The sequence below is a fragment of the Ranitomeya variabilis genome, chromosome 7 (genome assembly GCF_051348905.1).
Source record: "Ranitomeya variabilis isolate aRanVar5 chromosome 7, aRanVar5.hap1, whole genome shotgun sequence".
NCBI lineage: Eukaryota > Metazoa > Chordata > Amphibia > Anura > Dendrobatidae > Ranitomeya > Ranitomeya variabilis.
In genome coordinates this window covers 201,529,481-201,817,838 of record NC_135238.1, presented here as the reverse complement: position 1 = coordinate 201,817,838, position 288,358 = coordinate 201,529,481, and the positions used below count along the sequence as shown (strand labels likewise).

General features: G+C 43.4%; 5 protein-coding genes and 1 long non-coding RNA gene across 10 annotated transcripts; 2 read left to right on the top strand and 4 right to left on the bottom strand.

Moving 5' to 3' along the window:
- Window positions 1-13,980: 13,980 nt before the first annotated feature.
- SP9 (Sp9 transcription factor) lies at window positions 13,981-17,017 on the top strand. Its single transcript, XM_077272658.1, has 2 exons — window positions 13,981-14,113; window positions 15,338-17,017. The coding sequence occupies exons 1-2, from the start codon at window positions 14,093-14,095 to the stop codon at window positions 16,619-16,621; spliced, it is 1,305 nt and encodes a 434-aa protein (XP_077128773.1). The 5' UTR covers window positions 13,981-14,092; the 3' UTR covers window positions 16,622-17,017.
- Window positions 17,018-26,959: 9,942 nt separating this feature from the next.
- LOC143785961 (uncharacterized) lies at window positions 26,960-28,797 on the bottom strand. Its single transcript, XR_013218176.1, has 3 exons — window positions 28,691-28,797; window positions 27,622-27,708; window positions 26,960-27,008 (listed from the first exon to the last, which is right to left on the bottom strand). It is a non-coding gene; the product is annotated as an uncharacterized LOC143785961 (long non-coding RNA).
- Window positions 28,798-53,601: 24,804 nt separating this feature from the next.
- Window positions 53,602-103,485, bottom strand: CIRSR (corepressor of RBPJ and splicing regulator). The gene is made up of 10 exons (XM_077272670.1): window positions 103,265-103,485; window positions 101,462-101,556; window positions 81,583-81,656; window positions 79,716-79,726; window positions 77,131-77,186; window positions 76,978-77,026; window positions 76,585-76,702; window positions 62,907-63,013; window positions 59,449-59,537; window positions 53,602-54,482 (listed from the first exon to the last, which is right to left on the bottom strand). Exons 1-10 carry the CDS (start codon window positions 103,334-103,336, stop codon window positions 53,858-53,860), a joined length of 1,296 nt encoding a protein of 431 aa, XP_077128785.1. The 5' UTR covers window positions 103,337-103,485; the 3' UTR covers window positions 53,602-53,857.
- Window positions 103,486-103,581: 96 nt separating this feature from the next.
- Window positions 103,582-128,829, top strand: SCRN3 (secernin 3). Its single transcript, XM_077272668.1, has 8 exons — window positions 103,582-103,836; window positions 122,610-122,779; window positions 123,252-123,433; window positions 123,513-123,712; window positions 124,334-124,546; window positions 124,795-124,957; window positions 127,412-127,592; window positions 128,514-128,829. The coding sequence occupies exons 2-8, from the start codon at window positions 122,624-122,626 to the stop codon at window positions 128,652-128,654; spliced, it is 1,236 nt and encodes a 411-aa protein (XP_077128783.1). The 5' UTR covers window positions 103,582-103,836; window positions 122,610-122,623; the 3' UTR covers window positions 128,655-128,829.
- A 5,102-nt stretch (window positions 128,830-133,931) lies between these two features.
- On the bottom strand, window positions 133,932-184,291 carry GPR155 (G protein-coupled receptor 155). 3 transcript variants are annotated; one of them, XM_077272665.1, is made up of 16 exons: window positions 184,102-184,291; window positions 170,956-171,478; window positions 169,599-169,998; window positions 161,556-161,721; window positions 159,112-159,267; window positions 158,911-158,994; window positions 157,907-158,027; window positions 151,226-151,310; window positions 150,591-150,681; window positions 148,003-148,207; window positions 146,190-146,285; window positions 145,493-145,629; window positions 145,275-145,370; window positions 144,095-144,159; window positions 141,467-141,607; window positions 133,932-137,260 (listed from the first exon to the last, which is right to left on the bottom strand). In XM_077272665.1, exons 2-16 carry the CDS (start codon window positions 171,401-171,403, stop codon window positions 137,038-137,040), a joined length of 2,514 nt encoding a protein of 837 aa, XP_077128780.1. In that variant the 5' UTR covers window positions 171,404-171,478; window positions 184,102-184,291; the 3' UTR covers window positions 133,932-137,037. The 3 variants fall into 3 exon arrangements, with proteins under 3 accessions (XP_077128780.1, XP_077128782.1, XP_077128781.1); XM_077272667.1 differs by having other exon boundaries at window positions 136,036-137,313; XM_077272666.1 differs by lacking the exon at window positions 133,932-137,260 and adding an exon at window positions 139,035-139,405.
- Window positions 184,292-208,052: 23,761 nt separating this feature from the next.
- Window positions 208,053-277,947, bottom strand: WIPF1 (WAS/WASL interacting protein family member 1). 3 transcript variants are annotated; one of them, XM_077272655.1, is made up of 8 exons: window positions 277,542-277,947; window positions 232,486-232,563; window positions 220,741-220,870; window positions 218,684-218,845; window positions 217,329-218,123; window positions 215,196-215,411; window positions 213,949-214,062; window positions 208,053-211,495 (listed from the first exon to the last, which is right to left on the bottom strand). In XM_077272655.1, the coding sequence occupies exons 2-8, from the start codon at window positions 232,528-232,530 to the stop codon at window positions 211,440-211,442; spliced, it is 1,518 nt and encodes a 505-aa protein (XP_077128770.1). In that variant the 5' UTR covers window positions 232,531-232,563; window positions 277,542-277,947; the 3' UTR covers window positions 208,053-211,439. The 3 variants fall into 3 exon arrangements, with proteins under 3 accessions (XP_077128770.1, XP_077128772.1, XP_077128771.1); XM_077272657.1 differs by lacking the exon at window positions 277,542-277,947 and adding an exon at window positions 277,349-277,459; XM_077272656.1 differs by lacking the exon at window positions 277,542-277,947 and adding an exon at window positions 251,949-251,993.
- Window positions 277,948-288,358: the final 10,411 nt, after the last annotated feature.

Genomic DNA, 288,358 nt, shown 5'->3' with positions numbered 1-288,358 from the left:
AGAGTACAGAGTATCCAAAATTATGTTGTCCAGACTCCGGCTTTAGAGCCTAAAATTCCTACTCCTGATTTGTTTTTTGGGGACAGATCCAAGTTTCTGAACTTTAAAAATAACTGCAAATTGTTTTTTGCTTTGAAACCCCATTCCTCTGGTGATCCCATTCAGCAGGTTAAAATCGTCATCTCTCTGCTGCGTGGTGACCCTCAGGGCTGGGCATTCTCCCTTGAAACAGGGGACCCAGCATTGCTTAATGTAGACGCATTTTTTCAAGCGCTCGGATTATTGTATGACGAACCTAATTCTGTGGATCATGCAGAAAAAACCTTGTTGGCCCTATGTCAGGGTCACGAAGCGGCAGAATTATACTGCCAGAAATTTAGAAAATGGTCTGTGCTCACTAAATAGAATGAGGATGCTCTGGCCGCCATTTTCAGAAAGGGTCTTTCTGAAGCCCTTAAAGATGTTATGGTGGGGTTCCCCACGCCTGCTGGTTTGAGCGAATCTATGTCTCTAGCCATTCAGATTGATCGGCGCCTGCGCGAGCGCAAAGTTGTGCACCATATGGCAGTGTCCTCTGAGCGGAGTCCTGAGCCTATGCAATGTGATAGGATTTTGACTAGAGCAGAACGGCAGGGATTCAGACGCCAGAATAGGTTGTGTTTTTACTGTGGTGATTCTGCTCATGTTATTTCTGATTACCCTAAGCATACTAAGAGGGTCGCTAGGTCTGTTACCATCAGTGCCATACAGCCTAAATTTCTCTTATCTGTGACCCTGATTTGCTCATTATCGTCCTTTTCTGTCATGGCATTTGTAGATTCAGGCGCTGCCCTGAACTTAATGGACTTGGAATTCGCCAGGCGCTGTGGTTTTTCCTTGCAGCCTTTGCAGAGCCCTATTCCTTTGAGGGGGATTGATGCTACACCGTTGGCCAAGAATAAACCTCAGTATTGGACTCAGCTGACCATGTGCATGGCTCCAGCACATCAGGAAGATTGCCGTTTTCTGGTGTTGCATAACTTGCATGATGTTGTTGTACTGGGTTTTCCATGGTTACAGGAACATAATCCGGTGCTGGATTGGAAATCTATGTCTGTGACTAGTTGGGGTTGTCAAGGGGTACATTGTGACGTTCCTTTGATGTCAATTTCCTCTTCCCCCTCTTCTGAAGTCCCTTAGTTTTTGTCGGATTTCCAGGATGTATTTGATGAGCCCAAGTCCAGTTCCCTTCCTCCACATAGGGACTGTGATTGTGCTATTAACTTGATTCCTGGCTGTAAGTTCCCTAAGGGCCGACTTTTCAATCTGTCTGTGCCAGAGCATGCCGCCATGCGGAGTTATGTCAAGGAGTCTTTGGAGAAGGGGCATATTCGGCCGTCTTCGTCACCATTGGGAGCGGGACTCTTTTTTGTTGCCAAGAAGGATGGCTCCTTGAGACCCTGTATTGATTATCGCCTTCTTAATAAAATCACGGTCAAATTCCAATACCCTTTACCTTTGCTTTCTGATTTCTTTGCTCGGATTAAGGGGGCTGGTTGGTTTACTAAGATTGACCTTCGAGGGGCATATAATCTTGTTCGCATTAAGCAGGGTGACGAATGGAAAACTGCATTTAATACGCCCGAAGGCCATTTTGAATACCTTGTGATGCCTTTCGGGCTTTCTAATGCTCCTTCTGTATTTCAGTCCTTCATGCATGATATTTTCTGCAATTATCTTGATAAATTCATGATTGTGTATTTGGATGAGATTTTGATTTTTTCCGATGATTGGGAGTCTCATGTGAAGCAGGTCAGGATGGTATTCCAGATCCTTCGTGATAATGCTTTATTTGTGAAGGGGTCTAAGTGCCTATTTGGAGTTCAGAAGGTCTCTTTTTTGGGTTTTATTTTTTCTCCCTCATCTATAGAAATGGATCCTGTTAAGGTCCAAGCCATTCATGACTGGATTCAACCCACATCGGTGAAGAGCCTTCAGAAATTTTTGGGCTTTGCTAATTTTTATCGCCGTTTCATTGCCAACTTATCCAGTGTGGTTAAGCCCCTGACCGATTTGACGAAGAAAGGCGCTGATGTGACGAATTGGTCCTCTGCGGCTGTTGAGGCCTTTCAGGAGCTTAAACGCCGATTTACTTCTGCCCCTGTATTGCGTCAGCCGGATGTTTCTCTTCCTTTTCAGGTTGAGGTTGACGCTTCTGAGATTGGGGCAGGGGCCGTTTTGTCTCAGAGGAATTCTGATGGTTCTTTGATGAAACCGTGTGCTTTTTTTCCAGAAAGTTTTCGCCTGCGGAGCGCAATTATGACGTTGGTAATCGGGAGTTGTTGGCTATGAAGTGGGCATTTGAGGAGTGGCGACATTGGCTTGAGGGAGCCAAGCACCGCGTTGTGGTCTTGACCGATCATAAGAATCTGATTTACCTCGAGTCGGCCAAGCGGCTGAACCCTAGACAGGCTCGATGGTCCCTGTTTTTCTCCCGTTTTGATTTTGTGGTCTCGTATCTTCCGGGATCTAAGAATGTTAAGGCTGATGCCCTCTGTAGGAGTTTTTTGCCTGATTCTCCTGGAGTCCTTGAGCCGGTTGGCATTCTTAAAGAAGGGGTAATTCTTTCTGCCATCTCCCCTGATTTGCGGCGGGTGCTTCAGGAATTTCAGGCTGATAAACCTGACCGCTGTCCTGTGGGGAAGCTGTTTGTTCCTGATAGATGGACTAGTAAGGTAATTTCTAAGGTTCATTGTTCAGTGTTGGCTGGTCATCCTGGGATTTTTGGTACCAGAGATTTGGTTGCTAGGTCCTTTTGGTGGCCTTCCTTGTCGCGGGATGTGCGTTCTTTTGTGCAGTCTTGTGGGACTTGTGCCCGGGTCAAGCCTTGCTGTTCCCGCGCTAGTGGGTTGCTTTTGCCTTTGCCGGTCCCTGAGAGGCCCTGGACGCATATTTCCATGGATTTTATTTCGGATCTTCCTGTTTCCCAGAAGATGTCTGTTATCTGGGTGGTTTGTGACCGGTTCTCTAAAATGGTCCATTTGGTACCTTTGCCTAAATTGCCTTCCTCCTCTGATTTGGTTCCATTGTTCTTTCAGCATGTGGTTCGTTTGCATGGCATTCCGGAGAATATTGTGTCTGACAGAGGTTCCCAGTTTGTTTCTAGGTTTTGGCGGGCCTTTTGTGCTAGGATGGGCATTGATTTGTCTTTTGTCTCAGACAAATGGCCAAACTGAGTGAACTAATCAGACCTTGGAAACCTATTTGAGATGCTTTGTGTCTGCTGATCAGGATGATTGGGTGGCTTTCTTGCCGTTGGCCGAGTTTGCCCTTAATAATCGGGCTAGTTTGGCTACTTTGGTTTCGCCTTTCTTTTGTAATTTTGGTTTTCATCCTCATTTTTCTTCGGGGCAGGTTGAGCCTTCTGATCGTCCTGGTGTGGATTCTGTGGTGGACAGGTTACAGCAGATTTGGACTCATGTGGTAGACAATTTGACGTTGTCTCAGGAAAAGGCTCAACGTTTTGCTAATCGCCATCGGTGTGTTGGTCCCCGGCTTCGGGTGGGGGATTTAGTCTGGTTATCTTCTCGTCATGTTCCTATGAAGGTTTCTTCCCCTAAGTTCAAACCTCGGTTTATTGGTCCTTATAAGATTTCTGAGATTATCAATCCAGTGTCTTTTCGTTTGGCCCTTCCAGCCTCTTTTGCCATCCATAATGTTTTCCATAGATCTTTGTTGCGGAGATATGTGGTGCCCGTTGTTCCCTCTGTTGATCCTCCTGCCCCGGTGTTGGTTGATGGGGAGTTGGAATATGTGGTGGAGAAAATTTTGGATTCTCGTTTTTCGAGGCGGAGGCTTCAGTATCTGGTCAAGTGGAAGGGTTATGGCCAGGAGGATAATTCTTGGGTTGTTGCTTCCGATGTCCATGCCGCCAATTTGGTTCGTGCCTTTCACTTGGCTCGTCCTGATCGGCCTGGGGGCTCTGGTGAGGGTTCGGTGACCCCTCCTCAAGGGGGGGGTACTGTTGTGAATTCCGCTCTTGGGCTCCCTCCGGTGGTTGTAAGTGGCACTTTTGTGAGTTCTGCTCTTGGGCTCCCTCTGGTGGATTTAAGTGGAACTGCTGCTCCTTGGATTTAGCAGTCAGCAGCTGCTTCCACTGATCGTTTATTCTGGCTCGGCTATTTATCCTGGCTCTATCCTTCAGCCAGTGCCAGTTGCCAATGGTTCCTGGTTGGATTCACATCTCTGCTTGGATTTCCCTGATATTCTGACCGATTCAGCAAAGATAAGTCCTTGCTTTGTTCTTTTGCAGTCCACTTGTTGTGGACTTAATCTTTCTGCACTTTCCATGTTTTTTCTAGTCCAGCTTGTCACTATGGATTTATTCAGTTAAGCTGGAAGCTCTGGGAAGCAGATTTACCCTCCACACCTTTAGTCAGGTGTGGAGATTTTTGTAAACTCTGGTGGATTTTTCTAGTTTTTAATACTGACCGCACAGTATTCTGTCCTGTTCTATCTATCTAGCTAGACTGGCCTCCTTTGCTACACCCTGTTTTCATTCTGCGTATGTCATTTCCCTCTCCACTCACAGTCAATATTTGTGGGGGGCTGTCCTATCCTTTGGGGATTTTCTCTGAGGCAAGATAGCTTTCCTGTTTCTATCTTTAGGGGCAGTTAGTCCTCCGGCTGTGTCTAGAGAGTGATGTCTCAAGATGTCTAGGGAGTGACAGGAACATCCCACGGCTACTTCTAGTGTTGTGTTAAGCTCAGGAACTGCGGTCAGTACAGGTACCACCTCCTCCAGAGCACGTCCCATGTTGCTCCTAAACCACCAGTTCATAACAGGGTCCTGCAGCTATTTGATACAGATACCCTCGGTGCCTTGACAAACCCTCCTTTGGCCAGCAATTGTTCAAACTAGTCCTATTTGGACCTTGGCATCTTCATGCTATCTCAGGCCTCTGGCGAAACAACTGATGCATCAGTGACTTCTGCATACAGATTGTCTTAGAAGGCCACCTGTGATTGCTCCAGCTACCAGGAACAGGATACAACACCCTCCAAAAGCAGCAGACACTTCTGGGGTGCAGGACTCCATGAAGTCTTTTGTGATTTTGGGGCTATTGAACAGCAGGACATCCTGAAACAAATTACTGAAGATTTGGCAATAGCAGACACCTTGAGATTTCAGCGGAAACTGCTTGTAAGGAATCGATGCCTTTGGGATGCAAGAGAGAACGCTACTTGACAAGCAGCAGGTTCTTGGAGTGATGCAGTGACTCATCTTTTCAGGGAGCAGGAATTGCTTCTTTATTTATAAAAGACTCAACAAGTGGTGTAGTGACTTCTTGGAATAAGCAGCAGCAACTTTTAGGAAGTAGCAAGGACTTTATTTTTGGATGCAACAGGGTTTTATATAGGTATATAGGCATTCATGAAAACTTGTCAATGATCCAGTCATAGAAAGCACAATATGGTAATTCCAAATCCAAAATCTCTGTATATTAGGCAATTCCTACTGGACACGAAACATTGAACCTCTATTATTACTGTACTTCTGAAACACATTTCGGAAGCTTCATTTTAAATGTGGGACAGTATATTATAAAGCAGGTGCTACTTCAGTAAAACTTTCCAAACAGATTGGACATGTTACCTGTCCTGGGACAGTCGCTGGGTCTGGCATACTTTTCCTATGGCCAACTCTCTTTGCAGTAGTTCAAGCCAGGGTTTCTCAAGTGACGCGGCAAATTGCTTTGACATAATCACCCTTGGCCTTTTAAGTCCGGCTCTGGCAGACATCAGGTGCTTGAGTATTAAAAACATTGTCCACAGTTGCCTCAAGTTGACTAGGAGATGTTGCCTAAATTTCTTGGCTGAGCTCCAGCCAGGTGTTTAATGCCTCCTCTGCTACTTCTGACTTTCATACTACAACCAGCGTTGTGTCCAACTTACCAGGTTTTGTCCACACTAACCTTTCAGCACGCAAGTTAAGAACTTCTCACAACTGTTCTCATTTCCATTCACACTTGGCCTCTGCAATTGAAGTAACATATGTATTCATTCAAGAGTATCTCCATTTTGCATTTACTTCTCTGTTACATTTCCGCTACTAACCGTTGCCCTGCTGGAAGATACCAGATTTCATTTACTTAACTCTTACATGGATGCTATTAACCATTGTCGTGTGGAGGATACCAGTCTTCATTTACTTCACTCTTACATGGATGCTATTAACCACTGCCCTGCTGGAAGATACCAGATTTCATTTACTTAACTCTTACATGGATGCTGTTAACCATTGTCGTGCTGGAGGATACCAGTCTTCATTTACTTCACTCTTACATGGATGCTATTAACCACTGCCCTGCTGGAATATACCAGATTTCATTTACTTCACTCTTTCATGGCAGCTATTAACCATTGTCCTGCTGGAAGATACCAGACTTCATTTACTTTTCGGCTACTCCTTTATTTAACCATTGCAATTCCAAAATATACCAGACTGCATTCCTACGATAAACAGCTTCCCTGCCAGAAGATACAAATTTCTAATACAGTTGCAGTTCCCGTTTGTATACAAACACCAGCCACTGCTTCATCTGTGCTACCTACTCCGCATGATATCTGCAATCATGCATACCCTATTTGCTGATTCTTGCTAATCCACACATTGTCCATTATAATACACTCAGAGGTACACCATCGCCTCTGGTCCATGCTCCTCACCCAGGCCTTCAGTTTAGAGAATTCACCTCACCAGATGAGCCCATAACAGGCCATTTGTACATACATGTTTACTTGCCAAGAGACAGAGAAAGATCATTAAAAAATATATAGCTTAATTGTCTTCCTTCAAATCTAACACAGAGACTAGGGTGAAGGTCTAGTTGTAATGTCAATGTTATCAGTTTTACAACTTTTAAACAAATCTGTTGATAGCAGATGTTCGGAATCTGCTATTTTGCCCCAAAACTAATGAGTTGCTTCTGAGTCTATCATTAAAGTTACTTATCCTCCAAAAAACTTTATTGATCCACCATGTAAAGTGAGAGGGAGTCAGACCAGGTACAAAGTCTGAAATTCAGGAGCTTCCGGTTCATGGACGGAATCAAGAAGGTTTCTTAATCTATCCCACTGAAAGCATCAATGAGGGCAGGGCATAGAGTTGCTGGTCATTTTCTCAGAGATGACTAAATAAGAAGGTTTATCAGAGAAGTGGAACAAGCCGTGGCTTCTATTTCAAACTACATATGGACCTGATATTTCAAAAAGACTTGTGAGAGCTGGTCTCGTCTGGCAACTTAATAGTAATTGATTTTGTGTCTTTCCTAGACCACCCTGTATTAGTAAAATAAAATGATTATAAGAGTTTGATATAATGTATTCCGGCATTCTCAGTCTATCCTGTGAGTAGGAAAATTGTAAAGCTACAATACGTAATAAAAAATATCTTTTTCACAATATTTCTGTATTTTTACTTTCTATCATGTATTTATTGTCATTCATTAGTATGACAATGATATCTATTAATTATCAGTGTATGACTCAGAAGGTGAGTACAAAAATTTGGGGAATCACAGAGGTATTACCAGCAAACGTTCGTGATCATTAGCCCCTGTAAGTGGGATCCAATTATGATAGGAGTTGATCTGCAGTACCCGGGGGCCGCCATTGAGGAGTGTGACAGAGCGGTGCTGCTCTTTGGCTCCGTACACTCTTTACACCTGGACTATGTCGGCACTGTAAACAGCTGATTGTTTTTGGACTGACTCTCGGAACTCGTGCTCATTCGCTCCCGGTATGCCGGATCCAGTTATAACAGCAATTGATCTGCAGTATCCGGGGATCCGCCACTAAGCAGTTTGACCAAGCGGTGATGCCAGCGCTGCCATCAGCTGATTGATTTAGGGATGGGGTGCCCACCGCATACCAATCTGATATTGAAAACCTATCGTAGGAAAGATTATCCATATCAAAGTGGTCGGAAACTCTTTTAATTACTTATGATGATCATCTTTCCATAAAATATGGATAGAATTGATACAATATATATATATGTAGAATATTCTAACAATATGGATAAAAGACAGATATGTGATCTTATCATCTATTACCATTATTATTCTATATCTTATAGTATATTTATATTTCTTTCCATTTTCATGGTACAGATAGACCCCAGGGCTTAAATGACTTTTCAGTCAACATTTTTTGCCTAATTGACAACCGTGTTCCATGTTATAACGTTTGACTATGAACAGGCAGGAGCCCCCTGTGTCTTGTTCTCCTTCGTTAGGGATTCACATCTTATAAAATATCTTCAGTAAATAACTCAAGTCTTGTAAGTTTGTCTTTTCACCCAGCCGCTGTGCAGTATCGCTAGTAATAGTTCTCCATTCGGAGTTGATACCGCGCGTTGCACGTCAGATTTGGGTTTGTCTTCTCTTCCCTGGGTCACCACTGTCCTAGGACTTTAATTGTGGGTTGTAGGAGACATGAGGTTGGTATCACGTGTGAGATATGGAGGATGGTTTGCATGAATTTTGAGGATGGCTCAAGGCAGTAAGAGAGGATTTGACAGCAATGGATGTTGGGAATTGTAGTTTTATGAACTTTAAGAGAAGCTAGCACCAGATCAGAATGTGCGAAATCTCAGCATGGAAGAATTGGGACAATGGTGGACATCAAACTTTTAGAGAAAAAAAAGAACCAAAAACATTATATGACCTACAACTACAGACTTTAAAACTAACTTCAGGTGTTTCCTTGTTGGTTTTATTCATCAGATAACCCCTGTATCGGCTATTCAACTTGCAAGAGAGAAAAAAAAGTTGCAAACAACGGTGAATGAAAATCATTTCAGACTAAATAAAGTGAATGATGGGTTTAGATTGGGTATAAGTCAATTGTTCATATTATATATATATAATATTGTCAATTGTTCATAATATATATATATATAAAAATTGTGCTTGATAATAAAATGATTAAGTCTTTATTATTGGCAGTTATTATATTTCATAGATACATAGTTTGTACTGTTGAAAAAAGACGCATCTCTATCACGTTCATCCAAGGGATGGGAGAGAACATGTATTATTGCTTTAGGATTGTAATATTTATATATTAGTATATTTATTAGAACATTTATCATTACTTTTACGATTACTCTCTTTGCTTATTTTGGCTTTACTCTATTTTATAGACTCACAGGACACAATATTTGTCTCACGTTATTGTCATTTTCCGCGGGTGACGATAACGTAACGTCATCATATAGGATTTAGAAAGACCCATGTGACCGTGATCGGACGAACACGTGCGGAGAACAGGAGGCCTATCTGCAGGATGACAGGAGTGATTGTCCCAGCACTGGACACACTGATTTGTGAGGAATGTCTCGCTCTCTCTTTTCACCGGGATCCTCATTTGCTTTTCAATGTTTTACACAGAAAAAAAAGCTGAGGAAATGAGTCCGGGACGCCGTGTGACTAGAGGCTTAGGGTTCAGTGTTCAGCTCAATGATCAAGGACCAGTGGGGACTATTGCTGCTGCCCCCTTAGGTCAAACACATGTCCATCATCTGCGGCCCCCCCCAGAATTAGGGAAGGGACCTGGGCGTGCCGAGCAATCAATGGCTTCAATCATCACCAGTAACTGTCTCTATAACGCATTGTTCACAAACACTAATACCTGTTACATATTGTATCTAACCTGGTCTGTAATCACTGCAGAAAAAGTAGTGGATATGTGATCCTAGATCTATCTAGACATATATGTATATATACACTTATATATGTATCTATACATATATATATGTACTGTACATTTATACGGTATATGTAAGTGTATCTGTGTGTGGTATTTGTCTAGCGATCTAGTGCATCTATGTCTCTTATCTAGCTATCCTTCTATCTATCTAATATCTATCTATCCTTCTATCTATCTATCTATCTATCTAATATCTATCTATTATCTATCTATTCTTCTATCTATCCTTCTATCCATCTATCTATCATCTATCTATTATCTATCTATCTATCTCATATTTATCTATTCTTCTATTTATCCTTCTACCTATCCATCTATCTATCCCGTATCTATCTATCTATCCATCCTTCTATCTATCTATCTATCTATCTATCTATCCATCCTTCTATCTATCTATGAACAGTATCTATCTATCTAATATCTATCTATCCATCTACCGTATCTATCTATTTATCTCAGATAGATAATAGATGTATTGATAGATATATCTGTCTACTTATCTATTATATATCTATCTGTCTATCCTTCATCTATCTATCTATACATTATCTATCCTTCTATCGATCCCATATCTATTAATCATTTTTTCTATCTATCTATCTATCTATCTATCTATCTATCTATCTATCTATCTATCTATCTATCTATCCTTCCATACAGTATGTACCGTATCTAACTATCTTCATATTGTTCTGTGGATTTATATCTAGTTTTCTAAGACACACAGAGACCCCCACATATGTGCACGCTCAGCACTTACTACAGATAGTTGTGTTCGCGGATGTGTGTAACCACATTCTTGATACATAAATTACCTAATGTATAACTTTATTTTCAATCTAATGATCCTATATATAAAATACAGTTCTCAGATTATTAATATTGGAAGGTTGCTGGATATTGAATATTAATGATACCAACTTATCACATATTCGGCAGGTTCTTCCTCGTTGCCAGTGATTGATGTCCTGTGTGACAGATACAATGTATCCACTACTTCCTTTTACATCTCAGATTAAAAAAAAACAAAACACAAACTTTCCTCCATCTGCTAAAAACACAAACATTCCCCAAATGATTGAAGGCGAGTGAATCCCATGGGCTGCGGCTCCTCCAGCACTAAGGTGTTATTTTATCAGCATCACTTGATTTGATAATAACAAGTCGATTACATAAAATGTAAATGAAAGTATAATTATAACATATACTGGTGGGGGACGCCCTGCTGCTGACAAATGGCAGGATGCGATTATTTTTCGCACACTTGTTCCTCTCCCTCTCTCTATTCATCAGGTTGTCTGTAATGGGAGATATTTTACATGTCTTCCTACCGGACCTTTTTATTGATTAAACATATCTGGCGCCTCGGATATTACTAGAAGACGCACAGCCGGGGAAGCCGCCCCAATATGTATGTATATGCCCTATACACAGCCCTAGCTGAGTATTATGGAGGGGTCTAGGGTCCTCTGCGATACATTATTGCTGATAATTCCATATTCATCTGTAACACTTACTGTAAAATATCATTTGTGACTTATTAAATATCAATCTGATTATTTTAAGGGTCCGGAATAACAGTAATAACGCTAATATTACCGTCACATCTAATGATATGTACGGTAGTATAAGCGGTACTATCAGTATAATGAGCAGTAATGCCACAATATTAATAATTATACTAAATATTGAGAATAAAGTCATCAGTTATAATAATAGTAAATACATATACCATCCATAAAAAAATATACATTATTATTTGCAGTAATAGTGGAAATATTACTAATAATGAAAAATAAAATTATTATTTTTTTGTTGTTTTAATAATAAAAATGGCACTATTAATTATTTTATCTCATAATATTAAGAGTCAGTGTTATATTTGTAGCCAAATATGGCATGCAAGTTATTAAATATAAGATTATTCTTAACCCTGGTAGTAATAATAAGAGTAATTGCAATCCTACAGCTATTATTTCCTCAAATAATAATAATTAGAATAATTCATACTTGGAATAAATCTGAATATTGATTGTTTAATGAGCAGCAGTAATATTAATAATATCATTCATAACAGCCATATTAGTAATAATAAATTAATAATAAATATTCAGTGGTAATAATACTAGTACAAATAATTATAATAATCGTAATAAAATATGTACGCTACTAAATATTGTTGATAATATTATTAATATTACTATTATTAAAGAATTAGTAGCGGTAATAACATTTCTATCTGCACTAATAATAAAATAAAGCAAAAAATTACAGTATTAATTTAATTTAGCATAATAATAATAGTGGTCAAAATGTATTTAAATAGTAATATTAGCAATAATACAAATTGAAGAAGAAGCAAAAAAAATATTCTGGCTTCAGCAGGTTTTTTTTGTTCTTTCCTTCATCTTCAGTTAAAAATTTGTTTATGCAGAGCGGTCGTTTAATAGTGCTAATTGCAGCGCAGTTAAATTGGCCTGATTGCAGAAAAAGGAGGCAATTTGCGCTCTCTGTGTCTGCGCTGGTAAGAAATTGTTCTATATTCACCTCTTGATAAAGAAGTGGTGGTTTAAGGCTCAGAGTCTGCACCAATTACACTGGGCTGACTGCTAGCATTCAGCCTCCATAATAGGAGTATTATTTGGCCCGTTTGAATAATATGGAAAGCTGTTCTCTGGGAAATTGCTTTTAACTTTTTTTTTTTTTTTTTAGGAAAAGATGATTCTTTAAATTCCAGGCCTTTGTTATTTAGAGGCGGGGGGAGGGGAGAATATATTCTGTATGTCTTATAATACAATAAATCCAGGAGGCAACACATCTGTACATCTGGGATCTATTTATCTATTTCATTAATTGGTAACTAGTTAGATAAGTAGATAGACAGATGGGATACAATATCTATCTATCCATCCCATATGCATCTATCTATCTATCTATCTATCTATCTATCTATCTATCTATCTATCTATCTATCTATCTATCTATTATCTATCTATCTATCCCATATCCATCTATCTATCTATTATCTATCTATCTATCCCATATCTATCTATCTATTATCTATCTATTATCTATCTATCCCATATCTATCTATTATCTATCTATCTGTCCCATATCTATCTATCTATCTATCTATCTATCTATCTATCTATCTATCTATCTATCTAATATCTATCTATCCATCTATCTATCTATCTATTATTTATCTAATATCCATTCATCTATCTATATCAGCAGGAGATGATATCAAGTGAAGATGACATTATTTATAAGGGATGCAATTTGGATGCACTTGGATTTAATGCACCATATTAAACCATTGCCATTCAGTTAAAGGTGGGGGGAGAATAATGACGGCTTGAGCTGCCCCATGGGATGTCCAGGAACGCCTCGCTGACACCTCTATTAGCACTCGCCATTAATATGTACACATTCACCTGTTAGATCACTCACCTCTCGTGTGTGTCTGGGCTGCAGCATATTCCTCCTCCGCAGATGATCACAGATGACAAATTCTGCATCAAAGCCCCCCAGGAGCCGGCTCTCTCTCCCCTTGTGCATCCTGCATGTGTGACAATCAGTCAATAGCATCATATAATAATAACCTGTATCAGCCTAAGGAGGGCGGCGTGGGGGGGGGGGTCCGCGCTGATCATAAATCAATGATTGTATCGAGTGATAGCTAGAAGGTATGCTACATTCAGGGACAATAGGCGTCATTTCTATACAAATCACTTATGGGTAAAAGATAATCGGCCAAGTGTCCTGCTACATGTGTTATATCCCCTTTTTTAAATTCCGCTAATGTCCTAAAGGTGTCAGAAAATAAATGTCATTAAATGAACCGACTCTTGGGGTGTAATTAAGCAGACACCGCTGTTTGTATCAGTTGTACAATCTAATACGGCGGAATTTGCAGTTTTAGGAACAACATTCTTTAAAAAAAAAAAAAAAAAAAAGAATTTGTTAACCCCTCACGTACCAGTTAGAACAGAATACAATGTGAAGGGGTTAAATATTTATATTTTTTATTTGTAGACGGGGTCCGGAGCCTCCAATTCCTCCCCTCTGCTTTGAATGGCAGGGCTTGGAAGAACTCAGATTTTTTGCAAATCTCCTTCTCTCATTGGCTACGACGCAGCTCCCAGTCGACGTCCCATGCGATCTGATTGGGCTACGGCTGCTGCTAGTGATACTTCAAAGCAGGCGGCTGCCAGCACTTACCCTGAGTCTAGTCTGCCTCACTCAGTGCAACTTGTATAGGGAGAAGGTGGCACAGAGCTGGCAGCATCTACCCCGGGCACTCAGCGCTTCTCTACAGCAGGGACAGGGACGGGCTATGGCTACGTCTATACTTGGGGTAAGTAAAGGATTCTCTGCTCTCTTCTTATTTCTAACATTATTGCTGCAAAGTTAAACTTAATATTACCGTAGAATAAACTCATGATTTCCTGACCGCCTATACCTCTCGCCTTCTAGTACCACCTGCCTATATGCCCCTTTTGCCCATTAGCTCTTATCCACCCGATGCCAGGCGGAAAGAAAGTTTCTTTTATTCATTTGTTCGTTCCTACCAATGCAGCCTGAACGATCTCATTTGTCCTAATCCCCAAGCCATTACCGCCATGAACACAAGCCGCGGCAGCACTTAAGTATTATTCCGCTCTGCACTCGTCTTGGGCTTCCTGGTATTACAATCCTTAAGGACCAGCAATAAATACAGGACCCCCCCTTCCTTCATCAAAAGACACGGCACCCTGTCTGCTTTGTATTATCTCACGTCCCTCGTCAGTAATGTGTTTATTCCTGCTGATTCCTTGTGCTAGAACTAGAGACGTAGCAGAGCTGAGCTTGTTATTTGCCACAACTGTTTTCTGTATAACGAGGGAAACATTTAAATAAACCAATTCAGCTCTGCTACATTCATATAATCTTGATAAGCGCCGTTAATTTTATCAACACAATTTTCTACAGTAATATTATTAATATTCAAAAAATGTTTTATGAAATTTAATATTTAATTGTTTTATTTTTGTTTATTTAGAACCTAAAATAGCTATAATAAATAACAATAAAACCATTAATGACTTATGTATGTTAAGAAAATGTTTTGGCCTAATTTATTGGCTTATTTATTGATTAATTATTGACTCATTCCTGAAACTACTAAATTATCGGTGAATAACAAATTTGTTATTCTGTTATTTTCTGGTGAAATATTCTTCTAAAATTTTGTACAATGTTACACCATGAAATAATAGACTTGTAACTGAAATAATACTTTATATCCATGTTTTATGTAATGTATATTAATTATAGTAATAATCAATTAAAATAATAACTATTTGTGATAGTAAATTAAGGTCAGAGCTGCAGAAATATCGCAATGAAATTAGTTAATTTACACATTAAAGGATTAGTTAAAATTTGGTTTAAAGTTGATTGACCAATATTGAGAATGTTGCTCTAATCACCGGTCATTTGGCTCGAAGCTCCTAGGCCCCGAGACTTATGACCAGGCTACTATACATGAAATTAGAAGAGAAAGGTATTCACTTTGTGGTGTTTTGTATCTCCCCTCTAGGAAGAACCCAGATTTGGCACTACTCCCTTGGCCATGTTGGCTGCCACTTGCAACAAGATTGGGAACACCAGCCCCCTGAGCAGTCTCCCGGAGTCCAGCGCTTTTGCAAAAGGAGGTTTTCACCCTTGGAAAAGATCCTCCTCCAGCTGCAGCCTGGGATCCAGCCTTGGGGGCTTCACAGTGGCCACCAGTCGGGCATCCAGCGCCCTGACGGGGGGAGGTGCAACTGCCAACAGCGCCTTCTGTCTGGCCTCCACATCCCCAACATCTTCAGCCTTCAGCAGTGACTACAGCGGCCTCTTCACCAACTCCTCCGGAGTGTCCCCCCAGGAAGCTGCAGGACAATCTGCCTTTATATCCAAAGTGCATGGCGCAGCAGACGGGTTGTACCCGCGGGTAGGCATGGCTCATCCCTATGAGTCCTGGTATAAGTCTGGCTTCCACTCAGAAGTGGCAAATGGGGCATCAGCCTGGTGGGACGTACACGCTGCCAGCCCTAGCACCTGGTTAGAGGTGCAAAACCCTCCAGCTGCAGCGGCTGCTCTACAGGGTGCCCTACACACAGGAGGGCCCCATACTCAGCTTAGCGGGTATAGCCCGGACTTTAGCTCTTTGACGCACTCAGCTTTCAGCTCCACAGGGCTGGGCTCCAGTGCTGCCTCCCATCTACTCTCCACTGGGCAGCACCTGCTCACCCAAGAAGGCTTCAAGCCAGTCCTACCGTCCTACCCAGACTCTGGCACCTCCATGCTCTCAGGGGCTTCTGGAGGAGCGACAGGCGCATCAGGACGCTCGGCACGCAGATATTCTGGGAGAGCCACCTGCGATTGTCCCAACTGCCAGGAAGCGGAGCGCCTGGGGCCTGCAGGTGCCAGCCTTAGAAGAAAGGGGCTACACAGCTGCCATATCCCTGGCTGTGGTAAGGTCTACGGTAAAACATCACACCTTAAAGCTCACCTGCGCTGGCACACTGGTGAACGACCATTTGTCTGCAACTGGCTCTTCTGCGGCAAGAGGTTCACACGCAGTGATGAATTGCAGCGACATCTCCGCACTCACACCGGGGAGAAGAGATTTGCCTGCCCCGTATGCAACAAGCGCTTCATGCGCAGCGACCACCTCAGCAAACACATCAAGACGCACAATGGAGGAGGAGTAGGAGGGGGAAAGAAGGGCAGTGACAGCGACACAGATGCCAGCAACCTGGAGACACCTAGGTCAGAGTCCCCAGAGCTTATCCTGGAAGCTGTAAGACCGGGGAAGGAATCAGCTAATGACTCTTAGGGAGCAGCAAAGACTTTTGGGGTGCAGAAGGGACCTCTTCTTAAAAAGCTGCGGACACTTCTAGGGTGCAGGACTCCTTGGAAGCTTTGAGGGTGTAGGGGGCTACTTGAACAGCGGGCGCGTCTAGGGTGAAGTATTGAATATTTGGTAGTGCAGCCACCTCTGGGTTGCAATAGATACTCCTAGGAAGCAGGAGGTGCCTCTGGGGACTCCTCTCGACAAGCAGGAGGTTCTTGGGGTGTAGCAGTGACCCATTCTTGAAAGTAGTAGCAGCAATTTGGAATGCAGGAACTCTTTCTTCATTATTCAGACGCTCCAGATGTAGTGACTTTCCCTTGAAAAAAAAAAAAAAAGCAGCAAATAATTTTAGGGTGCAGCAATGACTTCTCCTTGGAAGCAGCAGTCACTTCTGGGGTGCAGCAGGACTCCTTCCAGTAAGTGCAACCTCAATGGAATGACTGATTCTAAATGAGAGTGATGAGGGTGCAGTGACTCCTAGTGTGGGGTGCAGCAGAGTGACCCATTCTGGGCGGCAGGTACAGTCCTTCCAGGCTGCAGAAACCCATCCAATTACTGCAAACTTTCAGCAACCAGAGCAATATAACCAGATAGTGTGAAACGAACTGAGATCGGCATTTATTTTTGTGTCCTGATTTTACTGGAAACAACATAGACCATGAATTCCTGGCTGGATTATATCCTGACCTCTCATTCACATCTAATCCCAATCAGAGTTTTTTTTTTTAATTATTATTATTATTATTATAAAAGAAAAATACTAACCATCCTCAAAGGTGAGAAGTGGCAGGAACGCGTGGGACAGTCTCTGTTTAAGCTGTATAAAGATTGTGTTCGTTCCCATCACCCCTGTAAATGTTCCCCTAATAGTTTATATTTGGTGAATTCCTGAAATTCAGGAGGTTTTTTTTTCTTTTTCTTTCTTTTTTTTTTTTTATTTTAATTTCTGATGCACTTTGTGAAAGTCAATATATATATGTAAAAGATATTTAATATGTTGATTTAACATTTCACTCAGACACGTAAATTAAATTCAATGAAACAAATGAAAATGCGTTTATCTGTATTATATAGAAAATTACCTTGATCATATTTTGATTTTTCGTATTATTAAAAGAATTATGATCAAACATATTCCTGGTATTCTCTGTCTGTCCTGCTCCTCGGAGGAATAGATGTCAATAGTGGGAAATATTGTAATGCTACAACAGGGTAAAACAAACAGGGCTGAGAATAAATTTGTGTGTTTCTTTTTCTTAATGATTTCATTCTTTTTTTTATCATTTTCGATCATTTTTATGATATTTACAGCATTTATTTAAGAATAGCCAACATAAATATCTGTATATCTATCAATTATCTATTTCTCATACAGGTGTCTAATAATTACCTGTTTATCTCATTCACCTGTCATCTCTCACGTATCTATATATGTACGTATAAATATATAGAGAGAGAAGAGAGCGTGAAATACACTATATATATATATATATATATATATATATATATATATATAGTGTATCTTTAATCTATTTATTAGATAAATATCTATTCTAAAACAAGATAAATTGATAAGTCATACATATGCAAATATTTCTAATTCAGAAATATTTTTATATCTTTTATATCCATACAAATGATCTAATTATGCGCTATTTTATTTCTTAATTATTTTATTTAACATAATTATTGTATATCAGTTGCCTATTTACCTGATCAACTTATGTGTCTCATATCTATTTTTCAGTCTATCATATATATATGTAATCTATCATTTATCTATCTATTTTTATCAATTATTCAGTTGTCATCTACCTCTATATATTTGTGATCTTATCTATTATCTATCTATCTATATTGAGAAACTGGAATGTAACTGGGAGGCTTTGCGCCCAATTTTTGCTAGAAAGGTGCTGCTCTATCATCTCTCTATTATTCATGTATCTATTCTTCTTCTATATATTATTTTATTTATCTATCCATCCATCTGTAAATATCCCATCTATTCATCTCACATGTATTGATTTGTATGTATAACAGCACTCGAAAGAAATGTGAGTCCTAATTTCTTGTTTCCGAAAAAAAAGGTATTTATTAATATTTTCTATAATTTATTATTAGGGTATTTTAAAATATTTATTTTCTGGAGAATAAGAATCTCTCTGTCATTAATATCTATATGTTTATCAGGTCTCTATTTATCAATCTATCTATTAATCTATCTATTATCTATCTATCTCTATCTATCTATCATGTATCTATCTATCTATCTATCTATCTATCTATCATCTATTTATCTATCATCTATCTATCTATCTATCTATCTATCTATCTAGCTATCTATCATCTATCTATCTATATATCTATCTCTTTCATATCTATCTATAGTATTTATCTATTCTATGTATCTATCTATTATCTCTCTATCATTTATTATCTATCTACCCTAAATCTATTTATCTAGTTATCTATTATTACATGTTCCTCATATATATCTTTAGTAATTTCCTGTTTCTCACATATTTCCCTTTCCATCTATTATTCATCTATTATCCATTATTATTGCATCTATTATTATCTATCATCGATCTCCCTATAAATGTCTTACTATCACATCTCTTTCTATTCCTCCACATACATCCATAGATCCACACACACACACACACACACACACATATAAATCAATTACCTCCAATCTCGGTGTACAGATTGTCCCCAGTGACTAAACGACTACAATAAATACTCTACATCCTACATTTCATGCCTAAATGAAAATCGTGTTCAATGTTATTAATTTTGACTGTGAACAGGCAGCAGCCCCCTGTGTCTTGTACTCCCTCATTAGGGATTCATGTCTTATCAAATATCTAATTAATCTGCTAGACATCATTTGTTCTGGCCAACTTTATCTCAGATAGTCCAGGGGGAAAAGTGAGAATATTCAGTGGGACAAAAGCTCCCTTGAAGATCCCTTTTAATTGTCTAAATTAACTGCACGGAATTTGCATGTCAAACGGTATAAGGGTTAGGGGCACATGGAATGGAAAACGATTTGATCGCTCACACAACCGGCACTTGATTTGATAACTGCTCTGTTTAATGTTAGCAGTGGCAACTGCTTCTTTCCCTCCTTTGATATATGCAAATAGAGGATTTTTTTTTTTTTGTGCAAGCGCTGCTTATGTGTCCATGCGGTGCAATGGGCCTTGCTGGTTATTTGAATATCTCTGGCTTTGCTATTGAAAAGGTTCAAGGATACTGTGTTGCTTTTCTTTGTCATTACTCAGTGCTGCATCTTATGCGCTGAAAAAAAGTCAGGAATAATTAAAGTCTGGGTGTTTGGGGGGGCGGGCGGGAGAGGATCAGGCCTGGGAACACGCTTGCAAGAGGAATCTCATTTAGACAGCTTCTTTCAAAATAAGGCCCAGTTAAATTGACCAGAAGGCAATTATTGCAATGAAAATTATTTTAACTGCTCTTTGTCTTGCGAGCGAAAAATGAAAAGTGAATGAAAATAACTTCTTCTTACATAAAGTGAACTTTTTTTATTCTGAATTTTATTTAGAATTATGGTTTATAGAATTTATTACTATTATATTTTATTTTTTTATTTTAATATATTATTTAATTTTTTTTTTATAATATATTATTTAGGATTCTATGCCCGATATAGTTTTATGATTCGACGCCTCGCAATAAGTTAAGCTTTGTTTCCGAATAATTTCATATGAGAGCAGGACACAATATTTGTCTCACGTTATTGTCATTTTCCGCGGGCGACGATAACGTAACGTCATCATGTAGGATTTAGAAAGTCACATGTGACGACGTGATCGTGATCGGACGAACACGTGCGGAGAACAGGAGGCATATCTGCAGGATGACAGGAGTGATTGTCCCAGCACTGGACACAGTGATTTGTGAGGAATGTCTCGCTCTCTCTTTTCGCCGGGATCCTCATTTGCTTTTCAATGTCTTACACAGAATAAAAAAAGCTGAGGAAATGAGTCCGGGACGCCGTATGTGACTACAGGCTTAGGGTTCAGCGTTCAGCTCAATGATCAAGGACCAGTGGGGGCTATTGCTGCTGCCCCCTTAGGTCAAACACATGTCCATCATCTGCGGCCCCCCCAGAATTAGGGAAGGGACCTGGGCGTGCCGAGCAATCAATGGCTTCAATCATCACCAGTAACTGTCTCTATAACGCATTGTTCACAAACACTAATACCTGTTACAGACGGGTACATTGTTTAATAGCTATAGCAAAACGATCGAAAGTTTATTATTGTTGCGCAATTAATATAAAATTGATACAATCAACTTTGTCTAATCATAAAAAATAAAGTAATAAGAACATTTCCTTTACTTTTTGATTAGGTAATAATAAATGTCCAGTGTATACATATCTAAGCATACTACATTGTTTGTATAAAATACACATAAATATATATACATTAATTGCATAAAATACATACATATATATATATATATATATATATACATTGTATGAAAAAATATATGTATATATAGTTACACATGTATGAAATACATATATATACACACACATTGCTTGTATGAAATACATATATATATATATATATATATATATATATATATACATACATACATTGTCTGTATAAAATACACACACACACGCACATACATATATATATATATATATATATATATATAAACATTCATTGTATAAAAAAACATATATATATATATACACATTGTTTGCATAAAATACATACATGTGTACATACAATTCATCTGTATTTAGTATGATTGGGAATGATGAACGTCATTCACATGGATCCTATGAATTAAATTAAATCCTAAATAACTAGATACAGAAATCCCCGCTCTCTCTCCGTCTCTCGATTGAATTTGTTCATCCTTTTAGCAAACCTACAACTGATCAACCATTATGGTAAACCTTAGGTAATTCCCAACCTTACCACTAGAGGTGCCAGGGCGGCACAGGGCAGGTAACACTCTCAGTATTTCTTGTCCGGTGCCATAATGTGGCTCGGATATGTTTACTGCTTCACAAAGCTCCCGAGTCGGCTGAAATCAGTTTTTCGCTCGTATGGTAACATTGACATTGCTTTGTTTTGGTGAAAACCTGATCACAACTCAAGGAAACTCGGGGTTTGTGGGATCTCTAATAGGGAAACACTGCTCTAAGTGTACCCCACACATTAGTAAATAACTTAGGAAGTCGTCACTTATCCTAAATGTTTTTATGGCAGAAATAAATTAAAGAGGGGAAAAAAAATGTTCAACAGCAGAAGATGTTGCTCCAGACGGGAAGCGGCTGGAACTTTAACCCTTTAGCACCACCTTTTGGCGATTTTGAGAACTGCCTAACGATCACATTTTAAGTTTCTCTCTGGCTATCTTGTTATTTTATATAACATTGTTATTTTCAATGTAGCTCTTCATGATGCCATAACAGTATGCGGCTACTTTATAAATTCTGTCTATTTCTAGATCTAAGAATGAGTCTATTATTAATTCTGTGTATGATATGTCATTTTTTGAAATATATCATTTACATTGCAGCATTGTTACCAGATGAGAAGCTCTTGTAATTTACATAGATGAACCCAAACGCATTCACTAGAATCCTTGCTGATAAGATGCAGTATTGATGCTAGGTGCGCTTTCAGCACTGTGGACAGCGACTGTATAATCAATACAATAGGAGGTTTATTACACATGATTTCTAAACAGCATCTACCTTTATTAGATAAATATTACAAACACACAATCTGCTGACATAGCAGAGCTGAACGTCACGTCCTAAAATGCTCTTCAAAATGTGTGGCTGGATCGATAGATAGATAGATAGATAGATAGATAGATAGATAGATAGATAGATAGATAGATAGATACCCAACTGCAATATTTATCCATATATCTGAGATTTTATATATAAATGCACAATCTTCAGACATGGCTAATTTGATGTTCTAGTGAGCTGTGCAAAATGTGTGTCTAGATCTAGATAGATAGGTGGATGGATGGATAGATAGAGTGAATATATATATATATATATATATATATAAATAATAGATAAATAGGAGATAGATATTAGATCGATAATAGATAAATAGATATATAGAGAAGTGGAAATAGATAGATAGATAGATAGATAGATAGATAGATAGATAGATAGATAGATAGATGGGTAGCTAGATGGGTGGATAGATATGAGATAGATAGAATGGGATAGATAGATAGATAGATAGATAGATAGATAGATAGATAGATAGATAGATAGATAGATAGATAGATAATGGATATATAGATAGATGGATAGATAGATAGATAGATAATGGGTATATAGATAGATAGATAGATAGATAGATAGATAGATAGATAGATTGATAAATAGATAGATATGAGATAGAGTAAAAAATTAGAACTACACACTATGTATACAATAAACGATGGGTGCATCACCTCCCATGCAAATAATCCAGTTTTGCGTAAATATATAGGAAAAATAAATAATAGGCAGCACTCCAATATTTACCAAAGAATAAGGATCAGCCCACGTGTTATGGCCACCAAACAGGGGCTGATTAAAGTCCTTATTGTTTGGTAAATATTGGCCTTTGTTTCTAGACAGATACCAAACTGCAATATCATCCATATATCTGAGATTTTCTATATAATCAGTCAATCTGCAGACATGGCAGGAGATTCTGTAGTCCTGCTATGGGGAATGCACCTAATTGATGTCCTAGTGAGCCGCGCCAAATGACAAACTCCTCATTCCAATCTGTTACATTGCAGTGCGTATGTGTGATGTGTGATATTCAGACCCTGCTCCAATATCATCCATTTAGCTGACATTTTACATGGCGCTGCAAGGTAAATTTGATCTGAACTCGTCTATTTTCCACCTTGGAGCATTTCGATGACACCTCCAGCTCCGGGACATCTGTATCTGTGGCATTTCTCATTATTCCTTTATTATGGTTCCTGCAACTTGATCAGATTGATTCCTAACTGTGTCACCCATTGAGTGGTCGCTCATTAGTTTCTGGACTGTAAACTGCTAAGAAATATATTACTATGAGGATAACATAAAGAATCATTTAGATTTGAAGGAAGAGGAAAAAAAAATGTAAGAGAAGTCACAATTCATTTTAACGTCTTGCATTAAATTTGGATTTTTTTTTCCTTCTTCTTAAAATAACAGAACCCTGAAGTCTCTGTGTGGTTGACAGAGGTATAATTATTGCCAGAATATCAGGGGCAAAAAGTCCTTGTCCATTTTCCTAGGAAGAAGCTAACTAGAAACTGTAAAATTGCCTTACTGCCTAAAGCTGCCTTACCTGAATGTCATAATTACAGTAATTATGCACATTCAAATTATATGCTAATTCAATTAGAATCAAATCGCTCTAAATCGGAACCAAATGAGCTAGTGAGGAATTAATCAATGACAACATAAATAAAGACCTTAATAGATATTTATTTTCTGCCATCTCAAGACGAATGGGAAGTTTTTTAAAGTCCCCGTTCATTTCCTATAAACAAATATTAAATGATCACAGCTTTCCTGGTAATGTGCACTCATCAAGTCACAGAGGAGGGAATCCAGATAGAAAACTGCAACTTATGTAATTAGATGTCAAAGCATAAAATATTAGATGGAGGCGGCTGTGTAATGTGAGGGTCAGGCAAGTGATGTCTGTCTGCAAATGTGGCTGCATGTGACGCGGATTCAATGCAAGAGAATGTTCCGTATGGTTCTATCTATTCCTGATGTCGCGCATCCACCTATAGTGTCTGATTAAGCCACAACTTACACCAGGTCTGTGCACAGGATTACTCCTGAAGGTGGTCCAGTCACTTACAATATATTGTATATGTCTATAGCAATCTCATCTCTCGCCCCTCTATTGTATCTATCCGTCTATATGTCTTCTCTTCTCTCCAGCATTCTCTTATCCATTTATCTTCTATCTATCTATCTGTTTATCTATCTATCTATTCTATATATCTCTATCTATTTATTATCTATCTTCTATCTATTATCTATCTATTTTCTATCTATTATCTATCTATCTATATTTCTATCTATTATCTATCTATTATCTATCCTCCTATCTATCTATCTATCTATCTATCTATCTATCTATCTATCTATCTATCTATCTACCGTGTCTATCTTCTACCTATCCTCCATCTATCTATTATCTATCCCTCCTATAATTCTTCTCTCTGCCTCCCTCCTTTCTTTCATTATTTTTTTATTTTTCTTTCTTTCTTGCTCTCTTATTTTCTCTGTTTTTTCTTTTTCCTAATTCTTTCTTTCTCTGTTTCTCTCTCTCTTTTTCTCTCTCTTTATTTCTCTCTCTTTTTCTCACTTTTTCTTTCTTTCTTTCTTTCTCTCTCTTTCTCTCTTTTTCTTTCTCTCTCTTTCCTTCACCTTTATTTATTTCATTCTTTCTTTTCTCTTCATCTATTCATCCCACTCATATCTACATATCTTGCATTTTTAAGAAATATCTGTCTCCGCGTTCCTTTGAGGCTGGGCTTGAATCACGTGAGCGTGGCTTGAGCCATGACAGATTTATCAGGTCCGGAATACGGATACATTCTGAATGACAAATAAGATAAGGTCTGAACCTAGACCAGTGGAATAAACATTTTGGGAAGAATTAAATCAAAACAATCCTAAAAATTCCAATTAGATAAAAGTATGCGACTTGCGCTCGGCCGGTGTGATGTGTGCTAAGTGCCTGGTGGAAAGGGCTGATACGCTGCCAGCAGTGGAGATAAAGTAATTATCCGGACTTAGAAACAATATGACACAGGGGCCTGTGATATGGGAGCCTCTATTAGACGGGTTTAGGCTTTGTCTCAGCGGGTGCTGGGGATTCCATTACATGACTACAGATATTTGGATGGAGCATAAATTGAAGCTTATTAGGGCAAATGGCAACTCTGTAAATCCTGCCCACTGCTGAACGTGCGGTTAATCTTCAGCATCATAGATCGAGTATTCATCAGAACATGTCTTCTATGTGTTTACAGCAATCATATCCCTATTATACATTCTGTGCGTCCGACTGCAGCACAAATAAATGTTCATTATGGCTTCCATTCATTTCTGGTATCAGAGAGCAGATATCTACTACATCAGCGGTCTGCAACCTGTGGCCCCCAGCTGCTGCAACACTACAACTCCCAGCAGGGTGCAAACCATTGTTCTGTATTAATCCTACATTGTGTTAGGTGCAGCTACACTAAGATGGCGGAAAATTGCATAAACGGCAATTCCTAATATATCCCTAATATTAAAATGTGTTATTCTACTAATAAACATGATTAGATTACAGGCCAGCAGCGCTATATCACTTATCCACTCTTACAATCTATCCGAAGACTGTTATAAAACAAGAATACCGTTGGAACAAAAGATTTTATAGTAATATTTTACATATAATCATTCAGACCGCCAATTATTCATTTCTGTAAGCCGCATAGTTGCTAGTAGTGGTGCTGCACCATGATCTCTACTATGGAGAGTCAGAAGTGTCACATAGCACACAGCTGAAGTCTTCCTATGTGTGATGTTCTCACTTTTCACTGCACAGTATATTTAAAGGGAATCTGTCACCAGTTTTTGCAATTTCATCTAAGAGGAGCATAATGTAGGAAAAGAAACCCTGATTCCAATGATGTATCACTTAGGTCACTGGGTGCAGCCATTCTCACACAATCAGAGTTCTTAGATGTTGCATGCAGCAGAGCTGAGAAAGCTAACCCTGCCCACTTTAGGCTCTCTATGTACAATGTCTATAGACAGTAAGCTGCTAGTCAGTGCTGGGGGCGTGGTTGAATCAAGAGGCACGTAAAATATGTAGTCCTGTAGTGATATTCTCCCGCTGATAAAATACTCATTGTATTGAAACAACACACAGCCTTACAAGTGACACATCACTGAAATCAGTGTCTCGGCTCCTACCTCATGCTGCCCTTAGATTACATAGAAAAAACCTGCTGACAGATTCCGTTTAATTGGCATCTATCACATATTTAATATTAGTCTCTGGGGGCTCACTCTTCCATCCTGTATTATCTGTGCAGAGAGTGCAGCAGGGCGAGAGTCCTTTATGACTGCTGCAATGAATTGTGGTTAAGGGGGTTGTAAATTACATTTAATTTGTTTAAAAGTTAAAAATGGGGCAAAACATTAAAATGAAAGCAAAAAAAATCAAACTAAAAAAAACAACCTACCTAGTGGATTCTCACGGATCTTCCGTATTGCTGCTGATGTCCCCTGCCGGTCTCCTGAGTTGCTCTTCTGGTCAGGTGATTAGCTGCAGCGGTCATGTTGCACCTGGATAGGAAGAAATAGATAAGAGAGTGTTTCTTTTAACTCAGATGGAACATAACTTCTAAGACCAATCGGTGGCTGCTGATTGCTTGCAGCGGTAACTTGATACTCCCCTTCTCAACACAAATCAGAAGACTAAGCCAGGAGACCGGCAGGAAACACTGGCAGCGGTACATGGAAGCGGCAGGGATCTGACAGGTAAGTATGTTTTTCTTTTATTATTACTTTGGGCACGGTATGCTTCTAGTCGGAAGAAAGAGTAGACGGAACTGTTACATGTATGTGTTTTTTAATTAATTCAATTGAATGAACAACCCCTTTAATACTCAGAAAAGTATTATAGACGACAGCAATCTCCATGAAGAGATGTTGTCCTCAGCAGAGACTAGAGAAAAGTAGGACAGCCATACAAAACCATATCTGCATGTATACTGTCACACTTAGGCTTCCAGCAGTACACGAGAGTTGACAATAAATGAAAATAAAATGACTCCGTTGCCCTGTTCCAGTCTACACAGCAAAGCTGAAAAGTGAGCTGCAGGTAATAGGCAATGTCAGCTTTTTGTGCATGTTTTATAGTTATAAAGACATAAAAAGAGAACTATTTCAGGCTCACCACAAGTCCACGATCCCTCCTGCAAGGTCCTCACCTCTGGCTAGGTGTCCTACTCTGCATCAAGGAAAGGTAAAGTAGATCCAGCATCTGAGATAAAAAAGACAAAGGATTGATGACAATGATTTATTAACTCATTTCTCAAAGATGTTAGGTAAGAGTTCACATCTAAACATTATAATGCAGGAAACCCAATGATCGAACATTCAATCTGCCAATCATGTGGCCAGAAAAGTGATCCCTGCCCCCGATTAGCCAGGGTGGGCAATAAGGCGACCCCTCTTAGCCATACAAACTAGCTGAAGGGTGATGGTGAAGGGGGTATATTTCATTTTATTTAGGTACACCGCAGACTGTAAATCAGTAATATTAGGCAGCCAAACCTTCTAAAAGCTATTGAATAATTTTACAACTGGGCGTTACCATTCACAATGTTCAAAAGGGTGTGTCCCTGCACGGCCTGGTATTACCAGCAGTGATTGGACAGTGTCATTGGGTGTAGGGTCACGCCCCCAGCTGGTAAAATAGCCGGGTGTAACTGTATTCAGAAATTTCCAAGAAGAATAACAGAAGAACAACATATTACAGAGTTCTAAGGAGAGATTTAGAACAGTATGTGTATGTAGTACATAGTACTGATTAGTGGGGGGTCTGTGTCCTGAGACCCCCACCGAAACCCTGCTGTGAAGTGCACAGCTCCAGAGAGGTGTATGGGCTCATAGTAAGTCTAGGGTACACGGTAACTTCTGTCTGGAGGAGATTCTGTCTGGATTATGGTGAAATTCTGATAACTCCCATTACAGCCTCTTATAAGTTGCTGGTTACTTGCAGTTGCTGACGCTCAGGGACAATATGCGATACAAGTGTGTGCGGAAACTCTGAAATCGGGACAGCCACTCTCACGGAAAGTAGTGAAATTGCTTTTAAAGCATCCACATAAACGCGCTTCTAATTGACCACCTTCCCATTTTCTTCACTGTTCTTGTGACAAAAGCAATATTTTATTTTTTTTTTATTTGTAAACGACTGCAGAGTGATATTTTACTGGAATTAAAGCGTATTCATCACCTACCGTACATAGAATGTTGTCATCAGGCTCGGACTGGCCCACGGGGGAATAGGGCAATCCTCCGGTGGGCCCCCAACCCCACTGTTTGGGCAGTACTGGGCATAATTCACTTGATTCACTCTGTACAGAAAAAAAGCAGCATCTCATCATTCATTATCCAAACTACCCAGTTTATTATTATATAGAGATATAGGTAAAATTGTAAACAGGAGTAGTCTAATATTTGCATGCAGGTGAAAAGTGGGCCCTCCAAAGTCAATGTTACTGGTGGGTCCTTGGCTCCCCAGTCCGACACTGGGTGTCATCCAGTATCCCCAATCTGGATAACGATCTAGTTGGCTCGTGCACATAGACCAGTGCAGAATGCAAAGCAACCGGCCCACACCTCCTAAACTCATAAAGCGGTGCTTAAAGGTTTTTTCCACTTTTAGAAAAGTGGTCCCCAAGTGATCCGATACTAGTAAAAAAAAATACACATAGTAGTCACCCTCTCCAGCTCCAGTGCCAACTGCCTTTCACTGCTCCCGTGGGAAGTGCACATCACCGCTGCAGCCAATCACTGCGCTAAGCAGCTCTGCTGATGTAGTTGGCACAAACTGCCAATGCTCAGTGATTGGCTGCAGCGGTGATGTAAGCTGTTGAAGTGATATCACTGCTACAGCCAAAACACAGAAGGATGCCGGCGCTCAGTATGTGATAGTTTGGGGACCACTTTTTTAAAAAAAAAAAATGGGAACCCCTTTTATGCCTAAGAACTATGACATTGTTTAGCCTTAAAGCAGTTTTTGGCTAAAACTGAAACAAAGGTGTAGGCTTCTTTGGGTAAAGGTTTTCGGTAGGTAGAACCTCTTTTCTGTTTTGAGCTCTGTTCCTGCAGTGCTGCCGTTTTCTCCGATGTAGTGGACATGTACTGTATCTAGGCTTGGAATTCTGCAAGCACTAACTATACTTACCACCAACCAGTCGTATCCAATGACTCCACTCTGAATGCCCACCCATCAATTATGCCTGTTAGTGGATACATGGGGAGGAGTGCATGGGCAACGGAGACCTGCCCTCATATCCTTTTATCCTTCTCTGCATCTGTGCCTCTACAGGCAAAAACTAACCATGGGCAGTGTACAGAAAATTAGGAGGAAGTGGGACCCCTGATCAAAAGAGGGCCACAGGTAGGTAGTGATGCTGCAGGCTTTAAAGCCTGGGTTGTCCACTGATGGGAGACCGAACAATCAACTGTGATCTGTGGGGAAAACCAGCCACAAAGGTTCAATTTCCCTACAGTGCCTCTGCTGGAGAAATAAAGCATTACACAGCGCCTATCTGATAAGTGGATGGACGGGGTCCTCCAGAGACAGAGACTGTCTTTCTAGGCACTTTCAGCTCGGGTTCTTGATGGAAGTCACTGATGATCGATAACTTAATGGACATTATTGATGAGGGACCTCCTCTGTTAGCAGAATCTGCTACCCTGACTTATGAGAAAAGAAACAACTGTCATACTCCCACCGGGGGGCATTGTGCATGCCAGGTATTGTCTTCCGGTATCGCTCTGTCTCACAGACTTACAGATTTTACTCCTTTGTTAGTTCTTTGTCGCCTCCTGTCATATTTTAATTGCATTTATTGTTGCTTCTCAAACTTCTATAAGTCTCACATTAAAGAGAGGCGGAGGATGCGGGATACATATCAATATGAGGTTTATCTACCAGGTAATCACAAGCAGCAACGCAATAATATTTGCAAAAATAATAGTAAGATTGACAGGAAAAACTACCCCATAAAAACTGCAGAAATTTGTAAATGAAAAAAAAAAATCACTTATGCACATTCCACATGTTATTGTAGATCTTAAAGGGGTTCATCTTTGGAAACATTTGTTTTTTTTTCTGGAAATGTATGTATTTAGGGTTAAAAATCATTTTTGCAATTGGGTCTCATTAAACATTTTGCACCATTTGCCGCCTATAATCTTTGTGTCGATCTGTGTAGTGCCGGCTGCAGAATGAGCTAACTGAGAATCCATCAGCTAGCCCATTCAGGTTGAATGAGAATCTGTCACCCTCTTATCTGTCTTTCTCTGAGCTCCTCTCAGCTGATTTATAACCACATCAAAGTTGAATATGTCAGGAAGCAAAAAGGGGGTAGAAGCAAAACGCTACAAATTTTATTATTGAATCCAATTGCAAAAAATGTTTTTAGCCCCTAATATATGCATGTCAGTAAAAAAAATAAAAATTTGTCTCAAAATTGTCTTCCTTGGTGCAGTATTGTTAGCGTACCATGCAAATACAACTCTAAGACTTACGCCACTCGTACATATTGGATAGTACCTCTGCCCGTACACAGGACCGCTCGCGCTCGGCCAAGTGCTCCTGCCTGTTCTTATGTCCCCGCCGAACAAAAAGGATCAGATGTTGTAATTCCAACAGCCCTGATCCTTCTTTCCCCTGACGACATCTGTCGGGGGGGGGGAGTCAGGAGCCCCCCATACACATTAGGCTGCTTTCACACTAGCGTCGGTACGGGGCCATCGCGCTGTCGGCCCGACGTACCGACGCATACTGTGAAAAAAATGCCCGACGTGGGCAGCGGAAGCAATCTTAGGATGCTTCCGCTGCCCCATTGCAAGGTCCAGGGAGGAGGGGGCAGAGTTTCGGCCTCGCATGTGCGGTCAAAAATGGCGGACTCGACGCGCAAAAAAACATTACATGTAACTTTTCTTGTGGCGGCGGTCCGCCAAAACACGACACAACCGTCGCACAACGGTTGCGACGGTGGCACTGCGTCGCTAATAAAAGTCTATGGAGAAAAAACGCATCCTGTGGGCAACTTTGCAGGATGCGTTTTTTCTCCACAACGACGCATTGTGACGTGCAGTGCCCGACGCTAGTGTGAAAGTAGCCTTAGACTGTCTGCCGATCCCAGCAATATTGACACGTTCACAAGACTTTAGTCTAATGTGTATGGAAGCATGTAAAAGGAGTGTTGCGTTACAGACAACCCTCTTACAAAGCTTCGGTTCCTCAAGTCCCGCAGCAAATGGCTAATTTTGCAAGGACCATTCATGCCTTACAGTCCTGTTATTAGCAGCCCTCTGCTCTGGCTTATAGAAGGATCAAATATGATATCCAGATGCCTTAAAGGGGTTGTCCGGCCTAAGGGTACAAGTCTGCAGTCACTCTATGTGACTGCAGACTTGTACACCCTCACAGTGTACATTCTCCGGTGCTGGCATCGGGAGAGGACAGGCGTGAGACTACAGGTATGGTATTTACATACATGCAGTGACATGCAGACTAGATGTGTCCTGTCTCACTCATAAGTGTTTTGAGCGAGGCTGGATAAGTCTAGTTAGAATGTGGCCGGGAGTATGCGAATTGCATACTTACAGACACATGACCACACGCTCTGGAGTGTGCACAATGTGAGGATTCACAAGCCTGCAGTAACATAGAGTGACTGCAGACTTGTACAACCAAGGGATATACTGTAGTCACCTCGGATAATGCTATTTATTTGCAGATATAGGGCTAAGCTGCAGGTTAATTGCGTTACAATGCTGACTGTCTGCCTTACTGAAAGCGCGGCCACCAGGAGAAAATTATCTTATATCCTCCCGGGAGCCGCCGGCTTTCAGTCATAGAGGTGTGCACGGAGCGGCTAAGTTCACCAGGAACTATACTGTAAGTGGCAGCTGTAAGCACGCCTCGCCACTTTGATTGACAGTCAGCTCTGCAGCACATATGTGCACGGCGAGCTGTCAATCATAGCCGTGGCGTGCTTACAGCTGACACTCACAGTATAGTTACCGGTGAATGTAGCCTCTTCGTGCATACGTCTATGACTAAAAGCCGGCGGCGGCTGCCGGGAGGATAAAAGTTCATTTTCTCCTGATAGCCGCACTTTCAGTAAGGCGGACGGGCAGCGATGTAACGCTATTTACCTGCCGGTAAACCCTATGTCTGCAGGTAAATAGTGTTTTCCCGAGGTAACATGATCCCTTTAATAGACCTTATGGAAAAGGATAGTGTAAAGGTGGAGCAGCAGTTTTTTTGCAGTCCTATGTAAAACCACTAATAACATTGCATGGACACTTATCTCTGCAAATTCTGACAAACTCGGTTCCTCTTCGCCTGTACAATTATAGCTTGGAATGATTGTGGTGTCTCCCAAATGTCAGAACATCTAAAATATTTCTGCGTGATGGAGAAGGACTGAACGATGATCTGCGCAGCATATAAAGGTGCAGCGCCCCCACACCGCCGCAGGGCCGAGGGGTACCCGGAGCCGGGCCTCTGAGTCTCTGCTCTGGGGTTGTCACGGTGGCTAGACCCGGTCCGTGGCCCTGTCTGTCAGCGGGGGGACGTCCGGTGCAATAAGTGGTGTTGTAACGGTGCAGTTGTGGGGTGCAGGTCGCGGTAAATAACGAGGACACCAGGTTGCAGTCTCTTTACCTCTTTACTGAAGATCTCTGAGTCCTCAGTCCAGAATACGGCTCACCAGGCTGCGCAAGTCCGGCCGGTCCAATGACACTTCCAGAGTTCTCTTTGCAGGTGGAAATCTGTGCCTTCCCCCTAGCGCTATGTGTTGTAGTCCTTCCCTGCTGCGCTTACGGAAAGTACCCCACAACTGTTGTGTCTGTTTCTTAAGTTCCCTCACAACTCGACTAGATGATGTTCTGCTAATCCTCCGTCCCTCCCTGAGGTTCGGGTAGGAACGGCACCCGTTTGACGGGTAGGCCTGGAGTTCTTCCGGGACCCTAGAGACGCCCCTCTCCCACAATTGCCTCCCAAGACTTCATAGGTGATTTGAGTTAGACAGCCCGCCTGAGACTGACTGTCCTGCCACTGTTTGGAGTATTGCTTGAAGCTGAATGTTATTCTACTCCCTCGGCGTTCCGGCCACCGGTAGTGCGCCTCAGTAGGATGTTGCTTCGGTCTTACAGCACGACTCCTACTGGTATTTCTCCTTTGCGTGATCCCGTTTCTCACTCAGCACAATCTATCTCTCTTCTAATCCTTTCTTGGGCACCGCCGCTACCCGGAGCAGGCACGGTCCCATTACGTTCGTTCTCATTGCCAAGCCTCTGTCAGGATCCCACCCCTGACAGAGACCCTACTGTATCTTCCCCTACAACACCCTCTGCCACAAGGTGTTGCCTGGTTCCAACCCAGTCAGCTTTCTGATCTAACTTCCTGCCTGACCCCCAGTTTACCCACTATGGTGGGGAGTGGCCTAATGAATAGCACCCTTAGCTCCCCCCGGAGGCCCGGCTGTGAAATGTATTGGTGTCTGTGATACCTGATCAGATGAACTCCTTCAGTGCCATCGGACGTACCATAGCTCCCCATAGTGGCGGAGCCACAGTACTGCAACGACCAGGACTCTGGGGCGCTGCAAAGGCAATTAACATCCTCTTCATTTGGGTGTAATACTATTTTCTTTTTTCAAAAATGTAATTTGAAACACAAGATGCAGATTTCTGGAAATGATTTTTTTTTTTCATTATCAAGAAACGTAGAAGTTAACGTGTTTGGGATGTAATGAAAGGTTCTTATTCTGTAAATGTTGCCAATCAAAGACTAAACAAAAACAGTTCTGCATATAAATCTATAACCATTATTGTCCCTAATGAATCAAAGTGATCCACATCTGTGCACAATGGAGGAGACGAAGCAGAATGATGAGTGCGGTTAACTTCATAAACGGGGTGTCACAGAAATTTAAGAAAACAAGATTTGTTTTTTTTATTGGGATTTGTAGGCTCCGTGTTACGTGCCTGATTCTGTCCTAGCATAAAGGTCTCATATGATTTCAGCGATGTATCGCTTACTGGGCAGTAAGAAAACGGTTTTATTCGCTGCAGATCTACCAGTTCTCTGACTGCTGTTCTCTGTATAACTCCACCCACATCACTGATTGGCAGGTTTCTGTGTACATAGGCAGAAAGCTGCCAATCAGTGGTGGGGGCGGGGCTGGACTACATGGCAGCAGGTTTATTAGTCCTCTAGTGATAATCTCCTGCTAATAAAACAGTGATTTTCTAAAAAACTACAGGAAACAGCTCAGTAAGTGACACATTGTTAGAATCAGGGTCTCTGCTCCCACATTATGCTGCTCTCAGATTAGGTGGCAAAAACCCAGTGACACATTCCCTTTAAGGATATCGTACATGATATACATGATATATACAATATATCATATTTTAAATATATTTTAATAAAGGCTAATATTTGTGTAAGTATAAATAACCCAAAGGATATTTGGAAAAAAGGAGGGGGGGAAACATGGGAGCAAAAAAAGGACATATATTCGTGTTTCGAACAGGTCATGTTCTTAGACTTGGTGTGAATAAATCATTTGTTTTGAGCGAAGCTGTGCATGTCTAGTAGGCATGTAACCACTAGTGATGAGTGAGTATACTCGTTGCTCAGTTTTCCCGAGCACGCTCGAGTGGTCTCCGAGTACTTATGACTGCTCGGAGATTAAGTTTTCATCGCTGCAGCTGAATGATTTACAGCTATTAGCCAGCTTGATTACATGTGGGGATTCCTGTTGTGAACTCTGTTTTTGGGCTCCCCCTGGTGGCTTTGTTTGTTATCCTGCGGGTCTGTGGCTGATCAGCTGCCTCGTTATGCACTAGGGAGGTTCCTATTTAGCTCTGCTTTTCCTCCACTTGTTGCCGGCTGTCGATGTATTCAGTGCTATTCTGATCTTCCCTGATTATCTTCGTTTTCAGTCTCTTCTGGAGAAGCTAAGTTTCTGTTTGATTATTTTTTGCTCATCAGTCTGCAATATGATTTCTGTGTATGATGAGTTTAGTCCAGCTTGCTAATATGTGAGTTCTCGCATCTGGTAAGCTCTGGGGTACGGAGTTGCTTCCCCCGCACCGTTAGTTGCTGCGGGGGCTCGAGCAATCTCTGTGTGGATATTTTGCTTAGGGTTTTTTATTGACCGCACAGCTCCCTTCCTATTTTCTGCTATCTAGTGTTAGCGGGCCTCATTTGCTAAATCTATTTCATCTCTGCGTTTGTGCTGTCCCCTTAACTCACCGTTAATATTTGTGGGGGGCTTTTCTATATCTTTGGGGTCATTTCTCTGAGGCAAGTAAGGACTTTACTTTCCCTCTAGGAATAGGTAGTTTCTCAGGCCGTGACGAGACGTCTAGGATTTCCAGGTTACGTTCCACGGCTGCTTATAGTTGTGTGCGAATAGGATCAGGTTGCGGTCAATCCAGATACCACTTCCCCAGAGCTGGTCGTCGGTTTAGTTACTTAGCTAGTCTACTTGCGATCCTTGCTACTAGGATCATAACAGATTCCCTAGCAACCAGGCAACCCCCACATGTACTCAGGCTGGCTAGTAGCTGTAAACCATTCAGCTGAGGCGATGAAAACGAAATCTCAGAACACTAACAAATACTCGGAGATCACCCGAGCAACGAGTATACTCGCTCATCACTAGTAACCACATGTATGCAAATCGCATACTTGCGGTCACGTCACGTGCTCGTCTACTTCCGGCATTGGTGAATCCTGACAGCACGAACACTGCATGCTGAGAGAATTCTCAAGTCTTCAGTGACATAGAGAGACTGCAGACATTATCCCCAAGTCTGGACAGACCATTTAATGGGACCATTCACACATGCAGTTTTTTTATGGATTTGTGTGTGGAGCTCAGTGTATGTCCGATCTTCACCCACTCTAGTGGATCGGACTCGGGTAAAGTCTGCCAGCATACATTAAAAACTGATGAAAAACGGAAGACATCACTTTTCTGTCTGTTTTTAACTGATCTATTGCGAAGTGTCAATGAAGAAAATAACTTAGAAATAATTGGTGTTAGATGCTTACTAAGGCCACGTCACACTATTAGTATTTGGTCAGTATTTTACCTCAGTATTTGTAAGCCAAAACCAGGAGAGGAACAATCAGAGGAAAAGTATAATAGAAACACGTCACCACTTCTGTATTTATCACTCACTCCTGGTTTTGACTACAAATACTGAGGTAAAATACTGACCAAATACTGAATGTGTGAGCGTGGCCTAATTCTCATACTGTTGTACTAAGGCTCCCTTCAAACGTCCATTTATTTCCAGTTCCGGAAAAAAACGGTACAGGCATCATCTGTTTTTTTTCCGTTATGGCTTAAGAAAAATTAATTCCAAAGCTTCTCCTATGAAATATTAAACACGTACAGCGCAGTGAAGACATATGTTACACGGAAGGGCCATAGACTTGTACTGGCCCTTGTCATCTGCGCTGCTGGGAAAAAACAGACATGTGCACAGCAGCATAGGTTATAATGGGTACGTGCGGCATCCATAAAAAAAATGATGCCACCCGCACATGTGATGGAGGCCTTACGTAAAATGCAAGTTTAGCTGAGCTGCACATGACTGTTACTGGGGAAATGCCATCTGCACCTGTGCAGCTGATCAATCCGTCAATCCAAAGTGAAACTTGATTACTTTCCATAACAAGGTCTGTAAAATGAACTAATTTGAATAGAAACTGATCTGCAGTACCAGGTAGCGGCCATCAGTGGACATAGCCATGGAGACCTAAGATCCTGCAATGCCTGCACATGAGGAAAGAGCCATAGTGAATCAGAAAAACTATACTATATTTCTAATTGGAGGTATTTTCTAATATTATTATTATTATTAGTACACCTACTACATACTGGGATAGGATCTTGGAGATGGGAATACCCCTTTAAGCCTATGTGGATACCTCTTAACCTATAGAGCCCAATATCACCAAAAGAGGATCATACTCCGGCAACATATAGCCAACCTATAGACACAGGAGTCTTCGGAATAGATGTATCAGCAGCCATCGCACCGCAGAGGAGTCACCGAGCACAGCAGCAGCGTCTCCTCATAGGGAGGAAATCCAGAACTTCCATCACCACCTCCTCCTCTTCTTCCTCCTCCTCTGCTCCATACTCCTCCTCCACTGACTCGCAGCCATTGGAACCTACTATGAGCCTGATACAGATTCTGATGCTGCCACCTGCTGGCAACAATAGTTATGTCTCCCCACAAACAAATGAAAAATGTCCTGAACTTGTGTAATAAGGTATCTGAATAAGGAAAAAAGAGACATTTAATATCACTGTTCATCGCATGCAAATATTTTTTTTTTTTCAGTGCTGGAGTGGCGCTTTAAATCTAAGCCCCCTGCCCACTCTCTGGCATCTCCATGTTTTTTGGAGGGGCTGCTCCGGTCCCCCTGCACCATCTTGTGAGCGCAGCTTCTGATTGTCCGTAAGTCAGAAGTTACGTCACAAGAGCGCAATGGAAGCCTGTGAGAGCCAGAACGAGGATCTCATAGACTTGTATTGTAAAATTAAAGACTGGAGTTGCCTGTCGGTGACTTGTAGCCTGAGACTGAAGGGAGCGGCGCTGCAAACGGATGAAAACGCCAGAAGGTGAGTATCAGACAGGGGACCTAGACAGTAGTGCAATAATAAAAAAAACGCTAGAGAGGTGCTTTAATGCAGTTTTTGGAGCCAAATTCAGAGGTGAATTGAATAGGAGTGAGAACTATAAAGGAAGCGCTTGTATTCTCCTTCCTGCTGAATTCATTGTTGGATTTAGTTTGAAAAACTACCTCAAAAACTACAGGGACATTTAAGAAAAAAAAACAAACAAACAAAAAACCTTCCGAGTGCAGAATCACTTTACTTCGGTTTGCACAATGCAGTTTGATGTAATTTTTGTGCATCTCACTGATTTTATATAAAATTATAGAAGGTGGGACATTGGTATTTTCCCCTACAAAAACTAAAAAGATGGCTTCTAGAGGACAGTATATTGCAGAATAGGGGCAGGCTCCATGAACGGCATACTATAACTTCTTATGTATTATCACGTCCATGTTTATACATATTAAAGGGGTTATCCAGGACTATATCATATTTCTACTACGGGCCTAAGAACTAACTAGTTGCTACCTCCCAGCCTGTTGGGCCCGGCGCTGGTCTCTGTCATCACAGACGGCTCCAGCGGCTTTCACTGATGTTACGACAGAGCAATGGCTGCTCTTCCGATCTGCTTTGTTGACGGGGAGTCACTGCCGATGTCATGCTGATTGACTGCTGGCTCCCTGTTGGCTAACTGCAGTAAGCCGGCTGTCAATCAGCATGACATCGGCAGTCTCATCCCATCCACAGAGCAGCCCGGAAGAAGAAGAGCTGCTCTGCTGAGGTGGAGCAGCGGAATCGCCATCGGTGACCACTCTTAGCCGGCGCCGAATAGAACAGGCAGGTAGTTGCCTCTGAGTCCACCTACCTGCCTATTAGTTTTTAGGTCCATGGTAAAAAAAAAAAAAAGAGTCCCCTTTAATAATAGTTTCAGCTGCAGGACACCCGTACCCCAGTATTGCCCAGTGCATCCCCTGCTGTTACGCCCTTGGCGCAGTGTCCGTAGTCATTTTGGATTCCCATTCCTGGGTACGGATGCACATCACACACCAGGATGTCACCTGCAGGCGGAGGTCGTGTTGTTGTATTCAGGTCTGGTTCTTACAAGCTGGAGAAATAATGAGATTGCTGATTCCTAAATTACTGCTGCACTCGCCTGGAAAATGTGTCTGCTGCAATCCCAGGCAGATGTAACATCAGATTTAAGAAATCATCGAGACAGCAATCCTGCGACTATTTGCTTGTGATCAGGTGGACGTCCTTATCCTAACAGAACTATGGCCGATGTGATTTGCTTCTATGCAGAAATGTTAAATGCATAGTAAAAGGTAAAAGCACAAACATTAATGTCCGGGTTTTCATTTTTATTGCTTTGCAATCTGGCACTAAGCTGCAAAGAGGCTCCATGAAGAAGGGGGGACGGGGGACATAGAGGGGTTTCTCATCATCATAATTGGGTCAAAATAAGCAACTTTTAAAAATTAAAATCCTTTCCTTTTTTATTTAATTCCACTCATTAATTAATTCCACTCATTAATGTCCGGGTTTTCATTTTTATTGCTTTGCAATCTGGCACTAAGCTGCAAAGAGGCTCCATGAAGAAGGGGGGACGGGGGACATAGAGGGGTTTCTCATCATCATAATTGGGTCAAAATAAGCAACTTTTAAAAATTAAAATCCTTTCCTTTTTTATTTAATTCCACTCATCCCTTAGGTTACAGACCACAATGTATCACAGGTGGCCGATTTCCTAAGAAAGGAGCGCAGTGCTTGCAAGCTCTTTGCTATAGAGCTTGTAAGCCCTGCTCTGAAGCTGGCCGAATCACTGGTTCTGGCCGGAGACCCTGATTCCAGCGATGTGTCACTTATTAGGCTGCTTGCTATATTATTGATAAAATCACTGTTTTATCAGCAGGAAATTATAGCTAGAGGACTAGAGTGGGTTATACAGAGCTGCTAGATCTGCAGCAGGAAAAACAGGGATTTTATCTAAGCAGCCAAGTGACACATCGCTGGAATCAGGGTCTCTGCCCCTACATCATGTCACTCTCATAAATTCACATATCACCTTCTATAGCAAAATTAAGTGAAAGTCCTATGTAGAAATACTGTATAGAAAAAAAAAACACGTAAGCGCACAGATCTGGTGACTTCTAGAAGGAACACGTCCACCGTTCAGAATCTGATGGAACAGGCGACATATTGGAAAGTATGTAATGCCGCTAGAATCATGACTTTATAGAAATAAAGGTGTGTAAATGACTCCACAGAATAACATTATCCTATAGGGACTTACTCTATAGAGAACAAATGCAAATCCCAAATACGCCATAGTTAATAAGTCCCTTTTCTCAACATCTATTGTTTTATTTCATGTTACCTGCTCTAATCATAAACTGTATGTAATAGGCTCCAATATGATGTTACGCAGCCTCGATAATGTCGTTTCTGGAGGAATTCCTTCATAAAAGAGATTTATTGAATTTATGTTATGCCGTTAAAGGATTTCACCCCGACTATTGATTATGTGTCACTTATGGCGAGACATCGCATCAAACAGGGGCATTGGCAACGCAACAGCACCCCCTTCTGGAATATTGGACAAATTATTATTATTTTTTTTTTAAACACTTTTTTCTTTGATGAGGAACGATTTCTTAAGGTCTTCACTTTTCGCTATTACTGACATTGAGACATGCAAAAAAAAGCCATCAGTGTGGTCCGAGGTGTCTGATAGCAAGGGTTAGTACATTTCATGATGATGATTCCGGACGTTTGATGTCACTTCTTTATTATAACGTGAGTAAATAGATGCTTCCTCACTGCAGCAATGTTCATAGCAGTGCGGCCAAATCTGGACCAGTCTCAAACCCGTTCACGCGAATGGCCTGAGCAACAGTATCCGACACGGCTCGACGCGGCTACACTCTTAGGCCGGTTTCACACGTCAGTGGCTCCGGTACGTGAGGTGACAGTTTCCTCCCGTACCGGAGACACTGACACACGTAGACCCATAAAAATCAATGCATCTGTTCAGATGTCATTGATTTTGTGCGGACCGTGTGCGGACCGTGTCTCCGTGTGCCAAACACGGAGACATGTCAGTGTTCGTGGGAGCGCACGGATTACACGGACCCAATAGAGTCAATGGGTCCGTGTAAAACACGCACCTCACACGGACATTCTCCGTCTGGGGTCCGTGTGGCGTGCCGGAGACAGCGCTACAGTAAGCGCTGTCCCCCCCACATGGTGCTGAAGCCGCCATTCATATGTTCCCTGTAGCACCGTTTGCTACAGAGAAAATATGAATGATAGTGTTTAAACTAAAGATCCATGTGTCCGCCGCCCCCCCACCCCCTGTGCGCCCCCCCCGCTGGTCAGAAAATACTTATCCGGGTCCCCCGTCGGCTGTCGCTCCTTCCTGGTCTGGCCGCGCCTCCTACTGTATGCGGCCGATTACACTCATGAATATGTGGCTCCACCTCCAATAGGGGCGGAGCCGCCTATTCATGAGTGTAAATGAGCGGCCCCACGTGACCGCATACAGTAAGCCGCGGCCAGACCAGGAAGGAGCGACTGCCGACGGGGGATCCGGGTGAGTATTTTCTGACCAGCGGGGGGGGCGCACAGGGGGTGGGGGGGCGGCGGACACATGGATCTTTATTTTAAACACTATTCTTCATATTTTCCCTGCAGCAAACGTTGCTGCAGGGATGATATGAATCGCAGCTTCAGCACCATGCAGAGTGGGTACCACACGCTCCGTGTGGTACCCACTCGCCATACGGGCGGCACACGTGTGCCGCAGGTATGGCCTCCGTGAGTTCCCAGGCACACGGACACGGATAACTCCGGTACCGATTTATTCCGGTACCGGAATTATCTGGACGTGTGGGACAGCCCTTAGGCCGGTTTCACACGTCAGTGGCTCCGGTACGTGAGGTGACAGTTTCCTCACGTACCGGAGACACTGACACACGTAGACCCATAAAAATCAATGCATCTGTTCAGATGTCATTGATTTTTTGCGGACCGTGTCTCCGTGTGCCAAACACGGAGACATGTCAGTGTTCGTGGGAGCGCACGTTTTACACGGACCCAATAGAGTCAATGGGTCCGCGTAAAACACGGACCTCACACGGACATTCTCCGTCTGGGGTCCGTGTGCGTGCAGGAGACAGCGCTACAGTAAGCGCTGTCCCCCCCACGTGGTGCTGAAGCCGCGATTCATATCTTCCCTGTAGCAGGGTTTGCTACCGAGGAAATATGAATGATAGTGTTAAAAATAAAGATCCATGTGTCCGCCGCCCCCCCACCCCCTGTGCGCCCCCCCGCTGGTCAGAAAATACTTACCCGCTCCCTCGCTCCTTCCTGGTCTGGCCGCGCCTCCTACTGTATGCGGTCACGTGGGGCCGATCATTTACAATCATGAATAGTCGGCTCCGCCCCTATGGGGGGTGGAGCCACATATTCATGACTGTAAATGATCGGGCCCACGTGACCGCATGCAGGAGAAGCCGCGGCCAGACCAGGAAGGAGCGACAGCCGTCGGGGGACCCGGGTAAGTATTTTCTGGCCAGCGGGGGGGCGCACAGGGGGTGGGGGGGCGGCGGACACCTAAATCTTTATTTTTAACACTATTCTTCATATTTTCTCTGCAGCAAACGTTACTGCAGAGAGGATATGAATCGCAGCTTCAGCAGCTTCAGCACCATGCAGCGTGGGTACCACACGCTCCGTGTGGTACCCACTCGCCATACGGGCGGCACACGTGTGCCGCACGTATGGCCTCCGTGAGTTCCCAGGCACACGGACACGGATAACTCCGGTACCGATTTATTCCGGTACCGGAATTATCTGGACGTGTGGGACAGCCCTGAGGCCGGCGTCACACTTGGCGTAAGACAATACGCCACGTATTATACGTCCGTACTACGGCCGTAATACGGAGAAATGTTCCCAAAATATTGATCCGTAGTCAGGGTGTTTCAGCGTATTTTGCGCATGGCATCCTCCGTATGTAATCCGTATGGCATCCGTACTGCGAGATTTTCGCGCAGGCTTGCAAAACCGACATCTAATGGATTTATGTGCTCAAATGTTAGGGAAAACATATATATATATATATATATGTCATTGTGACACATATATATATATTCTGTATTTAGATTTCATTCAGCGCGATATCTGTGAACAGTCGGTAATTCAATTGCCGGCTTTTCATTTCTCCTGCACAAACCCGACAGGATATGAGACGTGGTTTACATACAGTAAACCATCTCATATCCCCCTTTTTTTTGCATATTCCTCACTACTAATGTTAGTAGTGTGTATGTGCAAAATTTTAGCGCTGTAGCTGCTTAAATAAAGGGTTAAATGGCGGAAAAAATTGGCGTGGGCTCCCGCGCAATTTTCTCCGCCAGAGCGGTAAAGCCAGTGACTGAGGGCAGATATTAATAGCCAGGAGAGGGTCCATGGTTATTGGCCCCCCCGTGGCTAAAAACATCTGCCCCCAGCCACCCCAGAAAAGGCACATCTGGAAGATGCGCCTATTCTGGCACTTGGCCACTCTCTTCCCACTCCCTGTAGCGGTGGGATATGGGGTAATGAAGGGTTAATGCCACCTTGCTATTGGAAGGTGACATTAAGCCAGATTAATGATGGAGAGGCGTCAATTATGACACCTATCCATTATTAATCCAATTGTAGGAAAGGGTTAAAAAACACACACACACATTATTAAAAAGGATTTTAATGAAATAAACACAGCGGTTGTTGTAATAATTTATTGTTCTCTCAAATCCATTTGCAGTCCCTCGCTTGGCAACATAATAAACGCACAAGATACATACCTTCTGATGTCCTATCACGTCCAACGAGGTAATCCATCTGAAGGGGTTAACTAATATTACAAGCAGGAGCCCTGCTATAATGCAGCTGTGCTCCGTGCTTGTAATTCCCGGCGAATGAATGAAATGTAGGTCATTGACCTACATTTCATTCATTCGCGGTGAGGCGCCCTCTGGTGGATGTTCTCATGAACTGCAGCCTGGGAACTTTTTCCCACGCTCCAGGTCATATGAGGACATCCACCAGGGGGCGCCTCACCGCGAATGAATGAAATGTAGGTCAATGACCTACATTTCATTCATTCGCAGGGGAATTACAAGCACGGAGCACAGCTGCATTATAGCAGGGCTCCTGCTTGTAATATTAGTTAACCCCTTCAGATGGATTACCTCGTTGGACGTGATAGGACATCAGAAGGTATGTATCTTGTGCGTTTATTATGTTGCCAAGCGAGGGACTGCAAATGGATTTGAGAGAACAATAAATTATTACAACAACCGCTGTGTTTATTTCATTAAAATCCTTTTTAATAATGTGTGTGTGTGTTTTTTAACCCTTTCCTACAATTGGATTAATAATGGATAGGTGTCATAATTGACGCCTCTCCATCATTAATCTGGCCTAATGTCACCTTACAATAGCAAGGTGGCATTAACCCTTCATTACCCCATATCCCACCGCTACAGGGAGTGGGAAGAGAGTGGCCAAGTGCCAGAATAGGCACATCTTCCAGATGTGCCTTTTCTGGGGTGGCTGGGGGCAGATGTTTTTAGCCACGGGGGGGCCAATAACCATGGACCCTCTCCTGGCTATTAATATCTGCCCTCAGTCACTGGCTTTACCGCTCTGGCGGAGAAAATTGCGCGGGAGCCCACGCCAATTTTTTCCGCCATTTAACCCTTTATTTAAGCAGCTACAGCGCTAAAATTTTGCACATACACACTACTAACATTAGTAGTGTGGAATATGCAAAAAAAAGGGGGATATGAGATGGTTTACTGTATGTAAACCACGTCTCATATCCTGTCGGGTTTGTGCAGGAGAAATGAAAAGCCGGCAATTGAATTACCGGCTTTTCACTAACACCGCTGCGTATTTCTCGCAAGTCACACTGCTGGTCCGTGTGGAATCCGTATTTTTCTCGCCCCCATAGACTTTCATTGGCGATTTTTTTGCGCAGTACGCTGACAAACGCAGCCTGATGCGATTTTGTACGGCCGTAGAAGGCCGTATAATACTGAACCGTAATATACGGCTAATAGGAGCAGCCCCATTGAGAATAATTGTGCCGTATGTTATGCGAGTTTTACGGACGTAGTTTCTGCGCTCTTACGTCCGTAAAACTCGCCAGTGTGACGCCGGCCTTATAGACATTGGGCCCCGATTCAAAATTTGGGATTTTTTTTAATCACTTTTCTTTTACGTGCGGTATTCGCTGACGTTTTTCCCCACTAAATTCATCAAAATCGTGCAAAAGGTTTAGGAAATATGACCCAAAGGTTATCAATGTTATTTATTTTTGTTTTTAACTGTTTTTGTCACTTTTTGTGCAAAACCCCCCCCAACCCTTATTAGGTCTCTAACGGAGTCAAAATAATAAAAAATCTGCCAGTAACTTTCTTACTCCAGACGGAGAAGGAGACTGGACTGAGATGTGTCAAAAAAAGGTAATAAAAGTCGCATTTCATGAATCTGTCTAAAACATCTGGAATACGCAAAGTTGTAAAGGAATAGTAAAAAGTAAAAACTTAAAATAGAAAAAGACAACTTAAAAAATGGCACTACGCCTATAGAAAATAAGGCACAAATGCAAAAAAACAATAAAAATAAGCAAATCACTACAGAAAAAAACCCGTAGAAACGGCAAAAATGAACCGGGGCCGTTGGATGTTGTCTTCAGTAACATTCTGCCATTAGATTCCTTTGTGTTGGGACTGTCTCTTATTAAATTTACCCTTAGGGCTCATTCACACGTCCAAGGAAATGGGTCCGAGTTTTTTTTCATCAGTCATTTTGATCAGAGTTTTATTAGAGTTTGGTCTGAGTTTTTCTCCGATGAGAAAGAATGAAAAATGTTTCTGCAGCTTCTCTTATTAGTCCGTGGAAAACAGACAACGCATGGACCCATAGTGTCATTGTTGACTTTGATCTGACACTCAGATCAAAGATCGGAGTTTTTCTCCGATGAGAAAGAAAAAAAAAATGTTTCTGCAGCTTCTTATTAGTCCATGGAAAACAGACAACGCATGGACCCATAGTGTCATTGTTGACTTTGATCTGACACTCAGATCAATATCAGACATGTCACTTATTTTGCATGGACCAGTTGGTTCACGGACATATGAACAGCCCCGTAACCTCTCATAAGTACAAGTGCTGTCCATACAAAACACATAGTATCCATATATGAAAAACCTCCCACGTTAGTATTTTGCATCAGTATTTGTAAGCCAAAACCAGGAGTGCGACTTACAAACTATAATTGAAAAATTGACACCTGTTCTGTGTTTTGGAGACACTCCTGGTTTTGGCATACAAATACTGATGAAATACTGATCATAAACACTGATGTCTTAAGAACTAAGTCCTCGCTCACACGTTCAGTATTTGGTCTGTATTTGTAAGCCAAAACCAGGAGAGGAAAAGTATAATAGAAACGCGTCGCCACTTCTGGATTTTTCACCCACTCCTGGTTTTGGCTACAAATACTAATGTAAAATACTGACCAAATACTGCTAGTGTGAACGTGGCCTTAGGGGAACAATCTTCCCACCTCTCCAGGCTCACATCTATGGAATGGGCGTATTTTCTGACCGACCCTATTTAGCCAATGTGTTTTTTTCTGCCATTTTTGCAAATGGCACAATATTTTTTTTTCTGCCATTTTGGGTCACCGGCAAGCAAACCTATCCCTGTTCTTACAGCAGCAGCATAATCTTGTGAATGCTGAGAACAAAGCCTCATTTAAAAATCTATATATTAAAGCTTTTAATGTAAAATAACAGGGCTTTGCTTATTTCACTTTGTTGCAATTTCGCCTGTAGGATAAATGCAGTTACACCCTTTTTTTTTCCAGAATGGCTGTGCATTATAAAATGGTTTAGCTATGGTCTGTAATTATAATGCAAGACTCAATACGTACAATAAAAAAAAAATTACGTGAGACTACGCCGGCCGCCGAACGTCGCGCGCATTAAAACTAAGGAAGCTGACATTAAAATCAGCACATTAGGTGGTTTATTCAGACCAGAGCAAATTATGACTGCATTGTTAACAATTGTTAATGGTATATTGCTGCGGCTTTTAATGAAAAGATCCCAACGCTTCTCACTTAATACCCCCCTCCTTTGTATAGATGTTGGAAACCAAATAGTTACATTGTTAATGAGTCCTGAAAATATTTTATATCACTTTTTTTCTTTTTTTTTGCTGCAGAACAGAAGTGACAACCAGGGGCTTTGAACAAAGCTTGTGATCAGGATAAAAAGTAAAAGGCAATTTGTAAAATTATATATGTTTCCCAGACTGAGAAAAAGAAGGTTGAGGCTTTAAAACATGTTGCTATTTCTGCTTGGTGTTAATTGGCTCTATGACAGCATAATGAACAGGTTCGCAGCTTTCCTCCGATCAGTAAAGCCGCTGGTGAATATTAGAAGAATGTGGATTTCAGCAGCGCGGATTATGATGTGAAGTTCTTCTACAAGGTCCAGATATTTCAGTGCTAGATGTCAATGCTAAGCCGAGACTTTGTGGGGATAAAAAGAAAAAAAAACAACAAGAAAAGGCATAAAAATGTACAGTAATATATGAAAAAAAGAAGAAAACTTGCTTATGAGAAAGTATGGCATCAAGAGGGAAAAAAAGACTGCTGTAATAAAGGGATTTAACTTAGGAACGTTACTGTACGAAGTTTTATATTCGCTGTCATTGTGCAGCAGCGTCGTTATTTCCATCCTCTTTTCAGTTAGTTATAGGAAGAAAAAATTAAAAATGTACAGTAATGTATGAAAAAAAAAAAGAAGAAAAGTTGCTTATGAGAAAGTATGGTATTGAGTGGGAAAAAAAAAAGACAACTGCTGTAATAAAGGGATTTGACTTCGGTATTTATAGAACGTTAGTGTACGAAGTTTTATATTTGCTGTCAATGTGCAGCAGCATCATTATTTCGATCCTCTGTTCAGTTAGTTATAGGAAGAAAAAAAACTAAAATAAAAGTAGTGCCGGGTCCATTACTTGATGAATCCCATTGACAATAAGCCCCATTCACCTCCAGGCGATTTTTCTTTTTTTCCCTTCCCTTCTTCCAAGAGCCATAACTTTTTTATTTTATTGTTCCGTCAATATGGCCGTACGAGGGCTATTTTTTTTTATTTATTTTTTTTCAGGACCAATTGTACTTAGGAATGACACCATTCATTCTATCACATAGTGTACTAAAAAACTGGGAAAAAAAGATCCAAGTGCATTGAAATTGCAAAAAATAAAATTTCGCAAGTGTATTTTATTTTATTTACCATGTTCATTATATGATAAAACTGACCAGGTCAGTTAGGCTATGTGCACACGTCCGGAAAGAATGCAGAAATTTCCTGAGAAAATCCTGAGGTTTTCCACAGGAAAATTCTGCACGCATTTTTATCTCGCATTTTGTGCATTTTTGTTCGTTTTTTTCGCGAGGTTCCCAATGCAATAATATAGTGAGAAATCCACTTAAAATCCGCAAAATTAATGAACATGTTGCGTATTTTTCTGCATGCGTTTTTTTTTTGGCGGAAAAAAATGCAACATGTGCACAAAAATTGCGGAAACCATTAAAAATGATGGGATGCTTAATGTATGCTTTTTTTAGGCGTTTTTGCTGCGGAAAGCCGCTGAAAAAAACACGCAAAATCCGCAAATAATTGGGAACGTGTGCACATACCCTAAGAGTAGGCATATTCCAAACATAACGTTTGTTTTTAGTTAAGTGGCTAAAAAAAAAAAACCTTCAGAAATTTGTAAAAGAAAAAAAAAAAAGTTTGCTTTTGCTATCTACTATTTCTAAGATTTTCATTTTTTGGGATATGGAGCATATTTTTTGTGGCCTGAGCAGATGTTTTTATTGATACCATTTTGGGGTAGATGGCCAAAATAAAATTTTGACGTGGATTTATTTTCTTGATTAATTTATTTTATATTTTGATAGATCAAACTTTTACAATGCAACGATACCAAATATGTGCATTTTTAAAAAAAAATTTTTTTGAATGAGCTAAAAGGAGGGTGATTTGAGATTGATAGCAGGATTTAACAGGTTAACAACCGTGGGTGGAGCATCGTTACACCAGTGGCTGTTAGAGGCTGGGATAGATGCAAGCTCGCCTCATAGGCAGAGACAAGACATATGACGTACATGTACGTCATATGTTGTGAAGGGTTTAATCGTTTTGTGCATTAAATGGTAAAGGAATACCAAAATAGAAAAAAAAATAAAAATCTGTCTTCCTTAAAGCCTACGTGCTTTTTTCCCAAAATTTGGTTGGGTACCAAAACTTGAATCAGAAACTGAACCCCATTGAAAACAACGAGGATATGAACTTTTGAGCTCTCTCTGTCCTCTCCCCCTTCTAATGGAAGTACATTGCAATGCTCGGAGTTTCGGAGAAGTCCATCCGACCAACTGTCCGGCACAAACCCTGAACTTTCAAGTTCGGGTTCGCTCATCTCTAGTTCTGACGGATCGCTGCTTTTCCACCCCTTCTTACAGTGTCAGGTTTTTCACGAATAGAACTTGTACCTTATATAGTCTATGGGGCTGTTCACACGTCCGAGTATTGTTGATGACCAAGTGGTCACCACAAAATCAGAGGCATGTCCGATTTTCCCCCCAAGTCACAGATCACTCTCGCCTATTTAAGTCTATAGGTCTCTGAAAAAAAATGAGAACTCTGATACATCTGTGTTCTGTCTGGTTTTTTTACCTCCATTTTTTTTTTTCATACGAGAAAAACTGCTAAAATTCTGATGGTAAAAACTGACAGACCAAACACGGATGAGAATCTGATCCAAAACACTGATGAAAATCAGTCCTTTTTTTTTGCATATGAGAAAAATTATTGTCATCTGAATGAGTCCTAACCTATGTAAATTAAATGGAATGTGTCAGCAGGTTTTTGCTGTGTAATCTGAGAGCAGCATGACATGGCAGAGAGCCTGATTCCAGGGATGTGTCACTAACTAGGCTGCTTGCTGCAGTTTTGATAAAATCACTGTTTTATCTGTCGCAGATCTACTAGTGCTCTGAATGCTGAGCTCACTGTAACCCCGCCCACACCACTGATTGGCAGTTTTCTGTATACGGTGTGCATAGGTGGAAAGCTTCCAATCAGGTGTGGGGGTGGAGTTACACAGCAGCAGGACTGGATGACACGAGACAACCAGTCCTCTAGTGATAATCTATTCCTGATAATGATTTTATTGAAACTGCAACATATTGCCCAGTATGTGACACATCGATGGAATCAGGCTCCTGCCTCTTCTTCCCAGGTACCGCACACTGAAGGCTTACCCGTCAGGGACAGGAAACCAACCGATGCGTCGGAGCGGTACCGCCCTTTTATCTGAAGGTTTCCTGTCCCTGAAGGGCGGATCCACTCTCCGTGGTGGTGTCATGGGGGACCGAGAAAGAAACTTTAATAAAGCGATATTTAGGTTGGTCAAAATGTCACCACATATAGCAGTCGTCAACTATTCTCCAAATTGCTTTAGAGGATGTAATTCCACAGGTGATCTGTTCCATATCTGGTGGCTATGCCCGATTGTACGCAGATTTTGGATTAGAATATACCACCTGATCTTCTCTATAACAAATATCAATCTTACAAAAAACCCTTGGGAGGCTCTACTTAAAGGGAAGGTGCCACCAGTTTTCTTGTAGTTTTTTTTTTTTGTGAAATTAAGCTTAAAATAGTAAATAAAATGTATTAATGCAATGTTTGCACTGTTTGCAAACATTTCTATATGAAAAATATTATATATTTTCTTACAAATATATATATTGACCACTAGGGGGAGCATTTTCCGTTTTAGACCTCAAGCAGCTATAGTGAGACTTACCAGCTTTACTGTTAGCTGGAAAATCTGGGCAGTAACTGCTGACATCAGCATTTCCCTCCCCTTTTGGGTGGTCTAATATCCCTGGGGCAGAATGAAGAGCAGCATCACAGGGCAGAGCCATTTTGTGTGTGACTGCCCTGTGACCTGCTATCACCAGCAGTTAGTGCATCAGAAGCACAGTTAGTTTATGTGGTGTGTATGGAGCAGCATTGTCTGTGCAGAGCTGTCTGTGACTCATCCCTCAGTAATAAGAAGGAGCTCCAGGTCTGCAGTGAATGGCCAGGCATTGTGGAGGGAGGGGAGAGATACATTGTATGGCAGAGACAGGTGTCAGGTGTCACCTCTCTGCAGGCTGGGAATGCAGCTTAATGGAGTGAATGGAGCTCCTGTGATAGAGAGTAAGTGGAGCTGGGCAGAGAGCACTGGGCTATAATAAAATGGCTGCTAGTCACACCTACAGCAGCGAGTTGTGCAGCCCACAGAGGCGTGCCCAGCTCACTGCTAACACCTCTCCAATGTTATAGATAGGGTCCTCGCCGGTCTATTATCTCCTATGTCCATGGGGTGCTGTAAAATGACACTGTTAGTGTCGTGAACTGCTGTGAAACCAAGATGTCAGCCCCCAGTTCCTTCTTTAAACACATATAACACACGAAATCTGTTACACATGCATTTAAAACTTGGTTATAGCAGCATGTTATGCTACATTACAGTGATTTACTAATGATCTACAAACGCGGTACCTTACCTTTAACAAGCGTATCCCCAACGCCTCTAAACACGCTCAAGCCCTCATCACATTTCTATTCCTGGCAGCCAAACAAACCATAGCTTCGGCTTGGAAAAAAACAAATCTAGAATTATCTGCAGTTAAAACACGCCTTTCTTGGTACATGATAAACGAAAAATTATCTGCCATACTTACAAAGTTGGCAAGTTTGAGAAAATTTGGCTTCCCTGGGCAGAGTATGCCAACCACACCCCCTTTGCCACACAAGTATTTCATCTGACCAACCCTGACCCTCCTGACGCTGATGAATCATTTATCCGGTATTGGACACAATATAACCCTCTTCTCGGGTTCCCCACCACGACCCTTCCCCTGCCTCGTACCCTGTTGTTTGTTCGTTAACTGCTTATAGGTCGTTGGATCCGTCGCTGTCTGACTTTTCTGAGCATGCTCCAAATTTGTATTTAGTAGCCAATTGGCCAGACAGCCCCAAATCTATATAAACCTGCCATGTGGCTTCATTCCTCACTGTGCCAGCAAGAAGCATACAAGCAAGAAGCCATCCAGAGTTCTGCCAGCAACCTGCCTGATGGGTAGATGCATAGATGGTCACAATATTTGCTAGAACTCCCTCCACTTGCTCTACAACCTCTCACAGTTGGGGTGTTAAAACACTCGATATATAGGTTTCCATTATTTTCCAGTAGCCCATCACGTTTGGGAGCCTCCCATTTGGTGAAAAAAAAAAAAACCATAAGAAAGGGATGAAAAAAACAGATGCGACGGATCCAGTTTTTCAACGGATCCGCTATATGGATCCGTTGAAAAACGAATCCGTTGTTTCAGTTTTTCACTATTTTTGACAGATCCGTTTCGACGACTGATCTGAAGTGTCAAAGAGGCCCTAAGCAGTTATGAAAAAGATTTAACCACAAGTGTTTGCTGCAAAATATCAGAATTATTTTCAAAATTACTAATAAGATGTTTTTCATTAAAGTTATTTGCAGTCATGTAATAGTGCTAGTAATGGTATTGAGAATTGTGACAGTATAATAGAACTGTGTATTCATGGAGGGAGGGCGGGCGTTTTCTTACGAAGGGAGAAGAGACAAGGGAGAAGGGAGAAGAGAAAAACAGCCGTCTACTCTACCCTTCTTGGTTCACATCACATCGTTTTCCCTGTTCAGGACTCGGTTGAGGGTTTCCATCCAAATCCCTGAAAAATGGGATTCAGACATGCCCTAATGGAGCCATTGACTTTGGTCTCCATTCCACCTGGTTTGTGGCAGTGTCCTTCTTTTTAGCCAGACACAATAGCGTAAAAAAATTGATCCTTATTTTGTCCAGAAGTGTCTGGCAGCGACTTACTCCTCTCCAAGCCCAATGTTTGTATTTTGAAGTCAGCGGACCACTGACAGCTCTCCAAATTGTTGGGCATCTTTATGAAAAAAAAATAAAAAAATAATAATATGTAGGGAACAGAGACCACAAATATGGCCAAGTAAGTGGAGTTCTGTGTGTGCAAGTGTACTAGCCCTGGACGACGAAACAAGAGATACTATCTTCTGTTGGGGTAAAGTGGTGACCTACAAAATGCATAAATATCACTAAGGCCACCAAGGAGATTCAGAACTGATCTGTCCTATGTAAGACCTGCATGGATTTTGCATGATCCCCCCCTCCAAGTACTTTCCTTTCACATTTTGACCCATTAATATGGTTTTTAATGGTTTCAAGTGACAATGGGCAATAAATAAAATAACCAATTAGTAGATGAAGGCATGCGATGGATGAGGTCAGATAATTGGAGTCAGATTTGATTTTATTGCTCCTTTCAAGTCCGGGGTAGGACATCATTCTTTATAGTAAAAAGGTGTAGTACTACAAGAGGCTAAACAAGAAATGCTCAAAAATTGCAACATAAATATCACGTCAGCAGGAGAAGGCAACACGCTATGCGACATCTAAAAATACAGCTCTAGTCTTCCACGGAGCACTAAACAGTTTAATATAATCGGAAGCATGTGAGCAAGCCGGCAGTGAAATTATGTACATCCAGTCTATCTTCTTTTGTGATCTCTCTCTCGGCTCCTACTTCTTCCCCTGTCTCTACTTCGGCTTCTTTGATCTCTGCTCTTCTCCTTGTCTTTTCTATCCTCATGTTCTCTTTTATCCCTGTAGTTACTTCTGCTTCTATGCCGGTGGCTTCCAGATCGTTCATTGCTTGGGCTTCTGCCAGATCTTGATTTTTCAGGCCCATGGCCCTTCTCCATTCTTTTCTCCCTTTGAGGACCTCGGTGGTCTTCCTGTGTTCTGTGATGCTCCTGCTTTTCTTTCTGATCATAGGACCTCTGGAAATAGTTACTCCTACAATGTTCCTGTCCACTCGCACTTTTTCTGCAGCTAGTGGATGACTCTTCTGAAACTTTGCTTCTTCTCAACTGAGATTGATCTTCACTGTCACTACTGCCATCTTCAGAGTCTTTGGAGGACTTCTTACTCTTGGACTTTTTCCTACGTTTCTTCTCCTCGCTGCTAGATTCACTTTCACTACTAGATGAAGAGTCGCTGGAGGAGCTACTGCCGCTACTTTTGCTTTTTTTGTGCTTCCTTTTGCTTTTTTTCTTCTGTGCCTTCTTTTTCTTTTCTTTCTTCTTCTTTTTCTTTTCAAGTCGATCTAGCTTTCTAAAAGATAAAATAGAAAAGATCAAACTATGCAAATAAATTGCAGTAATTGACCTGCAGAATGGAATTTAACTCATGCAACTTTACACGAGTTCCATCAGAAATAAACATAGTTGTGTGGAAAAGACTTCCAGAGCCAGAACTGCGGCAGAGGAAGATCAGAATGTCTGCTATTAATCTCAGTAATCGACCTTATGCAAGTTGTTTTATGTTGCGGATGTCACCTCGGATACAACCCTTCGCAATGTAAAACGTGCAGATCATTAGAATGGAACTAGATGTAGAAAGCCAATTTGCATCTTATCCAGTGAGTAAAAGAGTGTAAAAAACATAGTAAATAAAACATTAAAAAGGGGTTGTCCAGGTCTACTAATATATCTATATTTTTTTTTTTACTATGAGCCTAAAAACTAGTCAGGTAATTGCTAATAGAGACCACTACCTGCCTGTTCTACCTGTTGTCAGCTAAAAGTGACCACTCCTGCCAGCAATTCAGCTGCTCTACGTCAGAGCAACTCTTCTTCCGGGCTGCTCTGATGCTGGGGCTTGACTGCAGACATCATGCTACAGGCAACGAGTCAGCATGACGTCGGCAGTCACGCCAACTCAACAGAGCAGATAAGAAGCCACCCCTCTATCGACATGACAGTGAAAGCCGCTGAATCGCCGGCAGGAGTGGTCTGTGACCTCTCTGTGCCAGCAGAGATTGGCACCGGGCACAACAGGCAGGTAGTTAGTGACAACCTGCCTGGTTGTTCTTAGGCCCATAGAAAAAAAAAATTATATAGTCCTGGATGACCCCTTTAAAAGGAGCAGGGGTAATGCACAACTTATATGGCACTGCTCAGCTCTGCATTAGAGGTGAGTGGTGCAGATGACACTACAGCCCTACATATCTGCTGAACCACATAAATCTGCAAGTATCAAGCACATGTCAAGTTCATTAGAATAGGACATGTGCCCAATACTTGGAAGTAGCGCACTTGTTTCGGCAGGTATGAGGGACTGTATCATCATCAACATTGTTCACTTTCAATTCAGAAGTGAGTGGCGGCCGGTTACCCCCTAATCTTCAGTTATCTACTCCAGGAAGCGGTGTCTGCAAGGTACCATCAAATCTCCATAACATACAAGCCATTCAGACAAGTCTGAGATGTATAGATGCACCACGAAGAGAGCAATCACTGGAGAAGGACATCATGGTCGGAAGACTAGAAGGAACAAGGCAAAGAGGAAGAACAGCAGCCAGATTGCTTAAGACCATCAAGATAACGGCAGAGAAGACCCTGGTGGACCTATCTAGGCGTGCACAAGATCGATCTCCCTACAGATCGTTCATCCATCAAGTCGCCATGGCTCAAGATCGAGCTGAAGGCCGTTATTAATAATAATAATAATAATAAATAATAATAATAATAAATATTATTAATATTATAGAAGCACCAGGTCCATGAGTGTTATTAAGCTACTTTCACACTAGCGTCGGTACGGGGCCGTCGCAGTGCGTCGGGCTGACGTACCGACGCATGCTGTGAAATAAAAGCACAACGGGGGCAGCGGATGCAGTTTTTCAACGCATCTGCTGCCCCATTGTAATGTCCGGGGAGGAGGGGGCGGAGTTCTGGCCGTGCATGCGCGGTCGGAAATGGCGGACACGACGCACAAAAAAACGTTACATGTAACTTTTTTTGTGCCGACGGTCCGCCAAAACACGACGCATCCATCGCATGACGGATACGATGTGTGGCCATACGTCGCAATGCGTCGCTAATGTAAGTCTATGGGGGAAAAAACGCATCCTGCAGACAACTTTGCAGGATGCGTTTTTTCTCCTAAATGACGCATTCCAAACGACGCTAGTGTGAAAGTAGTCATCAGTTTTTTCCTTAAAAAGGCACACACACACAAAAAAAAAAAAAATGCACTGATTTGCATCAGATTTTTATCAGTTGTTGGCCATTTTGCCTGTTTTTAGCATGGTTAATATTCTCATATGTAAAAAAAAAAAAAAATACAAAAAGCTTCACCTACTTAATACAATATTAAAAACAGACGACAAATGGAGAATTGCATCCATGTGCAATCCATGATTACATATAGTTTTGTAAGGGTAATTAATCCAGATAAAAAAAAAAAAAAAAATCAAAAACAAAACTGACATGTCCCCATGATTTTTTTTGCAGACACTTGTTCCACTAAACACCAAGGACATGTGAACACCCCATAGATTATAATGAGTATGTGTTCCACCTATGAAAAAAACAAAACAAACAAAACGTGGATTTAACACAATCATGAAAAATGGACGTCAGCATGAGGTCTCTCCTCTCATGGAGGTGGTGGTCACCATATGTCCCACTAGTGAGCAGTCTATGGCTCTCCTGGACTGGAATGTGTGATCCGTCTTCATAAAATGTCGGCTCTATGGAGCACATAGCTGTAGAAGCTCAATGGTTTACTTTATAAGAAAAAAAAAAAAAAGAAGTGGCTGTACTTTCTATTAAATGTGCATATATGTAATTTCTGTAACACCCACCATTGTTTTGTGTAATCCAAGCATCCCCCACTGTCACAGCAATGTTAACCAATAGACAGACCATTCAATAACTCCGGCTCTAAATCCTATAATTCGCCTTGCCGTATGCACGCTTGAGTATTTTCTCTCAATGGACGCACCAATTACAGTATACATTGCCACTTTACAAACGCATGGATCATGCTGTGAAATCAGACTTTATGTTTGTCTAGCACAATAAAAGAACAGGAACATGAAAAGACTTAATGGGGGGACACCCATGCGGAACGGGGTCAGGTTTGATCAAAATGTACAGATAGAGTTTTTAGACAACAAAAGAATGAAAGGCTGTTGGTTTATATGGTCATAAAGCAACAGTAACTCGGAAAATATCCCCCCCACCGGCTCAGATCTAGGCTTCTCACAAGGACGTTGTCATCATATAGGTATCAGATATATCACACAGATGCCAACACAAGTGTCAGACATAAGTTTGTGAGCTGAAACCCTTGTCGAATGCTAGAATAGAAAAGCGTTGGCGCTGTCAATGGCATTAGTATTGTAAATATCATTGGAAAGTATAAATTACTAATTGTTAAAGGGGTTTTCCCCAAGAACAAAAGTTCATTTTAATCAATAGACCTTGGAATAATAATAAGATCCACAATTGGATGTGATTACATCGGATGCGACACTCAGATCTACCTCTCTGGCCCAGACGTCACCTCTCTGCTGTCCAGAATCCCAGAGGGCCTATCAGCCATATCCTCCTTCTTCTCCTCTCGCTTCCTCAAACTCAATGTGGCCAAATCTGAACTCATCATCTTTCCTCCATCTCATAGATCTTCTTTACCTGACCTATCTATCGCAATCAATGACATCATGCTTTCCCCTGTACCGGAAGTCCACTGCCTCGGTGTAACCTTCGACTCTGTCCTGTCCTTCAAACCGCACATCCAAGCTCTTTCCACCTCCTGTCGCCTCCAGCTCAAAAACATCTCCAGAATCCGTCCTTTCCTCAACCGTCAATCTACTAAAATGCTTGTGCATGCCCTTATCATCTCCCGCCTTGACTACTGCAACATCCTTTTCTGCGGCCTCCCTGCTAACACCCTTGCACCTCTCCAGTCCATCCTTAGATCTGCTGCCCGACTAATTCATCTCTCTCCTCACTACTCCTCCGCTTCCCCCCTCTGCAAATCTCTTCACTGGCTACTATTCCCTCAGCGTATCCAGTTCAAATTACTAATACTGACCTACAACGCCATCCATAACCTGTCTCCTCCATATATCTCTGAACTAATCTCCCGATATCTTCACTCACGTAATCTACGGTCCTCCCAAGACCTCCTCCTCTCCTCCACACTAATTCGCTCCTTATCCAATCGCCTCCAAGACTTCTCACGAATATCCCCCATCCTCTGGAATTCTTTGCCCCAACGCGTCTGACTATCAACCACATTCGGATCCTTCAGACGGAACCTGAAAACCCATCTCTTCAGGAAAGCCTACAGCCTGCACTGACCCCGCTGCCTCCTCACCACTACTGAAGCTACCGCCTCACCAACACCGGAGCTCCTGCAACCCTCATCCTATTGTCTCCTTCCCCACCATCCTATAGAACGTAAGCCCGCAAGGGCAGGGTCCTCGCCCCTCTGTATCAGTCTGTCATTGTTAGTTTGTTTACTGTAAGTGATATCTGTAACATGTATGTAACCCCTTCTCATGTACAGCACCATGGAATCAATGGTGCTAATAAATAAATAATAATAATAATTAAATAAAATGTTCCTGTGCCGAGATAATCTTATAAATGTTCCCCTGCTGTGAAATGGCTGTGTCTCACTGTACAGGGACATTGATTAAAATGTAATTTTGTTAGTAGAAAAACCCTTTTATGTTTACTCCTGCATCGGAGGAGAGTGGTACCGATGAGTCAACGACCACCCATGTCTACCGAAACGAGTGAGTAATCATTAGAATGAGACATGCGCACGATCACGCACACTTCTCAGGAGATATGTGGTGTCACAACGTCACTCACCCCCGCTGCGTAAGTAAGCAGTGCCAGATAAACTTTTCACGTTCTAGGTGTATCCAAATCGATTAGGCATAAGATTTCCACAGTTAGAAACAAGAAAGCAGAAAGAAAGGAAATGGTTGCCTGGAATGTCACATTTTAACGAGACTCTTGGATGCTGTGAGGGTAGAATGTTGGCAGCATGGCAATGGCGGTCTTCTGTGACCTGCTATACATCGGTGTCATCGGGACCGCTGACCCCCTATGACAATCACAACCACAGTACATAGTAACTAGGAGAAGGTATGGATGGTGGGAATCACACTGACAATCTATTACTGCATTTTACCCACAGTGAGCACATCGAAGGTGAACCTCGATGAGCCCCCTGACGGTGTGTGTAGGACATCAAAGCGTAACGCATAAATCACCTCAAAAGCTTCTGCTTTTGCTTTGTAGATAAGGATTTTAAAAACTCCACTTCTGGATCATCTTCCTCGGCTTCACTTACAACATATCCCTGGAAAAGAGAGAGGAAAAAAAAAATAATACAGATAGTGTGACTTATAAGCATGAAATAAATGTAAATCTCACTGTACCAAATTAGTCGTTTTAAAAAGGTGAAAAGAAAGAAAAATGAAAAAACAAAACAAAAAAAAACACAGAATTAGACTTACCGGTAATTCGGTTTCTAGGAACCTTCCACAACAGCATAGGTGACAACCTCCTATCCTGTCGTGGAAGGTGACTTGAGAAAATTAAAAGAGGTTTTCCAGGCGTATAATTTAGGTCATCAACGTCACATCTGTGATGTAACTTTTGATAGGAGCGGAACAGGATGGCTCCAGTCACTGTGTAGTGGCTGCTGCCGGGTGCTGCAGAACAGCTCCTAAACACTAGTGCATGCCCTTATCTCCCACCTCGACTACTGCAACCTCCTACTCTCTGGACTCCCCTCTAGCACTCTGGCACCACCCCAATCCATCCTACACTCTGCTGCCCGACTAATCTACCTGTCTCCCCGCTATTCCCCAGCCTCTCCCCTATTCCAAGCCCTTCACTGGCTTCCTATTGCCCAGAGACTCCAGTTCAAAACCCTCACAATGACCTACAAAGCCATCCACAACCTGTCTCCTCCATACATCTGTGACATGGTCTCCCAGTACCTACCAACACGCAACCTCCGATCCTCTCAAGATCTCCTCCTCTTCTCCCCTCTCATATCTTCTTCCCACAACCGCATCCAAGACTTCTCCCGTGCTTCCCCCATACTCTGGAACTCTCTACCCCAACACATCAGACTCTCGCCTACCATAGAAACCTTCAAAAAAAACCTGAAGACCCACCTCTTCCGACAAGCCTACAGCCTGCAGTGATCCTGAACCTACTGAACCGCCGCACAACCAGCTCTACCCTCTCCTAGTGTATCATCACCCGTCCCCTGCAGACTGTGAGCCCTCGCGGGCAGGGTCCTCCCTCCTTATGTACCCGTATGCCTTGTTTTTTGCTCATGTTTAATGTATTTGTCTATATTTGCCCCGTATTTCACATGTAAAGCGCCGTGGAATAAATGGCGCTATAAAAATGTATAATAATAATAATAATTTTCCCACAGGTCTCTGCAGCAGCCACTACACACAGAGGAGCTGTGCAGTTCTGTTCAGGGTTTACATCCGGCCACCGATGGAGCTACAAGAAGGTGGTGTCAGATGTCCTTGGGATAGGTCATCAATGCCTTGACAACCCCTTTAAAAAAAACAATAGATTTACCATCTTTAAGGTCCAAAATTCTGCACAGGTTTCCTTCATGATCTATGTATTTAAGGAGCAGAGTTCAATTTTTTTTCTCTTAAAGAGCTCAAAATCTCTGTCTTTCCTTCCTACAGAGCTATAGCCATAGAAGGGGCCCAGGTCCACATTAATGGCCATCAATGTAAGGGAATGTTCACACGTCGTCTTTTCAGTCTTCTGAAAAAGTGCTCAGAACAAGAATGAGCCATATGAATTTCCATGTAAAATTACTTGCTGCTGGTATGTTCAGGCTTTTGAGTACCTTTTAAAGGGGTTGTCCACTACTAGAATAACCCTTTGTGGATCTCAACATTTGGCCCTGATAATATAAGATCTATACTCCCCTCCTGCGCTGGTGCTGTTCCAGCCGTATCGGCACTCGCTCTCCCTTTGGCTCTCGGGCGGTGTTGCAACACATGACCCCGGTACCGAATCAGCGTCGGCATCACTGTCCCCGTCTTCAGACTAACTGAACATGAAGACGACGTCCGGGCTGCAGGAGGCACGCTCAATTCGACAGGTGGCAGGGACATTGACTGCAGTGCAGATTGGGTGGCGGGGTCACGTGTCACGACAACATGGGAGAGTGAGTGCCGGCACAGCGGGAACAGCGCCAGCATGAGAGGTGAGTATAAGCTTTATTATTTTATGGGGGCCAAGCGAGGGGTATGACAAGAAGTTGTCCACGTAGTGAGAGCTTCAGGTTTCCAGAGACACCATTTCTTAATGTACTTGTGACATCATGGAAGTTGCAGGGTCTAGTAAACGCTTCTTCCACGGCTTGAGAAAGTTCCACACTTGGAACACGTCGTCGCCTTTTCACTATGGGTCATTAAACCACTCATTTTTGGACTCTGCAGTGTCGCCTTCATCTTTTTGGAGGTAAGTTGAGGTTTGATTTTGCCTGGAGGGCTTAGCACTTGCTTTTATCTTTAGCTTCTGCCAGTGCTGCACATGAATGTTTTTATTTTTTGAATGATTTTTGATATATATATTTTTTTTAGGGTTATTCATATATTACAATTCTGAGAATATAAAGTGTAGTTGAGTAAGTAAAAGTTTACAGCAAGACTCCTCTACAGGTCTTTAAGCCTCTATAGGAAGCCACTACTGCTCTATAGACCCCTGCCGCTCTCAGAATACATTTAAAGCAATTTGGCGCTCTATTGTATGACATGTAAAATACAAAAAAAATAAATAAAAATTGCTTTGTTTATGGGCCATTTCCAGCTCAGCCGTCCGTATAAACTGTATTGCTTACAACGCCTATAAAAAGGGAAGAGCACCTACAATAAAAGGGACAAGACACAAAACACGACTAGCAGACAGTAATACGCTGTGCCGCACTTAATATCCATGTCCTTTACAGACTGTTCTGATGTGTTGCAGTTTGCACCTATCCGCGGCTTTGTCTGAATTCAAAGGCTCTTGACAAATCCATCAGTAAAAGTGCCTGCGCACAGATTGCTGGCGGAGAAAGAAAAAATGCTTTATGAAGCGGCCATCAGGCAGCGCCGGTATTACACTTAGGTGTGTTGTTGCTGTGGAGAACTCGGCCTTTTATTATGAATATTCAATTACAGCAATCTTGGTGTGCCGAAGATGATACAATCTAATGCACCCAGTCCTTATCCCAGCACTATCAAGTCAATGTGGAGCGCCGCCATGCGCCATTGTGTCCACCTAGGAGCAAATTCCTTTCTATTCTTCATTTTCAAAAGCTCCTGGGGGAACAATCAGCAGGTAGCACCGAACTAACAATGTGGTAGGAGATGATGGTTATTACTAAAGTTCACACTCCGGCTCCTAAGGAAAGAAGTTGTTTGATATATGCAAAAAAAAAAAAAAAAAAAAAAAATGCATAAAACAAAAATAAGAAAAATGAAATAAAAATAAGAATATGCATTTTTTTTTTCTTGCACCGGGTTGAAATCGGAATGGTTGATCCACTTTACTATTGTCTTTCTCCCTTACTCAATGGATATGCACATTGGCAAATGATATGTAGTAATTTCCAAGCAATCACATAAAAATTTACAGATATTTTCAGCTTACTGATAAAAAAAAAAAAAAAAAAAATAAAAAAGAAGATCATTACCTGCGATAGATCATTTACGGTCAGGTTTCTTCCCAGTACATTTTGTTTCAGTGCAAACCCACTGTTTCTCATCTCCGCCATTAACTCGGAGGGGTGCATTGATGGCCCTGAAAAGAGGAATTGGAGTCTGAATGCATCATTGATATCTCCCTACCTTTATTCTGACTCCGCTGTAGGAACGCGTTTGAAGCTTTGTTAAGTAAAATCGGTGCTAAATCAACTCAATAATCTTCTGCTGGGAAAAGCATCGGATATGATTTTCTAAAAACAGCGGCCGGGGGGGGGAATCAGAATACAAAATAATTGCATTTGTGTTTGAGCGAGGAGCTGGATTCTCCTCTTCTGTAACTTCCTAAGACTCGGGAACAACATGCCGAGTGCATCGTTAGTTAGGGGGATTCTCATTACCGGAGACTGCTGGAAGGTATCCCGGCATTACTTAGATTAAGCCGAGGACCTCTTGCAGCCTACCACCCCCGTACGGAGCCACGATACAAGACAAATATGGGAAAACTGCCTGCCAGCTATGAAAAATAAAAAGAAAAATACAAAAATAAAAAAAAATACTTTCATGTTCACAGCACACTACAGAGGAGAAGTATTGCTTGTACTTATAAATCCAGCTTATTCGAATGATCATTATTCCACTTAAAGGCTGGCACCTACAGCTCGCTTCACTTTTGCGGAGATGTAAATCTGTGACAAAAAAAAATAAAATAAAAAATGGCCTTTTAACTGCTCATTTCATACTTGTTATTCCTGTGGAGACAGCCATTATGAGCGGATGGGAAACATTTTCTGCTTATTGAAATAATTACAATAGGTTTAAAAGGCGCGGACCCTGGCAGCTTGGCTCCGGTAGCAGACTGGAGGAGTAGTAAAATAGCGCACAGAATAGGAAACACGGAGGCACAAATAGACCTCCGATTGATACATTAATGGGGATAGTCAACCGCTTATTATGATCGCTTGGCGCTTTTAGTTTTTTTATGTGCCAGTATTTGGAAGTAAAGCTGCAAAGATTAATCATAACCGCTTTAGCTTATTGATTTCATCACTCATACAGAGAAAATAGAGTCTGACTGTGGCCAAAATGACCAAGAACACACGTCAAATTCTCGCCTGTGGGCCCACAGGGTTATTATATTTGGCCAGCACTGCTCCCTGTTACACTACATGTAGGAGTACGTGGGGCCATTATACTGTGTGGAGGACTATGCAGGCGCCATTATTCTGTAGGGAGGGCTACGAGTTGCCCATAATACTGTATAGAGGACTATGTGGAGCCCATTATACTGTATGGAGGGCTATGTGGGGCTCCTTATACTACATGGAGGACTGTATGGGGCCCATTATACTACATAGAGGACTGTATGGGGCCCATTATACTACATAGAGGACTATGTGGGGCCCATTATACTGTATAGAGGACTATGTGGGACCCATTATACTGTATAGAGGACTATGTGGGACCCATTATACTGTATAGAGGACTATGTGGGGCCCATTATACTGTATAGAGGACTATGTGAGCCCATTATACTGTATAGAGGACTATGTGAGCCCATTATACTGTATAGAGGACTATGTGAGCCTCTTATACTACATGGAGGACTATATGTGGCCCATTATACTGAGAATAGGACAGTCTTGGAATCAAAGTTGCAGCATCACTATATATCGAGACACACATTAATGCAAACTCTTTATATACTCTTACTGTGTTTATGACTATCATGATGAGTGTATTTGACCTGGATATATGTAAACTATGTATGACAATTTGTTTTTGTTGTTTAATAAACAAATTTAAAATAAAGTTGCAGCATCACACTTTGCTGGTGGTGATTGTGGGATACCATAGGGTCATCATACTGTGCACGTGGAGGAATTCATTGTGGGGGTATCATACTTTTGTTTTGGGGGGGGAACTTCTCCTTGTATCATACTTTATTATTCAAGGTTTTTTCCTTTATTACATATTTAAATTGGGCCATATGCTTTTTTTACAGTATGCCCCATTATGATATATTAATTAAAATGTACTTTGTTCGTGGAACAACCCCTTTAAATCTGTTTCTATATGAAAAGGTTAATCGTTATATTTGATAAGGAAAAACTTCCTCAATTGTAGACTTTTTTTTTTAAATAGATATCAAGGTTTGCCCATGCTTTTGTCCAAGTTTTATATTCTGTCCCTCTATGCATTTTAGTTTGACATCCCTGACCTAGAGAGAAGAACCTGAGATCAGATACAAGACCAATGGATATTTCTCTACTGATAGAGGGCAATCCTCCTCTTCTGCCAAGAGATTTACTCATGAAACCTCAACATTTCTTAGATTTGATCTTGACGGGTGTATTAATAAATATCAGCCAAGGATCTATTGTGCATGGGGGCCTCCTGATTCCTTTCAAACAGAGGATGTTGGGGAAGAGAAGGATCCATAGGCTGATCCTTTTGCTATCCAAAGGATAAGCCGCTACCAGAGTCTGGAGCGCTCTGATCGATATTTCAGAACACAGCCCATATGGCCTGCCGACCTTATTATGCTGCCTACTGACAGTTAACAGTGTGACGTGTTGGTTGTACTGGGTATAAAACTGCTTACCGACAGAAGCTCTGTGCAGAGGTCATTGCGCAGGGAGTGAGAGAGAGAGTGGTGACGATCCCCTATTCTGATTGGTGGCTCCTATGTTCTCCCTCTATATAAATATATACTCTCTATATAAATATAAATATATATCTCACTCATATATACTGTATACGTGTTATCGTTCACTGTGTGAGCTCTACATAGGAAAGAGTCAACTACAGTATAAGAGTCTATGTGGTAAATTGGTTTGAAACATAAAAACCTGACATAACAATCGGTCAATTTCGGATGATACAATTCCCTATAAACGGATTGCTACAGAATAATAATCGACTTCATAAACTTCATATCAGTTGTTTTTTCATTCAGACCCATTGACACCGATGTACAAAATTCAGCCCCTCGCCACGCCATCTGCCTTTAAACACATCTGCGACCCCAGCGTGGTCCTGTAGTAGGAGCCACCGGTGTAACAAGGCAGGTCATGACATTTCTTCCTCCTAAATATTCTTCCATCACCAGATCGTGGCATTATCGAAAATTAGAAGCATTTAGCAATCACTGGTGAATGAGCTGTTGTGAGAGTGCAGCCTCAGTGACGTCACAGGCTGCGTTCCCAGCCGGGCTGAACTGCGGTGACCTCGATGAGATCTCCGCTAGCACCGTGAGAAAGTCGCACGGTGCAGAGGCGAGTTCACCTCAGTGAAATTCTCCCGGTGAAATTGCCTCTGCACCGTGCGACTTTCTCACGGTGCTAGCAGGGATCTCATCGAGGTCACCGCAGTTCAGCCAGGCTGGGAACACAGCTTCAGGTGACGTCACCCCCGGTCACTGAGGCTGCGTTCGCAGCTGATCATTCACCAGTAGTTCTCAGCCTGGACGGTCGCATCTTGGCGCCGTCCAGGCTGGAAACTAATTATCCCCCAGACGGCGTAGGACAGAATGACTGACAGGTGAGGGATATTGTTTTCTATTTTTGGTTTATTACAGGTTAACGAGGGCTTTGATTGAATTAGGCGAGGTTGTAAGTATGGGAGTCTGTCATTTTTTAAATTAAAAAGGACTTTATTCTGGGTGCGTGTTTTCTTACAATGCGACTATGGGGCTAGTAGTGGGGGCGTCTTATTGACACCACTCCATTACTAACCTCAGGGCTTGATATCACCTGACCATACAAAGGAGGAATCAACCTCCCAAGGTTTTTTCTTCTTAATTATTTATTTGCAGCACAGGAGCGGCTAATCAATACTGCCATCCGCCGCTCCTGCTGTCACTGTAATTAGCGGCTGTAGGTGTCAGATGATGGGAGCAGTAGTCCCATCGGTTGACACCAGTGACCGGAGGTAAACTGTATACCTCTGATCACAGCTGAGCGCTCCTGCTGTCTTCTGACAGCGAGGGAACCGCGGCTCTCTGACTGGCGGGGATGGTTTCACTGCCGATCAGAAGCGGTGTTTGCGGCACTGTCGTGCATATGACAGCGTGTCAAACACTGTATTGTCGGGCCCCCCATTCAAGTGAATGGGGTTGGGGTCCGCTCTGCTGGACGACAGGCTGTATGGACGCGCTATGCAGCCTGCCATCCAGAGGTAGCAGAGCCGAGTGTGATGTCACATCCGGCTGTCCTTGACTTTACTGCAGTAAATATGCTGCAAGAAAAGTTAACCTTGCGTATTTGCAGCGTTTTTTCACCATCCATTCAAGTCAACAGGTGAAAAACGCTGCAAAAATGCTGAAAGAAGTGACATGCTTCATGTAAAAAAAAACGCTGCAAAGCACAAAATCCTGATAGAAAAAAAACAAACAAAAAAAAAAAATGTGTGCATGAGATTTCTGTAATCTCCTAGGGCTTTTGCTAGTACTGTAAAGCAGCTGAAAATTAGCATAAAAATGCAGCAAAAACGCCTTAAGTCATTTGGTAAATGGACAACAGACTTGGTTCCTGAGATCCGTCCAGCCCCAATATATAGAAAAGCGTTCTTTACATATGAAATATAAGGTAATATTTGAAGGGCAAAAAAAAAAAGTAAATACATTTTTTAAAAAATATAAAATTATAAACTATATTTAATCCTAGTAACTGATAACGACTGAGATTTATTTTCTATTGCAAAAGAATTCCAAGTGGCTTTTACCTACAGCGCTGGCGGGACTACAGGGGGACAATTTTCTTTGAACCAAAGGTAGATCTAGAACATTTTGTTAAAGTTAACATTATAGTCCTGATATATGTGAATGTGCACGTCTTTCAAAGTCCACCTGATGAAGACGGTACTTCTGTTGAAACGTGTTGTGGCTTAAACCCCATTCTGGTGTCAGAGTTTCCTTTCGGTGCTCCTTTGAACGAGATTCACCCTTTTCCTGTTTCTGTCCTCCTTCGGAGGTGTTCGGCTGGAGCTGCGGGGGGACTGTGCGCCCTCCCCTCACTAGGGCTACCTATCCAGCGCTCCTAAAGAATCCGCCTTTTACTGATTTTGTCCAACACAAGAAAGACTGGGCAAAAATGTCCTGCATGGCAGAGTTCCAGCATGAAAACCACTGCTGAGCAATATGAACATAAAGGCTCATCTCCGTTTTACCAGAAAACATCTTGTTGATCACGAAGACTTTTGGAAGAATACTCTGTGGAATGTCATCAGTTTGTGACCTCAAGCTGAAGCGCACTTGTGTTATACAGTAAAACCATGATCCAAAACACCAGCAAGTCCACCTCTGGATGGCTTAAGAAAAACAAAATTAAGACTTTGGAGTGCCCTAGTCAGAGCCCTAACCGTAATCCGATTGAGATGCTGTGCCATGACCTTAAAAAGGCGCTTCATGCTCGGGAACCCTCCAATGTGGCTGAATTACAACAATTCTGCAAAGATGAGTGGCCAGAATTCCTCCAGAGCGTTGTATAAGACTCATTGCCAGTTATCGCAAACGCTTTATTGCAGTTTTTGTTGCTTAGGGTGGCCCAACCAGTTACTAGGTTTAGGGGGCAATCAGTTTTTCACACAGGGCCCTGTAGGTTTGGATTTATTTTTCCCTTAATAATAAAGACCTTTATTTATAAACTGCATTTTGTGATTACTTGTGTTATCTTTGTCTAATATTTAAATTAGTTTGGTGATCTGAAACATTTAAGTGTGACAAACATGCAAAAGAATAGGAAATCAGAAAGGGGGCAAACACTTTCACACCACTGTATATACACACATACACATTAGCAGCGTTGGTCATGGAGTTCCTATACTCCCCGATTGTTGTTACCTTCAGTAATCAGCACCGTTCCAGCCCTCAGAGTCTCATGATGACTATTGCGACTGTCAGGTCACACTGTGCGCTCTGTGGGTGAGCCACAAGTCCATTATAATGTAAGTCTATGGAGTCTTGTTCTGCCGCGCCATAGACAAACATTGTAAAAGCCACTTCTGGGCCACAGCGCGCAGTGTCACCTGTAGAGTGAAGAGCGGTGACGTCACACAGAAGAGGAGCGGAACGACACGGATATTGGAGAAGACGGCGGTAGTTGAGTATATTAAACTAACATTGCAGTACATACACATATACATAGGTCTGGAGGGTGGAGTTCACAGGAGGGGCTCTTTAAGAGTAGAAAAAAAATCAATCCAATTCAATGTTTAAAATATCCAAAATTACATGTTTCCCCATATGCCCTTGGGCTGATGACCTCGCTGTACATTATCCCAATCAAGAGGCTCGCAGTTCTCATTTTTGGCAGACCCAGCCTGTTCACGTAGTACAGGGTCATCCATTAATTTCTCCTGCAGTGTTTTGGCTGCAAGGTTCCCCCCAGCGGTAGTAGCCAATTGCTGGAGATTTCTAAAACAAGAACTGTGGTGCTCAGCTGAATGCCAGGGTGAATTTAAAATTTAGAAAAAGGAATCGTCTATTAAAAATAAAATGTAAAAAAAAAAAAAAAAAAAAAAAGTTACAAAAAGAAAATACATAAAAAAATAAATAAATTGACTTTCACTTGTGTACTCAACACGAGAGCTTCTGGGAGCCACATCAATTAAATAAAAAAACAAGTTTTTGTCATCTTAATAAAAAGGTCAGACAGAAGGTAATCCAATTTTCCATTGAAGCAAGACCATTTTGCCCATTAGAGCGTCAGCGATGAGCCGCGAGCGACAGTCAAGTGAAGGGCCAATGCTCGTTTCATACGCCTTGAATCTGTCTTACAACTGTTGCCTGGGGATTGCTGCCAGATGTTACCCTCGCTTTATATCCATGTGGTGTCCTTCTCAATAGGATCACCAGACATCTATAATGCATGATGGAGAACAGAAGACCAATAAATAATCCTGCCCTTTAAAGAAGATTGGATGCCGGCCCCTTCTAATGTATTGAACTATTCCAAGACCAAGCCGCCATGTGGCGAAACCTCACACATCTTTTTCATCATCTGAAAGCTCCGATTTCTGAGTCTTGTAGACATCACATTGGGTTTCATCAAGAGGGACTCTCCTCTGGCTTCTCATGCTGTTGGGTTGTGACCTTCACCACAACCATGTATATTTTTAGACCTACCCTAGTGTTTTCTTAGCTTTGCATTCTGCGCTGTGTTATCAAAAAGACCCTTTCAGAAGAGGTGCAAAATAGTCAGGAAGAAAGACAGACCCCGTTCAAATATCCAAGTATGAACACAGACTTGATATGACACGTAATGTGTGAACAATTAAAATAAAATTAAAAAAAATTATATATAAAAAAAAAAAAATCTAAAAAAAAATATTATGCAATTGATTTAACATTTTTTTTTGTCAAATACGTTGTGTTGAGCTATAAAGAGTGACAAAGTTACAATAGTAAAAAAACTGGACAAAAAAAAATGTAACTAAAAAAACCCAAAAACGAACAGCATTTAAGTTTTGACCTCTGGTCCAATCCTCTGCTGAGGATAGACTTCACTTCTGCAGCCGACCTTTCCTGAGCACCTGTGTTGCCTCTAAGGCTAAGTGCACACATTGCAGAATTCACACGGAAATTGCGGCAGGAATTCCGCAACTCCTGCAGCGGGTATATCGCATGCGGAATTGGCATGCGTATTCCCGCTAAACACTCGCGTTTTTAGCTTGCAGAATGCTAAAGTTTTCCAAGCGATCTGTAGCATCGCTTGGAAAACTGATTGACAGGTTGGTCACACTTGTCAAACATAGCAGCATCAATAGCAAAAAGCTAGAATGTTAAAAAACCAGGAATTAGTCCTACCGGTAATGGCATTTCCAGGAGTCCATCATGACAGCACCACCAGGAGGTTGCCCTTCATATCCTTGATAGGGACAGGAACACAGAAGAGGTTAAATAGCCCCTCCCCACCTCCACCCTTCAGTGATTTTACAAAGTACCACACCAGGATGGATACAACTCAATTTTTATTGAACTTCCTCTCTATACATGTTTATATCACACATCAGACAGGAGTTCAAGGGAGGGTAAATAATGGGTGCTGTCATGATGGACTCCTGGAAATACCATTACCGGTAGGACTAATTCCTAGTTTCCAGGTCGTCCCTCTTGACAGCACCACCAGGAGAAATACCAAATAACTCCTATTTAGGGCGGGATTACAGCTTGGAGGTCTTTCCTACCAAAGACAGTCTGTTGATTTGACAGAATGTCCAGCTTGTAGTGTCTGCAAAAGGTATTTGAGCTAGACCAAGTTGCTGCCCGGCAAATTTGGTCCATGGATGCACCTGCGCTCTGCCCATGAAGCAGAAATTGCTCTCAGTGAGTGGGCTTTTAGGTGTTCTGGAGGAGATTCACCGGCTGAAGTTAATCCATCTGGCTAGAGTAGCCTTTGAGGCTTTTTTGCCTCTATTCTTCCCAGACATCTGGATAAAGAGGTTTGAGTAAATTTTCCTGCCGTCTGTAAGTTTAAGATATTGCAATACTGTTCTTTTAAAATCCAGGGAATGAAGAGAACGTTCTTTATCATTGCTATAGTTCTGGCAGAACTTAGGCAAAATAATTTCCTGGTTTCTGTGAAAGTCTGTCACAACCTTTGGAAGAAACGAAGGATCCAACTTTAGAACGATGCAATCTTCTTGTATTTTTAAGTATGGGTCTGTTGTGGACTGGGCCTGGATCTCACCTATTCGCCTTGCTGACGTTATTGCGACTACGAAGACAGTCTTGAATGTTACATACTTTAGGTCTGCCTGATCTAGTGGCTCATATGGAGCTTTCCGTAATTCATTTAGTACCAAGCTGAGGTTCCATGGGGGTACTGAACTACGTATTGTTGGTCTGATACGTTGCGCAGCTTTGATGTACCTCACTATCCAGGGGTGATCCGCTAGCGGATAATCATAAAAGGCACTTAAAGCTGAGATTTGTACTTTTAGCGTACTAGGCCTCAAGCCCATATCATAGCCTGCTTGGAGGAAATTTAAGATCGGAGGAATATCTGGTTCTTGGGAAACGGATATTGGAGTATTGCTCTGTGCACAAAATTTCTTCCAAATTTTTAGGTATATAGCCGAGGTCACTGGCTTCCTGCTTTTTTGCATGGTTGAGATGACCGAATCCGATAGTCCTTTTGATCTTAGGATCTCTTTTTCAAGATCCATGCTGAGAGTTGTAGCATGTTTAGATTTTGATGGACCAGCGGTCCTTGCGTTAGGAGATCCCACTTTAGTGGTAGTAGAACTGGTTCTTCCAATGCCATCCAGCTCAGCAGAGGAAACCAGCTCCTCTTGGGCCAATATGGCACTATTAGGATTACCACTGCCAGGCTTTCTTGAATCTTCCTCAAAACTCTGGGAATTAAAGCAAGTGGAGGGAACGCATACGTAAGTTCCATGTCCCAGTGTGGAGCCAAGGCGTCTATGCCAGTTGGATTGTCTCTTGGATTTAATGAAAAGAATTCTTTTTGTCTTTGTATTTTGCTTTGAGGCGAATAAATCTATTTGTGGAGTGCCCCATTGTTGAGTTAACTGAACAAAGACTTCTCCGTTTAGAGACCACTCCGAAGGTTGTACTTTTTCCTCTGCTGAGAAAGTCCGCTTTCTGGTTTTCTGAAACTTTTAGATGTACTGCCGTGATGGACTTCACGGTGCCTTCCGCCCAAGAGAATATTGATTCTGCTAGTCCCCGGAGGTGATGGTGCCTCGGACCTCCCTGATGAAGAAGAAAGGATACCGTGGTTGAGTTGTCTGAGAAGATTCTGATGTGATGCCCCTGCATCTCGTTTTGGCACCTTTTGAGTGCTTCCCAAACCGCTCTGAGTTCCCTGTAATTGGAGGAACTGTTGCGTACCGATGATGGCCATGTTCCTTGAAGGTAACGTCCTTTTATTTGGGCTCCCCAGCCTCTTGAACTTGCATCGGTGGCTATGTTTACGCATGGAGATACTCGCCAAGGTTTACCTCTTTTGATCCACCAAAGAAAGGGACTGTTTTACCTCGCTGGGTAACCACATTTTGTTGTCTAATGAACTTTTCTTTCCATTCCATACCGAAAGAACTTCTCGTTGAAGCGTTCTGGTGTGAAACTGGCTCCATTGTACGCTGGGGATACATGAGGTCATCAGTCCTAGAACCCTCATGGCTTTCCTGATGGAAATGTATTTGCGTTTTTTTAATGTTTGAAGCTCTTTTTTGATTGACCATTGTTTTCGGTCTGGTAGGAAGGAGTATTCCAGTTCGGAATTTAGTAGCTCTCCCAGAAATATTTTCTGTGTTTCTGGTTTGAGACTCGACATTTTTGAATTTATTATCCACCCTAGACACTTCAGGAGTGATATGGTAATTTTTAAGGATTCTTCCATCTGTTGAGATGAATCTGCTATCAGCAACAGATCGTCCAGGTATGGAGCGATGAGAACTTTGTTTTCTCTTAGATGAGCCATGACCTCTGTCATGAGCTTTGTGAATATCCTTGGGGCAGAGGCGAGACCGAATGGTAGACACTGAAACTGGAAATGAAGTATCTTCTTGCGGCTCCTTATTGCAAACCTGAGGAATCTCTGATGTGAGGGATGGATGGGCACATGATAGTATGCATGTTTGAGATCTAGCATGCACATTACAGAGTTCTTTTTTATTAACGGTATGATCGATCTGAGAGATTACATCTTGAAGCGTTTGTAAGCAACCCATTTGTTTAATGGTCTTAAGTTTATTATTGTACGGTATTCTCCGCCTGTTTTTTTTTATTTTTTATGGAGAATAGACTGGAGTAATGACCTTGAAACTGCTGGTGATGGGGTACCGGAATTATGACTTGCAGCTCTAAGAGTTCTTGTATGTCTGTTAGCAGCCTTTGATGTACTGCTGACGACTCTGTGCGTGTCAAACAGTACCTTTTGGGGGGTAGATGAGTAAACGTTATTTTGTACCCCTGTGCAACTGTCTGTAGAATCTACTGATTCTGAGTAATGTTCCGCCATCCCTCTAGGAAGTATTGTAGTCTTCCTCCTATATTGTTGGCGTCATTGTTTGCTGGGTCCTGATGACTGGTCTCGAAAGGAACCTCTTCCTCTGCCCCCTTTAGGGTAGCTCCATGTGCCGGACTTCCCTTTCCCTTTGTAGTCCTGCCTTGGGTGGGAGCGAGTTTTCCGAAAGAATTGCGTCTTCTTTGGCTTCTCTTCGGGAAAGCCTTTTTTCTTGTCAGATGCTTTCTCGCGCAGCTCATCTAGGACTGGACCGAAAACATGAGATCCTGAGAATGGAATCGAACACAGTTTGTTTTTTGATTGAGTATCTCCCGTCCAAGATCTCAGCCACAAGGCCCCTCTTGCCGCATCTGACAGTGCTTTTTTCCTGGTAGCAAATCGCACGGACTCCGCTGAAGCATCCGCCATGAAATCAGTCGCCATTTTCAGTACTGAAAGATTTCAGGATTTCTTCCCTGGGAGTCCTGTCTTTAATATGACCTTCCAGCTCGTCTACCCAGAGACTCATGGATCTTGCTACAGAGGTGGCCGCTATGTTTGTTTTCATAATGGCGGCTGACGACTCCCATGCTTTTTTAAGGAGATCTTCTGACCTTTTATCCATTGGGTCTTTTAACCCCGACGAGTCTTCAAAAGGAATAGCTGTTTTCCTTGGGACTTTAGCTACCGGAATATCAATTTTTGGAACAGATTCCCAGACTTTAGTTTCTTCCGGATCAAAGGGAAGACAGTACTTGAAGTCCCTCGGGACTACTAGCTTTTTTCCCACATCTTCCCATTCTTCCAGTATCATCGCCGTTATATGGTTGTTGACTGGAAATACTCCCTTTCTGCGGGTTCTCAGGCCCCCGAACATTTCGTCCTGAACCGATAGTGGTTCAGTCGAGTCCTCTATCTTCATAGTGCTCCTAACTGCTTTTAGTAGCACATCCGTGTTTTCGGACGAGAACAGGTATCTTTTGCGTTCCTCCGGAAACACAACCGAGGAATTGCCACTTTCATCAGAGTCTGGATCGGAATATCCTGAAACCTCTCCTTCTTCAGAACTTAAGTCCATATCCCATCTGGGCCTCTTAGGGTGAGGAGACTGGGGTGGCACCAATGTTGATACTGTAGCCTGGACTTCGTCTCTAATCATGGTTTTAATGTTAGTTAATAACGAAGCTTGTTCGTCTTTTAGTAGCTTGGTGATGCACCCTTCGCATAACTTCTTGTTATAACCATCTGGGAGCTTGGTGGCACATAACGAACATCTGATAGCTCTTTTCTTAGCAGCAGACCGTTTGGGAATGTGCTTGTCCTAAAAATGTAAAGGAAATCCCTGTAGCAACGGATCTAAAGTCCCGCTAGGTACTTCCCCACCACGACTACTCACATGGTCCGTGGTCAGCTCTAAGGATTGGACGTCTGGATGACGTGCTAACCTTCCATCTTACTAAGTCAAGTGTGCTGCCAGTTGTCCGTCATTAAATAGTCAGTCTTACCCGACTTCAAGACATCCGATTCGTCCTCCTTCTGAGCTCAGCTGCTGGCATCTACAGTGATTGCAGGTCCCCAGCTGCACTGCGCATGAGTCATCTGGAACGCACGCCAACCAGCTTGGGACCTTGATCCTGGTGCCATCATGTTTCGGCCTTTTGTTTTCGCCGTAGTTACCCGGCGCACCCAGAAACCACCGGCGCTGCCGACCCCGGGAAGCCGGCCACGCCCCCCAGAAGACATCATCGGGGGCCCTCCGACCCGGAGAGCTGAACCGGAAGTTCGGGGAACGCCGCCAGCTGCACATGGAGCCCGAGGGAAAGCGCCGGACACCTCAGCAGCAGACGCTACCTCAGAGCCCTTTTGCGAAGGGATGAGGCAGCTAATGGGAGCACACAGCTCTACCTTGTCGCGGAGGGACCTCCTTCGGTATCCTGCGACTTGGGGAGTCCTTCCACGAGACTCCCGTGGCCAGAGCCCCCTCCAGGAGGAAAGGACCACCCTCGGGAGCGCCTGCTCTACCGAAACCTGACTCCGGCATCAGGTAAATCTGACTCTTCTGGAGAACTCTCTCCTGCGTCTTTCCCTGATAGGGACAGGAAAAACACTGAAGGGTGGAGGTGGGGAGGGGCTAGTTAACCTCTTCTGTGTTCCTGTCCCTATCAAGGATATGAAGGGCAACCTCCTGGTGGTGCTGCCAGGAGGGACGACCTGGAAAAATAATTTTAAAAAAATAAATAAATCATGATATTCTCACCTTCTGGCGTCCCCGGCAGACTTTCCCGCTCCTCGCGACGCTCCGGTCCCAGTAATGCTTTGAGGCATGACCCCAGATGACGTAGCGGTCTCACGAGACCGCACGTCATCACAGGTCATTTCCGCTGTTGGCCTTACTTTTGGAGGGGGCCATGCATATCCCCTAATACACATAAGTAGTGCAGCATCCATTTGTCAAAATATGTAAAAGTCATGGTACAGAATAGTGGTGGCAAAGGCTGGTCTCAAATGAGCAGAGAACTGAAAATTCAGTCACTTATCCATCTAAAAACAAAGGGGTTTTTGCGACCCCTTCCGGCCATCTGGAGCCCTGTACATAGGCAGAAATAGCCAATTTACAAACATTAGCTCAAGCTTCACACGTGCAGTTTGTAACCACGATAAAAAACATCTAAACATAAACATAATATTCTGCCATTACCTGATCCGTCTGCAGTGACCGAGCTGGCGTTTATCCCCGATAGACCAAATAAAGGACATTCTCTGTCGGTGTTGACGTGACCCCACTTATGACATTTAATGCATCTCACATTGCGAACCTTTAAAAATGAATACAAGAAAAGGTCAAGGAACGAAAAAAAAATAAAATAAAAATTATATATATATATATATATATATATATATATATATATATATATATATATATATATATATATATATATAAAAAAAAAAAAATGATTAAAGGGGTTGTCATCTTTCAGGAATACATGCCTTAGACCATCTTCACACTCTTACAAATCCAAGAGGATAACCGTTACAAAGAAAAATTAAAAAAAAAAAAAAAAAAAAAAAGGGGGGGGGGGGCTAAAAGTACCTGAATACCGAAAGGTTGATCTCTGATATTCATATCATCTTTAGCGTACCTGCAAGTAAACGCAAACGGTTAATGCTTTGTAGACATCAAAAGACTAAATAAGAAAAAAAATTAAAAAAAACAGCAAAACACACTTAAAATAGTATTACGTACTTTTCTCGAGGAGCCATCTTCTGCCACTCAAATTTGTAATCTGTCTCCCCTTCATTCTAAAAAAAACCCCAAAAAACAAAAAAACATTATTTTCTTCTGGCCTCCAAAGTGTGATAGGAGAAACTATTTGCTGATAGAGTCACACAAAAAAACAAAACAAAAACCAACACACTTTAATCATCATCCCTTACAATAAAGGAAAGTGGAAAAACAAAGTAAATGGTCACGTGGTGCTTATGGATAAAGAGGTTTGGCACATGGAACCTGTTGCAAACTCATATTAAAAAGGAATTTGTTTAATAAAAATAAAGACTTTCTGCTCAACTGCATTTGTGATTCTATTCTTATAGGAGTGTATATAAAAATGGAATAAAAAGTACCGTATTTTCCGGCGTATAAGACGACTTTTTAACCCCTGAAAATCTTCTTAAAAGTCGGGGGTCGTCTTATACGCCGGGTGTCGTCTTGTACGCCGAGTGCAGACACCAATGTGTATGTGGTGGGTGGGTGGGGGGAGTGGTCCTGATGACGAAGAGGGGGCGTCTCACAGGAAAGTGTGAGTGGAGTATCCCCCTATTACCTCACTGTAGCTGCAGCGTGGGGTCTCTGTGCTGGGGAGAGGCGGCGGCTGCTGCTCCTCTTTGTGCCGCGTGGGTGCTGTGCTATGGGGCGGCTCCTCTTCGTGAAGCATCGGGGCTCTGTGCTGTGGGGCGGCGTATCTTCGTGCAGAGTCAGTCGGGGCTCCTCCGGCATTTCCTCAAAGCCCGGAGGCCCCGGCAGCTCCATTGCTGCGATGCGGTGGCCTCCGGGAAAATGGCCGCTGGGGGCGGCGCATGCTCAGATTCAGATCTCGTCCCGGCCTCCGGGCTCTGAGGAAATGCCAGAGGAGCCCCGACTGACTCTGCACGAAGATACGCCGCCCCACAGCACAGAGCCCCGACGCTTCACGAAGAGGAGCCGCCCCATAGCACAGCACCCACGTGGCACAAAGAGGAGCAGCCGCCGCCGCTCCCCAGCACCCCACGCTGCAGCTACAATGAGGTAATGGATACTCCACTCACACTTTCCTGTGAGACGCCCCCTCTTCGTCATCAGGACCACTCCCCCCCAAAAAAAAAGGCACATTAGTCACCGGCCCTATAAGACGACATACGGCGAATAAGAAGACCCCCGACATTTAAGAAGATTTTATATTTTAACTGGAAAAGTTGGGGGGTCGTCTTATACGCCGGAAAATACAGGTAATATGTACAGAATAAAAAAAATAAAATAAATAAAGCAATAGGATTATTTCAGGATATCAGATTCCAATATGTGGCTTTCCACTTCTTGCAAAACTAGTATTCCCAGCATGACCTGTGAGCTAGGAGAAAGGATGGAGGCCACTGGTTCAAGCTATAAGATCAAACTAAGGTGTTATCTGACAATGCTCTAGTGCTAATAGAGTATCTTCAGAAAACTCTAATTCTATGTTCGTGTCTCCGTGGCTACATGTCTCGTGGCTGTTCAACAGTTGCAACACATGCAGGGACTTCCTAACAAACAGGCAATTCCCGACTGGTACAGCTCTCGAACAGCCGTGAGACATGCAGCCGCGGGGACTCGTGCCTAGTATTCGAGCTCGTTGGAGATACTCCATTAGCGCTTCAGCATGCTCAGATAACACCTTATCCAAGCACACTCACTCATCACTAATAGGCACACAAAAGGGAGCACAGAAAGCAGGACACATACAAAAAGAATTAATCAGCCAAGTGCAATTACAATACAAGCTGCGAGATCCTCCCCATGACCACTACAACCATGTGTAGGGACGGATATAATGAAATATACGCACTAAATTGGATCTATGGCTGTAACAATGCAGATTTTTAATAATTTTCTTCACTTTGCAAAAACATTCTTACAAGAGTGTTACACAAGACAGAAAGACGACAGTGACATCAAGAGGTAAGAGGCGGTACAAAATATAAAACGTATACTCCTAGATTCAGCAATCACAATATACCTGACATAGCCCACAAGCCACATAATTATCATCTTAAAGGGGTTGTCCAGAGCTTTGATACTGATGGCCCAGACCAGTATTTCTCAACTCCAGTCCCCAAGACCCACCAACAGATCAAGTTTTCAGGATTTCCTTAGTATTGCACAGGTCACAATGTCATCTCCTGCACAAGCATTAATTCCATCCCCTGTGCAATACTAAGGAAATCCTGAGAACGAGACCACCAACAGGTCATGAGGACTGGAGATGAGAAACACTGGCTTAGACCATAAATATTAATGGGGGCTGAGTTGCAGTACCCTAGAACGGCCACTACAGAGCGCTGTGATGTTTCAACTCCAAACATTTTTTTTTCCTTTTAGCTGCCATGGCACCTGCTAACAGCTGACGGGCGGGATGGCAGGCGTCAGACCCCACTAATCTTGACACTGATTACCTATATTAGTGATAAACCATCAGTATACGTGTCCTGAATAACCCACCATTAAGTGCAAAAAAAAGTTTGTAATAGTATATGGGAATGCTGCGGTGTATGGAATAAACACAAAAAGCAGGTTTTCATTTTTATAGTAATTACCTCTTTTGTTTCTTGAATGATGATGCATAGAAGGGAAAAAAAATTATAAAATTAAAACTACAGATAGATCATCTACAATCATTATAAGTAGCCTAAAACACCAAAGGTTAGCCAAGGAGAAGCTACAGAACCCCCACCCCCATTTGTAGGTTTTTAACCCCTCTGAGAGGCGGACATTTTTAATTTCCTTCACTTTTTGGTAAAACATCACGTTAAGGCTACGTTCCCAAATGGACATTTTGGCGAGTTTTAGATGTTGCAGAATTTCTGCGCCTATTATTTAAATTAGGTTACCTGCATTTTTATCACGTGCTTGACGCTATGGTTTTTGTTACAATTTTGATGTCTCATGCTTTAAACAAAACTGTTTTGTTTTTCATACTTTTTTTTTTTTTTTTGCTTTGACAAAAATTTATCGCTACACTTAGGTGCGGACTACATGCGTTTCTGCAGTGAAAACGCACTAAAAACACACTTGCATTTTTTTCATCTAACGTGAGTCTATGTAGAAAATCCACAGAGAAAACTCAGGGTACTCACAAGGGTTAACGAGAAGCACTATAAATCCCACCCACTTTGCTGGAACTGATAAGATGCTGCACTTTTGAAGAAGAAAAAAAAAAAAAAAAAAAGCACGCACCAAAACCTCATTGTGGGAACGTAGCCTAAATTTGTTCTATGTATCAGTGTGGTTATGGGAATAGCAAATGCACCGTATATATTTTTTTTTACATTTTACATTTTGGGGTACATACAAGATTCGTATTTCTTTTCAATCTATTCAATCAAAAAATGGATTCTGCAAATTTTTTTTGCAATTTACCATATTGGAAAAATGTTACGATGTTTTAATAGTTGGGGAAATTACACATGTGGCAACAACAAATATACCGTAATATAAATACATATAAAAAGACTTTATTCACTTGAGCATAATTAACAAAATAAAAAGAAATAAAAAAATGATATATTTTTTGGGTTTTGTTAATTACACTTTAATGAATAAAAGGGTCAATTTATAAATATTTTACATATTATATTATGTATATTTTCTAGTTTGTTTTTTTTAAAAAAACATATAACGTTTTGTGTTTTTTTTTATTAGTCACCTTAGGGGTCTAACCTGCTTGATCGGAGAACACCTCACCTTTAGTAGGTCTCTGGATGCCATGACAATCGTGAGGTGCCAATAAGGGTGAGCCAATGTTTCCAACTACTTAAATGTTGTGGTCGTGTTTGATGGGCATTTAACAGGCTAAACTGCTGCAATAGGCGCTTGCTCCATTTGCAGCAGCTACAGTGGAGTGTCGGCTGTATAACACAGCCAGCGCCTGCAGTGCATCAGTGCACAGAGCAGGACCAGCCCCTGAGCTGCATGTGCTCCAGGCGGACGACGAATGTCGCCAAAGGCTTAAACATGAGAAAAGTCTGTATATAACCCTCTAGATTGAGGTTTCCCATACTATATGGTGCTCCTCTCCAGTGAAATGGTCCCGCCATGCCCTGCACAGGAAGGTGAGAAATAGCTGTCCCGTAAGTAATGAATGGAGCAGAAACTTGTATGCTTGACCTTCAAGCAAAGAGAGGGACTAAAGAGCCTCATTTTGTGGAAAAGTGGGGGTCCCAGCGGTGGGTTCACCAGCAATCAGATGAAACATATTTTGCAGTGTTCAAGGTGATGTTAGTATGAAGATTCACCCAATGCTACCATCCCTGTGTGCTCACTGGTCTAATATGTAATGCGGGTAGCCGTATACTCACCAAACTTTACACTTTTCATTGAATTACGCTAAATATATAATAGTTATAAAAGCAAAGAGTCACAATGTATTGGAATATGATATATGGAATATGATAAGCAGCGCACCTTTCTCAGCTCCTGGAGGGGCTTCATACATAAAATTGAGTCCATTTTTCACCTTTTCATCACCCAGCAGCAATCTGTTAATGCAATGAAGAAACAGAAGGAGAGTCATTCTATGCCTTCACCTACAGTCTGTACCTGTTTTAGTTCATGAATGTCCTTCCTGCTGACTGATCATTGCCGGATCTCGTCACTTCACTTTGTGATGGAACTAAAAGGGTTTAAAACCTTCACAATGTTCCCTTATAAGACTTCTGCTTGCTATGTGGATTATTGCAAGTTCATTACTTTTGAATTCTGCTGTTAATTGATAAAAATAATCTATTTACACTTCTACAGTTTTAAAGAATTTTTACCAACACCTGCCTAAAACTTTTGCACGGTACTGTACTTTAAAACATGCATGCTAAATGGATGCCTCACACTAGTAATCATTAAAGGGTGTTGTAAACAGGGTGCTGTAAAACTCAACCTGTTTACGGCTCATCCACACCTCAGCCGCACTGTTCATTTGAAACCAGGAGCCATCCAGAGCAGCCCCTCGAAACCGGGAGCTATCCAGAGCAGCCCCCAGAAACCATCCAGAGCGCCCCCCCCCCCTGAAACCAGGAGCCATCCAGAGCAGCCCCCAGAAACCATCCAGAGCGCCCCCCCCCCCGAAACCAGGAGCCATCCAGAGCAGCTCCTCGAAACCGGGAGCTATCCAGAGCAGCCCCCCAGAAACCATCCAGAGCGCCCCCCCACCCAAAACAGGAGCCATCCCGAGCAGCCCCCCGAAACCGGGAGCCATCCAGAGCAGCCCCAGAAACCATCCAGAGCGGCCCACCCCCCCCCGAAACCAGGAGCCATCCAGAGCAGCCCCCTGAAACCGGGAGACATCCAGAGCAGCCCCAGAAACCATCCAGAGCGCCCCCCCCCACCCGAAACCAGGAGCCATCCAGAGCAGCCCCAGAAACCATCCAGAGCGGGGCCCCCCCCCCCACCAAATCCAGGAGCCATCCAGAGCAGCCCCCTGAAACCGGGAGCCATCCAGAGCAGCCCCAGAAACCATCCAGAGCACCCTCCCAAAACCAGGAGCCATCCAGAGCAGCCCCGGAAACCATCCAGAGCGGCCCACCCCCCCCCCCCCCTGAAACCAGGAGCCATCCAGAGCAGCCCCAGAGACCATCCAGAGCGGCCCCCCGAAACCAGGAGCCATCCAGAGCAGCCCCAGAAACCATCCAGAGCGCCCCCCCGAAACCAGGAGCCATCCAGAGCAGCCTCCTGAAACCGGGAGCCATCCAGAGCAGCCCCCGAAACCATCCAGAGTGCCCCCCCCGAAACCAGGAGCCATCCAGAGCAGCCCCAGAAACCATCCAGAGCGCCCCCCCGAAACCAGGAGCCATCCAGAGCAGCCTCCTGAAACCGGGAGCCATCCAGAGCAGCCCCCGAAACCATCCAGAGTGCCCCCCCCCCGAAACCAGGAGCCATCCAGAGCAGCCCCAGAAACCATCCAGAGCGGCCCCCCCCCCCCGAAACCAGGAGCCGTCCAGAGCAGCCCCCTGAAACCGGGAGCCATCCAGAGCAGCCCCAGAGACCATCCAGAGCGCCCCCCCCCCCGAAACCAGGAGCCATCCAGAGCAGCCCCAGAAACCATCCAGAGCGGCCCACCCCCCCCAAAACCAGGAGCCATCCAGAGCAGCCCCCTGAAACCGGGAGCCATCCAGAGCAGCCCCAGAAACCATCCAGAGCGGCCCACCCCCCCCAAAACCAGGAGCCATCCAGAGCAGCCCCCTGAAACCGGGAGCCATCCAGAGCAGCCCCAGAAACCATCCAGAGCGGCCCACCCCCCCCCCCAAAACCAGGAGCCATCCAGAGCAGCCCCAGAAACCATCCAGAGCGGCCCACCCCCCCCAAAACCAGGAGCCATCCAGAGCAGCCCCCTCAAACCGGGAGCCATACAGAGCAGCCCCAGAAACCATCCAGAGCGGCCCACCCCCCCAAAACCAGGAGCCATCCAGAGCAGCCCCCTGAAACCGGGAGCCATCCAGAGCAGCCCCAGAAACCATCCAGAGTGCCCCCCCCCGAAACCAGGAGCCATCCAGAGCAGCCCCAGAATCCATCCAGAGCGCCCCCCCACCCGAAACCAGGAGCCATCCAGAGCAGCCCCAGAAACCATCCAGAGCGGCCCACCCCCCCCAAAACCAGGAGCCATCCAGAGCAGCCCCCTGAAACCGGGAGCCATCCAGAGCAGCCCCAGAAACCATCCAGAGCGGCCCACCCCCCCCAAAACCAGGAGCCATCCAGAGCAGCCCCCTGAAACCGGGAGCCATCCAGAGCAGCCCCAGAAACCATCCAGAGCGGCCCACCCCCCCAAAACCAGGAGCCATCCAGAGCAGCCCCAGAAACCATCCAGAGCGGCCCACCCCCCCAAAACCAGGAGCCATCCAGAGCAGCCCCCTGAAACCGGGAGCCATCCAGAGCAGCCCCAGAAACCATCCAGAGCGCCCCCCCCGAAACCAGGAGCCATCCAGAGCAGCCCCAGAAACCATCCAGAGCGGCCCACCCCCTCCAAAACCAGGAGCCATCCAGAGCAGCCCCAGAAACCATCCAGAGCGGCCCACCCCCCCCAAAACCAGGAGCCATCCAGAGCAGCCCCCTGAAACCGGGAGCCATCCAGAGCAGCCCACCCCCCCAAAACCAGGAGCCATCCAGAGCAGCCCCCTGAAACCGGGAGCCATCCAGAGCAGCCCCAGAAACCATCCAGAGCGGCCCACCCCCCCCAAAACCAGGAGCCATCCAGAGCAGCCCCAGAAACCATCCAGAGCGGCCCACCCCCCCCCAAAACCAGGAGCCTTCCAGAGCAGCCCCAGAAACCATCCAGAGCGGCCCACCCCCCCCAAAACCAGGAGCCATCCAGAGCAGCCCCAGAAACCATCCAGAGCGGCCCCCCCCCCGAAACCAGGAGCCATCCAGAGCAGCCCCAGAAACCATCCAGAGCGCCCCCCCGAAACCAGGAGCCATCCAGAGCAGCCCCAGAAACCATCCAGAGCGGCCCCCCCCCCCAAAACCAGGAGCCATCCAGAGCAGCCCCCTGAAACCGGGAGCCATCCAGAGCAGCCCCAGAAACCATCCAGAGCGCCCCCCCCCCCCAAAACCAGGAGCCATCCAGAGCAGCCCCAGAAACCATCCAGAGCGGCCCACCCCCCCCAAAACCGGGAACCATCCAGAGCAGCCCCGGAAACCATCCAGAGCGCCCCCCCCCCCCGAAACCAGGAACCATCCAGAGCAGTCCCCCGAAACCAGGAGCCCCTGCTCCTTTACGGATCAGCATCACTGCATCCTGCCATGGGGATAGCTGCCCCGCTGCAGGGAGATACACGTGCTACACTCAGCACTACTAACAATGCATTGTGCCTGGAAGACAGTCCAAGTTTAGGCATCAGACATCCATGTTATGCGATTTTCATGGATAGAACATGTATCTATTATAGTCCATGGTGCTAATCACATGTCTGTTTTTTTTCCCCACTATCACGGATGAAAAGGGCCAATACAAGTCTATGGGCCGGCACCATCCGACATTTGGATCGATGTTGAACAAGTCTTGGTGCTTTTTTTCCCCCTGAACAGGAAGGACATGTGAACTACCCCACAGACCATCGTAGGTATCTGTGCTATCTGGTAAAAACACCGATTGTAGTCATACGAGTAACTTAATTTTAAGTGCGGGTTGGGATCATATTCTGACAGTAAAACTTATCCGCTCGCTATATAAATAACATGCTGCTGATTGTTACAAGGGTCTTCCCACATTACTATAATTATATATATATATTCAAAACGTCCAGTAAGCACAATAATGAGGGCACTCACCCGTCTTCTTTAAATGATTCCTTTATTTATCCAGAGCAGCCCCCTGAAACCGGGAGCCATCCAGAGCAGCCCCAGAAACCATCCAGAGTGCCCCCCCCCGAAACCAGGAGCCATCCAGAGCAGCCCCAGAATCCATCCAGAGCGCCCCCCCACCCGAAACCAGGAGCCATCCAGAGCAGCCCCAGAAACCATCCAGAGCGGCCCACCCCCCCCAAAACCAGGAGCCATCCAGAGCAGCCCCCTGAAACCGGGAGCCATCCAGAGCAGCCCCAGAAACCATCCAGAGCGGCCCACCCCCCCCAAAACCAGGAGCCATCCAGAGCAGCCCCCTGAAACCGGGAGCCATCCAGAGCAGCCCCAGAAACCATCCAGAGCGGCCCACCCCCCCAAAACCAGGAGCCATCCAGAGCAGCCCCAGAAACCATCCAGAGCGGCCCACCCCCCCAAAACCAGGAGCCATCCAGAGCAGCCCCCTGAAACCGGGAGCCATCCAGAGCAGCCCCAGAAACCATCCAGAGCGCCCCCCCCGAAACCAGGAGCCATCCAGAGCAGCCCCAGAAACCATCCAGAGCGGCCCACCCCCTCCAAAACCAGGAGCCATCCAGAGCAGCCCCAGAAACCATCCAGAGCGGCCCACCCCCCCCAAAACCAGGAGCCATCCAGAGAAGCCCCCTGAAACCGGGAGCCATCCAGAGCAGCCCACCCCCCCAAAACCAGGAGCCATCCAGAGCAGCCCCCTGAAACCGGGAGCCATCCAGAGCAGCCCCAGAAACCATCCAGAGCGGCCCACCCCCCCCAAAACCAGGAGCCATCCAGAGCAGCCCCAGAAACCATCCAGAGCGGCCCACCCCCCCCAAAACCAGGAGCCATCCAGAGCAGCCCCAGAAACCATCCAGAGCGGCCCACCCCCCCCAAAACCAGGAGCCATCCAGAGCAGCCCCAGAAACCATCCAGAGCGGCCCCCCCCCCCGAAACCAGGAGCCATCCAGAGCAGCCCCAGAAACCATCCAGAGCGCCCCCCCGAAACCAGGAGCCATCCAGAGCAGCCCCAGAAACCATCCAGAGCGGCTCACCCCCCCAAAACCAGGAGCCATCCAGAGCAGCCCCCTGAAACCGGGAGCCATCCAGAGCAGCCCCAGAAACCATCCAGAGCGGCCCACCCCCCCCAAAACCAGGAGCCATCCAGAGCAGCCCCAGAAACCATCCAGAGCGGCCCCCCCCCCAAAACCAGGAGCCATCCAGAGCAGCCCCAGAAACCATCCAGAGCGGCCCACCCCCCCCAAAACCAGGAGCCATCCAGAGCAGCCCCAGAAACCATCCAGAGCGCCCCCCCCCAAAAAAACCAGGAGCCATCCAGAGCAGCCCCAGAAACCATCCAGAGCGCCCCCCCCCCCAAAACCAGGAGCCATCCAGAGCAGCCCCAGAAACCATCCAGAGCGCGCCCCCCCCCCAAAACCAGGAGCCATCCAGAGCAGCCCCAGAAACCATCCAGAGCGCCCCCCCCCCCAAAACCAGGAGCCATCCAGAGCAGCCCCAGAAACCATCCAGAGCGCCCCCCCCCCCGAAACCAGGAACCATCCAGAGCAGTCCCCCGAAACCAGGAGCCCCTGCTCCTTTACGGATCAGCATCACTGCATCCTGCCATGGGGATAGCTGCCCCGCTGCAGGGAGATACACGTGCTACACTCAGCACTACTAACAATGCATTGTGCCTGGAAGACAGTCCAAGTTTAGGCATCAGACATCCATGTTATGCGATTTTCATGGATAGAACATGTATCTATTATAGTCCATGGTGCTAATCACATGTCTGTTTTTTTTTCCCCACTATCACGGATGAAAAGGGCCAATACAAGTCTATGGGCCGGCACCATCCGACATTTGGATCGATGTTGAACAAGTCTTGGTGCTTTTTTTCCCCCTGAACAGGAAGGACATGTGAACTACCCCACAGACCATCGTAGGTATCTGTGCTATCTGGTAAAAACACCGATTGTAGTCATACGAGTAACTTAATTTTAAGTGCGGGTTGGGATCATATTCTAACAGTAAAACTTATCCGCTCGCTATATAAATAACATGCTGCTGATTGTTACAAGGGTCTTCCCACATTACTATAATTATATATATATATTCAAAACGTCCAGTAAGCACAATAATGAGGGCACTCACCCGTCTTCTTTAAATGATTCCTTTATTTACGAAAAAACATCCAGAGGGCCGTGATGGCCGGGGAGAGAGAGGGCCTCAGCCCGTGTGAGCAGAGATCGGCCCTCTCTCTCCCCCGGCCATCACGGCCCTCTGGATGTTTTTTCGTAAATAAAGGAATCATTTAAAGAAGACGGGTGAGTGCCCTCATTATTGTGCTTACTGGACGTTTTGAATATAGAGACTTTTTTCCATGAAGGAGCACCTGAAGTCTTCTTTTGTACGACATAGTAGGATGTGCGTCTGTGATCCCCACTGAGAGGTCGGAATTCAGTAGGACAGTGCCGCTTGAGAGTGTTTTTTTCTTTTTTTTTGTTTATTATATATATATATATATATATATATATATATATCTATATCTATCTATCTATCTGCCATCCACAGATTACTTCCATCATCATTTCTTTAAAAGTGAATAGAGTCATAGTCACATGTGGAACGTAAACGTATTTAGAGAAGAAAAAAAAAAACCCCACAACATAAACTTAGCAGGGGGTGTAGTCAGATTGTCATATAAAATCAACTGAGATCGGACTGGTTGCGGCTCTCATAGAAATATACACAGCAGTCACTCTCGGGTCCGGAGAGCCGCGGCCAGTCTGAGCATTGGGGTCCAATCTATATCACCTTCTGAATGGGCGTTACTCCCACAATGTAACATACACTGGTTATATAACATTTAAGAACCATACCAGCCCTATACATTGTATTGTATGTATTAGTGGTGGAGAAATCAGCTTTTAATCCACATACAAATGCAGGAAATGTGTTGGATCCTTGGGGTGGCCACGGGCCGGGATGTCCCACTTCATACATGGCTTACATGCAGCACTGGAGCCGATCAGTAGCAGCATTGATTCTCAGACCCCTGATAGACAGTGGAAAACTCTTAACATACACTGTGTTCCAAAATATTATGCAAATTGTATTTTAGTGTGATAAAGATTTAATCATTGTTTTTCAAATAAACTCGTGGATGGCATTGTATCTCAGGGCTCAATGGATCACTGAAATCAATCTTAAACACATGGGATAATTAGTTTTCCAGGTGATTCTAATTAAAGGAAAACTACTTAAAAATGATGTTCCACATTATTAACCCCTTAGTGACAGAGCCAATTTGGTACTTAATGACCGAGCCAATTTTTACAATTCTGACCAGTGTCACTTTATGAGGTTATAACTCTGGAACGCTTTATCGGATCCCGCTGATTCTGAGATTGTTTTTTCGTGACATGTTGTACTTCAAGTTAGTGGTAACATTTCTTCGATATTACTTGCGATTATTTATGAAAAAAATGGAAATATGGCGAAAATTTTTAAAATTTTGCAATTTTCAAACTTTGTATTTTTATGCCCTTAAATCAGAGAGATATGTCACAAAAAATAGTTAATAAATAACATTTCTCACATGTCTACTTTACATCAGCACAATTTTGGAAACAATTTTTTTTTTTGTTAGGGAGTTATAAGGGTTAAAAGTTGACCAGCAATTTCTCATTTTTACAACACCATGTTTTTTTTAGGGACCACATCACCTTTGAAGTGATTTTGAGGGGTCTATATGATAGAAAATAACCAAGTGTGACACCATTCTAAAAACTGCACCCCTCAAGCTGCTCAAAACCACATTCAAGAAGTTTATTAACCCTTTACGTACTTCACAGGAACTAAAACAATGTGGAAGAAAAAAATTAACATTTTACTTTTTTTTGCAAACATTTTACTTCAGAACCATTTTTTTTAATTTTCACAAGTGTAAAAACAGAAATTTAACCACAAATTTTGTTGTGCAATTTTTCCTGACTACGCCGATACCCCATATGTGGAGGTAAACCACTGTTTGGGCGCACCGCAGAGCTTGGAAGTGAAGGAGCACCGTTTGACTGTTTCAATGCAGAATTGGCTGGAATTGAGATCGGACGCCATGTCGCGTTTGGAGAGCCCCTAATGTGCCTAAACAGTGGAAACCCCCCACAAGTGACACCATTTTGGAAACTAGACCCCCCAAGGAACTTATCTAGATGTGTGGTGAGCACTTTGAACCCCCAAGTGCTTCACAGAAGTTTATAACGTAGAGCCGTGAAAATAAAAAATCGCATTTGTTTTCACAAAAATGATTTTTTCGCCCACAAATTCTTATTTTCACAAGGGTAACAGGAGAAATTAGACCACAAAAGTTGTTGTGCAATTTCTCCTGAGTACGTCGATACCCCATATGTGGAGGTAAACCACTGTTTGGGCGCACCGCAGAGCTTGGAAGTGAAGGAGCACCGTTTGACTTTTTCAATGCAGAATTGGCTGGAATTGAGATCGGATGCCATGTCGCGTTTGGAGAGTCCCTGATGTGCCTAAACAGTGGAAACCCCCCACAAGTGACACCATTTTGGAAACTAGACCCCCCAAGGAACTTATCTAGATGTGTGGTGAGCACTTTGAACCCCCAAGTGCTTCACAGAAGTTTATAACGTAGAGCCGTGAAAATAAAAAATCTCATTTTTTCTACAAAAATGATCTTTTTGCCCCCAAATTTTTATTTTCACAAGGGTAACAGGAGAAATTAGACCACAAAAGTTGTTGTGCAATTTCTCCTGAGTACGTCGATACCCCATATGTGGAGGTAAACCACTGGTTGGGCGCACCGCAGAGCTTGGAAGTGAAGGAGCACCGTTTGACTTTTTCAATGCAGAATTGGCTGGAATTGAGATCGGATGCCATGTCGCGTTTGGAGAGTCCCTGATGTGCCTAAACAGTGGAAACCCCCCACAAGTGATACCATTTTGGAAACTAGACCCCCCAAGGAACTTATCTAGATGTGTGGTGAGCACTTTGAACCCCCAAGTGCTTCACAGAAGTTTATAACGTAGAGCCGTGAAAATAAAAAATCTCATTTTTTCTACAAAAATGATCTTTTTGCCCCCAAATTTTTATTTTCACAAGGGTAACAGGAGAAATTAGACCACAAAAGTTGTTGTGCAATTTCTCCTGAGTACGTCGATACCCCATATATGGGGGTAAACCACTGTTTGGGCGCACCGCAGAGCTTGGAAGAGAAGGAGTGTCGTTTTACTTTTTCAATGTAGAATTGGCTGGAATTGAGATCGGACGCCATGTCACGTTTGGAGAGCCGCTGATGTGCCTAAACAGTAGAGACCCCCCACATATGACACCATTTTGGAAACTAGACCCCTTAAGGAACTTATCTAGATGTGTGGTGAGCACTTTAAACCCCCAGGTGCTTCACAGAAGTTTATAACGTAGAGCCGTGAAAATAAAAAAATCGCATTTTTTCTACAAAAATGATCTTTTTGCCTCCAAATTTTTATTTTACCAAGGGTAACAGGAGAAAATGGACCCCAGAAGCTGTTGTACAATTTGTCTTGAGTACGCCGACACCCCATATGTGGGGGTAAACCACTGTTTGGGCGCATGGCTGAGCTCGGAAGCAAAGGAGCGCCATTTGACTTTTCAATGCAAAATTGACTGGAATTGAGATCGGACGCCATGTCGCGTTTGGAGAGCCCCTGATGTGCCTAAACAGCAGAAACCCCCCAAAAGTGACCCCATTTTGGAAACTAGACCCCCCATGGAACTTATCTAGATGTGTAGTGAGAACTTTGAATGCCCAAGTGCATCACAGAAGTTTATAATGCAGAGTCGTGAAAATAAAAAATATATATTTTTTAACAATAAAGATTTTTTAGCCCCCAAGTTTTTATTTTCACAAGGGTAACAAGAGAAATTGGACCCCAAAAGTTGTTGTCCAATTTGTCCTGAGTATGCTGGTACCCCATATGTGGGGGTAAACCACTGTTTGGGCGCATGGCAGAGCTCGGAAGGGAAGGAGTGCCATTTTGGAATGCAGACTTTGATAGAATTGTCTGCGGGCGTTATGTTGCCTTTGCAGACCCCTAATGTACCTAAACAGTAGAAACCCCCAACAAGTGACCCCATTTTGGAAAATAGACCCCCCAAGGAACTTATCTAGATATGTGGTGAGAACTTTGAATGCCCAAGTGCTTCACAGAAGTTTATAATGCAGAGTAGTGAAAATAAAAAATATTTTTTTTCCCACAAAAAAGATTTTTTTAGCCCCCAAATTTTTATTTTCACAAGGGTAACAAGAGAAATTGGACCCCAAAAGTTGTTGTCCAATTTGTCCTGAGTATGCTGGTACCCCATATGTGGGGGTAAACCACTGTTTGGGCGCACGGCAGAGCTCGGAAGGGAAGGAGCGCCATTTTGCAATGCAGACTTTGATAGAATTGTCTGCGGGTGTTATGTTGCGTTTGCAGACCCCTAATGTACCTAAACAGTAGAAACCCCCACAAGTGACCAAATTTTGGAAACTAGACCCCCTAAGGAACTTATCTAGATATGTGGTGAGAACTTTGAAAGCTCAAGTGCTTCACAGAAATTTATAATGCAGAGTAGTGAAAATAAAAAAATATATTTTTTTCCAACAAAAAAGATTTTTAGCCCCCAAGTTTTTATTTTCACAAGGGTAACAGGAGAAATTGGACCCCAAAAGTTGTTGTCCAATTTATCCCGAGTACGCTGATGCCCCATATGTGGGGGTAAACCACTGTTTGGGCGCACGGCAGAGCTCAGAAGGGAGGGAGTACCATTTGACTTTTTTAGCGCAAAATTGGCTGTCGTGTTTGGAGACCCCCTGATGTACCTAAACAGTGGAAACCCCCCAATTCTAACTCCAACCCTAACCCCAACACAGCCCTAACCCTAATCTCAACCCGATCCATAATCCTAATCACAACCCTAACGATAATCACAACCCTAACCCCAAAACAGCCCTAATCTCAACCCTAACCATAACCCTAATCAAAACCCTAAATCCAACACACCCCTAACCCTAATCCTAACCCTAATCCCAACCCTAATCCCAAACGTAACACTAATCCCAACCCTAATCCAAACCCTAACCCTAATCCCAACTCTAACCCTAACTTTAGCCCCAACCCTAACTTTAGCCCCAACCCTAACCATAACTTTAGCCCCCGTCGTCACAAAAAAAGTTCAATGTAACCTTTTTTTTGTACGTCGCGTCCGCCATTTCCGCGGATGCGTGGCCGTAACTCTGCCCCCTCCTCCCCAGGACATAGACTGGGCAGCGGATGCGTTGAAAAACTGCATCCGCTGCCCACGTTGTGCACAATTTTCACAACGTGCGTCGGTACATCGGGCCGACGCATTGCGACCGCCCCGTACCGACGCAAGTGTGAAAGAAGCCTTAGGCTACTTTCAGACATAGCGCATTTTTGAGCGCTATTTTGCGGGCGCTTTTCAAAAATGCGCAATGTCATTTTCGTCTGCCGGCAAAGTGAATGAGAAATTCACTTTGCCGTTCAGACACACCGCAAAAAAACGCGGCGCTTTTGTCTGCAAACACGCCGGCGTAAAAAGAATTGACATGTCAATTCTTTACGCAGCGGCGTGTCTGCGTATCCCCCTAGGGCCCCATATTACCTTCCACACACAGCGCCTTTGTCCTGGGTGTCGGCGTCTTTGTACGGAGGGGTTGACACCCAGGACCGGACGTGACGTCGGACAGGAAGAGGGAAGCCCCCGCCCCCCAGTGAAGCAGCATGGAGTCCTTCTGTGTGTGTGTGTGTGTGCGTGTGTGTGCGTGTGTGTGTCCCCATGCGACGCTAGTGCCACCATTGTGCTAAGTCGCCGTATGGGACTACTACTCCCATCCGGTATTAGGATGGGAGAGTTGTCCCTGTGTCCGGCGACTTAGCACAATTGTAAAGTTACACAAAACACCTACACACAATACACATACATGACACACAGTACATACAACATATAACACAGAGTATATACTCACCAACAGCACACTTGTAGGCGAAGCCCTCGATCCTCCAGGAAAAAATCCAAAAATAATAAACCAAATTCATACTCCCTGTCCGCAGAATCCATAAAACGAGTGTCCCACGCCGATCGGCTGCTCTCCGGCGATACACTGCCAGGAGCGAAGCTCCTAGCAGTGTATCGCGTACTGTTCCGGAGTTCAATGACTCCGGCGTCTCGGTTAACAGCAGTACAGCTGCGTTGAACTTTCCCACGCAGCACTGCCGTTAAGCGAGAGTGCCGGGGTCAATGACCGCCGGTAAACTCGCTCGCGCATGCGCAGTGACACACCGACAGGAACTATGGCTCCTGTCAGTGTGTTGCTGCAGCCGTGGAGAGCAGACATATCTCTGGATGTGTCTGTTCTCCATGGAAAATCTTGATACGTGGCACTTAAATATGTGGCAATTAAATACGTGACACGTGGCACTTATACGTGATACGTGTCACTTAAATACGTGGCACTGAAATACGTGGCACGTGGCACTTTGATACGTGGCACGTGGCACTTTGATACGTGGCACGTGGCACTTTGATACGTGGCACTGAAATATGTGGCACGTGGCACTTTGATACGTGGCACGTGTCACTTAAATACGTGGCACTGAAAGATGTGGCACGTGGCACTTTGATACGTGGCACGTGGCACTTTGATACGTGGCACGTGGCACTGAAATATGTGGCACGTGGCACTTTGATACGTGGCACGTGGCACTTTGATACGTGGCACGTGGCACTTTGATACGTGGCACGTGGCACTTTGATACGTGGCACTGAAATATGTGGCACGTGGCACTTTGATACGTGGCACGTGTCACTTAAATACGTGGCACGTGGCACTGAAATATGTGGGACACGTCGCACAAAAAAGTTACATGTAGTTTTTTTTGTGTCGACGGTCCGCCGAAGCACGACGCATCCGTCGCACGACGGATGCGACATGTGGCAATCCGTCGCAATGCGTCGCTAATGCAAGCCAATGGAGAAAAAACGCATCCTGCAAGCACTTTTGCAGGATGCGTTTTTTCTCCAACGACGCATTGCGACGGAAGCCAAAAAACGCTAGTGTGAAAGTAGCCTAACCCTAACCCTAGCCCTAACCCTAAATTTAGCCCCAACCCTAACCCTAACCCTAACTCTAACCCTAACCCTAACTCTAACTCTAACCCTAACCCTAACCCTAATTTTAGCCCCAACTTGTCTTCTCCTGCCGGCCGGCAGATGGCAGCAGATGGCGGGCGCACTGCGCATGCGCCCGCCATGATGAAAAAGCCGGCTGGCAGGAGAAGACAGAAGAGGACCCAGGGACCCCGGGTGAGTATGTTAGGGTCCCCGAATCCCCCTATTTCTCTGTCCTCTGATGTGCGATCACATCAGAGGACAGAGAAATAACTGATCGCTTTTTTTTTTTTTTTTTTTTTTGCGGTCGCCGGTAAACTGTTAATTACCGGCGATCGCAAAGCAGGGGTCGGTGCAAATCGACCCCGATCATGTTCTTTGGGGTCTCGGCTACCCCCGGCAGCCGAGACCCCAAAGAACATCCGGGTGCCGGGCGGCGGGCGCACTGCGCGTGCGCCCGCCATTTTTTCCCGGAAAAAAGATGGCGGCGCCCATGGGGAGACACGAGGAGCACCGGGGGAGGTAGGTGAGTATTGGGGGGCTATTGGGGGCCATCGGGGACCACATTTCTCTGTCCTCCGATGTGCGATCACATCGGAGGACAGAGAAATTAAACGGCAAATCGCGTTTTTTTTTTTTTTGTTGCGACCGCCGGTAAACGGTTAATTACCGGCGATCGCAACTCGGGGGTCGGTAAAAACCCCCCGAATCATGTTCTCTGGGGTCTCGGCTACCCTCGGCAACCGAGACCCCAGAGAAAATCCGACTCTGGGGGGCGCTATTCACTTTTTCCACAGCGCCGTTAATTAACGGCGCTGTGGTTTAAGTACCCTTAGCGGCCGCCGTTAAAAGGCGTATCGGCGGTCGTTAAGGGGTTAAGCAGGTCACAGTTTTCAAGTAACATGGGAAAGAAAAAGGATCTCTCTGCTGCTGAAAAGCATCAAATAGTGCAATGCCTTGGTAAAGGGATGAAAACATTAGATATTTCCCGAAAACTTAAGCGTGATCATCGTACTGTTAAGAGATTTGTGGCTGTATCTGAGCACAGATGTGTTTGTGCTGATAAAGGCATAATGAGGAAGATTTCTGCCAGGCAAGTTCATCGGATTAAAGGAACCTTCACACTGAGCAACTTTACAACGAGAACGACAACGATCCGTGACGTTGCAGCGTCCTGGATAGCGATCTCGTTGTGTTTGACACGAAGCAGCGATCTGGATCCCGCTGTGATATCGCTGGTCGGAGCTAGAAGTCCAGAACTTTATTTGGTCGTCAGGTCGGCGTGTATCGTCGTGTTTGACAGCAAAAGCAACGATACCAGCAATGTTTTACATGGAGCAAACGACCTGTGAGAAAGATAAATGAGTCACCGTTACGTCACAGGATCGCTCCTGCATCGTTCTGGAGCTGCTGTGTTTGACATCTCTACAGCGACCTAAACAGCGACGCTGCAGCGATCAGCTCGTTGTCTATATCGCTGCAGCGTCGCTGAGTGTGACGGTACCTTTAGAGAGCAGCTGCTGAAAAGCCATTACAAAGCAGCAAACAGATATTTGAAGCTGCTGGTGCCTCTGGAGTCCCTCGAACCTCAAGGTGTAGGCTCCTTCAAAGGCTTGCTGTGGTGCATAAACCTACTATTCGGCCACCCCTAAACAGTGTTCACAAACAGAAATGGTTGTATTGGGCCCACACATACATGAAGACTAATTTCCAAACATTCTTGTTTACTGATAAGTGTTGAGCAACCCTGGATGGTCCAGATGGATGGAGTAGTGGATGGTAACCATGTCCCAACAAGGCTGCAACAACAGCAAACAGGTGGAGGAGTCATGTTTTGGGACGGAATCATGGAGAAACAGCTGGTAGGGCCCTTTAAGGTTCCTGAAGGTGTGAAAATGACCTCTGCAAAGTATATAGAGTTTCTGACTGACAACTTTCCTCCATGGTATAAAAAGCAGAAACGTGCCTTCAGGAGCAAAATCATCTTCATGCTGACAATGCACCATCTCATGCTGCAAAGAAAACCTGAGTCATTGGCTGCTATGGGCATAAAAGGAGATAAACTCATGGTGTGGCCACCATCTTCCCCTGACCTCAACCCTATAGAGAACCTTTAGAGGATCATCAAGCAAAAGATCTATGAGGGTGGGAGGCCATTCACATCAAAACAGCAGCTCTGGGAGGCTATTCTGACTTCATGCAAAGAAAGAAACAGAAACTCTCCAAAAACTCACAAGTTCAATGGATGCAAGAATTGTGAAGGTGATATCAAAGAAGGGTTCTATGGTAACATGTAACTTGGCCTGTTAGGATGTTTTGGAGTTAAATAGCTTTTCGTTCAGTGAATGTGACCTAATGCTGCAAATTCCACAAATGAGCATTTTCAGTTCTTTAACCCCTTCACCCCGAAGCCTGTTTTCACCTAAATGATAGGGCCAATTTTTAGAATTCTGACCACTGTCACTTTATGAGGTCATAACTCTAAAACGCTTCAACGGATCCTGGTGATTCTGACATTGTTTTCTCGTGACATATTGTACTTCATGATAGTGGTAAAACTTCTTCGATATGACTTTCATTTATTTGTGGAAAAAACAAAAATTTGTCAAATTATGAAAATTTAGCAATTTTCAAACTTTTAGTTTTTATGCCCTTAAATTAGAGTTATATCTCATAATATAGTTAATAAACAACATTTCCCACATGTCTGCTTTACATCACCACAATTTTGGAAACATAATTTTTTTTTTGTTAGGGAGTTATAAGGGTTAAAAGTTGACCAGCGATTTCTCATTTTTGCAACAAAATTTGCAAAACCATTTTTTTTTACGGACCACCTCACACTTGAAGTGACTTTGAGGGGTCTATATGACAGAAAATGCCCAAAAGTGACACCATTCTAAAAACTGCACCCCTCAAGGTACTCAAAACCACATTCAAAAAGTTTATTAACCCTTCAGGTGCTTCACAGGAATTTTTGAAATGTTTAAAAAAATTTGAACATTTAACTTTTTTTTTTCACAAATTTTTAACTTCAGATCCAATTTGTTTTATTTTACCAAGGGTAACAGGAGAAATTGGACCAAAAAAGTCGTTGTACAATTTGTCCTGAGTACGCCGATACCCCACATGTTGGGGTAAACAATTGATTGGGCACATGGCAGAGCTCAGAAGGGAAGGAGCGCCATTTGACTTTTCAATGCAAGATTTGCTGGAATTGAGATCGGAACCCATGTCGCGATTGGAGAGCCCCTGATGTGCCTAAACAGTGGAAACCCCCACAAGTGACACCATTTTGGAAAGTAGACCCCCTAAGGAACTTATCTAGATGTGTGGTGAGCACTTTGAACCTCCAAGTGCTTCACAGAAGTTTATAATGTAGAGTCGTAAAAAAAAATTCATATTAATTTTCACAAAAAATTATCTTTTTGCCCCAAATTTTTTATTTTCCCAAGGGTAACAGGATAAATTGGACCCCAAATGTTGTTGTGCAATTTGTCCTGAGTACGCTGATACTTCATATATGGGGATAAACCACTGTTTGAGCTCATGACAGAGCGCGGAAGGGAAGGAGCGCCATTTGACTTTTCAATGCAAAATTGGCTGGAATTGAGATCGGAACCCATGTCGTGTTTGGAGAGCCCCTGACGTGCCTAAACAGTGGAAATCCCCACAAGTGACACCATTTTGGAAAGAAGACCCCCTAAGGAACTTATCTAGATGTGTGGTGAGCACTTTTAACCCCCAATTGTTTCACTAAAGTTTAGAATGTAGCGCTGTGAAAATTAAAAAATCATTTTTTCTTTCCACAAAATGATGTTTTAGCCCGCAATTTTTTTTTTCCCAAGGGTAACAGGAGAAATTGGACCACAAAAGTTATTGTCCAATTTGTCCTGAGTACGCTGATACCCCATACATTGGGGGGAACCACTGTTTGGGCGCACGGCAGAGCTCGGAAGGGAAGGAGCGCCGTTTGAAATGCAGACTTAGATGGATTGGTCTGCAGGTGTCATGTTGCATTTGCAGAGCCCCTGATGTACCTAAACAGTAGAAACCCCCCACAAGTGACCCCATATTGGAAACTAGACCCCCCAGGGAACTTATCTAGATGTGTTGTGAGAACTTTGAACCAACAAGTGTTTCACTACAGTTTATCACGCAGAGCCGTGAAAATAATTTTTTTTTTTTTTTACACGAAACTGATATTTTAGCCCCCACGTTTTTATTTTCCCAAGGGTAACAGGTCAAATTGGACCCCAAAAGTTGTTGTCCAACTTGTCCTGAGAACGCTGATACCCCATATGTTGGGGGGAACCACTGTTTGGGCGCACAGGAGAACTCGGAAGGGAAGGAGCACTGTTTTAGTTTTTCAAAGCAGAATTGGCTGGAATTGAGATCGGATGCCATGTCGCGTTTGGAGAGCCCCTGATGTGCCTAAACAGTGAAAACTCCCCAATTCTAACTGAAACCCTAACCCCAACCCTAGCCCTAACCCCAACCCTAACCCTAACCCTAGCGCTACTTTCACACTAGCGTTTTTTTGCATGCGTCGCAATGCGTCATTTTGGCGAAAAAACGCATCCTGCAAAGTCATCTGCAGGATGCGTTTTTTCCCCATAGACTAACATTAGCGACGCATTGCGACGTATTGACACACGTCGCAACCGTCGTGCGACGGTTGCGTCGTGTTGTGGCGGACCGCCGGCAGCAAAAAATGTTACATGTAACTTTTTTTGTGCCGACGGTCCACCATTTCCGACCGCGCATGCGCGGCTGGAACTCCGCCCCCACCTCCCCGCACCTCACAATGGGGCAGCGGATGCGTGGAAAAACAGCATCCGCTGCCCCGTTGTGCGGCGCTTGCACAGTATGCGTCGGTACGTCGGGCCGACGCAGCGCGACGGCCCCGTACCGACGCTAGTGTGAAAGTAGCCTAACGGGAAAATGGAAATAAATATATTTTTTAAAATTGTATTATTTTTCCCTAACTAAGGGGGTGATGAAGGGGGATTTGATTTACTTTTATAGCGTTTTTTTGGGCGGATTTTTATGGTTGGCAGCCATCACACACTAAAAGACGCTTTTTATTGCAAAAAATATTTTTTGCATCACCACATTTTGAGAGCTATAATTTATCCATATTTTGGCCCACAGAGTCATGTGAGATCTTGTTTTTTGCGGGACGAGTTGACGTTTTTATTGGTACCATTTTCGGGCACATGACATTTTTTGATCGCTTTTTATTCCGATTTTTGGGAGGCGGAATGAACAAAAACCAGCAATTCCTGAAATTCTTTTAGGGAGGGCGTTTATACCATTCTACGTGTGGTAAAATTGATAAAGCAGTTTTATTCTTCAGGTCAGTACGATTACAGCGATACCTCATTTATGTCATTTTTTTATGCTTTGGCGCTTTTACACAATAAAAACTATTTTATATAAAAAAATAATTGTTTTTGCATCGCTTTATTCTGAGAGCTATAACTTTTTTATTTTTCTGCTGATGATGCTGTATGGCGGCTTTTTTTTTGCGGGACAAGATGACGTTTTCAGCGGTACCATGGTTATTTATATCCGTCTTTTTGATCGCATCTAATTCCACTTTTTGTTTGGCGGTATGAGAATAAAGCGTTGTTTTTGCCTTTTTTTTTTTTACGGTGTTCACTGAAGGGGTTAACTAGTGATATAGATTTATAGGTGGGGTCGTTACGGACGCGGCGATACTAAATATGTGTACTTTTATTGTGTGATTTTATTTTATTTAGATAAAGAAATGTATTTATGGGAATATATATATATATATTTTTTTTCTTTATTTAGGAACTTTTTTTTTTTTTTTTTTTACACATGTGGACATTTTTTTTTTTACTTTTTTACTTTGTCCCAGGGGGGGACATCACAGATCGGTGATCTGACAGTGTGCACAGCACTCTGTCAGATCACCGATCTCACACACAAGAGCAGAGGCTTGCCGGCGCCTGCTCTCAGCAGCTCTTGCAGGCGCCGGCAAGCCAGGTCAGGAAATGACCCGGAAGGAGTCCCGCGGCCATCTTGGATCCTGGGACTCCTTCCAGGTCACCGGAGCAGCGCGATCTCATCGCGTTGCTCCGGTGGGAGAGCGCAGGGAGCCCCCGTCCCTGCGCGATCCCCCTCTATGGCGCTGTCACTATTGACAGCGGCATCAGAGGGGTTAAATGCCCGCCGATCGGCGATAGCGCCGATCGTGGGCATTGCTGCGGGGTGTCAGCTGTCATATACAGCTGACACCCGCACCCGATCACCGCGGCGCTCAGCGCGAGAACGCGGTGATCGATGCGCCGTACTAGTACTGCGGCTGGCACTAATGCAGTGCCGGCAGCGCCGTACTAGTACGGCGCATGGCACGAAGGGGTTAAAACATATCAAATGTTTAGAAATTCTACTGTGCCTAATAATTTGGAACAGTGCATTTTGAGTTTTTATTCATTTTGGAGATTATACTGTTATCATTGGGAGGTTTATTCAATAAAATTCAATGTATACTCTAACGGGTGATGACTTTTATTAGACTGACTGTCATTTGCACCGACCATTTAGGAAAATCAGAGAAAAATGTAATTTGCATAATAATTTGGAACATAGTATACAAGTCTTTTAATAAACCACAGTTGTAAATGTTAAAGATGGCGTATTTACATTCTCATGTTTCCACAATAAGGCCAAGACGATCATCAGGACTATCCTAGATCATCATTTCTGGACATTTACAAAAACATTCTTTAAAAAAAAAAAAAGAAAAAGTTTTTTCGACCAGTCTGCTGGATGGAGGGGACATTTTTTTGTATCTCACCGGTTGTTGTAGGACTCTTGTTCTTTTACATATTGTTGCATTAAATCTTCCTGCTTTTTCTTGTCATATGATATTTTCTGCTCGGCCATCCATACCTGGAGATGAATGATCAGCAACAGAATTTACATTTGCAGAATGGAAGGAAAGGAAAACAACAAAAAAAAAAAGTGTTCTTCATTCTCATAGAAATGCAATAGTCAGCGCCTCAGAAGTCCATCCACTATAGAAGAGCAGCACCTAATCCTGAATCCTGCAGACAGTAACACACTGCTGTACTGAGCACCATAGAGCAAAGGCTATGTGCAGGGAGCATTAGGGTATGCTCACATTTAGGATTTTTGTCACTTCTTGCAGCGAAAAAAACGCAGCATTTTACTGTCCCAGAAAAGTGAATGAGATTCAAAAAAACATCAGATTTCCCTCTGCGTCGTTTCGTAGACGAACAGATAATGGAGCAGAACTGTTATTACGAGTGTTAGCACGATGGTTATAAAACGAACATCAAAGTGCTGCAGAGAAATTTCATGTGGACAGAACGATGGTAGAAATTAATGTCTTGTCCCCATGATTCCGTGTGATCAGGCCTGTAAACAAGTGTGGATGGACTTGCAAGCAGTTGATTGGTGCTCGTAAAGGGACAAGACCACTGCAGCCAATCAGTGACCTTAGTGTTCCCATGCCGTATTTTACTGGCATCACTATTCAGAGCAAAAACCACGATGCCAGTAGTATGACAAGTCACTGCTCAGGTGACTGGCTGCAGCGGTCATGTGTTAGTTGGTGGCCAGCCAAAATCCACAGAGACAACAGATTCTCAGCGCTTAATTAGAAGAGCAGTGTCTGCATGCTCACTGCACCCCAAAAATGTATAGAGGACTGAAAAGCATTGTATGACTTCGGGGGTCCGACTCCTGAGACATCGGTGACTAGCCGGGAGGGGGGGGGGGGGTCGCCAGGGCCCCGAAGTGGAAGCAGCAGTAATGCAGATGGAAACAGTCAGCGAACTCACTCATGGGTTGGAATTACAAATCAGTGATATTCGCCTTTACATTCCCGTGGTGGACCAGAGATGAGGTGTTATGTGACCGCTGCAGGCAATCACTAGCCACGGTGGTCACGTCATAGAGAAAATGGCGGCATGGGATCAGAAGAAGAATAATTACTACTTTTGTTTTTTTACATCTTTGCAAACAAGGTCTGGGGTCCTGACAACCTATTTAAAGGGAGTCTGTTGCCATGACCAAGGTCACTGAAAGGCATTAGTGGGAGTTGGGGGGCTGTACCAGTGTGAGGATCCACAATTCCCCCTCAACCCAATGAGCCACTAAGGGGGCTGCAAACACAGCACGCCAAGATCCTGTTAGGTCACAGTCTGTGACTACTAGAAGACCTGGAGGTAAAGTCACATGATCATTTCTGAGCTACTGATTGGATAGAAGGGGTCATGTGACGCCACCACACCAGGACATGTCATATGTCCCGCCCATGACAAATAATGCAGCAATTCGCCGCTCCCCAGCCCGGACCCCTCGCCGTGAGCCCCGGACACCGCTCGCCGTGAGCCCCGGACACCGCTCGCCCCTCGCCGTGAGCCCCGGACACCGCTCACCCCTCGCCGTGAGCCCCGGACACCGCTCACCCCTCGCCGTGAGCCCCGGACACCGCTCACCCCTCGCCGTGAGCCCCGGACACCGCTCACCCCTCGCCGTGAGCCCCGGACACCGCTCACCGACCCCCTCACCGTGAGCCCCTAACACCGCTCCCCGGCCCGGACCCCTCGCCGTGAGCCTGGACGCCGCTCACCTTCTTTATGTTGGACTTGGAGGCAGGATGGAAATCCTTCTTACACATGAAGTTAGCAAACGACTTCCCCATGGTCACTAAGCGTCACCGGAGGAGGCCCGGTCCTCGCAACACACAGGTATAAGGCTGCGAACGGCGTCCCCACTTCCCGTGGCCCCCAACACCAGAACCAACCGGACGGAAACTCCTCCTCCTTCAGGGTAGGAGTGAGATCCTGGACTGCGCGGAAGGACCTTTGATGACGTCATGGCCATGTGATCACCTAGTGGGAGGAGTCAAGCTCCGGACTGCAGTCTAGTGGTTGCTACCGCCTAACAGGCGTCAGAGGTCACGTGGCTGCGAAAGTCACGTGACCCCATATAATTAATACCGAGTGTGCAGCTGATGCTGGAATTTCCGAGTAGCGCTGACTGAGAGAGTAGGAGCGGAGTGCGCTCAGATACCGGCTGTGTGGAGAGAGAGCCATAGGGAGCCGCGGGGCGGCAGTGTGCGAGATAGAGGGTGGTCCTGGGGGTGTGACGGGGTGCAGCAGGTGGACCTTGGAGGAGTGTGCCACGGTTGATCCTTTGGGGGTGAGTATGTATACACATGCGGGATGTCACATGACTAACGTCAGCGCGTGCTGCAGGTGCGGGGCTGACACTGACAGCTGGGGCCCCTGTGCAAGAAATGTGTATAGGCCCCTCCGCCCTTTATGGCAACAAAGCTACAGCTAGATAGAGATACACACGGATATATATCTTACATAGTCTCATTTATTATTTAGATTATAGCCCCTTATTACACTGTGCCCTCTCATGTTATATACAGCACCGTCCCTTATTACACTGTGCCCTCCATTGTTATATCCAGCACCGTGACTTATTATACAGTGCCCTCCCTTGTTATATCCAGCACCGTCACTTATTACACAGTGCCCTCTCATGTTATATACAGCACCGTCCCTTATTACACAGTGCCCTCGCATATTATATGCAGCACCGTCCCTTATTACACAGTGCCCTCTCATGTTATATACAGCACCGTCCCTTATTACACAGTGCCCTCGCATATTATATACAGCACCGTCCCTTATTACACAGTGCCCTCGCATGTTATATACAGCACCGTCTCTTATTACAGTGCCCTCCCTTGTTATATCCAGCACCGTCACTTATACTGTGCCCTCCATTGTTATATCCAGCACCATCCCTTATTATACAGTGCCCTCCATTGTTATATCCAGCACCATCCCTTATTATACAGTGCCCTCTCATGTTATATACAGCACCGTCCCTTATTACACAGTTCCCTCGCATGTTATATACAGCACCGTCTCTTATTACAGTGCCCTCCCTTGTTATATCCAGCACCGTCCCTTATTATACTGTGCCCTCCATTGTTATATACGGCACCATCCCTTATTACACAGTGCCCTCACATGTTGTATACGGCACCATCCCTTATTACACAGTGCCCTCACATGTTGTATACAGCACTGTCCCTTATTACACAGTGCCCTCACATGTTATATACAGCACTGTCCCTTATTACACAGTGCCCTCCCTTGTTATATACAGCACTGTCCCTAATTACACAGTGCCCTTGTGTGATATATACAGCACCGTCCCTTATTACACTGCCCCTCGTTATGTACAGCTCCGTCCCTTAGTACACAGTGCCCTCCCTTGTTATATACAGCACTGTCCCTTATACTGTGCCCTCCCTTGTTATATACAGCACCATACCTTATTACACAGTGCCCTCCCTTGTTATATACAGCAGTGTCCCTTATTACACAGTCCCATCCCTTGTTATGTACAGCACCATCCTTACATATCGGATTATATAGCGCTCCCTCTTTTTTACTTCTTGCTGTCCTCTCTTGTTAGATGTATAACTCAATGACTGCTGGTGGACAGGTCTTCTGGTCAGATGCTGCCCCATCAGCAGTCCTTTTTTATCTAATAAGAGCAGACCATGTAATAGAGAGGGCATTTTGAGTAACAGAAAGAACGAGAATATGTAAGGGACGGTGCTGTATATAACAGACAGAAAGCTATATATTAAGGGACTGCCGCATACATTACTACAAAGGATGGTACATAATAATGGACGATGTTAACATAATGAAAGATGAAACTATGTAACTAAGGATGGTGCCATGCATAATAAATGAGTACACTATATACTAAGGGACTGTGCTATACATAATAAGGCTACATGTGTGTATCCGTGTGCAGTGTCGGTGTGCTGTCCGCTTTTACAGACGTATTCAGCATGTTATTCAGCATCGGATCGGAACAGAACATTCTCTGACCCTCGCGGATCTCGTTCTCAGAGCTGTGATTTTCATGGATGTGTGAATGGATCTATGAAACTAAGAGTCCATATGCCGTCCAATTAAAACAAAAAATAAAAAATCTGGCTGCACACAGACATTTTACACAAATGTGAGAATGTGGCCGCAGGGATTTCACAGATAACATTATCACTCCACGTCACACAGTGCAGATACAGAATAATATCTACATCCAGGCACTCACCGCTGACGTCTCGTCTTATTAGTCATTTTCTGCTGTTTGTTCTCCATCTGGTCAGACCTTCATGTCAACATCTCCCAGCCAAGACTCATCTTGTCACGATGGTCATCGCAGCCCTGAAATAACAAGGTCACATACATTGTATACATACATGTCTCCCCCGCACTGCACCCCTGAATACAGATATGCACCCCACCATTAATATACTATTAGCCACGCACCAATCAAAATATAAAGTGACAAGCTGCACTGTGCCCCCCATTAACTATAATCTGCTTCACCCAATAATATAAATTATTCCTTCTCTGTGATTCTCCCCAATTAACGTTAAAGCAATATACACACATTGTGTTTTTGTTATGGAAAATATGTAAGGTTTTACAGTACAAGCGAAGTGAATGACGTCCCTGAAATCTCATGCACACGCTGCCTACTTTTTCCTTGCAGATTAAAATCTGCATAATGTCAATTCTTGCAGCGTCTTTCACCCATACAAATGAGTGGAGGAAAATACGCAACATAAACATGTAAAACTATGGCAAAAAAATGTATTTTATGCAGCGTTCTTCCTGCCTACACATTAGGACAGAGAATTTTCTGCTGCAAATCCTGAATGTGTGCACACAGCCTTAATCCCTGTCCTGTGCTCCCCCCATTCATTATAAGTAGAGATGAGCAAACCCGAGGTGGAAACGTCAGCGTTCGTACAGGACACTTAGTGTCTGATGCCAAACATGGAGTTCTGCCGCAAGTCCGTTGTAATGTTCAGAGTTCCGGGGGAAGTCTGTTGGAGGGAGAGAGAATTTTCCAGCTTAAAAGTTCAGATCCCCGTTTTCAATGGGGTTCTGGTTCAAGTACAGATACAGTTCTGGTACCCGAACTGGTATTTAGAATAAAGGTCGGGTACCAGAAACCAAACTTCCACGGGTCTGCTCATTCCTAGTTATAAATCCTTGATGGCATCATAATGAATTTAGGGGTGGGAGAAGACGTTAACAGATGCTTAAAGGGAACCTGTCAGCAGGATTGTGCTCAGTAACCTACAGACAGTGTCAGGTTGGCGCCGTTATACTGATTACAATGATACTTGGTGATGAAATCTGTCTTGTGGTTGTTGTGTAATCCTTATTTTCAGTTTGTAGTTAATGATCTGCTCGTGCTCCGGGGCGGCCTATGGGGGTCTTCATATGGTGCTCTGATTATTTACAATGCAGACTGCTGACAGGTCACTGATCCCTCACTGACCTGCCCCCTAGTTTACATAATTAATATCTGTACATACTTATCTGTGCTAGGACTGATTCTTTTTAACCTCTTTATTAATGACCTTGTGGATGGGATTGAGAGTAAGGTATTAATCTTCGCTGACGACACCAAACTATGTAGGATACTAAAATCTGACCTTCACATTACAATATTGCAAAACGATCTGGATAAGATGACTGAAAGGGCAAACACTTGGCAAATGAGGTCTAATGTAGAGTAATGCACCTGGGACGGAGCAATCCTATTGCTGCATGTACATTAAATGGGAGTATACCCAGAACTAAAGAACAGGAGAAGGACTTGGGTATTCTGGTTACAAGTAAACTGAAGCAGTACTCAATGTCAAGCAGCAGCTACAAAAGCAAACAAGATTTTAGGGTGTATAAAAAGAGTGAAAATCCCGCGATCCCAACATATTGTTACCCCTTTATAAATCGCTTGTGAGGCCACATCTAGAATACGGGATCCAGTTTTGGGCTCCACATTTTTAAACAGGACATTCAGAAGTTAGAATCAGTTCAAAGGCAGAAACTAGATTATTAGAAGGGATGGAGGCCTCTCACATGAGGAGAGGTTGGAAAAGTGGGGCTTGTTTAGCTTAGAAAAAAAAACCACCTCTGAGGGGATCTCATTTATATGTATAGATACATGTGTGGTCAGTACAGAGGAAGACACATGACTTATTCCTTCCAAGGACCATACTAGGGACCAGAGAGAGCTCATTACGGGTGGAAGAAAATAGGAGCTAAACAGGAAAGGGTTCTTTACAGTTAGAGCAGTCAGATGTGGAAAGCCCGAGAGGTAGTAATGCAGTTATATAACAGCTTTTATACAAGGGCTGGACGATTTCCTTGATACATGTAACATTGTGGGTTATAGCTAGGTTAGTGATGAATTGTAGAATTGGTGGAGAAAGGTGGAACTTGATGGACCTATGTAAGAAAGGTAAAGCAGACATCTGTGGGCTGACATTATCAGTTGGCAAGGTCCATGGTTATTGGGCTCTACCCAGACTAAAAATACCAGGCCGCAGCCTTGCCACATGACTTGGGATAGAAGCCACCTTTCCCTCCCCTCTGTTCTAGCCCAGATTACTGGCTGCAGAGGGAGGAGGACTGATAGTGAGCGGAGCTGCCCGGCTGTACGTGACTGTGAAGTGTCAGAACATCAGCACAAAGGTCTATACGTTGTCACTGTATATATATTGTGGCTGCCTGCGCGGATGGACAAGGGGCTTTGCTGGGGAGCAGTGGTCTGCAGCTTGTGGCTCTCCAGCTGTTGTGAAACTACTAGTCCCAGCATGCCATGTAAGCTGCTGAATATAATGGAGGTAATTTAGTAATAGCTGGACAGGTTCCCTCTGCGGTATATGGGCTGTGTTTGTACTGTGCATACAGAAGAGCAGTGTACATGCATGTATCAGCACCAGGTATTTAAAGGGGTTCTCCACTCATGAAGCTGTAGATCCGTCCTCAGTACAGGTCAGCGATATTGGGAGCGACACCTGCCCCGATCCCCTGTGGTCTAGTCTAGAGAATAGATGCTGCAGCGACATATTGATCGGCGCTGTAGTGTTCAACTACATAGAATATATAGCTATGGCCATCACCAAAGTGAATGACAGCAGATTGGTGGGGTGCCGGACCCCCGTGATCTGATACTGATGACCTCCCCTAATGGTTATCAATATCCTATAACCGGAGAACCCCTTTACATTGTGCCTGTCACAGCGTCTTTATTACAGCATCTGCAGGGCCCAAGTGCGTCCCCATGGAAATAATGGGCTTCTACAGGTGAGAGGGCACCTATCAGACATTTATGGTATATACTATGCCTAGGCAGTATATAGCTGTTATTGGCATAGCCCTTTCATTGCTGGCTGTGTTTTATTTGCTTGGGGTTAAGGGTATGTTCACACTGAGTATTTTTTTGTTTGTTTGTTTCATGGATTTTTCCAGTTGAATGCTTGTCCAGAAATCATATTAAAAAATAAAATATTTAGAGCATTCTTGGGTGTTTTTTTTTTTTTTTTTTTTTATGCATAGGGTATTGTTTTTTCTTCTATTGATTCAAAAAACTAATTTGCAGTGCTAGCAACATGTGCCATAAGCTGTGTCCAGTACGAGGCTTGTAGAGTAACTTAACCTTTTTAATAACTTTTTTTCTTTAGATTTAGTGGTGGGTTTTTTCTGCGATCAGAGTGATTGGAGTCTCAGTTCTGAGACCCCTGCCCCCCTCCATCATTCACCCCAAGATCTCCCCAAAACGTGCACTGTTCAAAAGCGCATACACACAGCGGGGTATGGATTAATTGGGGAGCATATGCTATGAAGCTTATGTATAGGCTATAAAGGCAACGTAGCCCATGCTTTCTATTAAACCCCCTCGCCGCGCCTGCGCTCTTGAGCCGTGCACCTCTCTAGGGAGATTTTGAGTCTCAGAACCTGAACCCATCCCCTTGCAATTAAAAGGCAGGGGCTGACTGGCCCAGGTGGCAAAGAGGCAAATGCCCCCCGGGCCGCTCCCCCAGCTGCTGTTCAGGGCCGGCTGCCTGATGGTGTCTACAGCCACACAGCAAATTGTGCGCAGCCATGTCTGCTGTACTGTGACGTGGCCAGCAGCAGACACAGCCGCATCACAGTCAGCGCACACGTCTGCGCTGGGGCCAGGAGCTATGCTTGGCTGTCACCTTGACGGCTGCGCAGCTACTGCTCCCTTCATGTTCTCTATACTTCCAGGTTAGCTGTTGGGCATGCGCGATGGCATCCTCACGCACGTGCCGACATGACCCGGATGCTAGAAGCAGAGAGGCACTGCAGGGGAGCGACTGGTGAGGTAAGTATGAAGAACTTTTTTGCTTTCTTTATAAAATAAATTTAATGGTGGGTAACTGCAAGTGATGAAGTGGGAGGTGTAAGGAGACTGCACATGATGGAATTTGGGGGTTAAAGGAGACTGCACATGATGGAGTGAGGGGGTAAGTGGGGCTGCACATGATGAAGGTTGAGTGGGGCTGCACATGATAGTTTAGTGGATAAAGGAGACTGCACATGATGAAGTGGGGAGAGTGGGGCTGCACATGATAATGTGGGGGTAAGGGGGATTGTGCATGATGAAGGGGGAGTGGGGCTGCACATGAAGTGGGGGGTAAGGGGGACTGCACATGATGAAGTGGGGGGTAAGGGGGACTGCACATGATGAAGTGGGGGTTAAAGGGGACTGCACATGATGAAGTGGGGGGTAAGGTGATCTGTACATGAAGTGGGGGGTAATGGGGACTGCACATGATAAAGCGGAGTGTAAGATGGACTGCACATGAAGTGGGGGTAAGGGTGGCTGCACAAGTTGAAGTGGGGGGTAAGGGGACTGCACATGATGAAGTGGGAGAATGGGACTGCAGGACTGCACATGATGAAGTGTGTCTGATGTGGGACTGCTCATGATGAAATGGAAGGGGGATAGGGGGCTGCAAATGATGAAGGGGCACTGCAGATGAAGTGAGGGTGTGATAGGGGACTGCAATGAATGAAGTAAGGGGACTTCAAATTAAAGTGGGGGGACTGCAAAATGATAAATTCAGTGTGAGGGACAGGGGACAGCAATTTAATTGAAGGTGGGGGTGGGGAGAGCAAATGATCAATTGAAGAGGGGGTGGGGAGAGCAAATGATGATCTAGGGGACGAACAAATAATTAATTTTAAGGGTGGGGGAGTAAATGATGTATTGAATGTGGGGTAGAGCAGTTGATAATGAATAGAGGGTGAGAGAGAAAGACATGACAATGAATTGGGGCGGGAGGGGCATGTAACTATAATGAATCGGAGTTAAGGCCCCGTCACACACAGCGACGCTGCAGCGATACAGACGATGCTGATCGCTGCAGCGTCGCTGTTGTGTCGCTGTGTGGTCGCTGGGGAGCTGTCACACAGACAGCTCTCTCCAGCGACCAACGATCAGGGGAACGACTTCGGCATCGTTGAAACTGTCTTCAACGATGCCGAAGTCCCCCTGCAGCACCCGGGTAACCAGGGTAAACATCGGGTTACTAAGCGCAGGGCCGCGCTTAGTAACCCGATGTTTACCCTGGTTACCAAAAAAAACAAACACTACATACTCACCATCTGTTGCCCGTCAGGTCCCTTGCCGTCTGCTTCCTGCTCTGACTGAGCCGCCGTACAGTGAGAGCAGAGCGCAGCGGTGACGTCACTGCTGTGCTCTCACTTTACGGCGGCAGTCAGAGCAGGAAGCAGACGCCAAGGGACCTGACGGACATCAGATGGTGAGTATGTACTGTTTTTTTTTTTTTACCTTTACGCTGGTAACCAGGGTACACATCGGGTTACTAAGCGCGGCCCTGCGCTTAGTAACCCGATGTTTACCCTGGTTACCAGTGAAGACATCGCTGGATCGGTGTCACACACACCGATTCAGCGATGTCAGCGGGGCCTCAACGACCAAAAAAAGGTCCAGGCCATTCCGACACGACCAGCGATCTCACAGAAGGGGCCTGATCGCTGGTACGTGTCACACATAGCGAGATCGCTACTGAGGTCGCTGTTGCGTCACAAAACTTGTGACTCAGCAGCGATCTCGCTAGCGATCTCGCTATGTGAGACGGGGCCTTTAGGGTTAGAGTGGTAGGTACATAGTGGGGGGCGTTGACGATGAAGTGACTGGTAATGAATTGGGGGAAAGAGTACAGGTGCTAATTAATTTATATATTAAATGGGGAAAGTGGCTATTTATAGTTAGTGGGTGCACAGTGGTGGATTATAATTTATATTTGGAATGGTCAGGTTAATAATAATAATTATAATAATTTTATTTCTATAGTGCCAACACTTTACATTTTAGAGGGGACTTGTACAGACAATGGACATTAAGCATAACAATAAACACATAGATCAACAGATACCAAAAGGAATGAGGGCCCTGCTCGCAAGCTTACAATCTATGAGGTTGCATAATAACCAATTATATATTGTTTGTGGGTGCACCTCTGTATTCAGATGTCTAGTGTACACCATGTTCCAAATTATTATGCAAATTGGATGTAAGTGTCATTAAGATTTAATTGTTTTGTTTTTCAAATAAACTCGTGGATGGTATTGTGTCTCAGGGCTCAATGGATCACTAAAATCAATCTTAAACACATGTGATCATTAGTTTTCCAGGTGATTCTAATTAAAGGAAAACTACTTAAAAATGATGTTCCACATTATTAAGCAGACCACAGGTTTCAAGCAATATGGGAAATAAAAAGGATCTCTCTGCTGCTGAAAAGCATTAAATAGTGCAATGCCTTGGTCAAGGTATGAAAACATTAGATATTTCACGAAAACTTAAGAGTGATCATCATACTGTGAAGAGATTTGTGACTGAAACAGAGCACAGACAGAGTTCATGCAGATAAAGGCATAATGAGGAAGGTTTCTGCCAGACAAATTCATTGGATAAAGAGTGCAGCTGCCAAAATACCATTACAAAGCAGCAAACAGTTATTTGAAGCTGCTGGTGCCTCTGGAGTCCCTCGAACCTCAAGGTGTAGGATCCTTCAAAGGCTTGCTGTGGTGCATAAACCTACTATTCGGCCACCCCTAAACAGTGTTCACAAGCAGAAACGGTTGCAGTGGGCCCAGACACACATGAAGACTGATTTCCAAACAGTCTTGTTTACTGATGAGTGTCGAGCAACCCTGGGTGGTCCAGATGGATAGAGTAGTGGATGGTTGGTGGATGGCCACCATGTCCCAATAAGGCTGCAACGTCAGCAAGGAGATGGAGGAGTCATGTTTTGGGCCAAAATCATGGGGAAACAGCTTGTAGGGCCCTTTAAGGTTCCTGAAGGTGTGAAAATGACCTCGGCAAAGTATATAGAGTTTCTGACTGACAACTTTCTTCCATGGTATAAAAATCAGAATTGTGCCTTCAGGAGCAAAATCCTCTTCATGCATGTCAATGCACCATCTCATGCTGCAAAGAATCCCTCTGAGTCATTGGCTGCTATGGGCATAAAAGGAAATAAACTCATGGTATTGCCACCATCTTCCCCTGACCTCAACCCTATACAGAACCTTTGGAGTATCATCAAGCAAAATATCTATGAGGGTGGGAGGCAGTTCACTGTTGTGAATTTGCTTTTTGCTCCCTCTAGTGGTTACTAGTTTTTTGACTCTGGTTTTTCTGTCTTTCCTTTTATCCGCACCTGGGTCGTTAGTTAGGGGTGTTGCTATATAAGCTCCCTGGACCTTCAGTTCAATGCCTGGCAACGTAGTTATCAGAGCTAGTCTGCTGTGCTCTTGTCTACTGATCCTGGTTCCAGTTATATCAGCTAAGTCTGCCTTTTGCTTTTTGCTATTTGTTTTGGTTTTGTATTTTTGTCCAGCTTGTTCCAAATCTATATCCTGACCTTGCTGGAAGCTCTAGGGGGCTGGTGTTCTCCCCCCGGACCGTTAGACGGTTCGGGGGTTCTTGAATTTCCAGTGTGGATTTTGATAGGGTTTTTGTTGACCATATAAGTTACCTTTCTTTATTCTGCTATCAGTAAGCGGGCCTCTCTGTGCTAAACCTGGTTCATTTCTGTGTTTGTCATTTCCTCTTACCTCACCGTCATTATTTGTGGGGGGCTTCTATCCAGCTTTGGGGTCCCCTTCTCTGGAGGCAAGAAAGGTCTTTGTTTTCCTCTACTAGGGGTAGCTAGATTCTCCGGCTGGCGCGTGTCATCTAGAATCAACGTAGGAATGATCCCCGGCTACTTCTAGTGTTGGCGTTAGGAGTAGATTTATGGTCAACCCAGTTACCACTGCCCTATGAGCTGGATTTTTGTATTCTGCAGACTTCCACGTTCCTCTGAGACCCTCGCCATTGGGGTCATAACAGTTTGCCAGGCCAGTATTAAATGTTTAATGCATTGCAGAAGAGGGATTATAAGAAAGAAGATTCTGAGGTTTTTTTTTCTCCTTCCCCTTTACCTCAGAGTGGCTATGCTTGCTGCAGACATGAATGTCCAGACCTTGATTACAAGTGTGGACCAGCTGGCTACTCGTGTGCAGGGCATACAAGACTATGTTATCAGAAATCCTAGGTCAGAACCTAAAATACCGATTCCTGAACTGTTTTCCGGAGACAGGTTTAAGTTTAGGAATTTCGTGAATAATTGTAAATTGTTTTTGTCCCTGAGACCCTGTTCATCAGGAGATTCTGCTCAGCAAGTAAAGATTGTTATTTCGTTCTTACGGGGCGATCCTCAGGATTGGGCTTTTTCGCTGGCGCCAGGAGATCCGGCATTGGCTGATCTTGATGCGTTTTTTCTGGCGCTCGGTTTACTTTGAGGAACCCAATCTTGAGATTCAGGCAGAAAAGGCCTTGCTGGCTATGTCTCAGGGGCAGGACGAGGCTGAAGTGTATTGCCAAAAATTTCGGAAATGGTCCGTGCTGACACATTGGAACGAGTGTGCACTGGCCGCTAATTTTAGAAATGGCCTTTCTGAAGCCATTAAGAATGTTATGGTGGGTTTTCCCATTCCCACAGGTCTGAATGATACTATGGCACTGGCTATTCAAATTGACCGGCGGTTGCGGGAGCGCAAAACCGCAAATTCCCTCATGGTGTTGTCTGAACAGACACCTAATTCGGTGCAATGTGATAGAAAAACCGCAAATTCCCTCATGGTGTTGTCTGAACAGACACCTGATTTAATGCAATGTGATAGAATCCTGACTAGAAATGAGCGGAAAATTCATAGACGCCGGAATGGCTTGTGCTACTACTGTGGTGATTCTACACATGTTATCTCAGCATGCTCTAAACGTATAGCTAAGGTTGTTAGTCCTGTCACCGTTGGTAATTTGCAACCTAAATTTATTCTGTCTGTAACTTTGATTTGCTCACTGTCGTCTTTTCCTGTCATGGCGTTTGTAGATTCAGGTGCTGCCCTGAGTCTTATGGATCTCTCATTTGCTAAGCGCTGTGGATTTACTCTTGAACCATTAGAAAATCCTATTCCTCTTAGGGGTATTGATGCTACACCATTGGCAGCAAATAAACCGCAGTATTGGACTCAGGTTACCATGTGCATGACTCCTGAACACCGCGAGGTGATACGTTTCCTGGTTTTACATAAAATGCATGATTTGGTCGTTTTAGGGCTGCCATGGTTACAGACCCATAATCCAGTCCTGGACTGGAAGGCTATGTCAGTCTCAAGTTGGGGCTGTCGTGGTATTCATGAGGATTCCCTGCCTGTGTCTATTGCTTCTTCTACGCCTTCGGAAGTTCCGGAGTATTTGTCTGATTATCAGGATGTCTTCAGTGAGTCTGAGTCCAGTGCACTGCCTCCTCATAGGGACTGTGACTGTGCTATAGATTTGATCCCAGGCAGTAAATTTCCTAAGGGAAGACTGTTTAATCTGTCGGTACCTGAACATACCGCTATGCGTTCATATATCAAGGAGTCTCTGGAAAAAGGACATATTCGTCCGTCTTCTTCCCCTCTTGGTGCGGGATTCTTTTTTGTGGCAAAAAAGGACGGATCTTTGAGACCTTGTATTGATTATCGGCTTTTAAATAAGATCACTGTCAAATTTCAGTATCCTTTACCGCTGTTGTCTGACTTGTTTGCCCGGATTAAGGGTGCCAAGTGGTTCACCAAGATAGACCTTCGTGGTGCGTACAACCTTGTGCGCATTAAGCAAGGTGATGAATGGAAAACCGCATTCAATACGCCCGAAGGTCATTTTGAGTACTTGGTGATGCCTTTTGGGCTCTCCAATGCGCCTTCAGTTTTTCAGTCCTTTATGCATGACATTTTCCGGAAGTATCTGGATAAATTTTTGATTGTTTATCTGGATGATATTTTGTTTTTTTCTGATAATTGGGATTCGCATGTGGAGCAGGTCAGGTTGGTCTTTAAAATTTTGCGTGAAAATTCTTTGTTTGTCAAGGGCTCAAAGTGTCTCTTTGGTGTACAGAAGGTTCCCTTTTTGGGGTTCATTTTTTCCCCTTCTGCTGTGGAGATGGACCCAGTCAAGGTCCGAGCTATTCTTGATTGGACTCAGCCCTCGTCAGTTAAGAGTCTTGAGAAGTTCTTGGGCTTCGCTAACTTCTACCGTCGTTTTATCGCTAATTTTTCTAGCATTGTGAAACCTTTGACGGATATGACCAAGAAGGGCTCCGATGTAGCTAACTGGGCTCCTGCTGCCGTGGAGGCTTTCCAGGAGTTGAAACGCCGGTTTACTTCGGCGCCTGTTTTGTGCCAGCCTGACGTCTCACTTCCCTTTCAGGTTGAGGTGGATGCTTCGGAGATTGGGGCAGGGGCCGTTTTGTCGCAGAGAGGCCCTGGTTGCTCTGTTATGAAACCTTGTGCCTTTTTCTCTAGGAAGTTTTCGCCTGCCGAGCGAAATTATGATGTGGGCAATCGGGAGTTGTTGGCCATGAAATGGGCATTTGAGGAGTGGCGTCATTGGCTCGAGGGTGCTAAGCATCGTGTGGTGGTCTTGACTGATCACAAAAATCTGATGTATCTCGAGTCTGCTAAACGCCTTAATCCGAGACAGGCCCGCTGGTCATTGTTTTTCTCCCGCTTTGATTTTGTTGTCTCGTATTTACCAGGTTCAAAGAATGTGAAGGCCGATGCTCTTTCTAGGAGCTTTGTGCCTGATGCTCCTGGAGTCGCTGATCCTGTTGGTATTCTTAAAGATGGAGTTATCTTGTCAGCTATTTCTCCGGATCTGCGACGTGTGTTGCAGAGATTTCAGGCTGATAGGCCTGAGTCTTGTCCACCTGACAGACTGTTTGTTCCGGATAAGTGGACCAGCAGAGTCATTTCCGAGGTTCATTCCTCGGTGTTGGCAGGTCACCCGGGAATTTTTGGCACCAGAGATCTGGTGGCCAGGTCCTTTTGGTGGCCTTCCTTGTCAAGAGATGTGCGGTCATTTGTGCAGTCCTGTGGGACTTGTGCTCGAGCTAAGCCTTGCTGTTCTCGTGCCAGCGGTTTGCTCTTGCCCTTGCCTGTCCCGAAGAGACCTTGGACACATATCTCCATGGATTTCATTTCTGATCTTCCGCTATCTCAGGGCATGTCCGTTATCTGGGTGATATGTGATCGCTTCTCCAAGATGGTCCATTTGGTTCCTTTGCCTAAGCTGCCTTCCTCTTCCGATCTGGTTCCTGTGTTTTTCCAGAACGTGGTTCGTTTGCACGGCATCCCTGAGAATATTGTGTCAGACAGAGGATCCCAGTTCGTTTCCAGGTTCTGGCGATCCTTTTGTAGTAGGATGGGCATTGATTTGTCGTTTTCGTCTGCTTTCCATCCTCAGACTAATGGACAGACGGAGCGAACCAATCAGACTTTGGAGGCTTATTTGAGGTGTTTTGTCTCTGCTGATCAGGACGATTGGGTGACATTCTTGCCGTTGGCTGAGTTTGCCCTTAATAATCGGGCTAGTTCCGCCACCTTGGTTTCGCCTTTTTTCTGCAACTCTGGTTTCCATCCTCGCTTTTCTTCGGGTCATGTGGAGCCTTCTGACTGTCCTGGGGTGGATTCTGTGGTGGATAGGTTGCAGCAGATCTGGAATCATGTGGTGGACAACTTGAAGTTGTCACAGGAGAAGGCTCAGCGCTTTGCCAACCGCCGCCGCGGTGTGGGTCCCCGACTACGCGTTGGGGATTTGGTGTGGCTTTCTTCCCGCTTTGTTCCTATGAAGGTCTCCTCTCCCAAATTTAAACCTCGTTTTATTGGGCCTTACAAGATATTGGAAATCCTTAATCCTGTATCTTTTCGTCTGGATCTTCCTGTGTCGTTTGCTATTCACAATGTATTTCATAGGTCCTTGTTGCGGCGGTACATTGTGCCTGTAGTTCCTTCTGCTGAGCCTCCTGCTCCGGTGTTGGTTGAGGGCGAGTTGGAGTACGTGGTGGAGAAGATCTTGGATTCTCGCCTCTCCAGGCGGAGGCTTCAGTACCTGGTCAAGTGGAAGGGCTATGGTCAGGAGGATAATTCCTGGGTGGTCGCCTCTGATGTTCATGCGGCCGATTTAGTTCGTGCCTTTCATGCCGCTCATCCTGATCGCCCTGGTGGTCGTGGTGAGGGTTCGGTGACCCCTCACTAAGGGGGGGGTACTGTTGTGAATTTGCTTTTTGCTCCCTCTAGTGGTTACTAGTTTTTTGACTCTGGTTTTTCTGTCTTTCCTTTTATCCGCACCTGGGTCGTTAGTTAGGGGTGTTGCTATATAAGCTCCCTGGACCTTCAGTTCAATGCCTGGCAACGTAGTTATCAGAGCTAGTCTGCTGTGCTCTTGTCTACTGATCCTGGTTCCAGTTATATCAGCTAAGTCTGCCTTTTGCTTTTTGCTATTTGTTTTGGTTTTGTATTTTTGTCCAGCTTGTTCCAAATCTATATCCTGACCTTGCTGGAAGCTCTAGGGGGCTGGTGTTCTCCCCCCGGACCGTTAGATGGTTCGGGGGTTCTTGAATTTCCAGTGTGGATTTTGATAGGGTTTTTGTTGACCATATAAGTTACCTTTCTTTATTCTGCTATCAGTAAGCGGGCCTCTCTGTGCTAAACCTGGTTCATTTCTGTGTTTGTCATTTCCTCTTACCTCACCGTCATTATTTGTGGGGGGCTTCTATCCAGCTTTGGGGTCCCCTTCTCTGGAGGCAAGAAAGGTCTTTGTTTTCCTCTACTAGGGGTAGCTAGATTCTCCGGCTGGCGCGTGTCATCTAGAATCAACGTAGGAATGATCCCCGGCTACTTCTAGTGTTGGCGTTAGGAGTAGATTTATGGTCAACCCAGTTACCACTGCCCTATGAGCTGGATTTTTGTATTCTGCAGACTTCCACGTTCCTCTGAGACCCTCGCCATTGGGGTCATAACAGTTCACATCAAAACAGCAGCTCTGGGAGGCTATTCTGACTTCATGCAAAGAAATACAAGCAGAAACTCTCCAAATACTCACAAGTTCATTGGAGGCGAGAATTGTGAAGGTGATAACAAAGAAGGGTTCCTATGGTAACATGTGACTTGGCCTGTTAGGATGTTTTGGGGTTAAATAGCTTTTTTGTTGAGTGAATGTGACCTCCTAATGCTGCAAATTCCACAAATGAGCATTTTCAGTTCTTTAAAACAGATCAAATGTTTAGAAATTCTACTGTGCCTAATAATTTGGAACAGTGCATTTTGAGTTTTTATTCATTTTGGAGATTATACTGTTATCATTGGGAGGTTTCTTCAATAAAATTCGATGTATAATCTAACAGGTGATGACTTTTATTAGACTGTCATTTGCACCGACCATTTAGGAAAATCTGAGAAAAATATAATTTGCATAATAATTTGGAACATGGTGTAGAAGAAAGGGAAAAAGTGGGGAATGTGGTCTGGAGGCCGTGCTCTAGGTAACTGTGTTATTTTATGCAGAGACGAGTCCTGGCTGGAAGAAGTGACGGCAGTCTGTGCTGGATGAAAATGAAACGCAAAGATGAAGGACTTCAGCTAGAGACGTCACTAGTGAGTCAGTGTATTACCTGTACACTGACACTGTACACTGTATACTATATACAAAGCTCCTGTGTATAATGTCACTGGCAGTGGTGATCACTGTATTACCTGTACACTGACACCTTATACAGATCTCCTGTGCATAATGTCACCAGTGATCACTGTAGTATCTTTACACTGACCTAAATACAGAGTTCCTGTATACAATGGCACTTAGTATTGTGCTTTTTTAAAATTAATGATCAGTATTGTAGTATACAAGTAGTAAAAGGTGTACACTCCCTGACAGAAGTAATGTCGCTTATCCATGTTATGTAAATAAAAGCTTATAACCTGATGTTAAATTCATCCATTGATTGTATAAATTATTCTTTTGAAAACTGAAACTTTCCAAAATGTGGTTTAGGTTAAGAAAATAAATTGACATCAATGCAGAAATATTGATTAGTTAATGGACACAGAATGGTCAGATTTTAGCAAGACAAAAGTTTTGTCGCCTGGTCATATAATGCACCCAATCCTAATTTACATCCTCACCTGTGCTCAGTAAATGATCGGTTATTTAGTGTGTGTATAAAAAGAAACCCAGCACCCCAGACCTTCACTTGAACTGCAACTTAAGCTCTGACAACATGCCAAAAATCCATCCTACGACCAAAGCCTGGATTATCAAGAGGCTGAAGACCAGATCCACTGCAGAGGTGGTGGGCACCTTTAATGTGTCTCAGCATCAAGTACAAAGAATTAAAAAAAAGATTTGAAGAGACTGGAGAGGTGATTGACTAGCCCAGGTCCGGCAGACCCCGCAAGACAACTGCTCAGGAGGAACATTTGTTGGTTAGAAAATCCAAAGCAACCCCCTCTTCCACAGCAGCAGAGCTCCAACAGGTCTGGTCACCTCAAGTCCCTGTGTCAACTAGAACAGTTTGTAGGATTCTGTCTCAAAATGGCCTCCATGGTGGAATCAGTGCCCAGAAGCCAGCACTAAACAAAAGGCAAATAAAAAACCGTGTGGCATCTGCAAACTCCCACAGCCTGCTAAATAGATGGACACTGGAAAAGTGGCAGAAGGTGGATTTCTCTTCAGTAGAATTACACCACAGCTGCCACAAACACTGCAGGAGATCTACTGGAGCCCGTATGGATCCAAAATACACCCAGAAGACAGTTAAATTTGGTGGTGGAAAGATCATGGTCTGGGGTTACATTCAGTATGGGGGTGTGCGAAACATTTGCAAGGTGTTAGGCAATATCAATAGCCTAAAATATCAAGAAGTATTATCTACCTCTTATATTCCAAATCATAAAAGAGGTCATTCTGCAGCAGGATGGTGCTCCATTTCATACATCCATCTCTACAACAAAGTTCCTCCAGGCAAAAAAGATCAAGGTGCTCAAGGACTGGCCAGCCCAGTCACCAGACATGAACATCATTGAGCATGTTTGGGCAAGGATGAAAGAGGAAGCTTGGAAGACAAAACCAAAGAATCTAGAGGAGCACCACAACTTCATTCACCAATGTTATGCAACATATATTTGTATTTTAAGTTAATTATTTGTCTGTGGGCAAAAAGATTTTTGTCTTGCCAAAATCTGACCATTCTGTGTCCATTAGCTGATAAATATTTCTGCTTTAATAACAATTTATTTTCTTAACCTAAACCACATTTTGGAGGGTTTCAGCTTTCAAAAGAATAACTTATACAACCAATGGATGAATTTAACGTCAGGTTATAAGCTTTTATTTACATAACAAGAATAAGCGACATAACTTGTGTCAGGGAGTGTATGGTGGCATCATTGGTCTTTGTATAGAGTGTAGTTTCATGTAGAGGTAATTGTGATATTATAATATTATGTATTCTCTGTGTAGTGGTGATAGTACTAGGCACTGTGTAGCTGTATTGTTGTGTGTATGTTTGTAAGTAAGCTCCATTATGGCACCATATCTAAGCAGCAAGCTTGGTTCTGGTACTCTATCAATGTAGTAATCTAGATTATGGTACTGTATGTATGTCGTAATCTCAGCTCTGCTCCAGTTTCTATGTAGCAGACTTGGTTCCATGTAGTAGACGTATTAAGCTCGGTTCTGCTCCCTTATCTCTGTAGTAAGCTCGGTTCTGCTCCCATATCTCTGCAGTAAGCTTCTGCTCCCATATCTCTGTAGTAAGCTCGGTTCTGCTCCCTTATCTCTCTAGTAAGCTCGGTTCTGCTCCCTTATCTCTGTAGTATGCTAGGTTCTGCTCCCATATCTTTGTAGTAAGTTTGGTTCTGCTCCCATATCTCTGTAGTAAGCTCGGTTCTGCTCCCATATCTTTGCAGTAAGCTCGGTTCGGCTCCCATATCTCTGAATCTAGTAAGTTCGGTTCTGCTCCCATATCTCTGTAGTAAGCTCCGTTCTGTTCCCATATCTCTGGAGTAAGCTCGATTCTGCTCCTATATCTATGCAGCAAGCTCCGTTCAGTTTCCATATCTGTGTACCAGCCTGTTTTTAAAGCCTGTTATCTCTGCTACTTTAATGCAGTGGCCAGATATAAGCAGGGAAAAGGAGGGCCACCGCAACTCGAGGGCCACTGCCTTGTGATTGCCCCCCAGGCTGAAAATTGCCAGCCAGCCCCTGTTAAAAGGGTACTCAAATGAAAAAAAATGTTTTTCTATAAATGTTTAATTAGTTAAATGGATTACAGCAGAATCTGCTCCAAAATCAATGTAAAAAAAAAACATGAAAATTACTACTTTATGTGATGCGGTGTTCCACTTCGCCAGCAGGTGGCAGCAAAGTACAATCGGCAAAATTCACTGTAGATGAATGTAATAGTTATGGGCCGCCCCTTTAAGAATGGATGTTGATGGACTGGCATCAAAATGATTAAAAAAAAACCTCCCCCCCCCCCCCTGCAATCATAGGGTTAGGGCATACTTGTTTTTGTATTTCGTACACCCAGCATTAATGGGCATTATTAGAGAACATTGTATGATAAAACATAGTGATCGGACTCTGCAGTTATCAGACAGGGAGAGGAATATGAAGCTCATTATTTTTTTTCTTTACACTTGCAGAGTATAGTGACAAGATGGATCCCTGCTCCTGTGATACCTTCATTGCTCTTCCACCAGCAACAGTTGGCAACAGAATTATTTTCGGAAAAAATTCGGACAGGCCGAGTGATGAAGTCCAGGAGATCGTGTATTTCCCAGGACAATCTTATGGCCCCGGAGAGAAACTAGAGGTATGGAAATTCTTCACTTTTTTTAAAAATAAAATATTCATGGGATTAAGAAAAATAAATACCTTAAAAAAATGCTACAACCTTAGTTGTAAATACAAGGTCATAGAAGTTTTATAGGAAATAATAGAAAGCTGGGTTCGGCTGATCCTACAAGGCCCCGTTCACATTGCGTCCTTCATGTACGTCAGTGCATATGGCAGGCGAGGTGCTGACGTACCCGCAAAACGTGTCTATAGGGCTCTGACACGTGTTCTTGTGGCCTGCAAATGCCCTTGGCAATTGCTGACTAATGACGCCCCCGGATGTGCTCAACGGGGGCCAAGTCCGGAGACGCTCACACCCCCTTCTTACAACAGCATTGTCACTTAGGGGCAAATACTTTGGAGCTTTGATGTCCTGTGATTGTCTATAGGTTATATATATGACGTATTTCTCCTTTTATTGACATTCACCATATTACTTTTGCTCCCAGTGCACTTACATCGAAATCGAACAAGCGGGGAAGACCCACGCGGTGGTTTTAAGTCGCCCATCCTGGCTGTGGGGAGCGGAGATGGGAGCTAACGAATTGGGCGTGTGTATCGGAAACGAAGCCGTATGGGGTAAAGAGGAGATCGACGATGACGAGGCTCTTCTGGGCATGGACCTTGTCAGGTCGGGGAGGGCACGGGCTACTTTTACTGTCGGAAGCAGCAGAGACAGGGTTTTTGTGATGCCGATGTGTATCCTCTAGGTTGGGTCTGGAGAGGGCGGACACGGCTGAAGGAGCGCTGGATGTGATCGTCGGCTTGTTGGAAAAATACGGTCAAGGCGGCAACTGCATGGAGAGTCCGATGTCCTTTACTTATCACAACAGCTTCCTCATAGCCGACAGGAAGAGTGCGTGGATCCTGGAAACGGCCGGCCGGTACTGGGCCGCGGAGAAAGTGGACGGTAAGTAATGGTTGCAGCGCAAAGGAGACTTATTAGCTGGTAATATATAAAAAGGAATAATAGTTGGAGAATCCATAGTAAGCATCCTTTTTGGCAGCCTGCACCTGTTTTACCTAAAGTCCCCCATACAATTTACACAGCCGATTGTTTGGCCGTCCGCTGTCTCGCCCAACCCTTACATCGGTGGGAGCTCTTACTCTGCTGAGTGCTCTCGTGTTCTTTAGGAGAGACATCGCTTGTGGCGGCTTACCTCCCACCAGCAGACTTGTTGGACCCGTCTCTGCCCTGACATCATCTGTCAGGGGGACCCCACAGGCTGTCGGCTAAACCCGTTGATATCGGTGGGTTCATCTGACGTTAGTTCAATGCCTATAGGGGCCTTACGACGTGTGCCAGCTCCTCAGACGGCCATATGTGGTGCCCAGCGGTAATCTTTGTCACTGTGCCGCTCATCACAGCCATGAGTCTGACCGCAGGGGGCAAACCCGTCTCTAGTCCCGGACACCCCTTTAATTATGTAATTATAAGTAGACGCTCCTATTATATGTACCCTTATGAACTTTCCATGAAAACCTTTCATTGAATGACGTTATCTAACTTTTTTTTTTTTTTTTACAACAGAAGGTATAAAGAATATATCCAACAACCTGTCCATCACCACCAAAATTGACCGTGAGCACCCTGCAATGAGGGAGTACGCAAAGACGAAAGGCTGGTGGGATGGAAGAAAAGAATTTAATTTTGCAGCCGTGTATTCCTATTTCAACCCATCCAGATCTTCGTCCTCTGGGGACAGATTTTGTGAAGGCTACAAACTGCTCAGGAAATATAAAGGTGAGTTACATAAGTGCGTCTCTGTACCAAACAATCGGCGTCTGCTGTCATTTCCGTCAGGTCCCAACTACATAAACTGCATAATAATTGGTCGTATTTGATGTTTGCATTTCATTTATTGTGAAGGGGATTGTAGGGGTTTGTCCACATTCGTACTATTATATCGGCTGATGTCATTATATATAAATGCTGGCAACACGGGGACATGAGGTTATGAGGTTAATGGGAATCCATCATACATCTTCTAGGAAACCTGACAGCTGAAGCCATGATGGAAATCCTATCAGACAAGCCAAGTGGCATCAACATGGAGGGCGGATTTATGACAACTGGAAGTATGGTCTCTATTCTGCCGCAGGATCCGAGCCAGCCATGCTGCCACTTCTTCACTGGAACCCCAGACCCTGCCAGGTAGGTCATCAGTAGATAGTCGCTCTCCCTACATCACATTATGCCCTGGCAATTCCTTTTCTTTGGTTTTCTTATTGAAAAATTGCATCCATAGTTGAGCAGATATATCAATAATGTCTGATTTTTATTTTTTTTTTAGGCAAGACAGTCTGCACATTTTCAATTTATCATAGTGTTTGCTAAATATTAATATATCATAAGTGTTGACTGAAAAGTTAATCATAAAAACAAGGAACAATGAAAGCAAGGGGAGGCCGATGAGCAACACAAAATAATGAAAATAAGAGTACAATACCAAAGGTAGCCACCAGATGGCAGAATACTACCAAGTAGTAATGATAACCTGTATGTAAAGGCAGATAGCCACAAAGTTAAGGGGAACCTGTCGCCTGAAAAAACAATGTCAGCCTGCAGATCTAGCAATGATCTTCAAGTTATTGGCATTGTGAACCTGCCTGGTGCCTGCACTTAGTCCCCTGTTGCCGGGAGGAAATTAACGTTATTTCTCCCGTCAGCATCCTGGTTTCAGCCAGCGGCGCAGTGCCTGTACAGGTTCAGTCACTACTCTGTGTATAGTGTGGTGGCTGTTGCCGCACCGCTGCAGCTCAGCATAAGGGCCGGGTGTTAGTGCGGGGGTGCAGTTACAGCTGCCGCTCTATATACACAGAGCAATGACTGAAACCGGGACACTGATGGAAGGACTAACGTAAATGTCCTCCCAGCAGTATGGGTCTATGTGCCGCGCAGGGCAGGTTCACAACACTTTTAACCTGCAGATTAGCCCCCTATCTGTAGGTTAATAGCGTTTTTTCAGGTGACAGGTTCCCTTTAATTAAAACGCAATTCTGCAAGTTAGATATATAGAAATTAGGTGCAATGTCATACACAAAAAATAAAATTAATAATTAAAAACAAAGACACATTATATTCAGACATACCCAAAATAATAAGACAGTGTGTCACCACATCAGCCTCCACCTCAGACCCCGACGTGCGTTTCAACCCTACTTCATCTGGGGGGGGGGGGGTGTTTGATAAATCTTGTTTAATTTTAAGACTTTCTAGTCCGTGTATGCCACCTATACGTTTGCTTACTTTATACAGTACCACAATTTTGGCGCATTGTATTGGACATTAAGCCATGACCCTTTTCTGATAAGCCACATTTTCATGCAGCGAGACCACGGCCCATTATTCTGACAAGTCGTGAAGTGTCTAAAACACATAATACATTCAGTACAGATCACAAAAGAAAGTTTTTGGTTCACAAATTACGACAGAATTGATATATGTGCTCCAATATGCGTGCACGTCATAATTTGATTTCAGTGTCTGTTCAGCCTCCCCCTTATGGGATGATATGAAAGCCTTTCTTAGGGGAATGCTTATTATAGAAATCTTGAGGGTTAAATCCAAAACCTGAATCAGAGGAGAGATAGTGGCCTGTAAAAGTTTGGGCACCCGTGGTCAACATTACTGTTATTGTGAACAGTTAAGCAAAATGAAATGATCTCTAAAAGGCCTAAAATTAAAGATGACCTATTTATATGTATTTATTAATATTTAGTCATTTTTTTTTTTCCATTTTAAAAATTACAAAAAGGAAAATGGGGTGATACAAAAGTGCATATTTCCTCTCCATCAATAGAGAATAAAACTGGGTGGGGGCACAAAACTCTTTATGACCATCCTTTGGCCGAGTGTACACTTTTTTTTTTTTTTGGTGTTGGTCAACTTCTGAGAGCCATCGCTAGAGGACAGCAAGGTCCACGTTCAATCCCAGCTCATGCGCTCACTCCGGATGCTGTGGTTTCTTGGACTCCTTTTTAATAGTGGTGAGGGAATTTTAGATATTTGGGCATTACAGTGTTCAGAGACCTGCGCTCCATGATTTCTTAAAGGGGTCGTCCAGAACATTAACATTGATGGCCTATTGCATGCATCTTGGCAGATATGTCAGGTTATAATGTTAGTGGCACTAGGGTTACCCCCCCCCCCCTTAGGGCAATACAAAAATAATAGAGGTCATGGGCTACATAAATATTATTTACACCCACAAGCACATGAAGACAGTGAGGACCTGGGAAGATCTGGAAGCTTAAGAACGTCCACCATATCTCCTATTTGATACCGTTTGCGATGTGGAAGTGAGTGCGGTATAATCCTAGGATGCTCAGGACAGCAGCTCAGCAGTAGTGTACTTAGTGTTGCCCGCAGACGACTTGCGGGGGTCCGTGCTGCAGGTATCATCGCTACTAGAATCATATTATCGCACTATAATCATTTACTTGTGAAACTGGAGGGACACTTTAAAGGCGAGATGGATCTGTCCTGCTTATTCAGGTGCAATAACCTATTTATATAAAGCCGACATTTTGCTCTTACAGAGCCATCCCTTCTATGGATTCTCTCTCTGCTTACTAAATTGTTGCTTACTAAATTGTTTTTCTCTAGATCTGTTTTCAAGCCGTTCATCTTTGTGCCTCAGATTGCTCCGTTTGTAAGAACAGCGTCACCCCTATTTGGCGCCGATGATCCCGTCAAACAAAAGCCGAGATTCCAAAAGAAGCCCGACAGGAGCCATGAACTGTACAAGAAACACAAAGATGCCCTCGTGTCCATGAAGACATCACAGGTACAACATAACCGGTCTAAGGGGGGGATCTGATGATTTATGCCTTGTAACCACGAATTCACACACTGCAGATTTGTAGCCAAACATTTCTGTGGCTCATTTCCCTTTATCTGAAAATGGCTTCCAGAAATCCATACATGTGTGCAGGAATAACCCCCATTCACATTGATGGAGTGAAAGTTGAGATTCTTGGAGAAAAGATCCTGGAAGGGCGAGTAAAACAATCGCTGCCACTGCTCCCCTTGTGTCTTGATGTTGCGTAGATGGCACAAAAACAAAGAACTCAGCTTAGTGGCTCTCTGCTCAAGCCGCTCAGCTCAGTTATTGGCTGCAGCGGTGTCGCGTCAACGCTGCAAACAGACAGCGGCAAAAACTTGAAGGCGAGTAAAACACAGGATTTTGGGGTTTTGTTTTTTCTGATCTAAACAGGTTTTCCAAAAATGGGAAAAAGTACTTATCATTTTCATTTTAAACTTTTTTATTTTAATAAATGCTACACCCTATTGTGTAGCAGATAATATAATTACCGAGACCCCCTAACGATCACTCAAAGACTCTTTGCTCAGCAGACAAAATCGATAATGTTTTGCCTAAGTGGATAAGTTTGGTGCAGAAAAACCTGAGCCTAAACTCCACTCTGTGCACAGATTCATAGACTTTCCATGGCGCTCTTACACTGCCGAACATTTGTTGTTTGGTTTTTTTTGAGTGATGAATTGGGGTCTTGGACCCCAGATACCCTCTGATCTGCTACATAATAAATAGTACCCGTTATGTAAAAAATAAAATAAACTGAAAGGACAGGTATTCTGTAAACATGACAGGCTCATAATCGTCTGTAGAAAGTTGCATTCGGGAAGTGGTGGTATGACGTCGTGTTTAAATAAAATCCTATTTTATTCTATTTTTTTTTTACGTAAGGAGTTGCTGAAGAAGATGAAACATTTGGAAAAAAAGAAAATTGAGGAGGTAGAAGAGCTTCTAAAAAGCGGCACTGATCGCGCAGGACTTGCCCCACTGTTTGCCAGTTGTGTTGATGAGGAAATGAACCTTTATGCATAAAATGTTAATGCCGTGTTGTGGCATTTCTCCTCTAACCTACATCCGCCTTCCAAGTCTTGCTTTGCTCTGCATATAGTTTCGATAAGGAACTTGCGTTGTAGACATTACCGCAATCCGATTTTGATAAGACTTTAAAGGGAATATGTCACCAGAAAGAAACCTCCTGAATAAATCAGTTGCTTGTTATGTTTTTATTTTCAGATCACAATCTATAGAAAAAAATAATGCAGAAAACTTTCAATTTTCACACTTGCCACTAGGCCTAATATAAACTCTTTAATTCCTTTGCTTTCAGTAAAGCCTCGTGGACACTATCAACTAAAGACTGACTCCTCTAAACTTACTGTATGTAATCCGCATTCATTAATTAAGGCAAATGTCCTTCTGACAGGAGGGGAATTGGTTAGTCAGGACATGACCTATTGTAAATGGTGGATCTGGTGTCATCTAGAGGTGTTATTAGTCATTGTACAACAGGGGGAGTGGGTGAGCTGTGACATCCCCTATTGTGAACAGTGGATCCTGTGTCATGTACTGTATATGGAGGTGCTATATTACAAATGTGCCAGTGAAAGATGTGATCAATGATGGAAGAATAAACAAATCCATTTTTGACTTGTCACTTGAAGTAAGGATCAACAAGTTACAACCTGCCTACTTTATACACATCATATGAATGAACAATCACTGGGGAAGGACATCATGGTTGGAAGAACAGGCAGAGCAAGGTGAAGAGGAACACCAGCAGCCCGATACAATCAATGTAACGGCAGAAAAGACCTTGGTGGATCTATCTACACTTGCACAAGATCGGTCTTCCTACAAGGCATTCATCCATCAAGTTGTCATGGCTCAAGATCAAGCCAAAGGCTGTTAAAAAAAAAAAAATATCAGTCAATGTATATCCGGAGGAGTTGAGCTGTGACATCTTCTCCATGTACAGTAGAGAACACAGGCTCCACATCATAGTCAATAGGCTATCAGTCATTGCACAGGAACAGGAGGTGAACGTTTATTGTCTATTGTTAAAGGTGGGTCACGTGTCATCAGTCATTGTAGAGGAGGAGGAGGTGGTGAGCTGTGACATCACATATTGTGAATGGTGGATCCGGTGTTCTCTACTGTATATAGATGTTATGGGTCATTGTAGAGGAGGAAGTGAGCTGTGACACCCCCTATTGTGAATGGTGGATCCTGTGTCCCCTACTGTATATAGAAGTGTTATCGGTCATTGTACAGGAGGAGGAGGTGAGCTGTGACATCATCTATTGTGAACGGTGGATCCTGTGTTCTCTACTGTATATAGAGGTGTTATCAGTCATTGTACAGGAGGAGGAGGAGGTGAGCTGTGACATCATCTATTGTGAACGGTGGATCCTGTGTTCTCTACTGTATATAGAGACTTCTGAAGTCAGATACAGAACTGGAAGAATGAGTTTAGTATACAGCCTGTTATTATTTTCTTAGTATATATGATGTTATGGAGAATTAAAGAAAAAACATCCAAAATATTCAAGTACATTTAACATAAAAACCTTATTAAAACAAGTCATATTCCAATCGCGCAGTCCCGTTATGTGCTAGAATTATACTTAAATTATCAAACCTCATAGAAAATACTAAGACTACTGTGATTTAAAGACCTTATATTCTGCTGACTCCACCGTGACATGTGCTGTAAATATAGGATATATGGCTCGCTCTTTTTCTCCGTCCGAGATCTGGGTCACGTTTAGATTGACACTTCTGGCAAATTTGGTCACCTTGGTTGTGCCTAGTTTCTTTTTTATTCAGTTTACCACCTGACTGTTAACACAGCAGAGGAGCTATTGAGAGATTCATGGTCCGTTGGCCTGGCCACGATGACTGCTCTCAAATGCCAGATGGGCCTTGACAACCATTTTCCTGCCATGGGGGGGGCACAATCTATGTGACCTGTGCAAAATTCAAGTCTTGTAGTTTATTGCTGGGGATGTGCATAAATGCCCCAGTGTCTGTCAGCATTGGGTTAAAGGGAGTTATTGAAGCCAGTATAAAGTCGTCATAGTCAGTAGATTTCATACATTCACTATAGGGGCACATCTGTCAGAGAGCGGACAACAATGAACGGATTAGTGGTGGATCTCTCGACGGCTTCATATATTGCTATACAGCCAGTGCCCGCATTGCTTTCCGATCTCGGACCGTTTTGCACAGACGTCTTAATGCGCCCTCAGTTCCGGCAGCGCCGCCGTCCTCCCATCGCGTGCAATCATTGGAATCCTCCGTATTCAGGAGCTGCTGATTGAAAACTCTCCCATTGTCACAAATAGTTACTTTGCCCTTAGATCTCTGTATGCGCCCAGCCTTTTACCATCACAATCACCAAAATTTATTTTAGGTCTTCAATATATTTTGACAGCAACGTCATCCACAACAGAGAGCTGAATCACAAACAATTATGCAACACATGAGTTTTATTTAATAGCAAACAAAATCCATTAAATTACATGAACCGCTAATTAGAGTAATGCGGGAATGAATGTCTCACACGGCGGCTCATGATCGCAGAATTCAGCATCTATGGTTGTGTAGTCATTGTACCACTCAGTAGTAGTTATCTGTCAGTGTTAAATCTTGTAGAGTCAGTTACATGCTGGAATTGCATAATTAAATATACAGCAACCTTTTGCTTAAAAAAAAACACAAAAAAAACAACCCTAATTGTGACCCCCTTTGTATAATGGAAAGCCCAGGTATCTTAGCCATTTTTGACTTCTAAGGCTGCGTTCCCACAATGAGTATTTGGTTTTTGATGTTGCAGGTTTTCTGCACCTATTAGCTAAATTCAATCACTTTTTTTTATTATTGTAGTTCAGTTGTTCTTTTTACATGAATCTTATTGCATTTTTGTAGCTCATTACGCTTCACATTAAGCTGCACCGTTCTTGATACTTGCTTGGATTTGTATTTCACCACTTTATTGATTCAGCCAGGTGTGGATTACACAAGTTGTTTGTTTTGGGTTTTTTTTTACCTGCAGATCTTCCACATGTAATGCTGTAGGGAAAACCTCACATAACCACAAGAAAAATTGACATGTTGCAAACATTTATTTTTTTTAAAAAAAAAAAAAAAGTGCATGAGATTTCTGTAAATCCCAACCAGTTTGCTGGAACTGTAAGACGCCGATTTTAGTTAACCAAGAACTCAACCTAGGAACTTAACCTGACATATTACATAAAATGGCCAGCTATGGTAAAGTTGTTGTTCCACGCTGTGTATTTGCATGCGGGAAAGATGCCACCAATTACGGTTCCAGTAAGGTGTAGGTGGTTTCCATTCATCCCATGGCCCCTGTGCTTTAAAAAATAAAAAAATCTGCAGAAATTGACTTTTGGTGCAATTTTGAATGACATTGTCAGTTTCTATTGCAGTTAATAAGTTTTATTTGTGGATTTTAGACTTTAATGAGATGCAGAAATTCAGCAGCTAAAAGCAGCATATGTGGGTGTTTGTTTTTGTGATTCTTTTACGGAAATGCATGTAACATGACTTAATAAAGTTTTCTGAAATCTGGCTTACAGAAGAAAAGGGAAGTTTCCAAAACAATTTTATTTAAAGCTTGAACGACGAAAAAGACAAAAATTGTAGCAAAAAAAAAAAATCCAATAAAATCATAAGTATCCTAAATGCGCTAATTGGTGTGGACAATCTGTAGCATAAAAAAATACACATTGTGGGAACTTATCCAAATCGTACATATTCCTAAGACACCATTCAATCCTAATCATGTCCACCATTCTTTCAATTTTCCATTTTGCTGCAGCAGTAAATTTTGTAAAATGAAGGGCAGCCATATCCACAGTGATCCTTAATCTGACTTCTCAAACTGATCACTTTGATATATCGTAAGATACTGTCATCACGTTATCATCGAGGCGTCCGTCCGAGCGCTGAGAACTCAGGGGCTGTAGCACTTCACAGATGCACTCCTGGCCACCCAGTTGTGCAGAGGAACTCCAGCCGGCCTCCTTTGCCCGTGTCTTAAAGCAGGAGGCTCCAGGGAAGAATAAACATTCATTTTCTCCCAGTAGCCAGACAACATTGCAATGCCATTAACCTGCAGATTAACATCATTTGAAATACCCTTTCAAGCCATATTCCCGCATCATGTAAACGCTACATTTGGCAGTTCCAGCAAAGTGGAGGTGATTTCATGAAAACTCATGGCCATATGCCTCCTTGGTAAGCCTAGAAGAATGCATGTAAGACATGCAAATGCTTTCTTTTAAAATACCAAAGGAAAAAAAAATCTCTGCTTTACATTGGCACCAAAAAAAAAAAAAACACACATGAAGGGAAAACCATTAAAAAAAAAAACAGAGTAGTCAGAACAGATTTCTATGGCATATTTTAGTGCAAAAATAAAAGCAGAATTTTCACATGTGGGAACTTGGCTTTAAGGGTAAATTTACACATTGCAGATACTTCCTGCATTTTCTAGTGACAGATATTCTGATCTTGCTACAGATTTCGCTTTAGACTACAGTGAGGAAAGTAAGTATTTGTTACACTGATGATTTTGCAGGATTCACCACCTACAAGGAATGAAGAGGTCTGTAATTTTTATCGTAGATACACTTAACCTGTGAAAGACAGAATCTAAAAATATAAACCAGAAGATCACATTGTATTATTTTTTACATAATTAATTTGCATTTTATTGCTTGAAAAGTATTCGATCACCTACCAACTAGCAAGAAATCTGTCTCTCACAGACCTGTTAAAGAAAAACTAAGAAGCCCTCCTATTGCGCACTCTTTACCAGTATTAATTGCACCTGTTTGAACTCATTACCTGTATAAAAGATAACTGTCCACACACTCAATCACATTCCAACCTCTCCACCATGGCCAAGACCAAACAGCTGTCTAAGGCCTGTTTCACACGTCAGTGTCTCCGGTACGTGTGGTGTCAGTTTCCTCACGTACCGGAGACACTGACTCACGTAGACACATTAAAATCAATGTGTCTCTGCACATGTCAGCGTGTTTTCCGTTTGAAAAACACGGAGACATGTCAGTGTTCGTGGGAACGCACGGATCACACGGACCCATTAAAGTCAATGGGTCCGTGTAAAACACGTACCGCACACGGATGCTGTGCCGTGCAGGAGACAGCGCTACAGTAAGCGCTGTCCCCCCAGCTTGTGGTGCTGAAGCCCCCCATTCATCCCTTCTCTCCAGCAGCGTTCGCTGGGGAGAAGGAATGAAAAAGCATTTTTTCTTTTTTTTTTGTGTGTTTAAAATAACCTTCCCGGCAACCTCCCCCCTCCCACCCCGTGCCCCCGGCCGCTGTTATTAAAATACTCACCCGGCTCCCTTGACGCTTCCTCTCCGCGCCGCAGCTTGTCCTGTATGAACGCTGCTGGGAAGAAGGAATGAATGGCGGCTTCAGCACCAGATGCAGGGGACAGCACTTATCTCTAGCGCTGTCTCCTGCACGGTCCGTGTGGTACCCAGTCGGCACACGGCTGCCGCATGTGTGCCACACTGATGTGCCACGTGAGCACATGGACACGGATAACTCCGGTACCGGAATTATCTGGACGTGTGAGACTGCCCTAAGGACACCAGGGACAGAGTTGTAGACCTGCACAAGGCTGGGATGGGCTACAGGACAATAGGCAAGCAGATTAGTGAAAAGGCAACAACTGTTGGCACAATTAATGGAATGGAAGAAACACAAGATGACGGTCAATCTCTCTCGATCTGGGGCTCCATGCAAGTTCTCGTCTCGTGGAATAAGGATGATTCTGAAAAAGGTCAGGAATCAGCCCAGAACTATAAGGGACCTAAAAGAAAGCTGGGACCACAGTCTCAAACATTACTGAAAAACACTACGCCGGCATGAATTAAAATCCTGCAGAGGACGTAAGGTCCCCCTGCTCACATCAGCACGTGTCAAGGACCATTTGAAGTTCACTAATGACCATCTGATCCAGAGGAGGCATGGGGGAAGGTCGTGGTCAGATCAGACCAAAATAAAACTTTTTGGTATCAACTACACTCGCTGTGTTTGGAGGAAGAAGGACGAGTACAACCCCAAGAACACTGTCCAAACCACGAAGCATGGTGAGGGATACATCATAATTTGGGGGTGCTTTTCTGCAAAGGGGACAGGACTGTACTGAAGGGAGGATGGATGGGGTCATGTATGGTGAGATTTTGGCCAACCACCTTTGCCCCTCAGTAAGAGCATTGAAGATGGGTCGTGGCTGGGTTTTCCAGTATGACACACAGGAAATGCAACCAAGGAGTTGCTCTGTAAGAAGCATTTCAAGGTGCTGCAGTGGCCTAGCCAGTCTACAGACCTGAACCCAATAGAAAATCTTTGGCGGGAGCTGAAACTCAATGTTGCCCAGCGACCGCCACGAAACCTGCAAGATCTGGATAAGATCTGTATGGAGGAGGGGGCCAAAATCCCTGCTGCAGTGTGTGCAAACTTGGTCCAAAACTACAGGAAACATCTGACCTCTAATTGCAATCCGAACATTAAAACCGAATATTAAGTTCTGCTTTTCTATTGTATCAAATACTTATTACATGCAATAAAATGCAAATTAATTATGTAAAAATCATACGTGATTTTCTGGGTTTTATTTTTTGATTCTGTCTCTCACAGTTGAAATGTACCTACAATAAAAATTAGACCTTTCCATTCTTTGTAGGTGGGAAAACTAGCAAAATTAGCACCAGAGTATCAAATTCTTATTTTCCCCACTGTACCAGCATACAAATCCAGAAGGAAAATCTAGAGAAAAAAAAATAAAAAATGGTGGGAACATTCCCCAATAAGGCAAATGGACAAGGGTCGGATTAAGAGAGAAGTTCACTTTTTGTGTTACATTTCCTAATTTGTAACCTGTAAAAAGCTTTCAAAGAAAACACAAGGAAAAATTGTAACAAATGAAAGTAGGTTTTACATGTTAAAAATTAAGGGATACTAGGAATCCATTAAAGGGATGAACTGAAATGATAAAAAAAAGTGACTTTATTTTCCCAGAAAGGAGCATTGCACAGTCGACGAGCTGATGTTAGACATCAGACCATGCTTTTAGTTTAGGCACGATTGTAATAAATATAAGGATATTCAAGCATCGTGTCTCTGCCTCCATTCTCAGAAACTATAATAGACACCTTCCACCTTAACATACAAATATAACGTCATATAACGATGTGCGCTAATAAAATACAAAAGGTCATCAGAATGTAATCTAGTAACACAGCTTTCCAGGAGTTAAAGGGAACTTGTAAGAAAAAGCAGCTATAAATGGGGATGTGCTGCTCGGCGCTCGCAGAGGTGAGGTTTTCAGTAAGTTTCACAGCACACCGCTTTTCAGCCAGAGCGGAAATTTTAATTTTCATGTGATGCTGAAAAAAAATCAATATAAAACACAACCAATGCACAGCTAAATACAGAAAGGCTGCATAAAACAAGGGGTTAATTGGCACTATCACTTGAATACCCAAGATGGATGAACTGCCTCCTCTTTCTTCTTCACGGACAGCACTCGCACCGAAATCTCGCAGGGCTCTAGATGGATTGATGTTACAGATTTCTGGGGGCAGATGCATGTTTTAGGTATCAACTCTTTATGGCAATTTCACCATTTCCATGGCTGCAAAAAAAAAAAAACCCTTTCTTTCCTATATGAAAATCTATGGGTTCAGATTATTTCACAGATCCATAGACTTGCATTGCCAGTCTGTGCAGGCATGTCTCTGATTTTGCACAAACCACTGGGTCCGGGGAAAAAAAACCACAAACATGTGAATTATCCCATTCACTATTGTTGGTATGAATGCTATCCGTGGAAAGAAGAAGAAAAATAGTATACTAATGCATGAGCCCAAATGAGCTTTCCCATTGCACGTTCCCTGCTACAATTAGTTTAATAGGAGGGGAATCCATGACGGAGAATGTGCCGACCAAATGGGGCGGCCATGTTAGCGATACGAGAATTAGTGTAACATGTTCTGTAACTTATGGGATGAAGAAACATAAGTTCTGGGATCATGTAGGGTCTGTGTATATAACCTGCAGGTCGCCTCCTGGACCGGGTGAATGGAGGCCATGAAAGCTCTAGTAGACGGCACCTGCTGCATATTTGGCACAGAATAATCAGTAGCAACACAGTAAAGAGTAGCTTGTCATTGCACGTTGGTGAAAACGTAACCCAAGGTAATGAGATTCCTCTCCTCGTAGTGCTGAAGCCCACTAGGCATACCCCTAGCCCCCCAGGACTCTGCGGTTATTGCATAGGCAGCTCTGAGAATCCACCGCATTTCACATATGGCTTTATAGATGCAAGGTAGGGGCGATGCGACGGGTGAGGGATTCATCTGCGGTAGGCAGGAACGCGTTTTGTCCTCAGCATGCGGTAGTAAAGGTTTTCATCCCGAAACTCAAACTCATCTGTGATATGTTGGATGACGCCTCCTTTCAGCAGTCTCTCTCCGTATTTTACTGCTTCGCCGCGGTCCGACGCCAGTCCAACCTCAACAAGCCAGCTCACCAAATCGGAGCCCAAGAAGACTCCTCCGGACGTCCTGGGACCACACCTGTATGTCAAAGGAAGGATTCACCCACATGTTCTGTAAGTCTTGTACCAGCGCTGGGGATTTATCAGCAAGTAAAGAAAAACAGGGAGGAAACAGGACAGCATGATATAGGCGTGTTAGGAGCGTTCATCACAGGGTTAGAGAAGATTACAGGCCGATGGGGAGGGGGACAAGTGTGGCCTCATCATATCACCACCCCTGTACAGACCACACACTGGAAACGGCACACAATTTCTGGTGGGAGACATGATGGCTATGGAGTGTGGCCGTGACTGTCCTAAGGAATATAATAAAAGGACAAATCAAGATTAATCTTACCGTAATTTTATAAACTAGAGGGTTTTTTTTTTTTTTTTTAATAAGTTCTCTGATCATGCCAAATTGCTGAATAAAATGTCACCCATGGGTGATCCGTCCCACAATTCAGTATCACAACTCCCCCTTCCCTAAAAGTAAAAAATATAAAAAAAAATGTAGAATGCTATACAAAATAGTGCACAAATGTGGTTTATTTCAAACTCTTTCCAAAACGAGAGAGGTTCGACCATACCTATTCTCATCCGTCCCGGCCAGAAGGGCACAGGAAGGGTCAGGGATAGGCAACCTCCTCTTGCCAAAGCTGAAGGAGAACTCCTGTTCTCGGATCTTATCTCCACTACCGTCCCAGTGTCTGCAGAGAGCCTCAGTCTCGGTCTGCGCCCCATAACCCCCAAATAAAGGGGAACAAGGGGTTACCGTAATACGCTGACCATGTGGATGCCTTGTAAGCCAGGGAGCAGTAACATTTGTGGGAAGATTACAATAAAGTCCGATAAAATAGACATCTGGCCAGACCAGAGACACCGCTCTTTTTTTTTTTTTTTTTTTTAAACCTCTCAGGCTACAGTCACACATCTGTTTCAGTTTGTCTCCCATCTGTCATCCGTTTTGCAGCTGTTTTGTTTCTTTTTATAACATTAAGAAACTGAAATGGGTAATATTTCGGAAGTTTTTGACTAATCCATTGCTAAGTGACAATGGAGGGAAAAAAAAAAATGGATGTTTTACGATTTTTATTAATTTTTGCAGGATGCCCCTAGACTTGAATGGCCAAGCCTGATTTGCCACAAACGGATGAGAATAGGATGTGCACAGAGTTTAAGGCTTTATTCACACATTGATATCTGTATGCTAAAACCAGGAGTGACCAAAACACAGAACAGGTGTCAATTAGTGAGGGACGAACGTGCTGGGATCTGAGCATGCTTGGGTGCTAACCGAGTGTCTTCGGAGTGCTCGAAAAATATGTTAGAGTCCCCGCGGCTGCATTCGACAGCCACAACACATGCAGGGATTGCCAAACAGCCGCGAGACATGCAGCCGCAGGGACTCGAACATATTATTCAAGCACGCTGAAGACACTGTTAGCACCCGGGCATGGCGGATAACACGCTCATCACTAGTGTCAATCTTTCAATCATAGGTTTTCTCCTAGTTCCATTCCTGGTTTTGCTGTACAAACACTGATGCACAATACTGACCAAATACTGATGTGTTTATAAGCCCCAAAGGAAAGGACATCGTGATCAGATGTGTGAATGGTTCCAGTAAACTCTACGGGATGGGGAGGGATGGGACTGGCAGTCTTAAAAATGGACAGCACACGGGTGAGAATAACAGATGTGTGAGTGCAGTCTAGGATGAAGTTAAAGAAGAGGGGGTCTCGTCTGGTGACATTGGGATTATGGCCATTATATTGCACCCCCCACCAATAAAACATATTATGCCCTTTATTACTAATTCTTGTCTTTAATTTACCTGTGCACTATGTGAAAAACCTGCAAAAGATCCATCCTGGCCACATACTAGGTAGAAAGGTTAATGCATCACACCAGTCTCTGTATGGACAAGTTACTCATCCTCTCTAATATATATTTATAAAGTCTACTTTAATAGATTTCCACAGAAGCTTTAACCACTTCTCGATCTTGTGGCCTTAAATAGATATCATCTTCCCTTCCAGTTGTACAGACAGACAAGGGCCTGTGATATGTAAATGGCATTATGGATCCAGTTATTGGAGGTCAGGTCGCTTCTTTAATACTCCGCAGAGCCGTGCACTCTGGGCTCACGTGGTTGTAAGGACAAACGGGACACAACGCTCTTCTAAAGGACAATACAAATGAAATCATGCATTGTTACAATGGGGCAGAGAGGAAAAAAAAAGGGATGAATGAAGCAAGAGCAAATGCGAGACAGATGGAGACACATTCATGGTCAAAACACAGCAGCAAAATGTGTGCAGCAGACGTGTACATCCACAAGAGGGCGCCCCCTGTGCACACAGAACACAACATACAGGTGAGAATATGAACACATGGCAAACAAAGCTGGCGGCTCATAGTCCTCCCTGTCCACCTTGGATCAAATTAATTATTGTAGTAGAAAATCCGGTATTACCAATTTCCAGCTAGAGATCAATGGAAAAAAATATATAAATGTATCCTTTTCCGATAAATGGTGAACGTAGACATCTACCTTGGACTGATTACTTAGAAGTAAATCAATCACTAAGTTATATATTTCTGAAAGTGTTGGTTGGCAATTTAGAAGTCAGAGCTATAAAGATTATCCACTACAGGACCATCCCGTAGGCCATGTTCATATTGCACTTAGGCTACGTTCAGTGGTACCGTCGGGGCTTTTGTCTGAAGCTCTGGAAAACAGGATTCGGTCGCTTACGCCGATGAGGCCAATGCTGTGATCATGCAGACGGGGTCACTTTGTGATCGGTCAGACATCCTTTTTGGCCCTATCTGCCCATTTCAGTTGGGCTCCAAAACAAAGTCAACCACGACTTGGTGTCCGCTTCAAATAGACGGATACAGCAGAAGACAACATCCAACCGAGCACAAAGTGACCCCGTCTGCATCATCATCATCATCATCATCAATGGCCCCGTCAGTGCAAACATCCATTGTTTTCCAGGGGTTCAGACAGAAGCCCCGCTGACTGTGGGCTAAAATGCAATATATGAACATGGCCTTATTAACTCCACTGTCCATAAAATAAAAAAAAAACAAAAAAACCCTGAATATCTACCTCGCAGACCGGCACTCACAATGTCAACGCTTATGGCACAAGACCACTGAGGAAACAATGCGGACATCAGATAAACTATGCCAGTCCAGAAGATAATGTGTGATGTACAGTGGAACTGTGAGAAGGGGTTATCCTGTAGTGAACAAACTTTTTAAAGGGAACCTGTCAGCTTGGAAAACGCTATTTAACTGCAGATATAGGGTTAATTGGCAAGTAGTGGTCCAATACTTTCCAGCTGCCATACTAAGAGCGCGGCTACTGGGAGAAAATCAACTCCTATCCTTCCAGGAGCCGCCGGCTTTCAGTCATGGGGCGAGGATGGATCAGCTATGGGCACTGCTCACTATACTGTGAGCTGTAAGAACACCCCGGGACTACAATTGACAGCTATCTGTGCACAGATGCGCTGAGCCGGCTCCCAACGTACCTGGGCGTGCCTACAGCTGCCGTTCACAGTGAGCGATGCCCGTAGCCGCTCTATGACTGAAAGCCGGTGGCTCCTAGGATGAAAGCACTTTATTTTCTCCAGTAGCTGCACTTTCAGTAAGTCAGCTGGGTAGCATTCGAATGTTATTTATCTGCAGGTAAGTATTTTCTGAGGTTCCCTTTAAGGCAGTAATACCTACAATGCCATGTTTTAAAAAGCAAATCTGAAGGAAAAAGGCGACATATTCATCGACTGAAAGACAAAGCCAATCAGCCCTTATGGATCCCCCTCATGGAATGGACATGTCCCCAGTGCAAAATATCCGATTGATCCTGCATCATGTTTGCAGGCATTACTTGTATGTGCAAATCATTCAGTGTGCGTACAACTGCGATGTGCCTGAATCGCTATACGAAGACATACAGCTAACTACAAAGCACGACACCGACACATGTAGACGTGTACACGAGAACCCACAGGGGGAAATATGTGGCTAAACATGGCCTGACATTGTTCCCAGAGCCTCCCGCTATAGGACGCAGATTACATCAGTCTGGGTTTTCTGGGACTTTTCACTTCTTCTAGTTGTCATTGAGTTTTGCATTAAACAAGATTACAAATCCCCTGTAAAACTGAAGTGTACCCAGAAAAGTTTCCTAAACCACCACAACATGTTCTCTAGTGTAATCCGGCGATACCTTCTCTCCCGGACGACTTTCCGGACGCACAGGTCTTTGTGGTAATGTACAAACTGGTGGCAGGTCATTCGGATTTCCTCGGGAAGCCTGTTCTCCTCGGCCATCACATTTGACTCTCTTCCCTTCCAGAGGAACTGAAGTCTGAAAAACGTATAAAAACAATGCAGAGCGCAGCATGGATGCAATATCTATTAGGGACATGGAAGTCAGCCCTACAAATCTCCTACAGCCCCGGATGATGTAGGACGCAGCGCCGGTCACACGTGGTAGATGGAGAGTTTAACAATCTGTTCGTGTTTGGGAATCTGATTGATCAGTGCAGTGAAATGGAAGACCCTGCAATCTGGAAAGGCAAGATGGACGATCAATCACACTCTTTATAAATAGCGAGTACAACACTGAACATATATACAGTAATGTGGCGTCACAGTGCATAGGCGCCATCACACGAGAGCACAAGTCCCAAATTTAAAGGAGAAGGATATATATTAAAGTAAGCGCACAGAAATAGTGCACTACAATACACCCTCCAAGACCCCCATAGAGTGTGATACCTCGCTACATGAAGTCCCCATGATGCCCACCCACACAATATGATGCCACCAATGATGACCCCTCTGTAGGATGCTCCCAAATGCCACATAGTATGATACCTACAGGGAATTCACTCCCCAAAGAAAATTGCTCCCCCAATGCTCCTCAACACAGCATGATGCCCCTTTACCATATGCCTCCAGTGGCCCCTCAACACCGTAAGATTCCACCTCACAGTATGATGCCCCCACAGTGACTCACAGTAAGCCTTCAGTGCCTCAACACAGCATGATCCCCCATTGTGCCCCCTTTACAATATGCCTCCAGTGGCCCCTCCACCTCACAGTATGATGCCCCCACAGTGACTCCTCACAGTAAAGGCCCCGTCACACATAGCGATTTACCAACGATCACGACCAGCGATACGACCTGGCCGTGATCGTTGGTAAGTCGTTGTGTGGTCGCTGGGGAGCTGTCACACAGACCGCTCTCTCCAGCGACCAACGATCAGGGGAACGACTTCGGCATCGTTGAAACTGTCTTCAACGATGCCGAAGTCCCCCTGCAGCACCCGGGTAACCAGGGTAAACATCGGGTTACTAAGCGCAGGGCCGCGCTTAGTAACCCGATGTTTACCCTGGTTACCAAAAAAAACAAACAGTACATACTGACCATCTGATGTCCGTCAGGTCCCTTGCCGTCTGCTTCCTGCTCTGACTGAGTGCCGCCGTACAGTGAGAGCAGAGCGCAGCGGTGACGTCACTGCTGTGCTGTGCTCTCACTGTACGGCGGCACTCAGTCAGAGCAGGAAGCAGACGGCAAGGGACCTGACGGACATCAGATGGTGAGTATGTACTGTTTGGTTTTTTTTACATTTACGCTGGTAACCAGGGTAAACATCGGGTTACTAAGCGTGGCCCTGCGCTTAGTAACCCGATGTTTACCCTGGTTACCAGTGAAGACATCGCTGGATCGGTGTCACACACACCGATTCAGCGATGTCAGCGGGACCTCAACGACCAAAAAACGGCCCAGGCCATTCCGACACGACCAGCGATCTCACAGCAGGGGCCTGATCGCTGGTACGTGTCACACATAGCGAGATCGCTACTGAGGTCGCTGTTGCGTCACAAAACTTGTGACTCAGCAGCGATCTCGCTATGTGAGACGGGGCCTTAAGCCTTCAGTGCCTCAACACAGCATGATTCCCCATTGTGCCCCCTTTACAATATGCCTCCAGTGCTCCTCCTCAAGGCCTCAACACATTAGGATTCCCCTCAACTCAACATGATGCCCCCATAGGGCCCCCTCAACACTGTAGGATACCCCCACAATGACCCCCTCAAAGCCTTAACACAGTAGGATTCACCTCAATAAAGCATGATGTCCCCACAGTGCCCGCCGTCAAGGCCTCAACACAGTATGATGCCCCCATAGGACCCCCTCAACACAGTATCATGCCCTCACAGGACCCCCCTCAACACAGTATCATGCCCTCACAGTATGTTACCTCCACTGTTTCCCCAACACAGTACTGGCTCACAAAACTTTAAAAAATAAAAAAAACTGCGCCCCTTTGCCAACTTTCCCAATAAGCTGCTCCGGTCTGTGCCATGCGTGGTTTTGTGCAGTGGGTGTGATTTAGTGACATCATGGTGCCTGCTGTGCCGAGACTCTGAGGCACAAGCTGATAAGTGGAGCAGGGAGCCCGTAGCTCCATTTTCTGTGTCAGTCCGACCCCCAACTCTCAGACTTATAGTGGCCGAAACACGCCACTGAATACATTACAGCAAAATATAAGGTGCCGACAGTCTGCAGCCACCACTAGAGGGCGCCAGGAAGAAACAGTGTACAATGAACCTACTGGGACAATAGGCAGGAAGTTCCCTTATAGTGGGGGTCCTATACGGTTAGTGTGGGTTACTTTCGATCTATCCATGCAGATAAATTACTGAATACTTTAGTACTGTGTGGCTCTATTATCCCGGTCCAAAATGATGATCAGACGTCTGCAAAAGTATTTGTCAGCAGTGTTTTGTATTGAAAAAAAAAAAGGAAAAAAAAAAGCAGAGACATGAGAAATGTTTAACTTACCTTTTCTTGCATGGAAGGATAATCAAGTGTTTATCCAACCCAAAAATGGCAAATGACAGGAAACCCTGCAGAAATTGTAAGGAGCAGAAGTTACCGTGCGTACAGGGTAGCCCTACTGCGAAGAGCTGCAGCTCGTGAACGCTGCTAATATTAAGGTGGATCTGTCACCAGAGTTACATAAATAAATTGCATGCATTATTAAATAGATCTTAGACCTGATGGAACTGGAGTTGTTACTATGACAATAAATGTCTGAATTCAATCAGCTTTGAAAGTTTCTAAGCTTTGATATTAAAGTAAGCATACTGGATAACTTGATCCTAATTATTAAGCAGGAAATGTTGAGAAATAAGTACACCTTCAGGCCCAAGAGCATTATTTAAAGGTGTCTGAGTGAACGTGCTGGGATAAGGTGTTATCTCAGCATGCTCAGGTGCTAACCACAGGATAGGTGCCAACTTATGGGTGGAGGTCCTACCACTAGGACCCGCGCTGATCGGCAGAAGCTGGAGCTCTTATCCCGTTAGAAGACCTACGGCTATGTGCACACCTCACGGAACGGTGTGCGGATTTTTCCGCACTGTTTTTGCAAAATCCGCAGGTAAACCGCACTGCGGATTACCCGCAGATTTACTGCGTTTTTTTTTTTTTTTTTGCAGTTTTTGTGTGGATTCCTATTGAGGAGCAGATGTAATACGGAATCCACACAAAGAATTGACATGCTGCGGAAAATACAAGGCTGCGTTTCCGCACGTTTTTTTCTGCAGCATGTGCACTGCGGATTTTGTTTTCCATACGTTAACATGGTACTGTACAACGCATGGAAAACTGCTGCAGATCCACAGCGTCAAATCCGCTGAGCATCCGCAGCAAAATCTGCAACGTGTGCACATAGCCTAATACTCCCCTCATTGTCCGCATATATACAATAACTCCCATAATGACTATCCTTTACCATCTATGAATGCTTAGATAAGGGTTTGTTAGCATTCTTTATAAATGTTTATAACTCTTAATATTTCAGGGTACATGGACACGGGACGGATCTGCTGCGGATTCCACAGCGGAGATACGGATGCAGATTTTCTCTGCAGCTTGTTGATGAGATTTTTGTACGATCTGATCCACAACGCTTTCATGTCGGTGTATATTATGTCTTGTGAATCACAATCGTACCTACCTGACCAAAGTTGAACACGGCGCAGAAAAACTGAAGTTCCACGTAAAGTCTCCCAGGTTCCGGATTGAAAAGCCACCAGAAACAACTGGACACGTTCTGTATAAGGGAAATCACACATATATAATCGCTGCATCTATAAATTACAATGTATATACGTGAATTTGCACTTTCCAATAAGCTCCAGAAACACGCTGTACTGTATATTAACATCCACTTACTGCAAAGAGTCCCACCATGAGCAGCAGGCAGAGCAGCACGTGCCTCGCTATCTGCCGGTCTCCGCTGTGCAGCTGGTGCTGCTCCTCCTGGGACAGGGGACATCTCAGGGAGTTGCACTGACTGAGACATTCATGTGCTTTATAGGGAAAAATACAAATTGACGTTGGTGGGATGGATTTTATGCTTTATCAAAAACGGTGTTTAGCAAGTACCCCATATTATTTATATGCACTATTGATTTTACTGATGTAGTTACAAGTTACAGCAGGGTATAAGTCCATTTTGTTTCCGTCTTGGGTCTTACCTGTTTAATGCCCAGTGTGAACATGCTCCTATTTTGCATGCAGACTACAGTTCAGTTTTTCTGGTTAAGTTTGTGGGGTAGCTACTATAAGTGGCACTAGACAGACCGTTTTCCTCCTGGAGGACAACTACATTTGCAGACTTTATCCTGACCCACCAGTCCGGTCCTACCCCATCCTATCCCCCCTCATCTATCATATGTCATACATCAGTTTCATTCTACACTACACAAAGACTAAAGACACATAGATCCTCATTGGTCTGATACAGGACTAAAGAAAAGGCATAAAGGAAAACTAAACACCGTTAAGCAGAAATCTCCACAACCGTCAGCAAAGCACGAGCCGTTTTCCATACATCTCAGAGTATAATGGTAAGAACCCGATACTGTACCGTCCTCGATGCTGGGAGCCCGATTTATACTCAGCGGATCTGGGGATTGCACAGGCTGACACAAGTCTCCGTTTTCCTGTCCACAAGCGCAGATCTCTGCAGGTCGGAGAGACCACAATGTTATTCCTGCACTGTGGCCAATGTACAAGAGACCCCGTCTGATCTCCAAGTTATAGCTTCTAGGACAACACATTTTATGTATATTCCTTTTTGGAAAGGTTAGCAACTTGAAGTTTATAATAATTATGCATCCCTTATTAGTCACATGGGATGGCTCAATTATACATTAGGTTATCAAGAGATCAATAATTATTAGTTACCAGATTGTAATTACCCCATTTGTATAATACAAACCATTTTAATCCTCCTACATTCTTAAGATCTCGCTTTCTGGCACTGTATGGATATTGCTTGCTTATATGTAAAAGCTAAAAATTAATTGAAATCCTAAAATACTTCTCATAGATAGAGATCTGCCTCTGTCTTTCCAGCTTAAGCAATCCTACCAACTAAAGACATCAGCGGAAATATTTCCATCTGGCTTGAGTGTGTGTTAGGCTCTGTTCACTCAGGTTCGTAATGTTTTTTTGTAATGTTTTTTTTTTTTTCGTGTTTTTTTAGAACCCACGATCCCCCTCAAAACTGCTTCAAAAAAATAATTTCTATGGAAAATCCACTTTAAAGTGAGAGCTTGAAAAATTGCCTGGTGGAAAAACAGGACATGCAATTTCTTTGAAATGGATCCTAAAATAAACCTCTCCAAACCAGGCACTGACCAATCAAAAAGGCTGCAAAGAAAGATTCAGAAATACTCTTCCAAAAATTCCCCCAAAAAGATGCATCTCCTGAAGCTGCGTCAATTTAAAAAAATTGGGGTTTTTAAAGGCCTCAAAAACAAACAAACAAACAAAAAACTCAGTTTGGACATAGCCTTCCAATGCATCAAAGAAACGTGGCACTCACCAAAAGCTTCAGAAATCATAATCTTTTATTTAGATGACCGTTTTGCACTGCAACTTGTGCCTCTATAGACCCGTAGATGTGCAAGTTTCAGTACGAAACGGACACCCCCTGCCCCACCGCTCCACCTGATGTCCCTGTCTGAATAAAGGATTATGATTTCTGAATTTTTGGGCGAGTGCCACCTTTCTTTGTTCAAATTTACAAGTATGCTCATGTGACTCTTCTCGGTGAAGCACCACTAATGTAAGCTACAGACTGGCGATTGTTCCAGTTGAGGACTGCCGCTTTCGGATTTAACCATCACTCAGGACTGGTGCCGTACAGCGTCACTCACTCTATTCTTTCAATGCATCAGCCAGGATCCCAGGTTATAGACTTTTAGCTGGGGTCCTCTGGGATATGTGACCACAGACGTTCCTGCGGACCTACCGCAAAGGGGGACATTTGCCCTGACCAGCCACAACATAAATAGACATGCTGCAGACGTCCCACCTGCCAATCGTGTCCGTTTATGCTGGAGGATATTCTTTGCAGGGCGTGCAAGAGATTTCTTATATTTCATGCAATATGCTGGCACAAGAGTTGAGTGGATCGAGTATCGGCCTAGTCAGTAGTCTCTGGCTTCTGGAAGTAAGAGGTTCACAAGCCTCCTGTCCAACGACCAGAGACTATGGACCTGGCCTATGAACCGGAACACTGAATCGATCCGACTAACTCTCGCTGGCACTGTAGAATGCGGTCAATCTTCCAAACGCAAATTTTGCTACTTAGAAACTTGTCCAATTTAGGTTATTTTTTAAATATCTCACACTAGCAAATATATTTAAAACAAAGTGAATCTTAAGTTTACCTGTTCTAGAGTCTGATGGTGTACCAGGTAGAATGGGACTTTCAGGTTTGGACTCAGTAGAGGTATCTGCGGTCCTGTTACTACTGCTCTGGGACGAATGACTCAGTACCTGGTAGTTGCCATCTTGTCCACTGCGACTCATGCACAAAAGAGAAATGCCAGATAGCATAATGGTGACACATAGGACCACCGCTGTGCTGATAATCTATATTAATATATAAAAGGGTACAGACTCATTTGCATGTCACATTTCTTTTTAATTTTTGGTGTATTCGCATGTTTTTTGCTTTCTGCATTTTTTGCAAAACTGTGACAAATTGGCAGGATTTTGTGCCAATAGTTGCAAAAAACATAACATGACAGCAATGTGTGAACATAACATTAAGGACTCACACTCATCAGCATAAATAAAACCGGTATGATGTTTTCCTGAAAGCTAGGACCAGTGTCATGCGAGTACAATGCGATTTTTAGCAAGTAGCATCCATATGACATGCGTAATCAGTGCCTTATTAATATCAGCTTTTACATACAGTAATTCTCTGTCATTTCAAACTACCGTAGTTTTTTTCTTTGCTTTTTAACTACGGTAATAAAACAATGTTATGTACAGAGATAGATAGATAGATAGATAGATAGATAGATAGATAGATAGATAGATAGATAGATAGATAGATAGATACAGGTGCGTGCTTTACATGTGTAGTTTTCTGCACTTGTATTTATTACAAAATTAAAGAAAAAAAATGTCATGGGGTCCCCTAATTTTTATTAACCAGCAGAAGGAAAGCAGACAGCTGAGAGCTCGTCTCAATAGTCTGGGAAGGGGGTAATAAATATGGAGCTTTATTAATATCAGCTCACAGCTATCTACTTGGCCTTTACTTGTTATTATCAAGGGAAATCCACTCCAAAAAAATGATACGGGGTCCCCCTATTATTAATAACCAGCAAAGGCTATGCAGACAGCTGCAGGCTGATATTAATAGGCTAGGAAGAGGCCATGGATATTGCTCCCCTTCCATACTAAGAAGAGCAGCCCCCAGCCGCCTTAAAAATGGCACATCCAATTATCAGCTATGAACTCCAGCGACCTTACTCACATCAGCACTGGACACAGCAGATGCTCGTTCTCATGCTGTGGTCTCAGTATGTTCCAGCTGGCTTGCAAAGCGGTCGCATCATGCCACCGCTCATCAAACCATCCAGATGTAGCAGAGCTGGAGTTCTTTGTGGAACAGCATCACATAGGGATAGTCTGCGGACAGGTGAAGATTGCTTCATTTTTTTAATTTTTATTTTGATAATAACTGAGTAAGAGAGTCAGTTTTTATTTCAAATAAAGGACTTTACTCTCGGTTTGTGTTTATTACATTTGACTATGAGGTTAGTAATGGGGGTGTCTTATAGAAGCCTCTCCATTACTAACCCTGGCCCTTTACTAGGCTATTATCAGCCCGCAGCTGTCTGCATAGCCTTTGCTGGTTAATAGGGGGAACCCACTGTTTTTTTTTGTTGTTTTTTTTTTTTTTTTTTTGGGGGGGGGGGGGGTCACCCTTTGTTAATAACCAGTACAGGTTAAGTAGACAGCTGTGAGCTGATGTTAATTGCCTGGCAAGCTCCATGTTTATTACCTCCTTCCCAAACTATAAACAGCCCTTAGCTGGTTAAGAAAAATATGATGGACCCTACACCATTTTTTCCTTTTATTCTGTATATATACGGTATATCTATTCCATTCTGACATTTCGGGCTGTAAATTTACTGTACTCAGCTGATGAAATGTCAGGTTTCATATGAGATGGGTGTGTTTAAAAAAAAAAAAAAAAATACAAGTCACGCAGCACACACAGTCCGTGTACCGTGCAATTTGTTTCTTGCACTCATTGACTTGCATTGCTGAGTCTTGTCCGATATATGTGGCCACTCGCAACATGCTGTAATTTTTTTTTCTCAGTTCAATCCAAGATGAGAAAAAACAAAACAAAACCCAGAATCACTAACGCTAGGCAGAGTGCAATCCGATTTTTTTATCGGATTGTCCTCATCTGTTTTAAACACCGATGAGTATGAGCCCTCAAGCTGATGATTCACATCCTTTAATATTCTCGCTCATCAGCTGGGATCACATATAAGTTTGTTTTTCTCATACGCAAAAAATGAATCAATTTTCATCAGCATTCTGGATAGTTTTATTATCTGTTCTTGGTCCATGTGTCATCTGTTTTTCTCATATGGGTAAAAAAAAACAAACAAAAAAAACACACAGTAACCAGTCAGTAAAAGCAGACAGTAGAAAGACGCAAATGGAAACAAACTGATATACCTCGATCTCGTGTGTGTGTGTGTGTGTGTGTGTGTGTGTGTGTGTGTGTGTGTGTGTGTGTGTGTGTGTGTGTGTGTGTGTGTGTGTGTGTGTGTGTGTGTGTGCCACCTACAGATGGATGTCAGACCTGGGGTCATTGCAACGCCCCAGTTATATCCATCACGAGTTAAACAGTTAAAAATATTCAGAATAAAATGAGACTGCACACTGACAAAATGTGCCTTATTTCTTGCGATTTTCCATGTTTATTTCCCAGACTTACCTGAGCCTTTCCATAAAAGAAAGCATGGTCAATGGTGTCCACATCACGTTGTCCAACACTCACAAGAATACACACTACAAGCACAGGTATGCTAGAAGGATAAAAACAATAGTGAAGAAAAAACACCGTAGCCAAAAGTAATACAGAATTAAAGGAAACCCGTCATATCCCCAAATGCTATTGACCTGCAGATATGGGGCAAATCTGCAGGTTAATAGCGTTCTGAAGCCTTTAGTCCTACCGGCAGCCTCCAGCTTTCAGTTAGAGAGGAGCGACTGTCACAGATTCAGCCACCGCTCAGTATACAGTAAATAGCGGAAGTAACTGTGCCTCCATACTGTCCAACAGTCAGTGCCGGGGTGTAGTTACAGCCGCTACTCACTATGTACTGAGCGGCGACCGACGAGCCGGAAGCAGCGCCTGTGACTGACAGCCGGGGACCGCTGGGAGAAAAAGTTAGTTACTTTCCTCCCAGTAACCAGGCTTCCTGCACACCGGCCACGCTGCTTTAGAACAATATTAAGATTGACACCTAATCTGCAAATCGATCGCATTTGGGAGCATGACCGGTATCCTTTAAATAAAAAAATTTAAAAAAAAAACACAGACAAAAAAAAAGTCCAGAAAGAACTTACCTCCACCCAGCCAAGGCGATTATAACAGTCGGAATATTCCCAACCTCTCTTTTCGTTAGCAAAAACAAGCATAGAGATATCAAACCTAGGAAGACAAAAAAAAGTTTACATTTGTGAGCAAAATATGTACATTTCACCTAACATATGGCATTTGCGTGCACACTGCAGTATAAAGGGCATCTGACTGTATAGTATACTGCCAGGATATTGGTGAGGCCATTGCTAAAGTCTAAACAAAGAGGGGGGAAAACATTTGGCTATTTTTCTCTACTGCAGCACTAATTTATTGTGAACACTGACCGATAATGAAACATACCTCAGTGCAAATAAATGAAGCTTCTGCATGGGACTGGGTGAGGAGTAAGAAATAAATGCACCTGAATGGAGCTGTGTTGCAATTCCAGACAGCCCTCATTCTTTAGTTGAACAAAAAAAAAAAAAAATGATGGGATCACTCCGTTATATGCATTAAATCAGCCCCCAATGCTAAATTCTAGAGGCTAGTAATGGTTTACAGCTTTCAGATCCACTCTAAACATGTTAAAGGCTTATTCTCAAGTTGTCTCTTGAGCAGCCAAGATCTATGCAGTGCCCTCAATTCTGGCAGGACTTCTAGTATTAGCGGAACTATAAAGCTCAGCATAAGTTCTGCTGTATCACATAAGTAGTTTGTTCTGGAGTGTATACTGCTATCACAATATTTACATGAATAAATAACAGGGCATTTGAAAAAGAACACACCTCTAGACACAGTCATAATTAGGAGAACTACTCTCAAAGTTGCTGGTCTGGTGATTTTGCAAGGTTTACAAAAGCAGCTTGTCAGGAGCTGAAAGGTACGGCAATAGGAGAGCAGATAACTGCTGTATAGCAAGCAAAGGGCTGGAGAGTGGTGGCTAGGATGTTAGGAGTCAACTCATCTCCTGGAGTGTAACTATTGCAGACACTGGCAGTGTCTTGGGCAGGAACTAGTTGCTGAGCTCCATGAAACCAGCTGGACACTATGAAAGACAAAAGCTCTCACTGCAGGAGAATGACAGGTGAGAAAACACAAGTCAATTGCAAACGTGCATATTTTTAGGCTGCCTTACTTATTAAAGGGAACCTGTCACCCCCAAAATGGAAGCTGAGGTAAGCCCACCTGCATCAGGGGCTTATCTACAGCATTCTGGAATGCTGTAGATAAGCCCCCGATGCATCCTGAAAGATGAGAAAAAGAGGTTAGATTATACTCACCCAGGGGCGGTCCCGCTGCGGTCTGGTCCGATGGGAGTCACATCTTCATAGGATGACGTCCTCTTCTTGTCTTCACACTGCGGCTCCGGCACAGGCGTACTTGGTCTGCCTTGTTGAGGGCAAAGTACTGCAGTGCGCAGGCACTGGGCCTCTATGACCTTTCCCGGCGCCTGCGCACTGCAGTACTTTGCTCTGCCCTCAACAAGGCAGACCAAGTACGCCTGCCCCGGAGCGTGAAGACAAGAAGAGGACGTCATCGTAAGAAGATGGGAGGCCCCGGACCGCGAAGCCCATCAGACCCGGACCGCCCCTGGGTGAGTATAATCTAACCTTTTTTTCTCCTCTTTCAGGATACATCGGGGGCTTATCTACAACATTACAGAATGCTGTAGATAAGCCCCTGATGGTGGTGGGCTTAAGGTACCTTCACATTAAGCGACGCTGCAGCGATAGCTACAACGATGCCGATCGCTGCAGCATCGCTGTTTGATTGCTGGAGAGCTGTCACACAGACCGCTCTCCAGCGACCAACGATGCCGAGGTCCCCGGGTAACCAGGGTAAACATCGGGTTACTAAGCGCAGGGCCGCGCTTAGTAACCCGATGTTTACCCTGGTTACCAGCGTAAAATGTAAAAAAAACAAACACTACATACTTACATTCGCGTCCCCCGGCGTCCGCTTCCTGCACTGACTGAGTGCCGGCCCTAACAGCAGAGCGGTGACGTCACCGCTGTGCTGTACTTTCACTTTACGGCGCTCAGTCAGTGTGGGAAGCGGACGCCGGGGGACGCGAAGGTGAGTATGTACTGTTTGTTTTTTTACATTTTACACTGGTAACCAGGGTAAACATCGGGTTACTAAGCGCAGCCCTGCGCTTAGTAACCCGATGTTTACCCTGGTTACTAGTGTAAAACATCGCTGGTATCGTTGCTTTTGGTGTCAAACACGACGATACACGCCGGTCTGACGACCAAATAAAGTTCTGAACTTTGTTCAATGACCAGCGATATCACAGCAGGATCCTGATCGCTGCTGCCTGTCAAACTAAACGATATCGCTATCCAGGACGCTGCAACGTCACGGATCGCTAGCGATATCGTTTAGTGTGAAGGTACCTTTAGCTCACCTTTGATTTTGGGGGTGACAGGTTCCCTTTAAATGCAATTTAGTAAGTTGTGAACATCCGTTTAATTGACTACTGAGAGGGATCAATGCCCTTTTTCTTTTATAACCATCTTTATTTGAGGAGACAAATTCTACAAATCAGACAAGTTACGTTCACAAGTTTTCAAGACATGTACTAATGCAACCATTACACCAATCCACACACACACACACACATATATATATATATATATATTTGTCTAAGGGGTACTTCCGTCTGTCTGTAACGGAAATCCCGCGTCGCTGATCGGTCTCGCCAGCTGCCTGTCATGGCTGGCACGACCAATCAGCGACGGCCACAGTCAGATTAGTCCCTCCCTACACCCCTGCAGTCAGTGCCCGGCGCCCGCATACTCCGCTCCAGTCACCGCTCACAAAGGGTTAATCCCAGCGGTAACGGACCACGTTATGCCGCAGGTAACGCAATCCGTTAATGCTGCTATTGACCCTGTGTGTCCCCAACTTTTTACTATTGATGCTGCCTATGCAGCATCAATAGTAAAAAGATGTAATGTTAAAAATAATAATAAAAAAAAAAACCTGCTATTATCACCTTCCGTAGTCCGCCGAGGCGCGCGGCTGCCGCCATCTTTCGTTCCCAGAGATGCATTGCGAAATTACCCAGAAGACTTAGCGGTCTCGCGAGATCGCTAAGTCATCTGGGTAATTTTGCAATTTCGCCAGAGCTTCGCTGGATCCCGGCGGGTGAGTATATAACGATTTTTTATTTTAATTATTTTTTTTTTTTAACAGGGATATGGTGCCCACACTGCTATATACTACGTGGGCTGTGTCATACACCGCGTGGCTGTTATATACTACGTGGCCAGTGTTAAGATACTATGTGGGCTGTGTTATGTACTGCGTGGGCTGAGCTATATATTACGTGGCCTGTGTTATATACTGTGTGGCTGCTATATACTGCGTGGGCTGTGTTATTTAGTACGTGGGCTGTGTTATATACTGTTTGGCCTGTGTTATATACTGCGTGGCCACTGTTACATATTGCGTGGCCTGTATTAACGCATCGGGTATTCTACAATATGTATGTATGTATATAGCAGCCACATAGTATATAGCACAGGCCACGTAGTATTTGTCTGCTATATACTACATGGCTCCTATATACTACGTGGCCTGTGCTATATACATACATACATACACTCACCGGCCACTTTATTAGGTACACCTGTCCAACTTCTTGTTAACACTTAATTTCTAATCAGCCAATCACATGGCGGCAACTCAGTGCATTTAGGCATGTAGACATGGTCAAGACAATCTCCTGCAGTTCAAACCGAGCATCAGTATGGGGAAGAAAGGTGATTTGAGTGCCTTTGAACGTGGCATGGTTGTTGGTGCCAGAAGGGCTGGTCTGAGTATTTCAGAAACTGCTGATCTACTGGGATTTTCACGCACAACCATCTCTAGGGTTTACAGAGAATGGTCCGAAAAAGAAAAAAATCCAGTGAGCGGCAGTTCTGTGGGCGGAAATGCCTTGTTGATGCCAGAGGTCAGAGGAGAATGGGCAGACTGGTTCGAGCTGATAGAAAGGCAACAGTGACTCAAATCGCCACCCGTTACAACCAAGGTAGGCCTAAGAGCATCTCTGAACGCACAGTGCGTCGAACTTTGAGGCAGATGGGCTACAGCAGCAGAAGACCACACCGGGTACCACTCCTTTCAGCTAAGAACAGGAAACTGAGGCTACAATTTGTACAAGCTCATCGAAATTGGACAGTAGAAGATTGGAAAAACGTTGCTTGGTCTGATGAGTCTCGATTTCTGCTGCGACATTCGGATGGTAGGGTCAGAATTTGGCGTAAACAACATGAAAGCATGGATCCATCCTGCCTTGTATGGAGCATCTTTGGGATGTGCAGCCGACAAATCTGCGGCAACTGTGTGATGCCATCATGTCAATATGGACCAAAATCTCTGAGGAATGCTTCCAGCACCTTGTTGAATCTATGCCACGAAGAATTGAGGCAGTTCTGAAGGCAAAAGGGGGTCCAACCCGTTACTAGCATGGTGTACCTAATAAAGTGGCCGGTGAGTGTACATACATATTCTAGAATACCCGATGCGTTAGAATAGGGCCACCATCTAGTTATATGTCAAAAACCTCCCATCATTTTCTTTGTTTGTCATAACAATTAAGTTTAACCTGTTCAATTTTCCATCTTTAACTTATCATAATCATAGGAGGGGAGAGAAAAAGACAGCAAAGTAAGCAAAAAAAAAAAAAAAGATTATATATTTACGTGTTTATTCAAAATGTCCGATAAGGGTAAATATATGCTTGTGTCTGAGCATTATATTTTTAGTATACCAATCCAATTGCACCTTTGATTTCTTCCATGTTATATCATGAGGTGTGATTAAATGTCTTCATCATGTGAAATTTCTAGTTGTGTATAGCTATACTCAAAGTTCTCCATTTGTTAAAGAATTTATTTGTTGACTTTTCTTTGTGTCTTTCTGTCTCAAGTTTATCATGTATTAATAACGTCTTTAAGGTATTGATTATATCGGATAGAATCGGCGTCTCTCATCGGCCAGTCAGCATTTTTTGACCACCAGTAGAGCTCCATGTATTGTCTGGATACATAGTGTTCTGTCACTGCCTTCTCGCTGTTCTGTTACAATGTATTGGAATAGACGTGCCTGGGGGGATTTGGGGATTTTAATTTTTCATATTTTCTCTCTATATAAAAGGGACCACATGGATAGTTGGACATTCCCAAATACCGAAACACCGTGGAATAGATTTGCTTTAAGAAAATTGCATTTAGGGTATTTCCTTAAATAGTGTGCTGGGGCATCTTTGTATGAGACATTCAAGGCATATACAGCGTTATGCATCGATTTATCCTGCATTTCTCTCCACTGTTCGCTGATCATTGCTTTCTTGCCTTTATCCCATCCTGCCAGAATTTTACACCGTATCTCAGAGTCAGTGTTTAATTCCAATGGATAAATAACTCGGGAGTCATTGAAGAAAGGGTTTGTGTTCAAGTTTTTTGGTGCAAGGTGGATAAAGATTCCACCCCTGAGCTTCTTCCTATCTTTCCTTTCCGCTCTCTTAAAATCCTTACCACCGAGCTCTAGTAACGAACCGTTTGACAAAATTGCAGATATTGCTAATCTCTCATGCTATACTTTTCTGAGAATTCTTGCCAAGTATCCTTCCCTCATTGATAGTCCGTAGATCCCCTATTTTTATGATTCCTTTCGGTTTCCATTGTTCAAAAAGTTTGTTTTGTTTACCCTGAAGAAAACTAGGATCTTCCCATAGAGGGACTATTTTCAATAATCGGAACAGTAATTTATATAGTTTTCTTAGAGCTTTCCACGCGCCAATGGTATCTTTCAGAAAGACACTACAACATCAGATGGCAATTCCCCAAATCTCAAATGCATCCGCAGGTTACTTGGGGTCGTTGGTTCCATGAATTGAATCTCTAATGTGTCTCGTTAATGAGGCCAGATTATAAGTTCTTATCAATGGGAATGAGATTCCCCCTCTATTTTAGACAAGGCCAATTTTTTATATGAATGCCCTTTTTCTTAAGCAGTTATGGTAGGATTCCCGAATCCTTGAGATCCCCCCAGTACACTTTCCATCTCAGTGCAGACCACCTGCTTAGCCTACTTTCCTCTATGAAAAGTTACAGCAGAACTCAGCCCTCCACCACTGGCTCTCCAGTTAGTTTCGTAGAAACTAACCCAAATTTTTACCTAAATGCATGTGTCTCCATTTTGGAACAAATAGATTTTCTATACTGCTCTATGGGCTAAATACATCAACCCGACATATACGAGTCTTATAAGGTTTCTATAGTCAGACGATTCTGTGGAGATGGGTGAATGAACAAAAGGTAAAAGTCAATGTTAAGCCATGGTTAAAAGGGAACCGGGCAGCATGCTTATGGAAGTAGTGGTATGGCTGTACAGGCGCCTGTCCTCAATAAAAGTGAACACCTTTTTTCTTTTGCAGAAACACAATCTATTCTAGAAGTCATATGCAAATTAGGATGTAAATGCACTGGGGGAGTGTCAACGCACTTGAAAGATGCAACCCAAGGGCAATGACACACCCCCAGTGCACTTCCACCCTGTTTTACATATATATTTTTCACTAGATTTTTGTCATGACTGGCACAGATCTCTGCAAAACAAAAAAAGGGTCACTTATGGGGGGGATTACAGTGTATGTATCTGAAATAACCTAGGGATATAATGTTTGATTAGAGGATGAAGTATCAAAATAAAAATACCTGTCCACAGATAAGTACTGTAGAGGGCGCTGTAAAGGATCACGAACACCAAGATCTGCCCCACAACGTTCCTTTCTTTTATAATGAAGTTCCATAACATCATTCCAATGCAGACAATAAGCTGGAGACAGAAAAATATTTAAGAAGTTAAGCGGCAACCAAACTGGAAGACAGCAAGCATGTCTATGAGAAATGTCCTACAAATATGACAGTGAGATTTACCAAGAAGTTATGATTTATATACACTGATCCTTTCCCTACCACTGAAATAAACGGAAGGACTGTAATAAGCACTCGTTAATTTCTGGTAAAATCTGGAGATCCAAAGCGGGGAGAAAAAAAAATTTAAAAAAAACATCCGCACATTCTATGAGAAAAATTTCCAGTTTATCAGATATTTTAATTAACAGGGGATGCACCAAGTTTGGAAGTTATTTCCTATCCACAGAATAAAGGATAACTTCCTAATCACTAGAGGTCCAATCACTGGGACCTCCACCAATCCTAAGAACGGGGTTCTGAAGAGTCTGGTCTGAATGGATCTCCAATCATTGTCTATGGGATCCCAGGAGAAAGCTGGTCTTCAGCATTCCCATAGGAATGAATGGAGTGGAGGGGCGGATACTCAAGCCCTTCTCTGTTCATATTGTGCTTTTCAGAGCCCTGTTCTTGGAATCGATGAGAGTCAAAGCAATCGGGAAGTTATCCTCGATCTTATGGGTAGGTGATAACTTTATAGCTTGGTACAACCCCTTTAAAAATTGTTTATATAGGACATAGCACACATTAGATGTAACTTGGCAGGTAAAAAACAACCAAATTCCCCCCAAAATATCGAAGTTATCAGCTTGAATCTTCTTCCACCCCTTGCTCATACTAATTCTGGATGGGAACCACAATGGATGTACTAATGCTGCCGGTATCACCGCAATGGTGGTGGCTCTAGGCTTTAGCAGACAACCCCATAATACACCGACATGAAACGATACAGGATAGGAACTTACCTGAGCAAGAAACAGGTTGGCAGTGAGCAGGTGCGGAAGCCGCTTATACTTCTTGCTCAAAAGTACAACAGCCAGAGACCAGATCTGGAAACATAAAAGATGATAAACCAGATTGATTTATAAAATATGAATTCTATTACCAAATTAAAAAGTTATAATTCAGATAAGCATTTAATTAAATATTGTATGTGTGAAACTCACCAAGGAGACCAGGCTCACAATGCTGATATCAAAGCTGACGTTCTGCAGAGCCGACACGAGGGGCTTAGGGTCCATTGTAGGAATAGTCAGCAGCCAGGCCGAGACGTACATGATGGGAGCAGACACAAAGGTGCTGATCACCATTCCGGATGTGACCTGGAAGCAAAAGATCATTAACCTGTCCGCGTTCTCACATAGGTCATCAGTCACCCTGGCTAACAAAGCAGCGGCATCATCAGGACGGGGGGCGCTTAATCATTCCTTGCTCATGTTTCCAGGATAATAATGTTCTAATAGACATTAGAATTAGTGATGAGTGAACGTGATCGGATAAGGTGTTATCTGCGCATGCTCGGGTGCTAACCGAGTGTCTTCGGTGTGCTCAAAAAATTTATTTGAGTCCCCGTGGATGCATGTCTTATGGCTGTTCAACAGCTGCAACACGAGGGGATTGCCTGTTTGTTAAGCATTATAGGTTGGGTGTACTGGCCATATATACCTACGACATCTGCACTATATAGCCACTGCATACAACCCTGACATCGGCCAAAGGAATATGGTTTTGTCTTCCATCAGGTGAATTTAGGCCTATTTAATGCGGATACCATTAACTATTAGGAGGCAAAAAAGGTGGGCACTTCTACTGTGTGGTATCATCTGAAGCACAATATGATGCATTACCTAGCACTACTGTTTTCATGAGCATTTCTGTGCGCAGCGTATGATCCGCGTACGTCATGCGTACATATCTTTAACATGGTGTACACAGGACATGTGTTTGTGTGCGTTCACATGCGGATGCGTCGTTTCGCTGTGTGTGGCGGTGTCCAGCGAACGCAACATGTTGCATTTTTTGACGAGTCAAATATTGCGCAGTCGTCCGCATGCGGATGATTGCTTAAAAAAAATGCATCACTGTCTATGGGAACGCATTGGTACGCAAGGACATGCGTTTGATGCGCTTGCATACTTCAGGCTGCACATGTCCAGGAACCGACAGACATGCCCCTTAAGACACGCCTTCCTGGAAATATGCGCATAAACAACGCAAACACAGACAAAACGCATAAAAAACGCAGCGGGTATTTTTGCATCATGCGTAAGCGTAACCATGCATTTGCGTATGAGGATGATATACTGTGCACAGAAATGCTAATGTGAACGTAGCCTTACACACATTTTGTTTTTTTTTTTGGGGGAGTGGGTTAACTATAACTTATGAAGTAAAGTATTTTAGGGTCAGGGGTACAGTCTAACACAGCAGATACAATAACTGCGTAAATAGGTAGTAGTGAGATGGGTGTTTGTGCAAGTGGGCAAAAGTGCTGGAAAACGTGAAGATGACTGGGAGAAGTCTTTATAGCGGTCTGGGCAAGATGTAAGGACTAACTGTGAATTACGGGGTTAATTATACTGCAATCAGTTATGATCTGAGAGAGCCTTTCCAGATCACTGGTCAATGGTGGAAATATTGTACAGGAGAATGTAGCCAACATGATAACATTATCCAGCCACTACGCACAATACCGTGCTATTTATGTGCAGCATACGGCCCATGTATGGGTCCTTAAGGTACCGTCACATTTAGCGACGCTGCAGCGATCCAGACAACGATGGCGATCGCTGCAGCGTCGCTGTTTGGTCGCTGGAGAGCTGTCACACAGACCGCTCTCCAGCGACCAACGATGCTGAGGTCCCCGGGTAACCAGGGTAAACATCGGGTTACTAAGTGCAGGGCCGCGCTTAGTAACCCGATGTTTACCCTGCTTACCAGCGTAAAAGTAAAAAAAAAAAAAAACACTACATACTTACCTTCCGCTATCTGTCCCCCGGCGTTCTGCTTCTCTGCACTGTGTAAGCACAGCGGCCGGAAAGCAGAGCGGTGACGTCACCGCTGTGCCCTGCTTTCCGGCTGGCACTTACACAGTGCAGAGAAGCACAGCGCCGGGGGACAGACAGCGGAATGTAAGTATGTAGTGTTTGTTTTTTTTTACTTTTACGCTGGTAACCAAGGTAAATATCGGGTTACTAAGCGCGGCCCTGCGCTTAGTAACCGGATGTTTACCCTGGTTACCAGTGAAGACATCGCTGGATCGGTGTCACACACACACCGATCCAGCGATGTCTGCGGGAGATCCAGCGACGAAATAAGGTGCTGGCCTCCTAGCTCCGACCAACGACATCACAGCAGGATCCTGATCGCTGCTGCGTGTCAAACACAACGATATCGCTATTCAGGACGCTGCAACGTCACGGATCGCTAGCGATATCGTTGTTAAGTTGTTCAGTGTGAAGGTACCTTAATTTTACTCGTCTGAAGTATTTTGTCAGATAGGAGCTGAACTTTTGCACCAAGGCCATTGCGTCTTTAGTGAAATCTCCAATTGACATCAGGTGTAAGGATATCACAAGTCTGTCTCATGGAAAGTAGTCCTAACACGTACAATCTCAACCTCCATGTTGAACTGGTGTGCAAATATAGCAACTCCTGGGGCCACTGGGAAGACTCCATACAGAAATGCATAGTTTGACAAACTGGTGTGGTTGACCGCAGAGTTGCTCCGATCCAGCAGCTCCACCATTTCTCTGCAGATAAGTGGTAAGACCAGCCTGGAAAAAATATAATAGAAGACAATTACAGAAGATGGTGCAAGACTTTATTTAAAATCATTTTTGCACCTCTACACATGGGGGGCTGCAGCTCCACATGGGGGGCTGCAGCCTCATACGTCAAATATTCACAAGATCACAGATCGGCATTTCACAAAACAGTCAAAGAATTTTCAAGATGTGCTCAGGACAAGCTTTTTTTTTTTTTTTTAAATCTTAATGGCGCCATTCTAAGGCTACTTTCACACTGGCGTCGGCACGGGGCCGTCGCCATGCGTCGGCCCGACGAACAGTGTGATTATTTGACACAACGGGGGCAGCGGATGCATTATTACAACACATCCGCTGCCCCATTGTGATGTGCGGGGAGGCAGGGGCAGAGTTCCGGCCGCGCATGCGCGGTCAGAAAAGACGGTATCGACGCTGCAAAAAACGTTACATGCAACGTTTTTTGCTGGCGACGGACCGACACGACACGACGCAACCGTCGCACGATGGTTGCGACGTGTGGCAATGCGTCGCTAATGTAAAGTCTATGGAGAAAAAAACGCATCCTGCAAGCACTTTTGCAGGATGCGTTTTTTGTCCAAAACGACGTATAGAGACGTGCAGTGCACAACGCTAGTGTGAAAGTAGCCTTAAAAGATTACTCAACCTCAGTAACTGAGCCCCTAGCATTTAGCAGTTTTATTGCAAAGAAGAACAGTGTGAGGAGCCTCTTCAGGAGCTTCCATGTCAAACTCGGTCATACTTTATGAGGGATGAGGGGTGGGGGATGCTTTCACAAGTGTTGAAATCCTCTGCAGCACCACCAAAGGAAAAAATGAAGCATTACACATCTCCTAAAGAAATCAATGTACTGTAGTCTACACTATGTTCCAAATTATTATGCAAATGATATTTTTCTCGGATTTTCCTAAATGGTCGGTGCAAATGACAGTCAGTCTAATAAAAGTCACCCCCCGTTAGATTATACATCGAATTTTATTGAAGAAACCTCCCAATGATAACAGTATAATCTCCAAAATGAATAAAAACTCAAAATGCACTGTTCCAAATTATTAGGCACAGTAGTATTTTAAACATTGGATTTGTTTTAAAGAACTGAAAATGCTCATTTGTGGAATTTGCAGCATTAAGAGGTCACATTCACTGAACTAAAAAGCTATTTAACTCCAAAACATCCTAACAGGCCAAGTTACGTGTTAACATAGGACCCTTCTTTGATATCACCTTCACAATTCTTGCATCCATTGAACTTGTGATTTTATGGAGAGTTTCTGCTTGTATTTCTTTGCATGAAGTCAGAATAGCCTCCCAGAGCTGCTGTTTTGATGTGAGCTGCCTCCCACCCTCATAGATCTTTTGTTTGATGATACTACAAAGGTTCTCTCTAGGGTTGAGGTCAGGGGAAGATGGTGGCCACACCATGAGTTTATCTCCTTTTATGCCCATAGCAGCCAATTACTCAGAGGTATTCATTGTCATGCATGAAGATGATTTTGTTCCTGAAGGCACGTTTCTGCTTTTTAGAGCATGGAAGAAAGTTGTCAGTCAGAAACTCTATTGACTTTGCTGAGGTCATTTTCACACCTTCAGGGACCTTAAAGGGCCCTACCAGCTGGTTCCCCATGATTCCGGCCCAAAACATGACTCCTCCACCTCCTTGCTGACATCGCTGCTTTGTTGGGACATGGTGGCCATCCACCAACCATCCACTACTCCATCCATCTGGACCGTCCATAGTTGCTTGACACTCATCAGTAAACAAGACTGTTTGAAAATTAGTCTTCATGTATGTCTGGGCCCACTGCAACCGTTTCTGCTTGTGAACACTGTTTAGGAGTGGCCGAATAGTAGGTTTATGCACCACAGTAAGCCTTTGAAGGATCCTACACCTTGAGGTTCGAGGGACTCCAGATTCACCAGCAGCTTCAAATAACTGTTTGCTGCTTTGTAAAAGTATTTTGGCAGCTGTTCTCTTAATCCAATGAATTTGTCTGGCAGAAACCTTCCTCATTATGCCTTTATTTGCATGAACCCTGTCTGTGCTCTGTTTCAGTCACAAATCTCATCAGAGTATGATGATCACTCTTAAGTTTTCGTGAAATATCTAATTTTTTCATACCTTGTCCAAGGATTGCACTATTTAACGCTTTTCAGCAGCAGAGTGATCCTTTTTATTTCTCATATTGCTTGAAACTTGTGACCTGCTTAATAATGTGGAACATCATTTTTAAGTAGTTTTCCTTTAAGTAGATTCACCTGGAAAACTAATGATCACATGTGTTTAAGATTGATTTCAGTGATTCATTGAGCCCTGAGACACAATACCATCCACGAGTTTATTTGAAAAACAAAACAATTAAATCTTTATGACACTTAAATCCAATTTGCATAATAATTTGGAACACAGTGTATGTAACGCATGGATGTGCCGAGTCCTGCATTGACAGACATTCCTTTTGCTCTGACACTAGTAGAGGAGGGTCCTAAAAACACTGATTAATCTCCAACAATGTGATGTGCAGCAAGTCAGGAGCAAAAGTGAAGACAGCAGCTGACATGTGTCAGGAGACCTGCGAGAGGCCCAGCAGCCAGTGATGAGGAGGAACGCTGTTCTGAGAGGGAAGTGTTGTTTGTTTTTTTTCCCTTTTATTTCCCTACAAACAATCCACACACCATAACTTGTAATCCCTTTACGACCTCTAGGTACACCCGCATTGTCACCGGCACATGACAGCCTGATTTGATCAGCCGTCATGTGCCCCTTAACCGCCGCGGGTGAAATTGCAATCCATCTGAGGCTGTTAACATGATATAGGCTGTTGTCAATCTCCAATAGCGGCATTTAACATGATTTGAACGGAAGATAATCACAAACACAGCCCATCGCAGGGCGCTGATGGGTTGCAACTGGGGGTCTGCAGAAGACCCCCGTCCTTTTCATTGCTGACCTGCAATGAACGCCGGCCACTGTTGATTTCTGCTACACAGAGCAGAAGCTTCAGTAGAAAAAGTTTTAAAAAATAATATTAATATATATATATATATATATATATATATATATATATATATATATACATATACATATACATATACATATACATATACATATACATATACATATACATATACATATACATATATATATATATATATATATATATATATATATATATATATTTATTTCCAATCACCCCCTTTTGCCCCATTCAAAATAAAATAAATACACATATTTGGTATCGTCGTGTTCAGAAACACTCGATCAAAATATTAAAAAAATTAATCCGATCGATAAACTGCTAACGAGAGAAGAAAAAAAATGCCAGAATGTTTTTTGGTCACTGCAACATTGTAATAACAGGCAATTAATACATCATGACCACCCCAAAATGGCATCAATAAAAACATCAGCTCGGCGAGCAGATTTTTTTTCACAACTAGAAAAAAAAAACAAAAAACTATACATGTTGGGTATCTGCGTACTCCTAATAACCTGTATAACCAAACTGGCAGGTAAGTTTTAGCATGTAGTGAACATGGTATAAAAAAGAAAAAAAAAAAAAAAATGGAGGAATTTTTTATTATATTTAACCACACTTGGATTTTTTTTTACCATTTTCCAGTACACTCTGCGGGAAAAACAATGGTGCTGTTCAAAAGTACATCACGCCCTGAAAAAAAATCAAACCCTCATACACCTATATTGACAGAAAAATAATAATTAAAAAAAAGTTAGGTCTCTGGGAAGCAAAAAACAAAAGCGCAAAAATCCCAAGGATGTGAAGAGGTTAAAGTTGGGGCCGCAAGGTGGCTCAGTGGTTAGCACTGTTACTGTGCAGCGCTGGAGTCCTGGGTTCAAATCCCACCACGGACAACATCTGCAAGGAGTTTGTATCTTCTCCCCATGTTTGTGTGGGTTTCCTCCAGGTTCTCCAGTGTCCTCCCACACTCCAAAGACATACTGATAGGTGAGCCCCCAAGGGGACAGTGATTATAATTTCTAAGCATTGTATACTAATTAAAAAAAACAAACAAACAAAAAAAAAAACAACTAGAAGAAAGTCCCTTTAACAGAGTATTTGAAACTGATTTATTTGTACCTACAGACCCATCCAGTTCACATTTTTGTTATGTTGCAGATTTGATCCATACAGAGCAATACTATAAGGCCTTGTTCACACCATCCTTTTTTTTCTGCAGATTTTTCAGGTCCTGATTTGAGAAAACCCGCAGTGCAAAACCGCGGTGGTTTTCCCTGCGGTTTTCTGTGTGGTTTCTCCTGCGGATTCCACTGCGGGTTTCCAACTGCACTTTCCTATTGGTGCATGTGGAAAACAGTTGCGGAATCCGCAGAAAGAAGTGACATGCTACTTCTTTTTTTCCGCAGAAAATCAGCGCGGATTTTCAGGCGGAAAAAAGGAAAGTGGGCACAGCTTATTTGGTTTTCCATAGGGTAACATTGTACTGTACCCTGCATGGAAAACGTCTGCGGATCCGCAGCTGCAAATCCGCTGCGGATCCGCAGCAAAAACCGCAGCGTGTGAACATAGCCTAAATGTGGATACATAAGAATTGAGAAAGCTGCCATGTTACCAAAAACGGTCCATAGAAAAAAACTCTCTGGTAATTGTGGGTGTCAGTCCCACCACTGAGGAGCAACATTAAATATTTGGAGAAAAAGGAATGGACGGCACGAGAACTGAAAAATACAGAAACCTTTGCTCTTTTTTATTAGAAATTCCTGAAAAGGGTACAAAAAAACAAAAAACAAAACACACCATTGGTTAGACTTGCATATCTCTAGCGTACGCAATGTCCCTAGTAGTGATGAGCGAACGTGCTCAGATAAACATCTTATCCGACCACACTTGGGTGTTATCAGAGCATCTGGGAGTGCTCGTATATTATGTCCGAGTCCCTGCGGCTGCATGATTTGCTGCTGTTAGACAGCCTGAACACATGTAGGGATTTCCTGCTTGTTACACAATCCGCTCATGTGTTGGGACTGTCTAACAGCAGCAAATCATGCAGCCGCAGGGACTCGGACATAATATACGAGCACTCCCAGATGCTCGGATAACACCCGAGCATGGTCGGATAAGACGTTATCTGAGCACGTTCGCTCATCACTAGTCCCTAGTCATGGTCTAAACACATTGGATAATGTTGGTTTTAGCTATTTTCCCACGGTTCCATTATATTAAAGCACAGATTACCCCGTTAATTCACAAAACATAATATGTACAAAATAAAAAGCAAAAGTCATTAGACAAATATTGATACATTAAAACAAAAGGAGGGATCATGATTGTAATTCATGCCATTGAGCAGTCTAAAATGACGAACATCCATGACGCCTGTCTAATTAGCAGATGTCTCCACCAATCACCACCTCTCCCTGGACATTCCACTAATTGTTTATCAATTCTTTAAGGTTCCTGAAAGAGCATCCTACAGTGTTCTGGTAAATATTTTATATTTAACTTTGATTATAATTTTAGACAATTAAATCTACCTATATCTCTCTGATAATTCTGTATTTTAATATTAGCTTTATAAGTGTTATTCATAAAAGCAATAACACAGGGTGTTGTATCTGACATACAGGGGTCAGTGTGTTAAGCTTGTCTTTGAAAGTCTAGTTAATTGGACAGAGCGAGGCAAGGACTTCTGAAGAAACTTATTATTAATTCCTCAGCAGTTATAATTTATGACTTGTTATTTTTCCCATTAAAATACTTTCTTTCCCCAATTAAAATAGCTTCTCTCTTAGGTAATGCAATGTAAGAAGCCTTTCCTATTTTTCTTATCTCTGTGGTTGTAATAAAGACTTGTGACTGGCCTTCTGAGATCACACAAGCCCGTACACTTTAACAGAAACTGGTTGTGTGCTCTCGTCTCCGATCGATCAACTTTCTGATTTGATCAAAACTGGCAAAAAAGTGTGAAACCTTTTGGGCTTCTCCTAAGACTTTCCATACAGGTTTCCACATCAGTACGATCAGGAAACCTCATAATAAAAAAAAAAAGAAAAAAAAGAAAAAGACGACAAGTTTTTGTTTTGCATGGTGGCTCAGCAGTTAGCACTGTCGTTTTGCAGTGCTGGGGTCCTGGGTTCAAATCCCCCAAGGACAACATCTGCAAGGAGTGTGTTTGTTCTTCCCGTTTTTACGTGGGTTTCTCCCACACTCCAAAGATATGGAACTTACACTGTGACCCCCAATGGGGACAGTGAGGAGGTCTGTAAAGCGCCATATAAACATAGCACAATAATAAAATAATATTTTCAGTGGTTGTGCCGTTAATTCCTTTTCCTCCAATTATAAATGTGGATATTTGGGAGTTTCAGCAGCAAACTGCTGGTCATTCGTGCAGAGTAAGAAAACCGGAAGAAGCAACAGAGGATATGAAACTGGGCACAGAGAACCGAAAAACTAATGAAAAAAAGGAGAAAATGGGTTTTGTATAACAATGTGTAAATATTTCACCAGTTAAGTGCTCTCCATTGATGGCATCACGAAACATACGAGATTATAATCTGTAGTGTAATGCTACTATTGACGTCTGCGGCATTAACCCATGCTATGCTTTTTTGCACGCTATGCATGGGAGAGACAATCAAAGAAGGGCTGCATCTAGGAAACGCGACAGTCGCACATCTCTGCACAAACCTTAGAAAGCTGGAATAGAGGATAACTATAGGTGATAACATGATTGCTAATTAATATATGAGAAATGTGAATCCAAATCACTGGATCATTCACTGTCTATAGAACGATGGCGGAGTGCAGAGCTCATCTGCATTTATCAGTCCCATAGATGATGACAACTGATCCAATAAAACAGAGGACACAAAACGCTCGTTCTTGGGGTCCGTGGCGGTGGAGGGAGTTCTCTGTGGGAAGGCTGGGGTAGGCAAATATAAAAGGCGCTGCCAGGCACCTCTGCCAGGGGGCACAATGATTAAATCCAGAGTTCATGCTCTCGGGGTTGCAGGTGTTGGGGCACAGTCTTCTATATAGAAGATTGGCTAATTCTGCCAAAACTGGCTTCACATTAAATGTTTATGGTCAAGTTTAGTAATGTGACTGGAGGCTCATCATCATCCCAAAAAATGCCATGTATAACCCCGAGTTCACCATATGTGATTCCTGGAGCTATATGGGTCTCGTTTTTAAGCTGAAATCTACTGTATTGAATGAATAAAAATAATAAAAAAAAAGTTAATCCTGCTCCACTCACTTCTGCACTGATAGGGGAGCGCGTCAAGGTGATGTCACGTCTACCAATACCTTTGGGAACGCTTGGGCATGTATCTGTGCCACTCATCAGCTCTCTATGGAAAAAGGGAGTGGAGCAGGACTAATCCTTTAACTTTATTTCCGTAAAAGCAGTTGTCTCCAACCTGTACCTCTGCAGTTGTTGCAGAACTACAACTCCCAGCATGCCTGGACCACCACTGTGTAGTTGAGCCGTCATCTAGAGACAACTGCCCTAAAGCATTTGTGGAAGGATCATACAGGTAGAACGAGTCTAAGGGAATGTTTACCCGGGGCAGACATATCGGTCCAGTATAGGCCAGCTCTGCAGCATGGATTTCTGCTGCCATGTTTGCATTTACCCTTATATTCCATTTATTTTTTCAGGACGAAACATGTCAGGAGTGTAAATAAGAAGGAATGTGCCGAGTCTTTCCATTAGCAGAAAGTATAGGTACAGGAACTTTCACATACATCCGCCTAAGCATAGGTATAGGAACTTTCACATACATTCGCTTATGACTATGTAGCAAAATAAAATGTTTTACACCCCGGTAATAAATCGACGTACTGTCACCGCGCTCACGCAATAAACCCATAAATCATACTTACAGCTTTGCGGTGATAAGTAGCAGCAAGGCAACAAAAGACGATTTCTTCATCTTACTGGTCTGTCCGACCATTGTAAGACCCAGATAAAACAAAGCCGAGCCAGAAAAAGAACTGGCCAGGCCGTCGAGAAAATTCTCCAAGTACATGGGAATCTTCTGACCCAGTGCAAAGTTAAAGGCGATGCCTATGAAGACCATAAATACTATCGGGTTTTGGAAGACGCGGAGGAGAGCCAGTCCCAAAATCTTCATTTTGCCTTGTGAAGCGTTTGGATTTTCTTTCCATTTCTGGATCTCGCAGAAAACGAACCCCAAAGGGTTTAACATCATGAGCGACACGGGTGCCACCAAGTATATGTACTGGAGGTATTTAGGGTACGTGGATTGGTACAAGGCGTCAACTAGAAAACGGAAACAAGAAACAAGAGTCAGAATATCCACCATTAGGAAGGAGGAAACCAAAGATCATTAATATAGGATACATGTCTGCACCAATAGCAAACATCAGGGCCGCCGTGCATATTAAATTATAGGTGGATCCTGCAAATCAGATGGATTTATGCATGTCACCTAAGGGGCATGTGCAGCTAAAAGTGAACAGCCACCATATCTTTCTGTGATAGTCCTAAAGGTGGAACCTGCATCTCTTTCCAGAACAAGTGGAGAAAAAAAAGAAAACAAAAGTCTCAGTTGCTCATATGTGCAAGCAATAGCACCTTAAAGGGAATCTGTCACCATGTCTTTGCTACCCAATATGAAAGCACTGTGATGTGGGGACAGAGACCCAGATTCCAGCGATGTGTTGCTTACTGTAGTTTTCATAAAATCACTTATCAGCAGGAGATTATCACTAGGTACTAGCAAACCTGCTTCCATGTAGACCTCCATATTCATGAGCTTTGTATAACCCTATCCATACCACTGAATGGCAGCATTCTGCCTATGCACAGCGTACACAGAGAGCAGCCAATCAGTGGTGTGGACTGGGTTATACAGAGCTCAGCATTCTCTGCCTCTACATATGCTGTTCTCAAAGAAGCAAAAAGTTGCTGACAGGTTCTTTTTAAAGGTTTCCTACAAAAATTATCACCTCCTTTCTGACAAGGAGGTCTGACCAATGGGACCTTCATTGATCCTGAGAATGCGGCTCTAAAAGTCCCTTCAAAATAGAGCACTGCACTCCGCTACCTGCGCCTGCCCCATAGAGAATGAAAGGAGCAGTGGAGAGTATGCCAGTGGGCTTTTCAGAGCCTTGACCTCGAGAATTGTGGGGGTCCCATAATGCATGACCACGATAATATCACTAAAGTGAGGCAGTTGCTATTCACATGACCTGTGAATCCTTCTGCTGATCTTACCTATGGGATAGCCAAGTGCAAAGTCGTTGCTTTGAGTTGCAAATATAGGGAAGAGTCCAGCTTTTCTAAACCGACTTTCAGGGCTGGCCACCAACAAGGTCAGCACGCAGACGACCAAGAACACGGAGGCTTTGGCGATGAGTATACTGTACAGGAACGACCAGTTGACGTCAGAGAAGTCCAGGACCACCATGTTTTTGAACAAAAGTGCAGGAAGTGCGAAACGGGAAACGTAGTTGCCGAGTCCTTTGGCCTGTGTGGCGGTTATAACGTTGGCTCTACCCGCGATGTAGCCGCACATGATGATGCCGAAGCATTCTAACAGAGCGGGGAACAGTCTGTTGATAGACATGGAGGGAGTGCCATCGGTGGTGTTCGCCAGATCACCTAGTGACCCCGTCATATTGAACGCAGCAGAACGCTTCCACAGCTGCTCAGAGCGGTCCATATTTTTATTTTCTGGGTAGTTTGACTATGCCAATCTTAGCTCCACGCCAGTTTCTCTATAGAGATTCATGGTGACCTAATAGAGAACAAGAAGGGAAATAAAAGAAGTTTAACTTTAAGGGAAAAATTGAAATAATAATAATAAATAATAATGTTATAATTATTAATAAAAAAAAGGTTCATTACTTTCACTTCAGACCCCTATATGCAGTACCGTTCCCTTTTCCTAATTCGTTCACAGAAAGTTATTAATGTGTACTGTATTACAGGTTCAGTGGAGGTGCAGCCCGGACATGTCACCATATCTACAAGCCTGACCCTTCCCTCCATTCCCTAGAAAGCAGAGTCCTAATCGCTGCTTAAAGTGAATAGATCTTCAGGTCATGCTGCACTGATTACAAGAGATGCATATAAGCCATCAAGAGAACCATTAATAGTCGGTACCAGATAGCCCAATCGTCAAGTGGATTGACTAAACAGCCCAAAATGGGACACTTCTCCATACAGCCAAAATCAAAAAAATGGAGTACTACGTCCACAAATTAATGTAACAAAGTATAACTTTAATTAAAATGCATAATAAATACAAAAACATCATCAAAAAATGATCATAATCTACATAAATAAGTAGGTGAGACACAACAGCAAGGGATCAGATATGTGGTGGCTCATGTGTCCCGGCTGAGACAAACAGGGGTATTATAAAGTGCTAGTGCATATAAGATTAAGGAGGAGGAATGCAGAGGTTAGACATCAATGTATACGGACACTAGTCCAATCAGTCCAGGTAAATACCATGCCTCCCAAAGCTAAATCCTCATCCCAAGGTGCTTACCCGTACTGCTGCTCAAACCGGAACACACACCCTCTGCCACCGACGCGCGTTTCGCGTGAGCTTTTTCAAGGTGCGGTGACCACACTGACTGGACTAGTGTCCATACACATTGATGTCTAACCTCTGCATTCCTCCTCCTCAATCTTATATGCACTAGCACTTTATAATACCCCTGTTTGTCTCAGCCGGGACACATGAGCCACCACATATCTGATCCCTTGCTGTTCTGTGTCTCACCTACTTATTTATGTACATTATGATCGTTTTATGATGATGTTTTTGTATTTATTATGCATTTAATTAAAGTTCTCCCTTTTTCAATTATTTTGTGGACGTAGTACTCCATTTTTTTTTATATTTTGACTGATTACGAGAGAATAGCACCGAGGCACGGGATCGCTCTTCTATTTGTTAAAATAGAGTTTTAATTGAAAAAAATATAAATACAAATATTGTGAGCACAGCTAATTGGAGAGGTTAAAAAAAAAAAAGATGCACCAGTCTCAAACTTACCGTATACATAGGGGAAATGTTTATGTGACCCCATACTCAGCGGTGGCCGGCGGTAGGACAGAGTCCCTCTTTAATAACTAGGAGTATTCATTCACCCCTTCTTCTCTTACATGGCACAATATTATATACAATTTTTCTTTTTTTCTTTTATTCTATGCGGGGCACTTTAGTTATGAAAATGAACCTGACAGTAGGATTTACCCCTCAGTGGTATTCTGAGCACTTTTTACCAACCCCCTAATACTGTCTTTAATGATCCCAATGTTGTATCTACCGTAAGCTCTACCCGCTTGTTTACAAACACCCTGACTGCTGGTATCGGACTAGTCCGGGACTGCTGTCAATCATTGATACAGAGAGCTGGCATCACACCCACAGCAGTGCGACCTCGCTCTCCTCCTTCCTGCACACACTGGAACGTCAGTCACACCACTGTGGGCATGATCCCAGCGCACAGTGCCAATGACTGACCGTGGTCTCGGACTAGTCTGCTCCTAGCAGTCAGGGGGGATTTAACATTTTTACACACACAAGTTGCATTTAGGATCATCAAAGCGGTGTTAGGAAGCTGATAAAGTGCTCCTAATCCTCATAGGATTATATCCTGACTTCAGGTTTCTTAAAGGGATATACGAATTGAATTTTTTTTTTAAAGGACATAGACTGATTGAAAATAATTAAAAAAAAATAAAAATAAATGGTACTCTCAGTGACTCCCTACAGCTCCTCTCATTACTTCCCCAGTCCGCTCTGTTCTCTACACCCTAGACACACTAGAAGTGTCTGCTCACCCAGTCTCTGGCCACAGTGGTTTCTTGCCTGAGTGGGATACTTGCTGAGTGGGCATTTTCTGAGTGAGCAGACATGCAACACTGCACAATGTGATCCTTACCAATGCGGATCTCTGGACAGTATACATTTGCATTTATTTAGCACTTTATAACATTCGATTCCTCATAAAATCCAAATTAAGAAAGTAACAAATAACTGGACAAACTGTGCCCAGCATGCGGCACATTGCATGACGGCTGCGTACAGTGATGGGGAACAACTTCTATGTCTGCAGGTGGGTTCGCAGGGATGCGGAGGACAGGCCTCTATAATAAGTCTCATGACATAAGCCGAATCCACGACACCTTGGTGGATCTGTCACATGGCTGACCCCAAAGGCTTAAGATGGGGGTCCTTCCAGTTTAGTCATCATGTCTGTCTGTTTGACAGATGACGCGGTGCAGCGTGCATTACTAACTGGGGGTACAATGCGTACGAGGCAGAACTTGGGCACGCTCAGTAATAACCTGCCGCCATGCTGAGCGAGTGACTACCATCCTCATATGGTAATATAGTGCAAATAAGCCGCGATCCACACTGAGGTCTTGCCAGAAAAAATAGAATTATTCTTACCGTTAATTCGGTTTCTAGGAACCTTCCACGACAGCATATGGAGGTTGTCTCTTTGCCCTAATGGGGAACAGGAAACACAGAGGTTAAAAGGACCTCCCACCTCCCACTTGCCAGTGACTTACAACTGAGACCATTGCACTGGTTTACCTTTAAAATCCCAGAACTAATCCAGGAATATATATCGGGTGGGAAATTAGTGCCGTCGTGGAAGGTTCCTAGAAACCGAATTAACGGTAAGAATAATTCTATTTTCTCTAGTCACCTTCCACGACGGCATATGGAGGAATACCAACTAATTTTGGCACTAGGGAGGGACAACGGCCTGGAGTACTTTGCGGCCGAAGGCTAAGTCCTTGTTGGACAATACATCTAGTCTGTAATGTTTAGAGAAGGTATGGAGTAAAGACCACGTTGCTGCCCTGCAAATCTGCTCCGGAGATGCGCCTGCTCTTTCTGCCCAGGAAACCGAAGTGGATCTTGTTGAATGGGCTTTGATACCTACTGGAGGTAACTTGTTTTGAGCGAGATAGGCTTCCGTAATAGCCTTCTTGATCCATGTAGCGATGGTACTTTTGGCTACTTTTTTCCCTTTGTTTTGTCCTGAGAGATGGACAAACAGGTTATGATCAATTCGGAATGTACTGGTGTGGTCCAAGTATTGTAAAAGAATACGTCGAACATCCAAGGTGTTGAATCTTCTTTCTTCCGAGTTTGTTGGATTGTGGCAAAAGGTTGGTAGAAAAATCTCTTGAGAACGGTGGAAGTCAGAGATAACCTTCGGAAGAAAGGACGGATCAAGACGAAGCACAATTGAATCATCTCTTACCAGGAGATAAGGTTCTCGTGTAGACAAGGCCTGTAATTCACCAATCCTTCTGGCTGAAGTAATGGCAACCAAGAACACGGCTTTATAGGCTAGGTTTTGTGGAGAACAAGATGATAGTGGTTCAAAGGGTGGACCTGTCAGACCCTGCAGAACTATATTGAGATCCCATGGGGGAACTATGACCTGTTTTCTAGGATTCATTCTAGTAGCCGATGTCATGAACCTTTTAATCCAGCGATGACTCGCTAAATCTTGATCAAAGACCGAGCTAAGTGCAGAGACCTGGACCTTGAGGGTACTGGGCCTGAGACCTATTTCCAAGCCTTTTTGCAAAAAGTCCAATATGATGGGTATATTAGGCTTGAGGGGGTCTGGAAGGTTAGGCAGACAGAATGAAGAAAACTTTTTCCAGATCTTGTTGTAGATGGCGTTGGTCACCGGTTTTCTCGATTTTTGTAGGGTAGCTATGACAGGAATTGATAGCCCTTTAGCTCTTAAAACCTGGGTTTCAGCAACCACGCCGCCAAGCTCCACTTCTGAGGGTCTGGGTGGAGAATGGGACCCTGAGAAAGAAGATCGTGCTTTATCGGCAACATTACTGGTCCATCCACTTGTAGTTGGGTAATTAGGTTGAACCAACTCCTTTTGGGCCACAATGGAGCTATCAGGATAGTTGGAGTCCTTTCTAGGCGTATCTTCCGTAGAACCTTGGCAAGGATGGGGATTGGCGGAAAAGCATAAGCTAGATGAAACGGCCAATCTTGGGTTAAGGCATCCAACCCCCTGGGATTGCCTCTCGGGTTCAGGGAAAAAAAGGTTTCGACCTTTGCGTTCTGGTGAGAGGCAAAGAGGTCGACGTCTGGATGACCCCATCTGTGAACTAGCATGCTGAATGTTTGAGGATCCAGGCTCCATTCGCCAGGATGGATTTCCTGGCGGCTTAGGTAGTCTGCCTGAATATTTGTAGTTCCCTTGAGGTGGATTGCCGTCAGGGATAGTAAGTGCTTTTCGGCCCAAGAAAAGATTCGAGCGGAGATTTTTATTAGACTGAGGGTTCTTGTACTGCCCTGGTGCCTGATATGGGCCACCGTGGTCATGTTGTCCGAGTATATCTGTACATGATGACCCGAAATCTGATGCCTTGCCGCTAGTAGAGTCTCTTCCACAGCCTTGAGCTCCCTGAAATTTGATGATTTCTCGGAAATCGATTGGCTCCACTGGCCCTGATAGGGGACATGGTTCACTATGGCTCCCCAGCCTCTCTTGCTGGCATCTGTTTTGATGGTGGTTAGAGGAGACTGAATCCAGCATACTCCTTTCAGAAGGTTCCTGGGCTTCATCCACCATGTTAAAGAGGCTTTCACTCTGCCCGGAGTGTGGATCCTCTTGGCAAGAGTGCCAGGTCGACCATCCCAATTGTGTAGAATGTGGGCTTGCAGAGTCCTTGAGTGAGCTTGAGCCCAAGCCACCGACTGTATGCAGGCTGTCATGGAACCCAACAGCGACATTCCCTCTCGCAGAGTAGGGGGATCTCATTTCTTTGAACTTCCTGATTTTTGTTAGTAGGGGAAGCCTGTGATCGTCCGGGAGGAAGGACATTTGTCTTGCTGAGTCCAGCATTACTCCCAGAAATCTCCTGGTTTTTGCGGGTTGAAGCTGAGATTTTTGTAGGTTCGGAATCCAACCTAGGGATCTCAGAATGTCTAGGGTGGTAGAGACATGTGCTATCAGGGTTATCTCGGTGGAAGCAACTATCAGAAGATCGTCCAGATAGGGCACTATACAGACACCTTGCTTTCGGATAAATGACACTACTTTGGCCATCACCTTGGAGAACACCCTCGGTGCTGATGAAATGCCGAAGGGAAGGACTCCAAACTGATAGTGCTCCACCCGATGATTCCCCTGTATCGCAAACCTGAGATATTTTCTGTGTCTCGGGTGAATAGGGATGTGGAAATACGCATCCTTGAGATCGATGGTAGCCATAAAAGAGTGATGTTCTATCAGAGGAATCGCAGATCTTACGGACTCCATCTTGAACTTGCGATATTTCACGTGCTGGTTCAGACCCTTTAAGTTTATAATAATCCGGACGTCTCCTGAAGGTTTGGGAACCAGGAAGAGTCGGGAGTAGTGTCCCTTTCCCCACTCTGATTGTGGGACTGGGGAAATTACATTTGATCTGATAAGGTCTTTGAGACCTAAGGACAATAGACTGCGATCCCTTGATGATGGAAGGGAAGTGACTTTTAGACCCTGAGGTGGGGGAGAAATTAACTCTATTAACAGGCCGTCTCTGATGACATTGAGAACCCAGTGGGAGCTGGTAATATCCTCCCACTGAACCACATATTTCGAGAGTCTTCCCCCCACCTGGTCGGAGTCATTGTTTGTCCTGCTGGGATTGTTGCTGCTGCTGCTGTTGCGGGACAAAGATATTCTTTCCCCTACCCTTTGCGTAGCTCCACCTGCCGGTTTTTCCTTTGCCTCTTGCTTGAGAGGACTGAGGTTGTGGGCCACGAAAAAAACGTTTCCTAGGCTGTTTTTGCTCAGGGAGCGCCTTCTTTTTGTCGGTGGCTTTATCGAGAATATCGTCTAGGGCAGGACCAAAGACGTAGTCTCCTTTGAAGGGTATGGTGCAGAGCTTAGACTTAGAGGTGATATCCCCACTCCAGAGCTTAAGCCAGAGGGCTCTTCTGGCAGAGTTGGAAAGTACGAGGGATCTGGCGGCGACTCTTACAGATTCCAGAGAAGCGTCCGCCAAATACCCTGTAGCTTTATGCAAAATGGGTAGGGAATCCAATATCTCGCCTCTTGAGGTACCTTGAGATATGTGATTCTCTAATTTTTCAAGCCAGCAGGAGAGAGCTCTTGCCACACAGGTGGAGGCGACGTTAGCCTTAAGGACAGCTGCAGAAGTTTCCCATGATTTTCTGAGGAGACTTTCGATCTTCCTATCCATGGGATCCTTCAATTGAGAAGAATCCTCAAAGGGGAGTGCAGTTCTCTTGGCGACTGTAGCCACTTGCACATCGACCTTGGGAATATCTAATTTAAGGTCATCCTCAAGCAGAAATCTGTGCTTCATTTCTGAAGGGGTACTGAGACGCTTCTCAGGTAGTTCCCATTCCTGATTAATCATACTGATGATATTGGCATGAACTGGGAAGCCCACTCTCTTCTCCGATGAAAGACCACCGAACATCTGATCCTGTATGGACTGCGGTACAGGTTCCTCTTCTAGTCCCATGGTATTACGGACAGCAGAGACTAGATCCTCAATATAGTCTGAGGAAAAGAGGTATTTCCTGACCTCAGCTTTAGGAGATACTGGATCCTCCCAGCCAACAGATGAGGCATGAGAGAGGTCCGAATCAGAGTCAGATTCCACAACCTGAATTTTCCTCTTTTTAGCCGGGGAATGAGGTTGTGGCTGCGGAGATGGAGGTGGGGGTGGAGGTGTAAAGGCTGCCAGAGAAGATTGTACCTCCTGTTTTACTAATGAGCGAATCTCATCCAATAGTGATGGCTGCTCAGCTCTTATTATCTTGTCTGTACATGACTGACAGTTTCTTGTCCCAGTTAGGAGGACATTTAGAGGAACAGATAGGGCACTTCTTTCTATAGGCACCTTTAGGGGCAGGTTTTTCTCCCTGAAATATATAAAGGGAGAGAGGGGTGAGGACTTCTAACCCCTGCTACACTCCTCCCGGATCCCATCCCTGCGAACACTTACAGAGGCAGGGGTGGCGCTGGGCTCCGCAGATACGGGGCATGAAGAACCTTCCATACTGAAGGAGATAGCCTTACCTCAGTGGTGGTTCAGCAGGCTTTTATGGACGCCGTCCAAGCACCTGCTCCAGCGATTAATCCCCCTCCCCCTCCGGAATCCAGGTGAGGGAGCTGTGCGGTCCGACACGCCGGCCCGCGAAACCCGGAAGTACCGGCTTCTGAATGCATGAAGAAACCGGAAGTGACGCGCGAGAGCCGCTGACGTCACTTCCGGAACGCCGAGCCGACAACATGGAGGAGGAGGACGCCGGGCAGCTCCAGGAGGAGCCCGGTCAGGGAACCCCGGCCTGCTTTGCCCTCGTGGGGGCGCGGGAAGGCCGGGAGGGGGTCCCGAGGACCTGCAAGCAGGACGACGGGAGCAGCATGAGGAGGAGGCCAGAGGCGACCATCTGCTGCCCGGCTAAACAGGCAGCGCCTGCAAGGTACCGTAGCCACCGGCCACTACAGCACATGAGGAAACCTCTCCCTGTCCCATGGGGAACAGGAAAGACACTGGCAAGTGGGAGGTGGGAGGTCCTTTTAACCTCTGTGTTTCCTGTTCCCCATTAGGGCAAAGAGACAACCTCCATATGCCGTCGTGGAAGGTGACTAGAGAAAAAAAGTGCTGCCAATAATGCTAGGGCTCTGCAGGAATATGATAAGTCTTACAGTAACGTTATCACTGCCCTACAGACAACACGGCCATCTAGAGAAGATAAAGCCAGACGTGGACAATAATAGAACGGCTCAGACTGCAAAAAATGAGAGACAAAATCTAAAGGAATAAAACGACATGCCGCTGCAATACCCATCCCCCATCATGGGTCCTTATTATCGCCCCTTCCCTGATATGTTTACCTTGCATCATACACCCAAAATAAAAAGGAGTAAAGCGATATCTGCTGAAAAGAGACGTATGGTAAGGACGGAGACCGGAGAGCAGCGTCTCCATGTCATGTGCCTATAGAAAGAATAGTCATGTGAGACAGACTGGATATCATAAGATTAGGGGCCCAGAGGATGTGTGTGCGGGGATGTATTATATCCAATTTCCAGTATTTATACATTGGCAAGGTATTGTGCAACCCTGGCCCCCTGTCGAGCACAGTGGTATCAACAACAGAGTGCAACAGCTTTGTAAGGGTATGTGCACACGTTGCAGATTCGCAGCAGTTTTCCATCCGGTGTACAGTACCATGGAAAACTATGGAAAACAAAATCTGCAGTGCACATGCTGCGGAAAATACCGCGTGGAAACGCTGCAGTTTATTTTCTGCAGCATGTCAATTTTTTGCACGAATCCGCAGGTGTTAAAACGCAGGTGAAATCTGCACAAAAAGGCTGGAAATCCACAGTGTGGATTTTTCAAAAACTGAGCGGACATATCCACAACGTGGGCACATAGCCTTAAAGGAAATCTGTCACCAGGTTTTTACTTCCTAATCGGAGAGCAGACTATCATAGAGACATAGACCCTGATTCCAGCAATGCGTCACTTAGTGGGCGGCTTGCTGTAGTTTTGATAATCTTCTGATGGTAAAAGTGATTTTATTACTACAGGACTAGTAAACCTGCTGCCAGTTAGTCCTCCATATTCATGAGCTCTGTATAACCCCGCCCCCACCACCGATTGGAAGATGAACAGTGAACCCAAAAAGCTGCCAGTCGCTGGTGTGGGCGGGATAATACAGGGCTCAGTATTAGGGTATGTGCACACGTAGAATGGTCCTTTGCAGATTTTTCCGCAACGGATTTCATAAATCCGCAGGGCAAAAACACCGCTTTTTTTTATAGCGGATTTACCGTGTTTTTTGTGCGGATTCCACTGCGGTTTTACACCTGCGGTTTTCTATTATGGAGCAGGTGTAAAACCGCTGCGGATTCCGCACAAAGAATTTACATGCTGCGGAATGTAAACCGCTGCGCTTCCACGCGTTTTTTTCCGCAGCATGAGCACAGCGTTTTCGGTTTCCCATAGGTTTACATTGTACTGTAAACTCATGGGAAACTGCTGCGGACCCGCAGCAATTTCTGCAACGTGTGCACATAGCCTTAGAGAACTGCTAGGTCTGCAGAGAAAACTGATTTTATCAAAACTGCAGCAGGTATGCAACACATCACTGGAATCAGGCCCTCTGCCACTACACATCATACCGCTCTCAGACTCAGGGCTCGCTCCCACTTGCGATTAAATTGGACAAATGTAATCAGATTAAGAATTCATCTGCATTCGTACCAATTTACTCCAATGCTTCTGTTCTCAATGGCATTTTTTTTCTCTGCTCGGATAAAAACACAGCATGCTGTGATTGCATGCCAAATTCGGATCGCACGCACCCAATATAAGTCTATGGGTGTGTGCAAAACATCGCGATATCACCCGAGTGCAGTGTGATTCCAGGCGACGCATGCAATGGAGGAGATGGAGAAATAATTTGTCCGTCTCCTGTGCAGCTGCGATTCCCTGATGTGAGAGATTAGGATGTAATGTTACTCCGGCCTAAGTAACAAACTGTTGGTGACAGATTCCCTTTAAATGTTACATTTTTAAACAATACATTTTTATTGAAGTTTGCATATATGATACAGGAAAAGAAGAAACTTTAGTATTATCATATAGTACACTGCGTCATAACAAGGGGGTAACAGTCCTTCATTTATGTTCTGGTAACTGGCAATAAACTTAAGACGAGTCATATCAAAGGACGAGTGTAACCGACAAAAACACACACAAAAGTGGGGACAAGGGTTAGGGGAGGGGGAAGGGGGCCCGAGAAGAGGTTATAATAAATCCATACCCATTTGGTTAATTTTAATCAGAAGCCTGAGGACTACGGTTAGATAGTCTAAATGTTACATTTTTAAACACAATGACAATTTTTTTGTGATAATCCACTTTAAGGCCATGTGCACACGTTCCGGATTTTTCGCGTTTTTCCAGCGGTTTTCCAGCTGCAAAAACATTTAACAAACACTTACATTAAGCATCCCATCAATTTAATGCATTCCGTAATCTTTGTGCCCATCGTGGAAAAATCGCAGCATGTTCATTAATTTTGCAGATTTGCCGCTATATTATTGCATTGGGAACCTCCGGAAAAATCCGCAAAAAAACGCGAGCGTATTTCCTGCGAAAGTAGTCTGGATTTGCTCAGGAAAATTCTGCAAACTTTTCTGAACGTGTGCACATAGCCTTACCCTTCGTCAGCAGAATGCCAAATGCCAGGGTGAATATGATGCGCAGAATGTGGAGGAGTGCTTCTATCAGCAATGGACTAAGTGGCACCAGTACACCCCAGCTAAACGCAGACTGGACCACTGCTTACTGGTTTAAAGAGAACCTCTCACCAGGTCAATAGTGGCCAGTTTTAGCTCTTATTTAGCCTGGCTCCTTCCTCTGTTTTTTTGTAAATCCACTCTGCTGCTCCAGAGATATGAGCTTTTGCATTTTGTGCAAATTTTTTAAGTTTTCCCAAATCAGTAACTTTCCAATCGCTATGGCCCCCAGTGATCCCAAAATTTAGAGCTCGGATTTTAATGGGACCACTAAAGAGCGTTCGGCTGCGTCAGTGCGCATGATCAACCTCCACTCCATTCAGTAGGGGATCTTTGGGGTATGTGCACACGTTGCAGAAATTGCTGCAGATCTGCAGCAGTTTCCCTTGAGTTTACATTACAATGTAAACCTATGGGAAACAAAAAACGCTGTGCACATGCTGCGGAAAACAATGCGCGGAATCGCAACGGTTTACATTCCGCAGCATGTCACTTCTTTCTGCGGATTCTGCAGCGGTTTTACAGCTGCTCCTATAGAAAACCGCAGTAGTAAAAGAGCAGCGAAATCCGCAGAAAAACCGCGATAAATCTGCAGCGTTTTTGCCGTGCAGATTTATCAAATCCGCTGCGGAAAAATCCGCAGTGGACCATTATACGTGTGCACATACCCTCAGAGACCCAGTTCTCAGCATCGATCTGGGCCCCAGCAGTCGGATTCTCTGGGATTAGGAAGTTATCCGATATCCTGTGTATAGGGGATAACTATAACTTGAGAATACCCCTCTAAATGATTGTGCCAATCGCTTGCTCCCCTTTGGGCACCCATTCACCCATCACCTATGCACCAAGGGGGAAAATAGGTCACAATGCCCATCAGAAGCGTGCATATAGTCATTCTTGTAAAGCCCCAGCCATGGACTGCACAGCATTTGGCCACGTTCACACATTCAGTATTTGGTCGCTATTTACATCAGTATTTGTAAGTCAAAACCAGGAGTGGGTGATAAATACAGAAGTGGTGACGAGTTTCTATTATACTTTTCCGCAGATTGTTCCTCTCCCAATTTTGGATTACAAATATGTATGCGAAATAAGAACAGTGTGAACGTGGCCTAAGAGAATGCGATCAGTAAAAAGGTCATCCTTATAGAATGAGCTACAAATAAATGATACATTTTCTACTACTAAATAAATACATACACAAATTATATATATATATATATATATATATATATATATATATATATACATACACACACATATACATACATACATACATATACACACACACACTGTGTATATTTATTTATATTTCAAGTCAAAAATGTATATATCAGTGAACAGTAATTAAAAAAAATATTACATTTAATTATTTTTATTTTTTTTACATGGGAAAAAAACTATCAGTTGATAGTGAAAGCTCTAGCTATCAAAGCCTAAAACTCCTTAAAAGTAGTTATGCAGAACCTTATTTTTCTATGGGGGCTGAGCACTTTTATTGGTATCATTTCAGGTGCATACAACATTGTGATTGTTTTTTTTTTGTTTGGTTTTTTTTTGGTATGGCAGCAAAAAAGTTTTGTCGTTTACCATTGTAGATTGTATCCGGGCTTTTTTTTTTTTTCTCTGGAGGAGGCCAAGCACTTCTACAAAACAGAAATCATGGCTAACCCCTTCAATAAAAACGGTAAATATATATTTATTTATTTTCCAGGCAGCTTCACCAGAGAATTAAAATAACCAGATTTCAGAAAAAGACATAAACCAATTTTCTTTTTTTTATTGACAGCTCTAAGTAGTAATAAAAAGGAAAAAAAATAAATAAAAAAACACCTTACAACTCTTGAAAGGGAGGAAAATTTACAAAAATGGCAGCGTCCTGAAGGGGTTAAACCGCAGTAACCATGGAGAGGCCACAGCAGAGCACACACTCACCTGTGCACTATGGCAGCACAACCCCTGCATAGACACCAGCACCATCAGGCTCCCACCTATGGCGCAGTGTCCCTCCTCAGGGGGCCACACACACATACACACTGCCCCGCACCTCCAGCTCCGCCGCCCCTCTCACCTGGCTGCAGGCGGCGCTCACCACGGAGGCTCCGCCACCTTCTTCATGACTCTCACGCTCCGCTACAAGCAGAGGCCGCGGCAGATGCGGGAGGATAGCACCTTCCGTGACGTCACCACCACCACGTGATCGGTCACATGATGGGGCGGAGACTAACTGCGCTGTGTCTCTTCTCTGAGGGTTTTTGGTCATGAGGTGAAGGGTCCACACAGAAGCGGAATGTCCGCGTGTGTACAGGGCTCCTAGTGATGTCCGAGCGGCCGGCCTGTGTGCACTGGGCAGACACAGGGGGCAGACACAGGGGGCAGACACAGGGGGCAGACACAGGGGGCAGATACAGGGGCACCGGTCTGCTGTGTGTACACGGGTGTATGCGGTGCGGTTATCTGAGTATACCACGTCACCTCAGTGTACATGGCCAGCGTCAGCATGGAGCGCCTTGGGCCCACCAGAAAAAAATCATTCTTGTGGCCCACTATGTAGCTGCATAGAAATAAAGTCGAGCTCATCAATTGTGTGGTAAAACACGCTACTATCAGGGTATAATACAACCCCTGGCTAACATTATGGAGTCACCGGCCTTGGAGGATGTTCATTCACAGACATGGCACAAAACTAACGTCATTTCAAATGGCAACTTTCTGGCTTTAAGAAACGCTAAAAGACATCAAGAACAACAAATGTGGTAGTCAGTAATGGTTACTTTTTTTTAAGCAAGCATAGGGGAAAAATTATGGAATCACTCAAGTCTGAGGAAAAAATTATGGAATCATGAAAAACAAAAACACACTTCCAACACATCACTCTTATTTTGTTGCACCACCTCTGGCTTTTATGACAACTTGCAGTCTCTGGCCGCCGTCACACTCAGCGTAGGGAAATACGGCCCGTATTTTACAAGCATAATACGTAGAAATGATCCCAAAACAGTGATCCATATGTCATCCGTAGGCAGGGTGTGGCTGCGTATTTTGCGCATGTAAACCTCCGTATGTCATCCGTACTGCGATATTTTCTCGCCAGCTTGCAAAATGGACATATGATGGATCCATGGGCTCAAATATTCGTGAAAACATATATACAGTATATATATATATATATATATATATATATATATATGTCAGTTAGACACATATACATATATTTATATTTAATACAGCACCAGATAGAAGAAAAGCCGGTTATTCAATTGCCGGCTTTTGCTATCTCCTTCACAAACACGACAGGATACGAGACATGGTTTACATACAGTAAACCATCTTGTATCCCTTTTTTTTTCTACACATTCCTCACTAATAATGTTAGTAGTGTCTGTGTGCAAAATTTGGTTGCTCTACTTGTTAAAATAAAGAGTTAAATCGCAGAAAAAAATGGCGTGGGCTCCCGCGCAATTTTCTCCACCAGAGTGGTAAAGCCAGTGACTGAGGGCAGATATTAATAGCCTAGAGAGGGACCATGGTTATTGCCCCCCCCCCCCCCCCCGGCTAAAAACATCTGCACCCAACCACCCCAGAAAAGGCACATCTGGAAGATGCGCCAATTCCATCACTTATACCCTCTATTCCCACTCCCGTGTAGCGGTGGGATATGGGGTAATGAAGGGTTAATGTCACCTTGCTATTGTAAGGTGACATTAAGCCAGATTAATAATGGAGAGGCGTCAATAAGACACCTATCCATTATTAATCAATAGTACTAAATGGTTAATAAAACACACACATTATGAAAAAAATATTTTATTGAAATAAAGACACAGGGTGTTGTAATTATACTCTTAATCCAAATGACAACCGTCGTTCTGTAAAAGAAAGAAAAGAAAAAAGCAACAATATCCCATACCTTTCCGGCGCTCAGTCACATCCTACGCTGTAAATCCATCTGAAGGGGTTAAAAAAATTTACAGCCAGGAGCTGTGCTAATGCAGCTGTGCTCCTGACTGTAAAATCTGGGGAATGAATGGAAAGCGGGAACGTAGCATCGTAGACTTGCGGTGCTGCGCCCCCTGCTGGTAGAAACTCATATGAACTCTAGCGTGGGAATTTTTCTGAAGACTGTATCTTCTCACGCTAGAGTTCATATGAGTTTATACCAGAAGGGGGCGCAGCAACGCAAGTCTACAATGCTACATTCCCCTGCTTCCCATTCATTCCCCAGATTTTACAGTCAGGAGCACAGCTGCATTAGCAGAGCTCCTGGCTGTAAAATTTTTTAACCCCTTCAGATGGATTTACAGCGTGGGACGTGACTGAGCGCCGGAAAGGTATGGGATATTGTTGCTTTTTTCTTTTTTCTCTTTTACAGAACGACGGTCGACATTTGGATTAAGAGTATAATAAACTATTACAACACCCTGTGTCTTTATTTCAATAAAATATTTTTTTCCTAATGTGTGTGTTTTATTAATCATTTACTACTATTGGATTAATAATGGATAGGTGTCTTATTGACACCTCTCCATTATTAACCCCTTCCCAACATTTGACGTACTATCCCGTCGAGGTGGGGTGGGCCCGTATGACCGCCGACGGGATAGTACGTCATCACCGATCAGCGGCGCTCACGGGGGGAGCGCGGCCGATCGCGGCCGGGTGTCAGCTGCATATCGCAGCTGACATCCGGCACTATGTGCCAGGAGCGGTCACGGACCGCCCCCGGCACATTAACCCCCGGCACACCGCGATCAAACATGATCGCGGTGTACCGGCGGTATAGGGAAGCATCGCGCAGGGAGGGGGCTCCCTGCGGGCTTCCCTGAGACCCCCGGAGCAACGCGATGTGATCGCGTTGCTCTGAGGGTCTCCTACCTCCCTCCTCGCCGCAGGTCCCGGATCCAAGATGGCCGCGGCATCCGGGTCCTGCAGGGAGGGAGGTGGCTTACCGAGTGCCTGCTCAGAGCAGACACTTAGTAAGCCTGCAGCCCTGCACAGCAGATCGCAGATCTGGCAGAGTGCTGTGCACACTGCCAGATCAATGATCTGTGATGTCCCCCCCCTGGGACAAAGTAAAAAAGTAAAAAAAAATTCCCCACATGTGTGTAAAAAAAAAAATAAAAAAAATATCCTAAATAAATAAAAAAAATATATATTATTCCCATAAATACATTTCTTTAGCTAAATAAAATAAAAAAAACAATAAAAGTACACATATTTAGCATCGCCGTGTCCGTAACGACCCAACCTATAAAACTGCCCCACTAGTTAACCCCTTCAGTAAACACCGTAAGAAAAAAAAAAAAAAACGCGGCAAAAAACAACGCTTTATTATCATACCGCCAAACAAAAAGTGGAATAACACGCGATCAAAAAGACTGATATAAATAACCATGGTACCGCTGAAAACGTCATCTTGTCCCGCAAAAAACGAGCTGCCATATAGCATCATCAGCAAAAAAATAAAAAAGTTATAGTCCTGAGAATAAAGCGATACCAAAATAATTATTTTTTCTATAAAATAGTTTTTATCGTATAAAAGCGCCAAAACATAAAAAAAATGATATAAATGAGATATCGCTGTAATCGTACTGACCCGACGAATAAAACTGCTTTATCAATTTTACCAAACGCGGAACGGTATAAACGCCTCTCCCAAAAGAAATTCATGAATAGCTGGTTTTTGATCACTCTGCCTCACAAAAATCGGAATAAAAAGCGATCAAAAAATGTCACGTGTCCGAAAATGTTACCAATAAAAACGTCAACGCATCCCGCAAAAAACAAAATCTCACATGACTCTGTGGACTCAAATATGGAAAAATTACAGCTCTCAAAATGTGGTAACGCAAAAAATATTTTTTGCAATGAAAAGCGTCTTTCAGTGTGTGACGGCTGCCAATCATAAAAATCCGCTAAAAAACCCGCTATAAAAGTAAATCAAACCCCCCTTTATCACCCCCTTAGTTAGGGAAAAATAAAAAAATTAAAAAATGTATTTATTTCCATTTTCCCGTTAGGGTTAGGGCTAGAGTTAGGACTAGAGTTAGGGCTAGGGTTATTGCTAGGGTTAGGGCTAGGGTTGGGGCTACAGTTAGGGTTGGGGCTAAAGATAGGGTTAGGGTTTGGATTACATTTACGGTTGGGAATAGGGTTGGGTGTGTCTGGGTTAGAGGAGTGGTTAGGGTTACTGTTGGGATTAGGGTAAGGGGTGTGTTTGGATTAGGGTTTCAGTTATAATTGGGGGGTTTCCACTGTTTAGGCACATCAGGGGCTCTCCAAACGGGACATGGCATCCGATCTGAATTCCAGCCAATTCTGCGTTGAAAAAGGAAAACAGTGCTCCTTCCCTTCAGAGCTCTCCCGTGTGCCCAAACAGGGGTTTACCCCAACATATGGGGTATCAGCGTACTCAGGACAAATTGGACATCATCTTTTGGGGTCCAATTTATCCTGCTACCCTTGGGAAAATACAAAACTGGGGGCTAAAAAATAAGTTTTGTGGGAAAAAAAAGATTTTTTATTTTCACGGCTCTGCGTTGTAAACTGTAGTGAAACACTTGGGGGTTCAAAGTTCTCACAACACATCTAGATAAGTTCCTTGGGGGGTCTAGTTTCCAATATGGGGTCACTTGTGGGGGGTTTGTACTGTTTGGGTACATCAGGGGCTCTGCAAATGCAACGTGACGCCTGCAGACCAATCCATTTAAGTCTGCATTCCAAATGGCGCTCCTTCCCTTCCGAGCTCTGTCATGCGCCCAAACAGTGGTTCCCCCCCACATAGGGGGTATCAGCGTACTCAGGACAAATTGAACAACAACTTTTGGGGTCCAATTTATCCTGATACCCTTGTGAAAATACAAAACTGGGGGCTAAAAAATCATTTTTGTGAAGAAAAAAAAAATAATTTTTATTTTCACGGCTCTGCGTTATAAACTGTAGTGAAACACTTGGGGGTTCAAAGTTCTCACAACACATCTAGATAAGTTCCTTGGGGGGTCTAGTTTCCAATATGGGGTCACTTGTGGGGGGGTTTGTACTGTTTGGGTACATCAGGGGCTCTGCAAATGCAACGTGACGCCTGCAGACCAATCCATTTAAGTCTGCATTCCAAATGGCGCTCCTTCCCTTCCGAGCTCTGTCATGCGCCCAAACAGTGGTTCCCCCCCACATATGGGGTATCAGCGTACTCAGGACAAATTGGACAACAACGTTTGGGGTCCAATTTATCCTGATACCCTTGTGAAAATACAAAACTGGGGGCTAAAAATCATTTTTGTGAAAAAAAAAATAATTTTTATTTTCACGGCTCTGCGTTATAAACTGTAGTGAAACACTTGGGGGTTCAAAGCTATCAAAACACATCTAGATAAGTTCCTTAGGGGGTCTACTTTCCAAAATGGTGTCACTTGTGGGGTTTTTTAATGTTTAGGCACATCAGGGGCTCTCCAAACGCAACATGGCATCCCATCTTAATTCCAGTCAATTTTGCATTGAAAAGTAAAATAGCGCTCCTTCCCTTCCGAGCTCTGCTATGCACCCAAACAGTGGTTTACCCCCACATATGGGGTATCGTCGTACTCAGGACAAATTGCACAACAACTTTTGTGGTCTAATTTCTTATCTTACCCTTGGGGAAATAAAAAAATGGGGGCGAAAAGATCATTTTTGTGAAAAAATATGATTTTTTATTTTTACGGCTCTGCATTATAAACTTCTGTGAAGCACTTGTTGGGTCAAAGTGCTCACCACACATCTAGATAAGATCCTTAGGGGGTCTACTTTCCAAAATGGTGTCACTTGTGGGGGTTTCAATGTTTAGGCACATCAGGGGCTCTCCAAATGCAACATGGCGTCCCATCTCAATTCCAGTCAATTTTGCATTGAAAAGTCAAATGGCGCTCCTTCCCTTCCGAGCTCTGCCCTGCGCCCAAACAATGGTTTACACCCACATATGGGGTATCAGTATACTCAGGACAAATTGCACAACAATTTTTGGGGTCCAATTTCTTCTCTTACCCTTGGGAAAATAAAAAATTGGGGGCGAAAAATCATTTTTGTGAAAAAATATGATTTTTTATTTTTACGGCTCTGCATTATAAACTTCTGTGAAGCACTTGTTGGGTCAAAGTGCTCACCACACATCTAGATAAGATCCTTAGGGGGTCTACTTTCCAAAATGGTGTCACTTGTGGGGGGTTTCAATGTTTAGGCACATCAGGGGCTCTCCAAATGCAACATGGCGTCCCATCTCAATTCCAGTCAATTTTGCATTGAAAAGTCAAATGGCGCTCCTTTCCTTCCGAGCTCTGCCATGCGCCCAAACAGTGGTTTACCCCCACATTTGGTGTATCGGCGTACTCAGGACAAATTGTACAACAAATGTTGGGGTCTATTGTCTCCTGTTACCCTTGGTAAAATAAAACAAATTGGAGCTGAAATAAATTTTGTGTGAAAAAAAGTTAAATGTTTATTTTTATTTAAACATTCCAAAAATTCCTGTGAAACACCTGAAGGGTTAATAAACTTCTTGAAAGTGGTTTTGAGCAGCTTGAGGGGTGCAGTTTTTAGAATGGTGTCACACTTGGGTATTTTCTATCATATAGACCCCTCAAAATGACTTCAAATGAGATGTGGTCCCTAAAAAAAAATGGTGTTGTAAAAATGAGAAATTGCTGGTCAACTTTTAACCCTTATAACTCCGTCACAAAAAAAAATTTTGGTTCCAAAATTGTGCTGATGTAAAGTAGACATGTGGGAAATGTTACTTATTAAGTATTTTGCGTGACATATGTCTGTGATTTAAGGGCATAAAAATTCAAAGTTGGAAAATTGCGAAATTTTCAAAATTTTCGCCAAATATTCGTTTTTTTCACAAATAAATGCAAGTTATATCGAAGAAATTTTACCACTATCATGAAGTACAATATGTCTCGAGAAAACAATGTCAGAATCGCCAAGATCCGTTGAAGCGTTCCAGAGTTATAACCTCATAAAGGGACAGTGGTCAGAATTGTAAAAATTTGCCCGGTCATTAACGTGCAAACCACCCTTGGGGGTGAAGGGGTTAACCAGGCTTAATGTCACCTTACAATAGCAAGGTAGCATTAACCCTTTATTACCCCATATCCCACCGCTACAGGGGAGTGGGAAGAGAGAGGCTAAGTGCCAGAATAGACGCATCTTACAGATGTGCCTTTTCTGGGGTGGCTGGGGGCAGATGTTTTAAGCCGGGGGGGGGGCAATAACCATGGTCCCTCTCTAGGCTATTTATATCTGCCCTCAGTCACTGACTTTACCACTCTCGTGGAGAAAATTGAGCGGGAGCCCACGCCAGTTTTTTCCGCAATTTAACCCTTTATTTTAACAGAGCACCCAAATTTTGCACACATACTCTACTAACATTAGTAGTGAGGAATATGCAAAAAAAAAAGCCGACAATTGAATTACCGGCTTTCATGCTATCTAGCTGTATTAAATATATATATATACACTCACCGGCCACTTTATTAGGTACACCTGTCCAACTTCTTGTTAACACTTAATTTCTAATCAGCCAATCACATGGCGGCAACTCAGTGCATTTAGGCATGTAGACATGGTCAAGACAATCTCCTGCAGTTCAAACCGAGCATCAGTATGGGGAAGAAAGGTGATTTGAGTGCCTTTGAACGTGGCATGGTTGTTGGTGCCAGAAGGGCTGGTCTGAGTATTTCAGAAACTGCTGATCTACTGGGATTTTCACGCACAACCATCTCTAGGGTTTACAGAGAATGGTCCGAAAAAGAAAAAAAATCCAGTGAGCGGCAGTTCTGTGGGCGGAAATGCCTTGTTGATGCCAGAGGTCAGAGGAGAATGGGCAGACTGGTTCGAGCTGATAGAAAGGCAACAGTGACTCAAATCGCCACCCGTTACAACCAAGGTAGGCCTAAGAGCATCTCTGAACGCACAGTGCGTCGAACTTTGAGGCAGATGGGCTACAGCAGCAGAAGACCACACCGGGTACCACTCCTTTCAGCTAAGAACAGGAAACTGAGGCTACAATTTGTACAAGCTCATCGAAATTGGACAGTAGAAGATTGGAAAAACGTTGCTTGGTCTGATGAGTCTCGATTTCTGCTGCGACATTCGGATGGTAGGGTCAGAATTTGGCGTAAACAACATGAAAGCATGGATCGATGGATGGATGCCTTGTATGGAGCATCTTTGGGATGTGCAGCCGACAAATCTGCGGCAACTGTGTGATGCCATCATGTCAATATGGACCAAAATCTCTGAGGAATGCTTCCAGCACCTTGTTGAATCTATGCCACGAAGAATTGAGGCAGTTCTGAAGGCAAAAGGGGGTCCAACCCGTTACTAGCATGGTGTACCTAATAAAGTGGCCGGTGAGTGTATATATATATATGTATGTATATATATATATATATATATATATATATATATATATATATATATATATATATATATATATATATATATATGTGTGTCTCACTGACATATATATATACCTATATTATGTGTAGACATTTATTTGATCTATTCTAACCTGTCAGTGTGATTTTACTGTACACCTCACTGAATTACTAGCTTTTCTATAGAACACCAATGCATATTTCTCGCAAGTCACACTGATGGTCCGTGTGTAATCCGTATTTTTCTCACCCCCATAGACTTTCATTGGTGGATTTTTTGCGCAATACGGTGACAAACGCAGCATGCTGCGATTTTCTACGCCCATAAAATACAGCTGAGAAATATACGGCAGATAGGAGCTGCCCCATAGAGAATCATTGGTTCGTGTGCAATGCATAGTTTTTGCGCCTCATACGTCCGTAAAACTTTCTAGTGTGACGCCGGTCTCTGAGGCATGGACTTAATGACTGTCAAACAGTACTCTTCATCAATCTGGCTCCAACTTTCTCTGATTGCTGTTGCCAGATCAGCTTTGCAGGTTGGAGCCTTGTCATGGACCATTTTCTTCAACTTCCACCAAAGATTTTCAATTGGATTGAGATCCGGACTATTTGCAGACCATGACATTGACCTTATGTGTCTATTTTCAAGGAATGTTTGCACAGTTTTTCCTCGCTGGCAGGATGCATTATCATCTTGAAAAATGATTTCATCATCCCCAAACATCCTTTCAATTGATGGGATAAGAAAAATATCCAAAATATCAACATAAACTTTTGCATTTATTGAAGATGTAATGACAGCCATCTCCCCAGTGCCTTTACCTGACATGAAATCCCATCTCATCAATGACTGTGGAAATTTGCATGTCCTCTTCAGGCATTCATCTTTATAAATCTCATTGGAACGGCACCAAACAAAAGTTCCAGGATCATCACCTTGCCCAATGGAGATTCGTGATTTATCACTGAATATGACTTTCATCCAGTCATCCACAGTCCACGATTGCTTTTCCTTAGCCCATTGTAACCTTGTTTTTTCTGTTTAGGTGTTAATGATGGCTTTCGTTTAGCTTTTCTGTATGTAAATCCCATTTCCTTTAGGCGGTTTCTTACAGTTCGGTCTCAGACGATGACTCCAGTTTCCTCCCATTCGTTCCTCCTTTGTTTTGTTGTGCATTTCCTGTTTTGGAGACATATTGATTTAAGTTTCTGGTCTTGACGCTTTGATGTCTTCCTTGGTCTACCAGTATGTTTGTCTTTAACAACCTTCCCATGTTGTTTGTATTTGGTCCAGATTTTAGACACAGCTGACTGTGAACAACCAACATCTTTTGCAACATTGCGTGATGATTTACCCTCTTTTAAGAGTTTGATAATCCTCTCCTTTGTTTCAATTGACATCTCTCGTGTTGGAGCCATGATTCATGTCAGTCTACTTGGCACAACAGCTCTCCAAGGTGTGATCACTCCTTTTTAGATGCAGACTAACGAGCAGATCTAATATGATGCAGGTGTTAGTTTTGGGTATGAAAGTTTACAGGTTGATTCCATAATTGTTTCCCCAGAATTGAGTGACTCCATAGTTTTTCCCTTATGCTTGGTTAAAAAAAAGTAACCATTACTGATTACCACATTTGTTGTTCTTGATTTCCTTTAGTGTTTCTTAAAGCCAGAAAGTTGCCATTTGAAATGACGTTAGTTTTGTGCCATGTCTGTGATCTGCTTTTTTTTCTACAAAATTAAACAACTGAATGAACATCCTCCAAGGCCGGTGATTCCATAATTTTTGCCAGGGGTTGTATAAGGTAGTACACATCTTAATTATGTAGCAGGGGTTGGGGTAGCCCCCCCTCAGAATATAATGTGTCCCCCTCATAGAATATACTGCAGCCCCCTCTCAAAGAATATAATGCAGCACCCCTCATAAGGTATAATGCAGCCCCCTCATAGAATATAATGTAGCACCCTCATATGGCATAATGCAGCCTGTTATGATCCGGTGACTTTGGAGCCGCATGGAACTTTCTCTGGAGTAGGTGGAACCTGTACTGACCGCAAACCCTGAACTAACACCGCAACTAGAAGTAGCCGTGGGGTGTGCCTAACAAACCCTAGACACCTCGACACAGCCGGAGGACTAAATACCCCTATAGATAGAAATAGGAATACTGTCTTGCCTCAGAGCAAATGATAGGCAGCCCTCCACGAATATTGACTGTGAGTAGGAGAGGAAAACAAAGTTCAGAAAAGAGGCCACTCTAGCTAAATAGGGAAAGATAGGACAGAATACTAAGCGGTCAGTATTAAAAACCCTTCCAAAAACATCCACAGCAGAAAATACAAAAAGATCCACAATCTAACTAAAGACATGGAATGTATATCTGCAACTCCAGAGAATCCAACAAGACTGAGAAGATACTGACACAATCTAAGCTGGACAAAAAAACAATGAATAGCACTGAATTATTAAGCACACAGCATGTGTGCCAAAGAAGCAAAAACCAGACACTTATTTTTGCTGAATTTGGTAGCAAGGCAGAGGAACCAAGCAAGGACCAACACCTCCAAAAACAATGGACAACTGGCAAGGACTAATGAATCCTGCACGCCTAAATACCCCAGTCAGAACTGCAATCAGCAGATACACCTGCCCAGGACTGCAACTCAGGGACAACTGCATTACCACCTACAACCACCGGAGGGAGCCCAAAAGCAGAATTCACAACAGTACCCCCCCTTGAGGAGGGGTCACCGAACCCTCACCAGAGCCGCCAGGCCGATCAGGACGAGCCAGATGAAAAGCATGAACCAAATCAGCAGCATGGACATCAGAGGCCAAAACCCAAGAATTATCCTCCTGGCCATAACCCTTCCATTTGACAAGATACTGAAGCCTCCGCCTCGAAAAACGAGAATCCAAAATCTTCTCAACCACATACTCCAACTCCCCATCAACCAACACAGGGGCCGGAGGATCAACAGAGGGAACAACGGGTACCACATATTTCCGCAATAAAGATCTATGGAAGACATTATGGATAGCAAAAAAGGCTAGAAGCGCCAATTGAAAAGACACCGGATTAATAATCTCAGAAATCCTATAAGGACCAATAAACCGAGGCTTAAACTTAGGAGAAGAAACCTTCATAGGAACATGACGGGAAGACAACCAGACCAGATCCCCAACCCGAAGCCGGGAACCAACACACCGACGACGGTTAGCAAAACGTTGAGCCTCCTCCTGAGACAACACCAAATTGTCTACCACATGAGCTCAAATCTGCTGCAACCTGTCAACCACAGAATCCACACCAGGACAGTCAGAAGGCTCAACCTGCCCAGAAGAAAAACGAGGATGAAAACCAAAATTACAAAAAAAAGGCGAAACCAAAGTAGCCGAACTAGCCCGATTATTAAGGGCAAACTCGGCCAATGGCAAAAAGGCCACCCAATCATCCTGATCAGCAGACACAAAGCATCTCAAATAAGTCTCCAAGGTCTGATTAGTTAGCTCAGTTTGGCCATTTGTCTGAGGATGAAATGCAGAGGAAAAAGATAAATCAATGCCCAGCCTAGCACAAAAAGCCCGCCAAAACCTAGAAACAAACTGGGAACCTCTGTCGGACACAATATTCTCCGGAATACCATGCAAACGAACCACATGCTGAAAAAACAACGAAACCAAATCTGAAGAGGAAGGCAATTTAGGCAAAGGCACCAAATGAACCATCTTAGAGACCTGTCACAAACAACCCAGATAACCGACATCCTCTGGGAAACCGGAAGATCAGAAATAAAATCCATAGAAATATGCGTCCAGGGCCTCTCAGGGACCGGCAATGGCAAAAGCAACCCACTAGCACGGGAACAACAAGGCTTGGCCCGCGCACAAGTCCCACAGGACTGCACAAAAGAACGCACATCACGTGATAAAGAAGGCCACCAAAAGGACTTACCAACCAAGTCTCTGGTACCAAAAATACCAGGATGACCAGCCAACACAGAACAGTGAACCTCCGAAATCACTCTACTAGTCCATCTGTCAGGAACAAACAGTTTCCCCACTGGACAGCGGTCAGGTCTGTCAGCCTGAAATTCCTGAAGAACCCGTCGTAAATCAGGGGAAATGGCAGAAAGAACCACCCCTTCTTTCAGAATGCCGACTGGTTCAAGGACCTCAGGAGAATCAGGCAAAAAACTCCTAGAAAGGGCATCAGCCTTAATATTCCTAGAACCCGGAAGATACGAGACCACAAAATCAAAATGGGAAAAAAACAAAGACCATCGAGCCTGTCTAGGATTCAGCCGTTTGGCAGACTCGAGGTAAATCAGATTCTTATGATCGGTCAAGACCACAATACGGTGCTTAGCTCCCTCAAGCCAATGTCGCCACTCCTCAAACGCCCACTTCATAGCCAACAAGTCCCGATTTCCGACAGCATAATTGCGTTCAGCAGGCGAAAATTTACGGGAAAAGAAGGCACACGGTTTCATCAAGGAACCAACAGGATCCCTCTGAGACAAAATGGCCCCTGCCCCAATCTCAGAAGCGTCAACCTCAACCTGAAACGGAAGAGAAACATCCGGTTGACGCAACACCGGAGCAGAAGTAAATCGACGTTTAAGCTCCTGAAAGGCAGAAACAGCCGCAGAGGACCAATTCGCCACATCAGCGCCTTTCTTCGTCAAATCGGTCAAGGGTTTAACCACGCTGGAAAAGTTAGCAATGAAACGGTTATAAAAATTTGCAAAACACAAAAATTTCTGAAGGCTCTTTACGGACGTGGGTTGAATCCAATCATGAATGGCCTGAACCTTAACCGGGTCCATCTCAATAGATGAAGGAGAAAAAATAAAACCCAAAAAAGAAACCTTCTGCACCCCAAAGAGACACTTAGACCCCTTCAAGAACAAAGCATTGTCACGAAGGATCTGAAATACCATCCTGACCTGTTCCACATGAGACTCCCAATCATCAGAAAAAATCAAAATATCGTCCAGATATACAATCATGAATTTATCAATATAAGTCCGGAAGATATCATGCATGAAAGATTGAAAAACAGATGGAGCATTAGTGAGCCCGAACGGCATCACAAGGTATTCAAAATGGCCTTCGGGCGTATTGAACGCAGTTTTCCATTCATCACCCTGCTTAATACGAACAAGATTATACGCCCCCCGAAGGTCAATCTTTGTAAACCAACTAGCCCCCTTAATCCTAGCAAACAAATCGGAAAGCAAAGGTAAAGGGTATTGGAATTTGACCGTGATCTTATTCAAGAGGCGATAATCAATACAGGGTCTCAAGGAGCCATCCTTCTTAGCAACAAAAAAAAAAACCTGCTCCCATCGGCGAAGAAGATGGCCTAATATGCCCCTTCTCCAAGGACTCCTTAACATAACTCTGCATAGCGGTATGTTCAGGCACAGACAGGTTCAAGAGTCGGCCCTTAGGAAACTTACAGCCTGGAATCAAATCAATCGCACAATCACAGTCCCTGTGCGGTGGAAGAGAACTGGACTTGGGCTCATCAAATACATCCTGAAAATCAGACAAAAACTCTGGAATTTCGGAAGAGGAAGAAGAGGAGATGGACATTAAAGGAACATCATTATGAACCCCCTGACAACCCCAACTAGTCACAGACATAGACTTCCAATCCAACACGGGATTATGTACTTGCAACCACGGAAAACCCAGCACGATAGCATCATGTAAATTATGCAATACCAGAAATCGACAATCTTCCTGATGGGCTGGCGCCATGCGCATAGTCACCTGTGTCCAAAACTGGGGCTTATTTTTAGCCAAAGGTGTAGCATCAATGCCCCTTAAAGGAATAAGGTTCTGCAAAGGCTGCAAGGGAAAACCACAACGCCTGGCAAACTCAAAGTCCATTAAGTTCAAAGTGGCACCTGAATCCACAAACGCCATAACAGAAAAAGATGACAGTGAGCAGATCAAGGACACAGATAACAGAAATTTAGGTTGTACAGTACTGATGGTAAATGAACTCGCGATCCTCTTTGTCCGCTTAGGGCAGACTGAAATGACATGAGAATCGTCGCCACAATAATAACACAACCTATTCTGACGTCTAAATCCTTGTCGTTCTGTTCTAGACAGAATCCTATCACACTGCATTGGCTCAGGACTCTGCTCTGAGGACAACGCCACAGCGCGCACAGTTCTGCGCTCCCGCAAGCGCCGATCAATCTGAATGGCCAGAGACATAGAATCACTCAGACCGACAGGCGTGGGAAACCCCAACATAACATCTTTAACGGATTCAGAAAGACCCTTTCTGAAAATTGCCGCCAAAGCATCATCATTCCATTTAATCAAAACAGACCATTTTCTAAATTTCTGACAATATAATTCTGCCGCCTCTTGACCCTGAGACAGGGCCAACAAGGTCTTCTCCGCTTGATCCACAGAATTAGGTTCATCATATAATAGTCCCAAAGCCTGCAAACAAAAAGGAATCTACATTAAGCAAAGCCGGATTCCAAGATTCCAGGGAAAATGCCCAATCCTGTGGATCGCCACGTAGCAGGGAAATAACGATTTTAACCCGCTGAATGGAATCACCAGAGGTTCGAGGTCTCAAAGCAAAAAACAGTTTACAGTTGTTTTTAAAACTCAAAAATTTAGACCTGTCACCAAAAAACAAATCAGGAGTAGGAATCTTCGGCTCTAAAACAGGAGTCTGAACAATATAATCAGAAATTCCCTGTACCCTAGCAGCAAGCTGGTCTACACGAGAAGCTAATTCCTGAACATCCATGCTAACACCAGACTCCTCAGCCACCCAGAGAAAAAGAGGAAAGAACAGGCAAAGCAGACTACAGAAAAAAAAAGACTCAACACCTTTCTTCCCTTCTTCTGAGATGCATTTAACTCATTGTGGGCCAGTTGTACTGTTATGATCCGGTGACTTTGGAGCCGCATGGAACTTTCTCTGGAGTAGGTGGAACCTGTACTGACCGCAAACCCTGAACTAACACCGCAACTAGAAGTAGCCGTGGGGTGTGCCTAACAAACCCTAGACACCTCGACACAGCCGGAGGACTAAATACCCCTATAGATAGAAATAGGAATACTGTCTTGCCTCAGAGCAGAACCCCAAAGGCTAGGCAGCCCCCCACGAATATTGACTGTGAGTAGGAGAGGAAAGACACACGTAGACAGAAAAACAGAGTTCAGCAAAAGAGGCCACTCTAGCTAAATAGGGAAAGATAGGACAGAATACTAAGCGGTCAGTATTAAAAGCCCTTTCAAAAACATCCACAGCAGAAAATACAAAAAGATCCACAATCTAACTAAAGACATGGAATGTATATCTGCAACTCCAGAGAATCCAACAAGACTGAGAAGATACTGACACAATCTAAGCTGGACAAAAAAACAATGAATAGCACTGAATTATTAAGCACACAGCATGAGTGCCAAAGAAGCAAAAACCAGATACTTATCTTTACTGAATTTGGTAGCAAGGCAGAGGAACCAAGCAAGGACCAACACCTCCAAAAACAATGGACAACTAGCAAGGACTAATGAATCCTGCACGCCTAAATACCCCAGTCAGAACTGCAATCAGCAGATACACCTGCCCAGGACTGCAACTCAGGGACAACTGCATTACCACCTACAACCACCGGAGGGAGCCCAAAAGCAGAATTCACAACAGCAGCCCCTCCACAGAATATAAGGTAGCCCCCTCAGAGTATAATGTAGCCCCCCATAGAATATACTGTAGCCCCCTCATAGGGCATAATGCAGCTCCCCTCATATAGTATGATGTAGCCCCCTTAGAGAATAATGCAGCCCCCCACAGAATTATAATGCAGCCCACTGAAAGGGTATAATGCAGCCCCCCTCCACCCCATCATTGTACTCATCACCACCTCCATCATCGTACTCACCACCTCCATCATTGCCTTCTCACCCACGACCTCCATCATTGCCTCCTCCCCCACCACCACCATTGTCCTATCCACGACTACCATCTTTGTCTTTTACACCAAAACCATCATTGCCTTCTCCCCACCAACCCCATCATTGCCCATTCCACCACCTCCATCATTGCTTCCCCCCACCACCATCATTGCCTCCCCCACCACCATCATTGCCTTCTCCCCCACCACCTCATCATTGCCCATTCCACCACCTCCATCATTGCCTCCCCCACCACCATCATCATTGCCTCTCCCCACCACCATCATTGCCTTCTCCCCCACCACCCCATCGCCCATTCCACCACCTCCATCATTGCCTTCCCCACCACCATCATCATTGCCTCCCCACCACCATCATCACCTCCCCCACCACCATCATCATTGCCTCCACCACCATCATTATTGCCCATTCCACCACCTCCATCATTGCCTCCCCCACCACCATCATCATTGCCTCCACCACATCATCATTGCCCCCCCACCACCATCATCATTGACTCCCCCACCACCACCATCATCATTGCCTCCCCCACCACCATCATTGCCTTCTCCCCCACCACCCCCATCACCCACACCATTGCCAATCTCCAATACGCACACACACCACTATCACACATACAGCACCACACACAGCACCGCACCACTCTCTCATGCACAAAGCACCGCACCACATACACACAGCTACACACACGTAGGCAGGCAGAGACACACACACAGCATCCACTCACCTCTCCGCACATTCCCTGCAGCCGCAGCACATCCCGGCAGCTTCCTCTCTGAAACATCCGCTCTGAATCATGACGTCATCCAGCGGCGCTGAGTCAGACAGGAAGTGGCGGGCAGGAAGGAGGACAGCGTCAGATTCCTGCAGCTGCGCTACAGGGATCGCAATCAAGGTTTGCCACCCTTTAGAGGCCCACCTCCTGGGGCCCCGATTCAGCAGCACCGGTGGGCAGTGTTAGACTCAGCCTGCGGCTAACGCTCCCCACTATTAAAGTGAAATGGTGTTCACTCCTTTCCACGCCTATAGGGGCATGGGGAAGCGTGAATATTCATTTCTCTTTAGCAGTGGCTCAGGGGCCCCATAGCAGCTGAGTGTGCTGCTATTATTGACACGCCACTGGCTGGGGGGCCTTAGGCAGCTGCTGGCCAATATGCCAGCAGGTGCCAGTGTCTGGGCCCACTGGAGATGCCTCTGGTTCTCCGGTGGGCCAGTACAACCCTGCACATGTCACCTCTGCTATATACAGTGCACATGTGTCACCTGTGTTATATACAATACAATCCAAACCTACAGGGCCCTGTGTGAAAAAGTAATTGCTCCCCACCTTAAAACATAAATTAACTGTGGTTTATCACACCTTTGGGAAGCGGAATTCAATTTCCCTAGCTTACCCAACTCTGATTACAGCCACACCTTTTCTCAATCAAGAAATCACTTAAATAGGACCTGCCTGACAATGTGAAGTAGACCAAAAGTTCCTGAAAAGTTAGACATCATGTCGTGATCCAAATAAATTCTGGGACAAAGGAGAACCAAAGTAATAGAGATTTATCAGTCTGGAAAAGGTTATAAAGCCATTTCTAAAGCTTTGGGACTCCAGCGAACCACAGTGAGAGACGTTATCTACAAATGGCAAAAATATGGAACAGCGGTGAACCTCCCCTGCCCTATCACTATGCCCCTCCCACTATGAACTAGTCCCAAATATTAACTCTACCGTACCCTATCATTATCTAACTACAGTCAACTATCTATACTACCTGTCTTATGTCCTAAGACCTAATCTGTCTTATCTTATACTGTACACTACCAACATTACTGCTACACTTCACATGACATAATATATACAAAAGGCACATAACACTATATATGTTACAATACAATGTGATCGTTGTCTTAAGGGGTAGGACTGTGACAGTCCAGTCCACGCCTGTTACATAGTCATTGGACCCAATTCATGAAGCTTTTTACACTAGAACTCTGGAGTAAAACTGCTTGAATTGTCGAAACATTTTTGCGGAGCTCGAAGTTGTGTAAACATTTTGTTAATTTTGACGGTTTTTTATCTGTCCCGTCCTGCTCCAGTTCAAAGTTGCAAACTGTGAGTCTTGATGAATCTTGGATATGATATACTAAGTAACATATCGACCTGTATATTGGATGCGTGATACTATGTGCACATAAGTCCAATGTTTTACACAGGAGAAGCAACAGTTTATCTATGATTTTATTTTCATTGTTGTGGAGTTCAAGTGTACATTGGTGAGTTGGTCCAGTGATTGGGTGTAATAATAATAATAATGATAATAATAATAATAAAAAAGGAGTTGAAAGGTCACGCTCTGTAGAGCCACATACTACAGTGACATGTAAAAGTTTGGGCACCCCTGGTCAAAATGACTTATTGTGAACAATTAAACAAGTTGAAGATGAAATGATCTCTAAAAGGTCTAAAGGTAAAGATGACACATTTTCTTTGATGTCACTACCATGCACCCCAGGTCATGTCCACATTGGCATAAGCCGCTGGCCTCTGATTGGCCGGCAGTGTGTATTACGGTGCACGGACCTGATGGGTCTGTACGCTGCAATACACTTCAGCTGGGTGTGCGTCCGAGGCCGGGCAGTCGTTACGTCTTCAGGCGTGTGCGATCTCATCACCGCACCATCATATCTTTTTAAAGCCTTAAAGGGGTTTTCCCACGAACAAAGTACATTTTACTCAATGGATCTAGTTCAGCAATTGGATGTGTTAAAAAAATGTTCCTGTGCTGAGATAATCTTATAAATGTGGCCCTGCTGTGTACTGTGTAATGGCTGTGTCTGACCGTGCTGGGACATGGTCTGATCATCACAGCTCCTGGGCAGCGGCGGAAGGAAAATAATTCACTGACATTACAGCAGGGGATAGAGTATTGCGGGTGATACAGCGCCATGTTCTGCAGCCAATAAACATGCTGGGATTGCCTGCGAAACTCGATGCCTACCCGAGCCCTCGATGCACGATAGTGCCGAGGACGCTCGCTCATCAGTAGTAGTAGCATTCAGGTGTCAGTTTATTGATACTTTTCTAGATGGAATAACAGAGGAAAGAACACTATGAATTGCATTCAGATTTATAAAAAGAGAATATAATCAACCTGCTAAACATCACAGTGACAATATTTCAGTATTTATCACCTTGCACAAATACCTACAAGTAATGTTACACAAAAGGTTTTCACAACGTGTTTAAATCAGGTTTTTATATTTAATGTACAGTCATGGCTGAAAGTATTGGCACCCTTGAAATTGCAATTACTCATGTTTTGTTATACACAAGTATGTTTCCTTTGTGTGTATTGGAACAACACAAAAAAAAAGAGAAAAAAAGGCAAATTAGACATCATTTCAAGCAAAACCCCCAAAATGGGCTGGACAAAATTGTTCAAACCCTCAACTTAATATTTGGACACCCTTTGGAATTAATAACTGCAATCAATCGCTTCCTATAACCATCATCGAGCTTCTTACACCTCTCACCTGGAGTTTTGGAGCACTCTTCTTTTGCAAACTGCTCCAGATCTCTCATATTTGAAGGCGCCTTCTCCCAAAAGGAACTTTAAGATCGCTCCACAGGTGTTCAATGGGATTTAGATGTCACTTCAGAACTCTCCCTCACTTTGTTCCCATCCATTTCTGGGGGCTTCATGAAGTGTATTTGGGGTCACTGTCCTGATGGAAGACCCATGACCTAGGGCACAAACCAGCTTTCTGACACTGGGCTGTACATTGTGACCCTAAACCCTTTGGTAGTCTTCAGATTTCATGATGCCAGCAATGAAACCAATTGATTTGTTTTACATTTTGTATTTTTTTTTTCAATTTTCTATATCAATATCTATATAAAAAAAAAAAACTAAATAGAAATCTTGCACTTTTTACGCAGACCATTAAGTTTTATATTAGATTATGCTCGATTCATCTAGAAGACAGACTTTTGAGCAGTCTCATTCTATTACAGATGGGATTACTATGAGAGAAATCCGCCATCCACAATAGGTGATATTACAGCTCTTTGTAATGTAATATGGGTATCCTTTTTGTGGAAGAACATTTTGAAGAATTCAGGTTGACCTAATGAACGTATCTTTATTTTTTTTTTCAATCTCCATACAATAGTTTACATGTTGCTAACATGATCAAAATATAAATATCCAAACTAAAATATGTATGAACGTAGGTTTGGTGCAAGTATACGGTAATTTGGCTACTAGAGATAATCGTACATTTTACTTATTCTTAACACTTCAGACAAATGGTTAAATGCATTACATCTTATAATAGCGATTCCTTTTGAACATAGTGCTAGCGCCAGCGCTAACAAATATATATATTTGTGAGTTTCTAACCACAATGAATGAATTCTGGAGAGTGCATCTATAATCCTAATCCAACCAAGAACCTGTAGCGGTTGGGTCATTCAAAAAAGTTTAAAAAAAAATATCACTTTTAGAACAAAAAAAAAAGAAGGAAAAACTGTACCTAAAGGATATTGGTATGAATGATTAGTACAAGGTGCAAGTGTAACAGAAGCACGACAATGTTTCCAATTCAGGTACACCCACTGTATATCAATATGCATGTTGTCAATGTCAAGCTATCACAGCAACAGGATCCATGTCCAGTGTTATCACACGCAGGCAGTGTAACCTGGATAGGGCCTGGTATATTAAAGGTTAACTGTACTTTCAAGTAACTTGTCCTGAATAAGCTGTCCCGTGGGTGCACAACAGGAATTACTATTTCTGGCCATTGTATGGCTTGTATCCTGTATTTTCATCAGATTTATCCTTCTGAGGCACTCTAATCTGCAATTGACCCTGAGCTGGTGGTTGGAGACTAGCTGCTATAATGTCTTCCATAAACAGTACAGCACGCAGAGAGGGATTCCTGCGCTTCATTCCTTTTTTAGCACACGAAAAAAGTAGCAGCAGCATATAGACCAATATATTGAGCAGTACTGAGCTGTGTAGATGTGAATCAAGCACTGCCTCTGCCTCAGTTCTCTGTCTTTTCTCACTCTGCTCATCACTCCTCCTCTTTACGTAGAGATCGGTATATAGTAGCAATTTGTATTCTGGATGTTATGACCCTGATCTTCAGGCTTACACACAGCTCCATAGATCTTTAGCACAGTAATTTGGGTGGGTCTAGATGTTATACCGGGGTATAATACCAGTGGGTCTTGATGTTATACCAGGGTATTATACCAGTGGGTCTAGATGTTATACCAGGACAGTTATCCTCAGATTATATGCACCAGTCTGAATGCAGCCTTATTGCCATCCTGAGATCCTTTGATATTTTATGTTTGACGTTAAGATGCAGAGGTACAATAGTATAATATGACAATTAGCTATTAAACATCTTAGTCTGATTACATATGGGATAGTTCTCAGCTGTATAAATCCAGCAGGGACAAAAGATTAAGAAACTTAAGCTTATTTAAGGAATGCTTTGAGGGAAAACAGATTGTCTAATACTTAATACTATACCTTGGTACCTCTCACAGGCAGCTGATTGCAAAACATAGAGTGCTTAAGGCTCCAGAGTAAGGCTAGGTTCACATTGCGTTAGGGCAATCCGTTTAGCGCTAGCGCTAGAGGATTGCGCTAACGCAATGTTTTTGTAGGGGCCGCGTTTAGGGGTTGCGCTAACGTCCCCGCTCTCGCAGATCCCTGATCTGCAAGAGCGGGGAACGGACCTCGGGCGCGCCGCGGACGCTGCAAGCAGCGTCCGACGAGCGCTACAAAAGAACGGCACATCGCTAGCGCGAGCCGAAAAAGGCACGCGCTAGCGATGCGCTGCAGGCAAAATTTACATTGCTGTCAATGGGTGCGCTAACGGACCCGTTGCACGGCGTTAATTGCGACATTTTCGCCATGCAACGCTGTCCGTTAGCGATCACACACTAACGCAATGTGAACCTAGCCTAAAAGAAGTCTAACATATGTTGTAGCTTGAAATAAAATCCCTATATATGTGGAAGTGAGTGACCACATGTAACGTGTTTAAAGAAAAAGAAAAAAAAAAAAATATATATATATATATATATATATATATATATATATATATAAACATATATATGCACACTGTACAACAAATGAACTGTGCAACTATGGGTGAAAAATGGACTGTAATTTGGTAAGAATTTACATTTCTAGTGCAAATATAAAAGCACTAGGTTACATAAGAAAATGAAACTACCGTAGTATATATTTGCATGATATTTCAGCAGAGAATAAATGTGAACATGTATCGATAAAACGGTTATTGTACAAGGCTGTGAAAAAAATGCATAAAAAAACTCATTGTTCCAAAAACTCACAAAATATAGAAAAACATTTAGAAACGTAAACTCAAAATGTAAACTAATACAATGTGATTATATATTCTGAATATTTATGATTTTTTGTATTTTATTCACCCATAGCAGAATTCTTTGGTAATAAAGCCGTCTGCTGATCAGACACATCCTCGCTGAATGTGTCTGCTATCTGTGCATTGTACGTCCTGATATAAAAGCAGAGTGAGCAACAATGACATAAAGTGAAGTACAATTTACTCACCAATATTACATTCCGGGCCGGTTTAATGCCGACATTCTCAATATATGGTATTAACCATTGCATAGTATTTAGACTGTATTTTGCAGTTATCCAAACTATCTACATCTTTGGTTTAATTACCGTACCATTTAACTGTATGTATACATATTCAGAAATACTGATAAAAGTACTGCTGGCCAATTATTTGGTTAGTTATTACTGATAATTTGGAAAGAAACTATTTCAGAAAACTTTCTTATGTGTTACAGTGACAGTTTTGCATGGTGTGTATCCAGCTCCTGAGACCAGCATTAAATGCTGAAACAAAGGGACCAGTACTCTTTTGGCTCTAATCTGTTTATAGATCCACACATGATGGTGTGCGGATCCATAGATTAGTCTGTAAACACTGATCTGCTCGTGTCTCATGCGGAAAACCAAGCAAAGTTGATCAGAGCTGAAGGTCCCAACGCTTAGTTGAGCTCTTAGTGCTCATTTTTGCATTTTTCTGAAGTTTTCTGAAACTACAGGAACAGTTTGATGTGATACATAGTTTAGAAGAAATGAAAAATGACCTGAGAAACCCCACTCTATAGTTTCCAGATTTGGAAAATTGCCCTAATGACCTATTTATAAGCACCATTGCAGGAGCACTATAGAGTGTCATTATATTTAAAGAAGTTTTCTTTTTTTTTTTTTTTTTTTTTTTTCAAAAACGGGAAAATACAGGAATATATCCAGTGAACGTGCTTATGAACTGATCTGTTGTACTGCATTGTACAAGCTTGACACTATGTTAATAAATATCTATGACCTTGTATTATACAGTTTATTGTTTATTGCTATTACCGTATATTCAGCATTACTGGCTATAACTATGGATCTATGTAAGAAGACAGGTATCGGCAATTACTAGGTGCGCAGAATCTTGTACCAAATTCAGTTCACAGTTCAAAATTAGTGTGCGCAGGTCGAATATGTGTAAATATGCAAAAGATTTTTCTATGAATATATATCTAGAGGACCTAGCACTTCTTATAACTTGACCTTTTGTGTTTTTTTTTTATTCTTATAAGACTTTTCTCAAATATGAGTCATTAGCAAATGTGATGATTCCCCCCAGCATTTTACTTTTATTTTTACCAAAGTGAGGGCAAAATCTGGTGAGATGCCAACAATGTGGGAGTGAGGGGAAGACGGGGTACTGATTCTATGCAACACACACCAGAATTGAAAAGTAGAGACTCGTGCTGGCATCTGGAAAGGATTTAGGGTGAACAACTATATTTGCCTGATTCAATGTTTTGTAGAGTCAAAGTACCTAGAATACAATTGGAGAAATGATTTGCGTATTTCTCTCAAAAATTCCCCAAACGTGAAGTACAAATATGGTGAATTGATTCACCAATGCATCCTAGCGTGCTGCTGACCAGCAAAACGCAAATGTGGTGGAAATCTTGAACTTTACTTCATACAGAATATCGATATTGTTGTCACCGTGTATTATGCAAAACAAATAAAGAAGGAAGATGCATCTTCTTCCAAAGAGTTAAACTACAAGAAGAGGACACAGCTGCTTCTAAAGGTTTAATCTACAAGAACAGGACATAGCTGCTTGTAAGGGGTTAATCAGCAAGAAAAGCAAACAGATGCCTGTAGAAGGTTTATCTTAAGTCTCCCCTATACTTTAAATGATTGACTAACAGCCCTGGGTCTCTCATATACAGGTTCACTCAGCTGGCTGAGCACTCCAGTATTCCGTATGAGAAACTCCTCTCGCCGTCTCTTAAGTACAAAAAAACATCCTAAATTGGACATGCCAAATACTTCTATCCTCAAAAAATCTTTTCGGGATCAGTTGGGAGGCCCCCATACACATTAGGCTGTCAGCCAAAGGCATCAATATCATTGTTAGTCTAATGTGTATGGAGGTCTTGAGTCTCTCACTACATACACACAGAATGCACAGCAGATACACTGAGCAACTGTGATAGGTTTTACCTTTGCAGCTGATTCTTTTAGCATCTCTTCCTTTTACTCCATAATACAAAGGAAACAATATTACCTTGCTTTGCACATCAGTACATCCAGCATGAAGAAAGATAACAGCACAGATCTCCCCTGTGTTTAAATGCTGCACACAACCTTCACCCACACAGTGGTCTCTCCCATCTCAGAGGCAGGAAGTCCTACACAACTGTTAAGATACTGATACAGCAGAGAGCTGACTTCAGCCTCCCTCGTTTAAAGGGCTCAAGCTTTTATTTCTAAATTAAAGAGAAAATTCTTCCCCTTTCCTAATTATATATATCTGATAACGAGTTATAGTTTGGTCTCTTTTTACTTTATAACGTTTCCCATGAGATTAAAGGCCCTCTTTACAGTTATATATCACTTGCGCTACTCACTCGAGATATAATAAAACAATGCTCATGCCTTTGAATGTTGTAAAACTTCCTGGAACTTAAAAGTGACTAGTTCATACTAAAAAACTACGCTATTTTTTTCTCGAATCCAAAATAGACAATTTTATTTGGTTCATTGTGAGCTTAATGGGGTTGCCCCAAAAATAAACTTTACTAGTTTTGAGAAAAACTTGCAGAACATAGCAGTTTTTCAGTTGGATTAATTTAAAAGAAATCCACCTAAGGGATCCAGAGCCCTGATTTTTAATTCCTGGCCCTCATAATAGCTGGAATCACTCCACCATCCGTGTATAAGAGGAACCAAGAAAGCACTTGAGTAACTGAGCTCGTGTGACCACAAGCACTGGATACATTAGATGGACTTTCGAACGGCGAATCAAAGGACAGTAGGGGGCGCCATAACAAGTCTATATCCCCAATATCATAATTTTTGGTTACCTGGTTGGCTGAGGACACTCTTACTCCTGTAAGTTATTTTTTTTAAATAGTTGACTAGTTTAGGGAACCTATTATAATCTGAGTTAGTAGAGGGTGGTCCTCAACTCTTGGCCAATGTGTACGGTGGTTACAAAGAGCAACTCTCACTCTATCAACCCCTTTTGAATGACCTCAGTATGCTCAATAAAATTTGCCTGCCGGACTGGGACCATTCCAAGACCTGCATCGCTCGTCATCTCGTAGCATTGTTTGTCATGCGAACGCTGAGCCTGAAATGGGAAGGCTGTAAGCCCATCAGCGTCCACTGAAAAGCTGCAGTGCTAGCGTGACATAAACTGAAAACATTCACAAGGGGTTTAGTGTATCGAACAACCACTTGAAAATATTGAATATAGTATTTCCATATGGGTTATCAAATATTTTTAGGTAAGGTACATACAAGCTTCTATCAGTAATAAAATGATGATAGACTTAAAGAGAACTCAGTTTTTGCTTCCCTGAGTATTCTGTTTTTTTGTTTTATTGTCTTTTGATTTTTTTTTTATCTGCCATATAGTTACAGAGATATGAGGCTTTTTTGTTTTGGGCTAATTTTTATAATGTTTACTAAGGGGGCGTGGCTCACATGGTAATTATGCAGAGCAATCTAAACACACGCCCCTGAGGATCATGTGAGCCACGCCCCCTCAGTAAGGACCAGGAGGATCACTAAATAAAAAGCCTTATATGTCTGGGACCATATGGCAGATTTAGGTTAAAAAAAAGGTATTCTCGGGAACAATGGGAATAAAATAATAGCAAAAACTGTCCAATTATGACCTGGTGACAGGTCCTCTTCGAACCACTGTGTCAATTACTAATACTGTCTTAGCAATGCTTTTACTCGATGCTACTATAAGTCAGGGGAGAAAACTAATCTGATACAGAGAATAGGCAGATTATAAAGCCTACTCTTATAGTATGTGAATTATATTAATTGAATGCAATGTCTTCATATATGATGCACACAGTGCAAAATTGGATCCACACCCATATGATCGATAACCGACGTATGACAGAGAACCATGAACTCTAGGAATGTAATTAGATGAGAAAGCATGTGCACAGGTAATATAAGACAACGTGCTAAGTGACCTGCTGTTTACCTTCACAATTAAACTGAACAATAAAATATATATATATTCCTGATTCAGACAATATAATAAATTCATACTTGAACTGAATGCATTAAAAATGCGAAAGTCCTTCCTGAAGTTTTATAAGATCCCCACATTAATGGCGTCCGTACTGATATACACTGCCGTCGTAGGCGTAGGAGATAATAGTTTTGTTTTGTTTTTCTTTCCTTTGTTCTGGATAATGGCGTGATCAGCCTACTAGGTAATGGGTAATGGGCTTCACCCAAAAGTACAATGCACCTGTATGCTGTGACGTCCATACATAGTCACCCACATGGTCCCATGTGGTCTTTTTTTTTTTTTTCCAATTTTTTCCAAATTCCAATAAGAGCATCAAAGTCAAATGTTTCTTCTCTGATCTTTACAGACATCTATGGCAATGGACGAACTGGTTCACCTGGGTATTGGAGGCAAAGGAGGAGCACCTCTCTCTTTTCTGGTAGAGCCACCTAGAATAAAAGGAAGAGAGCATGGATGCAATTGGTTCTCTCAGTTATACGTAGTTTAGGTGCATTTCTTAAATGGCCAACATTTCACTATACCCATAAGAGTAGAATGAAGAAAGCGAAATGGTTGCAAACTGTCCTGTAGTTCCAGGAGAGTGCGTAAAAATTGGGAACTTTCTTACACTGGACATAAAAAAAATGATTTTTTTTCAAGTTTAGATTACTTTTACAGATTATTTTGACTGTAGTTATCATCATTTTACAATTCACAATGAATGCAGCTCATGTCGTCATATCAGAATTATGGCCCGTAGGCATGTATCACTTATGGAAGTAATGATGTATATAGTTTTCCAATGTGACCGTAAAAAATATTGTCTGTCCATGATTTTTTGATAATCTGTCAAGAAAAATAAAAAGTCAAGTTGGAAACCCAGGATAGCGGCAGTCATGCCTGGCCAGTCCACTTCATGTACTACTTATTGCAGTGTCACATAGAGATGAGGAGACCCCCATTCTGCACTGTCTGGTATCCTGGGGCCATAGGATCCTTCCCTGTCCCTAATGTTAGGGGAGACCTAGCTATTCCTGCTCCCCGGATTACTTCTGATGGTGAACATGCCGGGGCAATGTACCTTGCTGACCTCCCGAAATAGCACTATATCTGTCCCTCTCCCCCACCTAGAGAAGTAGGGGAGTAATAGTGTATGTATTGTGATGCAGTGACCCCTGTAACAGGTAGGGGGCGCTGCATGGTCTCCCCGGTATGTGCACGGAGTTGTATTGAGGCCGTGAGAATAGACCTGCAGTGATGTCAGGATCACGTGACTAGCCATGTGATCCATTACTGTGGGTGTGGTTACAGGTACATAACGTGACCAGGGTGTGGGTCACATGGTCCCTGGATTCCTGTGTGGTTCCAGTGAGTGGACCTGAGTGGTGAGGTTACAGGGGGTTCCTGAGCGCTGTGTGTGGGCTGTGTATGCCCCTGTGCTGGAAGACCTGGTAGGAGGCTTCCTGGAGAGCACATGCTGGCATGAGAGGTCCTGGGAGGTGTACCAGGACCCCTGAGCAACACACAGTGGAACTTGGGGAAGCTACAGTCCTTCGGTGGCTCTGGACTGACTGATGTGTGCCGGCCAGGCAAGTTGGTGAACCCCGTAAGGCAGTTTCCCCAGGAGAGAGGACTGACAAGGAGTCAGCAGACGGAGCAGGAGCTCCCATAAGGTACCTCCACAAGCTGTTGGTGCTTGTAACCTGGACTGTGTGGTAACCCACGGCAACTGGTCAGTGAGGACCAGCATGTTTAGTGTCCGTGAGTCCAACCCGTAGTTAAAGTGTTTGAAGATGCAAGTTAATGTCACCAGTTGGTGCCTATTGTGTTTCGTGAGACATACATGATGAACTGAGCATAACCCGGTTTATGAGGCTTAATAAACCGTATGGATTGCTTTGTTTTAAAAACCCGTGCCCGTGTGCTTGAATATCGCAGCCAAGCGAGTGTCCCCCAATACACTCAGTAAGAAAAGTCTTACATTGTCTTACATTTGGTGCTCGAAGCGGGCAGCGATCCCGAAGGACTGTAGCTTCCCCAAGTTCCACTGTGTGTTGCTCAGGGGTCCTGGTACACCTCCCAGGACCTCTCACGCCAGCATGTGCTCTCCAGGAAGCCTCCTACCAGGTCTTCCAGCACAGGGGCATACACAGCCCACACACAGTGCTCAGGAACCCCCTGTAACCTCACCACTCAGGTCCACTCACTGGAACCACACAGGAATCCAGGGACCATGTGACCCACACCCTGGTCACGTTATGTACCTGTAACCACACCCACAGTAATGGATCACATGGCTGGTCACGTGATCCTGACATCACTGCAATACAACTCCGTGCACATACCGGGGAGACCATGCAGCGCCCCCTACCTGTTACAGGGGTCACTGCATCACAGTATATACACAAACCAGACTAACAAGGGAGGATGTAAAGGGTTAAATGAAAATACCAAACATACAAATATGCACTCACAGACAACAGAGGGGAACACCGGGGAGATAAGGAAGGTTAATCAAATAGCAGAGGATGAGGATATGCACACAGCCAAAACACAAAGTAACAATCCCAGATCAACACTCCAAACACCTCTACCAACAACCAACACCTCCACTCCACACCAGGCAGTACAAGACTAACACTGGCAATCTAGATTGCCGTGGGCAAGTATATATAGGAGAGGGGAGTGGCCAATACTGAACAACTGAGACCATCAATGCAGGAAAGCTTCAGAGACTCTAAGCTGAACAGTTTAACCCCTGCACTGCTAACAGAAACCTGCACAGTTTAATATGAAGGAGAAGTGCTTCCAATCAGTGCAGGAGTATGTGAAATCAGACGCTGCGGTCTTCTGGCTCCTCTGTGTTGCGGTAAACCCGTAACAGGAACAGTTTGATACTTACTTCGACTTTCACCTCTCACAAGTCTACTGGGGTAGGTTTTACTTGATGGTACATAGGGCTCTGGTGGTGGCAGATCAGAAAATGGATGAAATGTAAACCTTCTCTCCCATTCATCTTTAGAAAAAAAATGAAATAAAAAAAAGTTATTGTAGTGGTTACTATAAGTTTTGCAAACCAACATCATGGTGACAAATCCAACGTTTTGCTAAATACGATTACTTCAGTGGGACCAGACAATCAACTAATGTGTTTGGTGATGTCATAACTCTCAGGCTATGGCAGATGTCACCCCTATGTCAAGGGTAGAAAGGGATTGAAAATCTTCAATTTCCGCAGGCCTGATCCTTTCTTAAAGTGTTTGGGTGGTTGGAAAGAAAAGCTGTCACCACACGAGTATTTGTGCCTTAATGCAATTGTCGTGGAAGGTGATTTACAAATCTTTCCATTGGAATATATAAATAATAAAATACAAAACATTTTTTTTACTTTCAACTCCCTTACTATATAACAAATTTTCAATATATCATACGTTCCATATTCTACATGTATACAATACAAGACTTTATCTTAAAGTATCCAGTCTTCGAAATATCTAAAAAAAATTTTTGTTCAGATTTCCAAAGCAACCACATATTGTAAATTAAGGTCCCACACAATCAATTCTTACAAATTAGTCAAGATCTCACTATTCTTGTATCAACCAACAACTTCACATCTGGTGAGAAGACCGGGCAGACACCCAAATGAAGGCAAGTGAATTATTGCTTCCCCACTTTGGAGAGGCACAAATCACACAATTATGGCAGATGCCCAGACACAAGTGTGTGCGGCTATCATTACGTAATGGGTTAATAAAGAAACATATCAGCCATCCCCAACCTTTATGGAGCCCATACACATTAGATAAAACGTAATCGAAATGGCCAATTTTAGCCATAACGAATGATCGTCGTCTGGTTCATCAAACATTCTTTTCGATCAACCACTGAACCGTGGTGAGTGCTCAAAACACTGGTGTGCTTTTTCAATGAGCAACCATTCGTGGTCCCATTTTCATCCAATGTGTATGGGGGTCTTTACTGTTCTCAAAAAATGACTAACATGTATAATAACGAGGCATGTGTATTTATAATGGGCGCCACCAAATGCTTTCTAAGGTACAAGGTGAATAGAACATCTGATTACCGATTTCCATTTGTGCCGAGATGCTAAAAGAGTATAGTATTCATGAAACACTTGATTCTTACCTTCACCAGAGTCTTGGAAACCATTTCTCATTGATGAAGGTGGTGGAGGAGGTGGCAGTGGTCCCAATCCTGGCCTTTCTGGAGGTGGAGGAGGTCTGGTGGCTCCACCTCTGGGGGATTCCATTCCAGGTCTTGAAGGAGACTGAAGACCCAGTGACCCTCGATGACCAAATCCATTTCTGTTGGCAGGAGGAGGTGGAGGAGGAAGTTGTTGTCCTGGTGGGAATCAAATGTATGGAGTTAGCGGCATTATGCTTGTACATTTGGCAGCGAATTTGTATTACCGCCAGATGACTGGCTGTGGTAATGGTTAGTGTCCTCACACTTATGTATTCAGTATATTACCCCAAGGTACTCAATGAGATGCAGGACTTGGCATCGCTTGTCATCAATACAAAATGATTGCAACTTCGTTTTTTTAATTAAATTCCAAGTCATGATAATATTAATATTATACCAGAATTACTTTTATTTTTTGCATTCCTGGGTAGAATTGTTTTCTTATGATGACTGACCATTCTCCATCCGAAAAAGGCAATATATCTATAAATCAAAACCTTAGCAACGCACAACCAAAGTACTGCCCATTTACTCCTTTTTTTGTAGCCCACCTACTTAAAAAAGTCTTAGGCCCAGTTCAGAATTGCATATGTGCCGTGTTTTGTCTAATTTTGGGTGTTTTTCACCTTTTTTTCATTTGCGCCTTGTTCTTCCTTTAAGTTGTGCCCTTTTTAAAGTTTATTTTATGGGGTTTTTTTGCCTGTTTTTTTCATCAGTGTGTGTGTGCATTGTCTATTGCTAACTGCACAATAAGACATCTTAAAGGGGTTGTTCACTACTGGGACACCCCCTTTTCAAGCCCTATGTTTCATACCAGTAAAATAATAACACTTATACTCACCTCCTGTGCCGTTCCAGTTGTGTCGGCACTGTCTCTCAGGGATCTCGACACATTGTTGTGTCACACGATCACTGTGGCCAATTAGTATTGACTTCACTCTCTCCTCCTTTGTACAAATCAGACATCCAGAAGCTGCTTTTGCTGCTCTCTCGCTTCCTCTGGATGTCAAGTACGTCCATAGAAGAAGTGAGTGAAGCCAGCGCTGATTTGCCGCAGGGACATAACAGTGCCGAAACTGCTCTGGAGGTGAGTGTAAGTGTTATTATTTTACTGGGTGGAAACATAAGGATTGGAAAGGGGTTCTCAGAATAGTAGACAACCTCTTTAGAATCCATTAGTGAACTCCTTACTGGAGAATATATATATATACAAAACTAAACTAAAAAATATATATATATATATATATATATATATATATATATATTTTTTTTTTTTTTTATTTTTTTTAGTTACTTTGCGATGCTTTATAATCACACAATTCATCAAACTTTGTGGTCATAGAAAGATTTACAGATAAAAGAGTTACGAGCAACCTATCAAAACTATCTCACTAACTAATTCTCAGTTAAATCATTCATCAGGCAGCAATATTCAAAGAGCCTGTAAGTAGCCAACGATTCAATATTATGAGGAAACCCATTTTCAATAACTATTTTTAGCCCAAATACATTCATCTAAATACATAAAAAAACCTCCAAAGGTATTCATATCATATAATTTAGGTCCTGACTATCCTAAGCATGCAATCAGTAACATGATATAGTAAATATAGATTTATAACTTAGTATCTGGTCAATTTAAAGAGGATCTGTCACTATTCTGGACTTGTCTCTTTCAGTAAATACTTGAATGCACAGTGCAATAACAATTCTGGAGCATCTTTTCTAACATTTCTGTGTTCTGCCATTCCTCTGTTATTCCTACTAGAACTATATAAAATGACAACTGGGTGTTACCAGTTGTGGGTGTGTCCTGCATCCTCTGACACTGTCCAATCAGTGTAGCCAGTCTTAGACTTAGACACACCCCTTTGATAAAGAAAAGGGAACACCCAATTTATGCATATATTTCTAGTAGAATAACAGAGGATCGGCACAATGCAGAGTTATAATAAAAGATGGGCCAGAATTGCTGTTTTATGGCAAATCCATATATTTACTAAAACAGGCCGATCCTTCTTACCTGTGCTTTATTCGGTATACATGTAAAACACGTACATTTTTAACATTTACCTGCTCTTCCAGATGGCTCTCTCGCTGGAGGTGGCGGCCTGTCCATTGACGGTGGAGGCCTTTCCATTGACGGTGGAGGAGGTGGTGGTCCTGACCGTACCGTAGGTGGGACAGGTGGCGGTGCAGCACATAGGGTTGACAAGGATGTATTTCTTTGAGGAAGTCTTGGCATATCATCAAAGTTAGAAGGGGTAGGTGGTAAAGGAGGAGGTCCAGGCCGCCCTGGAGGAAGAGGTGGTCCTTGAGAAGTTGTATTCGGTCTAGGTGTGTTGGGGACAGGTGGTTTATTGTTCTGAGGAGGTGGAGGTGGTGGAAAATCTCTGGAAAGAGGAGGCCGGTTTCCTGTAGGAGGAGGAGGTGGCCTGTCATCCATTTGCCTAGTGGGTGTTTGTGGAAGTGATGGTCTATTCATGGATGGAAGAGGTGGAGGAATTGTTGGAGATTGTCTGTTGTTTCCTCCAAATCCATGTGCTTTATGAGATGATGCTGATGGAACCATGGGTGGTGGGTTCACTTGCCTATTTGGAGCTGGTACTGGTGGTGGACCTCTGTTGTGAAGACTTGAACTTATTGGTCTAGGTGTATTTGGTACGGCAGGTGGACCATGATCTGACCTGGAATTAAAATCATTTCTAGGAGGTGGAGGCATTCGGTTTCTTTGAGGTTCAAAAGCAGGAGCCCTTATTCCCATTGTAGGTGGAGGACCTCTTGGAGAGGGGTTTGGTGGAGTAAAAGGTCTAGGAGATGTCATACGTCCACCAGGTGGAAAGATTGGTGCTCTGCTTCCTGACGGCTCTAAAAGAAAAGAATGAGATCCAGTTAAAAAAAATAATGAATGAAAAAATAAATAAGCCAACAGTAAATTACAACATAAAACAACAAACAACATTAAATCATATTCAATATGTGATGGTTATCTGCATAAAGAATAAATAATCCTAATTTATTGTTATAAAGATATTTAAAGGGAATCTATTAGCAAGATTCCAAGCTGTAAACTATTTATATGAGCATGTAGCTCTTTCAAAGACAAGTCCAGCACTGACTTTACATGGTCAGTCCGTTCCTCCATTACTGAGAAATCAGCATTTGAATTGGTATACAAATGAGGCTGAAGTGCTACGGTAGATCTGAAGCCTCTGTCACTCCGGCTCTATTCCCCGCCTACCACCTACTTGATTGATGGTTCCTTTACATATAAGCTGTAAATTAAGAAGGAGATAGCAACGCTTGACGAGGAATAGAACTGGAGCGACTATGGTTACAGATCTACCATAGCACTTCAGCCTCATTTGCATACATCTAATAATAAGAACTCACATATTATAACGTATCAAAACCATGATATGTCTTACCACTTTCTCGGCTTCCTGAAGACCGTAGTTTTGGCATCCCTCCTTGGAACAAGCCACCTAATCCTGGAGATCCTCCAAACCCCCCACCTCCCGTTCCTCCGCCACTGCCTCCACCACCTCCCGTTCCTCCACCACCACCGCCTCCAGAAGACGCTTTGGGCTCTATTAAAAAGAAGAATTAAGTAATTACATGCCTTTACATCTAAAACCAATAGTAAATGGTCATACAGCAACATTTCTCTATTTTAAACCAGTGGCTGCCATATACTGTACAAGACTCCATAGACAAAAAGGTACAATTATTATCCCCCTTCTCCATGCTTCTCCATCAGTTTTTTTCTGGATCTGCACCAGAAAACTACTTAACAGACTATAACCATCTCTATACATTGGTATTGTTGGATAGTACATGTTAATACAAGTTATTTAGCAATTTACTGATTATTAAAATTTCCAGTCGATCTTGAGATATTTCTGCTTACAGCTCGTTGCCTTGAAGACCGACCACTGCTGCTAGATAGCAGAACATGAGCAGAACTTCTACTGAGCTTCTAAGCACTGCTTTGAAGCTAACCAGGGTTACTGGAGAACACTTTTACCTCCTGATCCCAGATGATTTCATCGCAGTGTTTACAAGCTAGACAAAGGCAGTGGTCGGTCTCCTAGACAACGAGCTGTAAATAAAAGAAAAATGTTAATATCTTAAGAACGGCTGCAAATTTTAATAAGCAGTACATTGAAAAAGTTCTTGTTTTAACTAGCGCTATCTAATAACAACCATCTATGAAGATGGGAATAACCCTTTTAACTCACATTAGACAGCTGTTGGATAATCATTTGCCCAATACCTATCTCTGATACACAGGAGTGTTCGAATAGGCCGAACGCTCCTGATTGCTGGCAGCAGCTTATCTCCCAAAGGAGTCGGAAATCCGATGTGTAGGATCATCACAGAGACTAGTGTTAAAGGGGTTGTCCAGGACGATTTTTTTTCTATGGGCCTAAAAGTTTACAAACAAGTAGTTGCTAACAGAGGCAGCTACCTTCATGTTATACTCAGTATTAGCTCAGACTGGTCACCGACCGCTCCTGCTGGCGATTTAGCTGCTCCACATCACCAAAGCTGCTCTCTCTCTTCTGGGCTGCTCTGTTGCCGGTATGTGACTTCTGACGTCATGCTGAATGACAGCCGGCTCCCCGCAGTTAGGTAGCAGGGAGCCGGCTGTCAATCATCTTGGCGTCTGCAGTTCTGCCTGTCAACGGAAGAAAAGCAGCTGCTCAGCGGAAGTGCTGAATTGCTGACAGTAGCCGTCTCTAACTGCTCTGTGCAGGCAGAGATCTAAAAACCATTATCTATGACCAATGCGATATCTGCTCCATAGGTGAAATATTACTATGGAGAAAAATATTTTCCATTCCTGGTGGGCAATATAGCAGAATATAACATGTAGACGTCCTTATGTGTGCAGATAGCCTTCTCTGAAGCAACACAGTAAACTAATTGTCCTGCTATTATTCTCTCCCCGTTAGCAGAATAAACACATAGCATTTAATTTCAAAAGCTGTAAAATTGGATTATTTTCGGACCAGTATTGAGTGTAGCCTAGCCTATTTTACCAGTAGATGTCAGCACGTGCAAAAAAGGTCAATATTGTACATAGGCAGATATTGTACAATCAAATATAATTACCGCACTCAAAAAAATAATTAAATATATAATATATTAATAAAAATAATAAATAATTAAATATATAAAAGTTTTCTGAATTCTATGGCTCTGATCACACCTGCATTAAGCAATTCCATTTTTCTGTCCATCGTTTTTACAGTAAAATAATGAATATTATAATGGAAACCTAAAAGACCCAATTCTAGTTAATAGGTTCCTTTGTATGCTGTGTGCTTCCATCATGTAATAGATCTGTCCACCCCATGAATTCCTCTTCTGTGTTTCTAGTGCGGGAAAGAGAAGAGGAATCGCCTAATTCTGGAGTGAACAAAGACCAAGTGCTGTAGATACTAAACTGAACCAAACTTTATTTGTAGAGAAAACTTACTGTCCAGGGTCGGTCCACTTCGGTCATTGGTAACGGCCTTCTTAAGCTTTCTACCTTTATGGATATCAGACAATAGAGCATTTCTTCCAGACTGCTCCGATCTGTTGAGAGCAGGCTTTTCTGTATTTGCCTGCAGAAGACAGACCGTAAAAATAAGGAAAAGTGGATATAATAAAACACATCATCCAAGTAAACATATTGGCCTATGTTCACACGTTGCGTTTTTGCTGCAGTTTTTTTTTTCTGCAGGCAAAACCTGTTCTCCTGGCAGTAAAGATGCTGCTTCCAAAAAGCAGGTTTGGGTGCGTGTGAGCATAGCTTTACACATTTATAAAAAAACATCTAATTTATGCCAATTCATTAGTGTAATCATTAGGACATTAAATATCTATCAAATGTGGCGCCATAATGATAAATCTGGCTCAAATTACTGCAACGACAGTTTTTAGGCATGGTAACACATTTTCAAATGTTAGATAAGAGCTAGAGACCAATGTGTCAAATGTCGCAAGTCAATGCAAATATTTTTTTTTTGCAAATTATGAATTTTTATGCAGAATAATAATTGGCTTACTTCCCAATGTTAGAAAAGAGCGGAACACCGAGGTGTCAAATATCGCACATTAAAGTGAAAATGCGACTTTTTATGCAAGTGAAAAATTGTTGCAACATAAATGAATACATCTATTTCTGTAGCTGGCATGAATAAAGAATTTATTTTTCAAATTCTGGAGATCCCTTTATTTGTCTCAATATATGATTTTTCACATGCCATTGGTGATCCCCTATTTATTCGCAGTGGTGCGCTCTTCCCCCCCCCCCCCCCACCACGCACACACACACTTTTTCCTGCTTTTGTGTTATTTGCATAAAAAGTCACAATTCCACATTAATGTGCAATATTTGACACCTCCGTCTTCCGTCATATATTCTTTAAGACATTTGACCAGTCTAGAATATGTAATTTTATATATAGTCTTTACTAACAATTGTTACCATTTTGCTACTAAAGAGTACTTGTAAGTCCTTCATCTAGCTGAGTACTTTGCAAAAATCTTACAAATCCATCAGAACTCCTTCTTCTGATGGCTCCCTGCTCTTCTCTCACTGTCAGAGATAGAAGCAGGGATGGGGCAGGGGTTGTACGCAGATGTCTACTGCATGCAGAGGGGAGAAAGCATGTAAAGTCTCAGGGAGGGCAGAGAAAAAAGGCTGTAGAGAAGGAGGAAAGCAGATGAAAAGGAAATAAGTTGTAGATTGTAAGCTCTCACAAGCAGGGTCATCTTATTTTGCTATAATTATTGTATTGTTAACATTGTTACCTATGACTTTTGTGTTTGAAACTGTTAAACTGTAAAGCGCTGCGGAATATGTTGGTGCTATATAAATAAAGATTATTATTACTTATTATTACAGGGTAGAAGCTGTGCTGAGGAATGAGCTAATGAAGCCAGCAGCACTTGGATATGTGCAGATTTTACATTTAGCCTGTATCACTAAGTGAAACACTCCCACAAGAGAAAAAAACACTATGCATTTTATTCATAGACCCATACACTTGATTGGGTGTGTTTGATCCCCACATTAGATAAAAAATGGACATGTTCCCTTTTTTTTTCTTAAGAGAATCTGTCTGAATGAGGCTTTAAAGATAGCAGCAGGGAGGGGGTTGTACACAAATATTAAGAGTTGACAGGGTGGAGAAAGCATGTAAAATCTCACAAAGGGCAAAAAAAAATAGGCTACAGACTAGGATAAAAGCACATGAGAGGAAATAAGTGCAGCATTGCAGCTGTACTGATATATGATGTAATGAAGACAGCAGCACTCTGGATACACACAGATTTCACATCCAGCCTATATTACTGGGAGAGACACTCCCACAAAATATAAAACTGAAAATTGGATCACGCTGCAAACTGTATATCTGGGGATGAGGGATGGGACAATTCTGAAAATAAATTAAGACATACAGTTTGCAGACTCAAACATAGTGGAATTGTATTAATTTAAAGTAATCACTATATATGTAAAAATCTTTTTGGCACATGGTCTTTAAGGACTCTCTGCATGTGTCTTAATAGCACGTGGCTACATTCAAATGGACATTTATGCCTTTATATTGCAGTTACTAAAGCCCCCAGCAGGGGTCTTCAAATGAAATAGTAACCAATATGGGAAAATATCATTATTGTTTTTTAAGGGAATTGTCAGGTCCTCCATGCCCTCCAACCCAGCAGCATTCACTTATGTATGAGTAAATTCACTGCCTAACCAGCCCCGTATAATATTTTACAGTAAAAATTAGGCTTAAAAAAGCATTCATGTTGTCCCTGTTTCCTATGGTAATTAGGGCTTTGACTACTCGATGGAGTATTAGTTTTCCCAGACTAGTCAGCCCTCTTTCCAAGTCATCACGTCCCTATGGGTATGATAACATAATTTGCAGGAGCTGGCGTCATCGCCAGTTTCTGTAAATCTCACGTGCGCCTCACATTTTGGCAGCGTCACTGTGCCTTTGTTGCCGGGCGAACGCTTCCAGGCTTCAGAGGTGCAGTGCGCATGACTGGAAGTTCGGAAGCGTCACTGCCTCTCTGTAGCTGGGTGACCACTTCCAGGCTTCAGAGGTGCAGTGCGCATGACTGGAAGTTCGGAAGCGTCACTGCCCCTCTGTAGCTGGGTGACCACTTCTAGGCTTCAGAGGTACAGTGCGCATTACCAGGAGTTCGGAAGTGTCACTGCCCCTCTGTAGCTGGGTGACCACTTCTAGGCTTCAGAGGCGCAGTGCACATGACCGGAAGTTCGGAAGCATCACTGCCCCTCTGTAGAGCTGGGTGACCACTTCTAGGCTTCAGAGATGCAGTGCGCATGACTGGAAGTTCGGAAGCGTCACTGCCCCTCTGTAGAGCTGGGTGACCACTTCTAGGCTTCAGAGGTGCAGTGCGCATGACCGGGAGTTCGGAAGCATCACTGCCCCTCAGTAGAGCTGGGTGACCACTTCTAGGCTTCAGAGGCGCAGTGCTCATGAGTGGAAGTTCGGAAGACGGATTTTGAACTTCCGGTGATACACATTTCACCTCTGATGCCGGTAGAGCATAAACCGTACTACAGAGGAGCAGTGACGCTTCTGAACTTCCGGTCATGCGCACTGCGCCTCTAAAGCCGGGAAGCGTACACCTGGCAACGAAAGGCACAGTGACTCTGCCGAAATCGAAATGTGAGGCGCGCATGAGATTTGCAGAAGCTGGCGATGACGCCAGATCCTGCAAATTATAATATCATGCCCACAGGGACATGATAACTGTTGTGAATTAGACTTTTTGGCTCCCTCTTGTGGTTACTAGTGATATGACTCTGGGATTGTCTTTCCTCAGTTTGGCACCCACCTGGGTCGTTAGTCCAGGGGTGTTGCTATATAAACTTCCTGGATCCTTAGTCCAGTGCCTGGCATCGTTATAATCAGATCCTTTCTGTTTGCTGCTGTCTGCTGGTCTTGGTTCGTGCAAAATTAAGCTAAGTCCTGCTTCTTTGTTTTTTGGTTATTTGCTTGCTCTCATTTTTGTCCAGCTTGTACTAAATGTGATTCCTGACCTTGCTGGAAGCTCTAGGGGGCTGGTGTTCTCCCCCCGGGCCGTTAGACGGTTCGGGGGTTCTTGAATATCCAGCGTGGATATTTTGATAGGGTTTTTGCTGACCATATAAGTCATCCTATTATATTCTGCTATTAGCTAGTGGGCCTCTCTTTGCTAAATACCTAGCTCATTCTTATGTTTGTCTTTTCCTCTTACCTCACCGTTATTATTTGTTGGGGGCTTGTATCCAACTTTTTGGGGTCTTTTCTCTGGAGGCAAGAAAGGTCTTTCTTTTCCCTTCTAGGGTTAGTTAGTTCTCCGGCTGGCGCGAGACGTCTAGAACCAACGTAGGCACGTTCCCCGGCTGCTGCTATTTGTGGTGCTAGGATTAGATATATGGTCAGCTCAGTTACCACTGCCCTATGAGCTGGTTTTTTGTGTTTGCAGACTTAGTAATTATTTCTGAGACCCTCTGCCATTGAGGTCATAACAGTATGCCAGGCCCAACATTGAATGTTTAATGCATTGCAGAAGTGGGATAATAAGAAAGGAAATTCTGTGTTTTTTTTGTTTTTTTTTCCTCTCTTCCTCCCCTTTACCTCTGAGTGGCTTGTGCTTGCTGCAGACATGAATGTCCAGACCTTGATTACAAGTGTAGACCAGCTTGCTGCTCGTGTGCAGGGCATACAAGATTTTGTTACCAGTAGTCCAATGTCTGAACCTAAAATACCTATTCCTAAACTGTTTTCTGGAGACCGATTTAAGTTTAGGAATTTCAGGAATAATTGTAAATTGTTTCTATCTCTGAGACCCCGTTCATCTAGAGATTCAGCTCAGCAAGTTAAAATTGTTATCTCTTTTTTACGGGGCGACCCTCAGGATTGGGCTTTCTAGCTAGCGCCAGGAGATCCGGCATTGGCAAATATTGATGCGTTTTTTCTGGCGCTCGGATTGCTTTACGAGGAACCCAATCTTGAAGTTCAGGCAGAAAAAGCCTTGCTGGCTATTTCTCAGGGCCAGGATGAAGCTGAAGTGTATTGCCAAAAATTTCGGAAATGGTCCGTGCTTACTCAGTGGAATGAGTGTGCTCTGGCCGCAAATTTCAGAAATGGCCTTTCTGAAGCCATTAAGAATGTGATGGTGGGTTTCCCCATTCCTACAAGTCTGAATGATTCCATGGCGCTGGCTATTCAAATTGACCGGCGTGTGCGGGAGCGCAAAACCGCTAAACCTCTGGTGGTATTGTCTGAACAAACACCTGATTTAATGCAATGTGATAGAATTCAGACTAGAAATGAGCGGAAAAATCATAGACGTCAGAATGGGTTGTGTTTTTACTGTGGTGATTCTACACATGTTATATCAGCATGCTCTAAACGCCTAACAAGGGTTGTTAGTCCTGTCGCCATTGGTAATTTGCAACCTAAATTTATTTTGTCTGTGACTCTAATTTGCTCATTGTCTTCTTACCCTGTTATGGCGTTTGTGGATTCAGGCGCTGCCCTGAGTCTTATGGATCTGTCATTTGCCAAGCGCTGTAGTTTTGTTCTTGAACCGTTGGTAAATCCTATTCCTCTTAGAGGTATTGATGCTACGCCATTGGCGGAAAATAAACCGCAGTTTTGGACGCAGGTAACCATGTGCATGACTCCTGAACATCGGGAGGTGATTCGTTTTCTTGTTCTGCATAACATGCATGATTTGGTCGTTTTGGGTCTGCCATGGTTACGGACCCACAATCCAGTCTTGGATTGGAAGGCAATGTCTGTGTCAAGTTGGGGCTGTCAGGGAATTCATGCTGATTCTCCGCCGGTGTCTATTGCTTCCTCTACTCCTTCGGAAGTTCCTGAGTATTTGTCTGATTATCAGGAAGTATTCAGCGAGTCCAGGTCCAGTGCTCTGCCTCCTCATAGGGACTGTGACTGCGCCATAGATTTGATTCCAGGTAGTAAATTTCCTAAGGGAAGACTATTTAATCTGTCTGTACCTGAGCATGCCGCAATGCGTTCGTATATCAAGGAGTCTCTGGAGAAGGGGCATATCCGTCCATCCTCTTCCCCTCTTGGTGCGGGATTCTTTTTTGTGGCCAAGAAGGACGGATCTTTGAGACCTTGTATTGACTATCGGCTTCTGAATAAAATCACTGTTAAATTTCAGTATCCTTTGCCTCTGTTGTCGGACTTGTTTGCCCGGATTAAAGGTGCCAAGTGGTTCACCAAGATAGATCTTCGTGGTGCGTACAACCTTGTGCGCATTAAGCAAGGAGATGAATGGAAGACTGCATTTAATACGCCCGAAGGTCATTTTGAGTACTTGGTGATGCCTTTTGGGCTCTCTAATGCTCCCTCAGTGTTTCAGTCCTTTATGCATGATATTTTCCGGAAGTATCTGGATAAATTTATGATTGTTTATCTGGATGATATTCTGGTTTTCTCTGAAGATTGGGACTCACATGTGGAGCAGGTCAGGATGGTGTTTCAGGTTTTGCGTGAGAATGCTTTGTTTGTTAAGGGCTCAAAGTGTCTCTTTGGAGTACAGAAGGTTCCCTTTTTGGGGTTTATTTTTTCCCCTTCTGCTGTGGAGATGGACCCAGTCAAGGTCCGAGCTATTCATGATTGGACTCAACCCACGTCAGTTAAGAGTCTTCAGAAGTTCTTGGGTTTTGCTAACTTCTACCGTAGTTTTATCGCTAATTTTTCTAGCGTTGTTAAACCTTTGACGGATATGACCAAGAAAGGTTCTGATGTTGCTAACTGGGCTCCTGCAGCCGTGGAGGCGTTCCAAGAGTTGAAGCGCCGGTTTACTTCGGCACCTGTTTTGTGCCAGCCTGATGTCTCACTTCCCTTTCAGGTCGAAGTGGATGCTTCTGAGATTGGGGCAGGGGCCGTTTTGTCGCAGAGAGGCCCTGGTTGCTCGGTAATGAGACCATGTGCTTTCTTCTCTAGGAAGTTTTCGCCTGCTGAGCGGAATTATGATGTTGGCAATCGGGAGTTGCTGGCCATGAAGTGGGCATTTGAGGAGTGGCGTCATTGGCTCGAGGGTGCTAAGCATCGTGTGGTGGTCTTGACTGATCACAAAAATTTGATGTATCTCGAGTCTGCTAAACGCCTGAATCCTAGACAGGCCCGCTGGTCATTGTTTTTCTCCCGTTTTGACTTTGTGGTCTCGTATTTACCAGGTTCAAAGAATGTGAAGGCTGATGCTCTTTCAAGGAGCTTTGTGCCTGACTCTCCTGGAGTCGCAGAACCAGTTGGTATTCTTAAAGAGGGAGTTATCTTGTCAGCCATTTCTCCTGATTTGCGACGTGTGTTGCAGAGATTTCAGGCTGGTAGACCTGACTCTTGTCCACCTGACAGACTGTTTGTTCCTGATAAGTGGACCAGCAGAGTCATTTCCGAGGTTCATTCCTCGGTGTTGGCAGGGCATCCGGGAATTTTTGGCACCAGAGATCTGGTGGCTAGGTCCTTTTGGTGGCCTTCCTTGTCACGGGATGTGCGGTCATTTGTGCAGTGCTGTGGGACTTGTGCTCGAGCTAAGCCTTGCTGTTCTCGTGCCAGCGGGTTGCTCTTGCCCTTGCCTGTCCCGAAGAGGCCTTGGACACACATTTCCATGGATTTCATTTCAGATCTCCCGGTGTCTCAGGGCATGTCTGTCATCTGGGTGGTATGTGATCGCTTTTCTAAAATGGTCCATTTGGTGCCTTTGCCTAAGCTGCCTTCCTCTTCCGATCTGGTTCCTGTGTTCTTTCAGAATGTGGTTCGTTTGCACGGCATTCCTGAGAATATTGTGTCTGACAGAGGATCCCAGTTTGTTTCCAGGTTCTGGCGATCCTTTTGTGCTAGGATGGGCATTGATTTGTCGTTTTCGTCTGCCTTTCATCCTCAGACTAATGGACAAACGGAGCGAACTAATCAGACTCTGGAGGCTTATTTGAGGTGTTTTGTTTCGGCAGATCAGGATGATTGGGTGACCTTCTTGCCGTTGGCTGAGTTTGCCCTTAATAATCGGGCTAGTTCCGCTACTTTGGTTTCGCCATTTTTCTGCAACTCTGGTTTCCACCCTCGTTTTTCCTCGGGACATGTGGAGCCTTCTGACTGTCCTGGGGTAGATTCTGTGGTGGATAGGTTGCAGCAGATCTGGAATCATGTGGTGGACAACTTAAAGTTGTCACAGGAGAAGGCTCAGCGTTTTGCCAACCGCCGCCACGGTGTGGGTCCCCGACTTCGTGTTGGGGATTTGGTATGGCTGTCTTCTCGATTTGTTCCTATGAAGGTCTCCTCTCCTAAATTTAAGCCTCGCTTCATCGGTCCTTACAAGATATTGGAAATCCTTAATCCTGTGTCCTTTCGCTTGGATCTTCCGGTGTCGTTTGCCATTCACAACGTGTTCCATAGGTCTTTGTTGCGGCGGTACGTTGTACCTGTGGTTCCTTCTGTTGAGCCTCCTGCTCCGGTGTTGGTTGAGGGCGAGTTGGAGTACGTGGTGGAGAAGATCTTGGATTCTCGTCTCTCCAGACGGAGGCTTCAGTATCTGGTCAAGTGGAAGGGCTATGGTCAGGAGGATAATTCCTGGGTGGTTGCCTCTGATGTGCATGCGGCCGATTTAGTTCGTGCCTTTCACGCTGCTCATCCTGATCGCCCTGGTGGTCTTGGTGAGGGTTCGGTGACCCCTCCTTAAGGGGGGGGGGTACTGTTGTGAATTAGACTTTTTGGCTCCCTCTTGTGGTTACTAGTGATATGACTCTGGGATTGTCTTTCCTCAGTTTGGCACCCACCTGGGTCGTTAGTCCAGGGGTGTTGCTATATAAACTTCATGGATCCTTAGTCCAGTGCCTGGCATCGTTGTAATCAGATCCTTTCTGTTTGCTGCTGTCTGCTGGTCTTGGTTCGTGCAAAATTAAGCTAAGTCCTGCTTCTTTGTTTTTTGGTTATTTGCTTGCTCTCATTTTTGTCCAGCTTGTACTAAATGTGATTCCTGACCTTGCTGGAAGCTCTAGGGGGCTGGTGTTCTCCCCCCGGGCCGTTAGACGGTTCGGGGGTTCTTGAATATCCAGCGTGGATATTTTGATAGGGTTTTTGCTGACCATATAAGTCATCTTACTATATTCTGCTATTAGCTAGTGGGCCTCTCTTTGCTAAATACCTAGCTCATTCTTATGTTTGTCTTTTCCTCTTACCTCACCGTTATTATTTGTTGGGGGCTTGTATCCAACTTTTTGGGGTCTTTTCTCTGGAGGCAAGAAAGGTCTTTCTTTTCCCTTCTAGGGTTAGTTAGTTCTCCGGCTGGCGCGAGACGTCTAGAACCAACGTAGGCACGTTCCCCGGCTGCTGCTATTTGTGGTGCTAGGATTAGATATATGGTCAGCTCAGTTACCACTGCCCTATGAGCTGGTTTTTTGTGTTTGCAGACTTAGTAATTATTTCTGAGACCCTCTGCCATTGGGGTCATAACAGATAACATGGTAAGAGGGCCGACTAGCCTGGGGCAACTAACGCCTACATCGAGTAGTCAAAGCACTAATTAGCATAGAAAATGGGGACAATATAAATGATTTTTTCAACCTAGCTTTTACCGAAAAACATTATACAGGGCTGGTTATGCAGGGAATTTACTCATACATAAGTGAATGCTGCTGGGTTGGAGGGCATGGAGGACCTAACAGATTCCCTTTAAATTGTGTAAATACAAAAGGTAGTAAGTTCCAAGCTGGTAGAGGATCCAGTACACATGAATAGATAAAATCAATGTTTATTCCACAATTGTTATAAACAACTTCATAAAGTAAATTCCACAAAAAGATTAGGCAAAAGGTGAGAGTTACTATGCGTTTTGACCCTTTAAACTCACTGGTTCTTTAGTCATAACTTGACTCTTTGACTAAGAACCAGGGAGTTCACAGGGTTCGAAACGCGTAGTAATTCCCATGTCTTTCAGACCTTTTGCCTAATCATTTTGTTGATTATACATTGATTAAGATTTTTTTTAACAATTTTAGAATAATCATTGATTTATCTATTCTCGTGTGTTGGATCCCTACTGCCTTGGCACCTCTTGTGTGAGATCTCCCAAGGCCTCCTCTGCACCATGTTTCCTGTGATTGCTGGCTGATAGGGGGTTGATTAGAATAATTTTTATCCTCTTTTTTTATGAAAAGGCAAAAAGTTGTATATATGCAGTATCGATCGCCCCCGTAGGGCAGTGGGGTACTCGGTACCGGGTCCTTCGGTTCTCAAGGGGGATGTCACGGTGGCTGACCCGGTCCGTGGCCCTAGGGACGTCCGTTGTAAAAGGGGGAAAGGTCTTTAAAGGGATAATGATTTTGACGCCACCTGTGGTATTCGGTCAGGGTGACCGACGCTGCTTAGGGGTCCGCTGGGGTGATGTTATGGCAGCTAGATGGTATACCTTCCCACAGGTGAAGTGTATCCCCAGGGCTTCCCAGTGTGTAGATGGTAAATGGTGGATGGTGTGAGGCGCAGTGAAGAACGAGGACACAAGGTTGCAGTCTCTTTACCTTTTTACTGAAGGCTTCAGAATCCACAGTCCAGAGCACCAGATCACAGGGCAGGCAGTGTCCGGCTGGTTTGAAGGCAAATCCAGAGTCCCCTTATCCAGGTGGAAATCAGTAGCCTTCCTCTAGTGCCTAGGTGTTGTAGTACCTTACTGCTGAGCTTCTCATAAGGTCCTCACAACTGTTGTAGATGTTCCAGATGTTGTGTGTCTCTCTCTCTGTCCCCAGGATGGATAGGACAAACCCGTATGACTGGTGGCCTGAGGCTTTTTACAGGGACTCTAGCACGCCCCAGCCTCCACAAGTTGCCACCGTGCCTCCTGGGTGTAGGGGCGGGCAGGTAACGTGGAATTAGCTGTCCTGCCGGTCTCTGGAGCAAGGCATAAAGGACTGTTGCTCCCTCGGCTACCGGGATTCCGCGCCTCAGTAGGAGGCAGCCTGTACCGGGCAGAACTCCTTCTGGTTTCCTCTCCTTTTGCTATGACTTCTCCTCATGCTTTACAATACAGTTCTCTGTTCGTGTCTCTTTCTGGAAGCTGCCGCACGTCGGGCAGGCGCAGCTCCGTGGCCTTCTGTCTAGGCCTCTGACAGGATCCCACCCTTGTCAGGGACCCACTAACTGAGCGGAGCTCAGCTAGCTGCTGCCTGAGACAAGCTCAGTCAGCTTCTGTCTAACTTCCTATCTAGACCACCAGTTTTTCCTAATTGTGAAGAGTGCCCTAATAAATAGGAGCATAGCTCCCCCTGGTGGACTGGAGTATGAAGTGTGTTGTGTGTTTGTGATTACCTGGTGAGGAGATCTCCTTTATTGCCTTCAAACGTAACATCACTCCCCCCTGGAGGAGAATGGTATTACTGCAATGACCAGGACCCTGGGGCGCTGCATATACAGTATATTGGAATAATTATACATAATAACACAATCATGTCAACTATATATGATGGACAAGAAAAGACGGTGCGGTATATTATAGGATCCACAAGATTTAGATTGGTTAAATCGTAGTCTGCAATATGAGGTTAGAAAGCTGGAAAAACTATCAGCGCAATAGGGTCTTATCCGAGTAGAAATGAGGAGGCCGAAGGCGCTGGTGCTCTCCTGGTGTGGATGTGTGACCACAACCACTAAAAACCCTCGAGGCTGCTGCATACTTACGGCTAAGGTAACATCAAAATAAAGGGTTAACTCTGCGCTGCCTGGTATAAAAGATGGAAAAGAAGAACGATATCCAGGAATGTGGTCTACTAGTGAACGCGTTTCAGAGTTCCAAACTTCTCCATCAGGCACAGTGGTTTGTCCCGATGAAGAAGTTTGGAACTTCGAAACGCGTTGACTAATAATAAGCCACATTCCTGGATATCGTTCTTCTTTTCCATCTTTTATACCAGGCAGCGTAGAGTTAACCCTTTATTTTAATTCTGATGTAGTATGTAATATGGGTCCACAAGGGATTCTGGATAGTACTAAGCCGTACACGCGCTCTTCACCCGCAGCACAGATATGGCTATTAGCGTTCTAACTTACGAGAAACACTTGCTCAGGCAAGAAGAAAGCACCTGCCATGGAGCTCAATGGATATTAATACCATAAATAATGCATTCAGTTCTGATTGTATGCATCTATATCTGATTATTGGTCTGAGATGCTCTTTAAAAACCTACTTGTGCAAGTGTAGGCGGAGGAGGTGGGGGAGGGGGCACCGGCATCTTCAACTGGGCTCACTGTACCGTCTCCAGGACCTGCAAATAATAATATGTCGTTACTGTACATGCCCTATATATATATGCCCTATTTTTGCAGAATATTTAGAAAACCAGATACATAGAAATGTCCTAATACATGTGAAATGTTACATTTTTTCCCTCTTGGGGTGGATCACTATTAGTGATACCACCCTGGCATCTAGATTGCAGCTGAGTTTTATGTTTATATCTCTATGTACATTGTCTTTTGACAGTTAGCTGCTTATCACAGGGGGTGGCGGAGTCAGACCACCTGGCACGAGACAGCTAGTCTCAGTAATGATAATCTTCTAGTGATAAAACCTTCACTGTATAGTAAAGTAAAAAAAACAGCACACAGCCTGATAAGTAACCCATCGCTGAATTCAGTGTTTCAACCCCAACCTCAGGCTGTCCTCAGATTACATAGCAAAAACCTGCTGACAGATTCCCTTTAGGAAGCACAGTTATCTATATGCGGTCATGCAGTCACCTACAGACACTGCTGATTTTAGGGCAGTATGTAGGCCGTGTCTATATACACATGAGATATTAGAAGTCTTGTGTGGGGCAAGTGCTAATCGATGGAGTTATAAAAACTTTCTGGTCTCTACATAGCATTAGCTCCATATATTTTTATACATGTGGAGTCTGATTTGGCACGGCAAAGTGAAATGTAAGGGCTCATGCAAACTTCCGTGAAACTCAATGCATGGATCGGCCGTAAGGCTCCCGACCCGAACTCGATAGACGCGTATATGGCTATGAAACTGTTGAGCTCGGGTGGGGAAACAACCCCCCCTGCGCACAGTCCGTACATGGCAGTCCATGCTAAGGCTGTGTCTCAGGGATGTCGCATGAGCCTTAAGTCTCAGGGATGTCGGCATGAGCCTTAAGTCTCAGGGATGTCGGCATGAGCCTTAAGTCTCAGGGATGTCGGAATGAGCCTTAAGTCTCAGGGATGTCGGCATGAGCCTTAAGTCTCAGGGATGTCGGCATGAGCCTTATGTCTCCGGGATGTCGGCATGAGCCTTAAGTCTCAGGGATGTCGGCATGGGCCTTATGTCTCAGGGATGTCGGCATGAGCCTTAAGTCTCAGGGATGTCGGCATGGGCCTTAAGTCTCAGGGATGTCGGCATGAGCCTTAAGTCTCAGGGATGGGGGCATGAGCCTTAAGTCTCAGGGATGTCGGCATGGGCCTTAAGTCTCAGGGATGTCGGCATGGGCCTTATGTCTCAGGGATGTCGGCATGAGCCTTAAGTCTCAGGGATGTCGGCATGGGCCTTAAGTCTCAGGGATGTCGGCATGAGCCTTAAGTCTCAGGGATGTCGGCATGAGCCTTAAGTCTCAGGGATGTCGGCATGAGCCTTAAGTCACAGGGATGTCGGCATGGGCCTTAAGTCTCAGGGATGTGGGCATGAGCCTTAAGTCTCAGGGATGTCGGCATGAGCCTTAAGTCTCAGGGATGTTGGCATGAGCCTTATGTCTCAGGGATGTCGGCATGAGCCTTAAGTCTCAGGGATGTCGGCGTGGGCCTTAAGTCTCAGGGATGTCGGCATGAGCCTTAAGTCTCAGGGATGTGGGCATGAGCCTTAAGTCTCAGAGATGTCGGCATGGGCCTTAAGTCTCAGGGATGTCGGCATAAGCGTTAAGTCTCGGGGATGTGGGCATGAGCCTTAAGTCTCAGGAATGTCGGCATGAGCCTTATGTTTCAGGGATGTCGGCATGAGCCTTTAGTCTCAGAGATGTGGGCATGAGCCTTAAGTCTCAGGGATGTCGGCATGGGCCTTAAGTCTCAGGGATGTCGGCATGAGCCTTAAGTCTCGGGGATGTGGGCATGAGCCTTAAGTCTCAGGAATGTCGGCATGAGCCTTATGTCTCAGGGATGTCGGCATGAGCCTTTAGTCTCAGAGATGTCGGCATAAAGCCTTAAGTCTCAGGGATGTCGGAATGAGCCTTAAGACCACATCAGTCATCCGTTATTCGGCTACATGTTCTATGTATTTTTCACAGCTATAACTTGTACCCATTATAGTCTAGAGGGGATATTCACATGTCCATTCTGTTTTATGCATGGCTGATTTTTATCTGATTTTTGGATTAGTCACCCATTTAAATCAATGGGTCAGTAAACAAATAGCACACGGATGCCATCTGTGCATCATCCATGTCCTGGCCGTTTTTTACTGTTCAATGGGTAGAAGAAGGTTGGAATTTATCTTTTTGTATAGAAGAGAACTGGATGCAACACTGATAGTAAAAACGGATACACAGATCAAAAATGGATGAAAATCAAATTTAGGACAGGAATTAAAAAGTCTCCCCTGCAGACGTCTTAATGAGGCCTTTTTTTTTATAAAGGGTAATTATCACTTTGCAAAACTGTTTGCATTTTACCATTCAATTCCACAAAGTAATCTGTGCTTATAATTGCATCAATTTGCAGTAATGCGCACAAGTGGTAGATGGCCATGCATCAGAAAATGCTGCCATTTGGCTCCCTTAACACACAATTTTTCTGCATTTTTTTTATTTATAACATACAGTATGTAATATGTTTTCTTGGGTAAAAGCCTAAAGGATAACAATTCTTTAAAAAATGCCATGCCAAAAGCATGCTGACTGTATTAAGAAACTATATTTCCTGAATTGTATTAAATAATGATTAAAAATAGTTGAAAATACAAAATTAAGACATTAAAAATACTAGCGATCTGTGAGTCATGACATCATCCAACAGGTATATAACAAATCAGATGGAGAAAATTAAAATATATATAGTCTCAGCATTGAAAACGGATACTACCATGAGAGTATAATCCCAAAATAGTAAATGCTAAGCATACGATATAAGTATCCAAAAAACGCAATACATACAAATAAGAAAATTATGTCACATATAAGTAAAGATACAAATGGACATTGAGATAACGTCACCACTCAAAAAATACGCACTCGACGCGCGTTTCGCATTGAGCTTCGTCAGGAGATGTTAGGGGTATATTTTCTTTATAGGTCTTCTTTAAATATTGTGCTTTTTAGTTCTTTACCTGCAGCTCACAATACCAATGTAGGCTTGTTTTAAAAAGGCTACAGACTTCCAAAACACCACAAAAATCCCACAAACGAAACCGCTTTGCATTTTATATTTCACAGTAGATTTTAATGTCACATCTGACAACAGTGTTTTTTGGCCCAAAAGATGCATGCAGACTTTGAAATGGATTTGGCATTACAAGTGATTAAATCTTGGGTGAAAATCTATGAATTTTCTGCACAAGAATGAGCATTCTGCGGATTATTTGATGATCAAGCATGTTTTCCCAAAATTTGTGGTATTATTCATTTCAGTAAAGAAAAAAAATATTATGTAAACTTTTGTATTTATTGAATCCAATCAAAAGTGAGAATCTGAAGGCTGAAAATGCTGATACTTTAGGTCATTTTTATGTCTAATGCTTCCCGTCACATATACCGGCTTCCTGTAAAAAATAAAAAAAAAGCGCTATAACAGGAAGGTTAGTGTTCACTGCAAACCCACAGCCATCCTGTTCCTCTGATGCACACTCATTTCAACTACAGGAACTAACTGAGAAGATACAGCCCCGGCCTCCCCGAGAGAGGGGAGTACAGAGCATGGCTCACGGCTCAATCACCCCTCACCAAATTCATTTCAAAGTGCTAAAATTGTAATGCCAACCAAATTTTCTTCCAGAAATTATAAATATTCAATGTACAAATCATTTTCTATGGCGATTACATATATTACTAATTATCGTGAAAGCTCATTATTCTGGCTGTTGCTAATTAACATAATTCTTGCTATATTTGCACTGACAGAATACAGGGTGCTGTAAAGAGCGTCCAGATCCAGAGTGTAAATTAATGTTCAGAGATTGATAATTGGCAAACTTTAATTTCCTATGAAGCATTGGCAATAAGACTATACTTAAAGGAGTTGTCCACTACTTTTTATTGATTGCCTATCGTTAGGATAGGGCATCAATACCTGATCAGTGGCAGTGCAGCACCCGGACCTCCGCCTATAAGCTGTTATCGGCCGCGGTAGGAGGCGGAAGTTCTTGAATGCTGCTGAAACCTAACATCTCCGCCAAAACTGTAGTGGGCGTTACCAGGTACTGCAGATCCACACCCTCAAAAAGGATGGATCTGCAATACCCGGCCGAGGCTACTACAGAAATGATGGCGCTGCTATGTTCTGGCAGTATCCGAGAACTTCTGGCCAATGCAGGTAACAGCTGACTCTCGGCACCCGCACCAATCAGATATTGACAGCCTAGCCTAAAAATAGGCCCGCAATAAAAAAAGTAGTGGCCAACCCCTTTAACTTTTTACAAGCAGAATACCCCTTTATTACCTATCCTGGGCATAGGTGATAACTTCTAGACTGGTGGGCTCCTACCGCTGGGAACCTCACCAGTTGCCACAATGGGGCACTTTAATAATGGAGCGGAGCAGCAGTGGGCGTGCTCAGCCGCTCGCTCTGTTCATTCTCTGTGGGAACTATCGGAGCGCTGTACTCTGTTTTCTCTGTCAGTGCCACAGAGAATAACCAGGCCACGTTGGAGCATGCACACTGCCTCTCCATTCTAAGAAGTGCCACTTTCTAGCAATGGGTGCAGCTCTCAACAGTCGGACCCTCACCAATTTTGAAGTTGTCACCTACTTTAAGGAAACTGTCTCATATCAATCATGCTAAATATATTCATAAGAAAAGGGCTGGTTTATTTGAGTTATAATATAGACATATAGGAGCAGATTCACCATGCTGCTTTTGGACAGAATTTTGACGTAAAACTGCTTAAAATGCCGAACATTTTTTTTGCAACTCAAATCCATCTCTCTCCTCGCTACTCCTCCGCTTCTCCCCTCTGCAAATCTCTTCACTGGCTCCCATTCCCTCAGCGTATCCAGTTCAAATGACTAATACTGACCTACAAGGCCATCTATAACCTGTCTCCGCTATATATCTCTGAACTAATCTCCATATATCTTCCCTCACATAATCTCCGGTCCTCCCAAGACCTCCTTCTCTCCTCCACACTTATTCGATCCTCACCCAACCGCCTCCAAGACTTCTCCCGAATATCCCCCATCCTCTGGAATTCTTTGCCCCAACATGTCCGACTATCAACCACATTCAGATCTTTCAGATGGAACCTGTAAACCCACCTCTTCAGGAAAGCCTACAGCCTGCACTGACCCCGCTGCCTCCTCACCAACCCCGGAGCTGCTGCAACCCTCAACTTATTGTCTCCTTCCCCACCATCCTGTAGAATGTAAGCCCACAAGGGCAGGGTCCTCGCCCCTCTGTACCAGTCTGTGATTGTTAGTTTGCTTACTGTGATATCTGTAAGTTGTATGTATGTAACCCCTTCTCATGTACAGCACCATGGAATCAATGGTGCAGTATAAATATATAATAATAATACTTCAATCTGTTACAGGTTTACCACAACAGAGAGGAGTCAGAAGACAGCAGCGTCTGATTTCTCCTACTCCGGCACTTCACCTTCATATTAAACAGTGCAAGTTTATTTTAGCGGTGTATCGGTTAATCTGCTCTGTTGAGAGCTCCTGGAGCATTAAGGCTCTCAGCTGTGCACTGTTAGCCACTCCCATCTCCTATATAAACTGGGTCCTGGCTAGCACTCATTGTCAGAGTTGCTTATGCTTCATGGCTGGTTGTTGGTGGTTATTATTGGAGGAGGCGTTTGGTGGATTTATCTGTGACTTTGTCTTGGATTTGGGTATGAGATAATTCCCTTTCTTCTCCTACTTTGGTTTAATCCCATCCTCCCCGGTGTTTACCTCTGTTTTTTATGTATGTATGATTGGTATTTTCCTTTATCCCTGTTCATATTACCTTGATAGTCTGGTGTACTACGGTATACTACTCCCATCTTCCCTGGGTGGAGGAAGGGTACAGTCTGAGGGTGGATTCAGGAGCTAAGACAAGGTACGTGGCCCCTGGCGTCTTCATCATCAGAAGTAATAAGGGAGAACAGGGCGAGCTAGGGTGCCCCTAGCGTTAGGGACACGGAAGGAGCCCCTGGTCCTAGCACACCTGACAACAGAGTCGTGACACAATCTTTGACTGGAATACATTTCCGAAGGTGGCACACGGCAGCTAAAGTTGCTTCCAAGTCATATAAATTTGGTGCATCTTATACTAGAGCACTGTTCATCGAGACTGGAGTACAAAACTCTGGTCTTTATGAATCAGGACCATAGTACTTTAAAAGGGGTTGTCCACACAAAAAAAAGTTCCCCATGGGCTTCGAGCTATAAAAAAATAGCAAACTGCATGATACCTACCAGCACCTACCTGGCTCCAGTGTAGACCGCTCCATTATCTGAGCTTACAAGAAGACGTGATGTCATCGTTCCACCAGTAGAAGGACCACTGCGGGCTGTGATTGGCTGCAGCAGTCAGGTAACTTGAATAATGGGTCATTTTAAAAACAACCAATGATGCGCTGATCAAATCACCTGACTGCTGTAGCCAATCACTGGCCACAGTGGTCCTGCTACTGGTGTAACGGTGACATTTCCTATTCCCATGTAAGCTCAGACAACGGAGCGGCCTCTGCTGGATCAAGGTGAGTATTAATAAGTTTTACATTTTTACAGTCCAAACCCCTGGGAAACTTTTATGTTTTTCCCAGACAACCTCTTTAATTATAACATAGAAGCACTGATTGCATGGAAACAATAACAACTACTAGGACTTGGATTGTGAAACTGACCACAGTGACTGGGTGATTTAATACAGGGCAAGTGTTGGACAGTGATCCTTAGCTCGGAGTGGAGGAAAGCCTAGCTATGGGTCTGTATTGTGGTTTGGGTTGTATTATTGGGTACTTTCTGAGATGCATATTTGAAGCTGATAAGTCATATTTTGCTATAAATGAAACAAATGGAAGTGCAATTCCAGTAATAGAGGCTCATTGTCTATGCGGCAGTGTTTGTGAATATGGTCAGAAAGAGGAATGCAGAGATTAATAGTCCTCTTCAAGTTCAGCCACTCTCCAGCAACAATCCTGCCATTCAGGAAAGTTTAGCAGAAGTTACTAAGAGGATAAAAAAATATGGCACAAGCAAACTCTGACCCAATGTCGCATCTGTCCGTAAGATACCCATGTAAAGCACAATTCCGCACAACAGTTAGATAAAGCTGCTTCTGTTTAATGACATGTGATTTATAGAATATTGTGTGACTGCTTCATTACATAAGATCAGATTTTATCTTTTAACTTTTATATGAAAGTTAAATAGTTTACTTAAAGTTTAGGGGCATTCTTCATGATTGTAAAAAATGATATGGTCCTCCTCTAGAAACATCACACCTCTTTTCTATGGTATTTGGTATAACGCTATGTTAGCTGAGAGTTTTTTGATGCTTTAAAAAAATGACAAGTTTTTCAGGCAGAAACCCCTTAAATAACGGTATGTGCACATGGGAAAGTGCCTAAAAAAAGGGCAAAAAGGAGTGAACATAGGCACAGCAATGTAAAAATGACTTGCTGTAGATATGACGTGACTGGTCAATTCTTTGCGCACTTTCCACTTGAAAGATGATCATCTATTAATACATAAAATACAAAGAAAAAACCACCAGGGGCGAGGCCACTGCACAGGATGTCAGAGGAGAAGTAAAAAAAGAAGCTTAAAGAGGTTGCATACTACTTTTACATTGATGGCCTATCCTTAGAATTGGTCATAAATGTCTGATCGGCCGGGGTACGACACCCAGCACCCCTGCCGATCAGCTGTTATCGGTGTCGGCGTCCGAAAGTACTCACTTGTGGAGCTGCCCCTGACACCGATAACTCCTGATTGGTGGGGGTTGGTCGATCAGACATTGATGACCTATCCTAAGGATAGGCCATTAATGTAAAAGTAGTGGACAACCTCCTTAAGGAAAGCGTTTTCCTGAAGCGTCTTTAGCAGAAAATAACTCAACATAAACGCCAGTGTCTAAAAGACGTCTCAAGCACACTCCCTAGGGATATGTGGTCATGACATCTTTTAAAGTTTGACACTTCATGAAACTCTGGTGTTTTTTTCCTGAAGCTCCTTTGGTGCTCTTTTTTTTTAGGTAGTTTCCTGAGTATTTTTCCAATGTTTTGCCTGCGGGTGGTCTTTGGAGAATTTTCCCATGTTTATTGCCTTTTTTTTTACTGTCCCGTTCCAGTCATTTTTTTCCTCCATTGAATAATAAAAAAATCGGTAGCATTTTTTTACTCAAAAATTGTGGAAAAAGTGTCCAAAAGATGTCCGGACACCTTTCAGGCATCTTTAGAACTTTCTATTGAATTGTAAGGTACAGCGCATCATCCGAGCGAGAAGCACCAGAAGAATGGTCAGGTCACTTCTCGTAACTGCTTGGCGTTTTTAGAAACCTGAAGGACTTAAAAGACACTCAAAAGCCTGAACATATGAACAGCAAGACTTTTTTTTACATAAAAATGCATGTGTTCATTGTTTTGAACATTTTCTGATTGGATTTTCAGGTGATTTCTTGGCGGGATCTGCATGAAAAAGATGTGTGCATATAAACCAAGGGAGTTTTTAGAAGCATTTGAATTGCTGCTGAACCAAAAGGAGCTGCTTAATAACCATCCATAGGTCCAAGGATGAGACTGAAGCCATAAAGGACAAGAATAACAGCCTCTGGTTAGTGTCGGACCCTGATGGGCAGTGGAAGAGAAGATACTGTTCTGCAATATATTCTTACAAAAGTAGCAGATTTTATTGATAAAGATTCTGGACTTGGATCGAAACTTGCGACATTTGATTCATCAATGACATTTTCTGCTTATGTAAGAAGACATTGTGGACCTGAAACTACCGTGTCATCGCTCAGCAGCCAGCACCTAACATCAGCCAGCGATCAGCCATGCTCGGAATTCCCGCACAGATTTCACTGGTGACCAGTGGTGGTCGGTCTCCAAAGCAACGAGCGGTAAATAAAAGGATGAATATCTCAAGAACGGCTGAAAATATTAACAAGCAGTAAATTGCAAAACTGCTCAAATTTACAAGCACCATCCGGAAATACTCATTATGAGATACAAGAAACGCTTTAATTAGCAATTCACATTTATTTTGTTCACTTTGGGAATCACTGAAGTACGTGAAAAGAGCCGGCATCTTGCTACACTTGCAGAAACCTGGCCTACAATGTTGATATGACAGGCATTACCACCTAAATCTGAATTTCTCTCCTTAAAGGGGTACTCTGGAAATAAGAAGTTATCCGTTATCCAAGGAATAGGTAATAAATTCTAGATCAGTGGGAATGCCAACCGTTGAGATCCCCAATGAATGTCAAAATATGGCACTTTGGCTCCGTTTGGTCAGAGCAGCAGTGCACCTTCTGCTGCTCCAGGCTTACTCTGTCGGGCTGCCGAAGACAGGCGAATACAACTCTTGCTATTTCTAGCTGTCTTTTTAAGGAGACCAACTATGTATGGAGTAGAGATGAGAGAACCGATTGACAGGACCCTCGGTCCAGTGGCCAAATCAGTTGTCTGTGGCCACCAGATGGGATCCTTGTGAGCGCTGCCTCTTAGCTGCCGCCATTCCCAGCACCTCTTCCGTTTAGTCCTCCTGGTGTCATGTGTGAATCATGGCACAACAATAACGTTGTCCCGGGCAGGCAAATCGGAAGGTGCCTGGGATTTTGGCAACGGACAGCCCCAGTGGACCAGGGTCCAGAAAGTCAATTTGCTAATATGTCTAGTATGGAGTTTTAACAGCAATTTTTAATGGGAATAATATGTAAATTAGCTCAAAATGAACCCCAAACAGCTTCGTCAAGTTGCAAGGCTTGTTAAAATATTGGACATTATGTGCTGCATGTGAGATTGTTTTCTTTCTTTATGGGAGGGAGGTCATTTCTATTCTTCTAAAACTTGGAATATGATTTTTGTGCCTCAGGTTTTTAGATTACAAATGCTCACAAGTGAATTTTACTACTGATACCTTAAAATTATATTTGTAAAGAGTTAAAATTATTTTGGAGACGAAAAAAAAAAACACATATGAAAATATTATCCAAAGGATCACAAAGTATTATGTGCACGCAATTTTCTGTCTCATGGGTCTTAGTAAGGTAATGGTCAGCACATCTGTCCAGAGGTTCACTTCAGGTTACACGTCCCGTTCTTTAGAAGGTTAGATCAGGCCTGCAGTTAGAAAACATCTCACTTTTTTTCCCTGTTAAAAGAACGAGTTACTTACGCCGGTCACTGAGCACCGAGCCTGCAGCTGGCATTAATCTGTGCCGACTCCAGGCACCCAAGGATGAATTTCTATATTCTGGAAATTTAAAGGCGTATACGGTACCTATCAGAGACAGAATGCTGTTTTCACTTGTGACTATGCTGTGTCCCCAATTTACCTTCTGGTTTTTTTTATATCAAAAACTCTTAAAGAAAATGTACCAGAAATGCGATGTAGCATGGGGATGTCGGAGTACGGACCGCGACGTATAGACCGGCCGCAGACCTCCTAACCCAAATTTGACAGTCTCAAATGTACCCATTAGGCTTTAAAATTCCGGTCAGGAGGCCTGAAGTTAGTCCGTATATCATAGTCTGTACTCGGACCGTCAAATGTGGATGTGTGAATCCGGCCTTATAGAGTGGATCACGATACAAAAAGTTCTACAAAATACAAAGTCAAAGTTGGGGGACCGGTTTAAGGGTTTTACACCTATGATTGTTCTACAGAATAGAAGAATTGTATTTGGTCTCAGTTTCAGCGGTTTTTCTCAAATGAGAAACAAACAGAAAAAAGGCTATCCTTTCATACCTAGCTGTCCTTGAAAAACGGACAGTACTCGGATACCATCAGAGTGAAGTCTGATTTTTTCACAGACCCATAGGCTTGCATAACAGATTTTGATCTGACACATGGATCAATATGGGATATGTCTCTGCAATTTTGCGCCAGCCACTTGCTCCACGAAAACTTATGGCCTGACAGCCCCGTCAGAGGAAAAATCTAATGCTGGTGCAGGCAATATGTGTGGCCCACATAGACCACCATAGAGCGGGGCCTTTATAACCCACTGGTGGGCCCAGTGTAAAATCACAGAGTCCCCCACCTCAAGAGTGTTCTAGACAACCAGGGACATCATTAAAATGTTAAGATATATATATATCTATGGATCTTTTTTGGGGGGATACTTTGGGCCCGATTCATAATTTACAATTATTTAAAGTCACTTTTTTTGGTCTTGTTCTATTCAGTTGATGTTTTTTTATGTCAAATTCTTCAAATTGGCACACATGGTCCATGGGTTTGGCTCAAAGTCAAAAAAGCTCTTTATTAATGTCTCTAATAACCATTTTATTTGCGACTCTTGAGCAACACAAGTCACAAAATCTTCACCAAGCCATACGTTTGACTTGTGACCTCAAATACACTCCCTGACAGAAGTTATGTCGCTTATCCATGTTATGTAAATAAAAGCTTATAACCTTACGTTAAATTCATCCATTGGTTGTATAAATTATTCTTTTGAAAGCTGAAACCCTCTGAAATGTGGTTTAGGTTAAGAAAATAAATTGGCATCAATGCAGAAATACTAATCACTTAATGGACACAGAATGGTCAGATTTTGGCAAGACAAAAGTTTTGTCGCCCACAGAAAGTAATGTGATATTCAAACAAATAATTAACTTAAAATGCAAATATATGTTGCATAACATTGGTGAATGAAGTTGTGGTGCTATTAGAGTCATATTTAATATTTTGTGTGCCTTCCATGAGCTTGAAGGACTGCATCCATGCGGTTCAACAATGATTCATACAATTTATTAATGAAGTCATCAGGAATAGCAATGAATGCAGTCTTACATGCCTCCCAGAGTTCATCTAGATTCTTTGGTTTTGTCTTCCAAGCTTCCTCTTTCATCCTACCCCAAACATGCTCAATGATATTCATGTCTGGTGACTGGGCTGGCCAGTCCTTGAGCACCTTGATCTTTTTTGCCTGGAGGAACTTTGTTTTAGAGATGGATGTATGAGATGGAGCACCATCCTGCTGCAGGATTTGACCCCTTTTATGATTTGGAATATAAGAGGTAGCTAATACTTCTTGATATTTTAGACTATTGATATTGCCTTCCACTTTGCAAATGTTTCGCACACCTCCATACTGAATGTAACCCCATACCATGATCTTTCCACCACCAAATGTAACTGTTTTCTGGGTGTATTTTGGATCCATACGGGCTCCAGTAGGTCTCCTGCAGTATTTGTGGCGGCTGTGGTGTAATTCTACTGAAGATTCATCAGAGAAATCCACCTTCTGCCACTTTTCCAGCGTCCATTTGTTTAGCAGGCTGTGGGACTTTGCAAATGGCAGTTTTTTATTTGCCTTTTGTTTAGTGCTGGATTCTGGGCACTGATTCGACCATGGAGGCCATTTCGAGACAGAATCCTACAAACTGTTCTAGTTGACACAGGGACTTGAGGTCACCAGGCCTGTTGGAGCTCTGCTGCAGTGGAAGAGGGGCTTGCTTTAGATTTTCTAACCAATAAACGTTCCTCCTGAGCAGTTGTCTTGCGGGGTCTGCCGGACCTGGGCTTGTCAAACACATCTCCAGTCTCTTCAGGGTATGTGCACACGTATTTTGGAGCTCTGCGGATTTTTCCACAGCAGATTTGAGAAATCCGCAGGTAAAAGGCTCTGCGTTTTACCTGTGGATTTACAGCGGTTTTTATGCGGATTTAGTGCGGATTCCACCTGCGGTTTACACCTGCGGATTCATATTGTGGAGCAGGTGTAAACCGCAGCGGAATCTGCACAAAGAATTGACATGCTGTGGAATGTAACCCACAGCGTTTCCGCGCGTTTTTCTCCGCAGCATGGGCACTGCGGATTGCGGTTTCCATAGGTTTACATTGTACTGTAAACGCATGGAAAGCTGCTGCGGACCCACAGCTGCAGATCCGCTGCGGATCCGCAGCAAAATCCGCAACGTGTGCACATAGCCTCAAATTTTATTTAAAATTCTTTGTACTTGACGCTGAGACACATTAAAGGTGCCAGCCACCTTTGCAGTGGATCTGGTCTTCAGCCTCTTGATAATCCAGGCTTTGGTCGCAGGGTGGATGTTTGGCATGTTGTCAGAGCTCAAGTTGCAGTTCAAGTAAAGGTTTGGGTGATAGGTTTCTTTTTTTACACACACACTAATGAACAGATCATTTACTGAGCACAGGTGAGGAAGTAAACTAGGATTGGGTGCATTATATGACCAGGCGACAAAACTTTTGTCTTGCCAAAATCTGACCATTCTGTGTCCATTAACTGATCAATATTTCTGCATTGATGCCAATTTATTTTCTTAACCTAAACCACATTTCGGAGGGTTTCAGCTTTCAAAAGAATAATTTATACAACCAATGGATGAATTTAATGTCAGGTTATAAGCTTTTATTTGCATAACATGGATAAGCGACATAACTTCTGTCAGGGAGTGTACATGTATAATTCAGAACTTTATAATAATGGCACACTGACCTCAGAGTAATAATGCCAGATATAAAGTATCCCTAAGATACTGCCCTTTTTGTGCCCCAGACAAAAGTAGTGCCCCACATGGTAAGCATGCCTCCATGATGCACCATGTTGGACTCTAGGAGGGTGAATAAACCTCAATTGTTGTTTTTTTACTACTAATGGAGCTTATAGGGAAAATGTATCTGAACGGGGTCTATAACAGTCTTTCAGCTTTCTGACTTCGGGCTCGTGCAGACGATGGAATACTCAGTCCGTGCGCAACTTGTATGCACCACGGACCGCACACAGCGAGTACGTGGACCTTTTATAACTAGTGTGCCAGTGCTCCAAAGGTCAGAGTTGGAAAAAAATTCCAGTATACGCTCTTTTGGTCTGATTTACGGACTGGAATAATATATGCGGTAATAGGTAAAGCAGTAATGCGAACAAGCACACAGAGCAGCACACGGAGCCATTCATGTGCGGAATATACGGTCATAACTGGCCCAATTGTCAAAGTGGCCATTTGAACCTGGCCTTCCTCCAAGAGAAACCATATGATGATACAACATTGCCGGGTCCAGCTATGATGCAGCACAACATCTAAAAATCACAGCTATGTCCATGACTTATTTCTTAGTTTCCTGCACGCACCAGCAACTAATTTTCTTGTAGAGAAGTGGAAGCGTGCAAAAGCAGAACTTCAGCCGTTATTGGATCAGTTACGTGTACAAAGTCCAAGAGAAACTTTTTATTTATATGCACGTTGTCATAATCCGGCAGTAGAGTGCCATAAATAACCGCGCTCCGGTGCTAACATCGAAATCATTCTCAGAAGAAACATTTCCTGTGTTTAAATAACAGTCAGTAAAAAATGTAATTTGAAGCAATGAGAAACCTAGAAATGAATAAGGAAAGACTTCGAACTCCTGAATTGGCATTGTATATACATGTCTGTCAAAGACTGCAGGGGATCATCTACTTCCGAGGGTATGTGCACACCACGTCTTTTTCAGGTGGGTACACTCCATCCGCCTGAAAAAAACGCTAGATGAAAAGCTCAAAAGAAGAAACTTCTATACTGCAAAATAAAAACTATTTACTGTGGAAATGTTCCATCTTTTCAGATTCTTTTAGCTGTTTCAGTTTTCCAAAGCTGCAAAGCAGTTAAAAGAAGAGACAGGATTGTTCCTTGGGCAGCTGCTGCTTGGAAACCGCTCACCAGTTTATTCAATGCAAATTTTTTTCTTTAAAAAGTTGGCGGCCAAAGGCATTGTAAAAAATATAGCCGAAAAGACACTGCAAAAACTTACCGAAAAGACGCTGCAAAAACTTAGGCTACTAGCGTTTTTTTGCATACGTCGCAATGCGTCGTTTTGGCGAAAAAACGCATCCTGCAAAGTCGTCTGCAGGATGCGTTTTTTCCCCATAGACTAACATTAGCGACGCTTTGCGGCGTATTGACACACGTCGCAACCGTCGTGCGACGGTTGCGCCGTGTTGTGGAGGACCGCCAGCCTCAAAAAACGTTACATGTAACGTTTTTTTGTGCCGACGGTCCGCCATTTCCGACCGCGCATGCGCGACCGGAACTCCACCCCCACCTCCCCGCACCTCACAATGGGGCAGCGGATGCGTGGAAAAACAGCATCCGCTGCCCCTGTTGTGCGCCGCTTGCAAAGTATGTGTCGGTACGTTGGGCCGACGCAGCGCGACGGCCCCGTACCGACGCTAGTGTGAAAGTAGCCTTACAGAAAAAACGCTGCAAAAAAACGCCCCGAAAAGATGCAGCAAAAAATAGCTGAGAAGACGCTGCAAAAAAATAACCGAAAAGATGCTGCAAAAAATAACCAAAAATACACTGCAAAAAATTACCAAAAAGACGCTGCAAAAGATGCACGTAAAGATGCGGCAAAAATGGCTGAAAAGACGCTGCAAAAAAATAGCCGAAAAGACCGCGAAAAAAAAAAATGCTGAAAAGACGCTGCAAAAAGTAGCTGAGAAGATGCCAAAAAAAGAAACTCAGAAAAAAAGCTGCCTACATGTCCTGTAACGTCTCCGTTCTGAAAAACTAATCGGGTTTGCACACGTGTGCAAATCCAGATTTAATTTCCTACCAGCACTAGCTGACACTATTTATGAAGATGGGAATAACCCTTTAACTTTAGTGCTATGTTTATGATCACATGCGAGTTCACATTGGTCTTAATTTACTCTTGTTTGGATATCAACCTGGATACTGGGAAACACTCTGTGGAATTTTATTCCGGAGGTCTCTAAACTGTGACTATATAAGCACTAAAAGTGAAGTACGTAACTTTCCAATCCTGCAGCAGATCTCATTAATCTTTGCTGTTTAGACTCTGGGGAGATATGTGCTCACTCAGTAAATTTCGAGACTGGTCAATGAGAATCTAAAGGCTATGTTCCCATGATGAGCTTATGGTGAGTTTTGGATGTTGCATATTTTCTGCATCTATTAGGCTATGTTCACAAGTTGCTTTTTTTGCTCCTTTTCTCTGCAGCCAAAACATAATGTGTTGGTAGTTAAAAAAAAAAAAAAAAAAAAAGCTGCAGACAAAAAGAAAGTTTTGCTGTTTTTTGCTGCTTTTCTTGCTGCATTTTTCAGGATCCCAAGTTCAGCTTTCCTTCCACCATACAAGCATGAACAATGCAAGATTATAGGCCACCAATGCAAGACATATATGAAACCATAGAACATTTTTAGAGAAAAGGACAATTTGATCAAATGATTTAGTGGAAAAAGATTTGTAAAAGTTTAAAAAAATAGTAACTATTCTGAACAAAAAAGTTCATATGAGTTCATGAAAAAATACACAATTGCAAATGTAAAAACAGCAGGGGGAGTTGAATTGATCAGGTATAGTTTACCTAAGACATTGGCAGAGCTTTGAGTTGGCAGACGTTTATTTTCACACACTGGCCAGGACCATTGAGTTGGTCAGGTATTATTCATACTGGTTGGCCATTGTTTACTTTCACACATTGGTCGGCCATTCTTTACTTTCACACATTGGTCGGCCATTCTTTACTTTCACACATCGGTCGGCCATTATTTACTTTCACACATTGGTCGGCCATTCTTTCACACATTGGTGGGCCATTCTTTACTTCCACACATTGGTCGGCCATTCTTTCACACACTGGTCAGCCATTCTTTACTTTCACACATTGGTCGGCCATTCTTTCACACATTGGTGGGCCATTGAATTGCCCAGGCTTTGTTTGCTTTAACACATCACTAATTTAATTAAACTGTACTAATACTAACTGCTAGGTGACATTTTGGTTTAAATTTAGGAGAACCACAAAAATAAATGGGTTTCACATGCTTCTGTACCAGCTTTTTTTCACTAAAAACGCAGCAAAAACTGCTAACAACGTTTTTTGCTGGGTTTTAGCTGCGTTTTTTTGCACTTACCCATTGCGTTCTATGGGTGAAAAAATGTCATAATAACACCTAATGACAGAACCCCTAAAACTTTATCTCACAACTTATCTCTCCAGACTGCAGAGACACTTCCTATTTTTACTTCTGCTATAATTGTGCAATTATTGTGGAAGAAAGAAAGCACATAACGTAACTCCTGCAGAATCAGTAGGAAAATCACTTGTTTAGTTGGTACGGGTATAATCCTATTTTGCACCTTTCAGCGTGTAGCCGCAGGATGTGCCCAGAGGTTCTGATAAGTGCAGGTACCACCTATGGAGAAGGAAGCTTCGGCTCCTGCCATCAGGAATGGAGAGATGGCTGACTGTCCTGATTGCATGATAGCTGATCACGTCAAGACAAAAAAAAAAAACATTCTTACTTGCAAAATTCCACCACAAAAAAATATTGCAGCATTTCGTTTTAACATTCGGCTTCCTAAAGGGTAGCCGTCTTATCAGAGCCTGAAATGTCACACTACTGATATGTAGTAATAATAAAGGGATAGAAAAGACAATATCTGATGAGAAGATAAAGTTTTATCAGGGCGGGTACACCATTGGACAATTGCAGGAACAACCGCATGCTGAGAAGTGAATTAAAGATAGTCCCAGTTCCTATAATGCTGGCAGAATGCGGATGAAGAGAAGACAACCACTAAAAGAAAAGTGGATAACTGGGTATATTGAACCGATATGTGCACCAAAAAGAATTTTAGGTCGTTGTGGGTGGATGACGGGATTTGTATGAAAGGTACGCTTAAGTAATCATAGTTTGTGGGCTAACGATACAATGTTTAATTAATTAAGTAGATCTTTTATGTAGATACATCTGCAGTTATTTTTAAGTTTGACTTTGCTACCTTTAAAGTATTCAAGCTATATTTGGAAATATAGATTAATGGATCATGTTTTACTATTGACCTAGACTACTACAGCCTCATTATTTATTCATGGGAAATGCCGCAAAAATGTCTCCACTGTAATTAGATGCTGATTATATTACCGTACCATCGTACTTCATGTTCTCTAACCGGAGCCACAGAAAACACAATATCAATGCAAATATCACCACTGGTCCGAGACCCCCAGCTTTAGGGTAACCACATGCATGCAGTGAGCGATTAGCACTCGAGCATGCTCAGATAACACCCTATCCGAGCATGCTCGCTCATCACTACGCGTTTTTCTCTTACAAGAAAAAAACTGACGTATGAATGAGGCCTACGGTGAATGGACCTGTGATTTGAGCATGATGTACAAAGAAACATGATTTATCAGACCAGGCCAAATAATTCCATCACTCAATAATCCAGATTGGATGTCCATTGTAGGCTCGTATGGTGGTGGACAAGGGTCCGTGTTGACCGGTCTACGGCTATACAGCTCCATACACAGCAAACTATTATGCCCTGTGTGTTCTGAGACCTTCCTATCATAGCCGACATCAACTGACTAAAGTACTAGTCGTTCCTCTGTAAGTTTAGACGTGTAGGCTAGCCTTCGAATCAATAGGTCTTGGGCGGATTCCCTAGTTGTCCTTACGTGGAGACACTCCACAAGATCTGATGTTTGGAGATACTCAGATGCAGTCGTCTAAACCATCAAAATTTTGGCCCTTGGCAAAGTTGCTCAGCTCCTTATTCTTGCTTCTAACAAATAAAGAACTGACTTTTCGGAGTTATAGATCCCACCACTTCTCAGATCCATTTCACACGTTACACGCATATATCTATTACATACCCTTAAAGCATTGCTCCACTATTTGTATACTGATGACCTATCCTAGTAATAAGTGAAGAATATTAGATCGGTGGAGGACCGACATCTTGAACTCCAAGCGTTCTTGGTGCTGGAGGAGAGGCCCGGATGTTAGCAGGTGCGGAGGTGAACAGTACAGCTCGTCAACTTTGTATTGGCTGCTGCCGGGGACCGCAGATCCACTCTGGTTAATCGCAGGTTCCAGCAGCGGCTACTACAAAGTTGAGGAGCCGTACTGTTTAGCTCCACAACTAACATTTGACCGCTGCCGGCACCAAGAACAGTTGATCACTTGGTGTGCCTGGTGTTGGACCTCCACCGATGTGATATTGGTGACCTACCCTTAGTATAAAAGTAGTGGAGCAACCCTTTAATAATAAATACATATTAATGTTATTGTTACGTAGAACAATCAGTACTGTAGGCTGAACATCATTAATACTTATGGCAACTCTTCGCACTCCTTGTCTAAGATCATTAGCCATGTTAGAGAACGTGATAGTTTTGAGTAAGTAGAGTCTTCTCCATGTGTAGAAGACATAAATGACTTAGAGCTAAGATGTAACATTACCGGTTACACAGTGTCTTACCTTACAGCATAAATAAAGGATTGATATCTTCAGAAGAAACATTAATGTAAATTCTCACTGACCTGAGTTACGGCTGTTAGTCTGTTAAAGCCCAAAATGTAAGTTCCTCTAAAATCAAGTAAGTAGTTCATTTCCTGTACAAACTGCAGATGACGACAAACTTCCTCTTCGCTGCACCTTATTATAATTCAGGTTTTTTTTTTCTGCAATCTGACACAGTGAGGCTACACCGTGGGTGCCGGGGCTGTGGAATAGCCCAGATGGGATGTTTTACTCACCTAGCACAGAAACCTCAGTGCTAAGTAGAGCTTAAGATAAGATGGGAAATTAGGTCATTTTCTTCGTAATTTCTAAGAAAACCTATCTCTATGTATAAAGAATAATGATGCGTAAAGGGGGCTTCCCATAGGGTAAAAGGACATCGTTGGTGGGGTCCTCCGTCTGTGGGTAAGAACAGAGCAGAGCTGGATTGCTAACCATCCTTCACAGGTACTTTTCTCTGCTGTCGGTCATGTTCGGCGGAAAAAAGCAAGGTGTGTGAATTTTTTAATTGGTGCAAGGACTTTTTATTCGAGCCTAAACACACACACGCATCTTATTAACTGCTCCAGGAGCCAAGTATTGAGGAGTCAAGAATAGTTAACATGGGTGTGCTGTCACTGATCGCAGTCTGCAGGGTAACAGCCGCATGTTAGGTGTGTAAGGGGGCTCAGAGCTTCACGAGAACATGAGAAGAAAAGATTGTCTCTCCACTGATAGATTGTCACTATATGGGGCATGGCGTGGACATGGGATGTCAGTATGCAGGGCATAGGGGATGGACTGTGGGTGCAGTCTGTATAGATTTACTAGATGGTGTATTATGGTGCACACATCTCAACTACTCCACTCACTCTTCAAAAGCAGTTCTGTCACCAGGTCAAAAACAAAGTTTTTGTTCTTATTTTATTCCCGCTGCTCCCCTTGAGGATTATGTTTTTTCAAATTTGCCATTCAGTCCATACCTATGACCTTTTTTTTATCCAGTACTATATTTTATGCTCACAGGATCCTCTGGGGCGTGTCTTTAGGGTGCTCAGCATTATTGCCCTGTGAGCCACGCCCCCTTTGTAAAGAGCATAGGTAGACAACACAAGCCGCTAAGCTCAGTGATTGGCTACAGCGGTCATGCGCTATGTTGATGTGACGTCACCACTGCAGCCAACACACCAAGACACGGGCAGTGGTGGAGATCCATTTTCCCTACAGTAGAAAACCCTTTTTAAGGTTTGTAGATCAGCTCTTTTGTGGTGTTTTGAGGGCATGACATGGTGGTGTGGCTTCTATAAAGGGACAGAGCTTATGTCCATAAAATTGTTGGGCCATCTGTGATTTTTGCTAAGTAGTCCATAACATTTTTTGGGGTAGCTTGACAACTTTTGTCTAGAGCCATTCATTTACTACATGCACGGCTATTAATCCACTTGGCCATCATGTAATACTAAATCTAACGAGCAGTGTACACTGTGGAGAGGCCTGGCAGCCTGCAAGTTTTCCATGAAAATCTTTCGCTTTTGGAGTATATCACACACAGACAGCTGATAGATTTCAGTGATAACCTTGTATGGCTTCATGTGAAGACTTCCTATAAGGTTCTCCTCACAGATTACAGCTGAGTGTTGTAGGTCCTAGCAGAAGGACACCCTGTGATCACCTTACCAATAGGATGCCCTTCTAAAAAAAAAAGCTGCCTAAATCTAACACCTTTAATACCCTCATAAAAAGTTTAATTTCTGGACACTTGAAATGAAATCTGTTATCCCATATCATACACTTATGACGTATGAACATGACATCCCACCATCTTGTCAGCGGAGAAGCAGCTGTGAATGTGCAGCTCTCTCCTTCCATTTGCTTAGTGTACATGCTGGGTAATTTTCAAAACTCACATATACAGTGCCTTGCGAAAGTATTCGGCTCCCTGGAACTTTTCAACCTTTTCCCACATATCATGCTTCAAACATAAAGATACCAAATGTAAATTTTTGGTGAAGAATCAATAACAAGTGGAACACAATTGTGAAGTTGAACGAAATTTATTGGTTATTTTACATTTTTGTGGAAATTCAAAAACTGAAAAGTGGGGGGTGCAATATTATTCGGCCCCTTTAACTTAATACTTTGTTGCGCCACCTTTTGCTGCGATTACAGCTGCAAGTCGCTTGGGGTATGTCTCTATCAGGTTTGTACATCCAGAGACTGAAATTCTTGCCCATTCTTCCTTGGCAAACAGCTCGAGCTCAGTGAGGTTTGATGGAGATCGTTTGTGAACAGCAGTTTTCATCTCTTTCCACAGATTCTCGATTGGATTGAGGTCTGGACTGTGACTTGGCCATTCTAACACCTGGATACGTTTATTTGTGAACCATTCCATTGTAGATTTTGCTTTATGTTTGGGATCATCGTCTTGTTGGAAGACAAACCTCCGTCCCAGTCTCAGGTCTTTTGCAGACTCCAACAGGTTTTCTTCAAGAATGGTCCTGTATTTGGCTCCACCCATCTTCCCATCAATTTTAACCATCTTCCCTGTCCCTGCTGAAGAAAAGCAGGCCCAGACCATGATGCTGGCACCACCATGTTTGACAGTGGGGATGGTGTGTTCAGGGTGATGAGCTGTGTTGCTTTTACGCCAAACATATCGTTTGGCACTGTTGCCAAAAAGTTAGATTTTCATCTGACCAGAGCACCTTCTTCCACATGTTTGGTGTGTCTCCCATGTGGCTTGTTGCAAACTTTAAACAACACTTTTTATGGATATCTTTGAGAAATGGCTTTCTTCTTGCCACTCTTCCATAAAGGCCAGATTTGTGCAGTGTACGACTGATTGTTTTCCTATGGACAGACTGTCCCATCTCAGCTGTAGATCTCTGCAGTTCCTCCAGAGTGATCATGGGCCTCTTGGCTGCATCTCTGATCAGTCTTCTCCTTGTTTGAGATGAAAGTTTAGAGGGACGGCCGGGTCTTGGTAGATTTGCAGTGGTATGATACTGCTTCCATTTCAATATGATCGCTTGCGCAGTGCTCCTGGGGATGTTTGAAGTTTTCAAAATCATTTTGTATCCAAATCCGGCTTGAAACTTCTCCACAACAGTATCACGGACCTGCCTGTTGTGTTCCTTGGTCTTCATGATGCTCTCTGTGCTTCAAACAGAACCCTGAGACTATTACAGAGCAGGTGCATTTATACGGAGACCTGATTACACACAGGTGGATTATATTTATCATCATTAGGCATTTAGGACAACATTGGATCATTCAGAGATCCACAATCAACTTCTGGAGTGAGTTTGCTGCACTGAAAGTAAAGGGGCCGAATAATATTGCACGCCCCACTTTTCAGTTTTTGAATTTCCACAAAAATGTAAAATAACCAATAAATTTCATTCAACTTCACAATTGTGTTCCACTTGTTGCTGATTCTTCACCAAAAATTTACATTTGGTATCTTTATGTTTGAAGCATGATATGTGGGAAAAGGTTGAAAAGTTCCAGGGAGCCAAATACTTTCGCAAGGCACTGTAAGGGCCCATACTCACTTGCGAGAAACTTGGATGAGTCTCGCATGTTAATACCCGGCACTACACCCGGCACTCAGATCAGAGTGTGCGGCCGCATAGGAATACATGTAGCCGCACTCTCCGCTACTGAGTGCGGGGTGCAGTGCCGGGTATTAACATGCGAGACTCATCCGAGTTTCTCGCAAGTGGGTATGAGCCCTAAATGAGAGAAACACATGTGCGGCCACCTCCCCGGTCCTAGACAGCAAATGATGAGCCCATGTCTATTTTATATATATATATATATATATATATATATATATATAGTATATCTTTATGGCAAATCCATTGGATAATACATATGCCCCAGGGTAATAACTTACACCCCAAAAAGTCCTGCTTCAAGTGTACCCAAGAACAAAGGGATCTCAGTGATAGGTAAAGTGCAGCGGCCCCTTCTGATTTTCTTTTCTTAATCACATCACTCTGCATAATGATTACAACTTATCTCCAGTCACTTAAAGGGGTTGTATTAATTGCCTTTCCTTAGGATAAGGGTACCGTTACACTAAACGATTCACACAGACCGCTCTCCAGCGACCAACGATGCCGAAGTCCCCGGGTAACCAGGGTAAACATCGGGTTACTAAGCGCAGGGCCGCGCTTAGTAACCCGATGTTTACCCTGGTTACCATCGTAAATGTAAAAAAAACCAAACAGTACATACTCACATTCCGGTGTCACGTCCCCCGCCGTCAGCTTCCCGCACTGACTGTGAGTGCCGGCCATAAGGCACAGCACAGCGGTGACGTCACTGCTGTGCTCTGCTTTCACTTTACGGCCGGCGCTCACAGCCAGTGCGGGAAGCTGATGGCGGGGGACGTGACACCGGAATGTAAGTATGTACTGTTTGTTTTTTTTTACATTTACGATGGTAACCAGGGTAAACATCGGGTTACTAAGCGCGGCCCTGCGCTTAGTAACCCGATGTTTACCCTGGTTACAAGCGAACACATCGCTGGATTGGTGTCACACACAACGATCCAGCGATGACAGCGGGAGATCCAGCGACGAAATAAAGTTCCAAACGATCTGCTACGACGTACGATTCTCAGCGGGGTCCCTGATCGCTGCTGCGTGTCAGACACAGCGATAGCGTATGGATATCGCTGGAACGTCACGGATCGTACCGTCGTAGCGATCAAAGTGCCACTGTGAGACGGTACCCTAAGTCTTTAATATTTGATCAATGGAGATTCTACTGTATATCAGGCACTCCCACCGATAAGCTGTTACCGTTGTCCCAAGGAAGACAGAAGTAAGCAACGTACAAAGCCAGAATACCAGTGCACTATGTAGTGGCCGTTCTCGGGTACTCAGCTCCTATTGAACTGAACAGAAGCTGAGCTGAAGTACCTGAGAACAGCCACTAAATAGTGTACAGCGCTGTGGGGCTCCAGCCTTGTGCACTGTTCACTTCCAGCAGATTGGCAGGAGGGATGCCAGGAGTCTGATACCGATGACTTATCTTAAGGTTGGCGGTGGTGGTCAGTCATTTGAGGGACTGGAGAACCGAACGTTGGGTTATATCCTAGCAGTACACCTTAATTTCCTATGATGGAAAAAAAAGCAATTATGCGATTGTTAATTAATGAACAGATCTATCAGTGATGCCTCGTTATGTCCAAGCACAGGGCGAGATTTTAAAAAGTAAAAGAAACGTTTTAAAAGTTTTATTCTATGTCATTGATGTTGAAGCAGTCAGCCACTTCAATAGTTATTATGAACGCGCATCTGGGCCCTTATGTAGATCGTCTGACCATAATCTCCAACTTCACAGGCAATAATGGGGACTTTATGAATCCACAACTCCGTTTACCTCGTGAGAGGGAGAAATCATTGTACAAACAGACATCATGTGAGCGGGTCAACTCCTGAGCAGCCTCTGGGGACAACATGGCATTAATACACTCGTACGAGGAAGGAAATAGGGTTGTGGGAAAGACTGCAAATCAGCAGAAACCGTAAGAAATGATCAATTGTTACCCGAAATAACGAGAGAGAATGGCCTCACTATTATACACTGCGAGCTGGAAAACTGGAACTGAGCGCCAGAAATCTGGGGGATGACATAGAGGGCACTATAGAAAGATCAAATCAATCCGGTCACAGGTTTTAATTTTTGGGATCGGAACCGAATAAGAAATTGTTTCATGCAGCAATTTTTTTTGCTATGGACACTGGAATGTTGCTCAAAGTGCAAAACTAGTCAGGTCAGGACTCATGCACATGGACATACTACGCTACTCAATGCACTTACATGGACGAAAGTATTAGGACACCGACACATTACACGAGGCAGTAATATGGACTTGGTCCTCACTTTGCAGCTATAATAGTTTCTACTTTTTTGGGGGAAAACTTTCTACAAGACTTTGGAGGTGTCTGTGGGAATTTTTGCCCATTCATCCACAACATTGGTGGGGTCAGACACTGATGTTGGCTCACAATATCCATTCTTGTGCATCCCAAAGGTGTTGGATGAGATTGAGGTCCAGGTCATGTTCTTCTGCACCAAACTGCCCAGCCATGCCTTTATGGGCCTTGTTATGTCCATTGGGGAACAGAAAATGGCTGTCCCATACCTACGTCCACAAATTATCCAAAATGTTGTATTAATAAGAGCTAGGATTTCCCTAAAAAGGCCTTGTCCAACCCCTGAAAAGCAACCTGATGGAATCATTCCTCCTCCTCCTCACAAAGTAGTCAAGCAGGTGGCATTTGAAAAAAAAAACCTTGGATGTCATGTAGAAAAGTGTGATCTGTCACTCCACAGAACACGTTTCCATTGCTCCAGAGTCCAGGGATGCCGCCTTTACACTACTCCATCCGACGCTTAGCATTGCGCTTGGTGATGTAAGGCTGATTGGAGCTGCTTGATTCCGGAAACCCATGCCTAGGCTCCAGGGACAGGGTATGATTACATCCCCTGCACTTACTGTAGTTACAGCCCTGAATGTCTTTACTCCTATTAGTTGTTCTCTTTAAGGGCTCATTTCCACATGCGAGGCACACGTCCGTATCTCGCATGTGGAAACCAAGCTCTGGCGCCGGCACTTTGGAGCGGAGCTGTGCAGCTCCATGTGTTCCTATGCGGCCGCACGCTCCGCTCTGGAGTGCCGGCTCCACAGCTTGGTTTCCACATGCGAGGTACGGACGTGTTTCTCGCATGTGGAAATGAGCCCTAAGGCTATGTGCACACGTCAGGATTCTTTGCAGAAATTTCCTGAACAAAACCGGACTTTTTTCTGCAGGAAATCCGCATGCGTTTTTTTCACGTTTTTATCACGTTTTTTTTCCGGAGCTCCCCAATGCATTAAATAGCAAGAAATCCTTGAAAAATCCGCAAAATTAATGAACATGCTGCATTTTTTAACGCGATGCGTTTTTTTCGCGGAAAAAAAAAACGCAACATGTGCACAAAAGTTGCAGATTGCATTCTATTAATAGGATGCTTAATGGATGCGTTTTTTTCGCAGTTTTATTGCGTTTTTATAGCAAAAAAGTGTGAAAAAAATGTGAAAAATCCGGAACGTGTGCACACAGGTTAAAAAAAAAGTCTTGAAATATGGAATCCCCTCTATAATATCATCAAACATGTATCGCTCGTCTATTCTGAAAACCAATGTCTTTTCCAATGGGAGCATATTGCAAAATACTTCAATGACGTTTGCTCGGTGGAATAGTATTTCAGACATCAGTTATGCTTTTTGTCCTTCACAGATGGCAGCGCTGAATAAACACTGGATGTCTTGCCCACTGGACCCAGTAAATTCCTTGTTGCCAGCTGTTGTTCTTTACTTGCCAGCAGCACAGCCAGGGAGAAGTGTCTCGATTGTGAAAGTGGCCAAAGCGTCTCTTGTTGAATGTTACTTCTCTTTATTTGCAATAAATCTCAGTTGTTTTGGGCTGGCATTGTGTCTGCTGTGTTGGTTTTTCGCATGATATGTAAATATTTAATACTATTTTTAAGCAAGTCTTTATTAAATCAGTCTAGATATGACTATAGTTCCTCTAATGTAAACTTGATTGGGGGGTTTTAACATTTAAAGGGGAATTCCGATAAAAATGATCTTGTTACACGTCATACACTAAATGACCACTTTTTTAGCAACACCGATCTAGTAGCGAGTTGGACCTCATTTGTTCTTTAGAACCACAGCAATTCACAAAGTGTTACATTCATTCTGCAGAATAATGGCCCATGTGAGCAGGATGGCTTCTCCCAGCTGCCATAAATTACATGGAGGTAGTGACGCGCTCTGATCAATCCGTTCCACCTCGTCACAGAGCTGCTTTATAGGATTTCGATCTGTCGTGTTCCTGCAGCTCATACATGACTATACGATCCTTGTGCCATGGTGCATTGTCCGGCTGAAAAAGTCTGTGTGCTATTAAATCGGACGAATGAAATCCGATTAAAAATCAGATTTCATTCCTACCAATTTACGGTAATTCTATGATTCAGTTCTCAATTGCGTTTTTTTTTTCCTGCACCGATCGGACAGAAATAAAAGTCGCAGCATGCTGTGATTGCATGTTGAATTCATATTGCACTCCCCCATGTAAGTCTATGGATGTGTGTGTGAAACATCGCACTGCACTCGGATGTCACCTGAGTGCAGGGCAATTACCGACGACGCCAGCAATATAGGAGACAGAGAAATTAATTTCTCCGTCTCCACGTCAGCTGTACTGTGATCCTCTCATGCTAGAAGATCGGAGAACTGACACCCGACTCCCGCTCGCAGCAGAGAAGGAGCAAATGTGTCATTAGAATATAGCATTGGATGTGATACACTAATATGACTCCGGCCTTATTCTGACTGCTGGGACTCCCAGTAAGGGCCCATACTCACTTGTGAGAAACTCGGATGAGTTTCGCATGTTAATACCTGACGCTCAGATCGGAGAGTGCGGCCGCATAGGAATACATGCAGCCGCACGCTCCGCTCCTCTGTGCCAGGTGCAGTGCCGGGTATTGCCGTGTGAGACTCATCCGAGTTTCTCGCAAGTGAGTATGAGTCCTTATTCTGATAATAAGGCTCTACGTTTTCCTTTCATTGTCTACAGGACTGTCAGAAATACTTGGCAGTCCCATAGACAATGAAAGGCCCAATGACCAAACATGCAAGTTGTCTGCAATACAGTTCACACTGAAGCCGGCTGGGATCTCATGAGCACGCATTCTGGAGCATGTGCACTAGGTCTTGATCCCCGCCACCGAGTCCTGACCCATTTAGGGCGCTGTTCACATTTCCCTGTCAGCTCCTGAGATGTCAAAAGTGGATGCAAATGGTGAGGACATTTTCTTTTAAAAAATTTTTAAACTGACATATGCATGAACAATTGAATTTTATCCTTTAACTAAATGTTTTATTCTTTCCAAAAGGATTCTAAAAATGTAAACACTGCATAAGCAGACATATGAACATAACGTTATCCGGTGTATCGATGACTTATCACAAGATCATTTAGACTTATTTTCCCTTTAAATAACTGCAGTGTATCCTAATGATGGTGTGGCTGTCCATAGTCGGCCAGTACAGTTCTAATCCCTAAAAAGTCAAAATCTTGTGGCACTTCCAGATGGTTATTAATTTTAATGACTAAGTATTGCAATAAGAAAAAAAAATAATCTGTATGTTCTCAGGAAAGGTCATCTGATGTAACATCTTTAGCTATGAGATTAACCACTTCACTGCAGCAGCTATCGTTTTCCAGAACTGTACTGGTCGGCACGTGGCAAATCACCAGAAGTGTTCATTACTGACCAGGAGTTCATGGATGAAGTGGTGACATCATTATATCATGTGAACATGTCCTCAGATGGATGAACCTTTAATCAAGGCCATATTTTTGTATACTGCTGTTAGTTTGCAAACCTAGCAGGTTCCAAATCTGAAATATGTGTCTTGTTTCTGTCTTGAATTTTTGTATGTGTCTTCATTTTATTTTTTTAAGCTTTATTTAAATCTGGACCTGATAGTAGATTATTAACCAATCATTAGATACTTTGTGTTATACACTTTAGTCATTTAGTAATGTATTTGTTTATTTATATATTTTATTTATTGTTTTTTTTGTGACCCAGACATTTTTGTGTTTTTTTTCCTTCCCTTCTTTCAAAAGCTAGAACTTTTTTCATTTTTTTGGAACCTTAGTCGTATGAGGGCTTGTTTTTTGCAGGATGAGTTGTAATTTTAACGATACCATTCATTCACCATATTAGGCCTGTTTCACACGTCAGTGGCTCCGGTACGTGTGGTGACAGTTTCCTCACGTACCGGAGACACTGACACACGTAGACACATTAAAATCAATGTGTCTCTGCACATGTCAGTGATTTTTCGCGGACTGTGTGTCCGTGTGCAAAACACGGAGACATGTCCGTTTTTCTCCGGCAGCACGGTCCGCAAAGCGTCCCGCACACGTGCACACGGAGAACAGTGTGCACTCTCCTCCGTGTGCACGTACCGCCGCAGGAGAAACAGCGCTAGAGTTAAGTGCTGTACCCTGCTTTTGGTGCTGAAGCCGGCATTTATTCCTTCTCCCTAGCAGCGTTCACTGGAGAGAAGGAATGAAAAATAAAGGTTTTTTATTTTTTTTGTGTTTAAAATAAAGTTCGTGGTCACCTCCCGCCTCCCTCCCCCTGTGCGCCCGCCCGCTTGCATTAAAATACTCACCCAGCTGTAATGAGCGGTACCACGTGACCGCTCACACAGGACAAGCTGCCGGCGCTGAGAGGAGGCATCGCGGGAGCTAGGTGAGTATTTTAATGCAAGTGGGTGGGCGCACAGGGGGTGGGAGGCGAGAGGTGACCACAAACTTTATTTTAAACGCAAAAAAAAATTAAAAAACCTTGATTTTTCATTCCTTCTCTCCAGCGAACGCTGCTGGGGAGAAGGAATGAATGGCGGCTTCAGCACCCAAAGCAGGGACAGCGCTTAACTCTAGCGCTGTCTCCTGCACGGTCCATGTGGTCCTCAGTCGGCACACGGCCGGCACACGGCTGCCGCACGTGTGCCACACTGATGTGCCACATGAGTGAGACTGGCCTAAAATACTGAAAAACGGAGGAAAATTCCAAGCATGTTGGTAAAACAACCCCACAATTTTTCCATTTTATTTTGTGTTTTGGTTTTACAGCTTTCACTCTGCAGTAAAAATTGACCTAGCAATAGGATTCTCCATGTCAGTATGATTACGGTGATATCAAACTTGTAAGGTTTTTTGTTTGTTTTTTATTAAATATTTAGAACCTTTTTTTAAAAAAAAAAATGTGTTTGTGTTGCCATTTTCCGAGATATGTAATTTTTTTTTCTTTTTCCATTGATGGAGGTGGGTGATGTCTTTTTTTACATGACCAGCTGACATTTATATTGCTACCGTTTGGCATCAAGTGTTTTAATTGCTTTTTGCTGAATTTATTTAGGGAGGTGTTATCCTGACTCCATAACTAGGCTGCAAGTGTAGAGTGATTGAGACACCGTTTCCAGGCTGCCTCAGTATGAGCCAGTACTCACACGTAGATATATCATCAGATAGCTTGAACTCCACTGCAGGAGGCAGGTATGAAGATTCCAGAAGAAGATTTATTTTCCAGCTGAATTCTTGTAGTTATGCACACATACAGTAGGTAAAAATAACTTATTCTGAACCAGAGAGGGAGGTCCTGGTGTTCGGACCACCAGCAATCAGGAAGTTATCCCCTATCCTATATGGGATAAGGGATAACTTCCAAATATGAGATTACCCCTTTAAAACACAAACAGAAATGTTCTCTGATCTTCCATAAGCGGAAACATTATTCAGCTGATCACCCCTGGAGAACAGGAACAGGGACTGTGAATTTCCCACAACGGCACTGAATAGTGATGAGCGAGCATGCTGGGATAAGGCGTTATCCGACCATGCTCAGGTGCTAACCAAGTGTCTTCGGCGTGCTCGAAAAATATGTTTGAGTCCCCGCAGCTGCATGTTTCTCGGCTGTTTGACAGGTGCAACACATCAAGGATTGTCCAACAGCCGCGAGACATGCAGCCACGGGGACTGGAACATATTATTCAAGCACGTCAAAAAGATACTCTATAAGCACCCACATGTGCTCAGATAACACCTTATCCCAGCACGTTCGCTCATCACTAACACCAAACTATCACCAAAATTGCTCCTGCTTCTTAATGGAGAGCGATTCATAGCAATAGTATGTACCGTATGCTAAAATAAATAATATAAGATTTACAGTATCTTTAACAGCACAGCTGCGCTTCTCTGCCGTATAACCGATAAAATAGTACACCCCCTGCACTCCAAGTTTTCAACACAGAATCTAGAAAAACTCTACCTCTGACAACTAACCCTTTAGCCGCAATTGGAATCTGCTACTCTATCGCTTCTGTAACTCGACTTCATCCAAAATGTGTTGGTGCGGCGGAACAGGGCACTGAGGTCCATCCGATATCTGTGGATAACGATGTTAGTGGTGGGCCACTGATAATATTGAGCATCTTCCCTGAAACCAGGTGAAAAATGCCCTACAACTAACATACATATATCCGCCAAAGTCGGGGGTCACACAACCATTTTTCTCTCTTCCGAGAAAAATCGGGTTGAATATGCTAATCAGAGTTTGATCAGAGGTTGATCTGAGTGATATCCAATTTTCTCGGATGACATGAGAAAAAAATGTCTCCATCTTCTCCTTTCAGTCTGTCCTTGAATATCGGACCACACTCGGATGTCATCCAAGTCCGGTGTGATTTTACCCACTGACCCATAAACACGAATGGCCGAGTGCAATATGATAATCGGATGCAACTTGTGCAAGTTGCGACTTTTTCCCACATTTTTAAGACATGTGCACAGCCAGCCCCATAGAATAACATGGGGATTGGTGCTATCCTTCAAAACCACGGATAACATTCGTCTGATTATTACGGTCTTGTAAACGAGCTCTAACAGTGTGAATGGTGCACAGCGTCAAAGACGGAAGAGGGCCCCTGTGCAAAGACATTCTATGTTCCACCAACCCTCCAGTAGCTCATTATGGAGAACCCCCAATATGTCCCTCTAACAAATGCGATAAAAGTGTCTAAGCTCAGTCCTTTACAGCCAGTCTAAGAGGTATTAGGAATGTTCTAGCTGTCTGTATGGGGGCGGTAGTCCCTATCCACCACACAGGTTCCATATATAATATGTCTGGCCCTGATAGAGCATACTGTGGATATACTCAGCCCCAGCCTGCTGCCATGATGCAGAAAACGTTATACCAGAACCGTATTGCAGTTTCTAGTGAGAGGCTTGATCTGCCATTATAGTGGGAGCTTCTATTAAGCATCAAGACCCATTAAATGGACAGCCAAAAGCACCAAGACCCATTAAATGGGCAGCCCAAAAGCACCAAGACCCATTAAATGGGCAGCTTAAAAGGTTTTTAGGCTCAGGGACAGATAAAGTTCATGTAATGGTAGTGAGTAAGGAGTAATCGTTCAGGGGCGGACATATTATTCCAGCCACACAAGGGTCACAGAAGTAAAAGGGCCAATTTCCACCTCCAAAGCAGAAAGCAGCTTCTGTCACAGACACATAGAGGGGTGCATTATGATGAGTTGTTGTACTGTAAGTGGTCCATATACTGTATAGTTGTTGCACAGGGATCTTCTGTCTGTGTCTGTCCCAATATTCGCTTATTTATATCATTTAATCTAGAGATATTAGTAGGGAATACTTAGTTGTACTATTGTTGGCCACCTTTGGTGAAAGTTTGGCTACTCATGAAATGCTGGTCTCTCCTCTGTTACATCTATACTGACTAATCACCATGTTACCAGATAATAATTCATACAAAAAAGTCCCTGGGATGGACACCCCATAAGGCCCATGACCAACGCTGGAGGACATATGGCATATTAATGACATCAGTCTCTGTTTTAGGCAGTATGATGTCCTCCTCGTTTCCCCCATTCATTACCACTTGTTTCCTACGATAGAGCAATTCATTCTTGTTTTCTCGAGCTGTCTGCTCCAGACATGACTCATAACTTGTATTCTACACATAAAGCATAGCGTCCAACAAAAGAAACAGCAGAAAACGAGCTCTGAAGCCAAACTTAAATCGAACTTTTGAATAATTGCGTGAATATTCCAGTAGCCTTATTTTCTAACTTTTCTTAAGATTTCACATAAACTTACATCGTACATGTAGAGAGTTCAAGACTGCGGCACCAATCCACAAATTCCAGGATGGAAATCATCTCAAGGAAAACCGACTCCACTCTAATTAAAGAGAGGACAAGTGTATTCTCTATTTTTGGAACTCTAAGGCAGTGAATGGAGAGAGACATGCGAGTAGAGCCACCTCTTCATTCACAGCGCTCTTTTCCTGATTCTATCAACGTTCAGTTAAATACTGCAGCCCTTGCCTCAATCGGGAAGTATGAAAATTGCATATGAGTGATCATGTGATGACTGCTGGAACCGGCAAGAAAAGCCAAATCCCGACTAGGAATATAATGCAAGGTCTTAGGACTGGGCATACTACAACCCCTGGAAAAAAATATGGAATCACTGGTCTTGGAGGATGTTCACTCAGTTGTTTAATTTTGTAGAAAAAATGCAGATCACAGACATGGCACAAAACTAAAGTCATTTCAAATGGCAACTTTCTGGCTTTAAGAAACACTAAAAGAAATCAACAACAAAAAATGTGGTAGTCAGTAATGGTTACTTTTTTTAGATAAAGCAGAGGGAAAAAATTATGGAATCACTCATTTCTGAGGAAAAAATAATGGAATCACCCTCTAAATTTTCGTTCCCAAAACTAACACCTGCATCAAATTAGATCTGCTCGTTATTCTGCATCTAAAATTGAGTGATCACACCTTGGAGAGCTGTTGCACCGAGTGGACTGACATGAATCATGGCTCCAACACGAGAGATGTCAATTGAAACAAAGGAGAGGATACTCTCTTAAGGAACTCTTAACAGAGGGTAAATCATCAGGCAATGTTGCAAAAGATGTTGTTTGTTCACAGTCAGCTGTGCCTAAAATGTAGACCAAATACAAACAACATGGGTAACCAGGGTAAACATCGAGTTACTAAGCGCGGCCCTGCGCTTAGTAACCCGATGTTTACCCTGGTTACCGGGGGACTTCGGCATCGTTGGTCGCTGGAGAGCTGTCTGTGTGACAGCTCTCCAGCGACCACACAGCGACGCTGCAGCGATCGGCATCATTGTCTATATCGCTGCAGCGTCTCTTAATGTGACGGTACCTATACTGTGTCTGAAGCACCAATCTTCCCTGCTCCTCATACTGTGTCCTCAGCACCAATCTTCCCCTACTCCTCATATTGTGTCCACAGCAGCAATCCCACTCGCTCTTCAAACTGTGTCCCTAGCACCAATCTTCCCTCTCCTCATACTGTGTCGGAAGCATCAATGCCCTCCACTCCTCATACTGTTTTTATAGCACCAATCCCCCCCCCCACTCTTCATACTGTCTCTACGCTAGTCCCATAACTGCTCCCTATAATGTCTCTTCCCACCCAACAATACATTTTTGGTCTCTTCAGCTGCAGGGGAGCATTTACCTAACAGACGTTCATCTTGCTTAGGCGATGCCAGAGAGTGATGTCAGTACAGTGATTAACTGGCCTGATCACTTTTCTGACGTCGCCCTGACCCTGAAGTGCCCACGGACAGGGCATCAATTGTACTTGTGTCTGAAAGACGCAACCACAATTGATTGCTGGGAGTCGGAACGCAGCACCCCTTGCTGAATCCCCCCTGCCAGCTGTAAAATGCCCCATTCACACCACCTAGAGACAACCCTGTCTTTAGTTAGTTGTTCCATTAATTGGTCAACTTTAGGCTGAATAAAAGTTTGGGTTCAGCTGAAATGTTGCACCTGAATAATAAAAGAAAGTATTATACTAATGCGTTTGCTTCTTTGCAACTGACACCATGGTACTGTGAAGTAGGAGGCAACAGCTGGGACGCAATGTGAACTCTGCAGCTGATTAGCAGCCACTGTTCGGCTGCAGCGCTCCCGTGATGCCCTGGATGGATGTTATTCCCAGCTGAGGATGCAGCGCTGAGTACAGAGGAGCAGAACTTGCCCAGAAAGTTGTTTTTTTCCCACCTTCACCCTGGGATCATAGTAAAGGGTAAATGGACATAGTAAATGGACAACCCACTATAAATTTAGGCCCTACTGCTTATTTCTCTGTAGGATTAATGAGGTTTTTCAATAAACTTTTTTAAATCAATGACTTTTCAGAGCAGAAGTGACACTAAGTACTGGAGGGAAGTCATATGTCACGGGATTTAGGATTACAGCATAAAGAATATATAATAATATATAGAATAAGCAACATTTTTGTCTAAAAATTCTTAAAACGGTTTGTACATTTTGTATGTAATTTGGGCACTACAATGCCTGACAAGAAAATATCCACAGCTGCAGGGGAAAAAGCAGCTGTCCATTTCCAAGCAGCTGCCTTGGCACCATCCAAACCATTGTGGGGTATTCCTCTATCTGATGATGCAGCCCATCTAGTGATATCCTTCAGCAGCTGCTGTGCCTTCCTGTTTTACCACAACCCTCCAGCTCCAAAAAAAAGTTTAATCAACATTGGTTGATATTTGTCTTCAACTTCTAGTAAGTATAGTTTTTATTTACATACTGAAAGCAAATCTGTTACCAAATTTCACAATACAAACTACATAGATTGTTATATAAATCTCTTAGAGCTAATTGAGATGATGTATTTCCTTTCAAAATCCATGTCAGAATGGCTGTATAATCCTTTCTGAAAGTTTAACTCAATCTCCACCCACTTACCCTGATTGGCAGCTCCTCAGCATCTCACCTCCCTGCTGAGATCTCACACTACTCAGTATACGCTGCCGCTGTCAATCAGGCTGGGTGGACAGAGATTGATTACACAGAGATATTTCATTCTATATCTGGACTCATAAAATGCTCATCTTAATATAAGGATCTAGTCTGACATGGGTTCTGAAAGTAAAAACACCAGTGGTATCAGGTCTAAGAGATCTACTTAATAAAGTATGCAGTTTTGTAATGTGAAATCTTGTGGTAGATCATCTTTACAAGAGTGTTCTGGTAATTTTCCTTAAGATGTGCAATAAATGTCAGAACATTTGTCTGGTCCAATTGTCAGCACCTCCTTGATGAGCTGATTAAAATGACCACAGCGCTCTACATGGGGGTTAGAGTTAGTCATTTCATAATTTTATTATATTAAGACCATTCATCATGTTTCAAAAATTATTTGTCAAACAACTCCTTTAAGGAACAGATTCTGACACTATCAGCAGGTTCGGACAACATTATTGGGGATAACTTACTGATTGCATCTGCACCTCAACTCTATTCAAGACGGCGCTATGCTGAGCCTGGTTCCGGAGTTCCTGAGCCCCATTTTTGGGATTGCTGGGGGTCCCAATGGTCAGATCCTCCAAGATCAGTAAGTTACTCCCTATCCCATAGATCGGAGATAACTTACTGTCTTGGAAACAACCCTTTAAACCCTTCCTGACATGGGAGATACAGGTACTGGTTGGGTTCCTGAGTATGGTGTGGGCTAAGTAACTGAGCTTGCACCATATCCGGAGGTGTTGCCTTTGTTTCACAACCAGCATCCATACAAGCAGCTGCATATGCCCATCGCTCCCTGTTCCACCCTGCAATGCAGGGCTGGGATTCCAATGGGTTGTAAATGCAGCCAAGAGCCTTCTGAAGGCATCCGTCCCTGCCGTGACAGTACTGTGAAGACCAGCCTGCGGCTGGGCTTCATAGGTGACCGTGATTTTTACTATATAAGTATATAAGACTAGATGGTGGCCCGATTCTAACGCATCGGGTATTCTAGAATATGTATGTATGTGTATATGTATGTATGTGTATAGCAGCCACATAGTATATAGCACAGGCCACGTACACTCACCGGCCACTTTATTAGGTACACCATGCTAGTAACGGGTTGGACCCCTTTTGCCTTCAGAACTGCCTCAATTCTTCGTGGCATAGATTCAACAAGGTGCTGGAAGCATTCCTCAGAGATTTTGGTCCATATTGACATGATGGCATCACACAGTTGCCGCAGATTTGTCGGCTGCATATCCCAAAGATGCTCCATACAAGGCAGGATGGATCCATGCTTTCATGTTGTTTACGCCAAATTCTGACCCTACCATCCGAATGTCGCAGCAGAAATCGAGACTCATCAGACCAAGCAACGTTTTTCCAATCTTCTACTGTCCAATTTCGATGAGCTTGTACAAATTGTAGCCTCAGTTTCCTGTTCTTAGCTGAAAGGAGTGGTACCCGGTGTGGTCTTCTGCTGCTGTAGCCCATCTGCCTCAAAGTTCGACGCACTGTGCGTTCAGAGATGCTCTTAGGCCTACCTTGGTTGTAACGGGTGGCGATTTGAGTCACTGTTGCCTTTCTATCAGCTCGAACCAGTCTGCCCATTCTCCTCTGACCTCTGGCATCAACAAGGCATTTCCGCCCACAGAACTGCCGCTCACTGGATTTTTTTTCTTTTTCGGACCATTCTCTGTAAACCCTAGAGATGGTTGTGCGTGAAAATCCCAGTAGATCAGCAGTTTCTGAAATACTCAGACCAGCCCTTCTGGCACCAACAACCATGCCACGTTCAAAGGCACTCAAATCACCTTTCTTCCCCATACTGATGCTCGGTTTGAACTGCAGGAGATTGTCTTGACCATGTCTACATGCCTAAATGCACTGAGTTGCCGCCATGTGATTGGCTGATTAGAAATTAAGTGTTAACAAGAAGTTGGACAGGTGTACCTAATAAAGTGGCCAGTGAGTGTAGTATATAGGAGCCATGTAGTATATAGCAGACAAATACTATGTGGCCTGTGCTATATACTATGTGGCTGCTATGTACATACATACATATTCTAGAATACCCGATGCGTTAATACAGGCCACGCAATATATAACAGTGGCCACACAGTATATAACACAGCCCAAACATTATATAACACAGCCCACGCAGTATATAGCAGCCACGCAGTATATAACACAGGCCATGCAGTATATACACTGGCCACATAATATATAGCACAGCCCACGCAGTACATAACACAGCCCACATAGTATCTAACACTGGCCACGTAGTATATAGCAGCCACACGGTATATAACACAGCCCACGTAGTATATAACACTGACCACGTAGTATATAGCAGTGTGGGCACATATCCCTGTTAAAAAAAATAATTAAAATAAAAAATAGTTGTATACTCACCCGCCGGGATCCAGCGAAGCTCTGGCGATGCGCGCGCGGCTGCCGCCATCTTCCGTTCCCAGGATGCATTGCGAAATTACCCAGATGACTTAGCGGTCTCGCGAAACCGCTAAGTCTTCTGGGTAATTTTGCAATGCATCTCTGGGAATGAAAGCTGGCGGCAGGAGCGAGCGCATCGTCGGACTACGGAAGGTGAGAATAGCAGGTTTTTTGTTTTTTTATTATTTTTAACATTACATCTTTTTACTATTGATGCTGCATAGGCAGCATCAATAGTAAAAAGTTGGGGACACACAGGGTTAATAGCAGCGTTAACGGAGTGCGTTACCCACGGCATAACGCGGTCCGTTACCACTGGCATTAACCCTGTGTGAGCGGTGACTGGAGGGGAGTATGGAGCGGGCGCCGGGCACTGACTGCAGGGGAGTAGGGAGGGACTAATCGGACTGTGCCCGTCGCTGATTGGTCGCGGCAGCCATGACAGGCAGCTGGCGAGACCAATCAGCGACGCGGTATTTCCGTGACAGAAGTTGCCCACAGAAAAACAGACAGACAGACGGAAGTACCCCTTAGACAAATATGTATATAGACAATTGATCATACAGTCTCAGCTTCAAATCTCCAAAAGGGACTAAAGAATAAAGTAAAATAAATGTTTTTAAAAATCTTTAAAAAATTATCAACAATTATACTCACCCTCATTTTGATCCCAGTAAAAAAAAACTAAAAAAATGTTTGATATTGTCGCATCTGAAAAAGTATGTTCTACCAAAATATAAAAGTAATAAACCCATTCGGTAAAAACCATAAAGAGAAAAAAATTCCAGAATTGCTTGTGCTTTTGTTGCTGTTGCTGTAACTCTGCAATATGACCAAAACATTATATCTACCCAAATTTATGTAATTAAAAACGTTAACTCGCCACGCAAAAAACAAGTCCTCATATAGCTCTATTGACATTATTGACATAAAAATGAACACATTATGGATCTCGGAAAAAGGTGACATAAACCAAATTATTTTTTTTTCTCAAATTGCTGAATGTTTTTTTCACAACTCGAATTACTGAACTTTGCCGAAATGTCGATCTGCACGTGTGCTGCCACCTATGCCATTTTATTGAAGTCCTGCACACAAGACGCCGCCGGCTACTTTTTCTTGAATTTTAGAAAGGATACAGGTCACTGAATAATCAATGACCTGCACAAGAAGCAGAGGAGGCTAGTGGGGGGCAGAGAACCAGAAGAAGACCCTGCCCCCAAGACCCACTCCGAAGCACACAGGACGCCATTTTCTGAAAATTTGATAAGGTGAGTATTCAGCAGTCACTGAGCGGATCCCTTCACATCAGGTATCATATTAATCAGCATCACAGCGCCATTATAGCTATGCTTTTAGTTTATAGGGCTAAATCCTGTTGACAGGTTCTCTTTAAATGAATGGATGGCATGAATGCTGAATGAAACGACTCTACTTTCAATATATCTTGGACTGTTTCCAGAATTACTATGTAGGCGGATGATGCATGATATGACTTGTTCATTTCCTAAACAGATTTGCAAGATATGCAAAGATATGTATCTTGTCCAATTGAGATCTGACACCAGATTTCACAATACATACCACTAGCATTATTAAATAGGTCTATTAGACTTCATTAGATTGGTGTATTTACTTGAAAATCCATGTCAGAATGGCTGTATAACCCTTGACACCTGCTACAGACTGCTACAGCCCATGAGTATACCTATACAGCCTGAATGACAGGGGCAGCTTACACTGAACAGTGTGAGGTCTAAACAGGGAGGAGGGACACTGAGGAGCTGTTGGTCCAGTTAGATGGGCAGAGATTGAGTTATATTCATGAAAACTCTAGGACTATTTTTTAAACTGTTCACAGTCATTCTGACATGAATTTTCAAAGTGAGTGCATCTACTTTACATAGTAAGGTTTACAGTTTGATTTGTGAAACCTAGAGACAGATCATTTCTTAACTAAGTAGTCACCAGGCATAGATATGTCCCTTGGTGCCCAGTAAATTAGCATAATTAAAAAAAACAATCACTGTACTCTATATTCTGCAATCCATTCCTGGGGGCTGGCAGCCCCTCTCTGGTGATATAGTGGAAATATGCATAGCGAAGACTGGCAGTGAATGAGATTAAATAGATCCTGTAATGGACAGAATTGCTATTTACCTGCAAGTATAGGGATAGTCTGTACATAAAAAACATTAATATGTTGTCTGGCCACGTTACTGGAGCAGTGGCTACAGAGAGAAAATGAAGTTCTATCCTCCCTGCAGCCGCTCACTTCCAGGCACCAGGTTAATCCAGGGGGCTGTAACACTACTCAACACTTTGATTGACAGCTTGCTCTTGCAGTTCTCTGCCTGGGTTGAGACTAATGGTGCTAGGGCAGTTTCCTGGAGCACAGGACTGGCACTGAATACGGGCCATTATAAGTGCAGAAATCATAATCAAATAGATAAGTAAGTTTTTCATTATTTCCATTTGTAAAACGTCCAACTGTTACACTCAAATAGCCCGTTCAGCATCTGACCAAATGACAAGGTTCTTAGCTCAGTATTACATGCCAGTGATATATTTTTGCCCTAGCGGCAAGTGCAAGTTTTATTTCTATGGGGCTACAAGCTGCCACATGTCACTTCCAATCCATGGACTGAAGCACAAGAGTGAGATGGTTTGAAAATCGATATGGGTCGCCTCATTGAGTTGCATTGACATGACTCAGTTTTTTCAAGAATACTATATCCCAATGTTCAGGCTTAAAGAGATTGTTGGAAATGTTCAAAAAGTTTGAGGCACATCAGAGACATTTCAGGTGACATGTCATTTCATCCAAGTCTAGGCAGTCAGGTAACGAGGAACAGGACCCCATCGATTAAGGCTACTGAAGCAGTCTGCACTGGATGAACGGGGTTAGAGCCAGTGAATTTGACTTATTTTGTCTACATTTTTGCTACAGGTTGGGTTGCAAAAATCTTTGATTTTTATCTTTATCTTTGATTTTCACTTTAAAAGCCTGATAAATAGGCTTTAATGTTCCCAGAGCTTATAGCTGTATGCTTATTGGATTTCCGATGTATATCACCAATGGATGCCACTGTATAGGTGTATAGAGCCATCTGTAATTTATAGGCTCCTATTTGGCAATAAATGTTTTTATATTGGATGCCTCTTTATGAAAAGCACAGTCTGCTGCTTTATTTCTTACCGCCAAAAAAAGTATTCTGACATGTATACTGGCCCAACATAAGCCGAAAGGATACTCTGTTAGTTCCTGTCTTAGGAATGGGGGCCTATGGCATCGACAAACATGGACAGAAGAGTGACCCATGTGCCAGAACAATATATGGACTCTGTATAGACTCATAATTTGTGGCAGAAGCTGGTTGCTGTTATGAGATGACAGTGGCCACCTTTACCATTTGGGCCACAAGTTCTACTAATGGTTTGTCCACTCTTGGCCTATGAATGGCAAAAGTATAATGCAAAAACAATATACAAATATCCTTAAAGGGAATTTGCCAGCAGGTTTTAATATCTAATCTGAGAGCAGGCAGCATAATGGAAGAGCTGAGACCCTGATTCCAGCGATGTGTCATTTACTTTGCCTACATGATGTCATTTTGATACAATCGCTGTTTTCTCTGCTGCAGATCTAGCAAAGCTCAGGGTGCTGAGCTGTGCATAACCCCGCCCACACCACTGATTGGCTGCTTTCTGTGTACACTTTAAACTCTCTGGGGGCGGGGTTACACAGAGCAGTTTACTAGGAGGTACATGCCACCTAGTCCTGTAGTGATAATCTCCTGCTGATAAAACACTGATGGTATTTAAACAGCAACACAGCCTAGTAAGTGACATCACTGGAATCAGGGAGTCAGCCCCTTAATTATTCTGCTCTCAGAATACATATCAGAACTACTGTCAGTTTCTATTTAAAAGTATTAGCCATCAATTATAGCACCAAACTAAATTACCATTCATCAAGCCAATTACAAATTAGCATCAGTAAGTGGAACCATTGTGTATACTACATATAAACTGTACATATGTACTATACGATATACAAGTCTGTTCATAACCCTCAGCCTTATTCTTCAGCTTTGTCTTAGCTTGTTGAACACAATCTGAGCAAAAGCCCCAAGTGTTTTGTAAATATTTAGAATTACAGAAAAGTTTCCACTTCTGCTTTTGAAACTACAAAAGTAGCAAAACAGGAGACCACCGATCTACCACAGGAGCAGTGTAATGGGGACGTGCCGGCCGGTCAGGCGATGGAACCGTCAAACAAAACAAAACAAAAAAAGTAACACAAAGTATCAAAATAAACACAAAAATGGCAACATTCCTATGTTAGAGCAGATGATAACCGCATACACCGTACTCACTGCCAGCTTTCCTCCAAAGAAGGTTCTGTTCTTAAAGGGGTTGTCCAATATTAGGACAACACCTTCTTTTTCCCCCACATAAAATAATAAAGCCTGTAGTCTCCTCCCGTGCCGGGCCGTTCCTGCAGTGATGGCACTTGCGGTCCCGGGGCTCTCATCTGGTGTTGTGACATGTGACACTGATGTCCAATCAGCACTGGCGTCACTGTTTCCACCTTCCTGCTCAATTCGACAGGAGGCGGAGACAGTGACGCCAGCACTGATTGGACGCCGGCATCATGTGCCACAACAACAGCACGGGAGCTCTGGGGAGAGCGAGTGCCGACAATGCGGGAACGGCACCGGCACGGGAGGCGACTATAAGCTTTATTATTTTATTGGGGTCAAGCGTGGGGTATGAGAAGGGGTCGTCACCCACAGAAAGCAATAAGAAATTGCAAAAAAAACACTGCAAAAAATGTAACAAATGTTTCTACAACACTTGGATGGAATAAAACTAACTTTATTAAACATGTAATGTAGACAAAGCAGACAGGTAATCCAGCCAGAAAACGCTGCAAAAAAAGGGTAAAAAATACAGCGAAAACGCCACAAGAAACAGCAAAAACGTTGCAAAAAATGAACACAGCATAGTTACTGCCAAGAGAGCGGGTCTTGGCTGCAGTAACGTGGCGTGTGAACATAACCATAAGGCTGCATTCGCACGATGAGCTTTTTTTTTAGTTTTTGATGTTGCAGAATTTCTGCAGCTATTACTTAAATGAGGTCACTTGTGCTTTTGTATTGCGTTTTTGTGTGTTTTTTTTAACATGCGTTATTAGCTTGTTTTTGACTCTGCGTTTTTTTTGTCTCTGTTTGATGTATCATGCTTTAAATAAAGCTGTTTTATTTTGGATAATTTCTGGTATTATCATAGAATGTATGATATCAAACAAAGTAGTATATTATAGTAATGATAATATATAAAATATAGTAAATGCCTTCTCTATTCAGATGATCACTGCAGATCTGACTCCTGGAAGCTTCAGGGATCATCCGTTAATTCTGGGGGAAATATTTAACGCTGGCCATTTAAATAAATGGTGATCATCTAGTACGTGGATGGTCCAGGTTTACCTAAAAAAAAACAGCTCTCATTTTGGCCAAACACTGTATAAAAGTGGGAACCCCCTATTATGTCCCCCATTCCTTAATAGAGGGTCACTCTATTAGTTCCTGCAGGAGGCAAATTTTAATTTTTAGGGTTTATACATCGTATTTTATCAGATAGCACTCAGACCAATGTTATACTATGTGGCGGTGCAGATCTGTGTTTTTTCTCAGTACAGGCATGAAAAAAATTGCATTCTGCAATTTGCAGCGTGAATCGGATGCCTCTCATCCATTCATGTCTATAGATGCGTGGAAAACATTATACGGCACTCGGATGACATCTGAGTGCAGTCCAATTTCTCACACAATGGAGAAGATGGAGAAACCTTGTTCTCCATCTTCTCCACAGCTGTGCTAGGATTTTCTCATCACACCAAGCTGTAATTCGGATCAGAGTTTGATCAGAGTGCCATTAACAGAAGATTGAATCTACTTTCGTGTGACCCCGGCCTCAAATCAACTCTCCCCCTAATGTCGTCAATGGGAACAATATGGCCAAAATCGTAACCTCGTATCACCCTGTAAGGTCTCTGAAGAATGCTACTTTTACAGTAGTGGTAACGACTTAACTAGAAAAAGTTTGAAAACGTGTCTATTAATGATCTGGTCTCCAATAGCCAAAAATGTGATCACTTGTCAACACTTACATAAGGATCAAAGGAAATGCTGCAATCATTTGTTACATCTGGCGAGAAAACAAAAATGACAGTATATATATATATATATATATATATATATATATATATATATATATATATATATACATAAAGCAAAAAACGATTTCTTAACTACGGAGTACAGTAGCAAAATGTCTCATTGAGGAAGAAGAGGTACAAATCTTAACGGAATGCTTATCAGCAGGAAAAAAAAAGTCATGAGAAGCAAAGAAAACATAAGAAGCAGAAAATTGAGAAGAGTGCACTGAATGGGCGAAAGAGCGCATAATAGTTCACTAATGCAAAACAAGTGACAAAAAGGCAAATACCTACAGAGGATTGTCCTGAGTGTGGCCTGGGGAGACTGTGATTGTTGCTCTGCATTAGATGACATGGCAGTGCAAGACAAGTAGCAGAGAAGGGGATTAATGCCAGGGTTCTGACAGCCTGAGTGTTACCATCCCAATACCACACCCAGCCCTGCACATACACAGCAGCTCAGAGCCACTGTCTTGTTGTCACTTACTGGCAAGGATGGAGATGGTGAGGACTCCTTCCAGATGTTCTTCTGTCTCTCTCCTGGATTGTCCCAGTCACCGGCAGTTGTGTCTTGTTTTTCAGACTTCTCCTAGAGTTCTGCAAAGAGAAAAAAAAAAAAAAAGAATTCTGACTTCCCCTCAGTCCGGAAACATTGAAGTGATGCAACAGTTCCCACATGTGGCTGCTGCTGATCAAGGCTGTTCTGAGCCTGAGCTATTGTAAGGGAGCTATAAAGCGCATCTGGATCAATACAGGATGGATGGCGGCAATGAACGGCTCATGTTTTCTGCCTCCCATCAGGATGGACTAAAGTTAGCACAAAGACGCTACTATCCTCCTCACTGCTTCTTCCCATCCGCTTAGGGGTTCTGTAAACGAACACAAAACGTAACCTACAAAGATCTGCCCGTGTGCCCCCTATACGGCTTCATGATCCACAGGTTTCAGGTTTTGTTTCCATAGGATGATTTTCTTTTTCATATGTCGAAATGTTCAAGCGTCCAGATGTTAGCAAGGAGTGGATGGAAAAATATTGTTTTCTCGTTTCATTCCGCTGCTTTTCTCGCGTTGTGTGTTTTTTAGGGCACCCTTATGTTTTTTGGCTTTGCACCGTGTTGTTTTTCTTGGCTTAAGTTTTCCTAAATACCACCCAAAAGCAACATTTTTATAGGATATTTCATATCACCATCACATATGTGTAACTGTAGTTTCTCCGCTGCTGTGCTAAAACTAAAAGTGCTGATGGCTAGGCTGCAAAGAAGTCGTATCAGAGACAACCTTTGCGTAGGGGACTTGGCTAAATGGGTTGTCCAAAGCAAAGATACTTCAGATAGGTCATTAAAGGGAACATATCACATTAACTTGCAGATATGGGGTTATTCTATAGCGATCTGAAGCTGACCGGTGCGCGCACTTAAAGTCGGGAGGATATTAACTTTATTCCCACCAGCATTGTTTGCCGTTCGGTCCAGAGGGTGGCATCGGCATAGGTTCAGTCACCGCTCTGTGCATAGAGAGCGCCTGTAACCGCGCCCCTGACACTGACTGACAGCTGGGCCTAATGATGAGTGGCTGTCAGTCAGGGCTGGGGATCGGTTACAACTGCCGCTCTCTATATACAGAACGGTGACTGAACCTACGCCGGCACCCCCCTTGTGACTGGACGCTGAATGGTGCCGCAGGGAACAAAATGAATTCAATTCCAACAGCGGGGCTCTAAGTGCGGACACTGGGCAGGTTCAGAACACTATTAACCTGCAGATTAACCCCATATAGAACCATAGAATGCTAGAGTTGGAAGGGACCTCCAGGGTCATCGTGTCCAACCCCCTGCTCAAACCAGGATTCACTAAAACATCCCAGACAGATGTCTGTCCAGCCTCCGTTTGAAGACTTCCATTGAAGGAGAACTCACCACCTCTCATGGCAACCTGTTCCGTTCATTGATCACCCACATCTGTAGGTAATAGTGTTTTTTTTCACTTGACAGGTTCCCTTTTAAGATCAGAACCAGAATTGTTGGGGTCCAGCATCTAACACCAGCCCCGATTAGCTATTTGTAGTTACTCCTGGTGGTATCAGAGGACAGTTCTAGAACAGTACAGCACATACCATTGGTGCAACCTGTGCAGCCGCATGGGGGCCTACTTACCCCTCGAAAGCCTCAAGCAAAGTCTTCCCTGTCTCCTGACAGTCTACTGCGCTCCTTTCTTGGATGCTTGCGGTTCTAGTTCGCTGTCTGTTTTGGAGAGCAAACTTATTCTACTGTAATTTAGCAGTAATTCTAAAGCATATGCTATGCTAGGGTCCATCTTTCTTGATTAATAGGCTGTATTAGGGGTGCACCGTTACAAAATGATGCATTACTTTGAAATTGGCACCATTTTCCACAATACAAACTGCATACATTATTTAAAAGACAAAACCCTATCGGACTTGATGGAGCTGATGCACTTACTCTGAAGGTAACAGTACCTATAAAATGCCCAATATTATGACTATATCGTTTAGATAGTTATATTTGTTTAGTGAAATTTCTTGTTTTTCTTCATGTATAAAATTAAATTATAGTTGTGTCATACTCACCGGTAGCTGTCATCTCCCGGTAACAGCTCCGCTCCAGCGTCATGTGACTGCCTCTGTAACCTGCCAGATCCTTGTGTTGAGTGGCGGTTGCAATCTCAATTTAAGTCTATGGGACTCAGAAGAAGGCTACAGAGTCTCTGAATTCCCAAAGATTTACATTGAGAACAGTCAGAAACTGACCTCGGCCCCATACAGCAATTAATATGCTCAGCAGGTCACAAATGCTGTGGAAAGCATGTACTGAAAATGATCTTCTGATAGGTCATAGATACATGTGGGAAGATATTTCTAGGAAACTGAATTCTCAATTAACCCTTACATATTTACTTAACTAACAGGCATTATTTTTTGGGTGACAGTCGGGGGGCCCCTATACGCATTAGTCCCTTGGACGATCTCACTGATATTAGCAGCTTTGTTCAACTTTGGTCTAAAGATGGCCATGGACACACACATTAGACTTAAGTCTTCCGATCCCGCCAATATCAACCGGTTCTGCCGACAGTCCAATGTGTATGGGAGTGTAAGGACGAGAGGTGTTGTCAACGTTCCCCCTTGAAGACACGTGTATTGTTACAATGTATTTGTATATGTAACGTGTTCAGTGATTTGAGTTATTAGCAAAAGTATTGTGTTCTGCCCAGCCACAGGTAGTTGATAAGGACAGGTACAGTTAATAGTTGGGACTAGCCCAGAGTTGGGAGGGCCAAGGTGAAGGGACACAGGAAGTTTCCTGTCAAAAAGGCACATGGGGCATAGCTTCCAGATAGAGCAGACCTTCGGTCTGATTAGTCAGCACAGCTGCATAAATTGGGTGTCCCTGAAGTGAGCGGAGACCGAGGCTACAGATAATGTGATCCAGAGTGGAGACAAGGAAAAGTGTTGGAAGGAATGATTCTCCGGAGATGAGGTCTGGTGCAGGAAGCCTAGCGGGATGATACAGAGTTATCTGACAGTCAAATGATAGAGCAGCACTGAGAAGGATAGTGGGACGAAGATAGACTGCCTAGTGCCATCGTTCCAACGCATCGGCAAGCAGAGACGTTAAGTAATGGCCATAGTGGCACAAGTAGCTCCTCTAAGGGGAAAAGGACGTGATTGAAACATAAGACTCTTGGTTACTGGATAGTAATGCTCTTGTTGGAGACTAAGGAAGCTCCCGAAGTGCCGTGCTGGGTGGTGGTGAAGCTAGAGAGAGAGGCTAGTGTGTGTGGCCAGCGTAAGGTATATTGGGGCCTTATAACCCAATCTGTAATCAACCTTCACAATTATTTTTGGAGCAATCCTCCATGACATGCTGCAAAAGGTAAAGCCACAAACAGAAACATTTGTATGTAAAAGGGGTCATTTGGCGCCACTCGCTAGCACTGATGACATGGCATCTGCACCTACAACATTTCTTTTTGTAATTTTTAAAATGTAAAAAATTACAATATATGTATTTTCTTGCCTAAAATACAAAGGAAATGCGTCATCTTTAACTTCAGCCCTTTTAGAGATCAATTCATCTTCAACTTGCTTAACTGCTCACAATAACAGTAATTTTGACCAGGGGTGCCCAAACTTTTACATCAGGCCACTGTAGCTGCTGGGATGCATTCATGATTGCCAACATTGTGCACATGTCCTCTTCTAATGTGATGCAGAAGCATGGAGCATCAAACTGTCCCTTTAAGGACTGAGAAAGGCTGAAAAACTGTGATAAAAAGAGTGTGCACATCCAGTCTTCTTTTTTTGTGCACAATTTGCTAATTGAGCAGCACATTATAGCACTTATGTTATATCTGCTCTTTTTTTCTTTCATCAGATCATTCATTCCTTTCTAGAGTAAGGTTGTGAGCCACCAACATATAGGAGTAGTTGTCTGATAACCCTGGAAATTGCAGTAACATAAGGCACGGCCTGGGGACAGTAAACTTTCATACGCTGACCACATTCGGCCTTTTTGTTACAGAGTGCAAAAATATAAATAGCAATTAATCAGAAAGTGGTTATTACACCCCATGGGTTATTAAGAACATGAAACCACAAGATGGATTGTGAAATAAGAACCAGGGTAGGATTGTAGGGAGGAAAAAAAGAGAAAGAGAATGACCCTAGGCCTCCACCAAGTTTGTGCCCCCACTACACCTGCCCTGGACAAATGGTGATGATTTTATAGATGAAAGATTCTAGATCTAAGCACTGATACCAGGGCGTCACACTTACACGTGTGCATGTAGTTATCAGTATGGCACAGTATGGCAGCATTATTTATGCACTACATAGCTGGGTTATTTTAGTGGCATTGTGTTGTGCATGGCATTGTGGCATTATCTGGCCATTGCCTGTTTGTGCATCTTATGGAAATTTTGAAAATGAGGTGAATGTTTACAATTGTTTTAATATTTTGTAGTTGTAAAACTTTTATATTTTACCAATAATCTGATATCACTGAGTGTCTCTTCTCTTCCTTTCACGTATTGTTCTACCTAAGGGCCTCTACAGATCCTCATCCAGTCCTTATTAAAGCCACTTCGCCAGCAGAAAAAGAGATTAACAGATATTTACAAACTCTTAACCTCCATAGATTCTTCGAACCACTGGACCACCAGGGCTGTATATGTAGTAGAAATCCATGGTTATTATTAAACAATTGGACTACAACCAGTGATTACTGATTCACTAAAAATGACGTCACATCACTAGATAAATTGCTGGCATAGGTGGCGACTGTGGTTCATGGACACACTGGGCCACACAGGGCCGGTCCTGCCTAGAAAGGGGGGTAGCTAAGCAGCTACCTGGTGTTCGCTGGAGCCCCTGATGGTGGAGACAGACTGGGCTGCTGGTAACCTCAAAGTACCACGCTTAGGCCAGTTCTGCAGCTGCCAATCCCAGGGGTCAGGTTCACTGACACGTGGAGACCGAGGTCACCGGCAAGCAGGTAACAGAGACTGACGGACTGTATGGACTACTTGGATATTGAAGACAGGTTCTTGTTCACACACATAGATATCAGGAAATAGATCTGGAGCTGGCCGCACTAAGACCAGGGAAAACGGACTTAAGACTGGCCGCGCCGGGACCGAAAGACTGGGTATAGGTATCGCAGATGTGGTTTCAGGATTAGGATACCGCCAAAGCAATCACAGGAACATTGACAAACTAGGCTAGGCTAACGGGAACACAGGATACAGGAATAACTTTAGCAGACTAGGGATGGGGGACCTGGCTACAGTTGCACACACCAACAACACTAAGACTGAACTATAGGGGTTGCTCAGGCACCTCTCTATTGAGGAAGGTGCCTTATGTACAAGATGTCTCCCAGCTATTGGACGGGAGACCTCTTGCAGGTGATTGCTTTACCTAAATGCCTCCCAACTGTTAGCTGGGGGAATTATACCATGTGCCCGTGCTGCCCCTTCAAGAGCAGGGGAGTGCATGCACGCGCGCACTATGCCCGCCGGAACACAATGCAGCGTGCACAGGGGAGGAAGAAGCAGCTCATGAGGAAGCTCCTCACGAGGCCCTGGCGGTAAGGCGTCCTTCCCACATGGTGGGAGGAGGGAAACCATGCGGAGGCGCCAGCAGACATTATACACATAAAGTGGAAATTCTGTTTTTGGGGATACTGTCCGGGGACACAAAAGCGGGTAATATTTCTGTGTAGGGCACCATGGTGTTTGTGTAGAAGACAATGAAAAATAGGCAGGTTGCTGGAAAAACAATGAGTTAAAGGTGTCAGTGTGTCATAATCAGCAGAGATGAGTTGTGCCTGTTGGAAGTCGTCATGACAGTCTGGGCTAGATGGAGAAGAAAGAGGAAGATGAATACTTTAAGCAGAAATTATGTCCCATATGGATCGTTGGCTTTACCTGCACTGTATGCACTTGAAAGGTCTTCATAGTGTCTGAGTAGCACTGGTATCTATCTATATGGTCACTGGTGAGAATATTGACCTGGTCACCGAAGATAATTTTCCCTTCATTGTTACACACGCATATTGGTGAATGTCTTCTCTGTATTTGCGGCTTTGCTTGGTATGGTAGATTGCTCCTATTCAAGTGAATGGGGCTGAGCTGCTTTGTATAGTGTTTCTTCTATTCAGTAGCAGTATAGACATGATATTAGGTCACTTCTACTGGTTATATGTGGACATAGCAGGACACTGTATTGTGACATTACTGGTAATACTGGTGTTATTATACTGGATGGTATATAAGCACACATTTTGAAAACTGAGCGCATAACTTTATAGAGCTGAGCAATCCCCCCCTTCAAAGGAACTTCCTTGGGGTAGTGGGGGTCCCCCAGGTCCACTATTTGGGGCACATTGGACTTTAGTGACACCCCAAACTATAGTGCCACAAGCAAGAAAAGTATAGTTTTAATGTTGTTCTGTGCCCTGAATTTTTTTTAACAAGCTACCTTGCCCCTGTCCCCGGAATGTATATTTTGTGTGAGTCCATTAGATTTTAAGGTCGTTTATTTGCTATTTTTTTGCACTCACAAACATTTCTTTCAGCAGTTTCTGTAACCGAACATCATAAAGATAACAGGAAACCAGAATACAGAAAAGGAAATGGTTTTATAGCTACTGTGCAGAGTAAAATTAGAAAACTTAGATGTGCGCGCAAGTAAGTTCTCTGCCAACACAACTAATCACTCCGGCGTAACATCTTGTGTGATTGGGTTTTAAATGCTTTTTTTGTGTATAACAGGTTGTGCTATACACATAGTGTAATGCACCTCTGGATGTAAGAAAAGAGCAAAATGCACACATGGTTAAACATAACGAGAGGAGCAAAATGTATTTACAGGGAGATGACTACTGTCATGTTGCTCACAATTCAATTGCTCAATTTTCCTTTCAACCCAGTTAATTATTTAATTTTCCATTAGGTCTATGACATCATGTGATTAATAACTGACTAGCTGAATCCTTCTAAGCTCTATGTAGAAACAGGAGGTCAATTTTCCCTGCATGAGTCATCATTAGAACTACAATTCTACATCCATCATTAGAACTACAATTCTACTGGGGAGGAGGAAGGAGCTCTGTCAAGAGATGAAGACAAGGTGGAGTTGGGCTGCCAGGGAGTTTTCCCTGCTGAATCCTTCTAAGGTCTATGTAGAAATAGTAAGCCTCTTTTCCATGCATGAGTCATCATTAGAACTACAATTATGCCTAAAAGAAAAGTCCCTAGCAGCCCAGCTTCACCTACTCTTCAACTCCTGACCCAGCTGCTTCCTCCCCACAAACAGAGGGGATGTAGAATTGTAGTCCTTATGATGCCTCATGCAGGGAAAATGAACCTCCTGTTTCTGCATAGAGCTTAGAAGGATTCAGCTATTCTGTTTATAATTATGTGATGCAAGACAATAAACATGGAAGAGCGCAGCATGAGAAGTACCAAGTGGTTTAATTGGGATGTTTCAATGAAAGGTGTGGGGATTAGCCTCTCACCTGGAAGGGTTGTGCACCCCTGCACAACTCTGGTAGCGGATGTCTCTGTGCACTCCTGCTCTGTTGCTCTGGGACTGCTCCTGTGCTGTGCTTTCTGGTCTGGTCACGTGGGCCCAAGATCCAGTCACGTGATGCCACTTCACAGGATGTGACGTCACTTCAGATCCTGTTATCTGGAGATGAACTCTATGGCCCCAAGCTGCTCCAGCCACAATCCCTCAAGGGGAATATCAACTTTTTTTGGAAAAAATATGTATGTGGACAATTAAATTGACCACATACATATTTTTTCCAAAAAACATATAATTACGTGATGTCATAGACCTCATGGAAAAGAGAAGAATTAACTTGGTAGAAAGGCAAAATGAACAATTGTAAGAACACAGAGCTAAATAATATGACTGCAATATATTAAGAGAATGAAAGCTTTGATGGGAGGGCTTCTTTAATGTGACAGTGCACATGTTTGTTAAAAAATGCTGGCAACACATGTACAACAAACACTGTTGTGCAAATGAAGCCTTAAAGAGTGTCTCACACTATTCAATACCGCAGCAAAGACTCTGGGGTATTTGGAATAGTTAACACCAATGGCCTCAACTACTGAATGAAAAGTCCATACTACATTCCCTTCACTATCTACATACACACACTGGGACTGGAGCACTACAAGATACTCTGATAACACCCGCACCGCGCAAGCTCGGATAACACCTTGTTTGAGCACGCTTGCTCAACACTAATAGACAGTGACTGGGTGATGAACGCAATTCACCTTGCAGCCGGAGACAGCACCAGGAGAGAAGCCATTCAGGGACTAAGTGCGTTAACAAAATACAGGATTAGGGGCTGGGTGTCAGTGCGCTACCCGATAAAGAAAGTAGAATTCACAGCGAATAGTTGGTTACCTTTATTGGAAGTCCTCAGTTCAGAAACCAGTTTTCGGGTCCAAACAGAAGCCTTTGTCAGGTGATTGACAAATAAGCACCCCGCCGCTAATCCTATTAAAGTAAATCAAGCTGGGGTGCATTACAAGACAAATCCGTAGTATGGCGTACATGGTAGTGTTGTGTGGCTAGCGTGATCTAACAAAATGAGTATATAACAATTCAGGTACACTCCTGAAACAAATGGTGCTCAAGTAGGGTTCCGGCCCATAGTACAGAGAGAAGGGTGAGAACCAAATGTTGAGGGAAAAGTGTTGGCATTCGCTGTGCACTCCACACAGCGAGACGGCTGCTGCGTTTCTCTCAGCTTTTTGTCTCTCCTTTCTTCTAAATTATGTCTGAGGAAGGTCTTACTGTCCCGACCGAAATGTCACATGTGCGCTATCTTGGATTGCCAAAAATTAAAACACTTCATTCTGCTTTAACAATTCATTGCCAAGTTCTTTTTGTTATGTCCTAGCAATATGAATATCATTAACAGGCTGTGAGCCATCATGGTGGACTACATGTAGCGGTGTGGCTGGCACTCTATAGATGCCATATTTGTTGGCAATTGTAGTAATGTGCAGCCACCGACCTCATGAATGATAGGATTGTGAGTGGCTGTGCATCAGTATGTTCCACCCAGGCTTGGACTGGCCCTATAGGAGAAGAGGAGAATCCTCCTGTGGGCCTCTGCTCTTATGTGAGCAGCACTTGAATCACTATGTGCAGACAGAGGCAGCATCTTAGGCTGGTTTCACATTTGCCTTTTTTGCCGCTGCGTTTTAGCGCAAAAAAAACGCATGCGTTTTTTTCCCTATATTTAACATTAAAAACGCATGCGGTTTTTTTGTATGTGTTTTGCCGTGTTTGACGACGCATGCGTCTTTTCTATGCTTGCGTTTTGTTGCAGAAATGCAACATGTAGTAATTTCTAGAAACGTATTGCTGTCTGTTGTGAATTCTGTTTGTGGGCTCCCCCGGTGGTGTTTTATGGTAGTGCCACTTATTTGCCTTCTTCTATCCTTGATCACCTGTTGACACCCATTAGGGGAGTTTCCTATTTAAGGCTGCTTGGCTGCTGGTCCGATGCCGGCCAACAATGTATCAGTAGCATTCTGTTGCATTCTCCTGCCTCAAGATCCTGTTCAGCTAAGTTGAATTTTGTTTCTAGTTAATGCTATTTTTGTCCAGCTATTTGCAATGTGACTCTCTGTAGCTGGAAGCTCTCGTGGACTGAAATTGCCACTCCAGTGGCATGAGTTGTCACTGGAGTTTTAAAGTAATTTCAGGATGGTGTTTTTGAGTAGTGTTTTGAAGTTGACCGTGAAGTGACTCTTTCCTGTACTTCTGCTATCTAGTAAGCGGACCTCACTGTGCTAAATCTGCTGTTCATCCTACGTGTGTCTTTTCCTCTTGACTCACCGTCAATATCTGTGGGAGGCTGCTATCTCCTTTTGGGGTTCATCTCTGGAGGTAAGGCAGGCCTGTATATTCCTCTGATAGGGGTAGTTAGATCTCCGGCTGGCGCGTGGTGTCTAGGGCATCGTAGGAAACACTCCCCGGCTACTTCCAGTGTTGTGTCAGGTTCAGGTCACGGTCACTTTAGTTCCCATCACCCGAGAGCTAGTCCGTTGGTATTTTGATTTCCCTGCCATTGGGAAAATCATAACAGTTTGGCCGGCCACCATGTGTTAAAACTATGCACTAAAGCAGGAAAGGATATGAAAAGGTTTTTTTTTCCTTCTGTGTTTGGAAAGTGCACCTTAGTGCTTATTTGTACTCCTTGCTTAAACTGCAGTCTTCAGCCTTTTTTTTTTTTTTCCTCTCCTCTTAATCTCTGAATTGCTTTGGTTACACCTGTTTGAATCATGGATCCACAGAGTTTGGTTGCAGGTCTGAATAACTTGGCTACAAAGGTCCAGAACTTACAAGATTTTGTTTTACGTGCTCCAATGTCTGAACCTAAGATCCCTATGCCTGAATTTTTTACCGGAGACAGATCCCGTTTTTTGAATTTCAGAGAGAATTGTAAATTGTTTTTGTCTCTGAAATCTCACTCTGCTGGTGATCCTGCGCAACAGGTTAAAATTGTTATTTCTCTATTGCGGGGTGACCCACAAAGTTGGGCATTTGCATTGTCGCCAGGGGATCCTGCGTTATTAAATGTAGATGCGTTTTTTCTGGCTTTGGGGTTGCTTTATGAAGAACCTAATTTAGAGATTTTGGCTGAGAAAGCCTTGATAGCTCTTTCCCAAGGGCAAGATGAAGCTGAGATATACTGCCAAAAATGTCGTAAATGGTCGGTGCTTACTAAATGGAATGAGTGCGCTCTAG

Coding starts and splice junctions, on each gene's coding strand:
- WIPF1 (XM_077272655.1), bottom strand. CDS start 232,530: ATGCCGGTGCCCCCTCCCCCACCTCCTCCGCCTACACTTGCACAA. Junction 215,412..217,328: donor AGAGCCATCTGGAAGAGCAG/GTAAATGTTAAA, acceptor GATTCCCACCAG/GACAACAACTTCCTCCTCCA. Junction 214,063..215,195: donor TTTCCAAGACTCTGGTGAAG/GTAAGAATCAAG, acceptor TTTTTTCTAAAG/ATGAATGGGAGAGAAGGTTT.
- CIRSR (XM_077272670.1), bottom strand. CDS start 103,336: ATGGGGAAGTCGTTTGCTAACTTCATGTGTAAGAAGGATTTCCATCCT. Junction 63,014..76,584: donor GGTCACTGCAGACGGATCAG/GTAATGGCAGAA, acceptor TCCTCTTTTCAG/GGCCATCAATGCACCCCTCC. Junction 59,538..62,906: donor CCGTAAATGATCTATCGCAG/GTAATGATCTTC, acceptor TCTCTTTTCCAG/GGATATGTTGTAAGTGAAGC.
- GPR155 (XM_077272665.1), bottom strand. CDS start 171,403: ATGGACCGCTCTGAGCAGCTGTGGAAGCGTTCTGCTGCGTTCAATATG. Junction 161,722..169,598: donor CTACTTATCACCGCAAAGCT/GTAAGTATGATT, acceptor TATTTTTTCCAG/GCTGGTCTTACCACTTATCT. Junction 159,268..161,555: donor TCAACATGGAGGTTGAGATT/GTACGTGTTAGG, acceptor TTTTGCTTCCAG/GTCACATCCGGAATGGTGAT.
- SCRN3 (XM_077272668.1), top strand. CDS start 122,624: ATGGATCCCTGCTCCTGTGATACCTTCATTGCTCTTCCACCAGCAACA. Junction 123,713..124,333: donor GGCCGCGGAGAAAGTGGACG/GTAAGTAATGGT, acceptor TTTTTACAACAG/AAGGTATAAAGAATATATCC. Junction 127,593..128,513: donor TGTCCATGAAGACATCACAG/GTACAACATAAC, acceptor TTTTTACGTAAG/GAGTTGCTGAAGAAGATGAA.
- SP9 (XM_077272658.1), top strand. CDS start 14,093: ATGGCTACGTCTATACTTGGG. Junction 14,114..15,337: donor TGGCTACGTCTATACTTGGG/GTAAGTAAAGGA, acceptor TCTCCCCTCTAG/GAAGAACCCAGATTTGGCAC.